At 43.3% G+C, this 288,358-nt stretch overlaps 1 protein-coding gene and 1 long non-coding RNA gene across 4 annotated transcripts; one reads left to right on the top strand and one right to left on the bottom strand.

Annotated features, from left to right (window-relative positions):
- The first annotated feature begins 41,833 nt into the window (after positions 1 to 41,833).
- LOC143707265 (uncharacterized) lies at positions 41,834 to 42,332 on the top strand. The gene is made up of 2 exons (XR_013193144.1): positions 41,834 to 42,040; positions 42,129 to 42,332. It is a non-coding gene; the product is annotated as an uncharacterized LOC143707265 (long non-coding RNA).
- Positions 42,333 to 111,379: 69,047 nt separating this feature from the next.
- lhfpl4a (LHFPL tetraspan subfamily member 4a) lies at positions 111,380 to 264,045 on the bottom strand. Of its 3 annotated transcripts, XM_077199152.1 has the most exons (4): positions 262,910 to 263,349; positions 163,324 to 163,560; positions 148,887 to 148,903; positions 111,380 to 115,339 (listed from the first exon to the last, which is right to left on the bottom strand). In XM_077199152.1, the coding sequence occupies exons 1-4, from the start codon at positions 263,313 to 263,315 to the stop codon at positions 115,286 to 115,288; spliced, it is 714 nt and encodes a 237-aa protein (XP_077055267.1). In that variant the 5' UTR covers positions 263,316 to 263,349; the 3' UTR covers positions 111,380 to 115,285. The 3 variants fall into 3 exon arrangements, with proteins under 3 accessions (XP_077055267.1, XP_077055266.1, XP_077055268.1); XM_077199151.1 differs by lacking the exon at positions 148,887 to 148,903 and having other exon boundaries at positions 163,317 to 163,560; positions 262,910 to 264,045; XM_077199153.1 differs by lacking the exon at positions 148,887 to 148,903 and having other exon boundaries at positions 262,910 to 263,718.
- Positions 264,046 to 288,358: the final 24,313 nt, after the last annotated feature.

Here is a 288,358-nt window from a genome sequence, read left to right as displayed (position 1 = left end):
GATATGTGAACGGGCCCGTCTTTGTCTTTCCAAGACACGGTGTTCATGTGAACAATGAGCCTCGTCCCCTCTCCTTGCAAGGGTGTCAAAGGGTGTCGTTGGCTGGCGCTGAGCCAGAGATGGACGCGCTCAGGCTTGTCATATATCATATAAAGTGTTCGGCGGGCCGTATATGGCCAAACTTAATTCATTATTATCATTATTATTATTAAAATAAAAAAAATTAATTTCGTTTTTATTAATCTGACATAAATCGGCTCCTGATACTATGTACTGATACAGTATGTAAATGTATACTGAAATAAATCCCGTTAACAATAACGTTAATGTTATGAATTATTCCAGTCAGTATCTCAATATCCATATCTCCATTTCAACTGACCACACTGTTAACGTTAATGCCGTCTCTCCATCATATTTACAGAAATTTGGTGCAAATGGTCGTTGCTGTGCTGTAAATGTATTCTACGTTATGGGAGCACCCCATTTCCCTCCAAAAATAAACACAAAAACGTATTAATGCCGTTTCTGCTACTCCCCAGAAAAAAATATGCTATTATATGCAAGCCATTTAAGTGTCAACGTAAAAATAAATGTAGCCTACATTATGCATCAATATTTACCAATAATTGCAGCAAATACAGCTGCTGCTGTCTGCCCCGCTTTAAAATCATTGACAACGCGGATTTGTTTGGAACTTTTGAGAGCTACATAAATCACGTGACCACGTGGCGGCGAGATCAAAGTGTGTCGCAACTCTCATATTCAACGGCTCTGGTTGTCAGTTGAGGTGATGGGTCGGTAGGGACTTTTTTTTCCAGTGGCAGCAAGGGATAGGAAGGAAATTATTATTATTATTTTTATTTACAGTAGCGATTGATAAACTACTCTATTTTTTCATAACATAGCGACTGTACATGCTCTACCACCTTGTGTGTCCCAGCATGTTACACACACACACACGCTGATTTTAAATGTGTGTGCGGGGGCAAACGGGGTTGCCTTATTGTAAAGTGTTACCGATTAGTTATGCACCGATTCAGACATCTTGTGATTTCAGTGTTGGAAAGATCAGTTGTTTTAAACATTCATTAAAACGGTTCATGAATCGGTTCAAATGAGTTATAAGTTCGCGAATTGGACGTGTCATTATCGGACCCCCCCCCCCCAATAAATTGCATATACAAAAATACTACAAAGATTGTTCAAGGACATTTCATTATGACTCAAACAATGGATGAACAAACAAAAATGCTTTATTTATAGTCACTCAAACACGTCTTCAACAATCAAATAATGACTTGAAGGATCAACAGTAATAAATTGTTTATACAAAAATGCTACAAAGAATGTTCGAGGATATTTACCAAATTAAATAATAAACTCTAACTGTCCAAAACTACCTACCCTCTACAAAAAAAAAAGTCTCTTTCGGCTTTCACCTTCAAAATTGACGCAGCATTAGGCTACAATTTGACTCGTCTGGACTTTCTAATGACAAATTCATTGGTGGTATCATCAAATGATATTTTACTTGAGACCTCTTGGTTGATGCTCATCAGTGCAAGCCCATTGAGGCGTTCCTGACTCATCGTTGACCTCAGGTAGGTCTTAAGTAATTTTAATTTAGAGAAGCTTCTTTCAGCAGAAGCTACTGTCACAGGTAGTGTGACAGCGATTCTTAGGGCCACCCACATATTAGGAAAAACTTCTTCAAGTTTCTTCTCCTTCAGGTAATTCAGAATTTCCATTGTCGTCATGCCAGCTTTTGGCAACACTGGGAAATTTTTCAACTCCATCGCCAGTTCTCTCCCATCAATATCTTTATGGTCACCGTGGCTCAGAGTGTTGCTGAGGGTTTCGCACTGCTTTGCAAGTTTTTTCTCTGGCAAATTAGGAAAGTTCACCAACACTCCAAACTTGTCATCAACATCACCCAACAGCTTGAAGCGTTCTTGCAGTGATGTAACTGACACATCAACAATGACATTGAAAAAGGTAATTTCCAATTTCTTTAGCGCATCTCCCTCTGGCTCATCGGGTGATTCATAGGAGAACTGTCTTTTGTTTTTTCTCAGCCTTTTCTGCTTTAGGACAGTGTCCACATTCATCTCCTCACAGAGATCTCTAGCAGAATCCTGAGCAGAAGCGAACCCACTGCTTCTGTAGCTGACCAGAGAGGCTTCAGCTGTCTTCAGGAGATTCAGAGCCACATCCAATTGCATAGACATGGACTATAATGCTTTGCTGACATGATGAATTTTGGCCAGCATGTCATACCACACAACGCTACAAATGGAGAAGCGGTATGACCCAACCTCTTCAGCCAAAGACTGTGCCTCTGTTTTAATCATAGAATCAGTGGTTTTCTCCCTGACCTCAAGAAGGGCATCCCTCACCTCCGCTGTCTGGAATCTCACAGCCTGTACACTGTTAATGCGACTTTCCCATCTTGTATCCGACCAGGATTTCACAGTCGTTTTGATGTGGTGCTTTAGGATGGTCCACCTTTGTGTGGAGGCAGAGAATAGTGTAAAAATTCTCTGTAGGTAGCCAAAATAGTTCATTGCATCTGTGGAGCTTTTTGCTGCATCAGCAACAACAAGATTTAAAGTATGTGCTCCGCATGGGACAAATAAAGCCCTGGGATTTTGTTTCAAAAGTCTGGCTTGGACGCCTTTTGTCTTTCCCTTCATGTTGGCGCCGTTGTCGTAAGACTGTCCCCGGCAGTCTTCAAAGGGAAGGTTAAACTCTTCTAGTCTCTTCAGAATAAGGTTGGAGAGGCTTTCTCCCGTGGATGATTCCACCTCAAGGAACCCCATGAAATGTTATTTTACTGTAGGGGTGTCTGTGTCATCTACTGCAACCATTCGAACTATAACAGATAACTGTTCTATGTGGCTGAGGTCTGGGGTGCAATCCAAAATAATTGAATAGTATTTGGCTTGCTTTATCTCCTTTAACATATAGTGTACAATTTTTTCACCAATGCAATCAATTAGTTCATTTTGAGTGTCCTTTGCTAAGTATGTTGTATGGCTGGCTCCTCTCTCCACATCAGCAACATGCTGTTTGAGGACAGGGTCAAATTTGGCCATGAGCTCAACCTCCTTAAGGAAGTTTCCATTGTTTGGCTGGTATAGCCTGTCTGATTTCCCCCGCAGGGGAATATTTCGCTCGGCCAAAGACTGTATTATGGCCACCAATCTAGTCAGGAGTTCACGCCACCTCCTCCTTTCAGCTTGAAGGAGTGCCATTTCCATTTGATCAATTGTCTGGCCCTTTTCAAGTCGAGTCTCCAATTCCTTCCATCTGGTCATGTTCCCCGAATGCTCTGGACTGTGCTCGTGGCTTTTCAGGATCTCACTACAATTCTTCCAGTCATTTAGGCCACTACTAATGAGGTTATAATTTTTCTGTGAAAAGAGCTTGCAGCAGAAGCAATACAGAGTATTTTTTTTCCTTGAATATACAAGCCAGCTTCTCTTGATTTTCTCCCCATTTACTAATTTCCTGTAGAAGTGGTTGTAGTGGCAGCTTCTCCCATCATCTTTTTTTGGAAATGTAAAGTCTGGACTGGTCTGGTATGGTCCTCTGCTAACTAACTCTGTACTTACCGCATCACAGAGGGCTGGCCAGTCAGCAGGATCTATAGGTGCTCCCTGGATATCAAGAATTGCAGAGGGCGAGGTGTCTGCAGGTGGAAGTTTAGTAGTAGAGCATGTTGTGTTTGTTGTTCCCTCACCTAAAGGAAAATGCATACATGCAAAATTGATGTTAATGCTTTAATAGGGGTACACAATGTAAAGCAAAAATGCAATAACAAATTAGTACTCTTCATTTTATTCATATCCATCACATGTTCTTATTTTGTTTGTGCTGTTTTTCTGAGATTCGTCAATGGTCTTTTAAGTTATAATACAACAGATGGTAAATATATAAAAAAATTACATAATTACAATGCAGTGCTTAAGCTATACATTACTATACTATAGATCAGCAAATAGAGTATAATAGACCAGCAGTGTTTGAGATTAATTAATGAGGAATGTCAACTTGGTTTTACTTAGAAAGAAGTCACTGAAGTTTTAAATTGTGATTGAATAAATGGTATTCAAGGGTCTTACTTGCTTCAGGCTGAGTGTCCCTGGTCTCAGTGGTCTGTGTTTCACTGGTGCCTGGAATGCTGGATGTGGCCCCTTCACCTGCAACAGCCAGATCAGTGGTGTTAAATTAGTGAAAATGACTAAAACTGTGGTTGAAATTAGATTCATAGGGATGGGATGTTAGGCAAGGCAAGGCAAGGCAAGTTTATTTATATAGCACATTTCATACACAATGGTAATTCAAAGTGCTTTACATAGAAGAAATTAAAATAATCAAAAGAAATCAGAATAATTAAAACAGTTTAGAATAAAAGATAAAATACAGAAATCAGAATAATTAAAACATAAAATAAAATACAGTGCAAACAGTCGGACGAACAGTGGCACAGTGCTCATTCAGTAAATGCACAATTAAACAGATGTGTTTTGAGTCTGGATTTGAATGTGACTACTGTAGGAGCACATCTGATCTCTTCTGGAAGCTGATTCCAGCTGCGGCTGGCATAGTAGCTAAAAGCAGACTCGCCATGCTTAGAGTGAACCCTTGGTATTTCTAGCCGATGTGATCCTAATGATCTGAGTGATCTGTTGGGTTTATATTCAGTGAGCATATCTGCAATGTATTGAGGTCCTAGGCCATTGAATGATTTATATACCAGTAATAATACTTTAAAATCAATCCTAAATGTAACTGGCAGCCAGTGTAAAGACCTGAGGACTGGTGTGATGTGTTCATATTTTCTGGTTCTGCTCAGAATCCTAGCAGCAGCGTTCTGTATGAGCTGCAACTGTCTTATGGTCTTTTTGGGAAGGCCAGTGAGAAGTCCATTACAATAATCCACCCTACTGGTGATGAAAGCATGCACAAGTTTTTCTAAGTCTTGACTGGAAACAAAGCATCTAATTCTTGCAATATTTTTCAGGTGATAATATGCTGATTTAGTTATTGCTTTGACATGACTACTGAAACTAAGGTCTGACTCCAGAGACACACCCAGATTCCTGACTTGATTTTTAGTTGTTTGACCCCTAGACTGAAGGTATGTGTTCACCTTGAGAACTTCATCTTTGTTTCCAAACGCAATGACTTCAGTTTTGTCTTTGTTTAACTGAAGAAAGTTTTGGCACATCCAATTATTTACTTCATCAATGCATTGGCAAAGGGAGTCAATGGGGCTGTAATCGTTAGGCGATAGGGATAAGTAGAGCTGTGTGTCGTCTGCATAGCTATGGTAAGCGATTTGGTTCTTTCTCATTATTTGGCTCATTGGGAGCATGTACAGGTTGAATAGGAGTGGCGCAAGAATTGAGCCTTGAGGGACTCCGCATGTCATGGATGTCCACTCAGACTTATGGTCTCCTATACTCACATAATAACCTCTGCCTCCTAAGTATGACCTGAACCATTTTAGGACTATCCCAGAAAGCCCGACCCAGTTTTCCAGCCTGTCAAGAAGTATTTTGTGATCGACAGTGTCAAATGCAGCACTGAGGTCGAGTAGTACCAGCACTGATAATTTGCCTGTATCAGTATTTAAGCGAATATCATTTATTATCTTTATGAGCGCGGTCTCTGTACTGTGGTGCGGTCGGAAACCAGATTGAAAATGGTCAAAGTATCCATTCGAGCTTAAGAATTTGTTCAGCTGATTGAAGACAACTTTTTCAATGATCTTGCCTATGAAAGGAAGATTTGAGATCGGTCTATAGTTGTTTAATATGGTCTTATCCAGATTGCTCTTTTTCAGGAGGGGCTTGACAACAGCAGTTTTCAGGGAGGTCGGAAAACTCCCAGAGAGAAGTGAGGCATTTACCACTTCTAGGAGATCTGCTTCTAAGCTGTGTAACACATTTTTGAAAAAAGATGTGGGAAGTGCATCAAGGGCGCAGGTTGATGTTTTTAGTTGCTGTACGGTTTCTTCCAAAATTTTGCCATCAATTTCTTTGAAATCAGACATAGTGGCTACTTTCTCGTGCTGTTGTTTGATCTGCCTGACCCCAGCGCAACTCAAGGATGAGCTGATCACCTTTCTGATATTATTGATCTTCTCAGAGAAGAAAGAAGCAAACTCACTGCACTTTCTCACTGAGAGCATTTCACTGGGAATCTGGTTTGGGGGGTTTGTCAGTCTCTCTACAGTAGCAAAAAGAGTGCGCGTGTTGTTTATATTGCGGTTTATAATATTCGAGAAAAAAGTCTGTCTAGCTTTGCTTAGTTCCTTATTGAAAGCATGGATGCTGTCTTTGTAGATGTTATAATGGACTACAAGTTTTGTCTTCCGCCACATGCGCTCTGCTTTTCTGCATTGTCTTTTCATATTTTGCACTGCTGTTGAGTTTCTCCAAGGTGCTTTTTGTCTGCCACTCTTCTTCCTGACTTTCACAGGAGCAATATCATCAATTACACTCTTAACTTTTGAGTTAAAAGAATCAAGGAGAAAATCAACAGAGTCAGCAGATATGCTTGGTGTTAAAGATATAGCCTTCATAAATAGTACACTAGTATTCTCATTTAAGCATCTCTTCTTGACAGACACAGATCTAGCTTCAATGGCAGGAGAGATCAATATATCAAAGAAAATACAAAAATGATCAGACAGTGCTACATCCTTAATAACAATTGATGAAATGTTTAGACCCTTACTGATAAGTAAATCTAGAGTGTGTCCACGATTATGTGTGGCTCCATGTACATGCTGAGTCAGATCAAAAGTTTTTAAAACAGTTTTGATTTCTTTTGCCATATTGTTTTCTGCATTATCTATGTGAATGTTAAAATCTCCAGCAATGGCAAAGCAGTCAAACTCTGAGGAAATAGAACTTAACAGTTCTGTTAAGTTCTCAGCAAAAGCTGGAGAGTATTTTGGAGGCCTGTAAACAATGATAAGTAAAATGCGTGGAGCACCTTTTAACACAATACCCAGATATTCGAAAGACGGGTAATTCCCAAATGATATTTGCTTACATTGATAGACATCTTTATAAAGAGCAGCTAAACCTCCGCCTCTTCTGACAGCTCTGCAGACACTCATAAAAGTAAAGTTAGGAGGGGCTGTTTCATTGAGGACTGTTGCACTGCAACTTTCTTCTAGCCAAGTTTCATTTAGCAACATAAAATCCAGGTTGTATGTGGTTATTAAGTCATTGACTAAAAGTGATTTATTTTTAAGTGAGCGGATGTTTAAAAGTGCTAACTTAACAGTCTTACTTTTTGTCCCCACAGCAATCTTGGTATGTCGTGTAATAGGCACCAGATTAGATGGGTTTGCTGTACGGCTTTTGAAGGCCTTAGACTTTCTATCATGTAATTGAACAGCAATAGAAAAACATACAGGCACACTGGGTTCCCGCTTGTTCTGTAAACATTTAAGAAAGTTATTGTTATCATAGCGGGGACCCGACACATATCACTGAGAGCTGGTATCAGTTGTTTTTGGTTCACCTCGAGCCGCTGGAGGAGGGTGTGGGCCTTGGCGCTGTGGCAGAGGCCGAAGAGCTCTCACAGGGGGAGGGGGAGGGCGAGCTGGGCCCGTAGGCTTTGGTGGTTGTGGGGCCTGGCGTTTTTTGGTTGGTATCTGGGGGCTCGCAGCAAAAGAGTGGGATAGTCTAGTTCCAGCGTGCACCAGTTGTTCCATTTTCTCTGAGAAGCACAGAAGTGGAGATGCTGGAGAGAGTGATAATGTTTCCAGTGAGAGTGATTTTTGCTCTGGTGTTATTGGAGGCTGTAATATGCTGTCCTGGTTTCCCTGGCTGTTTTCCAGAAAGTCGTCCTTGGGTGCTGTATATTGGAGCAGTACTGGTATGTCACAGTCTGTCTGTGGTGAGCTCTGTGGGCAGGGCTCAGCTGAGATTGTGTCCGTGAGCAGAGGTTGTTGTGGCTGAGTGGTGTTATCACTGTCCTTGTGTGATGTGTCAACCGCATGTCCATTCAGGGGCTGAAGTGAAATCCTGTGGTCATTCATACTGTATCCAGGTGTGTGTGTGCCATTCAGGTTGAGTGGATTGGCACACATTGCAGAAGGATGACGGAGGGAGAAGTAGATATTGTCCTTTAGCACTCTTGAACCAAGTTTGTTTGGGTGGTGGCCATCCTGTTGAAACAGTTGCCTCTGACTCCAGAAAAGATTGAAGTTGTCAATAAAGTTCACTCCTTTTATATTGCAGGTTTTTTGCAGCCATGTATTAAGCCCAAGCAACCGTGAAAACCTGTTTGTTCCTCTTGCTGGGAGTGGTCCACTGATGAATGTTTGAACTTTCAGTCTTTTAAGTGTTTCAAAAAGTTCATTGAAATCCTTTTTAAGAAGTTCCGACTGCTCTTTATGAATATCATTCTTCCCCACATGAATGATGAGTCGATTTGCAGTCTTATGTTTCATCAGAATGTTCTGAAGTTCCCTGTTTACATCAGATGTTGTTGCTTGTGGAAGGCAGCACGTTGTTGTATCCCTGCTATTAATGTTTCTGATTATGGAGTCGCCCACTATCAGAGTCCTGGGCTCGGCTGCGCTCTGAGCTGAGTGCCGCTGTCTGCTCGACCTTGAGCCCCAGTTAGCATCAGTGTTAGCTACTGGCTGATTCTGTCTGTGTGTGATCACATTCATCAAATTTGGGGATTCCTCATTCATTAATACTTCAAATCTGTTCTCAAGATGTATAGGCGGTGGTAGGAGACCAGTGTTTGCAGTCCTTGTCAGAGCCGTATCTGGGGTAGAGGATGCTACTGCAGTAATATGTGATGCTCGTGACAATCTGATGTCTCGAGTGCCTTTGGGTCTCGCACCCTGTTTGTGCCATCGATTAGTAAAACGATCGGCTTGTTTCTCTACACTCAGTATGGCCTGTCGAGAAGCACTAGATTCATGGGACTCACCGGCTGTATGCTGAGGACGTCCATGACGAAGCTCTGTTGTGTGTTCCGTCTGGTTTGGTGGTCCCGCAATTAACTTTGTTTCAAGAATTGCAATCCTTTGTAAAAGTCTGTGGCAGTTGGAGCAGCAAGTAGATTCCAGAGGAGGCATTTTCTTATCCTTATGAATGTAGGCAGTTTTGTTTTCTCTTCCCCGGAATGTAAGCTTTCAGTGGGAGGCTGGTTGAATAAAATAATTCTGCTTTTTTTTTGTAGTAATCCAAACGTTTGAGCACTGTGCTGATTTGCTGAAGTTAAAATTAGGTGATAAAAGGAGATAAAATATAGAAATATAAAAGCGATAGAGCAAAGCGCGGAGCAGTAAGCGAGAGCGTCCGAACAGTAGCTGAGCAGGAAGGTGAGCTGTTATTGTGATTTCCATGTTTTCATTATCTTCTAGTACATATTGTCAGATGGTTGTAAGCTTGAATTAGTTATTCAATGGACTAACTTCCTTCAGGCTGCGTGTCCCTGGTCTCAGTCGTCTGTGTTTCACTGGTCCCCTGAGTGCTTGATGTGGTCCTGGGTGTCCCTTCACCTTCACCTGTATACAAGCATATTGTATAGCCAAACAAGCAGTGAGTGAAATGATGAATGTGGTTGAACTTCTTTAAGAAAACAAGCTATTGTATTTTAATAGATACTAGTATTTATTCAATAAATACTAGTACTAAGTCATTAGATACTAGTACCTATTAAATAGATACCAGTACTTATTCATTAGCTACTAATACGTATTCAAAAGAATATCTAAAGAATAAGCACTAGTATCTAAAGAATAGCCACTAGTACTAAAGAATAAGCACTAGTCGCTAATGAATAAGTACTAGTACTTAATGGAATAGATACTAGTATCTAAAAAATAAGTACTAGAAGCATGAAAATAGAGACTAGTAGGTTAAAATGATTAAATGTTAAAACGGCTTGCCATATTGGCTCAGAGAGAGAGAGAGAGAAAATGACCATATTCAAACCAAAATATCTGACTTCCTCTTGGTCTGAGCTAATGACAGTTAATTCGAAAGTTGTCCGGCTTGATCTGAACAATATGCGTACTGAGTTTTATGATTGTAGGTAAAACTATAAAACTAACCCCCCCACTTTTGTCAAAAGGTGGCGCTACTGAGTCCCTGCACCACGCCCGTTTCTGAAACTTTGCACATGTCTACTGGCTAATAAATGTGATCTGTCTGTCGAGTTTCATGCAATTTCAGGCAATTTCAGGCATGCTAAGAGTCTCAAAAGCATCCAAAAAGAATTTTAAAGTTTGATGCGTTGCCACGGCAACAGTATCAAAGATATCAATAATCCTTTCACAGGTCTACATCTGCCGTGTATTTACATTATACAGATGAAGTTTGAAGCAAATCGGGTTAAAATAAGAGGGTGATTTCAAAGCATTTTGAAAGTGACACACTTCCTGCTGCCAGTTGGTGGCGCTATAACTTTGACTCACAATAGTCACATCCATGTGATCGGCCTCTTACAACGAACACACTGCTGAAGTTTCATTAAGATCAGCTAATGTATGCTGAAGTTATAACACACTTCCTGTTTCACGTTTCTCGCCATAAATTCGTTTCCTCGCCACGGCCAAACCGTTCGAGATATCAAAAATCCCCTGGCAATTTTTCATCCTCAATGTCTTGACTTCATGCTGACCGAGTTTCGTGGCATTTCTTTGAATTCTCTAGGAGAAGTACTTTAAATTCCATTGCATGCGTTTTACAAACAACCCTAAATAGCCGACTTCCTGTTGGGCTGGGGTAAAAAGTAAGAGCATGAAGTATATATGAACCGATGAGATCTATATGTGTACCGAGTTTCATATTATTACATGCAAGCGTGTTTGATTTATGGACCAAGTTTTCGGACCCCGTTCCAGGGGGCGCTGTCGAGCCCCCCTGCCACGCCCGGGTACCATCTTCAGCCCGGCCCTGATGGCCGCGGGTTCTGACCCGTGTGCAAAGTTTCAAGAGTTTTCGAGCACGTTAAGGGCCCCAAAAGTGCCCGAATAGTCGTAAGAAAAATATAGAAAATGAGTTTCCAAACAACCCATAATAACCGACTTCCTGTTGGGCTGACGTAAAACTTAGAGCACGAAAGTTGTTTGGCCCGATGAGATCTATAAGTGTACCGAGTTTCAGATTATTACATGCAAGCTTGTTTGATATATGGACAAGTGTTCAAACCCCGTTCCAGGGGGCGCTGTCGAGCCCCCCTGCCACGCCCGGGTACCATCTTCAGCCCGGCCCTGATGGCCGCGGGTTCTGACGCGTGTGCAAAGTTTCAAGAGTTTTTGAGCACGTTAAGGCCCTCAAAAGTGCCCAAAAGGTAGTAAAGTAATAAAAAGAAGAAGAAGAATAAATAATCCTTAGGAAAACAATAGGGCCTTCGCCCTTTCAGGGCTTGGGCCCTAATAAATAATCCTTAGGAAAACAATAGGGCCTTCGCCCTTTCAGGGCTTGGGCCCTAATAAATAATCCTAAGGAAAACAATAGGGCCTTCGCCTTTTCAAGACTTGGGCCCTAATAATAAATAATCCTAAGGAAAACAATAGGGCCTTCACCTTTTCAGGGCTTGGGCCCTAATAATCCTACGGAAAACAATAGGGCTCTGCGCCCTTTCAGGGCTTGGGCCCTAATAATCCTAAGGAAAACAATAGGGCTCTGCGCCCTTTCAGGGCTTGGGCCCTAATAATCCTAAGGAAAACAATAGGGCTCTGCGCCTTTTCAAGGCTTGGGCCCTAATAAAAAGAAGAAGAAGAAGAAGAAATCTTAGGAAAACAATAGGGCCTTAACCTTTTCAAGGCTTGGGCCCTAATAATAATCCTTAGGAAAACAAGAGGGCCTTCGCCTTTTCAAGGCTTGGGCCCTAAAAAGAAAAAATAATCCTAAGGAAAACAATAGGGCTCTGCGTCCTTTCAGGGCTTGGGTCCTAATAAAAAGCAGAAGAAGAATCCTAAGGAAAACAATAGGGCTCTGCGCCCTTTCAGGGCTTGGGCCCTAATAATAATAATAATAATAATAATAATAATAAAAATAATAATAATAATAAGAAGAACAAGAACAAGAATTAGAAGAAGAAGAAGAAGAAGAAGAAGAAGAAGAAGAAGAAGAATCCTTAGGAAAACAATAGGGCCTTCGCCTTTTCAAGGCTTGGGCCCTAATAATCCTTAGGAAAACAATAGGGCCTTCGCCTTTTCAAGAATTGGGCCCTAATAATAATAATCCTTAGGAAAACAATAGGGCCTTCGCCTTTTCAAGGCTTGGGCCCTAAAAAAAAAAAAATCCTTAGGAAAACAATAGGGCCTTCGCCTTTTCAAGGCTTGGGCCCTAAATAATCCTTTAACAATAGGGCCTTAACAGAAACACAACACCGTTTAACAGAAAAAAAACTTTTAATGCGTTTTTTCTCGACAACAGTGTTTGGTGGCTCGAGAACGCAAACTTTGAAATAGGTTCCAAGGTGCAAGTTTAGAATTTTTTTGAAAACGTTATCATCTCCATGTAAACTTCAAAAACGTAAATCTGTGAAAATGGTGACGGGGTGCACATGCATATTACGTGTTTAGGTATACGCATTTGAATATACAGTATATATGTGCGCAGTGTGGACGCATCCAAACTTTAATTGAGGTTAACTGTAAGAATGCAAGGGCCTTAGTTACTGCTTTGGATGCGACTAGCTTAGAGAACACTGTACATTGTTTGGTTCTGGCTGAAGTAGAGCCCGTGCAGCAGGGCAATTGGGTGACGGAGTCGCGGGACAAAACACTGCTCTTCCGTTCCCATTACAACATCAAACAGATCCTCCCCACTCAGTGAAACACCCACTGAGAATCCTGTTGAATTTGCCCTAGTTATTGGCGATTCTATTACACGGAACGTGAAAATAGAGACACCAGCCACCAAAGTCACATGTTTGCCGGGAGCCAGAGCACATGACATCAAAGCAAATTTAAAAGTGCTGGCTAATGCTAATCGTAAATTCTCTAAGATTATTATTCATGTCGGCACTAATGATGTTCGACTTCGCCAGTCGTAGATCACAAAAATTAATGTTAAAGAGGTGTGTGAACTCGCAAGTACGATGTCAGGCACTGTAATTTGCTATGGCCCCCTTCCTGTTTGCAGGAGTGATGAGATAGTTAGCAGATTGTCATCACTCAATGGCTGGTTGTCTAAGTGGTGTCCGCAAAATAATATAGAATTCATAGACAATTGGAAAAGTTTTTGGGGCAGACCTGACCTGTTGAAAAGAGATGGTATTCATCCCTCCTGGGATGGTGCTGGTCTTCTCTCTAGTAATATGGCACATAGTCTTAGAGCTCAAACATGACAATCTCGGGCTCAGGTAAGGAACCGACCGTCTGCCAGCTGTCTCACGTCACCAAGGTCTGATAAATCCCATCACCTAGAGGCTCTTTCACCTAGATATCTGTTCCCGGAATTAGGAAATACAAAAAACTTCCAAACCCATCCAAGGTTAAAAATTTAATTGATGTTCAACAAATAAAAAACAGATTTAATACAAATGAACAAATGATAAAGCTTGGGTTGCTGAATATTCAATCCCTTACTTCAAAAGCACTTATTGTTAATGATATGATTACAGACTATAAACTAGATGTGCTGTGTATGACAGAAACCTGGCTGAAACCAAACGATTACATTACTTAAAATGTGTCCACCCCCCAAGATTACGGTTATAAACATGAACCTCGTCTGAAAGGCAAAGCGGGAGGTGTTGCTGTAATTTATAGTAATATTTTCAAAATTACTAAGAAGTCTAGTTTCAAATATAATTCTTTTGAAGTGTTGGTGCTTAATGTAACAATATATATATATCGCCAAATTACTTGTCTGGCCTCTATAATACAGAATTTTTTGTTGTTTACGCTGATCCATCCGAACTGGAATCATTTTGATAATGTTTTATCTGTACAGAAGGGAAGGTGACCTTCGCAGGGGAGAATTTAGTTGACACTTCAGGGCTGCATTGTCGTCGTGTCCAGGCGCAGGTCCTTCATCAGATCTGGATACGGACTGGATCCGGCGGACTACGGTAAACCTCAGGATAAACAGAGAGACAAATATTAGCGTAAACGCCATTCTTATTATGATCTTGTCATGGGAATAGACGAGAGTGGAGGCAAAAGCAGGTAAGTGACGTTTATTTACAGTGGAAATGGATTGTGAAGAACAAAGTCACACCGACAAACACACAGGGACGGGCAAGCGATGCAGGGACCTCGATGGACGCCGGTAGAGTGATGGGAGATGGGTGAAGCGATGATTGCCAGTCCAGAGAGTTCTGTAGTAAGCAGTGACGAAGAACACGATGAAATCCAGGACAGTGACGAAGAACGGGATGAAATCCAGGACAGGAACGCAGGTTACAGATAACAGCCAGACAGGAACAGGAACGAACACCGGGAACACATCACAATGATCTGACAAGGACAAGACGAAAACAGTGATTGTAAGTAGGCATCGCTGATCAGATTCAGCTGGTGCTGGGATGGAATGCAGCTGGCGCCACTGATCAGCGGTAGTGATCGGAGACCACGCCCATACTCACACGCACAACAACAATGACACGAGACAAGAAGGACACCATGAATTCATAAACCGTGACAGTACCCCTCCTCCCAGGAACGCGTCCTGGCGTTCCCAGACACCCTTACCTGTCGATTGTAATCATCGATAAGGGAGTGATCCAGGATGTCCCTAGCAGGCACCCAACTTCTCTCCTCCGGACTGTAACCTTCCCAGTCCATCAGATACTGGAATCCGCGTCCCCTCAGTCTTGAGTCCAGTACACGATTAACCAGATAGGTTGGTTCCCCGTCTACGAGTCACGGCGGGGGGGGGGATTAAAGTGTTGATGAAAACACAGGCTTTAATTTGGAAACATGGAAGACGGGGTGAATTCTCATGTACACCGGAGGAAGTTTGATTCGGACTGCCACCGGACTAGGGATTTTGGTGACAGGAAACGGGCCGATAAATTTAGGAGCTAATTTATTGGAAACGGAGCTGAGAGGAATGTTCTTGGTTGAAAGCCACACTTTTTGACCAACGACGTAAATGGGAGGCTTCGACCGGTGGCGATCGGCCTTAGCTTTAGTCTCACGGGCTCTGGTCAGTGTGCGGTGGCACCTCTGGACGAAGGCGTGAGGGGAGGGGACCGCGACTTCGGATTCCAGACTAGGAAAAATAAGTGGCAGGTAACCTAGACTACACTCAAACAGAGATAGGCCCGTGGATGACACTGGTAACGAGTTGTGGGCGTACTTCACCATTGACAGTTGTTGGCTCCATGAGGAAGGATTCTTGGAGACCAAACATCGCAACACTCTCTCCAAATCTTGGTTGGCTCTCTCGGTCTGGCCATTGCTCTGGGGATGAAACCCTAAGGACAGACTGACAGTCGCTCCCAGTAACTTACAAAATTCAAGCCAGAATTTGCACACAAACTTGGGACCCCTGTCGGAAACCACGTCAATCGGTAGGCCATGTAAGCGAAAAACGTGGTCTACCACAGTAACCGCTGTCTCCTTGGCAGAGGATGGGCAAGGGGATGAAATGAGCCGCCTTCGAGAACCGGTCCACTATGGTCAAAACGACCGACTTGCCCTGGGAGGGCGGGAGGGCGGTGATAAAATCTAGCGCAATGTGGGACCAGGGTCTCGAAGGGACAGACAGCGGTTGGAGTAACCCATCCGGGGGTCGACTGGAAGTCTTACCAGTGGCACAAACCGAGAAAGCCAAGATAAAACTGCAAATGTCGCGAGCCATTAATGGCCACCAGAATCGTTGCTTAACCAAAAAACTGGTGCGATTTACCCCTGGGTGACAAGCCACGTTAGAACAATGCCCCCATTTGATGACATCGGACCGTAAACCCTCCGGCACAAATGTGACCGATTACGGAAACTAGGGACACAAGTCGGTTCTGGGGCATTTTGAGTTATTCATAGATTCTGAAAGTGTAGTTTCCAAGCTTTCCAACGGTGTGTAACACATGGAAATCTGATAATATGTGTAGAAGTTGTGGCCATTTAAAGGTAGGCACTCAAAAAAGCTAAAAGGTTAGATAATGGCCTCTAAAGATTGTGCAGTTCTCACCTCTCTCTGCTGCTAGGAGTGACAATAGGGCTCATTTACATCTCATTTAGATAAGCCATACCCCCTGTAAAGCACCCCCCTGTGCTTTACAGCTTTTTTTTCTTTCCTGAGCTAGCTAATAACAATAGGTAGGTATGGGAAGGTCCAAACATGGACTAAACATGAGTAACGTGTACGTGTTCTTCGACAAACTTTGATGTTTATGGAAACTCACCCCCAGGACCGGCGAATGCACTTCTGCCGCTCTAGGCGAAAAACAATTGTGCCGCCCCTCTATTTGCAACGTATACAAGCAACAACACAAAAAGACCAATATGCCATATACATATAACGCAAAACCAGCAACAACACACAAAGACCAATAAGCCATAGGCCTACATATAACGCAAATAGTCCGCAACGCGCGTGTGCCCAATATTAAAATGAAATATTAAAGTTTACGCAGGAGGCAAATGCCTGCTGGCATTTTTCTTTAAGCAGTTATGACAGGAATTTTCCAAATAATCACATTTCACCTCCTCAAATTACTGTTGCAAATCTCTTTACATCACTTTCTTATGTGCGTAAAACACACATAAAATCAAATGTCCGCAGGCACATTATATCATCAGCAGGTTCAGCATCTTAAATAACGACTAAAGAGCAAATGAAGCTTAACTTACGTTTCAGAAGCGCGCACGGCGGGCCTTCATCGCAGCAAAGGTCTTAACTGCATCCACTATTTCGATTCTCTGTGCCAGTTCATGTTCTATGGAGATTGTTGCCAGTCCATTAAGTCTGTTCCCTGTTCACAAAACGTTCCCCATTCAAAGCTATCGCGACGTCACATATGAAACAGCCATCCACCGCTGTCAGCGAGTCGCCGTATTCAAGCACCGAGGGCGCGAGCGCCGCGCCCATACCTCCGGTTCAGTTTCCCAAGCCCACGAAGTGCGGCGATCCGAACCTTGAGGCCATTCTGCCCCTAGCTGTATATGTAAAAGTATGGGAAGCGATTCCAGGGATATCAGAATGCAAAGGGGCCATAGAACCGGTACCTCCTTCTCTGAGCGAGTCAGGCCTTCACAGCCGGTTCTATGGCCCCTTTGCACAACAGTTTCGCTTTTTCAGCGCGGCTTGTCGAAGAAGTACTTCAAAACATTTCCGGTATAACTGCCACGGTTCAGCTCGTCTGCGACGATCTTTTCGGCGTCCATCTTCATTGAATTTTGATATCAGATAGAGCCGGCCAGAGCGCAGCGTAAAAAGTAGCCACGCTGTTCACTTGGAGGGCGGGGACAAAAGCCGGCTTATCCAGTATGGAAATACACACAGACAATGACACGCCACGCCCCTACTGCTTGCTAGAATCTCCGAAAACAAGCCGATTTCAACCTCAAAATGTAAGCTTTTAAATATACCAATACTGTTATCTCAAACATGGAGAGACTTCTTCATGATTTCAACTAACAGATTCTGCAAAAAATTTAAATTCACCAATTTTGAAAAAAAACGCTTCTTTCTCATTTTGCTCGAAAGTATTGCTGCCGACTTATGTCCCTAGATTCCGTGATCGGTCATAAGTAATCGATTCGGTGGGCAACCGGCCGGAGGCGTTACCCCTTCCAAGGCCGTCTTGACCTTCGACTCAATCTCCCATGTGAGTGTAGAGACGAATAGGGTCTCTGGTAAAATGCACTCGGGAGTAAGCGGGAGTTCGGAATGGTCAAAAATACGAGATAAAGAGTCGGGTTTGATGTTTTTGGAACCCGGGCGGTAGGATAGAGAAAAATCAAAACGACCGAAAAAAAGAGCCCACCGAGCCTGCATGGAGTTGAGTCTTTTGGCAGTGCTGATATATTCTAAGTTCTTATGATCAGTCCAGACGATAAAAGGTACCCCCGATCCTTCTAACCAATGAAGCCACTCCTCTAACGCTAGCTGTACCGCCAACAACTCCCTGTTGCCAATGTCATAGTTACGTTCAGCAGATGATAGACGGTGGGAAAAAAACGCGCACGGATGCATCTTGTCGTCTGCGGAAGAACGTTGGGAAAGAACTGCGCCTACCCCCACCTCTGATGTGTCGACCTCCACCACGAACTGACGTGAGGGATCAGGGGCTATGAAGATGGGAGCCGAAACGAAGCGACCTTTCAGTTTGGCGTATACAGCCTCAGCTGTATCGGACCACCTGAACGTAGTTCTGGGGGAGGTCAAGGCAGTCAGAGGCGCGGCTAGTTGGCTGAAAGTGCGAATGAAACACCTATAGAAATTGGCGAAACCCAGAAACCTATGTAGGGCCTTATGGGGGTCTGGGCTTGGCCATTCTACCACAGCCTTCACCTTATCAGGATCCATACACATTCCCTCAGACGACACAATGTACCCTAGAAAAGAAACAGACTGTGCATGAAAATCGCATTTCTCCGCCTTGACAAAAAGCCCATTCTCTAGCAGTCTATGAAGTACTCGTCAACCGTGCTGCACGTGTTCCTGGAGAGAAGAAGAAAAAAATCAATATGTCGTCCAGGTAGACATATATGAACTGATCAACCATATCTCGCAGCACGTCGTTGACGAGTGCCTGGAAAACCGTTGGGGAGTTGGACAGCCCAAACGGCATAACCAAGTATTCAAAATGTCCCCTGGGGGTGTTAAAAGCGGTTTTCCATTCATCCCCCTCCCTGATGCGAACCAAATGATAGGCATTACGCAAGTCCAATTTAGTGAAGATTGATGCTCCTTGCAACCTCTCGGAGGGCTGAAGACATCAACGGCAAAGGTAATCAATACCGGTTCAACCCCCGGTAATCAATACAAGGTCGCAGAGAACCATCCTTCTTCCCCACAAAAAAGAACCCCGCCCCCGCCGGTGAAGAGGAAGGCCGGATGAATCAGAAATATATTTCTCCATAGCCTCCCTTTCTGGAACAGAAAGGGAATATAACTTGCCTTTAGGCAGAAACTTACCTGGCAGTAAATTTATGGCACAGTCATAGGGACGGTGTGGAGGGAGAGAAGCAGCACGGGACTTACTGAACACTTCCTTCAGGTCCAGGTACTCAACAGGCACGTTAAATAAATCCACTGCTTCCTCCTGAAACACAGAAACAGGTACAGACGGACAGGCAGACGTAAGACAAGACTTATAACATTGAGTACTCCATTCGGAGATGGAGTGTTGGCGCCAGTCTATTCGGGGGCTGTGTAATGTGAGCCAGGGGTGACCAAGGACCACGGGTGTCAGAGGTGAGTCCAAGATGAGAAATGACAGTGTCTCATTGTGATTACCAGATGAAGTGAGTGTTATGGGTCCGGTGGTGAGAGCAATATTGGAAAGTTTTTGACCATTGAGAGCGTTGACGGATATGTTGGGATCAAGAGAAGTGACAGGAATGAATAGTTTCTGTGCCAACTCACGGTCCATAAAATTTCCCTCCGCCCCTGAGTCCAGTAGTGCTTGACAGTCGTGAGTACTGGTCCTCCATCTCAGTCTTACCGGGAGGAGCGTGGACGATGGTGGTGAGGTCTTCTCGGCGGAGATCCCACCCGATAGTAGTCTCAAGTTTACTACCGGGCTTGGCCTTTTACCGGGCAGTCATGTACGAAGTGGCCTGCCTCCCCACAGTAAAGGCAGAGTCTGAGGGACCTCTGCCTCTCCTTCTCCTCCCGGGAAAGCCGAGCTCTACCCACCTGCATGGGCTAGTGAGGAATTCAGACTGAGCCTTCACATTGGGACGCAGCCTTCACATTGGGACATGGCTATTGTGTCCTCCAGTGCCCGGACTCGACTGGACTCTGACATTTTTCCGAGTCTAAAATGTCTGAGTCCGTGTCAAGTCCGAGTACAAATTCATCCGAGTGCGTGACAAGTCCGAGTTCATTCAAAATTGGACTTGAGGCCGAGTCCGAGTTGGAGTACCCCAACTCTTCCTCTGCTATAGCAACGAATTAATGGAATTTTTCCTCAGGAAGACTACAATGCATTGTTTGAGGTTCTACTGTAGTAGACGGTTGCAAAGTTATAATTTTTTTATCTAACATTATCAATCTTGTAAGTAAAGAAGTTCATTAAGTCATTACTGCTGTGCTGTTTGGAAATGTCTGGGGTTGAAGCTTTATTTCTCATTAATTTAGCCACTGTTTCAAATAAATATCTAGGGTTGTGTTTGTTTTCTTCTAAAAGGAATGAAAAATAAGCATATCTATAAGTTTTTAAGGCCTTTCTGTGCGCAGTCGTGCTCCCTCCATGAAATGCGAAAAACCTCTAGTTTTGTTTTCTTCCAGTTGCGCTCAATTTTTCATGGCTGCTCTCTTGAGGGCCAGAGTGTGCTTGTTGAACCACGGCGTTGGATTCTTTTCTTTAATCTTCTTTAAGTGCAAAGGAACAACTGTGTCTAAAGTACTGGAAAAGAGAGTCAATAGTTTCTATTGCAACATTGAGTTCTTCTAAGGTATCTGGGATGCTGAGGAGATGAAACTGATCAGGAAGATTATTTATAATGCAATCTTTAGAGTTAGAAGTGATGGTTCTACCATATTTGTGACAAGGAGTCGGTTTTGCAGCCTTGGCTAAATTAAGTATACCTGAGACTAGATAATGATCTGAGATGTCATCGCTCTGCTGCAGAATTTCAACGGCATCAGCTTTGATTCCATTTGACAATATTAGATCTAAAGTTTGATTATGACAGTGAGTGGGTCCTGACACGTGTTGTCTAACTCTAAAAGAGTTTAGAATGTCTCTAAATGTGAATCCCAATTCGTTGTAAGGAACTCAGCTTTTTGGAAATATTAATAATCAATAATATCTTGTTATTATTAATTATAAATATTTGGGTCAGTTAATTGGATTAACTTGATGTGGCTAAATTAATATTACAATCAATTAATCAGTTCTTCCAACGAACTCTTTTGATTATTAATTTATTCTAATAAAGGGTATCTTCCATGGCCACCGAAGAATAATTATTTCTTCGCCTGTACAGTACTTTGAGCCAGTAGCAAAAACCGTGATCGTAAAGTAACTTGTATTGCAAACAAAACAGAACCAAATACATATTATGTACAAGTTTTATTAACTAAATATAGATATTATATGAATATAAATAAACTAAACAACATACACACATGAATACATAAATAGGTTAGTGATAGGATGAAATTGGAAACCGGAAGAGGGTCTATGAGAAGAACCATCAGAATTTCATTTTCACATTTCATTGAATTGAATACTTGCATTTGTAATGGGAACAATTCTTGAAGTTGTTGAAAATTGAAGCCGTTGATGGTTCCGGCAGTGTCAAGTGGAAGTTGGTTGAGCGTTCTCTTTCTCCAGGAACGCATGACTGGTTTGGTGAAGGCCTGGGACTCTGTTGAGGCCACGCCGAGCACCCAGGAGAAGTGAGGAAGTCGGAAGGATGGGTGATTGGAGTCGTTGTTGGTTGGAGCCTTTGTTCCTAAACTCTTGAGATTGTCCTTGGTTCTTTGTGAGAGAGGCATCTCTCTCCTGCCTGAGCCCATATCTGGTTGGAATCGAGGCCTGCTGGGCCCTGGGGCCCCCGTGGAGGGGGAAGGGGGTTCCCCAGTAACACCAGAACAGTGTTCCGGCTGGATGAAAGAACTAAGAGAGGGAGGTCACACGTGGACTGTCTCTAATAAGGCCTGGAGAAGATCCTCCCCTAAGGGTTGAACTCGACCAATCAGAAAGGGGACATGTCTGAGAGGGAAAGTGGCTCTTAGTTGATTTATGGATCTTTGTCCCTAGCAAGCTTATACCTTCATTAATGCTAAAATAGCTATAACACATCCACACTGCATTCTAGAAGAAGGTGATGTACATCAAAGTGTGAGTCATTAAATGAGGATTAGTTAGGTAGGAGGCATTATACAGGTGAGGTTACATTGATCGTTAGTTTGTTGTATACCAGGATACATACCATAATATATACCTAATAGTACACGAGACAGTAAACCATTTACACTGTTTCTTTCACAGTTTATGCATGTTCATTTATAGATCAGTTAGTCTATGATTAATGCAGCAAAGTCTGTTTTAAAGAGGGTTTCTGTTTCATAGTCTCTCTCTTGAGTATGTGGCCACATTCCTCGGAGGTCGTAAAATCTCCTTGTCATGCCCTGTAACATGACACTGTTTCTGCCCTTGTGTTTGTTCATTTGGGCTGTGTGAGGAGTTTCATAAACCTTTGTATATAATGAATAATTAGTATGTGTCTGATTGGTCCATACCCTACAGATCCCCCCTCTCGATCGTTGTTGTCCCCCCTCAAGGACAACCACGAGCGAAGTTGGAAGTACAGAGAGATCGGACACACACTTGTCATAGAAGGCTGGAAGGCCATGGTGGCCTCTGGTTGCTCGTGTCTTCTGGAGCGGTGGTCGTTCCACGGCTGGTGATGTGGACAGTAGCCAAGTCCAGGTCTCTGCAGCAGGTGTTGAGGCAGCAGGTGTTGGGACATTCTGGAGTTCATTAGTTTTGGGGCAGGTGTTTCCTTGTGGTTGCAGGAAGTGGTTAGGCCTCTATGTAGCATTGAGAGGTTTTCAAGCTGACATGGTGCTGGTGGCCGGAGGTCAGAAGGTGGTTGTTAGCCTCTCAGTCACGAGAGGACAGAAGGATTGAAGTGTTGTTCTGTCCTTATGGTGGTGCCGACGCAAGCTTGCCTAAGCTGGGGTGGGCAAGGAGTCGGAAGCTTGTACCTTACAGGACTCCTCGGGTGAGTCCTGTGCAGGGAGCTATTTTGCGTGTGTCAGCGGCTCCAGTAAATCTGAGGCAGGTGCGTCCAGCTGTCCTTGCGGAGCCTCAGATTGACACCTGTGTGAAGGGTATGGAAGAGGATGCTGTTGTTGACAGCCGTTGGTCTTCCTGTGGTGTTTGCAGGTTGAGGGTGCTGTCCTCCATGGCTTCTCCAAGGGGCTTGGCTGGTACCTGGGTTGTTGCCATGGTGACAGTTCTGTGCTGGTCCTGGGCATGCTCAGTCCAGCTGCATTGAATCTGGTTCGAACCTCAGTGTCTAGCTGGTCTGTAAGGCTTTGGGCACAGGTCCGCTCCTTGTGGGACGCTGTGATCTATTATGTGAGGTTGTTTACCTTCTGTTTTATACCCATAAGGTGGGGTAAGGAGATGAGAATCTTGATCACCCCGGTGTGGCTGTAACTCTGGCTTGGGTCATGGGTCGGATGTCAGCAGCCATGGGTGGAACAGTGTTCCTCGCGATGGCTTGTCAGTCTTTTCGTTCTCCTAACCGGTTAAGGTCAGGTTAAGCAGAGGATCTGCAACATTTTGGCACACCTGTGGTGAGAGACTAATGAATGACCCTAGAAAGTTCAGAGCCACGGTTTAATGGGTTCGCTAGATATGTAGCATAAAGCTAGGTATTTCATGTGTAGCTAGCTAGTGAAGTGTGTATTGTATCCTTATCATCTTAGCTGTGAATGTTAGGAGACTAAGACTTGTGTGGTTCCGAGAGTATTTCCTGGAAAGGGCATAGCCGAGATGAAATAAATGACTTAACATGGTTCTTATGACTAAAATATTTCTCTGGACTTAACTGGTGGTTCACTACGGCTTGACGAAGTGAAGAATAGGAGGAAAAAGGACAGCTTTCCTATTCAAATTATGCTTATTATCAATCCTCAGGACTATAGTTATGCCCTAGTAATCGTTGAAGTTACTTGTGTTGCAGGGTCATAAAAATTAGTGCACTTGTTGAAAATAAACAAAATCACAAATAAAGGTGTCTCTGGTTCCTTTCTGGGCCCTATGGGAAATGGAACCACATTTGAACAAGAGAAGAAATGGAAATAAATCATATACATGACAGTATAGACAAGTGAATAGCTGACTGCTATTATTATCGAAGTAAAATAAAAATAAAAAGGACTTAAGTAAGTGATCAAAACAGCCGGAATGATCTGAAATTGAGAGTAATCAATAGCACTAGTGACTAACCTTTAGATTTGCCTGGACCAACACTCCATAGTGGGTCACAGCTGTTGCGTGTTTAAGACCACACCGTGTGTGTCCCTCCAAAGGTTTAGTCAACATGCTGATGAAAATTCTCATAACTATAAGAATTCTTCTCTAGCTACACAGCTTACATGTAATTAAACTTGGGTTTAATTGACAGGGCATCTGCAAATTTAGCCTACAGCGCTCAGCAAGGACTATGCCTAAACTAGTGAAGGTGAAATTCAGCTGAGAAGAATTGAAAGTAAGGAAAGAGAAAAATTAGAAACCCTAAATGGGGTTAAAGAAAGTATTTTAGAATACTTTGCGCTGTATACATAAAAGCTGTAATTAAGGCTTCAAGTAAAGGATGCTAACCGCTAACTGTAGAAGTTATTATGTAGCTTAGCCTAAGCTGGATTGATGCTAGGTTAGCTTAGCTTAGCCTAAGCTGGATGGACGCTAGGTTAAGTTAGCTTAGCCACCTAGGCTGGTTTGTTTACAAAATGACGTCACGAGTTAGCACTTCCTGTGACAAGCCGTTGTCATGGGAACCAGTGCATGTCAGAACAATTCAACAGTACCTGAAGAATGTCTACACATTTTACTGAGTTATGAATGTTTAAACGGTTTAAAAGGGGGCGCCTATACTTTAAGTCTTTCAAGAACTTGATGTTACATTCAGTAAAATGCTAATGTGTTTTGGCATTTGCTAATTTTACTCATGGAACTCTTCTCTTTACTTTACACAACTTATTCTATTTGTTTACAGAGTAAGGAAATAGATTTGCTGTAAGTCAAAGCTTGTCTAAGCCAATATAGTTACGTCCCTCTCATGCATAAATGCTGACTTTTCAGCGAGTGAACAGTTTTGATCACTAGGTAGCCCTCTGCTTGTGGATGCAGCTAAAAATTTAGGTGAATTACACCAATCTAACAATAATTTGTAAGGCCTTTACATTGTAGAAAGGGGAGCATCACCCAGGTCTACGTATATATAACACTGTCCTGAGCTTTCTTTGACAGAAACAGGTTTAGCAATACTGCAATTTGGATTTCTTTAACCAAAGCAGGATAGATATCGGTACAGTTTACAAGCTGCTGAGATGAGATTCCTTTGTCAAACAGACTTACGCTTTAATGCTGAACTTACTGATACCAGTTGGAAATCTAAGACTCTTTCACTTACAGTAGAGATGTCAATTCCCGCTATCGTTTTATCTGCATTTAGACAAGCCAGCAACCAGTGATCAAAATGCGTATCGCATGTTGTGTTCCAGTTGGACCGCAATGGTCAAATGCACGCCTGTAGGTTAACAGTAGTTTAAAACTCAGGTGGTTTTCCTACACTATGGCGTCAAGGTATGCCCTATTTGGAGCTAGTGTTTCCTGTAACCCTTCATTGTCATGGAAACTAATGTGTAGCAGTGCCAATTCAACCAGCATGTAGCAAATGTTTGTTTCAAAAGAGTCGTGCATAGTCTGTTGGCAGGTGAGGCTTACACGTCCATTCAAGATTTTCTTTATATCAGTAAAATTCTACTTTTACTAATGCAGAGTCTTGCTGTTCTTTGAGCACACATTTTCATCTACTTTAAAAGTTTTATGTCCTATGTTGACCAGGGACTTTTTAGCAGAGTCTTGCATTGTTTTCATGCTGTGTGCCTTCTGGCTTTGCAGTTCAGAATCAATGGGGTCTTAGGAACCTTTTCTGGGGAGGCCTTCTGTGTTAGAGGCCTTCTGCATCAGGTCACGCATCGTTGAGTGGGCATTGCGTGGGGGCAGGTGAAAATATGGTGACTAACTGGTTTTGGAGGAAAAGTTTCTTGAGGCTGGTGTCCTCCTCCGTCACAGGTTCGTTGTAAGTTCCACAGAAAACTCGTTCGGAGTCGGTGGTGGTAGCACAGGCCCTTCTAGGTCTGTCCTGCTTGGTGTTTGGGCAGGGCCCAGCTGGGCTGGATGTGTCTAGATCAGATGGAGTCTGTCTCGGTGTGCCACACCGGCTGCAGGTGCAGACTGCAGGTGAAAATCAATGTCTCGTGGATTGGCAGGGATGTCTCTGACCTTTCACTTGAGATTGTTGAGTGTCACTTCATGTGCCATTTCAGGGATTGTCTGAGTTACCTTTTCCTCCTGCAGCTGCAGGGGCTCTCAGGACACTGTCTGGTGAAGTGTTAAGCCGAGGGCTTTGGCTCCTCCCCCCCTTTGTGCAGGGCTGGGGAAGCTTACGCTGCTAATGTGAAGGTCAGCAGGGTCCATCTTTCTTGTGTGGTCCATTTGCAATGGGTTGGACTGTTGCAGCTCTCTTTGGACCACATGGAGTGCGTCAATAATGTTACAGCATCGCTAAGTCAGTGTTCGGACTTCCGCTGCACATTGATGGCTTTAGCTCTCTTTGAGTTCAACCATTTCTTTAAGTTCTTTGAGTGAAACAGTTCTTTACCCGTCGGTTTGCAGGTGCTCAGAGCTGTCGTCCGCCTGAAAACTGATGATCTCTTTCAGTTGCTCTGCTCTGTCAGGGTCCTTGCATCTGTCCTGTGCCTTCTCCCGTTGAGCAGGGTTCGTTCTCTGTGGAGTCCTGTGGCTGGCAGCGTTAGTTCATTTACCTCCTGTTTGAGGCCTGCGGGAGCATGGCCAAGGAGAAGATAATGCTGGTCAGCTCTTGGTGGCTCAGGCTGGGTGTCAGACGTCTGCTTTCATTGTTGCCTAACTGTTCCTTCCTCTGCCGTGGCAGGTCGTTGCCTGCTTCAGGCTGAAGGATGTCCATGACACTGCTCTGCCGGGTCTTCAGGTGGTCCTGGTGGCAGGGCTGGGTGTCTGAGGCCTACTGGAACACTTGTTGGAACACGAGAGAGAAATGGCAAAGGCAAATGCAAGTTTCTACAGAGGTGGTGAGCTATCTGTGTGGGAGAATGGCTATGTGGAGCAGCTAAAATTTAGTGTTGGTGAGCACACGCAACAAAAAAATTTTTTTTGAGTATCTTAGTTGACGTGCTTTAAGCAGCATCGACTGATGACTGGGCTCTTACATGTCATAACCTATTACTCAAAAATGCTGATGGTTCTTCTCACATGTTGTGCTACGAGAGTAACAGATAGAGCAAAACCAAAATAAAACAATGGGATGAAACCAGAAAAGAAGAGGAAGAAAGGAGTGTTTTACCTATTTAGGTTTAGCTAGGAGACATAGGTAAACAGGAGTCACTTATGGGTTATGCTGCTGTTAGACTAAGCTACCAGGGACACATCAGACATCTCAAGGTCCAAAAGAAGAAGAAGAAACAATGGGAAGTGTTTCCAGTTCTGTCTGGGGCCTACTGTGCGTTTGTGTTTAGCCGTACTTCATGTACATAGCTTGGTGCTAAGGAGTGAGGATGGGTAAAACACAGACAGGAAGTAGGATATTAATGACCTGTGTAACTCGCTATGGAAACAACAGTCGCTAGATATTGTAATCCTATAGAGAGAGAGAAGATGAGGATAGTGACTAGTGATCTAAAATAAGGTAAAGGTAAAGTTAGAACGTCCTTATAGCTCTAAGAAAACTAAAAGGAAAGGGAAGCGTATCAAGTAATTTAATTAAATTTCAAATTTAGTTAAGCCCTTCTTTTTTTTCTTTAGCTGAATATAAGAATTCAGGCTGAAACAAACGTAAATAACTAAATTGAAATAAAATAAAAAAAATAAAAAAATGTATTTAAACATTGTGTGTTCTCATAGCTCTGGTAACTAGAGGGGAACTTGACTAAGCAAATTGATTTAATTAAATTCCCAATTTAATTAATACAACAGGTGTAAATACACAAAATAAAATAGGGGTAGATTTAAGTAAAAATAAAAGAAACACAAATAAAAACCCAAAGTATCTGGGTTTCAATCTGAAAGTGAAACCAAGAGGAAGGGGTTGAGAGAGAGAAAGAGAGAGAGAAGAGGGTGGTTTAACCCTCTTATGAGACGTGCTTCGTGAAGCTCTGACACCAGGGTGAATCATTCGTCTCAAATCATTCGGAGTGTATCACTGCTAAGGTCACGTGATTTTATTAAACTGGGCTTTGTTACGCGTCATAGCTGTTTCGAAATTGTTTTAAATTTCAACGGTTCGTGAACCATTGTGTATCTGGTCTCTATGTGATCTTGTATCACTTTATAGATTCGTACACATTTAATGACGCATTTGATAAAGGGTCTGATTGACTTTCAAGTCAAGCTTTCATAAAACGAGCCCTACGGTTTACTAAGATATGCCTTGAAAGACACCTCATATTAAACGCTATTAGGTAGCTCGCGGATTGCCATTACCTGATTACACCTTTTGATAAAACCTTTGCGATTGGTTTGTAAAAGGTGTTCCGTTGATTTGAGTTTCCGCTACACTTCCACTGTTTTGACCAGCAGGGGTCGCCAGCGAGGGCGCTTCAAACAAAGAATCATTTGTGACTCAGTTGACTCCTTTGATTCAAAGCCTCGAAGAGCTTTGACTCTCATTACTCGTGTTCAAATCACTCAGTTCAAATCACGCAAAATCTATAGTCTTTGGTTTAAGGTTACACTTTACGCTCTAACGTGTCTAAGTTTTTAGGCGGTGCTAAAACTATCACTCGAGGTAGAGGGTTTTACTTGTAAGTCATGCGTGTAAGTTAGGATTGAGGGAGCTATTGGCTACAACCGTCGCTTGTTTACACGAGGGTCTGTGAGATTGGTGCTGTTGTCAGAAAAACTAGATAGGAACGCCTGCTCGCGCTCCGGACGCAATGCAAACCAACAACACAGATCGTTCGGAGCAGCGATCGAGCTGTGCTGACAGTTTGCACTGAGTCTCTCGCTTAGACACGACGTTGCGTGTGAGTGACTCTTTTTAACAAATCAAAACAGCACCATTCTTTCACAGACAATGGCAAATTACTAGTTAGCTAAGCTAGAATTTATACCACTAATTCGACGCGATTGTTTCATATGAGCGCTTCAGCGGTTTAATATGAATACAATGACGTAACGCATAATAAGGCCTTAATCGGTGATTGAGGAACATCGCTCAGATCACATTCAAAAATGCTGAAAATGGAGATTTCTTCGTCCATATCAGGTTAATTAGTTCTGGTACCATTTATGCGCGCGGCTAATCTGAGATTTCTTCGTCAGAGAAGGCTTATGCTCGATTTATATCTGAAATTAGGCTTTCTTCGCTAATATCAGGAGTTTCTTATCGTACGATTTAAATATGCATCATAGCATTTGTGAACTTTCTGCCATTCGTAGGAAGGCATATTCAAGCTATAGTTTTTCTGATTTACTCAGAAACTTGTACGTGCATGTATGAGATGTTAATAAAACTTATGGGACAACATATGATTGATTACTGTCTGCTTGCATACAATGTTTAATACGATGCCTTAAAATTCTCCACCATATATGTAAGGAACTCAGCTTTTTGGAAATATTAATAATCAATAATATCTTGTTATTATTAATTATAAATATTTGGGTCAGTTAATTGGATTAACTTGATGTGGCTGAATTAATATTACAATCAATTAATCAGTTCTTCCAACGAACTCTTTTGATTATTAATTTATTCTAATAAAGGGTATCTTCCATGGCCACCGAAGAATAATTATTTCTTCGCCTGTACAGTACTTTGAGCTAGTAGCAAAAACCGTGATCGTAAAGTGACTTGTATTGCAAACAAAACAGAACCAAATACATATTATGTACAAGTTATATTAACTAAATATAGATATTTATATGAATATAAATAAACTAAACAACATACACACATGAATACATAAATAGGTTAGTGATAGGATGAAATTGGTAACCGGAAGAGGGTCTATGAGAAGAACCATCAGAATTTCATTTTCACATTTCATTGAATTGAATACTTGCATTTGTAATGGGAACAATTCTTGAAGTTGTTGAAAATTGAAGTCGTTGATGGTTCCGGCAGTGTCAAGTGGAAGTTGGTTGAGCGTTCTCTTTCTCCAGGAACGCATGACTGGTTTGGTGAAGGCCTGGGACTCTGTTGAGGCCACGCCGAGCACCCAGGAGAAGTGAGGAAGTCGGAAGGATGGGTGATTGGAGTCGTTGTTGGTTGGAGTCTTTGTTCCTAAACTCTTGAGATTGTCCTTGGTTCTTTGTGAGAGAGTCATCTCTCTCCTGCCTGAGCCCATATCTGGTTGGAATCGAGGCCTGCTGGGCCCTGGGGCCCCCGTGGAGGGGGAAGGGGGTTCCCCAGTAACACCAGAACAGTGTTCCGGCTGGATGAAAGAACTAAGAGAGGGAGGTCACATGTGGACTGTCTCTAATAAGGCCTGGAGAAGATCCTCCCCTAAGGGTTGAACTCGACCAATCAGAAAGGGGACATGTCTGAGAGGGAAAGTGGCTCTTAGTTGATTTATGGATCTTTGTCCCTAGCAAGCTTATACCTTCATTAATGCTAAAATAGCTATAACACATCCACATTGCATTCTAGAAGAAGGTGATGTACATCAAAGTGTGAGTCATTAAATGAGGATTAGTTAGGTAGGAGGCATTATACAGGTGAGGTTACATTGATCGTTAGTTTGTTGTATACCAGGATACATACCATAATATATACCTAATAGTACACGAGACAGTAAACCATTTACACTGTTTCTTTCACAGTTTTATGCATTTTCATTTATAGATCAGTTAGTCTATGATTAATGCAGCAAAGTCTGTTTTAAAGAGGGTTTCTGTTTCATAGTCTCTCTCTTGAGTATGTGGCCACATTCCTCGGAGGTCGTAAAATCTCCTTGTCATGCCCTGTAACATGACACTGTTTCTGCCCTTGTGTTTGTTCATTTTGGCTGTGTGAGGAGTTTCATAAACCTTTGTATATAATGAATAATTAGTATGTGTCTGATTGGTCCATACCCTACATCGTCTTTTTCATTATCTACATGGATATTAAAATCGCCAACAATAAGGACTTTATCTGCAGCCAGTACTATGGACTATCTGTGAGGGTTTTGTAAGGAGGAACCCAATTGCAGACAGTTTGCGAAAACACACAAGGTTTATTTAACAAAAAGGGAAAACAAAACCCACGATGGGGTAAAACAAGACTGAAGGGCAAAAGCAAAGAATAACAACACTAGACTATGACTTGACAGGTAACTAGACAAATAACTAATAACAGCAACAGGATCATGATCAGGATAGTAAAAGACAGAGTTCTTCACTGGATACTCACACTGGGAATCACACAACGAGAAACAATGAACCGGCACAAGACAGCAAACACAAGGGGATTAAATAGAGAGACTAAATGATAACAACAGGTGACACAGGTAAAGCAATAATGACTAAACGAGGATAACAAGGGGGCGGGGCCAGAGGACGAGACAACAAGCACATGGCCCAAACCAAAGGCCACGTGCTTGGACACAAAACATGGTTCTGTCATGATCCTGCCTCAAGAATAAAACAACAACAAGAACTAGATGGCCGAATCATGACAGAACGTCTCCCTTAAGGAGCGGCTTCCAGACGCTCCTCAAGGGAATGTCAAACACAGGACATGACAGACTGTGACACAGACACAAACCAACAAAACATGACAAATATCAACAACGGCATACAAGAATACATAACAACAGGGTTGGGGTGCATCAATAATAATAACAAACAAGGGAGGGGTGGTGGAGGGACAACAGAGTCCTTAGCGGGTGATCCAGGGTGGACAGGTGGGGTAGGGGACTTGGGTTTAAGAGGAGCGGACTGAGGGCGAGGAATCCGGGCATGTTTGGGCAGAGGGACACGTGGGGAAACCTTGGGGAAACCAGACTGGAACGGGGTGACAAGTGGAGAATCGTTGGGGAAACTGGACTGGAACAGGGCAGATGGCAGTACAGGACAAAAAACAGAGGGAGAAGTAGGCGACTGGGGAACGGAGGTGGGCAACACTGTCGCTGGCTGTGGTGCAGGAAAGGGGTCAGGGTTCTCAGTAACTGAGCCTGTAACAGTGCACACTAGACCGGACCTAGAAGTGGCGCTCCCCATATCCGAGTCTGAGTCAGTGACGTCCGCAGCAGACTCTGGAACCGAGCTGACGGAAACAGGCTCGGGAACCGCGCTGGCAGAAACTGGGTCGGAGGCAGCACTGGCTGAAGCAGCGCCCTCGGCAGCAGGTTCAGGGACCGTCGCGGGCTCAAGGGAAGGAAGAGACGGGGAACGGGAAGGCCCCTTCTTTCTCCTCTTTCTCCTGGGGCGGGAAGCAGCGGCCATGAGTGGATTTGTGCTTGGTTGGGGAACCACTGCAGGATCCGTGACAGGCGGAAGAGGAGCGGTTCTCTCAGGCTGGGTTAACTCCGTAGCTGACGCCTCTGACTGAGACGACCATGAGGTCCGCATCCCTCGTTTTTCCCGAAGGCCGAAAGAGGTGGATGGAGTCTTAGGAGTCGTGGAAGAGTCAACCGGGCTCCCAAACGTCGCGACGCCTATCCAGCGACCCTCAGGGATAACCGGCAGCCGAGCAGAAGGTGAAGACCTCTTGGTGGAGTCCTGCAGCTCCTCCCGGCACAAACGGTCCACCACCTCCCGAAACGGACGACGGATCAACCCCTCCCGTTCCGACAAAGGAGGAGGGCCATTGAGACCCGCGATGTAGTACGAGTTGAGGAGAACTTCTGGCAGGAACCTCCTCTTCTCCCACGGCCTGGGTGTACTCACCCAGAGATCTCTCTCCCTGGGGAGAAGACGGTGCCTTGCCGCTCCTCATGTCGCAGGCAGTCGTCAGCCACCACTGCTCAAGGGAATAAGGTTGTCGCTTGGCAGGGAAAGACGAACTGTCTGCTGGGTTCCTTTTGGGCCGGTTCATTCTGTGAGGGTTTTGTAAGGAGGAACCCAATTGCAGACAGTTTGCGAAAACACACAAGGTTTATTTAACAAAAAGGGAAAAGAAAACCCTCGATGGGGGAAAACAAGACTGAAGGGCAAAAACAAAGACTAACAACACTAGACTATGACTTGACAGGTAACTAGACAAATAACTAATAACAGCAACAGGATCAGGATCAGGATAGTAAAAGACAGAGTTCTTCACTGGATACTCACAATGGGAATCACACAACGAGAAACAATGAACCGGCACAAGACAGCAAACACAAGGGGATTAAATAGAGAGACTAAATGATAACAAAAGGTGACACAGGTAAAGCAATAATGACAAAACAAGGATAACAAGGGGGCAGGGCCAGAGGATGAGACAACAAACACATGGCCCAAACCAAAGGCCACGTGCTTGAACACAAAACATGGTTCTGTCATGATCCTGCCTCAAGAATTAAACAACAACAAGAACTAGATGGCAGAATCATTACACTATCTGTATGGTGCTCTGGTGGCCTGTATACAGTAGCCAGCACAAATGTCAAATGGGATTTATCACTTAAGCTACATAAAGTTACACAAAGCACCATTACTTCAAAAGAATTAAACTTGAAACTAGACCTCTGAGTAAAACTGAAGAAGACTAATTCGATAGTGATTCCCTCGAAACTTTTCTATGGGGTTTTATAATGGGATTTTTTCAATTTATGGGTAAAACAAGGTGGTAAACATAACTTGACGATACTTTTTGTTCAGCAACATAAACTGCACACACTCGCACCCCAAACGTTGGAACTTATTTTACTCGTGACGAGCAGGACGAGGCAGAGGGCCGTGGGAGATCGGTGCGAGGCCGGTGGCGTGATTAATGATAAGTGACACCTGCGCAACGCACTGGTCTCATATCTCTCACGGAGGAGCGGAAGCATAAAGGAGGAGCAATGACAGTGAAGATCGAGAGAGGAACAGGCCCGGACTTATGTTGTGTTTTGTTATATGTGACAGCAGTTGTCCATGAGGGGCTACTGTCTTTACTTTCGTTTTGTTGTTTGGTTATTGAACGTTATTAAAGTCTTTGAATGTTCAATTTTGTGCCGTAGTTCAAGTTTAGCCAGGACCAGATATGTATCGGGCCCTATGGCCAAGGGGGTTTGTTCTTGCACTTACACTGAAAGAACCTTCGCTTCCAGGTTATAAAACCAGGTTATAAAACCCAGGTTATAAAAGCTTTCCAGGTTAGGAACTTCCAGGTTATAAAATCTGATAAATGGGGACGGCGAGGCCCAGCCTGCTGCCGCACAAATATCTTCCATGGGTATTCCACTTGACCAAGCCCATGACGAGGCCATGCCTCTTGTGGAATGAGCTCTGACACCTAAGGGGCAATGCAGGCCCTTAGATTCATAAGCCAGCGCGATAGCGTCCACTATCCAGCGCGATAATCTCTGCTTTGTCACACCGAGCTTGGTGCGGCCGCCAAAGCATACATGGAGCTGTTCTGACTGTCTGAATGAGGCAGAGCGCTCCAAATAAACTCTGATAGCCCTGACGGGACAGAGTAAATTTGCGTCTCTTTCGTCTTCTGGCGAGGAAAGAGCTGCTAGTGAAATAACCTGCGCTCTGAACGGAGTCGAGAGCACTTTAGGAACATAGCCATGACTTGGCTTAAGGACGATTCTGGAGTCGTTAGGCTCAAACTCAAGGCAGGAAGCGCTTATTGACAGCGCTTGTAAATCACCCACTCTCTTGACTGAGGTGAGCACCAGTAAGAGAGCGGCTTTTAGCGAGAGATGCTTCAGGTCCACAGACCGCAGCGGCTCAAATGGGGCCCCTTTCAGTGCTTCCAGGTCCGTGTAGAGGTCCCAGATAGGCACAGAAGGAGGTCACGGAGGGTTCAAGCTCCTTGCCCCTTTAAGGAAGTGTACGATGAGGTCGTTTCTTCGTAGCGATTGGCCGGACACAAGAGTGTGAGAAGCTGTTATGGCCGCCACGTACACTTTGAGCGCTGAATAGTGAGCGCGCGCTCTGATGTTAGGCGTGCTTTCATTTGTATAGAGTCTATCACCGTTCCCAGGAAATAAATATCCTGGCTGGGAGACAGTGTGCTCTTGGAAGCATTGATCTTGAGCCCTAGGCATTCTATATGGGTGAGGAGCCAGGATCTGTGAGTTATCAACTGTTCCTCCGATTGGGCTATAACCAGCCAATCATAGAGGTAGTTCAACACTCGCACTCCCCGTTGTCTCAGGGTACGAGGTGCTAGTGATAGGCCGAACGGTAGTACTGTGTACTGGTAGGCCTGCCCCTCGAAGGCGAACCTGAGAAATGGCCTGTGATGGAGCGATATCTGGATGTGAAAATAAGCATCTTTAAGATCCACTGAGAAAAACCAATCCCCTGGGCGAATCTGCGCAAGGATTTGTTTGGTTGTCAGCATCCTAAAGCATCATAAGCGCTTTGTTCAGGTCTCTGAGGTCTAGGATGGGTCTGAGGCCGCCATCCTTTTTCAGAACGAGGAAGTAACAACTGTAAAAGCCCGACTCGCTTTGAGAAAATGGGCCCGTCTTTCTCTACTTTCTCTACTTTCCACTACTCTGTGTAGCGCTCCGTGAACCCTTTAACTGCTGGGCCAAACAGGCCGGTGGTGGAGATGGGGGAGTCAAGAAACGCCGACCTGTCTGCATCCTTCATGTCAGTTAAATTTAACCACAAGTGCTGTTCAAGCGCCGTAAGGTTCGCCATGCTTCATCCAATCGCCTGGGCTGTAGACTTTGTGGCTCGCAGGGCCAGGTCTTTGGCGCTGCACAGATCCTTAAAAGCCTCTTATTCAGGTCCAGACTCGTCCACTGTTCAGAGAAGTTTGGCCTGAAAGACTTGGAGTACAACCATAGTGTGAAGCGCCGAAGCAGCTTGGCCAGTGGCGGGGTATGCACGGCCGAAGAGCACTGAAATGGAGTGGCAGGGCTTCGGTGGATGTGAAGCTTTGGCCCTCCATCCTGTAGCGGTTGGTGGGCAGAGGTGTGCATCCACCACTTCTTCGAGGGGAGGAACCGCTTCGTATCCCTTTTTCAGAGTGCCGTCTACTGTAGATAGTGTCGAGGAAAATGAAGTCTTTAAGCACATTGAGTAAGGTGCTATCCACGACTTAGTCAGCTCATAATGAACTTAAGGGAAAAAGGGGGCGGGTCTCTGAAGAGGGGCCTTCCGGTGCCCCTGCAGAAACCACTCATCCAGCCTGCTGCGCGTAGGCTTGTTGGAGAGAGCGGAGTACTCGGGGGTTGGCCTGGCATGAGTTTGCTCGTTTCCGTCCGCTCTGGTGCCCTTTGTGAACGGCGCTTCTTTTTGTGCGGCTCAGCAGAAGGGAGAGAGAGAGCGGGAGTCGCAGGGTCGTCTTCGGCGAAAACGGTCAGTCGAGCCCGCAGGGTGGGGAGATCCATCACGTCGCACTCAGGGCAGCCGCCCTTAGCGAGTGCAGCTTCAGCGTGGTGCTGGCCCAGGCAGGAAGTGCAGAGGATGTGATAATCTCTGCCGTAAAGGTGGCCTCTACACGAGGCATAGTTAGTGCGAGGCATTTGAATCAACGCCTCGGGAAATTTGCTCTTTTAGAAAAAGTGTGAGGCAGCGGCGAACACACTAATGCGTTAAAAGGATATAGCGCACCGGATGGCACAGCAGAACAGCGGGCTGAAGGTGGCGTTTGGTGAAGACCAGGTAGCCGGCGTCCTCAGATCTGCCAAGCAGGTGGCTTGTTCCACTGGAGCTTCTTCCAGAGATCAGTGAAGTATTGAGTTCACTGAAGGAGACAAAATCGGACTACCTTTGGCTGAATGGGCCAATATAAAGGCTTAGGCCACACCCATACTTGCAGGCTCTGACGCACCAGGGCGCGAAGCTGCCTGATTAGTTCCCACGTCTGAGCCGCCTCGCCATAGGTTCGTGCAGTTTCCGCAGCACAGGCAATGAACGCGCTAGGCGTTCATCTGTTTCTGCTGTGCATCTGCACTGCATTTTAAAAAATTTGGCTTCAATATTCTCAAGAAAAGGAGTTTTCCCATAGTGTAAGCTAGCCTTACGCAATACTCGTTCCTTTTCTCAGCAAACCAAAGTTACGGAAGTAACCGAGACGATTTTCAATTCTTTAGCTATTTTCTTACAGCCACTTTCTATTTTGTAATGCTCAACAATCTTTTGATGCACATCAGAACTATATTCTTTGGTTTTACTCATTTTGATGGATGATTAAGGGAATTTGGCCTTTGTGTTTCCTCATATTTAAACTCCTGTGAAATAAGAAGTCATAGCTAGACAATTTTATGTTCCTAGTCACCCTGGCGTGCTAAAAAAAAGGTAAATATTAATGGCAATATACTTCATATTTTACTCGTAAAAAATTCTAGGGGTGCCAATAATTGTGGCCAACGTGTTTTGTACAAAAACATTTATTTCATAATGTGATTATTTCAATTTCAATTATTTTACTTCAATGAAAGGTTAGATTTTTGCAATTTTTTTTAATGAAAGATCAAAAGGATAAACAATGCAGATTTATTTTTTACAGGCAATTTTGATCATATTTACCAGGAGTGCCATTAATTCTGACCACCACTGTATAAAGACGCTTATTTCAAATGTCTATTTACATCTGACAGGAAAATCTTCAATAAGTATTGCAGATGATCACATCACAACATGAAATAGACATCTGAGTGATGTATGTGTACTATTATGTAGAATTAACTGTTGTCAATACTGCTTACATTAGATAAATGTACTTTAAGTAAATAAACAAATCAATAAATTTACTAAACATAAGTTATCTAATTTATTTGCCAATTAGTACTGTTGATAAATTGAGGAACATTTATGTTAGATAAAAATGGAGTTAACACATTAGCAACAACCTCAACATGTAAATGTATTATTGAGCACATAAATCACAGGTAACGTGAATCTTTTCTGGATGTTACAGGGACAGATGAACACGTGTGTTTATTGAGCTTATAAATCACAGAGGTAACTGAATTTAATTGAATTGAAAAACTTTATTAATCCCGATAGGGTAACTGGTTTGCCACCAACCATACAGCCATCAACGAACACAATACACAACAGACAGATAAATAATTCTGCATTAAAAAACTAATAATAATATACCCTGATTAGGAGACACAATGTGAAAAAAATTCAATTTCACAGTTCAAATTAACAATGTTCATTAAAATATCTAACCGCTGAAGGAACAAAAGACCTTCTCATGCGATCGCTAGGCCGAGGCATTACCAGGGGTGTAGTACCCAATTTTGGGCCCTGGGTACAAACCATCTAGCTGGGCCCCCCGCCACGTACTTTTTATCTGAGCGCGGGGGGGTTTATCTGAACGGGGGTGGGGGGGGGGGGGGGGGGGTGGTGCGGTTTAGAGAGACGGACTTTTGATTTGAGCGCGGCGACTTCTCCAACGGGGGGGGGGGGGTTGGGGGGGGGGGGGTGAGAGAGACGGAGAAGGACTTTCGATTTGAGTGCGGCGACTTCTCCAACGGAGGGGGTTGGACGGACTTTTGACTTAAGCTCGGCGTCTTCTAAGGGACCCCCCCCCCTGCCTCGGGCCCTGGGTACTCGGTACCCTTTTCCCCCCCGCTACCACGCCCCTGGGCATTACAATCGTTCGATGAAAGAGCTTTCTGAGTCCTTTGAACAAATTGTGTATTGGATAGCCTTCAAAAAGCAGGACAAGTTTTAATTTCGAACTTATCCTCTTCTCCACAGTAACCTCCAATACATCTTGGTTAGGCGTAAAAACAAAAAGTTAGGTTCCGGTTGGTTGTCAGCAGAGCCGTTGAAAAACAGAGTTGCGACACTCCCATAGACCGCCATAGGAACTTTGGAATGTGGAAGTAACGCGTGTTGTGGAGCAGCCGATAGTTCCAAACACTGATAGTTCCAGCACTGAACCCCATTCATTTTCAGTGTTTCCGAAGTACGAAATAGAAATATTAGAAATAGCCTACATCTGGATATAAAGCAAATAAGTACAGCAGCACCCCCACAAATAATACCTCAATGCTAAAACGTGAAAATGACAGTATAAAAAATCCTGAACATCATATAAAAGCAGAATGTATGGCTGAGCTTTATATGGTATCATAATGAAAAAAAAATATAAAATTATCTTTTCCCTAATTTGCATAATTTGTCAGATGAGCAAAATAATCATCCATCTTCTTCCATAATGTTGTTGTGTAAGAATAGCAATTTGATAACAATAGTGGTTTGTATATAGATATTTTTGTTCTCATTTAATTTCAAATTATGTACAGGAGTAGAGTCAAAATAACAGAAATCATGACAAATGTCCAAGTAGGTATTGATGTCATGAAGATGGAAGGAGAACCCAGGCGCAGACAGCAGATGACACTCAAATGATTTATTTTGGACCAAAACAGAAAACAAAACCCACGAGGGGGTAAAACAGGACTGGAGCAGAGTATAACAAGACTAAGACACGATGACAAACAAAGACTCTGACTTGACAGGAAACAAACTCACAATACTGATTAAACAGGTCTTCAGACAATATACTCACAGGGATTAACACGCAAAGTTAGACAATGTACCGACACAGGACAGCAAACACAAGGGGATTAAATAGGGAGACACTAATGACAAGGACAGGTGAAGGTGACTAGACAAGGACAGGTGAAACTGACTAGACAATAATGACGAGACGAGGATAACAAGGGGGCGGGGTGACGTGACGAGACAACACAAGCACATGGCTCAAAACACAAGACCATGTGCTTGCACACAAAACATGATTCTGTCATGATCCTGCCTCAAGACTAGAGAAAATCAAGGACACGAGGGCAGAATCATGACAGAACCCCCACCTTAAGGAGCGGCTACCAGACGCTCCTCAAGGGGACATTAAACACGGGACATGACAGACTGAGACATCGAACCAAACCAACAAAACATGACAAATAACAGTAATGGCAAACACGAAAACACAACAACCGGGTTAGGATGAAACATTAAAAATAAAAAACAAGGCAGAGGTGGTGGAGGAAACACAGAGTTCATGGGGGGTGGTCCAGGGTGAATGGGTGTGCTGGGGGTCTTAGGTCCACGGGATGAGGATGGGGAACGAGGAATCCGGGCTGGCTTGGAGGGGGACACACGAGGGGGGGACTTGGACAAAACAGTACGGGGTTTAGTGGCGACAGGGAAAACAGTCCGGGAACTAGTGGTGACAGGGACAAACGGGGAAACAGTCCGGGGACTAGTGGTAACAGGGACAAACGGGGAAACAGTCCCGGGGCTGGTGGAGACAGGGACGAACGGAGAAACAGTCCGGGGGCTGGTGGAGACAGGGACGAACGGAGAAACAGTCCGGGGGCTGGTGGAGACAGGGACGAATGGAGAAACAGTCCGGGAATTAGTGGAGACAGACTGGGATACTGCTTCAGTGGTAGCAGCAACAGATTCAGAGACAGAGGGTGAGGAAACGGGACTCCTGACGGGGGACATAGCAGGCGAAGGGGCAGGACTGGGTGCAGCGATCACAGTGGCAGGCTCGGGGGCTGGAGACAAGACAGGACAAACAGGGACTTCGAGGATTTTAGCTAGACAAGACAAATAATCAGAGAGGGTCTTGGCAGCAAGGAAGATGGGCATCTCCTGACGAGCAGAAACCGATTTCAGAACCTCTTTTGCGGCTAGATCGGCCGCAAGTCTCTCAGTAGATTCTGGGACGGCGCTAGCTGGAGCGGGCTCATAGACGGCGCTAGCTGGAGCGGGCTCATGGACGGCGCTTGCTGGAGCGGGCTCATGGACGGCGCTTGCTGGAGCGGGCTCATGGACGGCGCTTGCTGGAGCGGGCTCATGGACGGCGCTTGCTGGAGCGGGCTCATGGACGGCGCTTGAAGTTGCGGGCTCATGGACGGCGCTTGAAGTAGCGGGCTCATTGACGGCGCTTGAAGTAGCGGGCTCTGGGGCAGCGATCGCGGACTCAGGGGGAGACAGAGACGGAGGACAAGAGGCTCCCTTCCTCCTCTTCTTCCTTCTGGGTCACGGAGGCGAAACGGACGGCGGACCAAACTCTCTCGTTCAGCAAGGGGAGGGAGGACTTTGAGACCCGCGACGAGGTAGCGGTTGACCAGGGTCTCCGGCAGGAAGAACCTCGTCTCCTCAACAACCTGGGCGTACCTCTTCAGGGTCAACTCACCCTGGGGAGGGAAAGGAAGCTTGCCATTGGAACTGTCAGAGATAGCCACGGGCCACCACAGTTCCGGGTCAGAAGGCTAAAGATCAGCGGAGAAGGACTGAACGTCTGCTGGGTTCTTTTCTGGTCGGTACATTCTGTCATGAAGATGGAAGGAGAACCCAGGCGCAGACAGCAGATGACACTCAAATGATTTATTTTGGACCAAAACAGAAAACAAAACCCACGAGGGGGTTAAACAGGACTGGAGCAGAGTATAACAAGACTAAGACACGATGACAAACAAAGACTCTGACTTGACAGGAAACAAACTCACAATACTGATTAAACAGGTCTTCAGACAATATACTCACAGGGATTAACACGCAAAGTTAGACAATGTACCGACACAGGACAGCAAACATAAGGGGATTAAATAGGGAGACACTAATGACAAGGACAGGTGAAGCTGACTAGACAAGGACAGGTGAAACTGACTAGACAATAATGACGAGACGAGGATAACAAGGGGGCGGGGTGACGTGACGAGACAACACAAGCACATGGCTCAAAACACAAGACCATGTGCTTGCACACAAAACATGATTCTGTCATGATCCTGCCTCAAGACTAGAGAAAATCAAGGACACGAGGGCAGAATCATGACAATTGACCTAACTGTAGGTGTGTACTTTCAACCTCATGAAAATGTTTAGGAAACATAGGCTTTAAATGTGTATTTAATCTGTCCTTCAATGTATTAACTTTAACACCGTTTCCTTTCTTTACCACTACCAGTTCTCTCCAACAGCAACAGGCTTTTCTTCAAGACCCAGTCTCCTCTGGGGCCTATGACACGCTCTGCTTCTGGCAGGGGAATGCTCTCACACACAAATATAAGTAACTATAGTTTTACTTATTGCGTGGAGTTTGAATGCTTTTGTTATCAGTGTATGGCTAAGCATTTGACTGATTCTCGATTCACCAGCAGGTCTCCAGGTCATCAGCTTCGGGGACAGAATGTAATGGCTATTGCATGTGAACACTTGTATTCCTTTTCTGGCCGGCTTTCTGCTATCTTTCTCTGCCTGTAGGAAGTCCAACAAGTTTCTTTGAAGACAGAACATTCAAGGAAAACTTACCTACCCTCTCCCTAGATATAATATATAATTAAATGTTTTGTTGAATGCAATTGGTTGCCTTGTATATTTTTTACTGTTGACCAAACTTCTTTCTTGACTTAAACTGAGCAGCTTTAATTGATATTTGCTTGTTGTGCAGGTTTATGTGAATGTATTTTAACATAACATAAGGATGTTATTAATAGGTACTAGTATCTAAAAGGTCATTTTCTCTCTCTCTCTGAGCCAATATGGCAAGCCGTTTTAACATTTTATCATTTTAACCTACTAGTCTCTATTTTCATGCTACTAGTACTTATTTTTTAGATACTAGTATCTATTCCATTAAGTACTAGTACTTATTCATTAGCGACTAGTGCTTATTCTGTTTAGAATATTAAAAGTCCTTATTCAATTTTTATGCTTATTTATATTTTCAGAGCAGAAAATCCGAATTTTCTGCTTATTCAATATTGCATCTAAAATGGAAGTGACTTGACGTGTGTGTGTGTGTGTTTGTGTGTGTGTGTGTGAGAGAGAGAGATTGTGTCTGTTACAGTGACAAGAGTTTAACCCTTTAAGGCCTTGTTTTTTGGATATATATCTTTTTTTATTAAAAAAAAAGTGCATACAACCCATATCTTTTAAATGTATTGTTTGCTTTAAATTAAATTAAGATTGTATGTTTGGTAATTGAACCTAAATAAATGTAAAATTAATGTGCTATATTTCAGATCAATATATTTGTTTTCCTTCATTTTAATCAACACTAACTTTATTCTCATCTGAATTATAAATAACTTATTTCTGTATAAAATAAAAAATCCCGAATAATCCAGACCAACCAGAGCGCACTATTTCTACAACATCATCAGTGCTGAAGCGGAACTACCAGAGCCGTTCGGCAGATAGCCAGCAGATATTTTGTGTCACGTCGTGCACAATAACCCTAAAGGCACCAGGGTGGCGGTGCCACCGGCTTTTTATATATATATATATATATAAATATAGCTGCGAGCAGCGATGAAGGGCCAAAGCCGGCGGTACCGCCACCCCGGTGCCTTTAGGTAACTAAAGGCACCGGGGTTGCGGTGCCACCGGCTTGGGCCTGTAATCGCTGCTCGCAGCTATATTTTTAATGGTGTTCAAGGTTTCAGGGGCTTTTGGGGCCCTTAACGTGCTTGAAAACTCTTGAAACTTTGCACACAGGTCAGAGCCCACGGCCATCAGGGCCGAGCTGAAGCTGGTACCCGGGCGTGGCAGGGGGGCTCAACAGCGCTCCCTTGAATGGGGTCCCCAAAACTTGGTCCATAGATCAAACACGCTTGCATGAATTAATATGAAACTCAGTACACATATAGATCTCATCGGGCCGAACAATTTTCCCTCGGTCAAGTTTTACGCCAGCCCAACAGGAAGTCGGCTATTATGGGTTGTTTGGAGAACGCTTGCTCTGGAATTTGAAGTACTTCTCCTAGAGATTGCATCCGTTTACTGCCAAACTCGGTCACCTTGAGGTCAACACATTGAGGATGCTAAATTGCAGACGGATTTTTGATATCTCGAACGATTTGGCCGTGGCGAGGAAACGAATTTATGGCGAATAATGGAAACAGGAAGTGTGTTATAACTTCAGCATACATTAATGCATCATTAATGCAGCATAGAACTGATCATGATGAAACTTCAGCAGTGTGTTCACTGTAAGAGGCCGATCACATGGATGTGACTATTGTGAGTCAAAGTTATAGCGCCACCAACTGGCAGCAGGAAGTGTGTCACTTTCTAAATGCTTTTGACAAATGTGGGGGGGGTTAGTTTTATCTACAGTAAAAAAACTCGGTATGTATATTGTGCTCTTCGAGCCGGACAACTTTCTAATTTACAGTCATCAGCTACGACCAAGAGGAAGTCAGATATTTTGGTTTGAATGTGGATTTCAGATTCTGAGTTTTTAGCTACTCCTCCTAAGTAGTTTATTTTATTCACGCCAAACTTTTTCAACATGATGAAAATACATTAAAGATGCTAAATTGTGAACGGATATTGAATATCTCAAACGGTTTTGCTATGGTGAGGGATTAAATTAATGTAAAAAAAAAAGAATCAGGAAATGTCTCATATCTTTCTAAAATGTAATTATACACCATTTATTTTTATATAAAATTATACAAATATTAGAAATCAACCCATTTTATTCATTTTTTTCAATTAAAGAATTATGTTTAATTTACCCCCATGCAGTTAGGCTGCTTAATGAGAAGTCTACCCTTCCACTCCCCATTGGACATCCCTCTGTGACATAATGTTTCTGTCCGCACACCTCACTACCTGTGATTTGGACTTTGCATTGCTGCAAAAACACTCCAACAGCCCTACCTTTACTAGATTTATTAATTGCATTATGTACTTTACTGGACATAGCACTTTAATTTTGTATGTATGTATTGTATTTATGGGGGGTTAAAATTAGGTACAAAGTCATGGGTAATTTAATTTAATTTATGAGGACACATACTCATAAGGTAAAAGGGTGAACAACTTAAAACTATATGCCTGTCTGTCTGTTTTTTGCTCTAACAACTTTTCGTTGTTCTGTAACAATGACAAAATAAATAAACTGAACTGAAACTGAACTGAACTGAACTATGTTTAAGTTTAAAAACAGCCAGAATGGTTGTTTAGTCAAAAAAAAAAAAATCCAAATCATACATAGTGCTATCCTGCCCTCTTGTGTTCAAAATCAGGTAGGCCTATTTTATTTATTTATAATATTAGGGATGTTACTATGGGAATATTTTCCCACCGGTTAATCAGCGTGTGACACCGCTGGGAGCTTTAAAATCGCTAACTTGGAAGTGGAAGTAAAATACGGACGTCCACACAAGACATTAATAATGGTGCAGAGTAGAGCGAGCTTTTTCAATTAATTCCTATGGAAGTAGGAATGAACTAAACAATGTTCACTCGGTTCTGCTGTGGGCGCGCACAGTTATGAATGCCCGTGCAGCCGTGAGCATTTTAGTTTAATTTTAAAATTAGTGCCATTTCGGGTGGATGTATTACTTTAATTTATTTAACAAAAACACAATGTTGTGTTTTATTGCGAGTGTACACAAATATAAGTAAACACTTTGCAGTTTGAATGATGTCCTGTATGAAGAAAATGACGGAGTATGTTTTTATGTGTAACACACTGTTCAATCGCGTGGGCCACCCACACCCACACACACACACACACACATTCCAGCATTGCAATCTTGACATCGCAAGCCTGTTCATTTATACATATTTATCCAACCCCATTTAAAAACAGTCTGTGAGTGGAGATCCATCATATTGCATAGGTTTTCAAAAATTTTAAGGAAAACATATATATTGATCTAATATATATATATATATATATATATATATATATATATATATATATAGCACATATCGTGAGTCTGAGGTAGACTCATACTTCTCTGCCTTTGAGCGGGTAGCTGCTGCCCTAAAGTGGCCAAAAGAGGTCTGGCCTCTACTCCTCCAATGTAAGCTAACTGGGAAGGCCCAGGAGGTTGTGGCCTCTCTCTCTATAGAGGACAGTTTACATTATGATGTGGTTAAAGCTACCGTGTTGCGTGCCTATGAGCTGGTGCCAGAGGCTTATAGACAACGATTTAGAAATTATTAAAAAAGTGGTAGTAAAACATTTGTTGAATTTGCCAGGGACAAAGAGTCCTTATTTGACCGCTGGTGTGCAGCCAATAAAACATCTACTTATGAGGCTTTGAGAAATCAGATATTGTTGGAAGATTTTAAGAACAACTTACCTGAAAGAATAGTGATGCATTTGAGTGAAAGCAAGGTAGCGACGTTGGGTCAGGTAGCCGTCCTGGCCGATGAATATGCCTTAACGCATAAAACGGTGTTCACAGCATCCAGCCAGAGTAGGACGTTTGTTTCATCAGCAGTCGGTGTATCACGCTCTTCGGATCCTTCTACTGTTCCTAGGAAAGAAGAGAAGGAATGTTTTTATTGCCACCGGAAAGGCCTTTTAATCTCAGATTGTTCCTTACTTAAGAACAAGTCTAAGTCACCTCCGCCTTTCTGTAAGAGTGTTGGTTTAACTCAATCTGTTTCTTTCCAGGAAGCTAGATGTGCTAGCGAGGTACTCACAAGGAAACCAGACCTGCTGTATGCTCCATTTGTGTCTGTAGGGTATGTTTCATGCACAGGAAAAACTGAAGACCAGAGGGAAATTAATATCTTGCGTGACACTGGTGCGGCTCAGTCAGTTATCCTTACAGATGTGTTGCCATTGTCTGACCAGACATACTGTGGATCACATATACTTCTGTGTGGCATTGAAGCTAACCCAATTTCTGTGCCTTTACACTGGGTTCACTTGCATTCTGATTTGGTTTCAGGTCAATTCCGTGTTGCGCTGGTGCCTACATTGGCAGTGGAAGGGGTAGCATTATTATTAGGAAACGACATTGCTGGAGGTAAGGTGTCTACAGTACTAGAAGTAACAGACAGACCTCAGTCTAATGTCTCTGACATTGTTCTACTTCAGAAGTACCCTCAAGTGTTCCCTGCATGTGTTTTAACACGGGCACAGGCTCGTATGCAGGGGGATACAGTGAATTTATCTGACACTATTCTTGAACGGGTTGAACCTGTAGATCCTAAACTAGAGGGTAGAGGGGTCACCTTCTGTGTAGGCTGAGAAAGGGGGATGCGGAGTCGCTTCCCAGTTAGGTGATGTGTTGTCATCAATCACACCAGAGAGGCTGATTGAGTGGCAAAAAGAGGATGTCAGCCTTAATAAATGCTTTGATTCTGTGGTCTCTCTTGAAAAGGCATAAGTACAGGGGGCTGCTTACCTTGTGGACGCTGGGGTTCTAATGCGTAAATGGACTGCGCATAAAACAGGTGAGGACTGTGATACAGTTTGGCAGGTAGTTGTTCCATCACCAATACGACAGCAAGTATTGTCACTGGCTCATAACCCTGCATGGTCCGGACATTTAGGGGTAACCAAAACATACAACAGAGTCCTCCGACATTTCTTCTGGCCAGGATTAAAATTGGACATTGTGCAATACTGTAAAACCTGTCATGTATGCCACCTTACAGGAAAAGTGAACCAACCTGTTCCTCGTGTGCCACTTCAACCGATTCCCGTGATTGGAGAACCGTTTGAGCGGGTGATTGTTGACTGTGTGGGTCCATTACCAAAAACTCGAACAGGTAACCAGTTTCTGCTTACCATTATGTGCAGAGCCACTCGGTATCCGGAGGCTATTCCTCTCCGGACAATTACAGCTAAGACGATTATTAAGAGTCTGATCAAGTTCTTTTCCACCTTTGGTCTCCCCAGAGTGATCCAGACTGATCAAGGGACTAATTTCATGTCCAAAATGTTTTCTTCTGCATTAGAAACATTGTCCATATCGCACCAGGTTTCCAGCGCTTACCACCCAGAGAGTCAGGGGGCTCTTGAACGCTGGCACCAGACACTCAAAACCATGCTGAGGAAGTATTGTATGGAAACAGGTGCTGATTGGGATGAGGGGGTGCCCTTTGTGTTGTTTGCTGTTAGGGAAACCGTGCAGGAATCGTTGGGGTTCAGCCCTGCTGACCTCGCGTTCGGACACACACCTAGGGGTCCGTTAAAAGTGTTAAAGGAGTGTGTTCTATCTGATGCACCTAGTAGCAACCCTAAGAATGTGTTACACTTTGTAAGTCAGATGCGAGAGAGGCTGCATGCTGCTTGCATGCTAGCTCAGGAGTCTCTCTCTTCCTCTCAGTCATGTATGAAAAAACAGTATGACAAACAAGCAACAGACCGTGTGTTTTTGCCAGGGGATCAAGTACTGGTTTTGTTACCAATCCCAGGTTCATCACTGTCTGCCAGTTTTTCTGGACCGTATGTTGTTGAGCGCAAAGTCAGTGATACTAATTATATTATCAAAACACCAGATCGCAGGCGCTCTTCTCGTTTGTGTCATGTGAACATGCTTAAAGCCTATTATGTGGGTAATTCTTCCGACAACCCCTCTAGTGCTCCGGTTCCGTCTGCGGGTTCCAGCATGGCATTGGTGGTACCTGTGCCTACTGTGGACCTAGAGGAGAACAATAATGATGGTTTGGAATTGCGCCACTCATTACAACAGTGTAAAAGTCTTAGTAATTCAGAGATGCTACAAAACTTACCTTCGTTGATGGAACATTTGGATGGCAGTCAAAAAAATGATCTTGTGTTTCTAATAGTCTTTTCTTACTGTGTTTCAGGATGTACCTAAGAGCACGTCTGTTTTGATGCACGATGTGGATGTTGGCAGTACATCTCCTATTCGCCAACATCCCTATCGGGTTAATGTAAAAAAATGTGAGTTAATGAAAGATGAGGTTGACTACTTGTTAAAACATGACATGGCAAAACGTAGTCATAGTGCTTAAAACGTAGTCATAGTGCTTGGAGCTCTCCGTGTATTTTAGTTCCAAAACCGGACGGCATGTCCCGTCTATGCACGGATTACCGTCAAGTCAATGCGGTAACTGTGCCAGATTCCTATCCGCTGCCCAGGATAGAAGACTGTATTGACCGGATTGGTTCGGCTGTTTTTGTAAGTAAACTCGATTTGCTTAAAGGTTATTGGCAGGTGCCTTTAACCCCACGGGCTTCTGATATTTCGGCTTTTGTGACCCCCGATAACTTTGTACAGTATACGGTTATGCCGTTTGGAATGTGCAATGCACCAGCTACATTTCAGCGGTTAGTCAATATTGTGTTTGATGACGTCCCTAACTGTACAGCTTACCTTGATGACGTAGTAGTATACTCACCCACGTGGGCTGAACATCTATCCACGTTGAGTTTGGTGTTCCAGCGGTTGGAGAACGCTTCGCTAACGCTCAACTTGGCTAAATGTGAATTCGGTAAGGCTACTGTAACATATCTGGGGAAACAGGTGGCTCGTGTGCAAGTGCGTCCCATTGCTAGCAAGGTGGAAGCTATTGTTAGCTATCCTGCCCCTAAAACACGCCGTCAGTTGCGTCGTTTTCTTGGAATGGTGGGTTACTACCAGACTTTTTGTATAAACTTTTCAACGGTAGTAGCACCCCTAACCACTTTGCTCAGTCCCAAAAAATCTTTTAAATGGTCCGCAGAGTGTAACTCTGCTTTTGAGTCAGCAAAAGTACTGCTTTGTAGCACTCTTGTGCTAACCGCTCCTAACTTTGACAAACCTTTCAAATTGGAGGTAGACGCCAGTATGGTGGGGGCTGGGGCAGTCCTTGTGCAAGAAGATAAGGAAGGTGTCGATCGGCCAATTTGTTTTTTTTCCAGGAAGTTCAATATGTCGGTTCTAGTGTTGTGCCTGTAAGAGTATTCACAGACCATAATCCTCTTACATTCCTCAAAAGAATGTACAATCAGAACCGTCATCTTATGCGGTGGGCTCTGATCCTACAGGGATATAATGTCTGCATCACTCATGTCAAAGGAACATCTAACGTAGTTGCTGACGCGTTGTCCCGTGTGTACCAAGACTAAATGATGTGCAAATGGTAGTTTGCACAACTTTGGGGGGGGGGGGGGGGGGGGGGGCACTGGGTACGTATTATAGTGATTCTTTTCTGGCATTGCTTGTGGTTTGTGTGTTTGTATTTCTTCTAACAGGTAAGATGGCTTCTGTAACAGTTCCGGCAGCTGATTGGTGGTTCAACGGCTGATTGGATCTTGGAACTCCTCCCGCACGTCAGTGGCTGCAGCTGGCTGGGCTCTTTAAAAAGCCTAGTTTTGAATCAGTTCAGTCTCTGCTCTGTTCTCTGCTTTCTGCTCCTGCTGTTGGTGTGGTTGGTATCCCTCTGTGGGTATCTTTGTGACTTTTAGATAACTTTATTGTTCTCTATTGAGATTGTGATTGGAACATTTGACAATATTTTGACAATGTTTTAATCTGATTTGTTAGCTAGTAAATCTAGCTTTGTGTTCCACTTTTGGAACTTGTGAACAGCAGGACTAAGAATTTGATGTTTGTGTAGTATTATTGTTTTTTAACTTCTTTTTTTTATTGTTTATAGGGAGTTGGGGGAGTAGATTTAGAGCTACCCTGTGGTATACATCACCCGTAGGCATACTTCTCTGTCTAGAAACACCAGCTAGACCTAGGGGGACCACCATCTGTAAGTTTGGTTAGGGCGCCTTGATCGTGTGCCAGATAGGTGAAGTGTATAATTAGAATAGGTGAGCGGTGGGGTATCTTTTGTTTATTTCTTTTCTTTGGTCCGTGTAGCCCTCCCCTTTCTCCCTGAAAATTATTGTTTATCATTCACATCATTACCGTGGCAAAAATAAAAGCTTAGTTTGTACGGTATTTGGAAATTGTGTCCTTTTCTCGCACCACGACTCCATACCTCCTTTACTGGCATTTGTGGGCCTTAGCGGTGGTTTATCAAGTTCCCCTCCCTTTTGGGGGCTGGAACGTAACAATTGATCTCATCAAGCCGAACAACTTTTCTAATTTACAGTCATTAGTTCCCACCAACAGAAAGTCAGATATTGTGGCTTGAATGTGGATTCTGAGAATTTTCCCTCCCTCTCTCTCTCTGACAGAGAGAATGCACCCTGCCATTCTGTATGTGTGTGTGTGTCTGTGTGAGGAGGGGGAGGGGGGGGGGGGTCTCTTCGGGTGATAGTTTAAACACAAATTCATACATAGGGCCATACTGCCCTCTTGTGTCCAAAATTGTATTTATACGCACTTTTATTTATTTATTACATGTATTACGCACACACACACAGTTCGATCGCGCCCACGCCTCTCTCTTTCTCTCTCTCACACACAAATACAGTTCGATCGCACCCGCGCCTCTCTCTCTCTCTCTCTCTCTCTCTCTCTCTCTCTCTCTCTCTCTCTCTCTCTCTCTCTCTCTCTCTCTCTCACGCACACAACCACACACACACACAGTTCGATCGCGCCCGCGTCTCTCTCTCTCTCTCTCTCTCTCTCTCTCTCTCTCTCTCTCTCTCTCTCTCTCACACACACACACAGTTCAATCGCGCCCGCGCCTCTCTCTGTCTCACGCACACACACAGTTCGATCGCGCCCGCGCCTCTCTCTCTCTCACACACGCACACACACACACACACACACACACACACACACACACACACACACACACACAATTCGATCGCGCCCGCGTCTCTCTCTCTCTCTCTCTCTCTCTCTCTCTCTCTCTCTCTCTCTCTCACACACACACACACACACACAGTTCGATCGCGCCCGCGCCTCTCTCTCTGTCTCACGCACACACACAGTTCGATCGCGCCTGCGCCTCTCTCTCTCTCTCTCTCTCTCTCACACACACACACACACAGTTCGATCGCGCCCGCGTCTCTCTCTCTCTCTCTCTCTCTTCTCTCTCTCACACACACACACACAGTTCGATCGTGCCCGCGCCTCTCTCTCTCTCCCACACACGCACACATACACACACACACAGTTCGATCGCGCCCGCGCCTCTCTCTCTCTCTCTCACACGCGCACACACACACACACACACACACACACACACACACACACACACACACACACACACACACACACACACACACACACACACACACACACACACACACACACATACACACACACACACACACACACACACACATATTGGAACGTGAGTGAAGTACAAAGCCTATAATAAAGAATAGTTTAGCATCCAAATACATCGCAAATGTTGAAACTTGTTGATTCTAATGAGAGAGTTACGTGAGCCCAACACCACTTACTTTCACTTTCGCTTTACATTATTTTGGTTACTTCTTGTTTATAGTTTTTTTTATCAGAATAATTCTCTTGGTTTAGCGATTCCCTATTTATTTTTTTATTTATTTTTTCATTGTTCTAATCAGGTAAGGCAAGTAATATTCTCTGTGTCTGTATATATATATATATATATATATATATATATATATATATATATATATATCATCTGAATTATAAATAACTTATTTCTGTATAAAAATAAAAATTCCCGAATAATCCAGACCAACCAGAGCGCACTATTCCTACAACATCATCAGTGCTGAAGCGTAACTACCAGAGCCGATCGGCAGATAGCGAGCAGATGCAGCATGTGTTGTATCGAGGCAGGGTCAGGCCAGGGGAATCCATTTGCAGCTTTTTATTAAGAATGGTCAAGACAGGCAGGGTGAACAATGGCAAACAGGGCAGAACAGAAAAGGCAGAGACAAACCAGGTTGACAGGCAAAGGACAAAGACCTCCAGATAAATACTGGGCTTCTGGATTTACACATTTAAGTGCTGCAAAACATATTGACCTAAAAATTATTCTAAATTTAAATGATCTCATATATGTGGCTATTGTGGTTCACGATCATAGGCCCTGTCCCCAAATGGCACACTTCATATGAATTTTCGGTCTTGTGTACTTATTTCATGTGTCCGTTAAATCCATGAGACCGTAGGCTGTCTCATTTTTCATTTTAGGTTTCAGAAGGTTGCTCACGCATACTTTGTGGTTGATATGTGCCCTCGATGCGCACTTTTGCAGAGCCCACACTGATGCAAGCTCTACAGCACACTTCTTTTCAACAGTCAAAGCGGGGGTTATGTATATGCACGTCGTGCACAATAACCCTAAAGGCACCGGGGTGGCGGCTTGTTTTTATATATATATATATATATATATATATATATAAATATAGCTGCGAGCAGCGATGAAGGGCCAAAGCTGGCGGCACCGTCACCCCAGTGCCTTTAGGTAAAGGCACCGGGGTGGCAGTGCCACCGGCTTGGGCCCGCAATCGCTGCTCGCAGCTATATATTTTTTTCTCTCTTATTTTTCTTACGACTATGCGGGCACTTTTGGGGCCCTTAACGTGCCTGAAAACTCTTGAAACTTTGCACGCGGGTCAGAACCCGCGGCCATCAGGGCCGGGCTGAAGATGGTACCCGGGCGTGGCAGGGGGGCTAGATAGCGCCCCCTGGAACGGAGTCCGAAAACTTGTTCCATAAATCAAACACGCTTGCATGTAAGAATATGAAACTCGGTACACATATAGATCTCATCGGTTCATATATACTTCATACTCTTACTTTTTACCCCAGCCCAACAGGAAGTCGGCTATTTAGGGTTGTTTCTAAAACGCATGCAATGGAATTTAAAGTACTTCTCCTAGAGAATTCAAAGAAATGGCACAAAACTCGGTCAGCATGAAGTCAATACATTGAGGATGAAAAATTGCCAGGGGATTTTTGATATCTCGAACGGTTTGGCCGTGGCGAGGAAACGAAATGATGGCGAGAAACGTGAAACAGGAAGTGTGTTATAACTTCAGCATACATTAATTGATCTTGATGAAACTTCAGCAGTGTGTTCGCTGTAAGAGGCCGATCACATGGATGTGACTATTGTGAGTCAAAGTCATAGCGCCACCAACTGGGAGCAGGAAGTTTGTCACTTTCAAAATGGTTTGAAATCACCCTCTTATTTTTACCCGATTTGCTTCAAACTTCATCTGTATAATGTAAACATACGCCAGATGTAGACCTGTGAAAGGATTATTTAATATCTAAGATAATGTTGCCTTGGCAACGCATCAAACTTTAATATTCTTGTTTGATGCGTTTGAGACTCTTAGCATGCTTGAAATTGCATGAAACTCGATGGACACATCACATTTATTACCCAGTAGACATGTGCAAAGTTTCAGAAACAGGTGTGGTGAGGGGCTCAGTAGCACCACCTTTAGTCAAAAATGGGGTATTAGTTTTACCTACAGTAACAAAAATCGGAATGTATATTGTTCTCCTCGAGCCGGACAACTTTCTAATTGACAGTCATTAGCTCCGAACAACACAAAGTCAGATATTTTGGTTTGAATGTGATTTTCAGGAGAATTTTCTCCCTCCCCCTCGCTCTGTCTCTGTGTGTGGGGTTTGGGGAATTTGACTATTATTTTAATGGTGTTCAAGGTTTCACGGGCTTTTGGGCCCTTAACGTACTTGAAAACTCTTGAAACTTTGCACACAGGTCAGAGCACACGGCCATCAGGGCCGAGTTGAAGCTGGTACCCGGGCGTGGCAGGGGGTCTCAACAGCGCCCCCTGGAATGGGGTCCCCAAAACATGGTCCATAGATCAAACACGCTTGCATGAATTAATATGAAACTCAGTACACATATAGATCTCATCGGGCCGAACAACTTTCCCTCAGTCAAGTTTTACGCCAGCCCAACAGGAAGTTGGCTATTATGGGTTGTTTGGAGAACGCTTGCTCTGGAATTTGAAGTACTTCTCCTAGAGATTGCATCCGTTTACTGCCAAACTCGGTCACCTTGAGGTCAACACATTGAGGATGCTAAATTGCAGACGGATTTTTGATATCTCGAACGGTTTGGCCGTGGCGAGGAAACAAATTTATTGCGAATAATGGAAACAGGAAGTGTGTTATAACTTCAGCATACATTAACTGATCTTGATGAAACTTCAGCAGTGTGTTCGCTGTAATAGGCCTATCACATGGATGTGACTATTGTGAGTCAAAGTTATAGCACCACCAACTGGCAGCAGGAAGTGTGTCATTTTCTAAATGCTTTTGACAAAAGTGGGGGGGTTAGTTTTATCTACAGTAACAAAACTCGGTATGTATATTGTACTCTTCCAGCCGGACAACTTTCTAATTTACAGTCTTCGGGTGATAGTTTAAACACAAAATCATAAATAGGGCTATACTGCCCTCTTGTGTCCAAAATTATATTTATATATAAATATATTACATATGTGACTGAGGATGTTGTGTTTTATTGGGAGTGTACACATATATAAGTAAACAGTTTGCAGTCTGAATGATGTCCTGTATGAAAACAAATGACGGAGTATGTTTCCACTGTCCACACACACGCACACACACACAAACACACACACACACACACACACACACACACACACACACACACACACACACACACACACACACAGTTCGATCGCGCCCGTGCCTCTCTCACACACACGCGCACACACACACACACACACACACACACACACACACACACACACACACACACACAGTTCGAACGTGCCCGTGCCTCTCTCTCTCACACACGCACACACACACACACACACACACACACACACACACACACACACTATGGCGCTCGCTATGTGTCATTTCTTTCCTAACCAAGCTTAAAGACGTGTTAACGTGCGTGTGGAGAACGTCTGAACGTCTGCTCGTCTGCCCGTCTGAACGTCTGCTCGTCTTCCCGTCTGAACGCAACAGGCTACTTAACGTCTGAACGTCTGCTCGTCTGCACGTCTGAACGCAATACTTAACGTGCCTGGGCTAATTTAAAAATAGCGCACGCATTTTATGCATTTACTTGTATGATGGACTTGTCTTATTTGAGACAAGGTTCAAACATTGTGGGCAAGAATTTTCAGCAGAAAAAATCGACATTAATAGCTGTTTAACATAGGCCTAGCCTTTATTAACATCCTCGAATAATATTAAGAAAATTCTATTTAGGTTTGGATACATAAAAAAACTAATCTCAACAGTAGCTTTGAATGTATTTTACAATATGAATTATGCACGAGCATGCATGGGAATAGGAAATAGGCTATAGGCTACAATAATAAAAAGCTCTATAGAGTGGATGCATTGTTTAACTATATTCAAAATTTCTCTGTTATAAATAATCGTTCTATTAACTTCTAGCAAGCTCATTTAAACCGAGTTGTAAATGCCGAAATGAAAGGAGGCTATATAAATATGAAACTATAAAATCGCCAGCAGATGGCGCCAAGGCCCTGTTCTATTGAGATTACTGGTTAATGTTCAACATATTCATTTTAAAATATATTCAAATAAAAAACAGTTCTATTAATGTGTAATAATACTTCACAATATTACAGTTTTTTACTGTTTTTTGTTTTCAAAAATGCAGCCTTGGACACAACCCTTCTCCTTTTAGACATTTGTTTTTAGCTAAAAACTGCTCATTACAGAAACATTCAAACAAATATTTACAAATTTGTGTTTTACTTGGTATTTTTCCTCAACTTTGTGTCTCAGTTGGCAATTAATTTTCATTATATTAAACAAAAAAAAAACTATTTCTGTTACCCAGAAGTGAAACATTATGTGATTTTAAAGTGGCTGCGTTATAAATAGAAATATGGGTATAGCCTAAATGTATGTGCTTTTGTTGGTTCCCATGACATGTTACATTTTAATGTTTTAATGACAGCAAGAGTTTCTTGGCTATACATTTTGCATTTCACTAATGAAGGGGAATGTAAAGCATTAAATCAACCAGTTCTCTGAAATATCTCAGAGGAGCATCTCATGAAGCTTCATTTGGCAAGCATATATACAGAGCACAAATCAGTGTTACACATTCAGATAATGGAAGAACAACAAGGACACAAACAGGGTCAACAACTGGGAAGAAGAGGAGGAGTAAGGGTGTGTGGTGGAAGAGGTCAAGATTGTGGATGTTTCTAATGAAGTAAAGGACACTTTTGTGAACCATGTTCTCAATCATGACCTTACAACGACTGAGGTGAATCAAAAGGTACAGCCGAATGTTAGGAGAACAACTGTGTCTTCAATCATTCAAACGTTTGTAGACAGAACAGATATCTAATCAGACATTGTTTTCTGTACTGTAATACTGTATACTTACTGTATTAGTCCATTTTCATTTTACATTATACAGTAAATATACTTTATAGAGACAATGTAACACAAACACACACACACACATCTCTCTCTCTCTCTCTCTATATATATATATACTGTATATATATATATTTGTGTGTATATGTATCTATATGAATGTCTTGTGATATAAAGAAAAAGACAAGACTATATAAATCGTAGCCTAGTTTAAATCTGAAAATACTGAATGAGTACACTTTTATATTGACAACATGGCTAAGCATTTTGACTATCTTGTTTGTGAACAATGACACAAGTACTTTTCATTCTGATGGCACTATACGTTCATTGACATAAATACCACTTTTGAGATATAAACTAAGGATTTTGATCAAGGTAGAGGCTTTTGCAGGAAATCCATTGTGTGGGACTGCTATGAATTATTTTGAGAAATGCTTTTACTGGTTTGCAAATCTTAAGGGTGATTCAGGAAATGTATCAAAGTGACTGAGAAAAACTGTAAAAGGACACTGAAGGCAAACAGTATGTGCAAAGGGATTTAGTAAATGGGTAAATCCTTTTTTATCATGGAGCAATATTCGTATTAGATTTGAGGAATTAGTTTACAGTAAATATCAATTTCAGGCTATAACCAATGCAGTGCATAAGCTCCAGGTACCTTTTACACAACCTATAGAATGTTTTGAGTGTATGCCTATTCAATTTATTTATTGTCAAAACAGTTTTCGCATGAGTTCCATCAGTCGCTAAATAAAAAGAGCATAGACCTTCTTTGTTCGCTTTCTTTATAATCTATTCACAAAATAGTTTTGTTTGTCATGAAGAAAATAATGAATCCAAATTGTTCTGTGGGTCAGTAATTTTTTTCTACTTATGGCCCATTTAGAAAGTAGAAATTGTAAAATAAATGCTACCCTGCTGCCACCTACTGATTAAAGTGTTCATCTCATCTCATTTTGTTTAAAGTGTTTGTTTTTCCTGCAGGTGAAAGCGATGCATCCGTTTGCACCTCATACGTTATTTATCTGGGCTGTTAATTGTTTTGCCTGACTTGGGCGAGATTTTTGTATGCTCTCAACATACTAGCAAAAAATGTGTAGTATGACTAGGCTACAATTAATAGAGTGCTAGGCTTTTTAAAAATGTTAGTGTAGCACTATTAAATAGTACATTTATTTAATTACTTGTTCAGAATAAGAATAGCAGTAGCCTAGTCCAAGCAATCACAAGTAGGCTAACTACTTTTAGTTTAATATCCAATAAGCTCTAAAATGGTTTCTGAATGGTTAATTAATGCTAGAGGCAGCATCTATGAGTGAACTTGAGGCATGCAGACCGCCGCTGGAGAGCATTAACACATCTTAGAAAAGCAAATATATAATGAAAAGATCCACTTTTTCTGAATTTTCCTAGCCCATATTATTTGTCTCTCAGAATATCTTAGAATCAAAATACACAACAATAGACTTTTATTAAAAAGTTACATATCATTGGGATACCAAATGTATGAGCGCGATCGAACTGTGTGTGTGTGTGTGTGTGTGTGTGTGTGTGTGTGTGTGAGTGAGTGAGAGAGAGAGAGAGGCGCGCGCGATCGAACTGTGTTTGTGAGAGAGAGAGGCACGGAAATAATTTTTACGGAAATCAATTATAATTCAGATGAGAATAAGTTAGTGTTAATTAAAATTAAGGAACATTTAGTTTTTCTGTTCTGAATATCATTAAAACAGAAAAGGCAGAGACAACATAATGATGAATAATCTTAAGATATTATATCGTATGCTATGTGTTGTGAATACACCCATGTTAAACATTAAAATTTACTTCCATTGCATATCATAGGACACATAAGCGTAAAATATAATTACATTAATAAACCTGTACAAAGACCTCCAGATAAATACTGGGCTTCTATCATTACACTTTTAAGTGCTGAAAAACATATTGAGCTACGACATCCTATGACATTAAAAATTATTCTATATTTAAATGATCTCATATATGTGGCTATTGTGGTTCAAGATCATAGGCCCTGTCCCAAATGGCACACTTCATATGAATATTCGGTCTTGTGTACTTATTTCACGTGTCCGTTAAATCCATGAGACCCATGGATGAGGTGTCTCATTTTTCATTTTAGGTTTCAGAAGGTTGCTCACGCATACTTTGTGGTTGATATGTGCCCTCGATGCACACTTGATGCACCCAAACTAATGCAAGCTCTACAGCACACTTTTCGACAATCAAAGCAGGGTTACGTTTTTGCACGTCGTGCACAATAAACAATAAATAAAGGCACCAGGCTGCCGGTGCCACCGGCTTCTTTTTATATATATAAGTCAAGACATTGAGGATGAAAAATTGCCAGGGGATTTTTGATATCTCGAACGGTTTGGCCGTGGCGAGGAAACGAATTTATGGCGAATAATGGAAACAGGAAGTGTGTTATAACTTCAGCATACATCAGGCTTGTGGACAATTCAGAATTGAATTGAGAATGACTCCTAAATTCCAATTCAATTCTTGAATTTGAATTGAATTTGAATCAATGTCAAAAACAGGATCTAGAATTACAATTCGAATTTGAATTAAAGGAAGCAGAATTGCAATTCAAAGCAAATTCTAAGAAATTCATATAGATAATTTAAGTGGTGTTTAACAATAAAGCTTTACAGTATATGTCAGATATGATTGCATTACATATTCTATAAATTATATTAGTTTGAACTACTTGTACAGATTACATTAACAGGAAATATTTTCCCACAGCAATGAATGTTAAAAACTCTAGTCACAGAACAAATAATTAAGTTTGATTTATTGTAATTGTAATTTTGTGGAACATGATAGAACATGACTCTCAGAATTACTTTAGTAAATGTTTAGAAGAAGAAAAAAAACAATTTGAGGTGGAAATTTGTATATATATATATATATATATATATATATATATATATATATATATATATTAGAACAAAATGTATGCAGGGTTGAGGAGTGAGTTAACTGTAATGAAATTATGTTATTAAATTACAAAATGAATGTCATTGTATTTAGTTGTATTACTGAGGTAAAATGTGAAATTTAATTATTTACTAATCAAATTAAAAGGAAATTGCTTTACATTGATAAAGTAATCCAAATAAGGGGTGGTGATGGCACAGTGGATAAGACACATGCCCTTGGTGTGAGAGACCCGGGTTCAAAACCACTGTGAGACACCAATGTGTCCCTGAGGAAGACACTTAACCCCTAGTTGCTCCAGAGGCGTGCAACCTCTGAAATATAGCAATTGTAAGTCGCTTTGGATAAAAGCGTCAGCGAAATGAATAAATGTAAAATGTAAATTCAAATAAAGTAATACAAACCACATTTATAATGGGTAACTTATAGCAGTAAGCAATTACATTTCCAAAGTTACCTTCCTAACGCTGAAAGTATGTGAGATTCAACACATTCTTTCTGTTGTGTGACTGTGTGGAATTTCTTTGAATTGCTATGAATTTAATTCCACTTCCTGTCATTCAAATTCAAATTCAAATTCAACTTCTTGTGGGGCTGAGTCAATTCAATTCAAATTCCAATTCATGAATTGAATGGAGGCCAATTCTGAAATTCTGAATTTTGCACAAGCCTGATATATATATAAATATAGCTGCGAGCAGCGACGAAGGGCCAAAGCCGGCGGCAACGCCACCCCGGTGCCTTTAGGTAACTAAAGGATGAAAAATTGCCAGGGGATTTTTGATATCTCGAACGGTTTGGCTGTGGCGAGGAAACGAATTTATGGCGAATAATGGAAACAGGAAGTGTGTTATAACTTCAGCATACATTAACTGATCTTGATGAAACTTCAGCAGTGTGTTCGTTGTAAGAGGCCGGTCACATGGATGTGACTATTGTGAGTCAAAGTTGTAGCGCCACCAACTGGCAGCAGGAAGTGTGTCACTTTCAAAATGCCTTGAAATCACCCTCTTATTTTTACCCGATTTGCTTCAAACTTTATGTGTATAATGTAAACACACGGCAGATGTAGACCTGAGCAAGGATTATTGATATCTTAGATACTGTTGCCGTGGCAATGCATTAAACTTTAATATTCTTTTTTGATGCTTTTGAGACTCTTAACATACTTGAAATTGCATGAAACTTGACAGACAGATCAAATTTATTAGCCAGTAGACATGTGCAAAGTTTCAGAAGTGGGCGTGGTGAGGGGCTCAGTAGCGCCACCTTTTGACAAAAAAGTGGGGGGTTCGTTTCATCTACAGTTACAAAAATCGGTATTTATATATGTAGTTCTTCTCGAGCCGGACAACTTTCTAATTTACAGTCAATACCTCAGACCAACAGGAAGTCAGATATTTTGGTTTGAATGTGGAGAAAATCTCAGAATGTTGCTAGTCTCTCAGTGTCTGTGTGTGTGTGTGAGAGAGGAGAGGGGCTTGTCAGGTTTTTTTTAACCCTTTCTTTGCTGTGGGTGACTTCTCTGGTATTTTTGGGGGCCTTAACATGCTCGAAAACTCTTGAAACTTTGCACACAGGTCAGAACCGCGGGCATCAGAGACGGGTTGCATGAATTAATATGAAACTCGGTACACATATAGATCTCATCAAGCCAAACAGCTTTCGTGCTCAAGGTTTTACGCCAGACCAACAGGTAGTCGGCTATTATGGGTTGTTTGGAAAACGCATGCTTTGGAATTTGAAACACTTCTCCTAGAGATTGCATCCGATCGTCAGCAAAATCAGTGAGCAAGAATTCAATACATTGAGGATGGTAAATTGCGGACGGATTTTTGATATCTCGAAAGGTTTGGCCGTGGCAAGGAAACAAATTTATGGCGAGAAAAGAGAAACACGAAGTGTTATAACTTCTGCATACATTAACTGATCTTGATGAAACTTCAGCAGTGTGTTCGTGGTAAGAGGCCGATCAGATGGATGTAGCTATTGTGAGTCAAAGTTATAGCGCCACCAACTGGCAGCAGGAAGTCTGTCACTTTCCAAATTCTTTTGACAAAAGGGGGGGGGGGGGGGTGTAGTTTTACCCACAGTAACAAAACTCCGTATGTATATTGTTCTCATCAGCCGGAGAACTTTCTAATTTACAGTCATTAGCTCCGACCAACAGGAAGTCAGATATTTTCGCTTGAATGTGGTCATTTTCTCTCTCTCTGTGTGTCTATGAGAGAATGTCTGTGTGTCTCTCTCTCTCTGTGTGTGTGTGTGTGTGTGTGAGGGGGGAGGGGGGCTAGATAAACCATTTGTATATATATATATTAGTGGTGGGCCATTATCGGCGTTAACGTGCTGCGTTAACATGAGACTCTTATCGGGCGATTAAAAAAATATCGCCATTAATCTATTCTCAAAGTTGGGTTGGGAGCTGGGTCTATACTACGCAAGCCTCTTATCGATGCTCCTGCTCCGAGTCCCAGCCTTAATATACAGACCGTGAACCCACACCTTTCCCTTTTGTCCTTTATCGGGCACCATATGCATCTGTGCGTCATTCATGATGTCAAAGCGATTTGAGCAGAGGAGGTAAACATGGAGTGGAAAACACGATCTAAAGCTTGGCTTTATTTTACTAAATGAGACAAATTACACTGTTTGCTGTTTGCAATAACAGGGTTTTTCCTGCATTGATTTTTTTTGCGCCCGCCAAAGCAAATTTCTGTCCCGCCAAAGTCTTATTTGATCGGTGAGTAATGTAGATGAATTGCTGCACTTGTGACAGGGCACATGTTTAACTGAAAGAACGAGCAGAGAGAGACCCGGTCGCACGCGCGCACTCTCTCACTTCGGAGCCAGGCGACTTCACCATCTCCAAACTAAGCGCTGTCTTGCTCTCTCTCCCTCACACATATTAACCAAAATAAATCAACACGATGTTAAAAGGTCGGAAGACCAAAGTTTCATGTGGAGCATTCGGAGATTTTGTTTTTCCTGAATTACAGCTGGGTGTGAATTGTGCTAAAATAAGTTACTTTATCTTCTCTGAAAAGCGTTCCACACATTCAGCTGACAGTCTCAAGTAGCCTACCACCTAAACGCAAAGCATCCCTTAGCTAATGCGGTAGATGCGGGGCGATGCACTGATGTAGCGCAGGGGAAGAGTCGTCGTCAAACTACTATGTTTGAGTGCAACCGAGGTAAGCCCGTCAGCACAGCTCAATCAGTTAGTAAACACAAGTACATCTGATTGAACATGATTTATTTTCATCACCAATTATCATAGTAGAACTGCTTTCTCAAGCAGTTTGTGATGCATTTTGGAAACAGGAGATGAGCCCCTGGTCTAATGCGCCACCTGGCTTGAGAAACCCGTTCTCAAAGACTTTGTCATTATTTGGGTAGCACACATATTCTGAATGCCTTCGGCATAATTCAAATGAGCAATTGTAATCTAGATTAATTCCAAAAATACAGTGAGATTAATCTAAATTAAAATAATGTATCTATGCCCACCACTAATATATATATATATATATATATATATATATATATATATATGTGTGTGTGTGTGTGTGTGTGTGTGTGTGTGTGTGTGTGTGTGTGTGTGTATATATATTAGGGGTGGGTGAAAAAATCGATTCTTAGATGCATCGCGATGCGGACGTGGACGATTCTGAATCGATTCAAAAATGTCAAAAATCGATTTTCAAAAAAATATATATATATATTTTTTTTAGATATGTAGCCTATTTTTAATGACGTAATATTGACGGAACGCAAAAGACGGAACTCTGAAGCGCGGAAGTGCAGTGCCAAGACCGTCTGTCTGTGGCGTGCGCACATAACAGAGACGCGATGGCTGAGCGCGAAATCCAAACACCCTCCTCGTTAAAAGCTGACGTGTGGAAATATTTTGGCTTCTATGAAGTTGAAGGGGGAAAGGAGCTGGACAAGAGCCACACTAGTTGTAAGCTTTGTAGAATAAAACTAAAATATTTCGGCAACACGACAAATATGAGAAGCCATATGACACGTTTCCACCCAGAGGAGGAAAAACACTCGGCTGTACCAGAGCCGTTTCTCTCTATGGCTCTGGGCTTTACCGGTGTTCAGACGATTTCTGCTGCCTTGTCGAAAAATGCTACCCAAACGCGAATCGATCACAGATAATGTTGATTCATTCTCTATTGTTTCCATAATGGTGTAAATCTCACAATATTATAACATTGTTTATTTCATTTTAATCAGGGTAAGTGTATGGGGAGCATATTTTGATATTTTAAATGAACTAGCAATTATCACATTTGATATAACTAGTAAAAATGATATTTTTATATGAAATAAAATTATAATAAAATTCGAAGTTAAGAGTACAGTATGATGTACTGTTTTTATTTTTAAAACGGTGTGAAAAGTAAAAATTATCATCAAATATTCATATTTGACCTGTCAAAGTTTCCTACAAGTCTCCACAGCAAGGATGCATAGATTTATGGGCGTGGTAAGCAGAAGAAAAATGAGTCTGCACATGCACCAGTAAGTAGCACATCTCGATGGGTAGCATGAATCGTCAGAACACCTGTTGTTATATTATTAATTTACTACAAGTATGCTGCTTGTTCAGGCACACATTTATTTTCCTGTTGGTTCTTTGCAATGTTAATAAAATATATTGTACGTTAATTCTTTATGGGTCATTACTTTGTACTTTTAAAGCAAAGTATTTATATTCACACACACACACACACACAAAAGATTCAGATAATCGATAATCGCTTTAGAATCGAATCGCAGGCCTCTGAATCGTAATCGAATCGAATCGTGAGGTGCCTAGAGATTCCCACCCCTAATATATATATATATATATAAATATAGCTGCGAGCAGCGATGAAGGGCCCTAGCCACCGGCTTGGGCCCGTAATTGTTGCTTGCAGCTATATTTATTATTATTATTATTAGGGCCCAAGCCTTGAAAAGGCGAAGGCCCTATTGTTTTCCTAATGATTATTATTATTAGGGCTCAAGCCTTGAAAAGGCGAAGGCCCTATTGTTTTCCTAAGGATTCTTCTTCTTCTTCTTCTTCTTTTTATTATTATTTTACTACCTTTTGGGCACTTTTGGGGCCTTAACATGCTCAAACTCTTGAAACTTTGCACACAGGTCAGAACCCGCGGCCATCAGGGCCGGGCTGAAGCTGGTACCCGGGCATGGCGGGGGGCTCGACAGCGCCCCCTTGAACGAGGTTTGAACACTTGTCCATATATCAAACACGCTTGCATGTAATAATCTGAAACTCGGTACACATATAGATGTCATCGGGCCAAACAACTTTCGTGCTCTAAGTTTTACGCCAGCCCAACAGGAAGTCGGCTATTTAGGGTTGTTTGGAAATGCATGCTCAGGAATTTAAAACACTTCTCCTAGGGAATTCACCCAATCATCACCAAACTCGGTGTGCATGAAGTCAAGACATTGAGGATGAAAAATTGCCAGGGGATTTTTGATATCTCGAACGGTTTGGCCGTGACGAGGAAACGAATTTATGGCGAATAATGGAAACAGGAAGTGTGTTATAACTTCAGCATACATTAACTGATCTTGATGAAACTTCAGCACTGTGTTCGTTGTAAGAGGCTGATCACATGGATGTAAGTATTGTGAGTCAAAGTTATAGCGCCACCAACTGGCAACAGGAAGTGTGTCACTTTCAAAATCAGAATCAGAATCAGAATCAGAAAGAGCTTTATTGCCAAGTGTGCTTGCACACACAAGGAATTTTCCTTGGTACTGAGGCTTCCAGTGCACATATACAAATACAGATACAACAAGTAATAGTAATACAAATAGTAATACAAATTCTACAAATAAAATTATAAAAAATATGAAAATACTATAAAAATATATGGTCACAGTTGGGTTTTGTCAGAATAAACATTTACAGATAATGAACATATTTACAGTATTTTGTATAGTATGAATAAATATAAATATCACCTGAATTTTTAAGATATTGCACTAAACAGTGGGAGTATTGCACTTACAGGCATATGCCTTGGGAGATATGTTAACTGTTCAGAAGGGAGATGGCCTGTGGGAAGAAACTGTTCCTGTGCCGAGATGTTCTAGTGGCCAGTGATCTGAGTCGCTGTCTTGACAGTAACAGTTCTAACAGGTGGTGTCCATGGTGAGTGGAGTCTGTGATGATTTTACCTGCTCTCTTCCTCACTCTGGAAGAGTACAGGTCCTGGAGGGATGGCAGGGGGGCACCAATAATCCTCTCCGCAGTCCGGACTGTCCGTTGTAGTCTCCTGATGTCTGATTTGGTAGCTGAACCAAACCAGACAGTGATGGAAGTGCATAAAACATACTCAATAACGGCTGAGTAGAACTGAATCAGCAGCTCCTGTGGCAAGTTGAACTTCCTCAGCTGGCGAAGGAAGTACAGTCTCTGCTGGGCCTTTTTCACAGTGGAGTCCATGATGGTGAGTGGGGGGAGTGCTGGGCTGTTCCTCCTGAAGTCCACGATCATCTCCACTGTTTTGAGCGTGTTAAGCTCAAGGTTGTTATAACTGCACCAGACAGCCAGCTGTTCAACCTCCAGTCTGTAAGCAGACTCGTCACCGTTTTGGATGAGACCGATGACAGTGGTGTCGTCTGCAAATTTCAGGAGCTTGACAGTGGGGTCTTTAGAAGTGCAGTCATTAGTGTACAGGGAGAAGAGCAGTGGGGAGAGAACGCACCCTTGGGGAGCGCCAGTGCTGATTGTGAATGTCTTGGATATGTGTTTCCCCAGTCTCACTCGCTGCTGCCGGTCCGTCAGGAAGCTGGTGATCCACTGACAGATCGAGGATGGCATGGAAAGCTGGGTCAGCTTGGCTGTGAGAAGACCAGGCATGATGGTATTGAAGGCCGAACTGAAGTCCACAAAGAGGATCCTTGCATAAGTCCCTGGTCTGTCGAGATGTTGCAGGATATAATGCAGTCCCATGTTGACTGCCATGATCATCCACAGACCTGTTTGCTCTGTAAGCAAACTGAAAGGAATCCAGCAGGGGTCCGGTGATGTCCTTCAGGTGGGCCAACACCAGTCTTTCAAACGACTTCATGACCACAGACATGAGAGCGACAGGTCTGTAGTCATTAAGTCCAGTGATTTGGGGTTTTTTGGGGACAGGAATGATAGTGGAGCGTTTGAAGCAGCAGGGAACTTCACACTGCTCCAATGATCTATTGAAGATCTGCGTGAAGACCGGGGCCAGTTGGTCAGCGCAGGCTTTTAAGCAGATGAGATGCCATCTGGGCCTGAGGCTTTCCTAGTCTTCTGTTTTTTGAAGACTCTGCTCACGTCCTCCACACAGACCTTAAGCTCAGGTTGGATGGCAGGAGGGGGGAGTAATGGGAGAGCAGGAGGTGATGGTGAATGTGTGAAGTGCAGATCAGACCGGGTGTGTGGTGTGAATGAGGGCTTTTCAAACCGGCAGTAAAATGAATTTAAATCGTCAGCCAGGCGTTGATTGTCCACAGATCGGGGGGATGGTGACTTGTAGTTGGTGATGTTCCTCAGTCCATTCCAGACTGATGATGGGTCGTTGGACATACGTAACCGAGACGTTCCCTTTCATTGTCACTCCGAGTTACGTCGGATGACCACGAATGGGGTTACCAGTCTAATCACGCCACCTTCTCGGCTGTCTTCCAGTGCCCTGCCTAAATCTGAGATCCTTGTCTTGAGATTGGCACGGACGAAGGACTCCTATCTAGCACAGGAATACCAAGGTACACTGGGGAGCATATCCCATAGTTTAGAGGAAATATGCAATTATTGCCAACCCAGAGGGGGGGACTTAGAAAATACACATATGACCCAAAGGGATGCATATGGAGAACACTGGGGTGCCCAGCCGCAGGTGGAATATTTCAACCCCAGTGGGGGCAAGGTGGCTTGCCAAGGGAAAGACACATGCTCAGAGATGCTTACAGTGGAAATACACATGTGGGGGTCGCTCAGAGGAGGGACCATGCACACGGGAGGCACCTAGCCGACTCCACACCTAGCGCAGGCAATAGACACTGGCGCCGACGTCAGGAGTGCTGGAGGAACTCAGGGCGTTCGGAGAAGCTCACCTGAGGAATATATCCCACGTATCCAGTCCGTGGAGTGGAATGGCGAGCAAGCGAAGACACCTGAGCGGATCCAGTACTAGCTGGTTGAAGCGAGTACATGAGAGGACACTGGCTCCACTCGGAGATTGTAGAATCTGGCGAATGTGTTAGTTGTCGCCCAGCCTGCAGCTCTTCAGATGTCTGTTAGCGAGGCGCCATGCGCTAGAGCCCAAGAGGACGCCACACTCTGGGTGGAGTGGGCAGTCACACCAAGGGGGCACGGTTGACCTTGCTGCTGGTATGCCAAGGCAATGGCGTCCACTATCCAGTGAGACAACCTTTGCTTGGAGAGAGCCTTTCCCTTCAGCTTCCCACCATAACAGACAAAGATCTGGTCTGAGGTCCTGAAACACTGCGTCCTGTCTACATAGGCGCGGAGAGCGCATACTGGACAGAGCAGTGCAAGGCTTGGTCTGCCTCCTCCAGGGGCAGCGCTTGCAGGTTCACCACCTGGTCCCGGAAGGGAGTGGTAGGAACCTTGGGCACATATCCAGGCTGGGGTCTCAAGATCACGTGAGAGTAAGCCGGCCCGAATTCCAGGCACACTTCGTCAACGGAGAATGCGTGCAGGTCCCCAACCCTCTTGATGGAGGCCAGTGTAACCAGGACCGCTGTCTTCATAGACAGGAAGCTCGACTGATTGCAGGGGCTCAAATGGAGCACTCTTCAGGGCAGTTAGAACCACTGAGAGGTCCCAAGAGGGAACGAGAGGAGGGCGAGGCGGATTTAGTCTCCTCGCTCCTCTCAGGAACCTGATAACCAGGTCGTGCTTCCCCACCGACTTACCTTCGATGAGGTCATGGTGTGCGGCAATAGCGGCAACGTAGACCTTCAGGGTGGAGGGAGACAGCCTTCGCTCCAGCCTGTGTTGACGGAAGGAAAGGACATTGCTGATCGAGCATCTCCGGGGGTCTTCTCGGTGAGAAGAGCACCAGCTGACGAAGAGGTTCCACTTCAACGCATAGACGTGTCACGTGGACGACGCCCTAGCGGAAGTGATGGTAGCCACCATCGGTAGGGTACTCATACCTACCTCGTCCCATTGAGGAGCCACACGTGGAGGTTCCAGAGATCGGGACGAGGGTGCCATAGGGTGCCCCGTCCCCGAGGAAGAAGGTTCTTCCTCAGAGGGATCGGCCAGGGAGGTGCTGTCGCGAGGAGTACTAGTTCGGAGAACCAGGTCCGGGCGGGCCAGTACGGCGCGACCAGAATGACCTGCTCCTCGTCCTCCCTGACCTTGCGCAAAGTCTGCGGCAGCACGTCCATTGCACATGGCACCCCAGCCCGTGGAGGAGGCATCTGTCGTTACAACAACATGCCGTGAAGCTCGTTCCAGGAGCACTCCGGCCTGTAGAAAACTGAGGTTCGACCACGGGGTGAAGGTCTGACGGCAGGTCGGAGTAACTGTTACTCGGAGGGTGCCGTGTTGCCATGCCCACCTCGGGACTCGGTCGCGAAGCCAAAGCTGAAGCGGTCTCATATGAAGCAATCCGAGCGGCGTTGCCGCGGCTGCAGAAGCCATATGCCCCAGGAGCCTCTGAAAAAGTTTCAGTGGAACCGCACTCCTGCCCTCGAACTGTCTCAGGCAAGTCAGCAGTGACTGCGCGCGCTCGCTCGTAAGCTGCGCGGACATGGCGACCGAGTCGATATCCATACCGAGAAAAGAGATCCTCTGCACGGGGCAAAGTTTGCTCTTCTCCCAGTTGACCCGAAGGCCCAGACGAGCTAGGTGCCGAAGCACTAGGTCCCTGTGTTCGCAAACCTGAACTCGAGGGTGAGCTATGATCAGCCAGTCGTCGATATAACTCAGGATGCGAACCCCGTGTTCCCGAAGGGGAACAAGGGCAGCCTCGACGACCTTCGTGAAGATGCGAGGAGACAGGGCTAGCCCGAAAGGGAGAACCGCGTACTGGATGCCTGCCCCTCGAAAGCAAACCGAAGGAACGGTCTGTGTCAAGGAAGAATGGAGACATGAAAGTAGGCGTCCTTCAGGTCGATCGCTGCAAACCAATCCTTGGGCCGTATGCATTCGAAAACGCGTTTGGCGGTGAGCATCTTGAACGGCATCCTGTGAAGGGAGCGGTTCAGCACGCGCAAGTCCAGGATTGGCCGTAACCCACCGGTTTTCTTGGGGACAATGAAGTAGGGGCTGTAGAAGCCGGACCTCATCTCGGCTGGAGGGACAGTCTCGATTGCACCCTTCGCCAGCAGGGTGGCAATCTCTGCTCTCATGATGGGGGCATAGCCACCGACAAAAGTGGAGCGGACTCCCCAAGCGGGGAGGAGACCGTGCGAACTGAATCGCATAGCCGAGCCTGATGGTCCGCGCGACCCAACGGGACAGACGGGGAAGCTCTAACCAGGCTCCCAGGAACTGAACCAGCGGGATCAGCGGTGGGCATACCGAGGGATCTGAGCGAACGGCGGGGCCGTCGGGACAGAATCAACCTCAGTCTGCTCATGGGCGGCTGAGAGCTGTTGGGCAAGCCCTCAACTGCACCGCCGAAGAGGCCGACCTGGAGTATGGGAATGTCGGACAGACGGGTCCGCGCGACATCCAGCACATCAGACAGGTTCAGTCACAGAATGGTGAGCATCACCTGACCCAGGGAGCGTACGGCCACTTTCGTCCCTCAGAGAGCAAGGTCAGTGGCGGCGCGCAGCTCAGTGAAGAGCCCTGGGTCAGTCCCGCCATCGTGCAGGTCCATGAGCATCTGGGTCAGGTGGACCAGCAGAATGACCATGGCATGCAGTGAGGTGGCTGCCAGTCCCGTGGCGCTATAGGATCTCGCGACAAGTGTAGACGAAAAACTACAGGCCACGGGCGGGTGATTAGGATTGCGCCGAGAAGAAGCACTGTGAAGACACATAGCATCGCAACAGAGCGTTCAGCCGGGGGGACCCCAGTGTACCCATGGGCAGCGGCCCCATCGAGGGGAGGAAAGGCGGATGAGATCAGCGAGCGGTCCCAAGAAGACAAGGGGGTCTTCTAGGACTTCGAGATCTCATCATGCACGTCCGGGAAGAGAGGTATTGGGGTTTGCCGTGGACGAGGGTCGGCGGCCTTACTCAAAACCCATCGTCCCAGGAAAGCATGGCCGTCATCTCCGGATCAGACTCAGGCACAGCCGTATGCAAACCGGCAAAGGTGGCAGCTGTGACGAGCCCTCACTTCCAGAAGACTCAAACCCACCTACTGATGCTGCAACAGACATGGCATCTTCCTCTGTAGCTTCAACTGAAACACGCGGGCCACCACAGGGTAGACTCGCGGGAATCATTAGTTCACTAGCGGGCACCGTCATTGAAGAGGGGGGCTGGGGTCGCGGACACACACTTGATCCAGACCGTAACCCTCAGGTCACCCTGGCCACCAGCCGAAGATCGGGGGGTGGATGAGGGGACTCTCACTCTTGCGAGTTCACCGAGTCTCGACCTATATATGACGCGATGATCACGTTCCCAGCGAGAACATGAGTCACCCACGAGCGCTGTTCAAGCATGATCAAAGCCCAAACACACTAGACAGCGCTCGTGCCCATCAGAGTCCAATACCAGTCCGCTGCAACCAGAAATGCACGGGCGAGCCGTCTTTAAAAAGACGTACCGCGTGCAAGCTCTTTTATGAGAGGAGAAAAAAACTCAGCGATGTTGAAGTACACAGGGAGACACACACACACACTGGCAGATCACTGCACAGATCAGCAGGCACTGTGAGCTCGCTGCAGATCGCCGTCACACCAACACCGGAGAGAGAAGCTCGTCTCGTAGAGCGAAGTCAGAGATGACTGTGGAGTGAAGAAATACTCTTGGCTCCGAAGCCAAAACATATCTGAATGTTGCCGGCGTCCTCCTTTTATACCCACGAGGTAAGGCGGAGATACGCTATGCAAATTCCGCAGACCCATGGCATTTCTTTGCCATTGGCTCATTTTGTAATACTCGAAGTCGATAGGTGTTCTAAGCGAAACCCCATTCGTCGTCATCCAACGTAACTCGGAGTGACAACGAAAGGGAACTGGTTTTTCAGTTTATCAGAGTAGTTCCTTTTAGCAACTCTGATCTCCTTTGTCAATCTGTTTCTGGCCTGGTTATACAAGATTTTATCCCCACTTCTGTAAGCATCCTCTTTGGCATGACGAAGGTGTTTGAGTTTCCCAGTAAACCATGGTTTATCATTAGTGAATGATAAGAATGTCCTGGTAGGAATTCATGTATCCTCACAGAAACTTATATATGATGTTACAGTACAGGTCCTTCTCAAAAAATTAGCATATTGTGATAAAGTTCATTATTTTCCATAATGTAATGATAAACATTAAACTTTCATATATTTTAGATTCATTGCACACCAACTGAAATATTTCAGGTCTTTTATTGTTTTAATACTGATGATTTTGGCATACAGCTCATGAAAACCCAAAATTCCTATCTCAAAAAATTAGCATATCATGAAAAGGGTCTCTAAACGAGCTATTAACCTAATCATCTGAATCAACTAATTAACACTAATCACTCCCAGCCTGTTTCATTACTCAAAACCGGGGTGGGTAAGACTGCCGACCTGACTGCTGTCCAGAAGGCCATCATTGACACCCTCAAGCAAGAGGGTAAGACACAGAAAGAAATTTCTGAACAAATAGGCTGTTCCCAGAGTGCTGTATCAAGGCAGGTGCAAGGTCAATCAGTGGGAAGTCTGTGGGAAGGAAAAAGTGTGGCAAAAAACGCTGCACAATGAGAAGAGGTGACCGGACCCTGAGGAAGATTGTGGAGAAGGACCGATTCCAGACCTTGGGGGACCTGCGGAAGCAGTGGACTGAGTCTGGAGTAGAAACATCCAGAGCCACCGTGCACAGGCGTGTGCAGGAAATGGGCTACAGGTGCCGCATTCCCCAGGTCAAGCCACTTTTGAACCAGAAACAGCGGCAGAAGCGCCTGACCTGGGCTACAGAGAAGCAGCACTGGACTGTTGCTCAGTGGTCCAAAGTACCATTTTCGGATGAAAGCAAATTTTGCATGTCATTCGGAAATCAAGGTGCCAGAGTGTGGAGGAAGACTGGGGAGAAGGAAATGCCAAAATGCCTGAAGTTCAGTGTCAAGTACCCACAGTCAGTGATGGTCTGGGGTGCCATGTCAGCTGCTGGTGTTGGTCCACTGTGTTTTATCAAGGGCAGGGTCAATGCAGCTAGCTATCAGGAGATTTTGGAGCACTTCATGCTTCCATCTGCTGAAAAGCTTTATGGAGATGAAGATTTCATTTTTCAGCACGACCTGGCACCTGCTCACAGTGCCAAAACCACTGGTAAATGGTTTACTGACCATGGTATTACTGTGCTCAATTGGCCTGCCAACTCTCCTGACCTGAACCCCATAGAGAATTTGTGGGATATTGTGAAGAGAAAGTCGAGAGACGCAAGACCCAACACTCTGGATGAGCTTAAGGCCGCTATCGAAGCATCCTGGGCCTCTATAATACCTCAGCAGTGCCACAGGCTGATTGCCTCCATGCCACGCCGCATTGAAGCAGTCATTTCTGCAAAAGGATTCCCGACCAAGTATTGAGTGCATAACTGAACATAATTATTTGAAGGTTGACTTTTTTTGTATTAAAAACACTTCTTTTATTGGTCGGATGAAATATGCAAATTTTTTGAGATAGGAATTTGGGGTTTTCATGAGCTGTATGCCAAAATCATCAGTATTAAAACAATAAAAGACCTGAAATATTTCAGTTGGTGTGCAATGAATCTAAAATATATGAAAGTTTAATTTGTATCATTACATTATGGAAAATAATGAACTTTATCACAATATGCTAATTTTTTGAGAAGGACCTGTATCTGTGAGCTCATCCAGATCGTTGGTAGCAGCTTCAAAAACAGTCCAATCAGTGCAATCAAAGCAGGCCTGTAGATTCTGCTCTGCTTCATTAGTCCATTTTTTTACAGTCCTTATTACAGGTTTAGCTGATTTCAGTTTCTGCCTGTAGGTCGGTATGAGATGAACCAAACAGTGATCAGACAGCCCCAAAGCTGCCCGTGGGACCGAGTGATACGCATTTCTTATTGTGGTGTAACAGTGGTCCAGTATATTACTGTCTCTGGTGGGACATGTAACGTGCTGTCTGTATTTTGGTAGTTCACGGGAAAGATTTGCTTTGTTAAAATCCCCAAGAATGATTAAAAGAGAGTCTGGGTACCTTTGTTCTGTTTCAGCTATTTGTTCAGCCAGATGTTGTAGCGCAGCGCTCACACACGCGTCTGGAGGGATGTAAACATTCACGAGAATGAAAGAGGAAAATTCCCGAGGCGAGTAGAAGGGTTTACAGTTTATGAAATGTGCCTCTAAATTAGGAGAGCACATCTTCTTCAGTGTTGTTACATCTGAACACCAACTTTCGTTAATGTAGAAACACAACCCACCACCTCTTGTTTTCCCCGTTAGCTCCGCGACGCGATCCGCTCGGAACAGCTGGAAGCCCGGGAGATGTATTGCGTTGTCCGGTATGGCTTCACTCAGCCAGGTTTCAGTGAAGCACAAAGTAGCAGAGTTTAAAAAATCCTTGTTAGTGTGGGTGAGGAGAAGAAGTTCATCCGTTTTGTTAGGAAGGGATCGGAGATTCGCGAGATGAATACTAGGGAGTGCAGTGCGCAGGCCGCACTCGCGGAGTTTAACCAGCACGACGGCACGCTTCCCGCGTTTGCGTCTGAACGCGCGTTTGAACAAAACCGCTGCCCCTCCGGCGAGAATGTCCAGCAAAGCGTCCGAATAATCAAAAACTGTAGAAAAGGTTTCTGGTGTGTGTTTCCTAATGTCCAGTAGTTCGCTTTGAAATCTTTGAAATCACCCTTATTTTTACCCGATTTGCTTCAAACTTCATCTGTATAATGTAAACACACGCCAGATGTAGACCTGTGAAAGGATTATTTAATATATAAGATAACGTTGCCATGGCAATGCATCAAACTTTAATATTCTTTGTTGATGCTTTTGAGACTTAGCATGTTTGAAATTGTATGAAACTCGACAGACACATCTCATTTATTAGCTAGTAGACATGTGTAAAGTTCCAGAAACGGGCGTGGTGAGGGGCTCACTAGCACCACCTTTAGTCAAAAATGGGGTTTTAGTTTTACCTACAGTAACAAAACTCGGTATGTATATTGTTCTCCTCAAGCCAGACATCTTTCTAATTTACAGTCATTAGCTCCGACCAACAGGAAGTCAGATATTTTGGTTTGAATGTGATTTTCAGGAGAATTTTCTCCCTCCCTCTGTCTCTGTGTGTGTGTGGGGTTTATGGGATTTTGTCAATTGCTTTTAAAGGTTTTCAAGGTTTCAGGGGCTTTTGGGGCCCTTAACATGCTCAAAAACTCTTGAAACTTTGCACACAGGTCGGAGCCCATGGCCACCAGGGCTGGGCTGAAGCTGGTACCCAGACGTGGCAGGGGGGCTCAACAGCGCCCCCTTGAACGGGGTCTGAAAACTTGGTCTATATATCAAAAACGCTTGCATGAATTAAACCTCTGGGAACGGATTGGGCGGTACCGCCCAAAATGGCATACTTTTACAAATGTGTAATTATCTTAAAAACTATTAATGATAGAGAGGTGCCGTCTTTTTTGCCGTCTTCCTCAGATTCCACTGAAAACAGTGATAACAAACTTACCCGGCTTGAATACACACTTCCTTGTTGCGCAATACCACTACGTCAAAGGCCAATGAAATCGATGTTGTTTGACAGATTCACGAGCAACAACCAATGGAAAAACTGCCGATGGAGGAATATTTTTCTTACCCAATCAGAGGAAGGTTACCATGACGTATTCTAGCAAATCGGAGGACTCTGTAGCCTTGCAAGGGGTGATATACTATTACGCAAACAGCGTTGAGTGGCAGAGACTACAGAAAGCGAACGGACGCGCCGTCGAGTATAAACAAGGCTTTACGGAGCGAGAGCGCACAGAGATATGAGAGAGAGACAGAACAATTAGAATATATTTATATATACACATACAATTATAGCATTATTTATATTTTGAGCACTTTTATGATGGCAAGCAGTAAACGATTCACGATTCCAAGGTAATTCATTCAATTGTCACCAAACTCGGTCAGCGTGAAGTCAAGACATTGAGGATGCTAAATTGCGGACGAAGTTTTAATATCCCGAACGGTTTGGCCGTGGCAAGGAGGGCTCTTCGGGTGATAGTTTAAACACAAAATCATAAATAGGGCTATACTGCCCTCTTGTGTCCAAAATGATATTTATATATAAATATATTACATATGTGACTGAGGATGTTGTGTTTTATTGGGAGTGTACACATATATAAGTAAACAGTTTGCAGTCTTCATGATGTCCTGTATGAAAAAAAATGTCGGAGTATGTTTCCACTGTTCACACACACACACACACACACACACACACACACACACACACACACACACACACACACACACACACACACACACACACACACACACACACACACACACACACACAGTTCGATCGCGCCCGAGCCTCTCTCTCTCACATACGCACACACACGCGCACCTCGCTCTCAAGCTAGAGTGTGTGTGTGCACGTGAGAGAGGCGCGCTGCCGCGATCGAACTGTGTGTGTGTGTGAGTAAGAGAGAGAGAGAGAGAGAGAGAGAGAGAGAGAGAGACGCGGGCGCGATCGAACTGTGTTTGTGAGAGAGAGAGAGGCATGGAAATCATTTTACGGACATCAATTATTTATAATTCAGATGAGAATAAGTTAGTGTTAATTTAAATTAAGAAACATTTAGTTTTTCTGTTCTGAATTTCATTAAAACAAAAAAGGCAGAGACAACATAATGATGAATAATCTTAAGATATTATATCGTATGCTATGTGTTGTGAATACACCCATGTTAAACATTAAATTTTACTTCCATTGCATATCATAGAACACATAAGCGTAAAATATAATTACATTAATAAACCTGTACAAAGACCTCCACATAAATACTGGGCTTCTATATTTACACATTTAAGTGCTGAAAAACATATTGAGCTATGACATCCTATGACATTAAAAATTATTCTATATTTAAATTATCTCATATATGTGGCTTTTGTGGTTCACGATCATAGGCTCTGTCCCAAATGGCACACTTCATATGAATACTCGGTCTTGTGTACTTATTTCATGTGTCCGTTAAATCCATGAGACCCATGGATGAGGGGTCTCATTTTTCATTTTAGGTTTCAGAAGGTTTGTCATGCATACTTTGTGGTTGATATGTGCCCTCGATGTGCACTTGATGCACCCAAACTGATGCAAGCTCTACAGCACACTTCTTTTCAACAGTCAAAGCAGGGTTACGTTTTTGCACTTTGTGCACAATAACCCTAAAGGAACAAGGGTGGCGGTGCCACCGGCTTCTTTATATATATATATATATATATATATAGGTAACTAAAGGAACCAGGGTTGCAGTGCCACCTGCTTGGGCCCGTAATCGCTGCTCGCAGCTATATTTATTCTTCTTCTTCTTCTTATTATTATTATTATTTTACTACCTTTTGGGCACTTTTGGGGCCCTTAACGTGTTCGAAATCTCTTGAAACTTTGCACACGGGTCAGAACCCGCGGCCATCAGGCCCGGGCTGAAGCTGGTACCCAGGCGTGGCAGGGGGGCTCGACAGCGCCCCTGGAATGGGGTTTGAACATTTGTCCATATATCAAACACGCTTGCATGTAATAATCTGAAACTCGGTACACATATAGATCTCATCGGGCCAAACAACTTTCATGCTCTAAGTTTTACGTCAGCCCAACAGGAAGTCGGCTATTTAGGGTTGTTTGGAAATGCACGCTCAGGAATTTGAAACACTTCTCCTAGGTAATTCATCACCAAACTCGGTGTGCATGAAGTCAAGACATGGAGGATGAAAAATTGCCAGGGGATTTTTGACATCTCGAACGGTTTGGCCGTGGCGAGGAAACGAATTTATGGCGAATAATGGAAACAGGAAGTGTGTTATAACTTTAGCATACATTAATTGATCTTGATGAATCTTATTTTTACCTGATTTGCTTCAAGATGTATGTGTATAATGTAAAGACATGTCACATGTAGACCTGTGAAAGGGTTATTGATATCTTAAATACTGTTGCCATGGCAACGCATCAAACTTAAATATTCTTTTTGGATGCTTTTGAGACTCTTAACATTCTTCAAATTGCATGAAACTCGACAGACACATCTCATTTATTACCTAGTAGACATGTGCAAAGTTTCAGAAACGGGCATGGTACAGGGGCTCAGTAGCGCCCCCTTTTGACAAAAGTGTGTGGGGGGGGGGGGTTAGTTTTATCTACAGTAACAAAACTCGGTATGTATATTGTACTCTTCAAGCCGGACAACTTTCTAATTTAAAGTCATTAGCCCCGACCAACAGGAAGTCAGATATTTTGGTTTGAATGTGGATTTTTCAAGCATTTTCTCTCCCTCTCTGTCTCTCTCTGTCTCTGCCTCTCTGTGTGTGTGCGTGAGATTTGCTTTTATTCTTGTTTTTCAGGTTTCGGGGGCTTTTGGGGCCCTTAACGTACCCGAAAACTCTTGAAACTTTGCACACAGTGCAGAACCCGCGGCCATCAGGGACGGGCTGAAGCTGGTACCCGGGCGTGGCAGGGGGGCTCAACAGCGCCCCCTGGAACGGGGTTTGAAAACTTGGTCCATATATCAAACACGCTTGCATTAATTAATATGAAACTCGGTACACATATAGATCTCATCGAGCCGAACAACTTTCGTGCTCTAAGTTTTACGCCAGCCCAACAGGAAGTCGGCTATTATGGGTTGTTTGGAAAACGCATGCTTTGGAATTTGAAACACTTCTCCTAGAGATTGCATCTGATTGTCAGCAAACTCGGTGTCCATGAAGTCAAGACATTGAGGATGGTACATTGCAGACGGATTTTGATATCTCGAACGGTTTGGCCGTGGCAAGGAAACAAATTTATGGCGAGAAAAGTGAAACACAAAGTCTTATAACTTCTGCATACATTAACTGATCTTGATGAAACTTCAGCAGTGTGTTCGTGCTAAGAGGCCGATCACATGGATGCGACTATTGTGAGTCAAAGTTATAGCGCCACCAACTGGCAGCAGGAAGTGTGTCACTTTCTAAATTCTTTTGACAAAAGTGGGGGGGTTAGTTTTACACACAGTAACAAAACTCTGTACATATATTGTTCTCATCAAGCCGGACAACTTTCTAATTTACAGTCATTAGCTCCGACCAACAGGAAGTCAGATATTTTGGTTTGAATGTGGTCATTTTCTCTCTCTCTGTGTGTCTATGTCTCTATGTCTGTGTCTCTGTGTGTGTGTGTTTGTGTGTGTGTGAGGGGGGAGGGGGTTTAGATAAACCATTTGTGTATATATATATATATATATATATATATAAATATAGCTGCGAGCAGCGATGAAGGGCCCGAGCCGGTGCCACCGCCACCCCGTTGCCTTTAGGTAAAGGTGCCACCGGCTTTGGCCCGTAATCGCTGCTCGTAGCTATATTTCTTTTTGTGTTGTTTGTTATATTGAAATGATAAATTATACAAATTATAAATTTAAAGTCACCATGAAATCAAAATTAACAATTCTTATTTTTTTACAGAATGTTGCAGTTTATTATCAATTATTTATGCGCATCTTTATTTTTACAAAATTCATAATCTTAATTTCATAATCTTTAATAAAAAAAACATTAAACCCCACCCTCTCCATGTAATCTAATGGGACTTGCAACAAACTAAACAATCAAATTACACTTCAAATAACTTTTTTTCCCCAAAGATGGTTTCTGTTTTATGTAGTTTTTATCAGGCCGATGTAAGGTCAAGTGTTGTTTTTTTTAAAAATAAGTTTGGTTATTTAATTATTTTTTTGGTTTTAGTTAGTTATTTGATGCTATAAAAACGGGAGAGATGACATCATGATTGACAGCTGCGATTGACAACTTCTCTGAGATAAGTAGTCATTGAGGCACCATTGGACTTTTTCCAGGATTTTCTGGAGAAGATTGGAGCTTTAACTTTAAATTTTAAATTTCCATAACTGTTTATTTCACACCGACATAATGAGTTGTTCTCCAGTAAACTGTACTAACTGATTCTGCGGGAGCGGGGGCCTTGATACCGCGGCTCCACTTCATTCTCACTACTGTGCAGACTCTGGTCCTGAACAAGTGCAAGATGTCAGCGCCATATTGGGACATTGGACAGCTTCATTTTTTTTTACAATGGAAGAGAGTGAAGGTGTGTCACAGTCTATGGTCACAATTGAGTGGTGCAGGGATAATGACAGAATCATCTGTCTCACAATGGTCTGTACGAGCAATTTCAATCTGGGTTTCGACCTTACCATAGTGTTGAGACTGCTCTAGTTAAGATCTCCAATGACCTATTGTTAGCTGCTGACTCTGGACTTTTATCTATTCTAATTTTACTTGATCTAAGTGCAGGATTTGATACTATATCACTGTAGGGTATGGACCAATCAGACACATACTAATTATTCATTATATACAAAGGTTTATGAAACTCCTCACACAGCCCAAATGAACAAACACAAGGGCAGAAACAGTGTCATGTTACAGGGCATGATAAGGAGATTTTACGACCTCCGAGGAATGTGGCCACATACTCAAGAGAGAGACTATGAAACAGAAACCTCTTTAAAACAGACTTTGCTGCATTAATCATAGACTAACTGATCTATAAATGAACATGCATAAAACTGTGAAAGAAACAGTGTAAATGGTTTACTGTCTCGTGTACTATTAGGTATATATTATGGTATGTATTCTGGTATACAACCAACTAACGATCAATGTAACCTCACCTGTATCATGCCTCCTACCTAATTAATGCTCATTTAATGACTCACACTTTGATGTACATCACCTTCCTCTAGAATGCAGTGTGGATGTGTTATAGCTATCTGAACATTAATGAAGGTATAATCATGCTAGGGACAAAGATCCGTAAATCAACTAAGAGCCACTTTCCCTCTCAGACATGTCACCTTTCTGATTGGTCGAGTTCAACCCTTAGGGGAGGATCTTTTCCAGGCCTTATTAGAGACAGTCCACATGTGACCTCCCTCTCTTAGTTCTTTCATCCAGCCGCAACACTGTTCTGGTGATTCTGGGGAACCCCCTCCCCCTCCACGGGGGCCCCAGGGCCCAGCAGGCCTCAATCCAACCAGATATGGGCTCAGGCAGGAGAGAGATGACTCTCTCACAAAGAACCAAGGACAATCTCAAGAGTTTTGGAACAAAGACTCCAACCAACAACGACTCCAATCACCCATCCTTCCGACTTCCTCACTTCTCCTGGGTGCTCGGCGTGGCCTCAACAGAGTCCCAGGCCTTGCCCAAACCAGCCATGCGTTCCTGGAGAAAGAGAACGCTCAACCAACTTCCACTTGACACTGCCGGAACCATCAACGACTTCAATTTTCAACAACTTCAAGAATTGTTCCCATTACAAATGCAAGTATTCAATTCAATGAAATGTGAAAATGAAATTCTGATGGTTCTTCTCATAGACCCTCTTCCGGTTTCCAATTTCATCCTATCACTAACCTATTTATGTATTCATTTGTGTATGTTGTTTAGTTTATTTATATTCATATAAATATCTATATTTAGTTAATAAAACTTGTACATAATATGTATTTGGTTCTGTTTTGTTTGCAATACAAGTCACTTTACGATCACGGTTTTTGCTACTGGCTCAAAGTACTGTACAGGCGAAGAAATAATTATTCTTCGGTGGCCATGGAAGATACCCTTTTCTTAGAATAAATTAATAATCAAAAGAGTTCGTTGGAAGAACTGATTAATTGATTGTAATATTAATTCAGCCACATAAAGTTAATCCAATTAACTGACCCAAATATTTATAATTAATAATAACAAGATATTATTGATTATTAATATTTCCAAAAAGCTGAGTTCCTTACATATATGGTGGAGAATTTTAAGGCATCGTATTAAACATTGTATGCAAGCAGACAGTAATCAATCATATGTTGTCCCATAAGTTTTTATTAACATCTCATACATGCACATACAAGTTTCTGGGTAAATCATCAAAACTATAGCTTGAATATGCCTTCCTACGAATGGCAGAAAGTTCACAAATGCTATAATGCATATTTAAATCGTACAATAAGAAACTCCTGATTTTAGCGAAGAAAGCCTAATTTCAGATATAAATCGAGCATAAGCCTTCTCTGACGAAGAAATCTCAGATTAGCCGCGCGCATAAATGGTACCAGAACAAATTAACCTGATATGGACGAAGAAATCTCCATTTTCAGCATTTTTGAATGTGATCTGAGCGATGTTCCTCAATCACCGATTAAGGCCTTATTATGCGTTACGTCATTGTATTCATATTAAACCGCTGAAGCGCTCATATGAAACAATCGCGTCGAATTCGTATTAGAACAATCAGCTAACTAGTAATTTGCCATTGTCTGTGAAAGAACGGTGCTGTTTTGATTTGTTAAAAAGAGTCACTCACACGCAACGTCGTGTCTAAGCGAGAGACTCAGTGCAAACTGTCAGCACAGCTCTCCCGCTGCTCCGGCCGATCTGTGTTGTTGGTTGGCATTGCGTCCGGAACGCGAGCAGGCGTTCCTATCTAGTTTTTCTGACAACAGCACCAATCTCACAGACCCTCGTGTAAACAAGCGACGGTTGTAGCCAATAGCTCCCTCAATCCTAACTTACAAGTAAAACCCTCTACCTCGAGTGATAGTTTTAGCACCGCCTAAAAACTTAGACACGTTAGAGCGTAAAGTGTAACCTTAAACCAAAGACTATAGATTTTGCGTGATGTGAACTGAGTGATTTGAACACGAGTAATGAGAGTCAAAGCTCTTCGAGCCTTTGAATCAAAGGAGTCAACTGCGTCACAAATCGCAAAGGTTTTATCAAAAGGTGTAATCAGGTAATGGCAATCCGCGAGCTACCTAATATCGTTTAATATGAAGTGTCTTTCAAGGCACAATATCTTAGTAAACTGTAGGGCTCGTTTCATGAAAACTTGACTTGAAAGTCAATCAGACCCTTTATCAAATGCGTCATTAAATGTGTACGAATCTATAAAGTGATACGAGATCACATAGAGACCAGATACACACTGGTTCACGAACCGTTGAAATTTAAAACAATTTCGAAACAGCTATGACGCGTAACGAAGCCCAGTTTAATAAAATCACGTGACCTCAGCAGTGATACACATTACACACTCCGAATGATTTGAGACGAATGATTCACCCTGGTGTCAGAGCTTCACGAAGCACGTCTCATAAGAGGGTTAAACCACCCTCTTCTCTCTCTCTTTCTCTCTCTCGACCCCTTCCTCTTGGTTTCACTTTCAGATTGAAACCCAGATACTTTGGGTTTTTATTTGTGTTTCTTTTATTTTTACTTAAATCTACCCCTATTTTATTTTGTGTATTTACACCTGTTGAGCCTGAATCGTCCTATTCAGTTAAGTTGAATTTAATTAAATTGGGAATTTAATTAAATCAATTTGCTTATTCAAGTTCCCCCCTAGTTACCAGAGCTATGAGAACACACAATGTTTACATAAATTTTTTTTTGATTTTATTTCAATTTAGTTATTTACTTTGGTTTCAGCCTGAATTCTTATATTCAGCTAAAGAAAAAAAAGGGCTTAACTAAATTTGAAATTTAATTAAATTACTTGAAACGCTTCCCTTTCCTTTTAGTTTTCTTATAGCTATAAGGACGTTCTAACTTTACCTTTACCTTATTTTAGATCACTAGTCACTATCCTCATCTTCTCTCTCTCTCTATAGGATTACAATATCTAGCGACTGTTGTTTCCATAGTGAGTTACACAGGTCATTAATATCCTACTTCCTGTCTGTGTTTTACCCATCCTCACTCCTTAGCACCAAGCTAAATACATGAAGTATGGCTAAACACAAACGCACAATAGGCCCCAGACAGAACTGGAAACACTTCCCATTGTTTCTTCTTCTTCTTTTGGACCTTGAGATGTCTGATGTGTCCCTGGTAGCTTAGTCTAACAGCAGCATAACCCATAAGTTACTCCTGTTTACCTATGTCTCCTAGCTAAACCTAAATAGATAAAACACTCCTTTCTTCCTCTTCTTTTCTGGTTTCATCCTATTGTTTTATTTTGGTTTTGCTCTATCTGTTACTCTCGTAGCACAACATGTGAGAAGAACCATCAGCATTTTTGAGTAAAAGGTTATGACATGTAAGAGCCCAGTCATCAGTCGATGCTTCTTAAAGCACGTCAACTAAGATACTCAAAACTTTTTTGTTGTTGTTGTGTATGCTCACCAACACTAAATTTTAGCTGCTCCACATAGCCATTCTCCCACACAGATAGCTCACCACCTCTGTAGAAACTTGCATTTGCCTGTGCCATTTCTCTCTCGTGTTCCCACAAGTGTGCCAGTAGGCCTCAGACACCCGGCCCTGCCACCAGGACCACCTGAAGACCCGGCAGAGCAGTGTCATGGACATCCTTCAGCCTTAAGCAGGCAACGACCTGCCCAGCAGAGGAAGGAACAGTTAGGCAACAACGAAAGCAGACGTCTGACACCCAGCCTGAGCCACCAAGAGCTGACCAGCATTATCTTCTCCTTGGCCATGCTCCCGCAGGCCTCAAACAGGAGGTAAATGAACTAACGCTGCCAGCCACAGGACTCCACAGAGAACGAACCCTGCTTAACGGGAGAAGGCACAGGACAGATGCAGGGACCCTGACAGCGTGGAGCAACTGAAAGAGATCACCGGTTTTCAAGCGGCTCTGACAGCTGCTGAGCACCTGCCAACAGACGATAGAGGAACTGGTTGAACTCAAAGAGAGAGACGCTGAAGCCATCGGCTTGCAGCCAGAGCTGAAGTCCCAACACTGACTCAGCGATGCTGCAACATTATAGACCAGCTCGATGTGGTCCAAATAGAACTGAAACAGTCCAACCAACTGCAAATGGACCCCACGAGAAAGATGTACCCTGCTGAACTTCGCATCAGCAGCGTAGGCTTCCCCAGCCCTGCACAAAAGGGGGGGGGGGGGGGGGGGAGGGACGGGACAAACCCCTCTGCTTAACATGTCATCAGACAATTTCCTTAAAGCTTCTGCAGCCGTGGAAGGAAAAGGATTGATTCAGAAGAATCTTGAAACGACGCGTGTAGTGACACTCAAAGACCTCAACCGAATGGCCAGACATATCCCTGCATTTACACCAGAGCTTGCTAGACTCTATCTGATCTGGATCACATCCAGCCCAGAGTTGCGCCGCTTTCTGGCTCGGCAACCAGAAAACATCCAGTCTAACTACCAGCAGCTGGAACAAGCCATCACAACAGGATTCTCAGACTTAAGAGTCTGAATGTAGACTGGGCGCGGTCCCAGACACCAACCAGCATAACCCTGAAAGTCCCTGTGCTACTACCACAGACATCAAGCGAGCTACCTCGGAGCGTGCAACAAACCTGTGATGGAGGAAGACACCAGCTTCAAGAACCTTTTGACTCTGAACTTCAAAACCCAGAAGACACACGGCATGACCACAATGCACGACTCTGCTACAAAGTTCCTAGTCAGCATAGGACATAAAACTTTTAAAGTAGATGAAAATGTGTGCTCAAAAGGAAGCAAGAGTTTGCATTAGTAAAATTTGAATTTTACTGATTTAAAGAAAATCTTGAATGTAGGTGTAAGCCTCACGTGCCAACAGACTATGCACTGCTTTTTGAAACATACAGACATTGTGCCACCCGCTGGTTGAAATATACACTGCTGCACATTAGTTTCCATGACAATGACTTGTTACAGGAAATACAAACTCCAAATAGGGCATTCGTCACCCTAATGCCAGATAGTAAACAAACCACCTAAGCTGGGAAAACTAGCGTGACCTAGAGCCCCTTCGTAACTACTGTTATCCTAAAAGTGCTTATTTGATCATTCCGATCGAAACGGGACATGACATGCGATACACATTTTGATCACTAGCTGCTGGCTTGGCTAAATGCAGATAAAACGATAGCTGGAATTGACATCTCTACTTAAAATAATAATAAATAAATAAATAAATAAAAAAGGGTCTTAACTGGTATCGGTAATTTCAGCATTAAAGCGTAAGTCTGTTTGACAAAGGAATCTCATCTCAGCGGCAGGCAAACTGTACTGGTATTTATTAGTCTGCTTTGGTTGAAGGAATCCAAATTGCAGTATTGCTTAATCTGTTTCTGACGAAGGAATCTCAGTACAGTGTTATATACACGTAGACTTGGGTGATGCTCCCCTTTCTACAAAGTAAAGACCTTACAAATTATTGTTAGATTGATGTAATTCACCTACATTTTGGCTGCATCTACATGCAGAGAGCTACCTAGCGATCAAAACTGTTCACTCGCTGAAAAGTCAGTATTTATGCACGAGATGGACGTAACTATATAGGCTTAGACAAGCTTTGACTTACAGCAAATCTATTTCCTTACTCTGTAAACAAATAGAATAAGTTGCGTAAAGTAAAGAGAAGAGATCCATGAGTAAAATTTGCAAATGCCAAACCACATTTGCATTTTACTGAATGTAACATCAAGTTCTTGAAAGACTTAAAGTATAGGCGCCCCCCTTTTAACCCGTTTAAACATGCATAACTCATTTAAAATGTGCGGACATTCTTCATGGACTGTTGAATTGTTCTGACATGCACTGGTTCCCCTGACAACGACTTGTCACAGGAAGTGCTAACTCGTGACGTCATTTTGTAAACAAACCAGCCTAGATGGCTAAGCTAACTTAACCTAGCGTCCATCCAGCTTAGGCTAAGCTAAGCTAACCTAGCATCCATCCAGCTTAGGCTAAGCTACATAATAACTTCTACAGTTAGCGGTTAGCATCATTTACTTGAAGCCTTAATTACAGCTTTTATGTATACAGCGCAAAGTATTCTAAAATACCTTCTTTAACCCCATTTAGGGTTTCTAATTTTTCTCTTTCCTTACTTTCAATTCTTCTCAGCTGAATTTCACCTTCACTAGTTTAGGCATAGTCCTTGCTGAGCGCTGTAGGCTAAATTTGCAGATCCCCTGTCAATTAAACCCAAGTTTAATTACATGTAAGCTGTGTAGCTAGAGAAGAATTCTTATAGTTATGAGAATTTTCATCAGCATGTTGACTAAACCTTTGGAGGGACACACACGGTGTGGTCTTAAACACGCAACAGCTGTGACCCACTATGGAGTGTTGGTCCAGGCAAATCTAAAGGTTAGTCACTAGTGCTATTGATTACTCTCAATTTCAGATCATTCCCGCTGTTTTGATCACTTACTTAAGTCCTTTTGATTTTTATTTTACTTCGATAATAATAGCAGTCAGCTATTCACTTGTCTATTCTGTCATGTATATGATTTATTTCCATTTCCTCTCTTGTTCAAATGTGGTTCCATTTCCCATAGGGCCCAGAAAGGAACCAGAGACACCTTTATTTGTGATTTTGTTTATTTTCAACGAGTGCACTAATTTTTATGACCCTGCAACACAAGTAATTTCAACGATTACTAGGGCAAAACTATAGTCCTGAGGATTGATAATAAGCATAATTTGAATAGGAAAGCTGTCCTTTTTCCTCCTATTCTTCACTTCGTCAAGCCGTAGTGAACCACCAGTTAAGTCCAGAGAAATATTTTAGTCGTAAGAACCATCTTAAGTCATTTATTTCATCTCGGCTATGCCCTTTCTAGGAAATACTCTCGGAACCACACAAGTCTTAGCCTCCTAATATCCACAGCTAAGATGATAAGGATACAATACACACTTCACTAGCTAGCTACACATGAAATACCTAGCTTTATGCTACATATCTAGCGAACCCATTAAACCGTGGCTCTGAACTTTCTAGGGTCATGCATTAGTCTCTCACCACAGGTGTGCCAAAATGTTGCAGATCCTCTGCTTAACCTGACCTTAACCGGTTAGGAGACCGAAAAGACTGACAAGCCATCGCGAGGAACACTGTTCCACCCATGGCTGCTGACATCCGACGGCACCGGAGCCAACGGAACTGCACCATGAGAGAAGAGGACAAACGACCCATGACCCAAGCCAGAGTTACAGCCACACCGGGGTGATCAAGATTCTCATCTCCTTACCCCACCTTATGGGTATAAAACAGAAGGTAAACAACCTCACATAATAGATCACAGCGTCCCACAAGGAGCGGACCTGTGCCCAAAGCCTTACAGACCAGCTAGACACTGAGGTTCGAACCAGATTCAATGCAGCTGGACTGAGCATGCCCAGGACCAGCACAGAACTGTCACCATGGCAACAACCCAGGTACCAGCCAAGCCCCTTGGAGAAGCCATAGAGGGCAGCACCCTCAACCTGCAAGGACCACAGGAAGACCAACGGCTGTCAACGACAGCATCCTCTTCCATACCCTTCACACAGGTGTCAGTCTGAGGCTCCGCAAGGACAGCTGGACGTACCTGCCTCAGAGTTACTGGAGCCGCTGACACACGCAAAATAGCTCCCTGCACAGGACTCACCCGAGGAGTCCTGTAAGGTACAAGCTTCCGACTCCTTGCCCACCCCAGCTTAGGCAAGCTTGCGTCGGCACCACCATAAGGACAGAACAACACTTCAATCCTTCAGACCTCTCGTGACTGAGAGGCTAACAACCACCTTCTGACCTCCGGCCACCAGCACCAGGTCAGCTTGAAAACCTCTCTATGCTACATAGAGGCCTAACCACTTCCTGCAACCACAAGGAAACACCTGCCCCAAAACTAATGAACTTCAGAATGCCCAAACACCTGCTGCCTCAATACCTGCTGCAGAGACCTGGACTTGGCTACTGTCCACATCACCAGCCGTGGAACGACCACCGCTCCAGAAGACACGAGCAACCAGAGGCCACCATGGCCTTCCAGCCTTCTATGACAAGTGTGTGTCTGATCTCTCTGCACTTCCAACTTCGCTCGTGGTTGTCCTTGAGGGGGGGCAACAACGATCGAAAGGGGGGATCTGTAGGGTATGGACCAATCAGACACATACTAATTATTCATTATATACAAAGGTTTATGAAACTCCTCACACAGCCCAAATGAACAAACACAAGGGCAGAAACAGTGTCATGTTACAGGGCATGATAAGGAGATTTTACGACCTCCGAGGAATGTGGCCACATACTCAAGAGAGAGACTATGAAACAGAAACCTCTTTAAAACAGACTTTGCTGCATTAATCATAGACTAACTGATCTATAAATGAACATGCATAAAACTGTGAAAGAAACAGTGTAAATGGTTTACTGTCTCGTGTACTATTAGGTATATATTATGGTATGTATCCTGGTATACAACCAACTAACGATCAATGTAACCTCACCTGTATCATGCCTCCTACCTAATTAATGCTCATTTAATGACTCACACTTTGATGTACATCACCTTCCTCTAGAATGCAGTGTGGATGTGTTATAGCTATCTAACATTAATGAAGGTATAATCATGCTAGGGACAAAGATCCGTTAATCAACTAAGAGCCACTTTCCCTCTCAGACATGTCACCTTTCTGATTGGTCGAGTTCAACCCTTAGGGGAGGATCTTTTCCAGGCCTTATTAGAGACAGTCCACATGTGACCTCCCTCTCTTAGTTCTTTCATCCAGCCGCAACACTGTTCTGGTGATTCTGGGGAACCCCCTCCCCCTCCACGGGGGCCCCAGGGCCCAGCATGCCTCAATCCAACCAGATATGGGCTCAGGCAGGAGAGAGATGACTCTCTCACAAAGAACCAAGGACAATCTCAAGAGTTTTGGAACAAAGACTCCAACCAACAACGACTCCAATCACCCATCCTTCCGACTTCCTCACTTCTCCTGGGTGCTCGGCGTGGCCTCAACAGAGTCCCAGGCCTTGCCCAAACCAGCCATGCGTTCCTGGAGAAAGAGAACGCTCAACCAACTTCCACTTGACACTGCCGGAACCATCAACGACTTCAATTTTCAACAACTTCAAGAATTGTTCCCATTACAAATGCAAGTATTCAATTCAATGAAATGTGAAAATGAAATTCTGATGGTTCTTCTCATAGACCCTCTTCCAGTATCCAATTTCATCCTATCACTAACCTATTTATGTATTCATTTGTGTATGTTGTTTAGTTTATTTATATTCATATAAATATCTATATTTAGTTCATAAAACTTGTACATAATATGTATTTGGTTCTGTTTTGTTTGCAATACAAGTCACTTTACGATCACGGTTTTTGCTACTGGCTCAAAGTACTGTACAGGCGAAGAAATAGTTATTCTTCGGTGGCCATGGAAGATACCCTTTTCTTAGAATAAATTAATAATCAAAAGAGTTCGTTGGAAGAACTGATTAATTGATTGTAATATTAATTCAGCCACATAAAGTTAATCCAATTAACTGACCCAAATATTTATAATTAATAATAACAAGATATTATTGATTATTAATATTTCCAAAAAGCTGAGTTCCTTACATCACACAGCATTCTGTTGCACAGATTGGAGACTATTGGAATTATTGGTACCCCTTTGACTTGGTTTTAATCATACTTTATGGGTCGTACTCAATTTGTACAGTTGAAACCTTCCGCTAATTTTCCTCCAACTGTCCTCTCAGACTGTTTGGCAGAGATTAAATAATGGTTTACTTTAAATTTTCTTAAACTTAACACCAGTAAAACAGAAATTCTTCTTGTTGGCTTAAAAAACAATCTGTCGCAATCTACATGCTCATCTGTGAAAATTGACGATTTACCGGTCTCTATATCTAAACAAATTAAAAGTCTTGGGGTCATTTTGGACAGCACTCTTTCATTTGAAGCACATATAAACAGTCTCATCCGCTCTGCTTATTTTCATATACGCAATATCAATCGACTTCGTCCGGCTCTTTCAGTAAAGAGCACGGAAATTCTAGTCCATGCTCTAGTTACGTCCCGTATTGATTTTTGCAACAGTCTTTTTTATAGATTGCCTTCTAAGGTACTCAATAAACTCCATTTAGTACAGAACTCGGCTGCCCGAATCATCAGCAGAACTCCTCTAGCTGAACACATTACTCCCGTACTACAACACTTGCACTGGCTCCCGGTAAAATATCGTATTCATTTTAAAATTCTTCTTCTTACTTTCAAAGCACTCAATAACCTTGCCCCTTCATATTTATTGGACCTTCTTCATATTTATACTCCCTCTCGGATTTTAAGATCGTCTTCTTCACTCACTCTTGTTCTCCCTAGAACTCGCACTACTTCTATGGTGTCCCGAGCTTTTAGTCATGCAGCTCCTTATTTATGGAACCTGCTGCCACAGGATGTGCGAAACAGTGAAAGTATTCATGTTTTTAAATCTCGCCTTGAGACCCATCTTTTCCGGCAGGCTTTTATGTGATTATTTTTATATTTTAATACTTGTATCCAAGGTTTTAATAATGAGTTTTTGATTATTGTTGATTGTTTTGTTGTGTCTGTAAGGTGTCCTTGAGTGTCATGTAAGGCGCCTATGAATAAAATGTATTATTATTATTATTATTATTATTATTATTAATGGCTGCATCCGAAATCGCATACTTCCCCATAGTAAGTAAAAAACTGTATGTGAAAAGAAGAATGTCCAAATTCACAGTACTCATAGAGGAGTAGGCAAAAAGTACCCAGATGACCTACTTCTTCCGGCAAGATTCTGAAGTGTGCATACGATGGATACTTTACTATCCCGTGAGGCCACGGAAGAGAATTTGTGAGTGGAAGTAAATGACGTATCTGACTCTGGTAGGTCACATGATAACGACAACATGGCGAATGTAGTACGTCTAGATAACATTCATACTACACACACTCATACTATATAGAACATACTTTTTTAGCAGTTGTCAAGTAATTACTTCTGTACCAACTCAAGAGAGTATGCGATTTCTGACGCAATCCATATATTTAGGATTTTTCGATTGGCTTTTGTATTATTGGAGAAAATGAGGTCTGTGACTAACAAAGTCTTATTATTGCACATTGTGTTCATTGTGATAATCTTCACAAATTAACACAACTTTTATGAATTTTGAAACGTAAATACAATCGGCAGAGGTACAGTATTTGTTGGTTGTAACAATGATTTGATGTTAATTAATATTTTTTAAATCATAATCCTTTTATTGTTTATATTTTCCAACAAAAGAAAAGTCCATAATAGTCTGTTTGATGGCTGATTCATTCAAAACGACCACATTATTTCAGAGCATATTTTAATTTCATGGTGTATTTTTTTAAGGGCAATAATAAATATATTTTAAAAAATAAACCTAAATAATCTAAATATTTACTGGAATATAAGGTGTGACAACTAGCCCTGGTAGGTAAATGACTAAGGAACAAAATACACATGAAAAAGTATAAGAACCATCTTATGAACAGCTCATTGCAGACATTCTTGGCATCACTCGTTACAGAGTATGTACAATAAAAATTTATCTCAAGTACCACAGTGCTGTTTTTCGCAGTGCTCTGTACCAAGGTGTCAGATTTTGGCTGACTTGCATACCTCAGTTAACCCCTGCTGGTAGATGTTAATACTACACCATTCTTAGGCCGAAATATTTTTTTCCATTGACAGACATGTATTCTGAGGAATTTTTTGCTAGCAACAGTAGTTAATAGCCTACACCTTGTGTCAAAATGATTTATGACCCTATGATTGACAGGTGGGCGTGGCTTTCCTTTGATCTCCCCCGCCCCTTCCGGTTCCTCCCCTTCCTGTCCCGCCCCTTGTCCCGCCCCTTCCGGTTCCTCCCCTTCCTGTTACCTTTGACCTAGTTCCGCCCCTTCCTGTTACCTTTGACCTAGTTTCCGCCCCTTCCGGTTACACTTTCTGTCAAAATGATGGATGGTTACCTTTGACCTAGTTCCGCCCCTTGCGGTTACAGCTTCTGTCAAAATGATGGATGTGTGACAGTTAGTTTGATTGTTTGATCAAGAAAAGGGAGGTATTGGCCTTGTTAACATAAGCTTTGATGTTACAGTTACAAAGTGATGTGACAGTTAGTTTGAGATGTGATTGTTTGAAGTTGGTGTTTTGGTCACCGCATCCCTGAGCTTTATCAAGGGGAGCTGTGAAAGTGATAAGAAAAAAATGTACAACTATTCACTGGACCAAGCATTATGTTCATTTAAATAAAATGGTGAAAGTTTATCTGTTCTGTAAAAAAGAATATAAAATAAAATCTCACACAAAAAGTTGAAATAAATGTACAACTATTCACTGAACCAAGCATTTCAGTTTAAATAAAATGGAGCCACAAAAATAAAAAATGTACAACTATTCACTGAACCAAGCATTTCAGTTTAAATAAAATGGTGAAAGTTTATCTGTTCTTTAAAAGAATATAAAATAAAACCTCACACAAAAAGTTTAAATAAAATGGAGTCACAAAAATATTCCAAACAGTTAAAAATGTATTAGAGAGTTGAAGAAAAAAACATACAGCTTATGTAAAACCTCACACAAAAAGTTTAAATAAAATGGAGTCACAAAAATATTCCAAACAGTTAAAAATGTATTAGAGAGTTGAAGAAAAAACATACAGCTTATGTAAAACCTCACACAAAAAGTTTAAATAAAATGGAGCCACAAAAGTATTGCAAACAATCCAATGTATGAATGATCTCACTCTGTCTCAAAAACATAGGGAGCACGCGCGTCTATGTGTGTGTGTGTGTGTGTGTGTGTGTGTGTCAAAGCAGGAATTTCCCCCCCTCCGCATTGCTGAGGACCTTGAAAGTTTATCTCACACAGAAGTTGAAAAAGCATTATGTTCATTTAAATGAAATGATTATAAAATTTACATTTAGTCATTCACAAATATTTGACACTGACTCAAGTTGAAAAACCATGCTGTTCAATTAAAAGTATATAAATTAAACAAAAATAAAATCATCTTACTGTTTCACCATGGTTGAAAAAAACCCACAAGTGTTTCCCCTGAAGTCTTTTCTCTCTGTCACACCAGCGTGTGGCTGGCCTGGTATCTGTTTTTGTGACACGTTCCTGAGCCATTGAAAAGCATTGTGTTCCTTTAAAAGTGTATAAATTAAAATATATCATATATAAAATAAATAGTTTACTAATTGTTGTTCATTTAAAATCTTACTAAATTACTGAAGTTGAAAATCATGCCGTTCATTAAAAAATCTTACTAAATTAATGAAGTTGAAAAGCATTCTGTTCATTTAAAATAAATATTTTACAAATTTACTGTAGCAGTTATGTTAGATTTAGATAAAAATAAAATCATCTTACATTTTCACCAGGGTTGAAGTAGCTCCTATCACATAGATGTCCATATTGACCATTTAAAGTTGAAAAGAACTATTTCTCTCTTTCTCTCTCTCTCACACCAGCGTTTGACAGTCAGAGGGGTTGTGTTCAGTGATCAGAATGAGACTGTGAATGTTTGCTAAATTTATTTCATAGTGTATAAGCATTAAAAGTTTGAAATAGTTTCAAACTTATTCAATGAATTCATAAAAAACAATTATGCTATATCGATGGTCTCTGGGGAAAACTTGACTATATTTTTTTATTTATCAGGGTGCATGTAAAGAACTTTGAAATTTGCGGCTCTCACAAGTTATCTCACACATTGTGTGAAATGTTTAATAATTCCTCAAGTAGTATCTGTGAGAAAATCCCCACATAGGCCTATCTGTAGTGAGAGAGCAACAATGAAGACTTTTAGAATCTGTGATGCCTCAGGCCGAGCCCCATTGATAGCCTGCTTATAAGCTCCTTCCGATCACCAGCACATCTTCAGAGAAATACGTTAATTTACAATAATGTTAGCTTCAGGATATAGGGTGACAGAGCAGATGAGCCTCTGTGCATCATGTAATGTTAGTCTGCTAACGCCTTTCCAGAGCCAAAGTTTTGTTCGTACTAAATTTATTTCAAAGCATAATCGTAAAAGTTGAAATGAAAAGATTGTTTAAATGAAATCTTTACATCTTTACAATCTTTTTTTTTAACGGTGACCCAAAGTATAATTGTTATTAATATAACCATAATGATTTTTGTACTGTAACAGCATATTCTACCCCGTACACCTAAACACGACCATCACAGAAAACTGCATTTTTACATTGTTTTTTACATACTGTTTTGCACTCTCACACACTAAGTTGGTTCCATAAACTCAAATAAAGTATATAACTCAATGTATAATGACAAAATGTATTCAAACAATTTAACCTTAGTTTTAGCTAAATAATATATATATAAAAATTATATATATATATATATATATATACAAATATAAAATATAAAAACTCCTTACATTTTCATAGAACTGAAGAAGTAGTAGAAACTAACAATAAAAAAACAAATAGTTTAAGATGTCATAAACAAAAACCCTCCCAGATCCTTCAGGGATAAACTACAGGGTGAGATGAAGCTTCACACCCTCACAGAGACGAGAGGAGTGACAGGCCAGATGAGCCTCTGGGGTCACAATGCCCCAGCATATGCAAAGTTAGTCTGCTTTCCACTGTTTTATTCATATTAAACTTGTTTAATTAAAAGCATAATCTTAAAATTTTAAATGAGATCTTTTCAAATTAAAAGACCGTTTAAATCAAATCTGTAAAGTTTTATTAAAATCGTATCTTCTATTTATCTTCTACTTCTGTATGATATAAATGAATTTCATAAATTTAACCTAAGGTATTATTTTTTTACTAAACATCGTTTGTTCAAAAAATAAAATACATTTTTTTTTATAAATCAAGAATTGTGCTTTGGCGTCTTAGATCTTATTTCAAACTGTATTTTTGTCCATGCGACATGAAACATGTTGTCACAATGTTTTTGTTGTTTTAAAAGAAATCCCAGGACTCTACATTGCTCTTATTTAGATTAAATTGTATCATTTAGAAAATCACCACACATGTTCAGAGACGCGATGTGCCTCTGTGGTCCGTGAGTAATAAGTAAAGTTTGTCTTGAGCGAATATTTAATTTTACTCGTCTTAATTCAAAGCATGATCTTACTTTTTCTACGGTAGCTATGATCTATTGTACGTATAAGATCATTTTTACTTTTCTTGTATCTCCCAAACTATCCTTATTCATTGTGGAAACACACAGGGTGAACCCCTTTACTGAGAGTATACTATCGGTTATCTACTCAAAATATATGTAGAATTTTAAAATGTTAGCCTTTGTTGATGCGACAGGCCACATGAACAGACTTTGGAGAGAGCTGATGATACTATAGCGGGAAGCATGCCCCTTTGACCTCCTCCATTTTTGGAGGCTTTTTGTTAAATACCCTATAGCTTAGTCCTTAATGGTACGCTGTGTAGAAATTTCCCCATCTAGCGGTGATATTGTATTTTGCATTCAAACGCATAGTGCTCTCTAGCGCTTCGCTTTTTCAAATGCGTATTGCAACTACGGTAACCGCTATGTGCCAAGAAGCTACGCCCTGTCGTCCAATTGCACTTCATCGAGTTTAACTATACACGTTTTACCGTTATGTTGCCTATATAATGAATTACACAACCACGGAATGAAAAAGCTTGTAATTTAGACCATAACACTGACTTAACTGTCGAGGAGAAAGCAGGACTTCGGTGTCCCTTTCAAAGTCTTTTCTCCTTCATTAGCTCTATCCACCTGGGAAAAGCCACCCCCATATTTACCCTCGTTTTAAATTTGCCGGTCGCGTTTCCTTTTAGATTAAATTTTTAAGCTTTATCATGGCTACGAGGATTGCATTATGAAGTGCCGTGCAATCTTTCAAGCGCCTCTCACTGACCGCTTCAGTGGTTTCAGTCAGCCGGCTCTGAACGAAAAGGTTGGCTAGTTCAATTCAATTCAATTCAATTCAATTCAATTCAATTCAATTCAATTCAATTCAATTCAAATTTATTTGTATAGCGCTTTTCACAATACACATTGTCTCAAAGCAGCTTTACAGAAATTGCATTTCGGAAATGTACATAGAAAAATACAGTTAGTTAATCAAGTATTAATTTATGGCATAACATATCGCCGGCTTTGAGTCGTCTCTTCACAGGCGTCGAGTCGTCTCTTCACAGGCGTTGGGGCATCTGAAGTCTCCGTGAGAGGCTGGATACAAACTGGAGCTGACGAACGCTATTTACCTTGGGACTAGCGTCCCGAGATAACAGCAGAAAGGCAGATGGGAAATAATTAGCATAGCTGATGTTCATAATGTTAATGCATTCGAACTGATTCAGCAGTATCAAAGGTTAAGCATTAAGTGAATGCTTGGTTAAAGAGATGCGTCTTTAATCTAGTTTTAAACTGGGACAGCGAGTCTGAGTCTCGTACAATATCAGAAAGGCTATTCCAGAGTTTAGGAGCTAAATGCGAGAACGCCCTCCCTCCTTTAGTGGACTTAGATATCCTAGGAATGACCAGAAGCCTCGAATTTAGTGATCTTAAAGAGCGCGATGGATTGTATGGCGATAGAAGGTCTGTTAAATACACAGGAGCTAAACCATTTAGGGCTTTATAGGTCAGTAGGAATACTTTGTAATTGATACGTAACTTAATAGGTAACCAGTGTAGAGATGATAAAATAGGTGTTATATGATCATATTTTCTTGATCTAGTAAGAACTCTAGCAGCTGCATTTTGCACTAACTGTAGCTTGTTGATTGAGGATGTAGGACAGCCAGCTAATAAAGCATTACAGTAATCTAGTCTCGAGGTCATGAATGCATGAACTAACTTTTCTGCATCAGAAACAGATAGCATGTTGCGTAGCTTAGCAATCTTTCTAAGGTGGAAAAAGGCTGTTCTTGTAATATATGAAATATGATTTTCGAAAGTCAAGTTGCGGTCTAGTATAACACCCAGGTCTTTTACTGTAGTGGATAAAGTAACAGGACATCCTTCTAAATTAAAGTTGTATTGTAAGGGATTTTGTGGGTAGTTTTTTGGACCAATAAGTAGTACCTCCGTTTTATCTGAATTTAATAGCAGGAAATTACACGTCATCCAGCATTTTATATCATTTAGACACTCTGTCAATTTAGATAAGTTAGTGTTTTCATCTGGTCGTGATGAGATATATAATTGAGTGTCATCAGCATAACAGTGGAAATTAATTCCATGTTTTCTTATAATATTACCAAGTGGCAGCATATATATTGAGAATAGCAGAGGGCCTAACACCGATCCTTGCGGCACTCCATAGTCTACTGACGTTATCTTTGATTTTTCCCCATTTAGACAGACAAAATGGTAACGGTCTGATAAGTAAGATCTAAACCAGCTTAATGCCTGTCCCTGAACACCAGTGTAGTTTTGTAGTCGATCCAGGAGTATTTTATGATCGATAGTGTCGAACGCAGCGCTTAGATCGAGTAGAACTAGTATTGAGATACAGCCTTGGTCAGAAGCTAAAAGTAAATCATTTGTAATTTTAACTAGCGCAGTTTCTGTGCTATGATGCGGTCTGAATCCCGACTGGAATTTTTCATAGATATCATTTTCTTGTAAGAAAGAGCACAATTGAGCGGACACAATTTTTTCTAGTATTTTAGACATAAATGGAAGATTTGAGATGGGTCTGTAATTTGCTAAGTTATTTGGATCTAATTGCGGTTTCTTAATGAGAGGTTTTATTACTGCCAGCTTGAATATTTTTGGAACATGACCTAAAAATAAAGACGAGTTAATAATATTAAGAAGAGGCTCTTCGACTACAGGTAACACTTCTTTCAGTAGTTTAGTGGGTATTGGATCTAATAAACATGTTGTTGGTTTCGATGCAATGATAAGTTTATTTAGCTCTTCCTGTCCTATAGTTGTAAAGCGGTGTAGTTGTTCTAGAGGGGCCATAATTGAGGCTGAATCATAAGACATCATAGAGGATTGTATATTTACAATTGTGTTTCGGATGCTTTCTATTTTCTCATTGAAGTAATTCATAAAATCATTACTACTATATTGTAATGGAATATTTTGCTCTGGTGATGTTTGTTTATTTGTTAGTCTAGCCACGGTGTTGAATAAAAACCTTGGATTATTTTGGTTATTTTCTATTAGTTTGCGGAGATGCTCAGCCCTTGCTGCTTTTAGAGCCTTTTTATAACGTGACATACTGTCTTTCCACGCGATTCTAAAGACCTCTAAATTAGTTTGTTTCCATTTACGCTCTAAGTTACGAGTTTCTCTCTTGATTGCATGCGTAGCACTGTTGTACCATGGTGCTTTAGTTTTCTCTCTTACCTTTTTTAATCTAATTGGTGCAACAATATCTAGTGTACTAGAGAACATGGTGCTCAAACTGCTAGTCATTTCCTCTAGTTCATCTGTTTGTTTGGGTGCACTGCGCAGCTGAGATAGATCAGGTAAGCTATTTGAGAATCTATCTATAGTGGTTGGAAGGATTGTTCTGCCTGGTCGATAACGTTGCGCATCATATCGAATTGAGGGTTGTTTAATAGTTATCAAGCACCAGCTGATTAAAGTGTTTCTTCAAACAAAGCGACAAAAGTAATTTTCTGATCAATCATCGTAGCTACACGGATGCACTGTGTTTTGTTGTATGCCCAGATTTTGAGGGTCGCTGGTAGAAAGATGTCTTTGTATTTTTAAAAACATAGATCTACATAGATGTTTTACACGGAAAAAATATTTCAGAGATCCTTGTGCGGTAGGCCTATTCTATATTTGCATAAAGGGTTAAAATATAAAATATACATTTAAGCGCAATTTAAAAATGGTATAATAATATAATGTGGTTTAAACCATCATTTTATTAAATCAAGCCAATTCATGCAAATACTGTCGTATATGAAAAAGAGAAGGCCTAGAGTTCACCAACATTACAGCTAACTGTAGGAAACCGATATCCATGGGGTGAGAGTGTAAAGAAAACATCGTACAAAATACGAAAAGTGTTACGATTGTGTTGTTAAAAATGAAACCGTGGTAAACAATTTAAGAACACTAGCGGTTCAATAACAAACTTCAATATAAACAAGAATCCGACTCTAATGCGACTGAGCGTGTTTCACATATAATTTATATAACAATTGATATTTACAATATGTTTAAACATTTTTGATGATGAGGCCAAAAACTGCTTACTTTTCATAAAAAGAAGAACGATTATTAAGACATAAAACACAATGTCTGTTTTCTGGATCAGGCCTAAAAGACCCCCTGACTAAAACTCTTGTGTCAAAGTATCGGTGTAGACGGAATAAAAAATGAATCATCCCGCCTTTCAACGGTAATTCATTAGCTTAACCGTTGTTTAGCCACGTAGAAAAAATAACCGACTGTGCTGTGAAATGGGCAATAGCTAGACGAGTTTGAAGTATAATAGTTTTATAGGTAACAGAAAAACAGCAATACTCATCTTTCATGTCGATGTTTCGTAGACATAGCTGAAAGATGTTCTAAAATAAATATCTCATGTAGAAATATCTGTTCATGTTTTTCATAAATTCCTATATGTTTGACCACGCTCGGAGACTATAGTTTTTGCAAACTGTACAAAAAGAAACATGATGTCAATTACAAACATACAAAACTGATCACAAGTGGCTTCTCTGTATGGCTCATGTTGTATTTACTTTTTAGAAAGTTGATCACTAGAATTTACTTTGTGCAATGTTATCTGCAGGTTTAAACCGATTTGTTTAACAGTCTTAATGAATACGCCTCTCTCAGTGCAATAGTCATATGTGATTCTGTTGTAACGTGTAAAACAGCATGCACATACTTATTGCGTTAATACTTTGTGTGATTCCACATCGTAGATAGAGGGAAAGTTGCAATTTAGTCAAACATTCTCAAACAGAAATACTTCAGAGTACAAACACTTAAATTATCAATGGTCATTTATTCCTATAACCAATGAATGTCGACGGCTCTCAAAGAAAAGTCTTCACCTAAAACAGACACACATTCAAAATGTGAACCAGTGTCGTCTGCTATCTGAATAGTAATAGTAATAAAACCATCATTTGTGAACTTTTGTGTATTTATTATTTTATTATTTCTTAGTGATTTGGTCTTTTGAATTTATGTATAAAGATTATGTTTTAAAGTTAGACCATAGTCTTTACAAGAGTGTGGAACTTTGCATCACTACGGTGTGACAGAATATGTTGGCGTGTAAAAATACATCGAAACATTTAAGCACAACTATTTACACACATACTAAGCAGAATAATATCTAACTGTAGCTTGTGAAGATTCCATTATCTGTTTATTTGGGGTCAGAGAACAATTTTTGAAAAAAAATTTGTGGTGGATGTAAAAAAAAAAAAAAAAAAAAAAAAAAAAAGGTATTAGTTAATAACAAATAAAAAACTTTAAATCAGCACGAAAGCCTAATATTAATAAATAAAATATGGTTTAATTCAAGTTTGATAATGACTTCCATAATATTTTCTTTTAGTAAAAAGCTATGCATGGATCAGCATGAGGGTGACAAAATACAGCCAAAGATTTAAGCACTACTATTTACACACATACTATGCAGGAGAATATCTGTGGCTTGTGAGCATTACATTATCTAATTATTTGGGATCAGAGATCAATTTTGGAACAAAATTTTGAGCTGGATATTGAATTGTTAGATAAAAATAAAGGTATTAATTAATAACAAATACTTTAAATCAACATGAAACCATAATAGTAATAAAATATAAATGTAATATAATTACGGTTTGAAAATTACTTCCATAATATTTTCCCAACACAAAGTTTTGCGTTTGTGGGTGAGACCTCGCAAAGATTACACTTTCTCGAACATTGCATGTTTGCACTATGCCTGAAACTTAGTAATCGACATGCATTTCTGTAGGTTTGTCAAAAGAAAAATCATCTGGTTTAGTTGCATTTTAAAACTCTACTTTTCTTAAAAACATTGTGTCAGACGTAATTGGTAGCATGATTATCTTGTTTCATCGTGTATTAAGTACATATTATCAGGCTGATATTTGTAGAAATCAGTAAAGTAAATTTATAAAACAAAAAGAATCAGCTAATGGCCTTGTGTCAGAACACAACACGTATGCATGATTTTAACTTTTTAACTTTTTAGGTACGCTGGAACCTAGTGTCATTTAGCTTAATCTTTGGTTTTTAATCTTTTGGTTTGAAGTTATGACTTATGAAGATCTCTCATGCGTAGATTCACTCGGTTAAAAAATTGACTTTCGTAATTTACACATCTGAAATTAAACTTATGGTAGTTTTTTTATAAAGTATTGTATTAGCTAAAATCAATGTCTTTATTCATAAATATTTTCTCGTTGGTGTAAAATTACCTTTGCCAACGAACTGACTTATCCTCGTAAGCAAAGAATTTCTTATCTTTATTTACATGGTACGGGTAAGTCCATGGAGGCCTCCATGTCGTTCCGCCATCTTGAAAAACTATAATAGCAGAGAGGGACAAAAAGCACTAGCCTAGCTCAACTAGCCAACCTTTTCGTTCAGAGCCGGCTGACTGAAACCACTGAAGCGGTCAGTGAGAGGCGCTTGAAAGATTGCACGGCACTTCATAATGCAATCCTCGTAGCCATGATAAAGCTTAAAAATTTAATCTAAAAGGAAACGCGACCGGCAAATTTAAAACGAGGGTAAATATGGGGGTGGCTTTTCCCAGGTGGATAGAGCTAATGAAGGAGAAAAGACTTTGAAAGGGACACCGAAGTCCTGCTTTCTCCTCGACAGTTAAGTCAGTGTTATGGTCTAAATTACAAGCTTTTTCATTCCGTGGTTGTGTAATTCATTATATAGGCAACATAACGGTAAAACGTGTATAGTTAAACTCGATGAAGTGCAATTGGACGACAGGGCGTAGCTTCTTGGCACATAGCGGTTACCGTAGTTGCAATACGCATTTGAAAAAGCGAAGCGCTAGAGAGCACTATGCGTTTGAATGCAAAATACAATATCACCGCTAGATGGGGAAATTTCTACACAGCGTACCATTAAGGACTAAGCTATAGGGTATTTAACAAAAAGCCTCCAAAAATGGAGGAGGTCAAAGGGGCATGCTTCCCGCTATAGTATCATCAGCTCTCTCCAAAGTCTGTTCATGTGGCCTGTCGCATCAACAAAGGCTAACATTTTAAAATTCTACATATATTTTGAGTAGATAACCGATAGTATACTCTCAGTAAAGGGGTTCACCCTGTGTGTTTCCACAATGAATAAGGATAGTTTGGGAGATACAAGAAAAGTAAAAATGATCTTATACGTACAATAGATCATAGCTACCGTAGAAAAAGTAAGATCATGCTTTGAATTAAGACGAGTAAAATTAAATATTCGCTCAAGACAAACTTTACTTATTACTCACGGACCACAGAGGCACATCGCGTCTCTGAACATGTGTGGTGATTTTCTAAATGATACAATTTAATCTAAATAAGAGCAATGTAGAGTCCTGGGATTTCTTTTAAAACAACAAAAACATTGTGACAACATGTTTCATGTCGCATGGACAAAAATACAGTTTGAAATAAGATCTAAGACGCCAAAGCACAATTCTTGATTTATAAAAAAAAATGTATTTTATTTTTTGAACAAACGATGTTTAGTAAAAAAATAATACCTTAGGTTAAATTTATGAAATTCATTTATATCATACAGAAGTAGAAGATAAATAGAAGATACGATTTTAATAAAACTTTACAGATTTGATTTAAACGGTCTTTTAATTTGAAAAGATCTCATTTAAAATTTTAAGATTATGCTTTTAATTAAACAAGTTTAATATGAATAAAACAGTGGAAAGCAGACTAACTTTGCATATGCTGGGGCATTGTGACCCCAGAGGCTCATCTGGCCTGTCACTCCTCTCGTCTCTGTGAGGGTGTGAAGCTTCATCTCACCCTGTAGTTTATCCCTGAAGGATCTGGGAGGGTTTTTGTTTATGACATCTTAAACTATTTGTTTTTTTATTGTTAGTTTCTACTACTTCTTCAGTTCTATGAAAATGTAAGGAGTTTTTATATTTTATATTTGTATATATATATATATATATATATAATTTTTATATATATTATTTAGCTAAAACTAAGGTTAAATTGTTTGAATACATTTTGTCATTATACATTGAGTTATATACTTTATTTGAGTTTATGGAACCAACTTAGTGTGTGAGAGTGCAAAACAGTATGTAAAAAACAATGTAAAAATGCAGTTTTCTGTGATGGTCGTGTTTAGGTGTACGGGGTAGAATATGCTGTTACAGTACAAAAATCATTATGGTTATATTAATAACAATTATACTTTGGGTCACCGTTAAAAAAAAAGATTGTAAAGATGTAAAGATTTCATTTAAACAATCTTTTCATTTCAACTTTTACGATTATGCTTTGAAATAAATTTAGTACGAACAAAACTTTGGCTCTGGAAAGGCGTTAGCAGACTAACATTACATGATGCACAGAGGCTCATCTGCTCTGTCACCCTATATCCTGAAGCTAACATTATTGTAAATTAACGTATTTCTCTGAAGATGTGCTGGTGATCGGAAGGAGCTTATAAGCAGGCTATCAATGGGGCTCGGCCTGAGGCATCACAGATTCTAAAAGTCTTCATTGTTGCTCTCTCACTACAGATAGGCCTATGTGGGGATTTTCTCACAGATACTACTTGAGGAATTATTAAACATTTCACACAATGTGTGAGATAACTTGTGAGAGCCGCAAATTTCAAAGTTCTTTACATGCACCCTGATAAATAAAAAAATATAGTCAAGTTTTCCCCAGAGACCATCGATATAGCATAATTGTTTTTTATGAATTCATTGAATAAGTTTGAAACTATTTCAAACTTTTAATGCTTATACACTATGAAATAAATTTAGCAAACATTCACAGTCTCATTCTGATCACTGAACACAACCCCTCTGACTGTCAAACGCTGGTGTGAGAGAGAGAGAAAGAGAGAAATAGTTCTTTTCAACTTTAAATGGTCAATATGGACATCTATGTGATAGGAGCTACTTCAACCCTGGTGAAAATGTAAGATGATTTTATTTTTATCTAAATCTAACATAACTGCTACAGTAAATTTGTAAAATATTTATTTTAAATGAACAGAATGCTTTTCAACTTCATTAATTTAGTAAGATTTTTTAATGAACGGCATGATTTTCAACTTCAGTAATTTAGTAAGATTTTAAATGAACAACAATTAGTAAACTATTTATTTTATATATGATATATTTTAATTTATACACTTTTAAAGGAACACAATGCTTTTCAATGGCTCAGGAACGTGTCACAAAAACAGATACCAGGCCAGCCACACGCTGGTGTGACAGAGAGAAAAGACTTCAGGGGAAACACTTGTGGGTTTTTTTCAACCATGGTGAAACAGTAAGATGATTTTATTTTTGTTTAATTTATATACTTTTAATTGAACAGCATGGTTTTTCAACTTGAGTCAGTGTCAAATATTTGTGAATGACTAAATGTAAATTTTATAATCATTTCATTTAAATGAACATAATGCTTTTTCAACTTCTGTGTGAGATAAACTTTCAAGGTCCTCAGCAATGCGGAGGGGGGGAAATTCCTGCTTTGACACACACACACACACACACACACACACACACACACACACACACACACACACACACACACACACACACACACACACACACACACACACATAGACGCGCGTGCTCCCTATGTTTTTGAGACAGAGTCAGATCATTCATACATTGGATTGTTTGCAATACTTTTGTGGCTCCATTTTATTTAAACTTTTTGTGTGAGGTTTTACATAAGCTGTATGTTTTTTCTTCAACTCTCTAATACATTTTTAACTGTTTGGAATATTTTTGTGACTCCATTTTATTTAAACTTTTTGTGTGAGGTTTTACATAAGCTGTATGTTTTTTTCTTCAACTCTCTAATACATTTTTAACTGTTTGGAATATTTTTGTGACTCCATTTTATTTAAACTTTTTGTGTGAGGTTTTATTTTATATTCTTTTAAAGAACAGATAAACTTTCACCATTTTATTTAAACTGAAATGCTTGGTTCAGTGAATAGTTGTACATTTTTTATTTTTGTGGCTCCATTTTATTTAAACTGAAATGCTTGGTTCAGTGAATAGTTGTACATTTATTTCAACTTTTTGTGTGAGATTTTATTTTATATTCTTTTTTACAGAACAGATAAACTTTCACCATTTTATTTAAATGAACATAATGCTTGGTCCAGTGAATAGTTGTACATTTTTTTCTTATCACTTTCACAGCTCCCCTTGATAAAGCTCAGGGATGCGGTGACCAAAACACCAACTTCAAACAATCACATCTCAAACTAACTGTCACATCACTTTGTAACTGTAACATCAAAGCTTATGTTAACAAGGCCAATACCTCCCTTTTCTTGATCAAACAATCAAACTAACTGTCACACATCCATCATTTTGACAGAAGCTGTAACCGCAAGGGGCGGAACTGTCAAAGGTAACCATCCATCATTTTGACAGAAAGTGTAACCGGAAGGGGCGGAAACTAGGTCAAAGGTAACAGGAAGGGGCGGAACTAGGTCAAAGGTAACAGGAAGGGGAGGAACCGGAAGGGGCGGGACAAGGGGCGGGACAGGAAGGGGAGGAACCGGAAGGGGCGGGGGAAGATCAAAGGAAAGCCACACCCACCTGTCAATCATAGGGTCATAAATCATTTTGACACAAGGTGTAGGCTATTAACTACTAGCAACATTTAAGTCACAAAATATTCATGATAATATAGCATATGTTTTTCCTGTGACCGCTTGCCTTTTAAAGCCTGAAATGGACATATATCTCTGTCTGCTAGCTTTGACATTACAACTTAGGATAGTCATTAATAAAGGGCTTGGTACTGTGCATATACTTGCTGTTCATTGAAATGTAATAAGAAAAACAACAACAGAGATATGTTGCATTCATTTTCAAGATTTAAATTTCTTAACACAAGTAAACAGGCTACAGGGACTCATCTGACAAAAAAAAAAAGGTTTAGTAACGGCACACGAGAAAACAAACCAAACCTTTTTACATATTAAGCAAAAAACCTATATGTAATAAATAAAATAAAATATGAATATGAATAAAATAAAAATTCAGTTGTCAAAAACTATTTGGCAGAGTAAGAAACAGCCCACCTTGAGGACAGTCTGTCTGGCATTCCTCCAAGTGCTTCGACACCTCTGGACAAAGGAGTACCGTATTTTCCGCACTATAAGGCGCACTTAAAAGCCTTTAATTTTCTCAAAAAACAACAGTGCGCCTTATAATCCGGAGCGCCTTATATATGGATCAATTGGTTAATAGGATCAATTGGTTAATAACGCTCCGCATTATTAAATTCGCCCGCAAACTCGCGCTCGTGTCCATCTTATGCCTGCTCTGTCACACGGCCAGTTCAACCTCGTATAAATCAGGCTATGTGTGTAATTCACGTGCCCGCTCACAAGCGCTCACTCTTACTAACAGACATACGAACAGACACACTGTCCTCCCCGGCGCTGCTCGCGCGTCACAGAATGTTCATGAAGCGTTCACAGTTACCGGGTCGTCTCATTCAAAACAGCCAGCTGTTGCTGTCAGCGAGCCGCCGCACATGAATACTCGTATGAGTCAGGCTGCGAATGTAAGTTATGTGCCCGCCCCAGCGCGCTCACGCTTACTAATAAACGCCTCGCCTCCGGCGCAGCGCACTCGCTACATTCCCTTTAGCACATCTAGTGGATGCATAACGGAAACCCAGTCAAACGTTTGACTGCAGTATCTTATGCGCTTTATAATCCGGTGCGCCCTATATACAGTTAATGTTCTAAAATAGGTCATTCATTGAAGGTGCGCCTTATAATCCGGTGCGCCTTATAGTGCGGAAAATACGGTATACACAAACAGAGACAGGTCCGTGGACGACCCTGGCAATAAGTTCTGTGTGTGCTTGACCCTTATGACGACGAATGGGGTTTTGCTTAGAAAGCCTATCGACTTTGAGTATTACAAAAAGATCCAATGGCCAAGAAATGCCATGGGTCTGCGGAATTTGCATGGCGCAACTCTGCCCCACCTCGTGGGTATAAAAGGAGGACGCTGGCAACATGCAGATATGTTTTCGCTTTGAACGCTTTGTGGCGATGCAACTGTGTCCTCAGAGTGCTTCTTCTCGGTGCGATCCTAAGCACCCGTCCGAAGCCTGTAGTTTTTCATCTAAACTTGTGGCGAAATCCTATAGCGCCACAGGACAGGCAGCCGCCTCACTGCATGCCATGGCCATTCTGCTGGTCTGCCTGACCCAGATGCTCACGGACATGCACGAGGGCGGGACTGACCCAGGGCTCTTTAATGAGCTGCGCGCCGCCAATGACTTTGCTCTCCGAGTGACGAAAGTGGCCGTACGCTCCCTGGGTCAGGTGATGCCCACCATTCTGTGGCTGAACCAGTCCGATGTGCAGGATGTCGGGCGGACCCGTCTGCTCGACACCCCCATATCCCAGATCGGCCTCTTCGGCGGTGCAGTTGAGGGCTTTGCCCAATAGTTCTCAACCGCCCATTAGCAGACTGAGGCTTATTCTGCCCCGACGGCCCAGCCGTCCGATCATATCCCTCAGTCTGCCCACCGCCGAAGGTGCCCTCCAAACGGCTCTCATCCCGCCCGTTCACCCGGGCTGGCTCTGGAAGCCGCAGGGGGACACCACGGCCCTGTCCAGCCCCGCCCCCGCTATACGCCGGGTTAAGCGGCACTCTTGAGACGGGCTGCTCAGAGATGGGACTCAGTTTTTTCCAGGAGCTGGTAGCAGGGCCACTACTTTCCCCGGTGAGAGCCGGGAAAGAATCCTTATTCTCAGAATGAACTGACTCTCCTGTCTCTGAGCATACAGTTCACGGACGACACGGTGCACCGCCCCACAGCCGTGCACCCCTCGTCCCCCTCTGTCTCAGAGCCGGATGACAGTGCGTGACGTCGCCGGACCGCACCGCTCTCATCACCCTCTGTCGCCAGACCCCTGGCAGAGCAGGCCCCCGCAGAACGCTGGTCCTTCCCTGGCCTCCTCTGTCAGGGTGCGGTTATGACCGTGCCCCCACACCGGGCCGCTATGCCGTCCACATACACATTTATAACACATAATTGCGAGTTTATATCTCGCAATTCTGACATATTTTCTCAGAATTGTAAGATATAAACTCGCAATTGCGAGTTATAAAGTCCAATTCTATGGGGGGAAAAAAGACTGACTTTTTTCCTCTCAGAATAGTTTATATCTCACAATTCTGACTTTATAACACGCAATTGCGACTTTATATCACGCAATTCTGACTTTATATCTCGCAATTCTGACTTCATAACACTCAATTGCGACTTTATTTCACGCATTTCTGACTTTATATCTCACAAATCTGACTTTATAACACGCAATTGCGACTTTATATCACGCAATTCTGACTTTATATCTCGCAATTCTGAGAAATAAAGTCAGAATTGTGAGATAAAAAGTCGCAATTACCTTTTTTTAATTTTCATTTTGTGGGGGAAACAAGCTTCCATAATACACCATTGACCACAATCTGCTTCATGGGAAAATCTTGTTGCTTTGATGACCACCGTGACACCACTGACTCTATGGTTTAGCTTGCTTTCTTAAATTAGCAATGGTATTTTAATATGCAACAGCCACATGTGTCAAAGATAGAACAAAGGCTGTGGAGGGAAAAAAATCACAGTAAGCGAATTATTGCAGATTTCCTTCATCATGATATTGAACTTCAAGATTAGCATCAAGTATAAGCAAAAGGCCTGTTATATTTAGTATTCGTTGAAGACTTATTTTTTGACATTTTGCAACATGTATGTTACAGACATGGTGTTCCATTTAAAATCCAATCTAGTTTGTGGTTTCATTGTGGTTTATACTTCATGAAATTCATTAACATTTTAATTTATAGCTTCATGAGGTCCATTTTATATTACATGTGTCTGTATGTATCAACATTTAATTGTTAATTACATCTATAATTACACTGTTTACCCGTAGGCCTACACCTTAACCCACCCTTGAACCTAACCATAGCTACCACCAAACCTGTCCCTAACCTTTACCCGTATCCAACCTTAATAACGGTAAAAGTGTTGTGCAATACAATATGAACACAAGAAGTACATTATACCTATGCATAGAAGTTAAAGACACCCAATATAAAGTGTGACTGCTTCATGTGATCCATGCAATCTGCAAGTTATGTTTACATGAGATTAAGACAATGAAATTAAAAATAGCAGTAAAGGGAAATATATAGCAATACTTGGTGTACTGCAACACATTATGTATCATTTTTGACCCACTGTGGCAGTGTCACATTTTTGGCATTCATACGAAGCCAACTTGTAATTACTCTCAGGATGGAGGAGTTTCTCTCTGTATAGCACAGCTTGCTGCACCTGGCTGTACCAAAGATGTGTTTAATGCCTGCTGATATGTTGGCACCTCCTCTGACCATGACCCATCCTGTCTATGCTGGCCAGTGCCCAGCCTTTACTTTTCATCTTCCCTCGCTCTTTTGATCTAGTCCTTCATTCTCCTAGTGCTGTTAATGAGCACTACAGGAGGTGGCTTTCTGCCAACGGTTGCCTGACTGGACACACAGACAACAGTTTTTCATAATTTTTATATAATTTGCTACAGGCTTCCAGCTAAAAAAATGTATTGTGCAGATGCAGATTAATATAGCACTGATACACACTCATTTAAATTCATACTTAATCAAAATAGATAAGTCAGATGTGTGGACCTCTTTTTATAGTTTACAGGGAGTCAAATGGAATGTTATTGTGTTATAATTTGTGTGTAGATTTTAAGCTATGGCCATTTTACCTGCATGATTTGTATGAGGTTGTATGTAGGTTGTAAGTTGTATGCTGTATGTTGCTCAGCCATGAATTAGAGATAGGCTAAGCATAATATTGATAAAATAATAAAATGCAAAAAAATAAAAAACAAACTTGGACAAATATTTTAGAATATGGATCAGAAGCACTGATCAGGAATCCTTTCAGTTTCCGCTTTTTTCCGTCTGTTTTGCTTGGCACCAAAACCCTTTTTAAATTATTTTTTTATTTGTATACCTGAGTAAATGTGTATCTTCCCTCAAAATAAACCCATAACATGGTATTCATTGTTTTTTTTATATATATATATTTTAAACAACAACACCAACAATGTATCAGTGATGGTGACGATGTCAGTTATGTTGAACTCCCCTATGACTTGCAGAAATATTTTTTATACATTTTTGTTTAATTTAGAGATTACAGCATTCCAGAAAGATCAGAGGGGGGAAAACATTTACAACTAGAGCAAAAAGCATAATCTCCAAAAAAGAGGCATTAAACACGTGAAGCACAGGAAAAGACAATGTAAACTTCAGAAATTAACCTTTTCGTATCTTTCCACAGTAGTCTTGTTTTGTAATTCTGGCACATTTAATTATTTATTTTGTTACTTTCTTTTCTTTTTTTTAAATGGTAGATTAAGAAAAGTGTTGCAAGACAGGAAAGAAAGTAAAAATACAATAATAAATGAAACAAACACTACTAAGTCTTCAGTAACATGGGCCAATCAAAGATTGTTTTTTAAATTGAAATATTAATAACTAGGACGTTGGACGACAATGTTGTTACTTATGTGATTAACTTAAAAAAGATTTGTGGCAATGAAGATAACAGCTAAGACCAACACATAAATATCAAATTAGTTTTACACTATGACCAGAATACTGGTACGTTTCTCTTAAATGTTTCTCGTGTATGTAGACAAAAATGTTGCATAAATAAGTTAATTTGTAAAAACATCTGGGCAATGGTCATGTTAATGTTCTGTGAGACAAACACAAAATATAAATGGCTTTGAGAATAAATTATATTGAATACTGCAGATATACATCTACTGCATTTAGCATATAACCCTGAGGTGGCTACATTTTCAGAAATAACTAGTTGTCAATAACTCTGCTATGTGTTTTTCCTGTCAAATAAATATTGACCAGCACAGTGCACCCAGGATGAAATTACTATTGAATATGTATTGTTTGCTGGAATTTGTTTGTATGTATGACCTACGGTACATGAAATAAATGTGAATGATGAATACAGAAATACGTTACCAAGTTTGGCAAAACCAAGACATTTTTATGTTTTTAAAAAAAGAAATTCATCCGTCTGTTCACCAATGTAGCATTTAATTAATCAAAACAAAATACATATTGTAAAAAATAAATATTGTAATTTATTAAAACGGTTTGATATAACTTTTCTATTTTTAAAATGAAAATTTTATCTGTGATCACAGAGCATTGCAAAGCCATTGCTCCAGTCCATTAAGAAAACCTTTTGTTGTACTGTGTTATATTTAAGAATTAATTTGAATGTGTCTGTTTGGCACTCGAGAAGTTATTTGTTTTAGTATTTGCACAGTTGAAAATAATTGTGCAGCTTGTAAATGTACAGTTGCAAGTGATCTGTCACATAATCAGTCTGTTGTTCTTTTGAGAGATGACGGCTATTATTTATATTGCTGTCTTGAAAGAAAAATGAAAACTGGAATCTAACCAGCACAAAGAGAGAAGAAAATAGCACAGATGCACGAGTAGTAAAGGTATTATGGATTATTTAAAAAGGTATTTTGGATGGATGAAATGTTGAGCCAAGGTTCACAAGAAACACCTAGTGCTATAGAAAGCAAGAGCTGAAACTTCAATTGAATTTATTAATAAACTGACTGCTAGAATGCATAAGCTGTCAATGCGGCTCTTCGGTGAGAGTTTAAATAGTGAAGCATTTATAACTGAATATAATACAGCATTTGTAACATTGTAAATACCTTTATATTAATTTCTGATCAATTGAATGCATCCTAGGTGAATCAAAGACTCAGGTTCTTGAAAACAAAAAATGTCTTAGCATTTCCAAACTTTTGAATGGTAGTGTAGAAATTTATGGGAATTTTTGGAGAAGCTGTGTTTTAGGATTAGGGAATAGAAAGCCAAGTCCAGTGCAGTCTAATCATCTGGGTCCTTACAGCCTCACTCTCCATCTGATCTCAGCATTCATCTCTGGTTTCCCAGTGGAGCATATCAAGAAAATAGAGTAGGAGGGGTTCGAGACTGAGGTAGATGGGGAGCAGCAAAGCAGTCTTTATATAAGGGTTAGGAGGATTTAAGCACCATGGAGTATGTCCATTTCATGTCATCTCCAAAATCCGGCAAAAAGGGGCTGCAGACTAGGGACCAGACATACCCCCAACAGGGCTTTCCTCTTGAGATGATCCTAATTAGTGTAAACTTTCTTCTCCAGTTCTCCTTGAGGGTCTTTGTTCGCTCCAGCCACTGCCACAGCAGAAATTATGCCATTACAAGATAACAAGATAAAGTTTAACACAAAGTGGAGGGAGGTGTTGATAAAAACACAGACACAACACAAAAAGTACAACCTTGGACGAATTTCGATTTTGCACACAAATTCCTATTTTGTTTGAATGGTTCATCATGATTCAAATATGTAAGGAATGTATAACAAAATATTCAGATTTCTCTTATTCGTTGATTTCCATTACGAGAATAAGTTGTTGAATTTTGCATATGTGAAGAATTAAGTCACACCAGTCAATTGAATGTAATGTGAGTTTATGCTAAGAAATTGTGTGAATAATTGTGCAACACATCTTGCCTTGGAAACATAGAGGTAGTCATTTTCATGACTGTGTACCAAGTCTCAGGAGTCCCTGATGAAAAATCCAGCATTGCTGGTCAAGCCAGAGTGTTGGTGGAACATGCTGTTTTGTTTGAGAACAGCATCACTATGCTGGTCCACCAGCTATACCATCACCATATCAGCTAAAACTAGAATATACCAACATGAAATTCATGCTGTTTAATATGCTATATTTTTCAGCAGGGGTTAGCTAGATATGTTATGGTTAACTTTGTGCTGTAACACTATGCTCTGTGGTATATGGCAGATAAGGGCCTGAGTAAAATGCAGCATGCAGGGCTTTTCCTCAAGACAAATGATTAATAGGAAAAAAAAGATCTGTCATTGAACACAACAAGCTGAAGAAAACGTACAATTATGAAATTAATGTAGCAGAGTCCAAAAATGTTAATGTGCAAATCATTAATCATAAATCTCACAAAAGTTAATTGTAAAAGGAAATATCAAGAGAAGAAGTGTCTGTAAAAGAGATTTGCATGCCAAATTAGATGTGGGATACCGGTGTATTCAGCTGTTGTTAATGTTTTCTGCTGCACAGTCATAGAATGATCATTGGTACCTTCAGGTGAAATGAGAGATAAAATAATAAATCTGTTAAATCCACTCCAGTTAGTAGAAGGAATATGATGTGGGTGAATAAATGCTTAATGTATCCCTGTATCCATATAAATATAGAATTTACAATTTAACTATTTAATTCATCAATTAACTCTGATTGCTGACCACATGTACAAAGAGGGGAATTCAAAATTTGTCAGAAAAAGACGGTCTTCAAAATTACATCTGGTGCTGTACAAAATGTTTCTTTTTTTTCTTTCTTTTTTTTGTTTATTTAAATTTTTGGCTTGATTTTTTTCCTTTTCATCTTCGTGTCCAGACTAGCACCCAATCTCTTGTACATATGCATTGGTTCCCTTATATTTGCTTAAAGCTAGAAATATGTTCCCCATTTTAGATAAAATATGAAAGTCTGAACATAATATCACTGTTGCAAGCATAACCATGACTATCGTCATAATTGTCATCAAATCATTATTAAATAACAGTAGTAATTTGTGTAACTTTTTACTTTCCCAGAGTTGTTGGTTTATGTAAAGCTGATCTTTTCTTCTTTTTATTGGTTTTAATTTCTCATGGTTTTTAAACTATAAGTTCAATATGTTCTCTTTTTGAAGTGTATTCCAGTCTTTTTCTATATTACAAAGAGCTGCACTAGCAGCATCCTGACTGAGTTTAGAGACACAAGCCTGAGGACAAGGAGAGAGGAATGGAGGAGTAGATAAAGTAGGGAGGATGCTGTCTCATTACGGAAACCGCTGGACACCGAATCGAGGGTCCCTGGTATCCCGGATCTCAATCTAAAACATACAAGAATGAGAGAGAGAGAGAGAGAGAGAGAGAGAGAGAGAGAGAGAGAGAGAGAGAGAATTATATACAGAGCAGTGAAGACCTAAAAAAATAATTAAATATACTTTTAAGAGATAATTCATTCAAAACTTGAAAATTTGAAAAAAAAAAACTGAAAATGTTGGCATAATTTACTCACAGTGATGTTGTTGCACAACTGCATAATATTCTTTATTCTGTGGAACATAAGAGGATATTTTGAGAAACGTCCCAGTTTTTTTTCTTCCATACAATGGAAGTCGGTGGTCACCAAAATAATTGGGTAACCAACATCTGTCAAAATATCTTCTTTTGTGTTCCACAGAAGATAGGAATTCATATAAGTTTGAAATGACATGAGGGTGAATAAATAATGACAGAAAAAAATATATTTTTGGGTGAACTATCCCTTTAGGCCCAGTGAGAAGAAATCAAACATCTGTTAATTCCATGTATACATAATTAAACCAACCACCCTTTGGTAAAGATCAGAACCCAACGCAACAATCCAAACCCCTGGGAATTAGTACAGCATAAAATTACTGACCTAATCAGTAGCAATCAGTTAACTTATACTAAATACTGTATTGATTTGTAATATTTAGTTGTCTGGGAACAGAGGAAGGGAAATGTTTCATTCAGACAGATAAACCATCCTCCTACCTCCAAACCAACTTTGGTCCCTGTTTTGCATCTGGATCTTATAAAACATGTGGAAAACAATTACCAAACCACAAAGAGAGTCTAAAGTGTTTTCTGAATAAACAATTAATCTATAGCTCATTTAATAGACATAAGCTGCGTTTCTACCGAAATTACCCGGAACAATTTGTCTCAGGGAACTTTTACCCCCAGACCTGTTACTTTCTGCGTTTCTATGATGGTCTAAAGTACCGTGAAGATTAGGCAAATTAGTCCCGTGATGTAGGACTGCTTGCACCGCAACAGATTTTTAAAAATGGTGGTTTGAAATGAAATGCTATGTGGAGTTAACCAATTAAAATGCGGCATGAACTCAACCAATCAGCATGTTCAGCGCCCAAGTCCCAAACCCGAAAGTTCCTGAACTTTGAAAAAGTACTACCTTGCAAGCAATAAAAATATTTACCCGGAACTTTATTTAGACCCTGGTTCCTGCGGTCGAAACACACAGAGTAAGTCCCTAGTTCCCGGGGAAAGTTCTTCTGGTGGAAACATGGCTTTATAATATGTCTGTGAATGTGGTAAAACGTCTCAGTTACGTATGTAACCCTCGTTTCCTGAGTAGGGAACGGAGACATTACGTCGGATGACGACGAATGGGGTTTCGCTTAGAACACCTATCGACTTCGAGTATTACAAAATAAGCCAATGGCAAAGAAATGGCATGGGTCTGCGGAATTTGCATAACGTAACTCCGCCCCACCTCGTGGGTATAAAAGGAGGAAGCCGGCAACATGCAGATATATTTCTTCGCTGAGGAGCCAAGACGGAGCTCAGGCAATCCCTGCGGTACAGCGGAAAGTGGCAGGCAGACGTAACGTCTCCGTTCCTACTCAGGGAACGAGGGTTACATACGTAACCGAGACGTTCCCTTTCGTTGTCACTCCGAGTTACGTCGGATGACGACGAATGGGGTTACCAGTCTAATCACGCCACCTTCTCGGCTGTCTCCCAGTGCCCTGCGTAAATCTGAGATCCTTGTCGTGAGACTGGCACGGACGAAGGACTCCTATTTAGCACAGGAACACCAAGGTACACTGGGGAGCATATCCCATAGCTTAGAGGAAATATGCAATTATTGCCAACCCAGAGGGGGGGACTTAGAGTACATGAGAGGACACTGGCTCCACTCAGAGATTGTAGAATCTGCCGAATGTGTTAGGTGTCGCCCAGCCTGCAGCTCTGCAGATGTCTGTTAGCGAGGTGCCATGCGCTAGAGCCCAAGAGGACGCCACACTCTGGGTGGAGTGGGCAGTCACACCAAGGGGGCACGGTCGACCTTGCTGCTGGTATGCCAAAGCAATGGCGTCCACTATCCAGTTAGACAACCTTTGCTTGGAGAGAGCCTTTCCCTTCAGCTTCTCACCATAACAGACAAAGAGCTGGTCTGAGGTCCTGAAACACTGCGTCCTGTCACATAGTCGCGGAGAGCGCGTACTGGACAGAGCAGTGCCAAGGCTGGGTCTGCCTCCTCCAGGGGCAGCGCTTGCAGGTTCACCACCTGGTCCCGGAAGGGAGTGGTAGGAACTTTGGGCACATATCCGAGCCGGGGTCTCAGGATCATGTGAGAGTAAGCCTGCCCGAAATTCCAGGCACGCTTCGTCAACGGAGAATGCATGCAGGTCCCCTACCCTCTTGATGGAGGCCAGTGCAACCAGGAGCGCTGTCTTCATAGACAGGAATTTAAGCTCGACTGACTGCAGGGGCTCAAATGGAGCACTCTTCAGGGCAGTTAGAACCACTTAGAGGTCCCAAGAGGGAACGAGAGGAGGGTGAGGCGGATTTAGTCCCCTCGCTCCTCTCAGGAACCTGAAGACCAGGTCGTGCTTCTCCACCGACTTACCTTCGAGCAGGTCATGGTGTGCGGCAATGGTGGCAACATAGACCTTCAGGGTGGAGGGAGACAGCCTTCGCTCCAACCCCTGTTGAAGGAAGGAAAGCACAACGCTGATCGAGCATCTCTGGGGGTCTTCTCGGTGAGAAGATCACCAGCTGACGAAGAGGTTCCACTTCCACGCATAGACATGTCACGTGGACGACGCCCAAGCGGAAGTGATGGTAGCCACCACCGCTGGTGGTAGGGTACTCAAACCTGCCTCGTCCCATCCAGGAGCCACACGTGGAGGTTCCAGAGATCGGGACGAGGGTGCCATAGGGTGCCCCGTCCCTGAGAAAGAAGGTTCTTCCTCAGAGGGATCGGCCAGGGAGGTGCTGTCGCGAGGAGTACTAGTTCGGGGCAACCAGAATGACCTGCTCCTCGTCCTCCCTGACTTTGCGCAAGGTCTGCGCAAGAAGGCTCACTGGGGGAAACGCATACTTGCGGCCCTGCGGCCAGCTGTGCGCCAGAGCATCCGTGCCGAGCGTGCCCTCGGTCAGGGAATAAAACTGGGCGAAATGGGTCGAGTCGTGAGAGGCAAACAGATCTATCTGTGCGTCCCCGAACTGGTCCCAAATCAGCTGAACCGACTGGGGATGGAGTCGCCATTCTCCAGGGAGGGGCTGAAGCCGTGAGAGCTCGTCGGCTGCACAGTTCAGGACTCCGGGAATGAAAATAGCTCGCAGCGACCTCGTGGCGGGCGAGTTGCGACATACGGCGCAAGCGTAGACCACCTTGACGGTTGATGTACGCTACTGTGGCGGTATTGTCCGATCGGACTAGTACGTGTTGACCCCTGAGCAACGCCCGGAAGCGGTGCAGGGCAAGGCGTACTGCCCGCAACTCTGAGCAATAGACATGCCATACTGCTCAACACTACATGCGAGAATCACTGAGCTTCAGGAGCAACCTTGCTCAACACATAAGTGTGAAGAAATTCACTACACTTCAGGAGCATTTCTGCTCAACACCTGGTGTGATAATCTCACTGAATTTTTCAGGAGCATTTCTGCTCAACATGAGAGTGTGACAGCATGTCCATTGCGCATGGCGCTCCAGCCCGTGGAGGCATCTGTTGAGACAACAACATGCCGAGAAGCTCGTTCCAGGGGCACTCGGGCCCGTAGAAATCACCAGCATCACCTTCTCTGGTCATGACATCCACCTCTCTTCCTCAGTCACAAACCTTGGTGTTAGAATGGAGCCTCACTTGACCTTTGAGGCCCACATTAAACATCTTTGTAAAACCTCTTTCTTTCATCTTAGGAACATTGCAAAACTTCGCCCAATGCTCACTTTCCATGATGCCGAAAAACTGGTCCATGCCTTTGTTTCCTCCAGGCTGGACTATTGCAATGCACTCCTTATCGGAATCCAAAGCAAGAACATCAAGAAGCGGCAGTACATCCAGAACTGTGCAGCTAGGATCCTGATGGGCTGGCGGAAGTACCACCACATTACACCCATCCTCAAATCGCTCCATTGGCTTACTGTCCAGTATAGGATTGAATTCAAAGTTTCCCTTCTGTCTCACCAGTGCCTCCATGGCACTGCCCCCCTATATCTCAAACAACTCATCACCCCCCTTTCCTCATCACGTCATCTCCGCTCTGGACAGGCCAACCTCCTCCAGCCTTTGAGGACAAGGCTTCGTACTATGGGTGACCGCGCCTTCTGTTCAGTTGCTCCCAGTCTCTGGAATGCTCTCCCTGTCCATCTAAGGGCCCCACAGTCTGTGGACTCTTTTAAAAAAGGCCTTAAAACCCATCTTTTTAGAAAAGCCTTTTATGGCTAATAGTATTATTCTAATGTTTCTGTTTTTATTCTGTTCTGCATTGTAGCACTTTGAGGTCATTGAATTGATGTAAAGTGCGTTATAAATAAAATGTATTATTATTATTATTATTATTAACCTGGAACATTTATTGATCGGCAAAAATGCATCACCATGCACCGTTCATTTCGGATGCTGTGTTGTGAGAGAGACGCGTTGGAGGTGGCTATGCTATCTCTAAGGGATGTCCGAGCTGAGACGCTGGAGCGCCCCATAAGTAGCTGGTATGTAACAGTGTATATTACGAATTGGCAACTGGGCTAGGCTAGGCTAATTTGTTATATCCTTTTCTCAGAATGTTTAGGTTAACAGCGTACCGACAGTTCACTCTTTGGGCGAGAGGGCATTTGGGTAGGATGAATAGGATTCCGTTCCCATCCTGTGCAGTGAACTACATCAGGGATCTTTTCCCCTCAGCCGAATATCAAGGATTCTAGTATGCGTTGGACTTGTAGCTAAATAAAACATTTGATGTCAGACACTTCATATACTCATTGACGTTTTCAACACATCTGTCTCTTGTACCCAGGATTAAACACTAGAAATCACGACTAGCATAATTGTGTTGACAAGGCAGGGGGTAGAGAGAAGCTAGCTCTGCTAGTGTTGGTTGGCAACGGAGTAGCCTACCATGCCACTGACGTAGCCGAATGTTGAAATCCAACATGGCGGCGCCCGTGTAACAACAACAACATTTTCAACGTACCATTTTATCCCTTTTAACAAATTCTGCCATTTTAATAATTGTACCAATGAGAATAAATAAAATACATCTGTTGTATCACCTTTTTTCAAATTTCAGTATTGCAAGTGGCTTAAATGCATGGGAAATTACTGAGGTATTTTCTGAGGTTCAATTTTGGATCTACTGTAAAATGTTATTTTACATTTAAAATCCAGATATATGTAGATTTAGGGTTTAAGAAAATGTCAATACCGTAGTATTATGATGAATGGCAGGTAATATCCAGCGTGGTGTATGGTCAGACACTTGGTCAGACACTTGCGTGTGTGAATATATAATTAATATTTTCCCAAAATCAAGCTCAAATGGAGTTACAAGGTTTTTCACCAGTTCTTTATTCACCTTTGCACTGCATACAAGCAGAGACGGTTTCCAAATTTGTGTGCAGCACTGCATTCACGGTTGACACTGTTACACTCTCACGGTTGACACGGTGGAGCCACTGTATAAGGTTTTGTCGACAGTTTGAGGATCCACTGGAGTTACAAGCTTTAGTCACAAGCTCTAGTATAAAAGCTATTCACAAGCTCTAGTATTTAAGCTATGGTATAAAGTTTAGGCAAAAAAGTGTAAGGCCGTCTAATTCGATCCAATGGCGGTATTCGAATTAGCAATGGTCTCACGCACACATGTTCCGTCTTTCCTCATGGCAAAGGGATTTTTGGTTAAATGCAATACATTTCTCATATGTATTAACTCGTTATTTCATCTGACTCCATAAATGAAAAGGGTTTTAATGATATCTGTGCATCATTAAATGTGAGCGAATGTTTTACTATTCCTTTAAACTCTTGAATGAAAATAATGTCAAAGTCAATTAGAATAATCAAATATCACAATTGAATATGTCAGGTAAATGTATCATTACAATTCCACAATCAATTCAAAGGTAATCAATGCAAAACATCAAATGCTCTAAAACAACGAGGAAAATACCCGACAAATAATACGTGAGGCAGAGAGACTCGGCTCTCGACCTCACGGGCTGATCTGGATACAGAAAAAGAGCCCCGAGCTCTCGCTGCATTACATTATATACCCAGACCTCATTTCAAATCTAAACATCATCCACAGTGGAAATTTACCTGTAAGTCACCATTTGCTAGCAGTGGAAAATTAGCATTCAGTCAAATGGTCATAAGGTGTTAACTCAAAGACACACCCTCCAGTGTGGAAGATATTTCTAAACTTCCTAAGAACTTTTTACCTTTTGGTTTACTTCTTTGGGAATGAGACATTGTACCAGTCGCACCGAGACATTTCAAATAATAACAAACATGTATAAAACTCTATGATAATCATTCACATTAAACCATTTAGATTCTTGTGTGAGTTTGGGAGATCTCTGCCAGGATGAAGAATGGGGGAGAGAAATGTAGATTAGGATGAGGGAGGTGAGACCTTTGTCTCAATAGTGCATGAGGGGGAGTTCAAATGTTAATTTCCTTTGTTTTCTTAGAGAGTGGCCCTCTCTTAAAGTCCTTCCAGTTTTTCCAGTCTTACGAAAGTAAAAAATAAATAACGTTATTAACCAGTATTTTTTCTAACTAAACCGTTTTCTGAACTGTAATGTTACAGAAGAAACACATATAATACTGATTCTGTTTGGAGTGAACCGATGTCAAATTTCCAATGTCCTAGTTCTTCTCTCCTGTGGACTGATCCAGAAGCGAATCAGTGAATCTTAAGGTCACTCTAGGCCCTCCGAGAAAAGCTATGAGTGGGGGCACCTGGCTGTAGTTCCAGACAAACCATGGTAGGAAGTTGACAAACCTGTGGAATCAAGTGATCATTGATTCCATCTGAACACTTTCACCACCTGGACATTTGTATATACCCTTTATCTGACAGACCAAGTTCAGTTCACGCAGCTCTATGCTAAGGAACTGACGATTTAAATAAGGGATATAACTTGAGACATACAAAATGTGCAGTAGCCTACTATGGGTCTGAAAGACCAGAGTTAAGAGATCCACTGTTATAGATGAAGGTGAAGTACTGCAATATGACATTGATTAGTCCCTGAAAGACAACTGGGGCACTGATCAAACTAAAGGGCATAACCAAATACTCAAAGTCTTTTCATTATTAATACAGTCCAGGTATTATGCATTGTAAAGATGGTGGCTCCTTGCAGTTACAGAGCAGAAGACAAGTCCTTTTTTAGTGAATATGTGGTGGCAGGGAGACACCCACCTTGCTCATGAAGAATAAACCTGGCTACGCAGGCCATGAATAGGGATAGATTAGGCTGACTGCCACTACCACCGAAATGTATTTCTCCATGGGTCCAACTGGTGCAGATAAAGTGAAAAGTAAACCATGATGTAAAGATATAATGTGAAGAGGCCACCATGAGGCAAAGATGTGCAGGAATATACAGACGAGTATAAGAGAAATAAATCAATCTCCTTTCAGTGGTTACTGCAAAGGAGAATACTCTCTGGAGTTGTTGCCTATGAGATTTAAGCCAGGCATTGACCATTGAGGATGCTGGTGCTCAGAGGGAATCTTAACTCAGTAACAGTTAGCCCCTATTTGTCTGCCAGTGCTGTTGAGAAAAGTTCTCATTAACCCCAGAGTTCACGAGTTCATTTTCCCATATAATCTTTAAGTTAATAAGGCTAAGCGTATTTGGCTTGCTGTCCACAGTGGAGGGGCTCGAGGAAGCAGCTTCAATTCGAGCTTAGATAGGATTAGCAGTCCTCAGTGGGACTGCTAATTCTTGGATGATGAGTATGGTAGCAAGATGCCTAAATTATATTGGTGGAGGTGGAGGGATGCCAAAACAGCTGATGCCAGAGCAAGGTGAACTGCTGCTTCTATGCTCCGGCGGTTAATTGAAAGATTAAATTACGTTGAGAACTTCACTTAACAAAAACCAGCTGTTGGTAAGCAATAGACACCTAACAAGAGACAAGCATCTTCTTTTACAAAGCTGTATGATCATGTAACAGTTCCCAAAACCTTGCTGAGCCTCAGTGGACAGCCTTCCTCTGATTCCATAGTGGCTATATTGTAATGCCAAGTTTGAACGAGGAATCACTATCAGATTGTCAGTTCACATATTTGAATTAGAATTATCCAGAAAAAGGCAAACCAATGAAAAAATCTAGGAACCAATGAAACACAAAGACAGAGCATGGGGAATTAACCGAATGGGAATGGCAAGACCGGAGAAACAAGATAGACACGAGTGATTACATAAATTATGAAATTGCCCACAAGGTTTGGAGTCTATATGTAAAAATAGATGCATGTGACGTGTGTGTGGAAGGAGCTTTCTTAGGCCGGCTGGCATTCCTTTTTCCGCAGAAAGGAGGTGTCAGGAGATACTGATCTCTTTGAAGCTCGGACCTAGGGCTGGGGGAATGTGTGGACGGTTCTGGTATTGCTCTGATGGTCCATAAAACGTGCCACAAAGGCCATCTTCCTCAGACTTTCTTGCGCTTAAGCTGGTTAATTATTAGACAGTCACAGTTTGCGAGTTTAAGGAAACTTAGCTAAAATGTGTTCATTAACAACGATGATCCAGCTTACAAGAATCATGCTTCATCCAGACGCATACGCTACAGTCCCCCTTTTTGTTGGATGAAGCCCCTTTGTGGACATCATCGAACGACACTCATCACAATGGGCGGATGGCAGGTGAATCATGACGGTCGTTTAGCAGGTGGTTCCTACTTGTCCTCCGCCTTTGGGCTGAAGGTCCATTTCGATGAAGTTTGACATGGTCTCTGTCGTGGCACCTTTTTTCCGCAGGTTCCGTTTGAACCCTGGAGAAAAAGCGTCACTGTGCTTGGTCATGGACGCACGCATCTCATTGACTCTTTTAAACAGGATGAAGGCCAGGCCCAGGGTCATTGTGTAGCCGACTGCTGTAGAGAGGCAGAGTGCCGTGTCAGCTGCGGTCCAGGCTTGGACAACAGGTGAGGTAGTCAAGATGGGCAGTCGAGACAAAGCTTGGAGGGCTGTGTCGATAGTAGCAATGTCAATTAGCTGGGACCCCCCTTCCTCAATCCTCAGTTCCAGTTCTGGATCTAGGGTGAAGTTGTGGTTCTTAAAGAAGGATGGGATTTCCAGTTCTGATTGATACTCTTCACTTGGAAGATGGTACAATGCCAGGTCATCAAGGTGGAGGATGGCACCTTTCGGTACTTAAATCCACATGCTCTGGTTGAGCAAGGTGACACGGGTGGCAGTGTCATGCTGGTCGTAAGTTGCAGTTGTCTAGGGCACCGGTTATTGGTGGGTTCAGACGGCGTGTGTGGGTGGTTGGAGGGGTCTGAGAGGTGGTTTCTCATAGTGTTCATGAACTTGCTATAGTCTTTGGTGAGCTGGACGTTGCAGGGTAGCGAATTCGAACCTTTATTTGGTGCTGAGGCTGTGTCTTCATGGCTGGCTGGGGGAGTTCCCGTGAACTCTGTGACCTCAAAGTCTGGCTCTGTGGGAATTCTCATGACCTCTTTGACCTGGCAGTCTGGCTCTAGTTACCTTTGTGAATGGAAGGGGAGGGGTTCCCGCACTTGAGCCCAAACTTTCAGTTGTTTGAAGTCCAGTAAAGGTTCAAAGCGATCTAGCAGGTCTTTGCCAATTAGAAGTTTGTAAGTGTTCATTTGTGAGATGTACACTGGGTGGATCAGACTCATCGAACCAATTGTCAGGTGAATGGGAGCTACCTGTTCGAGCCAGATGTCGTTCTGGCTGTATGACTGCACATTCAGCTCACACGTTTGAGATGTCAGAGTTCGATCTTGTCTCTTAGCTTTAGAACTGTGTCTTTCAAAGTGTTGAGGTGACATTAAAGTAAGGTCTGAGCCAGTGTCTACCAGGGCTTCAAGGCTCACCTCATTTTCCAAAGTGATGGCTAGGTAGAGTTTCCAGGCCGCCCCCTTTCCCACCAGGTTCCCCAGGAGTCTTGGCGTCGGGGCTGGTGTAGTGATCGATGGGCGGTTAGGGACGGTCTTGTGTGGTTCGCTGCGGAGGCTGATAGCCAGAACAGCATTTCCTGGTCCTTTGGGATTTTGGTCCCAGTTGTGGGAAATTGTGCTGTCTTGCTCAGGCTGTGCAGGTGTCAGCTGTGGTAGATGGGTGTTGCTGTCACTTTGTGATGTGACAGGCAGCCCTGTGGTTAGCCCTTACGCTTAGACATAGGATGTCTGGTTCGTCCCTCTTGTCTCCCTTGTGAGATTTTCTGTGCAGAATCTCTTTCAGCACCTTCAGGATCTCTGCCCTCTCTGATGTGGCTGCACTGTTTTTATCTGATGTTGGCTCAGACTTGTGCTTACCAGTAGCATGCCCAGAGGGGTTCCGCTGCGGGCTGTTTGGGCTTGAGTCTCTAGTCGATGGGGGTCGGCTGTTTCTGGGTTGCCGGTCGGCTTCCCATGTGTCTCCACCCTTTGGGTTGTTGGATGGGTGTTGCCGGTCCCAGAATCTTTCAGAGCGCCCGCTCTGGGGCTTCGGACGAGCACCATTGCGGTTGTGCTGCCCTCTGCTGGACTGGAACGGTATTGACTCTCTGTAAAAGGGTCTGTGGTGTTGTGGGGCGCCCTCTAGAGGCAGCTCTGAGTAGTGCTCAGAGACAGAGTAGATTGTGGGGTTTTTCACAGTGTTTTCAGACACAGTCTTTTGCTTGGTGTAAGCTTTGTGGGCCAAGTCCTGAAATTGACATCCTCTTCCATACCTGGCTGGTTCTGTGCTCCGAAGTAGGCTTGTCGGAGTCGGCCGTAGTAAGTCTGTGGGGTTTCAAGTCTTGTCTGCTTGAGGTCCATGGCGGTGATGAGCCCTTGTTCTGATTCTGGATCAGAGAATTCTCTAATGAGGGACTGTCGCAGCTGCTGATAGTCCAATTTGACTGTCTCTGGTTGACGGTCTAGGAAGCTGCGCACGTCACGACTAGACGTAATTCTTAGCAGGTACAATCTGTCCCATGGGGTTACGCTGGCGACAGTTTGTAGGTGAAAGTCAATGTCTTGGAGGTAGGCATGGATGTCGTGGCTGTCTGCAGGGTTTGGGGTGAAAGTAGGGATGTTTCTGGCCAGCTTGTCGAGTTCTTTGGGGGTCGTGCCATGGTTAGCGGCAGGGGTTCTCTGGACGCTGGCTGGTGACATATTGAACAGTGGGCTTTCAACCCCCTTTTCAGCTCTGAGTTTGTGGCTGAAAGGTACGGACCGGCTGGTTAGGGGAAACTTTGTGGTGTGCGTTTCCCCTTCCCGGTTATTCTGCAGTCTATAAGAGTGTTTCAGCTCTATGCGAACAATGTCAAGTTCATTTTTGAGATCGTGTCCCTGCTGAGTAAGCTCGTGGATTTCAGCTCGGGCTGTGTTCAAGTGTTTTTCGCAGGCCTTGGCTTTAGCGTCTCTTTCTTTTAGTTCAGTCTCTGCTCTTGCAAGGAGAGCTTCACCTTGTCGGAGTTTCTCGTTGAGTTCCTCTCTGGTTTCTTTCTCTGACTGCTCTCTTCGGTCTGTGTCTAGACGAAGATCAGACAGGGCAGTTTGAAGTCTTTCCACTTCCTTCTGTAGCTCTGGGTCTGTTGCATCCTCTTTCTCGGTCTGGTCCTCGGTCATGAGGAGTAGCTGATCTGGATGACTCTGGGTTTGGGCCCGGTTCCTCGGGCCTCCTCAGCTTGAAGCTTTAGCGTTGCTACTTCCTGCTCCAGGTCGATGCTGCTCCTTTCGTGGAGCCGGGCCTGGGCGACGAGGGTGTGTGCAAGGCTCCCGATGATCTTGGCCCATTCCTTGTGGTTGTAGCTTTGTCTTGGATCGTGGGCCATCAGTCTGTCCAAGTCAGCGTTTAGCTGGTCTTGGCTCCGAGGCTCTGAGTCACTGGCGTCCTTGGGCAGGAAGGTGGCCGTCATGGCTCTCAGCCATGTCTCGAGGTTGTCCCAGTGGTCTGCGGGACTGGACGAATGGGACATACTGGCTAACTGTAGGCGAGAGAAAGACAACACACACAAAGAGGGCAATGCAAGTTCGTTCTAAGGTTAACGAGTTACGTTAATATGAGCTATGCCGTCTATGACAATTTCGGCTTACTGATGCAGACATTTAGACAGTTAGGTGTGAACAATTTGCTTAGGTCAGCGCGGAGCCTAAATAAAGATTTCGACAGGGCGGTAGCTTAGTGAGTAATTTGTTGATGCTAGCTGCTTGGTAGTCGATCTGTTATTTAGCTTTCCTTGGTGTCTCTTAGAGGTTCTGTCTCTAGGTGAACTGAAAGGAACAAATCACAACAGAACATAAAAATAGCAAGATGGAAAAGATCGAAGTAAAACGAAACAATAAAAATAAATGAATAGGTCTGTAATGAAATGGAAGTGTTACAGGGGATAAGGAGACCTGAGCCTGCTATCAGGCTGGGTTTTATGGTAGGGCCAATGGGTGAGTGGGGCTACCAGTGAAAACCTAGGGAGAGGGTGTGGCTTGGAGAAGAGAAGATGGGCCAAACACTTAAATGACCAGGAAAATATCTAATATTCTGTGGTCTATACTAAGCGGATGGGTTTTATTTTATTTAGTTTTCCTGGGGTGAATTGAGGCCGCTCTGTTGGACCCAGCGGCGTTGTCCACCTTTCCGACGGTCCCAAACACTTGACCGCAGTGTCCCCGGGCCGTTCGTTACTCTATACTACGGTACGCCCTCTCAAACAATTTGCGACCTTAAACACAACCGGTAACCTCAAGGTGTCAACTTGTCAGAAGGCACAGCAAAATGTGGGTTTTCCCCGGAACCCTCTTTTGGAGTTCAAAAGAGTGGCCCCTTTTTAGGCCATGGTTCGGGTAATTATCCCAAAATTGCCTTGTGTGTCGCTGATGTAGTTGACTTTACCTTTGGAGTGCCAAATTGCTGATGTCGCAAAGTTGCGTGCCGCACCAATTAGAATGAGAATTAGGAGCGTCCGAGACTCACGCACGGCCAGCGTAGGTAACGCCGGTCGGATGACCCCACTTGCTGGAAACCAACCAGAGATGACTGTCAAAACACCACAGTGCACTAGGAATTCCTACCTATAAATACAAAAAATGGAGAACAAGTGAAACTTAAAGTGAATTAAAGGTTTCTTGTTTAAACAAATTGAGTACTTATGTATGTAGGAGTAAGAGGCAAAGGCTTTACTAAATAATGATAAAACAATGAGAGACATTTATGGTAATTATCAGAATAGCCTAACCCAAAAGAGGAGATAGAAATAAGTAAAAACAGGATGAAACACGGGAGGAGACCAGCCGTAGTAGTTGGTTTGTGCCACCAGGGGGCGTACTTCTTTCCAGTGGTTCACCTGGTTGAATTAGACACTTAATTTCAATTTCAATTCAAAGTGGTTTGAACTAAATATAAAATAACCGTGTCAGGCAAGTTGAAGATCAGAATTATATCTGCTAATCGCGATTACTGTAAAGTATCAGTGATTATTAATAAAATAAACCAACGAGAAAAGCTGGGAATAGACCAATTTCAAACAGAATGAAAGGAGAGAAAAGAAAAAACAAAAAAAATTGATAAGCCGACGTAGCAGGGGGAGGCCACAAGGGGGCGCGTTCCCTCTAAGTGGGTATCAGTGCTTGAACTGAATTTAAATTTAAAACGTGTTTAAACCAAATTTAAATAATTGTAAACAGTCAGAGGTAGTAGAGTTGTTTAACATCCAATAATATTAGCACAAGCAAGCTGTCAATGCAAATATGTGTTGAAGGCTAGTACTCTTCAATAATCACAGAGGAAAGTGAAAAAAAAACAGGAAGAGAGAATTTTGAGGAAAGAGTGACCTATCTGTGAGTGTCCACACGGTGGCGTAATTGCGCTCACGCACAATGAATTGCGCTCACGCGGAATTACAACCACTTGACTTTCTGCAAAAATCACGTAATTCATTGAGACCTCGGCAGGTCTTTCGGTGCTATTACACAAAGACGTGTGCAAGGATTTCTTAGCTGCACTACACGTAGTGTGGATAACAGGAAATGTACATCTGTTGTTCGACTCCCATGCACATCACAATATCACCATAATTCAATGTATTAGGTTTAAAAAATTGGTTAGCTAAGTCAATTTCTGACCAGGAGTTTTCGTTATCTAATGATAGAATATACGGCCTTTTAACTGTAAATAGAGAAACTCATCCATTAAGTTGTATTGAGAGGAGTTTTCCTTGTCCTAACAGGCGTTTTGATAGTATTAAAATGTACCCCTGCAAAGAGATCTCGTCGTCTTTACAGAAACAATTTTAATACTATGAACTACAGTTTACTTTATCAATTAACAGTGGAAACAAATGTTTGACATTATTTAGCAACTTGTTAATCGTGCTGAACTGAGATGGGCTTTTGTGCCTTTAGTTAGCTCAGTCAGTGAGTTCGCTTGCACGACTTGTCTCGCCATTCGAAACTTGCGTACAAAAATAATAACAATATACACATAGATTGAAACTGAATTGCTCATAAACAAGTTTAAAATGTGCTAAGCATTTTCTCCACCATAATATGTAGAGTATTTCTGGTCAATTTGGGGAATATGTATTCAATAATTAATAATTATTCATACAGGATTGAACCAGATAAACTTTACATTATTAAATCTCCCAAAAAGCGATAATATGTTCCCTGCATCTGCATGGTATGTACATACATATATGTACCTAGACAATTAACCACAAAGGATTATAATTAATTGCATATGTAGACTATATTCTACAGACAGGTTAAAATTAGCTCAATTGTATATCAATACTTAATCAAAATGGATTATAATTAAATCTGAATATATCAATTAGGTCTATCATATATCAACTCTAAGGATAGTCCCTGTGGAATTAATTTGTGATCTGATAATCGCAAGCCCTTTGTCTGGGCAGCTCGGCCGCAGAAACGCAGACGGAGAAGGGGAAGAAGAGCCGGCGTTCTCGTCAGAGTAAGACGGCGCGCAAATCGACCCCCGCTTCCCAGTATTTTGCTAGCGAACGTTCAGTCTCTAGACAACAAGCTCTGTGAGCTGAGAGCGCGGATCTCTTTCCAACGGGAGACGAGGGACTGCTGCATTATCTGCCTTACAGAAACTTGGATGTCTGCTGAGATTCCAGACTCAGCCATTGAAACCGCGGGGTTCTCAGTGCACCGAGCGGACAGAGTTAAAGACCTCTCAGGGAAAAAGCAGAGGTGGGGGTGTATGTTTTATGATCAACAAAACCTGGTGTGATCAGAGTTACGTACATTCTATCAAGTCTTTCTGCTCTCCTGATCTGGAATTTCTCATGCTTCTGTGTCGACCATTCTGGCTACCGAGGGAATTCACAGCGGTCATTATCACGGCTGTGTACATTCCCCCACAAGCCGACACAGACCGGGCACTAAAGGAACTGTATGGGGAAATAAGCGAGCAGGAAACCGCGCACCCTGAGGCCGCGTTCATTGTGTCCGGGGACTTTAACAAAGCCAACTTCAAGAAAATAGCACCTAAATACCACCAACACATAAACTTTAACACACGAGGGGACCGGGTTTTGGATCATTGCTACTCCCCTTTCCGGGATGGCTACAAATCCCTCCCCCGTCCACCTTTTGGCAAATCGGATCACTCTTCCGTTCTCCTTCTGCCCGCTTATAGGCAGAAACTGAAACAGGAAACACCCGCCCTCAGATCGATCCAGTGCTGGTCGGACCAATCAGACTCTATGCTTCAGGACTGTTTTGAACATGCGGACTGGGAGATGTTCCGGTCGGCCTCTGATGACGATATCGAGGTTTACGCTGACAGCGTAACATGTTTCATCAGGAAGTGCGTAGAAGACGTTGTTCCGACCAAAACAATTCGGATTTACCCGAACCAGAAACCATGGATTAATAGCGATGTTCGTGCGGCACTCAATGCGCGGACTTCCGCTTTTAACTCCGGGAGTGCGGAGGAGAAAAAACAAGCAAGTTATGCCCTCCGTAAAACTATCAGAGCAGCAAAAAGCCAATACAGGGACAAGATTGAAGGACAGTTCAACACTGTCAGACAGTTCAATCCGACTCTAGAAGCATGTGGAAGGGAATTAATATCATTACGGACTACAGAGGAAACATAAACTCCACAGTGAACAACACTGCCTCTCTCCCAGATGAGCTAAACACTTTTTATGCTCGCTTTGAGGGAACTAACACCCCCCTCGCGGAGAGAGTTCTCGCGGCTGAAGCTACAGAGGTTAGTACACTCTCCGTCTCTGTAGCGGATGTAACCCGATCTTTCAGTCGAGTGAACATCCGTAAAGCCGCGGGTCCAGACGGTATTCCGGGCCGCGTCATCAGAAAGTGCGCGAATCAACTTGCTGGTGTTTTTACGGACATTTTCAATCGGTCCCTCTCCTTGTCTGTAGTCCCCACATGCTTCAAAACATCCATCATTGTACCTGTACCGAAGCAAACCAACATCACCTGCTTAAATGACTGCCGCCCTGTTGCTCTGACCCCCATCATCAGTAAATGCTTTGAGAGACTAGTCAGAGATTACATCTGCTCTGTTCTACCTCCCTCACTGGACCCACTGCAGTTTGCATACCGCAATAACCGCTCCACTGATGATGCTATTGCATCTACAATACACACTGCTCTCTCCCACCTGGAAAAAAGGAACACATATGTGAGAATGCTGTTTGTAGACTACAGCTCTGCATTCAACACCATAGTGCCCTCCTTGCTTGAAGTGAAACTCCGGGCTCTGGGCTTAAACAGCTTGCTGTGCAGCTGGATCCTGGACTTCCTGTCAAACAGACGCCAGGTGGTTAGAATAGGCAGCAACATCTCCTCATCACTGACCCTCAATACTGGAGCCCCTCAGGGCTGTGTTCTTAGCCCACTCTTGTACTCCTTGTACACATATGACTGCGTGGCAACTCACAGCTCCAATTCCATCATCAAGTTTGCTGATGATACGACGGTCGTAGGTCTGATCACCGACAACGATGAAACGGCCTACAGAGAGGAGGTGCTCACTCTGACGCACTGGTGTCAGAAGAACAACCTCTCCCTCAACATCAGCAAAACCAAGGAGCTAGTGGTCGACTTCAGGAAGAACGACAGAGAACACAGCCCCATCACCATCAATGGAGCACCGGTGGAGAGAGTCAGCAGCTTCAAGTTCCTCGGTGTCCACATCACAGAGGAACTCACATGGTCCGTCCACACCGAGGCCATCGTAAAGAAGGCTCATCAGCGCCTCTTCTTCCTGAGACGGCTGAGGAAGTTTGGAATGAACCGCCACATCCTCACACAGTTCTACACCAGCACTGTCGAGAGCATCCTGACTGGCTGCATCACTGCCTGGTACGGCAACACCACCAGCCGTAACCGCAAAGCCCTGCGAAGGGTGGCGCGCACTGCCAGCCGTATCATCGGAGGTGAGTTTCCCTCCCTCCAGGACATAAATGCCAGGCGGTGTGTGAGGAAAGCTCGGAGGATCATCAGAGACTCTAGCCACCCGAGCCATGGACTGCTCTCACTGCTACCATCAGGCAGGCGGTACCGCAGCATCAGGACACACACCAGTCGACTCCATGACAGCTTCTTCCCACAAGCAATTAGATTTCTAAACTCTTGATCCTTCATGATCAATAACCATTAACAGTCTAACTTTCAACACACCACAACATAACCTACTGCATATTACAATATAAATATATATATATATAAATATATATATATATATATATATATAATTTTTTTTATTTTTATACATCCACCTTACGTGTATCTATTGCATGTATACATACCTCTTTTTGTATTTTTTGTATATTGTTGTATATTGTAAATTGTTGTATATTGTATAGTGTATAGTGTATATTGTATATTATTTATTGTTCTGTTAGTGTGTATGGTACTGTGAGTAATTGTGCGCACATTAGATGTGTAATCTATGTAAATCTGATGTTTGCTGTAATTTTTTACGTCACATCGTGTCATACTGCTATGTTGCTCGGAACTGCACCTAAGAATTTCACCCACTGTTGCACTTGTGTATATGGTTGTGTGACAATAAAAGGATTTGATTTGATTTGATCTCAGAGATTCGGAAAGGCAATTTCTGGCCATGAATACAATCTAATGTTTTACAAAGATAGCCTGCCAGTTAAATTAATTTCATACTTTTAAAACACGTAGCTTGGATCGTACATTAAGGGGACTTGTATATGAGCAAGAGACAGAATAAATAAATGAATATAATGTATTTTAATAAATCAAAACTACGTTACAGTTACTAACGTTACATGGGATAGATGTATATACAAACAGATAACGGACAAAACACGGAAAGAGATTGAAAGTGAAAGAAACAGGGAGTGAGAGAGAGAGAGAGAGAGAGAGAGAGAGAGAGAGAGAGAGAGAGAGAGAGAGAGAGAGAGAGAGAGAGAGAGAGAGAGATCCGTAAGGATCACAGTTTGGCAAAATTCAGCTGGACAGTTAAACCTTTAAGAGACAACACGGAAAAACACAATCTTAATGCTCTGAAAGCTCGATAAACGGATACTTGCACAGTTGCTCGTTGTGTGGTTGCTTCGAAGGCATGTGGATGTGTTCCGTGGGAGCGTCACGTGGCCTGCGGATTGGTCCAGAGCGCGCACTTTCAAACAAAGGTTTAAAGGTCTCGGACGTAAATTACCAAAGAAACAATTCAGGCTAAGTTAATTTACCCATCTGGGGAAATGAACAAAGTCGAAAGGAAAAACAAAACTTAAACAAACGAAAGAAAAAGATCCCCGGAGGAGGATCACGAAGGAGTTACATGGTGATGCGAGGAAGAGGTAAGAGAGTAAGAGGGCGATGAACTGGCGTTCTGTTCTCTTTAAGGAACTCAGTCCACACCTCTGTGGAGTGCCACTGACCAATAATCATTCAGCAAATCGAAATGATAGGTATCGAAAACAACATGTACAGAGGATAATCTTGCAAGGTTACATTAAAATGCATAATATAGGCACTTATAGTCCATTTAGAACTATGATAGAAATATATATATTCCCATCTGACTTTGGCATGCCGACACACATAAAAATATATCAAATATATCTTAGTAATGTCTTATATGAGGAAGTTAAATAAAAAGTTTGTGTGATGTGTGTGGGTGTGTGGAAGGAGCTTTCTTGGGCCGGCTGGCATTCCTTTCTCCACAGAAAGGAGGTGTCAGGAGATACTGATCTCTTTGAAGCTCGGACCATGGGCTTGGGTGAATGTGTGGACAGTTCTGGTATTGCTCTGATGGTCCATAAAACGTGTCACAAAGGCCAACTTCCCCAGACTTTCTGGCGCTTAAGCTGGTTAATTATTAGACAGTCACAGTTTGCGAGTTTAAGGAAACTTAGCAAAAATGTGTTCATTTACAACGATGAGCCAGCTTACACGAATCATGCTTCATCCAGATGCATACGCTACACTCCCTAATGCAGTATTTCTGAACCAGTCCTGGGGAACCACCGCTCTGCACATTTTGTTTGTTTTCCTTATCTAACAGACCAGTGGTCTGTTGCACAAAGCTAACTGAACAAACTCTGAGTTTCAGAGTAGGTTTAGAGTTGACAAATCCAGATAAATCCAACCTGATTTAGATCAGGTTCATTGATCTCACAAAGCTCGTTATAAACGTTCACTCTCAACTCAGGTTTGATCCAGAGTTTGTGATTAAGTGTGTGCACCTGAACATAGACAGCATCAGTTTGATTCACTTCTCGTGAGAGACGACACAATTCACTTCTCTTCTGAAGATTAAGAGATCATTTTGAAAATTATCATGAAATTAAAAGCGTTTACAAGGCAGGAATAAACATTGCTGCTACAGCCAAAGTTTGAGAAGGCAGCAAAAAGAAAAGATCTGACTTTATCAATGCATGATGTAAATTAAAGAAATGGGCCAAATAATTATAGGTTCACAAAGAGCTCAAATGAATACATGTTGTTTAAAAGCAATATATATGAATAAATGTATTATATTTATATTAATTTACAAGCAAAGTTTAGTATGACTTATCAATTAATAGGCTATAATAATTATATGAATAAATTAGATTAATTAAAAGTAATTATAATTCATATAATATAAATATAATAAATAGTTAGCAGTAAAAGATGAGCAAAGATTTTTTCACTATAAACTGTTTTAATTTGGAGCGAGACAGGCCGGGGGAGTGGCTTTATTACTATCAGGCAGATCTGCTGGGGGATATAGATAGGAGTGAGGGAGTTAGTCCCGACGAAATTCGAGAACTTCGTCGGGCTACAGATCTTTTTCTCAGAGCTACGAAGGAGACCGCCCGTGCTATTGGGCGGTCTATGGCAGCCCTCGTAGCTACTGAGAGACATCTTTGGTTAAATCTGACAGATATGAAAGATAAAGATCGGGCTTTTCTTTTAGATGCCCCTATTTCTCCCTCTGGTCTTTTCGGTGACTCGGTGAATTCGGTTGTTGAAAGATTTCAAGAAAATAAAAAACAATCTGAGGCTTTTAAAAAATTCCTTCCTCGCCGAGTCCATCCCCCTGGGGATGCTGGGCGTGAGCACCCCCAGCCAAGCTCCTCGCACCGTGTGCAACAAAAAATTTGTGTTGCGTCTCGTGCTCCCCCAAATAAATCTTGGGGACCGAGCCAACATTCTCAGCCGAAGTCGGCTAAGTCTAAGCCGGATCTGAGGACAGTACTTATGGCTAGGAAGGCTTCGGCTCAGAAAAGGTCCTGACGCTACGTACGTCAGACCATCGAGGACAGCCCCAGCCGGGGCCCCTTCGGGGTCCTCATGGGACCGGTCTGCCAACCCCGCCACCCTTGGTGCTTCGGGGCGCAGTGGTATCCAGCGAAAGTTCGGCGCAGTGTCGACTCGACATTGCGTCCGACGTGAGCCCTCTGAGGGGGGTTCAAAAACAGTCAGTTCGGTTGTTTCTTGCCAATATGCTTCAGGTCGCCGAAGTGGCTGTTCCTTTAACACCAGAGGCCAGTCTCGAGAGACTGGTACCCTTAGTAGATTTTCTAACAGAGTGGAAGAATCTGTCGAATATATCTCCTTGGGTTGTGCAGATAATAGAGAAAGGTTACAGAATCCAATTCAGTTCTCCTCCGCCTCCTTACAACGGGGTGTTACTCACGGTAGTACATCCCGAGCAGGCTCTGGTAATGGAGTAAGAAGTTCATTCTCTCTTAGCAAAGGGAGCTATAGAACAGGTGTACTCCCCGGACAGAGAATCGGGGTTTTACAGCCGATACTTCATTGTTCCAAAAAAGGATGGGGGGTTGCGTCCAATTTTAGATCTTCGTTTGCTGAATCGTGCGGTAATGAAATTGAAATTCAAGATGCTCACACTCAAACAGATAGTGACTCAAATCAGATCCGAGGACTGGTTTGTCACGATAGATCTGAAGGACGCTTACTTCCATATCTCCATCCTCCCTCAACACAGGAAGTTCTTGAGGTTTTCTTTCAGGGGTAAAGAATACCAATATCGGGTGCTTCCATTCGGTCTAGCTCTGTCACCCCGCACATTCACGAAGTGCGTAGATGCAGCTCTTGCCCCGCTCAGGCTGCATGGCATACGCATTCTGAACTACATCGACGACTGGCTGATTCTGGCGGAACAGTCAGCGGTTCGGCATCGAGATGTCGTTCTCGCTCACATGAAGAAATTGGGTTTGAGACTCAATGCCAAGAAGAGTGTGCTTTCTCCACTACAGAGAACCACTTTCCTTGGTGTGGTATGGGACTCAGTCACGATGCGGGCCACACTATCGCCCGTTCGTGTAGCTGCTATCATCACAGCCACAAAAGAGTTGAAGCTAGGCCAGTCACGCACTGCAAAACAGTTCGAGAGACTGTTAGGCCTCATGGCAGAGGCGTCCAATGTGATCCCCTTTGGCCTGCTGTACATGAGACCTTTGCAGTGGTGGCTCAGGAGCAGAGGGTTCTCCCCGAGGGGAAACCCACTTCGTATGATCAAGATCACGCGGCGGTGCATCCGCGCCTTGATTATATGGAGGAAACATTGGTTCCTGTCCCATGGTCCGGTGTTGGGAGCTCTTTGCCATCGAGTTGCTATCTCGACAGACGCTTCTCTCACCGGCTGGGGAGCGGTAATGGAAGGCCGCTCAGGTCAGGGTCTGTGGGGGAACCATAATCTCTCTTGGCACATAATTGCCTGGAGATGATGGCCGTCTTCAATGCGTTGAGACATTTCCTCCCAGACCTGAGGGGCCATCATGTGCTCGTCCGTACAGACAACACTTCGGTGGTCTCTTATTTAAATCGACAGGGGGGTCTGCGTTTGTGTCCACTCTGCAAACTGGCGCACCAGATCCTCTTGTGGTCCCTAGGGAAGATACTCTCCCTGAGGGCAGTGTTTATCCCAGGGTACCAGAATATAGGAGCAGACACCCTGTCGAGGCAGGGGCTGAGGCCAGGGGAATGGAGACTCCACCCCGAGGCGGTGGAGCTCATTTGGGAATTTTACGACCAAGCAGAAGTGGATCTGTTTGCGTCTCAGCATACGACGCACTGTCCACTTTGGTTCTCCCTCACGCAACCAGCCCCCTTGGGGTTGGACGCTATGGTACAGACGTGGCCGAGGCTACGTCTGTACGCATTTCCCCCTGTTGCTCTGCTCCCAGGAGTTCTGTAGAGACTCCGCCAGGACGGAGTAAGTCTATTATTAGTAGCTCCACGCTGGCCGAGTCGTTTTTGGTTTGCGGACCTAATTCATCTCCTAGACGGCCCTCCTTTCAGGAGGCGAGATTCCTGTCAGGAGAGACCTTCTGTCTCAGGCAGGGGGCACAATATTTCACCCCCGACCGGAGATTTGGAACCTATGGGTTTGGCCTCTGAGGGGGCCCAACTTCTAGAGAGTGGTCTCTCGACTGAGGTCGTTGAGACTATTCTTAGCTCCAGAGCTCCAGCCACGAGTAAATTATATATACTTAAGGCGAGACACTACAGGTGAATAGGGTAAAAATTGTAACGTACAGATATCACCATGAAACTTTACCAGTTGATTACTTGCATGAATAGGAGAAAAACATTTATTACAAGTTTTATGTAATTTTATGTTTAAATATGCTAATCAGGCTATATCTAATTAAATATGCACTAATTTGCATATATTTTGAAGTGACGTTTTTTGGAGATGAAAAAAACAAGGTCCAAAATTATTTTTGTCTTTTTTTGATATATTCAATGAAAAGACATTTACAGAAGGGATTATGAATATCTCCTTTTGTTACCCTGTAAATCAGAAAATACTGCCAATAGCCTTAAAAAAATTATTTCCGCCCTATTTTTAGGCATAAAATGTCATATTAATCAGGCCAAGAATGATATATCAACAAAACCCTCTGAACAAACCTTCACAATATAGTTAGGAATAGGACTGTAAAGTTTGGTGTATGTAGGTGCTACAGAAGTGGAAAATCGTCACTAGGAGTGTAGGAAAAAACTCATTTTGAGAAAACGGCCTTTAAAGATTTTTATGGCAAAATTCCACTAATTTCTATTGAAAGCCATGAATTACAGACAAAATATGCTTTAGGTCCATGTAAAATCAATGTATCACACTGTTTAACATCCAAAACTCATCATTGCTTCATCCATCACTGATCATAACATCCAAAACAACACTCAAAACATCAAAACCACACATCAACAGTCCATCACACATGTGAATATGAATCTGCCTGAGGGACTCACAACCACTTTAGGATCCCACAAATACAGATTTGTTTAGTATTATATAGTAATTATATTATACAAAAACGTCCCGGGTTACGTATGTAACCCTAGTTCCCCGAAGGGACGGACGCTGCGTGAAATCGCAGTGGGAACGCCCTCAGCGTGACGCGTCTGAAGCATGAATGAAATCAGTCAATGGAGAGAATGAGCGTACGGCGAGTGACGTCATCGACCAGGAAGCTATAAATATCCCCTGAGTACACAATACGCCAGCTTAAAAGTTACTGAAGCAGCGACCCAAGGGGATGCCGAGAGTATGGCAGGACACGCAGCGTCCGTCCCTTCGGGGAACTAGGGTTACATACGTAACCCGGGACGTTCCCCTTCAGGGACTACCGCTGCGTGAAATCGCAGTGGGAACGCAATACCCACATCCCCATACGACCAAATCCCCGTCGTGTGTCATTAGGAGACACAAACCGACGAGAGAACCTGAGCCCCGGGAGTGGAGCTAAGATCGAGGGAATAAAATCTAACGAAAGTGTGCGGTGAGGACCAGCCTGCCGCATCACAAACGTCCTGAAGAGAAGCTCCTGAAAGAAGAGCTGTAGAAGCAGCCATACTCCGGGTGGAATGAGCCCTCACAGCCAAAGGTGAAGGCTGATGGGCCGAACCATAAGCAAGTGGGATGGCCTCGACCACCCACTTGCTCATCCTTTTTCTAGATGCAGGACACCCTTTCTTAGGTGACCCAAACAGACGAACAGTTGTTCCGATCTCCTCCACAGGGCAGCTCTGTGGAAGTAAGCATCAAAACCCAAACTGGGCACAGCAAATTAATTTTCCCTGGTCTGACGTCAGAAAAGGCGGAGGACAGAAAACCTGCAGAACTATAGGTCTAACTGAAACAGTTGGAACCTTAGGAACATAACCTGGTCTCGGAAAGAGAAAGGCCTTAACCAACCAGGAGCAAATTCCAGGCACGAGGGAGCCACCGAAAGTGCTTGAATATCTCCAATTCTTTTTAGAGATGAGATAGCGAGAAGAAGGATAGTCTTTAGAGTAAGAAACTTTTCCGAAACTTCCTCGATGGGCTCGAAAGGAGCAAGGGAGAGACCTTCTAAGATGATGGCCAGATCCCAAGCTGGTACCCTCGTGCGAACTGCAGGCCTCAGCCTCAAGGTGACACGAAGGAAGCGAGACATAAGTGGGTGTTTCCCGAGGGAACCTCCACTTGAAGGGGTGTGGTAAGCAGCTAAGGCCGCCACATACACCTTCAGTGTGGAGTGGGATAACCCTGTGGAGAGACGGTCCTGCAGGAAATCCAGGACTGTACCAACCGGGCAGTTAACTGGGTCCTGCTGGCGCTCTCCACACCAAGAGGTGAAAAGTTTCCACCTCGCGGCATATAACTTCCTCGTGGAGGGAGCTCTGGATCGGAGGATGGTCTCAACGACCTCAGCCGAGAGACCAGAATCTATGAGCTGGGCCCCCTCAAAGGCCAAGCCCACAGCCTCCATAGCTCTAGACGGGGGTGAAGGGTCGACCCACTCGCCTGAGAGAGCAGATCTCTCCTGATCGGTATCTCTAGGGGAGAGCCGTTGAGGAGAGACACTAGGTCCGCAAACCATACCCGGGCCGACCAGAACGGGGCTATTAGCAGGAGACTGAGCCCGTCCCGGCGAACCCTGTCCAGAACTCCTGGGAGCAGAGCGATCGGGGGAAAGGCGTACAAGCGTGACCTCGGCCACGGATGTACCATCGCATCCAACCCCAGCGGGGCTGGATGGCTGAGAGAGAACCACAGCGGGCAGTGTGATGTTTCTCGAGAACCAAATAGATCTACCTCGGCAAGACCGAAATGTTTCCATAGGAGTTCCACCACCTCGGGGTGAAGACTCCATTCCCCGGGCCTCGGCCCCTGTCTTGACAGGATGTCTGCCCCCTGATTTAAATACCCCGGGAGATAAAAGCTCTCAGAGAAAGAATTTTCCCCTGGGACCATAGAAGGATCTGACGTGCCAGTTGTAAAGCGGGCGAGAACGCAAACCCCCCTGATGGTTGATATAAGAAACCACCGATGTGTTGTCTGTCTGGACAAGAACATGGTGGCCCCTTAGGTCTGGGAGGAAGTGTTTCAGAGCCTGAAACACCGCCAACATCTCTAGGCAGTTTAAGTGCCACAGACGATGATGATCCTCCTACAGACCCTGAGCCGGGCGACCATCCATGATCGCCCCCCAACCCGTGAGAGAGGCATCTGTCATTAGCATAACGCGACGACAAGGAGCTCCTAACACAGGGCCTTGGGACAGAAACCAAGGATCTTTCCACATGATCAGGGCGTGATGACACCGTCGCAAACTCACGATCATGCGAAGCGGATTTCCCCTCGGGGAGAATCCCTTGGTCCTGAGCCACCACTGTAACAGTCTCATGTGCAAGAGGCCAAGAGGTATCACGTTGGACGCAGCTGCCATGAGACCTAACAGTCTCTGGAACTGTTTTACAGTGGATGACTGGCCTAGCTTGACCTGATCTACTGCAGCGAGAATCAAAGCAATACGAGCAGGTGACAATCGTGCCTGCATCGTCGTTGAATCCCACACTACACCTAGAAAAGTGGTTCTCTGTAATGGAGAAAGAACACTCTTTTTGGCGTTGAGCCTCAGCCCCAGTCACTTGATATGAGCAAGAACAACATCTCGGTGCCGAATCGCCTGTTGTTCCGATTGAGCTAGAATCAAGCAATCGTCTATATAGTACAGAAAGCGGATGCCCTGTAACCTCAGCGGGGCTATAGCAGCATCCGTACACTTCGTGAATGTTCGGGGTAACAGTGCTAGGCCGAACGGAAGAACCCGATATTGGTACGCTTCGCCCCCGAAAGCGAACCTCAGGAACTCCCTGTGTTGAGGGAGGATAGATACATGGAAGTAAACGTCCTTTAGATCTATCATGACAAACCAGTCCTCGGATCTGATTTGAACATCCCCAGTGACAGACACAGCGCCCTGTAACGTACTGGCAGGGAACAGCTGGTCTGGGCACTCCACAACCCTCCTCGGAGGGGGCGAGCGTCCCTCGGGAAATCGCTCGCCGAGTCTCTCTACGCCCTGTATAGGCAGGGTTAGTAGAACAGACCCCTGAGGGCATCGAGAAAGACAGGGCACCGTGTTTTTGTGCGGTGAACTCAAGTTTTTCCCGATGGGGACCACCCTCAGAGTCCTGACGTTCAGCACGTCAGGATTTTTTTTTTTCAATGAAGTAGTATCCTAACTCCCTGCTGGGTGGGGGACCCATTCCGCCAGGAACTCTACTAAGGGAACCAGCCTCTCGAGGCTGGCCTCCGGATGAACATCCCGAGTGACAGACACAGCGCCCTGTAACATACTGGCAGGAAACAGCTGGTCTGAGCACCCCACAACCCTTCTTGGAGGGGGCGAGCGTCCCTCGGGAAATCGCTCGCCGAGTCTCTCTACGCCCTGTATAGGCAGGGTTAGTAGAACAGACCCCTGAGGGCATCGAGAAAGACAGTGCACCGTGTTTTTGTGCGGTGAACTCAAGTTTTTCCCGATGGGGACCACCCTCAGAGTCCCGTTCAGCCCGTCAGGACTTTTTCGACGCGGCTTTTCTGGCGACAATGACTGTCCTCAGATCAGTCCTGCCCCGAGAAGGCCACGCCGGAGAGCGCCCCGCCTCGTCCCTCCAGTTTCTCTGCAGGGGGGCACGAGACGTGACACTCCGCTTCTGCTGTGCTCTTTTGGAAGACGAACTCGACGAAAGACTTTGCTCTGGTTGAACATTCTGCGTGACAGACACAGTGCCCTGTAACGGCGCACCGGCAGGGAACGACTGGTCTGAACACACTAGAACCCTCCTTAGAGGCGGCGAGCGTCCCTCGGGAAAGCACTCGCCAGACCCTTCTACGCCCTGTTTCGGCAGGGTTAGTAGGACGGGCCCCTGAGGGCGCCGGGAGAGACAGGGCACCCTTAAGGGAGGTGAACGCAAGTCTCTCTCGGAGGGGACCCCCCTCAGATTTCCTTTGAGCAGGTCGGCCTGAAAAGCCTGAATAAAAGTCATCGTAGGCAAACATCTAGCCGCCTGCCGAGCCACCGAGTAAGTTTTTTGGTGGAAGAGCCGGTGCTTTAAGTGAAGACGATGAAGCAGGAGAGAGATAGCTCGCGAGCGTCTCCTCCGCCTACAGTATCGTCACATAACCAGTATCGTCACATCACTCTCCTCGAAGAGCGATCGCCGCGAGCGCAGAGTTCTCAAGGGAAAACGCTCGCAATGCTGACAATCGACTCCCTCGAGAGCCGACTGGGCATTGCTGCACTCCCAAACAAGCCACACTTAGCTCGTGTGAATCCCCACCCGTGATTTTTTCTTTGTACCGAGTACAGGGGGGAACACACTTCTTATACTGCTCGCTCATATTGGTTTTTTTATATAAAATATATATAGTGAAAACTCCTGACAAAACAGACAAACACAATCGACAGATTCAGACACACACAGAGCTGCTGAAGTAACTAAAGCTGGCGTATTGTGTACTCAGGGGATATTTATAGCTTCCTGGTCGATGACGTCACTCGCCGTACGCTCATTCTCTCCATTGACTGATTTCATTCATGCTTCAGACGCGTCACGCTGAGGGCGTTCCCACTGCGATTTCACGCAGCGGTAGTCCCTGAAGGGGAACTGAAATGTGTTGTGTAATATAATTGTTTTGTATAAATAGTGTGTAAAGTATTGTATATATGTGATGCATGTATATAATGTCAGAGCGCGTCACGTGACGATTCTGAACAAATCACGTTGTCAGAAATTGGCATCAGCCAATGAGATGCGCATTTCAAGTTAAATCCCCCGTTCTACTTTCACGATTGGTTGCTGATAAACAGGAAATTACCATATTTGGATCCGATAGCGTTGCAAAGGAGAGAGAGAGCTTTCTAACGGTGTGTGTGATGCCAGGGTGCAGACAGTGATTGCGAAGCAGCAGGAGGATTTAGAACGCCAACTTTTCTTGAATTTATGCAAAATCTACACACGCAAAAAGACAAAGTGTAGTAAAATAAAGATCTAAATGTGTATTTTGGAATTTTTTTCAGCACAAGTCTGAAAGAAGACATGTTATTAAAGACAAATAGCCCAAAATCTCAAAATTGACCAGTGAAAAAAAAAAACGATGTTTTTGCCTGCCGTGTCTCGCCTTAAGTGGAAAGTTTTCACGTCTTGGTGTCACCAACAGCAGCGAGATCCAGTTAACTGTTCAGTCAACACAGTACTTGAGTTTCTCCAGTCTCGTTTCACGTCAGGTTTATGTCATTCTACCTTAAAGGTTTACGTGGCGGCCATTGCAGCTTTCCACGCCCCTGTGTGTATTACATCTTTGGGTCGAGACCCCCTGATTATTCGTTTCCTTCGTGGCACCTTGAGGTTGAAGCCTACAGTTCGAACTAGGGTGCCGGCATGGGATCTGGCCATAGTTTTGGAAGGCCTGTCTGGGGCTCCCTTCGAGCCCCTAAATTTAGTTTAAAAAAAATGTCTGACTTTCAAGACTATCTTTCTGTTAGCCATTTCATCCCTAAAAAGAGTCAGAGACCTTCAGGCTCTTTCTGTGTCTCCCACCTGTTTTGAATTTGCACCGGGTATGGTTAAAGCGTTCTTATACCCTAAGCAGGGTTACGTCCCTAAGGTGCCAACCAATATTCCAAGGCCTATTGTACTGCAGGCATTCTGTCCTCCTCCGTTTACATCTTCGGACCAGGAAAAACTGAATCTCTTGTGTCCAGTGCGAGCACGGCTGCTCGCCGGCTGCTCGCCGGCTGCTCGCCGCTGCTCGCAGTTGTTTCACAACTGATCAGATCTCCTCCACGGCTGCCCCGTGGAGGAGATCTGATCAGTTGTTTGTCTGTTTTGGTTCACCTAAGAAAGGTCTTCCTGCTTCTAAACAGACAATCAGTAAGTGGATAGTCGAGGCTATTTCTCTTGCATATGAGTCCTCTGGCCAGCCATGTCCTTTCGTGGTCAGAGCTCACTCTACCCGAAGTATGGCGGCCTCTAAAGTCCTCTTATCAGGAGTTTCCCTTCAGGAGGTTTGTGATGCGGCGGGTTGGTCCTCGCCGCTAACATTTGTGAGGTTTTATAGCCTGGACCTGGAAGCTGCCCCAGGATCCCAGGTGCTTTTTACTTAATTTGCCGACAGTTTTATCATCTGGAATTTTGTAATTATGGCGTATTGGGTATTATCGTTCCCAAAGCGTCATCGACGCATCGCGAGTTCCCTCGAAAGGGAACGTCTCAGGTTACGACTGTAACCCTAGTTCCCTGAGAAGGGAACGAGACGATGCGTCTCCCTGCCATACTTCCTGCATCCCTGCGATCGACTTTGCTTCGCTCTATAAGCTAACGCGAGCATTGCACCGGATGTGCTTTTATATCTTCCTGGTCATGACGTCACCCGCCCGTGACGCTTCATTCATTCCATTGGACTAGTTGACAGTAGTGCTTCAGACTCAGTCACGCAAAGGCATTCCCAAAGCGTCATCGACGCATCGTCTCGTTCCCTTCTCAGGGAACTAGGGTTACAGTCGTAACCTGAGACATTTCTTTCTTCTGTTGAACACAAAAGAAGATATTTTGAGGAATATGGGGAACCAAACAGTTGTGGGGCACCACTGACTTCCATAGTATTTTTTTTTCCATACTATGGAAGTCAACGGTGCCTCACAACTGTTTGGTTACATGTGAAGACAACATGTCTTCCTTTGTGTTCAGTAGAACAAAGAAATTCATACAGGCTTGAAGGTGAGTAAATGATGACATGATATGATGAAATGATAACTATTCCTTTAATGCCGGGTGTTTAAAAACATATGCCGGAACACAAAAATCCAAAATTTGACATTTTCTGGAACAGGATCAAGCAGGATCCGACTCAAAAATAAGCACTGGGTGGTTGCAGGGTTTAATGGCAAAACTGAGTTAATGGAAGTAAAGTACAGAAATTAGCCATTGGATGGAGAGTTTGAAGATGATAAAGGTGGAGACTTTTTTGAGGATGTCAATTTAATCGAGTAGTTCACCCAAATATTTGCATTTCTTTCTTCTGTGGAACATAAAACGAGATATTTTGAGAAATATTTTTGAGAATATTTGTTGTGTTTTTCCCCCCGTTTCTTCCATACAGTTGAAGTCAACGGTCACCAAAACTGTTTGGCTACCAGTGCATACAGGTTTGGAATGAGGAGTAAATGGGTGAATACATGATGACAGAATTTTCATTTTTTGTGTGAACTATCCCTTTAATTTCTGTTATTTTATTATGCAGGATGGGACTACACACATACAAACCTATAAATATAACAATATTCATCAAATCCAGCCTATAATTGGAGAAGATAAACAGTTTAACAACTATTTGTTCATTTCGGCTTTGGACAGAAGTTTTTATACAAGTGCCGTTGTTACTATTTGAGTTTTTTGAGAGTTGATTTGGCTGTAGAATGTGATTGCTACTAAAACTACCAAAAATACCCCCCACAAAAACCTGTAGGTTCAGCACTCAGAAGAGGATCATATTTATCTGCAATGATTCCTTAGTAGTCCTCAGCTTTTTTCAGTGACAAACGCTTTGAAAGTTTAATTTAAAGACTAGAAATTAAACACAGAATATGTTCGAACCATACTGTTTGAAGATTTTTTTCCCCTAACATTTTAATTTTAAGGTCTGTCATTTTAACAGTAGATTCAGCTTTGACTGAAAGAAAAAACAGTGTCTGAGTGTTTCAGAAATACATTTAAAAAAGTATATACTTATAAGTATATAAAAAGTATAGAGATATACACAATGTGCAGCCCAGGGCAAGTTTGAGAAGCACTGCTTTAATAAATGGGACGGCATGTGAATGCATAATAATGTGAAATGACCAAGTGTGACTGCTTCACCTAAACATACAATAGTTATGCTATTGCCAAGGAATTTATAGTACACACATAAGAACAAAACAAAGGAGATTAAAACACCATTTCATAATCACTGGAACCGACAGAATCAGTAAATATTCCATGTGTGAAGTTTCTTGTTAAGGATTAAAGCTAAGTACTCTGATTGAATGCTTAGTTTTTGGAGGGAATGGATCAATTGATAAGAGACAGCGAAGTTAAACTGTACTACAATTTAATTTACTCCAACCACACGGAGAGAAGAGCCTACACGTAGAGGCTGCTGGGGACGAAAATTGCTGTTTATAATATTCTGATAACATTTTTACTGTATACATAAAATACCAACAATCAGGTGTACCAAATGTGCAGAGTGGAGAGTTGATAACACTGCAAATATAATATTGTGTGTGCATGTGTGTTAAATGCCTTTGTATAATGTAGAAGCTTTCATTAGCACAGGAACATTTACTTATCAATTTTGGTTTACAATGTTTTATAATAGTCTTGTACATGTTAGACTCAAAAGCACTTTATTCATGTAGTATAGAACAGGACAGGACAGATATTTGCTTCCATGCTCTGCAACATAAGCCTAGTTCACACTACATGATTTTAAGCCCGATTTAAGCCCGATTTAAGCCCGATTTGCAAATCGTTGAGCTCGCCTACAGGTCAGGGTGTTATCGCGTGCAAATCGCGGGGGATTAGCGGGCGATGAACGCTCGCCAATCTGTTAGTATGAAAGAGCCAACAACGCATCAAAGACGCTTGCAGACGCCTCGCAGACGCGTCGCCGAGCCTAGAAAAATATCTAGCATGCTAGATATCCAGAGCTTTCACGACTCAACCTCACTGATGTCATGAGCAACAGCCAATCAGAGAAAGGCATGGGTTGAGGTCACCGGGTAAATACGTGGGTAAATACGCGGGTAAATACGCGGGTAAATACACGATTTTTGCCGCCAGCCAAACATAAACATGCAGCTACTTCTCCGATATAAACATGCTGTACTCACCTCCAACTCTCTCTGTAGCACAGACAATCCCTGCTGTTCGCGTATGTGGATCCACTCACCCATACTCTCTTATTTTTTCTTTTTTTGCGTTTTTTTCTCAGAGCAAATCATCGCGCAAACAGTTTGCAGCACTAGTTTCTGTCTGACGTCCATATTCGCGGCTGTGTTTCTGTTCTTCTTCGGCGCGCGTGCGGTTTCGCCTCATTTCCGGTTCGTTATATCGCTGATTTTTCGTGACAAAACGTGGTTTGTAGACAAGATAGAATCGTTGGGTGACAGAGTTGTTGTCAACTCGTGTAGTGCGTGACCTCCTGTTGCGGATCAATCACGTTGTGTCGTGTGGTGTGAACAGCTCAACAACTTGAACACTCCTGATTTCACAGAGAGCAAGTCATGTAGTGTGAACCCCACAGTTCAGCCCGACCTTTCAAAACCATGTAGTGTGAACTAGGCAATAGCTTTTGACACATGCACTTTTTTTTTCATGCAGTCTTTTCCTGCTATAAACAATAAATGTCTTGCTATGATTTTTTGTTATTGTCTACCCGTTGAAGGACATTCATAAATAATATGTGTGCTAAAATGGGGATTAAATAATCTAAGCTAATTTCTAACCATGACAACAAAGAGTACATATAGTAAGGAAGGTACTACAAGACTAGAAGACTTTTTGTACCACAACAACTTCACACAACCACAAGATTTATAGCGGCAAAACAACTTACCCTGGATACTGCCAAATCTGTGAAGACAGAATAGAAGTGGTTATTTAGTAAGGTGTGTATATATGTGTGTGTGTGTGTGCGTGTGTGTGTGTGTGTGTGCGTGTGTGTGTGTGGTCCTGGTGAATCCTATATAAGGACAAAATGTCCCCACAAAGATGACAATATCTGAAATCCTTATCCTTGTGAGGATTTTTTTTTATCCCTTTAAGGAAAACAGCTTATAAATCACAATAAGTGGTGTTTCTTGAAAATATAAAAATGTAGAAAATTTTCTGTGATGGGTAGGTTTAGGGGTAGGGCATAGAATATACAGTTCTCTATTGATGCAGTTCACTTGTTTTGCGTCACTAGCTGCATTGAGGAAAACTAATTTTTCTCAGATTACTGAAGCCTTATAGAATCACGAAGTGAAACTGCATGGGCCAATGGTTATGCCGCGGAGTTGCACGAACCAATGGCTATACAGTGGAGCTTCACGAACCTACGGCGCTAAAGCCTGCCAAAATGGGCGGGGCTACCCGTCTATATAAGTGGGCATTCCGCCATAGGAACTCAGATTAATTCTCCTTCAACGACAAAGATCTTCTCCTCGATGGACTTCGAGACAAGACAGAAAAAGCCTTCTCGCCATCGAACAAGCCTCGCAGTGGATCAGGCTGACTCAGTAGTGCCCTGCAAGCAAGCTGACGGTCTCCCAGCAACTGAGCGGCGCTCTGCGAGAAAGCTTATTAACAGTACTCTGCACGCAAGCTGATTCAGCGTCTCCCCTGCAGCTATCTGGCGATTACTATAAGAGCGAATTTCTGTGCATTTCCGCTGACGGTGGCTGAGAATGACGTTCCTCCCCTGCTACTTTCAGGTGAGTCTAACAGAGCTTATTTCTCTTAAAGATTATCTTTTCGCCCGCCATTTGTTTCAAAATGCGACACCTCTGGAGCTGCCCCCTCGTCAAGCCACGAGTGATAGATACCTACTTTGTTATATCCAGATAGCTCCCCCATCACAGACCCTTGAGATTCGTGTTCGAGGGTGTGGCCAGTATACCATCCTTCCATTCAGACTGTCTGGCTCTGCACACTTTCATAAAGTGCATGGATGCTGCCCTCTCCCCTCTGAGACAGAAGGAAGTGCGCATCCTGAATTACCTCGACAACTGGCTCATATTGACCCAGTCGGAGGCCGAGCTAGACACTCACATATCCTTGCTTCTCAGCCATTTGAAATGCCTGGGACTCAGGATCAATATTGCCAAGAGCTCACTGTCTTCCAGCCAGCGAATCTTGAATCTGGGCAGTTCTGGTTGCGGCCCAAATGCGGGCCACACTCACACCAGTGCGTGCTTTGACGATTCAGCGGCTCACATCGTCTTTCAAGGTCAGGGTCTCACCCCCCCTCAGAACATTTCAGAGGATGCTGGGCCTTATGGCATCTGAATCATCAGTACTTTGCGTTTTGGACGCCTTCGTATCACAGTGGACCACGGCTGCATCATGGCCCTGGCCCCTTGGAATTATCCTTATTGGTTCCAATGTGGCGTGAACCTGGGGTCAGTCTCCTGAAGGAAGGTGGTCTCGACAGATGCCTCCAATAATGGTTGGGGAGCTCTGTGAGAGGGTAGGCCAACTTCTGGCTCCCTGGTCGAGCACAGAAAAATGGCTGCACATCAACTGTCTGGAAATGCAGGCAGTCTTTCTGGCCCTCAGAACCTTCCTGACAGACCTGAAAGGATACCACGTCTTAGTCCACTCAGACAAATAGCATTGGTGTCCTACATAAACCACCAAGGTGTCACCTTTGGCTTTTGACTTGCTTAGTTGGGGACACTTAATATTCAACAATATTATTGATCTGCCTGCATTGACAGCATTATATGAGAACTGAACTGAGCTGGACAATGACATCATTGTTTTCTTCAGAGCGGCTATATATAAATATATATATATATATATATATATATATATATATATATATATATATATATATAAATGAACTAAGTTAATAACTGTTTTACAACAAAAATGAACCATCACATAAGATGGATTATGACGCTATTTTCTTCTAGATCTGCTGTACAGCCAAAAGGGCTTGAAGCTTAACTCTGCAGGAAGGTGGACCTCAAGGTAGAGTTATGGAACCCTTACCTACTGTTTAGTAAACCAACCAGAAAGATTTTTCTAAGGAACATCTTGCTGAGTACATCAAAGCCAGACCAACTCTAGAGACAGGGGTTAATGAATAATGAATAAGATTTAATAAAGGGTTTATGTTTAGGGGTCAAGTACAGTAGAGTGGATTAAAGGCAGAGAGAACACATGGAAGGTGGGGGTAGGTTTGGCAACCTCCCACAAAGTTGTTTTATTGATTTCCAGTACCTATGGCCCAGAAATCACAGATGTTGTGCACACACACTCTCTTCTTATTTCTGTCGTCATTGCATCTACCCTCTTCATGATCCAGCCATCTTCCTGGAATCTGACATGTAACTGTAAGGTTAAATATATATGATATATAAATATTTATATGATATATATATAAATGGGAGACAGTGGGTTAAAGTCTGGAATCTGTGTTCTGGTTCAAAAACCTTGATTTACTTCATTGTTCATCTTTTGTGTTTTCTGATTGGCTGTATTAAAAGTTGGTGTTGTTTTTCTCAGCGCTGAGCAAGAGAGTGAGTAAAAAGAGACGACTGTTCAGTAGCTGCTTCTCTCCGGTGATTTATTTTATCCTTTTGAGTGTGTGTTACGCAAAGTTAACGAACCCTACTTTATATTTGGTGGCAGCTGGGTCATTATTTTGCATTTTTGGCGCTTTTCGTGGAGTTTTATGAACTTTGTCGGTAACGCGATATTGGCGCCATTTGGACATTACACTCTTATTGTCACCGGTTGTGCACAGGACTATTGCACAAGTACTAAACTAAACAACGCAATGCCACTCAACATAAGGGTGAGATACAAAAACAAATTACAGGGATGTCTGAAAATGACGCTGGTGCTGCGTTGGCTGACGCTCCCGCCGATCCGCCCAGCGCTAGTGGCAACATGAACAGGATGCCACCTTTTGCACCTTCTGTTGCGGGCTGTTTGCACATCGAGCTCCCGGCAGCTTTTAAGGGTGATGGAACTGAATCATTCTCCAGTTGGGCTCGTCGTTTTAAAGTGGCTGTGCAAGCAATGACACCACAAGTTACAGACATGATGAACATGTTAGCTTCAGTATTGCCAACACGGCTGTCAGATGCTGCATTCTTTTACTGGGTCTTCCTACTTCTGTAAAGACCAGCTACAATGCATTGAAAGACAGACTAAGGCATGTCTTCGGGCTTCAACATTCATTGCCATTCTTCCAAACTCATGTGAACGCTCGCTCCCGCAAGATTGGTGAAAGATTAGAAGTGTACAGTGCTGATATTACTTGTCTAGTCCTAGAGGCTTTTTCTGATTATGATCGTATTGCCCAGGAGGGTGAGAAATTTAGACGTTTTGTGGCTGGTTTAGATCCAGCCTTGCAAGCAAAGATTCATGAACATGGTGCAACGGATATGGACGAAGCACTTTTTGTTGCATACCAATGTGAAAGGGCCCGTGCAGCTTTGCAACTCCATTATTGGGTCAACTCAGGTGCCACAAACCCAAACTCAAGTGGCTATGGTGCAATCCGATCACAATGATGGGAAATTACTCAGGGCAGTGGAACAGTTAACGTTGACCGTGAAGGAGCTGAAAAATGATGTGCGCCAGCTACAAGACAAAAATGCTCATCTTACAGAATGTTTGGAGTGCTGGGAGAGGAACAGAGTTTCTTTAGTTAAAGAGCAGCCCAGGATGACGTGCAGCCCTTCTCCAACATACCACAGTTTGTAATATATCATGCTGATAATACCCATGCACCTAATAGACGGCACAAGGATGTTGCACTGCTGAATGACTGGCATCGCACAATGCTATGTGAAAATGATGACTCACGGGGAGGTGACAGAGCTAGGCCCTATTATTCTCCAGGAGGTGCCCCACGCACTCAAGACCGTAGGTATCATATTGATGACTACAGACGGCCCGCAGCCCTCGTCCTGTCCAACAGTGGAGTAGAAATGGGAGCCCTCAGAGCCGACACAGTGTATGCTTTAGGTCACCTGACAGCCAGCAGTCATTCAAACAACAGCCGGGAAACTTCCAACTTGAGGGGCAAACATCAGCTTCAGCCTCCCGGCCTCGCACTGATTTTAAAGTATTTAATACAAATGATGAGCACACACAACATCATAACATAACATGTGTTGGTGATTGTGGAAGGAGTGGAGGTCTCTGCACTCGTAGACACTGGCTTTACTATTTCCATTGTGGGGGAAGATTTTCGCATTCGCATCCCATGTTAAAAAAACAGTCTATGAAAACTTCTCTGGTACTTGCATGTCACGGGGCAGTGTCTGGACACCTTAGGTGTCTTAGTGCTAGGCATGAGACTTGGTAAAGAATTACTGCAACATGATTTCCAGGTTGTTAAAGGTGCACATCATCCTGCCATCATTGGCTGGGACTTCCTACAAAAACACCATGCTCTCCTGGATGTAGCCAATCATAAACTGTCTTTGTGGAATGTTGAGCTGCCTCTGCTTCCTACAGGACATAAAGCTGCAGCCTGTTGTAATGTTTCGGTGCTTGCATCTACCAAACTACCAGCATGGAGTGAAACGATTCTCACAGCGTGCGTGGCTGGAACGACGGCTGTATCTCCTGTGCCAACTGACTACACAGGTATACTGGAGCCCAACCCGGCTAGTAATGTGGCCGTTGCGCACACCCTCAGTGAGGTTCAAAATGGCCTGACTATAGTGCAAGTTCCAAACACCACAGAAGAAGACATCGAACTCCATGCAGGTCAACATCTTGGTGAGTCTTATTTTCTTTCTTCTATTGACACAACAGTGTTGGAGGGAGAATGTTGCAATGTCTTATCTGATTCCTGTGTCACTGCCCCAGCTGTGTCAATTGATAATTCTAACCTGTCTATATCTCAAGTGGAATCCTTTACAGAGCTGCTTACTAAGTATTCTGAAATTTTCAGTAAAAACTCTGATGACAGAGGTAGGACCGGAATAATTAAGCATAGGATTCGGACAGGGGAGGCTATGCCAATCAAACAAAGGCCGTATCGTGTGACACCTGAACAAAGACAAGAGATACAGCAATAAGTGACAAAGCTCTTAAAAGCAGATATCATTGAAGAGAGTTATAGCCCCTAGGCAGCAGCCATAGTTTTGGTACGCAAGCGAGATGGCACATGGCGATTCTGCCTGGATTACAGAAAACTCAATGCTGTAACCATAAAAGACTCTCATCCCCTTCCAAGAGTCGACGATGCATTAGATGCTTTATCAGGATCTGCTTGGTTCTCCACAATAGACCTGCAGCATGGGTTTTGGCAAGTTGAATTGGAAAAAGAAGATTGTGAAAAAAACGCTTTCACAAAAGGTAGTGGGCTGTACCATTTTAAAGTTATGCCCATGGGTCTGACAAATGCTTCAGCAACTTTTCAAAGGTTAATGGAGATGGTCCTTCATGGGCTGCCTTGGAAAAATTGCTTGGTGTATCTGGATGATGTCTTGATTTTCAGTCAGACTTTTAAGGATCACCTTCAGCATTTGGAGAAAATCTTTTCCAGATAAAAATCCTATGGGTTAAAACTAAATCCTTCCAAATGCTCGTTTGCTAAGAGTGAGGTTCAGTTTTTGGGTCACATTATCTGTGTCCCAATGTGAAGGCTGCGTCCTTCGAAGGCCGTATTTGAAGGCTGATTGGCCGCATTTGAAGGCCGATTGCGTCACCGAGGCGCAATGAAGGCTGTCCCAATTCAATTTCGCATCCTTCGAAGGCCGTATTCAAAGGCCGGTTGTGTCATCGCGGCGCGACGAAGGCTACCCTGATTCAAAAGCGACGCCAAATGCAGCCTTCGTTTCCCCGTGAAAGGAAGGATACATAAATGGATCCTTCACAGTCTATCCTACCCGATCCTGCCCCATAAGTCATTGCGCGCCGGTGACGACAGCACTTTTATTTAAAAAAATGACGGATGATTGTTCTTGTCGCCTAGCAACTGTGACAGCTACCGATGACGAGCGGGAGTAACATTTGAACTGCACTTTTTTATATTCAACTGGGTTTTATATTCCCGTAGTACGGAGCCCGGAAAGTCTCCTGTGGGGGAAAAAATCAATCCGTGGCGACGGTTGTGCAGTCCTTCCCCTCAGTTTATAAACTGTACTCATGAATTCTTAAACTGTTCCCTCGGTTTAACAAATCGTGCCCACGATGATTCAACCAGGCCACCTGTTTATGAGGGATGCTTTGCATTGTGTTTAAACTTCAGTTTTTAAAATGGATAATTTCTTCAATTTTCTAAAACTCCATTTCTGGGAGGATAAAGCTCAGTATAATAGAATAAGCAAAAAAAAAGACTTCACATATAAAAAAGAAATATAACACAAACACAAGGTTAGATTTTATTGTATAAAAATAAAACATTCATAAATTATTTTATGATTTACATATTAGCCTACTGTCTTCAGTGAACTCATTTATAGTTATAATTATAAACACAAATAATAATAATACTAATTATCATTATTATAATTAGTAGGCTACATTTAGGCTACATATTTAGAAACCGCTTTTATCAAAAAAAGGAACAAAGCAATTCGTCAAATGTCAGTCATAATACAGGTTAGAGTACAATAATAATACAGGGCTAAGATTATCATAAATAAACACAAGATTTTAACGCATATCCTGTTTGTGTGGAGTGTGGAGGCGCGGGTGCAGACACTTGCATTTTTCTATCAACAGTGGAAACAACTTAAAATAGGCTACTTTATCATTTCTGGTCATACAAAAAATTATAATACATCATTCGCAACTACTTTTATTTGTGCAAAAACGAATGGACGCAAAAGTACACGGAACCAAGACTAACTTTTTCTACAAATAGCCTACATTATTTGAAATATTTAATAATATAATGTCCGTGTACTTTTGTGTCCACTCGTTTTTCTTTTTTTAACCGTAATTGAAAACCGAAAAATTAACGGTTGTTAGGCTATTTTTAAAATGCAAAGTTGAGCACCAAAATTTTAATTTGAACTGTACACACCAAATACTGCGCAAAAAAAAATATTGACGTATTTTCAGATTTTTGTTTATGATTTTTTTCCCCTTTATTAAACATTTGAAATATTCACAAATTAGTAGGGGGAAAATATGAATTTTACTGGTTTTCTGAGGCCAAATTAGAACCTGGAAATTAGATTCAAATTTGTTTGTTTAAAAGTGGACATTTCAAGCTTGTATATGTAGGCTATATTTAGTTTCAGTTCCTTTTTGAGACGCGCTCCAGTTCACGGAGATCATGAAAGCGCGCCTGATTGTTTTCTTTTATTTTACAAAAGCACAAAGTTTTCTTGTTATTGTGAGTTTACACCAATAAAATTGTGTATTTTTATTTAAAAATAAAAAATATTGTGAGTACAGTTTATAAACTGAAGGGACGGATTGCACAACCGTCGCCACAGATTTTTTTTTTCCCACAGATGGAGGGTTTTTTCCCTCCATAATGCAGGGTTTAAATATTTACCATATTCATATTCATCATTTATATTGTCCATTTCTGCTACACAATAAAAAGAATACACTAGCCTACAAAATCGCATCAAGGTAAGATATAAGTGAACATTTGAACCATATGCCCATGTATGTTTTCTTTTCATTACACTATTTACGTAAGTTAACACCCAATACTTGAACAGTTTAAAGTGTAATCTGGCAATTCAGGAAGCAGCTTCTAAATTGGGACGCAGAAAACCTCTGGCCATTATCCGGCTATTAAAGCCGAAAATATATGACTGAAACATCCTCACCATGTCCTCCAGTAAAATATAAAAAAATACTGTTTATTCAATTATATAAAATGAATTATCAGGGTTCTCTCGCACCGTTGCTTGGCGCCAGGAGCGGTAATCGGGAACACCTGGATGTGCAATTCGGGAATCCTACGAAGGCTACATGGGGAGCGTCCTTCGAAGGACGCAGCCTTCACATTGGGACACAGCTATTGTATCTAAAGATGGGGTCCAACCTGATCCAAGGATTGTTCAGAGTGTTCAGGACTGGCCTATCCCATGCTCACCTACAGAAGTCATGGCATTTTTAGGATTTTGCTCCTACTATATGAAGAACTTTGCTCAACATGCAGTCCCTCTTCATAGACTGACAGAGAAAAATGTTGGATTCCACTGGACTGTGGATTTTTCAGGAGGCATTGGCTTATTTGAAACATGGCCTGTCTCGTCCACCTATTGTCTCTTTCCCAGATTTTCACTGGCCGTTCCATTTGTACACATACGCCTCTGCATCAGCTATAGGAGCTGTCCTTGCCCAGGAAAAAGGGACTCAAGAAACAGTGGTAGCTAATGCCAGCCATGTCCTCACCAAGGCTTAAAAGAAGTGGTCTACGTATGATAGAGAACTTTGGGCCATTGTCTGGGTTGTCAGACATTTCCGCCACTATTTGTACAAGCAGCCTAGTCTTCATCATTACGGACCACAAACCCCTCCTGGGCCTGAGAAAAATCCCTATTGACAGTGATCGCACTGGTTGACGAGCCTGTTGGGTCCTTGAATTGGATCCATTTGAATGGACGGTTATACACAGAAAAGGACAAAGTCAAGTCAAGTCATCCTCATTTATATAGCGCTTTTAACAATGTAGATTGTTTCAAAGCAGCTTCACAGAGATAAACATATAGTTTAAGGTAACAGAGATTGGTTTAGTTTTATAGTGGTTCTTAAAAAATGTTTTTTCCAGCTTAAGTTAGTTTTGATTGATTCACTTCCGTCTAAATGATAGTTTGTTATTAAATTAGGGGCCGCTAAGACGACACCGTTCTCTCTAAACAGACTTTAAACGCGAACCTGTTATAGACGCTGATGGCGTTCACATGCGCATTAAGAATTGATTCTATAGTTATGTGCGTTTGAATATATCTGCGCAGGTTTGTAATTCCTTACAAACAATGCCTAAACAAACTACTTGTCTTGTCTATAAATTTTGATGCAGAATTTTATTATATCTTATCACTTCGGGTAGGTACGCGAACCAAAAAAATCCACAACGCTTTATCTGTAGAGTGGTATAGGGATCCTCCATAGGGAGAGGCTAGTTGGCACTTCAGCACTGCATTGTCATCGGGTCCAGGCGAAAGTTCTTCGTCAGATCTTGAAACGGCCTGGATCCGGCAGGCTGCGGGAAAACCTCGGGATAAACAAAGACACTAAAATTAGCATAGATGCCATTCTTCTTATGATGTAACGAGTATATCAGGATTTAAGGGAAGTGTTCCCAGTTCCGGCTGACCTAATCTAAGCAGCCTAATATTGAATGATAGAAGTCTATAGAGTGTTATGTGAATGCTAGGTCAAAGAGATGTGTTTTTAGTTTAGCTTTGAACTGACAGACTGTGTCTGCTTCCCAGACAATGTTAGGAAGACTGTTCCAAAGTTTAGGTGCTAAATAGGAAAATGATCTACCGCCAGCAGTCGATTTAGATATTCTAGGTATTATCCACTGGCCAGAACTTTGAGATCGCAATAGACATGAAGGAGTCACGCTAATGCCGACGCCCTGTCACGTCGTCAAGAATCTGGCTCAGAATTTCAAAAACGCAGCCTTTTCGTCTGATAAGCCTGATCTTAGCGCACCACTGTCCAATACTGGTGGCTGTCGATTATCAGGTGTGCAGGAACCAAAAGACCAGGTTCAGTCAGTCGGCCTGACCCATGATATAGAGTTCTCAACGGGCCTGAAAATTACAACCCGACCCGGCCCGTGGCTTTTAAAGCCCGGACCCGATGTAACCCGACACATCAACATTAATTATCTGCCTGAACCCGGCCCACGGCCCGACGCCGATTTTCATACACGTATTATCATGACCAGCAGACGGGAATTCAAATCAACCTTTAATGTTCACGACTTTTAAAAATATCCTACAAACAATACAAACAACTGAAACAAACTTTAAATATATAAATAAGCTATATACTAAATATGCCTCAAATAAAAGTCTTCTGGACGACCCTGTTTTTTTGCTGTCATATTTCATCAGCACCTTGCATTTTGAGCATTGCACATAACCAGTAGAATTTCCATCAGAATCCAGCACCACTCCAAACACTTTCCAGACCTCTGATTTTCCCACTCCTGTAGTAGCGACGGTGAATTCTCCTGCGGCAAGTTTACTTTTCACCAACTCCATCTTCTTCTCCAGGCTAAAGGCGTGCACGCAGCGGCGTCAGGTCTGCCCCCGCGATGCACGTTGCACGCAGCAGCCAGACTTTCTTTACGGTGAACAGCAGCGATGATTAATATTTTTTTTTTTCACTGAGCGGAAAAGATTAAGCCCGAGGTCCGACCCGACCTGAGTCAAACCCCGTCGGGTTTGTCGGGCCGAACCGGCTCGTTGAGAACTCTACAATGATATACCAAAATCAACCGCTTGTGTTGAGCAAGAAACTGGGAGAGCCTCCTCTCTCATTCTGCAGTTGGCTACTGTTGAATCGAGTTTCAAAGAGCAGCAACAACAGGATTCAGTTTTAAAGGAAATTGTGAGTTGGAAGCTCAGAGGCCGCAAACCAACATATAGGAAGATGAACAGATGGTCACCTGAAGAGAGAGCTTTGTGGAAAGAATACTTCAAGTTAACCCTACACAATGGTCTCCTCTGTCGTGAAATTGTTAGTCCAGTCACCAAATCTGTGATTTTTCAGGTCATTGTACCTCAAACCTTAAGGGACCAAGTCCTTCAGTCCCTCCATGGCAACCCTATTGCTGGTCATCTATCAACCGAAAAAATCTTGCACCAGGCACAACAGCTCTGCTTCTGGCCTTTCATGTCGCGAGACATACCTAAACTCATTACTGCAGACTTACGTGCCATCCAGAAACTTGCACTCTGCTAGCGAATGTCGTCTTGTGGTACCATCTCAAAGAGGCACAAAATCTCTTTCTCGGACCTTTACCATGACTGTTCCCTGTTGGTGGAATGATCTGCCTAACTCAACCAGAGCTTCTGAGTCGGTAGCCACTTTCAAGAAACTGCTGAAGACGTATCTTTTTCGGCAGCACTTGATTCAATTGTACTAACACTTTCTCTTCTATTCTATAAAAAAAAAATGCACTAAAGTTAAACTGAGAGGGGTTATAGCACTTGCGTATTGTTGTCCTACTGTTAGTTTAACTGCTTCTATTGTTCTCATTTGTAAGTCGCTTTGGATAAAAGCATCTGCTAAATGAATAAATGTAAATGTAAATGTATACGAGAGTGGTGTAAGAAGTGCGTTCCTTGTGATGCCCGACGCACTCCAATCCCTGGTCAAAAAGCACCTATGAAAACAGTGGTAGCGACAGCACCATTTCAGAAAGTGGCCGCAGATATTCTTGACCTTCCTATTACACGGCTAGGAAACAGGTATGTTCTTGTTGTTCCAGACTATTTTTCCAAATATGTTAACCTTTATGCTGTTCCAGACCAGAAGGCTACAACAGTGGCTAAGTGTCTTTTCGAAAATTTTGTCTGTGAGCATGGCATTCCAGAGGTCTTACATACCGACCAAGGGCAACAATTTGAGTCAGACCTTTTTAAACATCTCTTCAAAATGTTGGGTGTTCATAAGACCAGAACCAGCCCATATCATACACAATGTGATGGTATGGTAAAATGTTTCAATAGAACCCTTATTGATCAGCTGGCCAAGGTCTTGCAGCAACAACAAGGGGAATGGGATGATTACCTTAGCCAGGTGGCTTTAGCGCACAATACTAGTCCCCATTTGTTGACTGGCTTCACTCCCTTTTTCCTCAGGCATGGTAGAGAAGCCAGATTGCCGGCTAACCTGCTGCTGCCAGGTTGTGTACCGGACTCTCCATCCAATTCACTGTCAGATTATGCTGTTACCCTGATGTGTAAACTTCAAGATGTATTCACTACTGCAACCCAAAACAGGGAACAAGCATATCATCAGCAGAAACGACACTATGATAAGCGTCTGAAGTTTACTCCTTATCAACGGGGAGACCTTGTGTGGCTGCATGACCCTACCACCAGCAGGCAGAAACTTGCTCCATTGGAAAGGGCCGTTTGAAGTTGTGGACTGTTTGGAGTCAGAGGTTGATGTGGGTGTCACTTACATGATACATTATCTGTTAGACGAATCAAACAAATGTCAAATTGTCCATTATAACAGACTGAGACCATACTGTGCACCTGTCCTTCAAAAAGAGAAACAAATTGACCCCTCTACTCCACATCCTTCCCCATCCTTGACCACTCTATAAGGTGCCTTACCTAGCGCAGTGGTACGCTAAGATCAGGCTTATCAGACGAAAAGGCTGCGTTTTCAAATTCTGAGCCAGATTCTTGACGACGTGACAGGGCGTCCGCATTAGCGTGACTTTGTCCTTTTCTGTGTATAACCGTCCATTCAAATGGATCCAATTCAAGGGCCCAACAGGCTCGTCGACCAGTGCGATCACTGTCAATAGGGATTTTTCTCAGGCCCAGGAGGGGTTTGTTGGCCGTAATGATGAAGAAGCGCTGCTTGTACAAATAGTCAGAGGGTGATGTGGGTGTCGCTTACATAATACATTATCTGTTAGACGAATCAGACAAATGTCAAATTGTCCATTATAACAGACAGAGACCATACTGTGCACCTGTCCTTCAAAAAGAGAAACAAATTGACCCCTCTACTCCACATCCTTCCCCATCCTTGACCACTCTATCAGGTGCCCTACCTTTCAAACCCCCACAAATTGTTCTGTGCACATCTAAGGGAATGTCTAAGTACCCCATCCAGCCACGGACGCTACTTAATCCTGGACCTCACCCTTCCCTGACAGACCAGCTGCCTGTGAGCAGACCTAGGTCGACGTCAAGTTAAATTGCCTGGGTATTTAAAGGACTATGTTTTGACGTAAGAGTGTCTACATGCCTGTGGTCCTGGTATGGCTTATATTTGTATTGTTTGTTTCATTCCATTGGTTCTGTTTCCTTAGCCCTTACTTGCCTTGTTCAATGGATGTAGGCTAATTGCAAAGAAAAGGGGACGTTTCTTAAGGGGGTGGGGGAAGAAATGTAAGGTTAAATATATATATATATATGTAAATATTAGAAACGCTGTTCAGCGCTGGAGAGAGCTAAGTGGGACAGACGAGGATGTTGCTTTGATTCGGTTTCACATGTGAGTAAAACTGGGTTTGAGTGTCATTGTGTCTGGAGCAGCTCTGCTGTTGGCAACTAACAACCAACTCTTGTTTGTAATTACTATTGTGTGGTGTACATTATTTTTTTGTGCTTCCTTGTCATTCGTTCATCACCTGCGCTGTATTTCTCATGAAGCATTATTCTATTGCACTTCTGTATAAACAGACATCCACTCTTGGATTGTGTGAGTCCAGTTAATGAAAGTCTAAGGGCTGTTAGGATTGGATTGAGAGTTTTGGAGGTGGAGCAGTGAAGAAGGGGTGTGTTTGTTTGGGTTGATTTCAAATATCAACATTGGCCAACAGCATGTTTAAAAAACTACTGATCCCACCTTTAAAGGAATTGGGGTGTTCTTCTTCAGATTTTAAGATGGCATTTACACCTGGCCACTTCATGCGTTTTTGATTGATCAAATTGTTATCCAATTGAGAATGTTCCCTTTGCACTTAGCTACATAAATATGTATGTGCAAAACAAGGGTTGACCTTTTAAGGGTACTTGCCCAGTGACAAGCTGTTGTACCTCTAAATACAACTTTTGCACTTTTTTGTTCACATTTTTTCACATGCATCACTTCCGTGCTGATGATAACACTCTCTTCTTCAATTAATGTTTGAGTTTTGTGGTTGCTCCATAAGTCTCATCCATTATGGCTCACTCACATGTGGATCTAGGGCTACCAATCTTCCATGCCTACATATCCCCATTTGGAAGGAGTACAGCTTAAATATGTGACAAACAGATGCTTTTACATTTGAGAATTGCATCTGAAATTCTTCTTAAACCAGAACCTGAATTGATTTAAGATTGGATTCAAATGCACTTGGTCTGTTCATAGTTGAATAGTTATGATGGCCAAGTGTAAATATCCCCAGGCACTCAAGCTTACTTACACATCATATCAGTTACCAAAGAGGAGCAAAAAAATTAAAAATGAAAAAACAAACAAACAGATGATGGCCCCTTGAAGCCATCCCAAACATATCACAAAAATCCACAGCAACACTGCAACTGTTTTGTCATATCAAACAATAACCACTTTAATGATTGGCTATGAATGATGTTATCTGCTTATTTTATAAGGTTGCATGCACAAACAGTGATCTGTAGGCCACCCCTCACCTTTATTTTCAGCCTTGATTTCTTCGTGTATAAAGTCGTTCTGGCGGTTTCCGAGGACAAAAGCAAGAAAGGACAGGATGAGAGCATCTAGGATGCCGATGATGGCCAGTATGTAAGCCCAGCGAACTGAACAGTTTCCCAGTGTGTACTTTCCTGTTTCCTCTCCGCACATATCCCGGATGACCTCTGCATCCCAGCCATCTGGGAAAATCAAACAGCCCAGCACCAGGCACACAGCTGCCAAGAGAGAAAGGTTGAGAGACTGAGACAAAGGATGATTTAACAAAAACGTATCAGTACACTAATCACACATCAATTAAGGTAAATTAATAGTTTTGTCATACAATTCAATATCAGCTTCAAAAAAAATTTGGTCGCCATTTATTTTACAGTGTTTCTGTGTATCTACACAGCTGTAAAAACACTGTAATATTGCATTAGTACATATTCATTCTTGATTCCTAATTCTTAATATTCATTCCACATTCTTAATTTGTAATTATTTTGTGCAACTGCTTGTAGTTCATTTAATAAATAATAAATAATGAGGGTGTGGGGGTGGTAGGGAAACCGTCAAGTGCTTTTACACTAGGGCCCATATAATAATACTACAACACTGTTACTAATGTTGCTTAAATGCACCTCAATACACTAGTTTTCAGGTTGTTCCTAAAATATGGGGTTGTACAGGTGTAGACCAGGTTTCCAGCAAATGATTATTTTGATGACTGAGCACTCCGATAACTATTTTGGTCTAACATTTTAATTACTTGTTTGAGACAATGTACTTATTATTTACATACATGTTTCTACATTGTACTTATATTATTTTAGTTAGCTGCATATAAGTACATCTTTAATTAATTTATGTGATTACATCTATAGTTATACGGTTGACTCTTCCCTTCTAACCCACCCATAAACCTATACCCATACCACCTAAACCTATACCCAAACCTGTCCCTAATCTTACCCATATCCACCTCAATAGCAGCACAAGTGTTTTACAATTCAACATGAATACATTAAGTACACTGGATTTATTTTTTATGTAAGTACATAATAGTTAAAGACAACTAATATAAATTTTGACAACTTTTGTTAGAGGATGAAATGGTTGCAGGAGGTGTCAAATTCAAAATCTGTGTGATTAATTAGTACTAGTTAAAGGGATCATGCATTGAGAAATAAAAAATTACTTGATCTTTTGACATACAGTAAAAGGACATATAGACCTCTTCGATAAATTGTGTTTTAACACGTCTGAGAGATTTACAATATCAATAATGTTGACTATGCACTTAACTGGACGAATGTCAATCTATTGTAAAGACTATACTGTGCATTTCTAGTCCCCTCAGTTTTATATATAAATGAACAAATATAACCTCCACCTTGCTGCTTTGAACAAATTTTAAACTGTTCACCTCACCCTTCATAATCAATAGTTTCCGTTTCCAACTAATTTTTCAATAACACCATCATTCATATAATTTGCTAAAAGCATTTAAGTTAGTTTCATGACAAAGAACTCTTCATCTATTCCACTACAACCCTCAGTCAACTTCATTACTCTAATCACTATGAGTCTCTTTCTTTCACACTTTCTCCTATCCATTATCCCATCCCACTCATAAGACCTCCAGGACTGTGATAAATAGTAGTAGGCAGAAGAAAGACCAAAATCAGTAATCTTGTGTCTAATGTCTAATTGTAATATGGATAAGTCTTTATAAATACTTATTTTCCTTCCCAAACAAACCTCATAAGCCTTTTAGATAACCTGGGCACATCTGCATTCAGGGTAAGGAGGGATCTACTGTGACTGTGATTCCAATTCCAACCCCTTCGAATGTCCACCCCACAGTCAGGCAGGAGTTGCATATTCTCTAGTTTACTGCCTTGGTACTATAGGAGTTGGCATTTTACAGACACAAGTAGCATGACAGTGTGAATCATCAACCAACTGACATGTCTTCTGCCCCAACTAATGAGTGATCTAGAGAGAAGAATAGTCCGGTCCCAGTCTGAGATTCTGATTGTAGTGTCTTTGGCCCAATGATGTTCATTATATCCTCATGATTTGTTGGTGTTTCTGCACTAATGTCTTTAACCCGATGTGCACAATTATGTGTGAGGGTCAAAGGTTTGGTCAGATGAATATTAAGCTCCTATCCTGCATAAGTGAATACAGTAGTGGAATCCACACACACACATAGTAGTATGTTGAGTGATATTATAACTGGGTTGCCTTAGGTGGGGATCGAACCCGGGTCTGCTGTGCTCAAGTGCAAGGTGTCTTCCACTGAGCTATCTCCCCAACAGTGGAACCCAAAAGCAGAAGAGAAATGATCCAGAAAGTCTGTGTTCCTTTCCAAAAATATAATCTTTACTTGAAGAAAAAATACAAAGTACAAATAAACAAGGAAAGCAGAGCTTCCATTGAACAGAGAAACAAAATAGACACGAGGGTCAAAAAGGCTTAATAAAGAACAAACTTAACTTGAGAACTGATCACAAAGCACTGAGACACAGAGTACATAGTCTCAAGACTGAACACAAAGGCAGGGAACAAACAGACTTATAAAGGGCTAGACACAGGTGATGGGAATGAGGGTTAACGAGCAGAGTGCTGAACAAGGTTAGGGACGTTGGCACCATCTGCAGGAGTGGAGAGAACAGGACCCAGAGTATAAGTGCCATCTGTAGGCCTGGAGTGAGCATGGCATAGAAAACTCAAGGAGAGCACCCCCTGCTGGTCAGGAAGGGAACAGCAACCCAAAAATGAGATCTTTACAGGAGGTCCTCCCCTAGGAACGGCTCCCGACGTTCGTCTGGCAGTTCCCTCGGGCCCGGTGAAACTCTGAGATTAGAGTCGGATCCAGGATGTCTCGAGCAGGAACCCAGGTCCGCTCCTCAGGACCATAGCCCTCCCAGTCCACCAGATATTGAGTTCTCCCGCGTACCTGGCGAGAATCAAGCAGTCTGCGGACCGTGTAAGCTGGCTTGCCATCAATGATGCGAGGTACTGGGGCAGGCTTCCTAACTGGGGATAGAGTAGAGCAAACAACAGGCTTCAACCGGGAAACATGAAAAGTGGGGTGAACCTTCATGGACCTGGGCAGATGGAGTCGATAGGAAACTGGATTAATCCTCCGAAGGACCTTGAATGGACCGATGTATCGTTGGGCCAGCTTGCGGGATTCCACCCGCAGAGGAAGATCTCGGGTTGACAGCCATACTCTTTGCCCTGAGCGAAGCGTGGGTCCCACCCTCCGGTGTCGGTTAGCCTGCCTCTGTTGTTGTCGGGTGGCTCTCAATAAGGCAACACGTGCTCTTTGCCAGGAACGTTGGCACCGGCGGACCAGCTGAGTAGCAGCAGGGACGTCAACCTCTGGCTCCTGTCCAGGAAACAGAGGGGGAGAGAAACCATACTGACATTCAAAGGGAGACATGTCTAGGGAGGAATGGTAAAGGGTGTTATGTGCAAATTCAGCCCAAATTAATCGAGAGCTCCAAGTGGATTGATTGTCGGCAACCAGGCATCTTAATGTCCTTTCGATGTCTTGATTTACCCTCTCTGTCTGGCCGTTGGACTGGGGGTGGAAGCCAGAAGACAGACTGATGGAAGATCCGATGAGCCGGCCGAATGCTTTCCAGAACCGGGAAGTAAACTGTGGACCCCGGTCGGAAACCATATCCTGCGGGAAGCCGTGGATCCTGAACACATGCCTCATCAATAGTTCTGCTGTTTGGTTTGCTGTGGGGAGCTTGGGCAAAGGTAAGAGATGGCAAGTCTTTGAAAATCTATCCACCACCACCAGAATTACCGTATTTCCTTGAGACTGTGGTAGGCCTGTGATGAAGTCCAAGGAAATGTGGGACCAAGGGCGTCTGGGAATAGGAAGTGTGTGTAGCAAGCCTTAAGGGTGGGTTCTAGGCTCCTTATTCTGGGCACAAACGGAGCATGCAGCGACAAAGGCCCGGATATCCTTGTGCCGTTTAGGCCACCAGAACCTCCTCTGGACAAGCTTGCATGTTCTGGTAGTACCCGGGTGTCCAGAAGGGAGGGAAGCATGAGCCCACTGCAATACCTTAGAACGCAGACCTTTAGGGACAAAGAGGCGCCCAGGAGGGCCATTACCTGGTCTAGGCTGCTGCAGTTGAGCCATCTTGACAGCCGTCTCAATATCCCACTGGATAGGGGCCATCACCCTGGAAGTGGGGATAGTGGGTTCTGGAACGGACTCCTCCTCTTGTGGCTCAAACTGTCTCGAGAGTGCATCTGGTTTGAGATTCTTGGAACCTGGGCGATAGGAAAGAGTGAAGTTAAATCGGTTAAAAAAGAGAGCCCAACGAGCTTGTCGAGAGTTCAACCTCTTCGCCTCCCGGATGTAAATGAGGTTTCTATGGTCCGTCCATATGAGGAAAGGGTGTTTGGTCCCCTCCAGCCAATGCCTCCACTCTTCCAATGCCATCTTAATGGCTAGCAGCTCCCTGTTCCCAATATCATAATTCTTCTGAGTTGGGGTGAGTCGACGAGAGAAAAATGCACATGGGTGAAGCTTGTTATCACTCCTACTCCTCTGTGATAAGACAGCTCCCACCCCCACATCTAAGGCATCCACCTCCAACACAAAGGGCATCTCTGGATCAGGGAGAGTTAGGATTGGTGCAGATGTGAAGAGTAGCTTCAATCTGTTGAAGGCTTGGTTAGCTCTGCTGGTCCACACAAATGGTTTGGCCGACTTCTTAGTCAGTGCAGAGAGAGGTTCTGCAACAGAACTGAAGTTTCTAATGAACCTCCTATAAAAATTGGAAAAGCCTAGAAATCGCTGTACCTGCTTCACAGAAGTTGGATGGGGCCAACCCAGGACTGCCTGAATCTTGCCAGGATCCATATGGAGGCTGCCCTTGGACACATGGAAGCCTAGAAATGAGACTGCTGGAACATGAAACTCACTCTTTTCCAACTTCACAAAGAGTTTGTGTTTCAGCAGCTGGACCAGAACCTGCCGAACATGCTGAACATGTTCCTGGTAGTTGCGGGACAATATGAGTATGTCATCAAGATACACAAACACAGATGTATTCAGCATTTCTCTAAGAGCATCATTAATAAAGGCCTGGGAGACGGCTGGAGCATTAACCAGACCGAATGGCATTACCTGGTATTCGTAGTGCCCCGTTGGAGTGTTGAATGCAGTCTTCCACTCGTCTCCCTCACGGATTCTCACTAGATGGTGAGCATTACGAAGGTCCAGTTTAGTAAATATGGTGGCACCCTGCAAGATCTCAAAAGCCGTGATCATGAGGGGAAGAGGGTACAGGTTCTTGATGGTAATATGGTTTAAGCCTCGGTAGTCTATGCAGGGTCGGAGGCTGCCATCCTTCTTTTCAACAAAGAAAAAACCAGCTCCTGCAGGTGAGGTGGAAGGACGGATGAATCCACTGTCCAGAGCTTCTTTGAGGTATTTGTCCATGGCTAATCTTTCAGGACCAGAGAGAGAGTAGAGCCTCCCACGAGCCGGGCAGGTACCAGGTACCAGTTCAATAGGGCAATCATAAGGCCTATGAGGCGGCAGTGAGGCAGCTCTGTCCTTACTGAAGACTTCATAAAGGTCTGCATAGTCCGGGGGAACTCGGGATAACTCGGGAAGCTGAGCTAGAGACTTGGTTTTAGCTGGCTCCATCTTGGGAACAGCCATGACCTCCATGGACAGTGTCTCGGGAACAGAGGCAGATCTCCACATGGAGATATCGGGCAAAGGTTCTGGGAGTGATTCTAGTGGATTGAGGGAACAGCAGAAGGCAATGTCTGAGACTCGACAGTTAGTTCCCCAGTTTCTAACAATCCCTCGGGACCAGTCAATGTGAGGGTTGTGAGCGGTCAGCCATGGAAAGCCAACGATTAGAGGGAGTTTAGGAGAATAAAAAAAAAAAAAACTGTATCTGTTCCTGGTGTTGCCCCACTCTAAGCTGGAGAGGTGGGGTACAATGATTAACCTGTCCTGAACCCAGAGGGCTGCCATCAACTGCCGTAATGTTAAGGGCTTTCTGAAGCATCACAGGCTGAATAGAAAGTCTCTTGGCCATCTCAAAGTCCATAAAACTCCCAGCGGCCCCGGAGTCTACAAAGGCACTAACTTGATGATGTTGAATGCCCTGGGTGATGGTGGCATGGATGGTCAAACCAGAGGTCGCATAGCAGGGGATAATATCTATTCTCGCCCTGGCCCCGCCCTTTCTTGGAAGCTCACCTGAGGAATGTATCGCACATATCTAGTCCATGGAGTGGAATGTCGAGCAATCGAAGACACCTGAGCGGGTCCGGTACTAGCTGGTTGAAGCGAGTACATGAGAGGACACAGGCTCCACTCGGAGATTGTAGAATCTGGCGAATGTGTTAGGTGTCGCCCAGCCTGCAGCTCTGCAGATGTCTGTTAGCGAGGCACCATGCGCTAGAGCCCAAGAGGACGCCACACTCCGGGTGGAGTGGGCAGTCACACCAAGGGGGCACGGTCGACCTTGCTGCTGGTATGCCAAAGCAATGGCGTCCACTATCCAGTGAGACAACCTTTGTTTGGAGAGAGCCTTTCCCTTCAGCTTCCCACCATAACACTCCATACTTCTGAATAGACTATCCTCTCTTGGCATCTCACACACCCCTCTTGATTGGTTCCGCTCATATCTCTCTGACCGCACTCAGTTTATTCAACTCAAATCTTTCACATCCCACCCTTCCCCAGTCACTACTGGTGTCCCTCAAGGTTCAGTTCTTGGCCCCCTCCTCTTCATCACCTACCTACCTACGACTCATCTATTTCACTCTGACTAAAGTGTGCATGTGCTTGTAACGTTCACGTATGGTTGTCATGCACTGATTCGTGAACATAGCAGAAAAGGTTTGGAGCTCCGTCGAATTGATTCATTAATCCTTGCTTTTCTTCTTTTCAACTAATTTATAAACAAGCACTTTCTATTTTTATATCATGGGAACTTATCCTCGCTACTATTCCTTATAAAAAACAATCGGATTACTTTGATATCGCTACTTAGATCCAACTTTGCGAATCTCGGCTACTAGCCTTTAGTCCGCTAGCATTTCACGCGTGGCCTCGCGCCTACCGACCGTCTTATTTTACACCCGTTTCACTGAAAGGATACAGGTTATATCCAGCATTTCACTCCTAAATTAGTAGTGATATTGATAGTATCACTACTAATTTACTGTTCATCTGTTATAATGGCGAACATATCGGATGTGTGTCTAACGTTACCTCTGAGTGCAGGTGAGGACACATTCGAGCTGATTTCGGTACGATTGGAGCTGGAATCGGTGGAGAAACAGATCCGTGGTCTGCTGGAGAAACAAGCCGAGCTGCGGGATCGGCGATCAGCGCTTGAAACGTCACGCGCCGATGCTCATAAGTCAGTGGTTAGTAACTTTTTGACTCCGACTTCGTCTACTCCGTGCGTTTCTCTGCCCAGGAGGACGCGATCATCTCTGGCATCATTCACTCCGGCACCGACACAACACCATGGACCCTGGGTGATCCCACAGCGAAAGACACGAGCCAGGACCAGAGCAAGAACCTCTCCGCCCCTCCCGGTCTTCGAGATCTCCACCCGGAACCGCTTCTCCCCCCTTCGCGAGTCGGAACGCGACGACGCCGTGATCATCGGCAGTTCCATGGTCCGTCATGTCCGCGCTACCTCAGGTAAGGGTACGGTGCGCACTCACTGCTTTCCTGGTGCTCGTGTTCTTGATATCGCCGCACAGGTTCCCGAGATCCTGAACGGTGACGAGCGCGTCGGAGCAGTAGTGCTGCACACGGGAGTAAACGACATCAGGCTGCGGCAGACGGAGGTTCTGAAGAAGGACTACAAGAGCCTGATCGAGACGGTACGCAGCACAGCGCCTGAGGCAACGATCATCGTGTCTGGACCGCTTCCCACGTACCGACAAGGACAGGAAAGGTTCAGTAGATTATTTGCACTAAATGAATGGTTAATGTCATGGTGTAATGAACAGAAACTGCTCTTTGTAAATAATTGGAATCTGTTCTGGGAGCGACCTAGGCTCTACCGTGCTGATGGCCTGCACCCCAGCAGAATCGGAGCGGCTGTTCTGTCGGACAACATCTCCAAGACGTTACACACCATATGACTAGAAAATCAAAGTCCAAATCACAGTCTTTGCTGTGCCAAATTAATTGAAATAAGTAGTGTAGAACATTATATAGAAACTGTGTCTATTCCTCGTTTAGTGAGGCCATATAATAAATCTACTGTAGGATCTAGGGAAAATCTTATTGTAATTAAACCTGAAAATCTAAATATCAGTGAACAAAAACAATTTCTAAAGCTAGGTCTTCTAAACATTAGATCGCTCACACCTAAGGCGGTTATTGTAAATGAAATGGTCACAGATAATAGCTTCGATGTACTTTGCCTTACTGAAACCTGGCTTAAACCAAATGATTATTTCGGTCTAAATGAGTCCACTCCACCAGGATACTGTTATAAGCATGAGCCCCGTCTGATCGGTCGTGGCGGTGGTGTTGCAACAATCTATAGAGATATTCTTAATGTTATTCAGGAAACAGGTCACAGGTTTAATTCATTTGAAGTACTTGTACTAAATATTACGCTCTTAGATGTAAGAAAGAAATCCCTATTATCTCTAGCCTTGGCTACTGTATATAGACCTCCAGGGCCCAATGCTGATTTCCTAAAAGAGTTTGCAGAGTTTCTCTCAGATCTATTGGTCAATACCGATAAAGCAATAATTGTTGGAGATTTTAACATACACGTAGATAACACAAATGATGCGTTAGGGACTGCGTTTACAGATTTATTAAACTCTTTTGGGGTCAAGCAAAACGTCAGTGGTCCCACTCACCGTCTAAATCATACACTAGACTTAATTATATCATATGGAACCAATCCAACTGATATAGATATTATACCGCAAAGTGACGATCTCACTGATCATCACATGGTAACTTGTATAATACGTACTGCTGAAATTTGTCATGTTGCGCCACGTTATCGACCAGGCAGAACAATCGTTCCAACCACTATAGATAGATTCTTAAATAGCTTACCTGATCTATCTCAGCTGCTCAGTGAACCCAAACAAACAGATGAACTAGAGGAAATGACTAGCAGTTTGAGCACCATTTTCTCTAGTACATTAGATATTGTTGCACCAATTAGATTAAAAAAGGTTAGAGAGAAAACTAAAGCACCTTGGTACAACAGTGCTACGCATGTTATCAAGAGAGAAACTCGTAACTTAGAGCGTAAATGGAAACAAACTAATTTAGAGGTCTTTAGATTCGCGTGGAAAGACAGTATGTCACGTTATAAAAAGGCTCTAAAAGCAGCCAGGGCTGAGCATCTCCACAAACTAATAGAAAATAACCAAAATAATCCAAGGTTTTTATTTAACACCGTGGCTAGACTAACAAATATACAGACATCACCAGAGCAAAATATTCCGTTACAGTATAGTAGTAATGATTTTATGAACTACTTTAATGAGAAAATAGAAAGCATCCGTAACACAATTGTAAATGTACACTCTTTTATGGTGTCTTATGATTCAGCCTCAATTATCGCCCCTCTAGAACAACTACACCGCTTTACAACTATAGGACAGGAAGAGCTAAATAAACTTATCATTGCATCGAAACCAACAACATGTTTATTAGATCCAATACCCACTAAACTACTGAAAGAAGTGTTACCTGTAGTGGAAGAGCCTCTTCTCAATATTATTAACTCGTCTTTATTTTTAGGTCATGTTCCAAGAATATTCAAGCTGGCAGTAATAAAACCTCTCATTAAGAAACCGCAATTAGACCCAAATAACTTAGCAAATTACAGACCCATTTCAAATCTTCCATTTATGTCTAAAATACTAGAAAAAATTGTGTCCGCTCAATTGTGCTCTTTCTTGCAAGAAAATGAGATATATGAAAAATTCCAGTCAGGATTCAGACCGCATCATAGCACAGAAACTGCGCTAGTTAAAATTACAAATGATTTACTTTTAGCTTCTGACCAAGGCTGTATCTCAATACTAGTTCTACTCGATCTAAGCGCTGCGTTCGACACTATCGATCATAAAATACTCCTGGATCGACTACAAAACTACACTGGTGTTCAGGGACAGGCATTAAGCTGGTTTAGATCGTACTTATCAGACCGTTATCATTTTGTCTGTTTAAATGGGGAAAAATCAAAGATAACGTCAGTAGAATATGGAGTGGCGCAAGGATCGGTGTTAGGCCCTCTGCTATTCTCAATATATATGCTGCCACTTGGTAATATTATAAGAAAACATGCAATTAATTTCCACTGTTACGCTGATGACACTCAATTATATATTTCATCACGGCCAGATGAAAACACTAACCTATCAAATTTGACAGAGTGTCTCAAAGATATAAAATGCTGGATGACACGTAATTTCCTGCTACTAAATTCAGATAAAACGGAGGTATTACTTATTGGTCCAAAAAACTACCCACAAACTCACTTACAATACAACTTTAATATAGAAGGATGTCCAGTTACTTTATCCACTACAGTAAAAGACCTGGGTGTTATACTAGACCGCAACTTGTCATTCGAAAATCATATTTCATATGTTACAAGAACAGCCTTTTTCCACCTTAGAAACATTACAAAGCTACGTAACATGCTATCTGTTTCTGATGTAGAAAAGTTAGTTCATGCATTTATGACCTCGAGACTAGATTATTGTAATGCTATATTAGCTGGCTGTCCTGCATCCTCAATAAACAAGCTACAGTTAGTGCAAAATGCAGCTGCTAGAGTTCTTACTAGGTCAAGAAAATATGATCATATAACACCAATTTTATCATCTCTACACTGGTTACCTATTAAGTTCCGTATCAATTACAAAGTACTATTACTGACCTATAAAGCCCTAAATGGTTTAGCTCCTGTGTATTTAATGGACCTTCTATCGCCCTACAATCCATCACGTTCTTTAAGATCACTAAATTCGAGGCTTCTGGTCATTCCTAGGATATCTAAGTCCACTAAAGGAGGAAGGGCGTTCTCACATTTAGCTCCAAAACTCTGGAATAGCCTTCCTGATATTGTTCGAAGCTCTGACTCGCTGTCCCAGTTTAAAACTAGATTAAAGACGCATCTCTTTAGCCAAGCATTTACATAATGCTTACCTTTTATACCACTGCTGAATAAGATCAAATGCATTTAATATTATAAAACTTGAGGAGTCTGTAGGTTATTTGTATAAGTTGCATAGTATTTACAGTCATTACGTTCCTGTGTATATTGCGTGAATGACGGGTGGTTGGGTAGATATTGTGTTCCCTTTCGAGAGGTCTCTCCTATTGCGTAAGTAGCTTACGCTATGGGAAAACTCCTTTTCTCGAGAATATTGAAGTCTTTATGTAAAACGCATTGCAGCTGCACAGCTGACAGCAATGAACGAAGGCAGCTCGGTCATTGGCTGTGCTGCGGCAACTTGCTCGAACCAATGACGGGGCGACTCTGAATGCGCGACCAATGAGCGCGCTTCGCGCCCGCGCGCGTCAGAGCCCGCCAAGATGGGCGTGGCCAAGAGCTATATATTGGGCGCCCCGTCATGAGAGTTCTTTAGATTTAATCTCCTTCAGCGAACACCTTCTTCGCTGGATCCTCCGGATTATTGAAGCTTCGCCGTCGAAAAGCATACCAGCGGGATTTGCTACGAGGACGTCGGCACCTTCAGCCGCCTTCTAACGCGATCCTACTGAGCCATCCGGCGTACTGCTCACGCAAGTATTTACATCTGTTCGCTCTGCGACACTTGTAAAAGAGCAAATTTTCCAAGGCGTTGTTTCAAATGCCTTCCTGCGCGTCGTGCAGAGACCTTCTCCCGGACGGGGATCGTCACATCATCTGCGCTCGCTGCCTGGGCCGGGACCACGCAGAAGCTGCTTTGACCAAGGGCGGATGCCCCGAATGTGACGACCTGGGTCTCTCCGCACTGCGGGCTCGCCTCGCCGCTTTCGCCGTGAGCGAGCCCATCGCCGCCATCCCTCTGTTCGAGCCGCGCACTAAGAAAAAGCGCCGCTCACAGAGGCTTCCTGAACCTGAGCTCAGTGACGTCACGCCGAGCCAGTCTCCGCGTGCTTCACCGCCGCTCTTGCCTTCCCCACCGCCGGTTCAGTTCACCCAGCCGGACCCACACCCCTCTAGCAGAGCGGTGGGCCTTGTGACTTTCGGCGCGTCCGAGGACGACGGGGGAATGGATGACAGCTTGTCAATCGACGCTGCATCGGACGACTGGCCGGGCTCCACTCTCGACCCCGCCCCGTCGACGCTAGCTAGCGCGAGCGGGGGCTCCACCATGGATAGCGAGATTATCCGCGTTCTCTCTAAGGCCGTGGAAGACCTCGGGCTCGATTGGTCTTCTCCCGAAGAACCAACCCGGAGCCGACTGGATGAGTGGTTTCTGCAGGGGCGCCAGCAGGCCCCTCGGCAAAGGCCTTCTCCCTTCTTCCCGGAAGTTCACGACGAACTCACCAAGTCGTGGAAAGCCCCCCACTCTGCGCGCCTAAAGCCTTCTTTTTCTTCCTCGCTCTCCTCTGTGGACGGCGCGAAGGAAAGAGGCTACGAGGGAACACCGCCCCTCGAGGAGGCCGTGGCCAATCATCTCTGCCCGCCCTCCACCACCGGATGGAAAGCCAAAGCTTCCCACCCCTCGAAGCCCTGCCGCACTACTTCAGCTCTCGCCGGTCGCGCCTACGCCGCCGCCGGCCAAGCTGCATCAGCGCTTCACTCTATGGCGGTACTTCAAGTGTTCCAAGCCAAGCTTCTCCGCTCTATGGACGAGTCTGGCCCCGAACCCGAAGCCTTTAAGGACCTACGCAGCGCGACTGACATAGCCCTGCGAGCCACGAAGGCCACCGCCCAGTCTATCGGCCGTGCCATGGCTAATTTGACTGTTCTCGAGCGCCATCTGTGGTTGACTCTGACTGAGATGAAGGACGCGGATAAGGCGCCATTTCTCGACGCGCCTATCTCCACCAGCGGGCTGTTTGGACCGGCGGTTAAGGGTTTCGCCGAACGCTTCACTGAGGCCCAGAATGCTTCACAAGCTATGCGGCATTTCCTGCCCAAGCGCTCCAGCTCATCGCAGAGCAGACAGAGGCCGCCGCAGCCGCAGCGGGCTAGAACAGCCCCCACCGCCGCTCAGCCCGCGCCTCAGGCTGACGCTCGACGCCGCTCGCGCTCTCACAACCGCAAGCCGCCTTCTGAGCGACGGGGTCCTCGGCCCAAGATTGTGCTGAACCCCGAGCCTCGAAAGCCGTCCTAGCCACAAGAATGAAAAGAGAGAGTGCGTGTCTCGCAAAAGCCGGACCACTCTCTCTGCAAAAGCTCAAGCATTACCCAGTCCCCTTACAGGCGGCTGGATATGTTCATACAGCAGTCAATGGGCCAGTCACAGAGCTCGCTCACCTGCAAACAAACGCCGTTTTTACGGCGACGCACAGAAAACACAAAAAGAGTCTTTTTCTGCCTGTGTCACTAAGGGTTCACATGTCCACAAGGTGTGCATTCCCAGATACTGTCAAAACAGTGCCAAATTCATTCCCAGCTCAAGCTGCGCACCCCATGAATGTAGATCACGTGCCTACGGTCATGTACGCACCACTACACACAAGCACTGTTCACACAGTTATAAATTCATCCCCAGTAAAAGCGGGAAACATTATAAAAGTGACGCGTGTGCCTACCACTGTTTATGCACCCCCACTTATAAACACTGTCCTTACAGTGTCAAACACAACCCCAGCCCAGGCTGCGAGTTTTACAGACACAGCGCGCGCTGCTGTAATCACACACGCGCCCATTCACTCAGCTGCTCAGCGCGCGCCCGCGCCTCTGAGAGCTATGAGCTCAGGCGATTCGCTGGCCGGGTCCCTGCGTCACAGCGGCCCGCCCCTAGCCTGTATTCAGCCCATATCTGTACACGCAGCGGCATGGGAAAATATTCCAGATATGCCGAAATGGGTATTGAATATAGTAAAGCACGGATACTCGCTCCAGTTCGCTCGCAGACCACCACGTTTTACGACTGTGGTCGAGACGAAAGTGAGAAAAGAGTGCTCACATGTTCTACGCACCGAGGTGCGCAAACTAATAGAAAAGGGTGCTGTGGAAACTGTTCCCCCCTCTCTGAGCGAGGCAGGTTTTTACAGCCGCTATTTTCTCGTCCCGAAAAAGGATGGCGGTCTCCGCCCCATCCTAGATCTCAGACACCTGAACAAAGCACTAATGATTCGCTCGTTCAGAATGTTAACAACCAAGCATATCCTCGCGCAAGTACGCCCAGGAGATTGGTTTCTCTCAGTGGATCTGAAAGATGCTTACTTTCACATTCCAATAGCGCCTCATCACAGGCCGTTTCTGAGATTCGCTTTCGAGGGACAGTCGTACCAGTACACAGTACTTCCGTTCGGCCTGTCCCTGGCTCCCCGTACATTCACGAAATGCATGGATGCAGCACTTTCCCCCCTAAGGCGAAGGGGAGTGCGAATACTGAATTATCTCGACGATTGGCTGATTCTAGCACAATCAGAGAGTCAGTTAATAACACACAGATCTTGGATTATCAGCCATTTAGAATGCCTGGGTCTAAGAATCAATTTTGCAAAAAGCATACTATCTCCCAGCCAGAGGATTTCTTTCCTGGGAATAGTTCTAGACTCGATGCAAATGACAGCGCGTCTCTCATCAGAGCGCGCGCTCACCATCCGGCGCCTTGCAACATCATTCAGGGCGGGCGCGCTCGCCCTCGTCAAGCGGTTTCAGAGGATGCTCGGTCTCATGGCCTCAGCATCGGCCGTACTCCAGCTAGGATTGTTGCATATGCGCCCTCTCCAACGCTGGCTCAAGAGCCGCGTCCCTACTCACGCGTGGCGTTCGGGCCACCTTTTAATCAGAGCGAACCACGGCTGTATAAAAGCCCTGACGCACTGGAAAGCCGCCGACTGGTACCAGTCAGGCGTGAGTCTGGGTGTGAACACAAGGAGAAAGATGATAACGACAGATGCCTCCAAAATAGGTTGGGGGGCCCTTTACGAGGGCAGGCCTGTCTCCGGCTTTTGGTCAAACCCGGAGAAGCGCCTACACATAAACTGTCTGGAAATGAAAGCGGTCGCTTTGGCTCTCAGAGCCCTGCTCCCACAGCTGAGAAACGAACACGTCTTGGTCCGAACGGACAACATGACGGTAGTATCGTACATAAATCGCCAGGGTGGACTCAGGTCGAGCTCCATGCATTCAATGGCCAGGAGACTCATTTTATGGTCCCAGCACAACTTGCGCTCGCTGAGAGCAGCGCATGTGCCAGGTGCCCTGAACCAGGGGGCGGACATGCTATCCAGAGACAAAATTCTCCCAGGAGAATGGGCTCTCAACCCGCTGACGATTCACTGGTTATGGAAAACCTTTGGCAAAGCGGAGATCGACCTCTTCGCCTCCAAGGAGAACGCGCACTGCCCTCTTTTCTTCACGAAAAGCATGGATGCGCTCGCCCAGAGCTGGCCGAGCCGTCCCTTATATGCCTTTCCCCCGATCGCGATGCTACCGCAGGTCATCAGTCGGGTCAGAGAGGAGAAAGACGCAGTGCTGCTGATAGCCCCACTCTGGAAGAACCAAACATGGTTTCCAGATCTGATGCAAATGCAATCTGCACCACGGCCGATTCCACTGAGGCCAGACCTCCTCAGTCAGGCCAACGGGATGATATTTCATCCCCGCCCCGATCTGTGGGCCCTTCATGCATGGCCCCTCAACGGGTTCCCAGGAACCTCACGAGCGGAGCACTAAAAACCATCGCTGAGGCGCGGGCGCCCTCCACGAGACGCTTATATGCCCAGAAATGGAAAGTGTTCAGTGTCTGGTGTAATGCCAAGGGCCTGAACCCTGAAACATGCGAGATTACGAACGTACTCGCTTTTCTACAAGGGCTTCTGGAGGCGGGCCGCGCCCCCTCCACGCTCAAAGTATATGTGGCGGCCATCACAGCATCACACGACCCTGTAATGGAACGTCCATTGGGAAGAAACGACCTAATTATTCGTTTCCTAAGGGGCGCTAGGAGGATGAACCCTTCACGCCCCCCCTCAGTGCCGATCTGGGACCTAGCTACTGTCCTAGACGCTCTTAAAGGGCCTCCGTTCGAACCACTCCGAACCGTGCACCTTAAACAGCTCTCGCTCAAGACTGCGCTCTTGCTGGCACTCGCCTCGGTCAAGAGAGTGGGCGACCAGCACGCGCTTTCGACAAGCGCTGCCTGCCTAGAATTCGGACCTAACGACTGCAGGGTCGTCCTTAGACCGAAACATGGGTATATTCCTAAAGTGCTCACCACTCCCTTCAGAGCACAGGTTATCTCCCTAACTGCGCTATCGTCCCCAGCAGACGAACACGACGCTAATCTACTCTGCCCCGTTAGGGCTCTCAGAGTGTATTTGGAGCGTTCTGCCCTATTCAGACAGACAGAACAACTGTTTGTATGCTTTGGCGGCCGTACGAAAGGTTCCGCCGTTTCAAAGCAGAGAATCTCTCACTGGATAGTTGAAGCTATAGCGCTGGCTTATGAAGCTAAGGGACTTCAATGCCCCTGGGGAGTCAAAGCACACTCCACCAGGAGTGTGGCTTCTTCCTGGGCATGGTCGAGCGGGATACCGATCGAGGATATTTGTGCGGCGGCAGGCTGGGCCTCACCGTCCACATTTATCAGGTTCTACAACCTACAGGTCCCGACACTGCATTCCAATGTACTATCAGCATGATGCTAGTTGAACTACGAGTTCGTATCTAGATTATGTATGTGCTTGTGTCACACTGAGCGCCTTCTAGCCGCTCTGTATTCTTTCCCACATATAAAGCTCGCCTCTGCCGGCTAGTTGGATGATAACTTTGCTTTTTTAGCTCAGGCACCTGCCTCTGGCTATCATAAGGCGAAGTTCAGCACGCACGGCGTTTTGCATGGTGTTCCCATAGCGTAAGCTACTTACGCAATAGGAGAGACCTCTCGAAAGGGAACGACTCGGTTACTAACGTAACCTCGGTTCCCTGAGAGGAGGGAACGAGTATTGCGTAAGCTGCCGTGCTTGTGCTTGGTTAGTTCGCTTCAGTCGTTTTAACCTAAAGAACTCTCATGACGGGGCGCCCAATATATAGCTCTTGGCCACGCCCATCTTGGCGGGCTCTGACGCGCGCGGGCGCGAAGCGCGCTCATTGGTCGCGCATTCAGAGTCGCCCCGTCATTGGTTCGAGCAAGTTGCCGCAGCACAGCCAATGACCGAGCTGCCTTCGTTCATTGCTGTCAGCTGTGCAGCTGCAATGCGTTTTACATAAAGACTTCAATATTCTCGAGAAAAGGAGTTTTCCCATAGCGTAAGCTACTTACGCAATACTCGTTCCCTCCTCTCAGGGAACCGAGGTTACGTTAGTAACCGAGTCGTTTTGCGGTAGTTGGTATGCCATACGGAACCGTTGCCACTGAACCTGCATTAACGACGACAGTGGGGCTCGACAGCCTTAGTCAAACGGGTCGGCGCGTATGGTTGGGTTGCGGAGAGATTGTGAGATTGTGGTTGGGTCTCAGCAGCAGGAGGGATGTAGAGGTCAGTAAGCAGGGCTGAGTTGAGTGGGGGACGGAGGGGGGTGACTCTGGGACGCAAGAATCACTGTCTTCATGTTTTTTATCATTTACGCCCGTGTTATGGAAATCATTATGAACAGCAGCTACGCTAATTATTTTCCCTTTTTGCTTTTCTGCTGTTATCTCGGGACGCGAGTCCCGAGAAAAACGGCGTTCGTCAGCTCCAGTTTGTATCCAGCCTTTCACAGAGACTTCAGATACGCCAATCACAAAGCCTGTGAAGAGACGACTCAACACCGGCGAAATGGACCCTCTATGGTGGACGGCACTGATCCTCAACAACTCGTCTCAACACCGGCGTGATTACTTGGACTTCCAAAAGATGGAAATGGATAAATATTCTAAATGTTCCGATCCAATCTGACTTGTAATGCTGCCCGAATCATAAATCATGCACTGTTCCTTCGTTGGCCAGAGGAGAACTGGCCCTCCGACTGAGTCTGGTTTCTCCCAAGGTTTTTTTCTCCATTCTGTCACCTGATGGAGTTTTGGTTCCTTGCCACTGTTGCCTTGGCTTTTGGCTTGCTTAGTTGGGGACATTTAATATTCAATAATATTATTGATCTGCCTTGCTTAAGGTGGACGTTGACTCAATTTTCTTTTAGAAACAAACTCTGTTATATTATTTTCATGTTATCACTGTGAAGCTGCTTTGATACAATCTGTATTGTAAAAAGCGCTATATAAATAAAGGTGACTTGACTTGACTTGACTACTGCCGCTTGGCAATATTTTCCGCAAATTCAATATTCATTTTCATTGTTATGCTGATGACACCCAGCTCTATTTATCTAGCAAACCCACTTCCTCGCTCCCCCCTCTGTCCCTTACCAACTGCTTATTTGAAATTAAAGACTGGTTCACCTCAAACTTCCTTAAACTTAACAGTGATAAATCTGAGCTGCTCCTCGTAGCCACCAAATCCACCCTTTCCAAAATCAATAGTTTCACACTACCCATTGATAATTCCTTGGTCTCCCCCTCCCCTCAGGTCAAGAGTCTGGGTGTAATCCTCGATTCCTCCCTATCCTTTCAGTCACACATAAATAATGTTACCCGGTCTACATACTTCCACCTACGCAACATTAACCGCCTCCGACCCTCCCTTACCACTCACACTACCTCCATCCTTATTAACAGCCTCATCACCTCCCGCCTTGATTATTGCAACTCCCTTCTTTTTGGCCTCCCACAGAAATCTCTCCATAAACTCCAACTTCTTCAGAATTCAGCAGCTCGTGTCATTACCAGAACCCCCTCTTTTCATCACATAACCCCTGTCCTTCAGCAGCTCCATTGGCTCCCGGTTCAATTCAGAATACAATTTAAAATCCTTCTGTATACTTTCAAAGCTATCCACAACCTTGCTCCTCCATATCTATCTGCCCTCCTTCACATCCCCACCTCCTCCCGTTTCCTTAGATCCTCCTCCTCTATTCATCTCACTGTACCCCCTGCTCGACTTGTCACTATGGGGAGCAGAACCTTTAGCCGCTCTGCTCCCCGGCTCTGGAACTCACTTCCACCTGACCTCTGCAGTATCGATTCTCTCCCTCTGTTCAAAACCAGACTCAAAACCCACCTGTTCCAGCTTGCTTATTTGTAAATGCACTGTTCTTGTCCTTTTTCATAATTGTTTGTTTATACTTTGCTGTTCCCTGTACCTGTTTTTATTATTTGTAAAGCGACCTTGAGTGCTTAGAAAGGCGCTGTTAAATAAAATGTATTATTATTATTATTATTATAACAGACAAAGAGCTGGTCTGAGGTCCTGAAACACTTTGTTCTGTCTACATAGGCGTGGAGAGCACGTACTGGACAGAGCAGTGCCAAGGCTGGGTCTGCCTCCTCCAGGGGCAGCGCTTGCAGGTTCAGCCCTTCCCCCGGAAGGGAGTGACGGGAACCTTGGGCACATATCCAGGCCGTCAATTCGTCAGCGGAGAATGTGTGCAGGTCCCCTACCCTCTTGATGGAGGCCAATGCAACCAGGAGCACTGTCTTCATTGACTGGAACTCCACTGATTGCAAAGGCTCAAAGGGAGCACTCTGCAGGGCAGTTAGAACCACTGAAAGGTCCCAAGAGGGAACGAGAGGAGGGCGAGGAGGGTTCAGTCTCCTCGCTCCTCTCAGGAACCTGATGATCAGGTCGTGCTTCCCTACAGACTTACCTTCCACTGTATCATGGTGTGCGGCAATATGTACAAAATGTACACTTTCAGGGTGGAGGGAGACAGCCTTCACTCCAACCCTTCTTGAAGGAAGGAAAGCACGACACTGATCGAACATCTCCGGGTGTCTTCTCGGTGAGAATAGCACCAGTTGAATAAGAGGTTCCACTTCAACGCATAGGCGTGTCTCGTGGACGACGCTCTAGCGGAAGTGATGGTAGCCACCACCGCTGGTGGTAGGGTACTCAAACGTGCCTCGTCCCGTCTAGGAGCCACACGTGGAGGTTCCAAAGATCAGAACGAGGGTGCCATAGGGTGCCCCGTCCCTGAGAAAGGAGGTCCTTCCTCAGAGAAATTGGCCAGGGAGGTTCTGTCGCGAGGAATACTAGTTTGGAGAACCAGGTCCGGGTGGGCCAATGCGGCGCGACCAGAATGACCTGCTCCTCGTCCTCCCTGACCTTGCGACAAAAACATGCCGGGAAGCTCGTTCCAGGGGCACTCCGGCCCGTAGAAAAGTGAGGTTCGACCACGGGGTGAAGGTCTGATGGCAGGTCGGAGTAACTGGTTCTCGGAGGGTGCCGTGCTGCCATGCCCACCTCGGGACTCGGTCGCGAAGCCAGAGCTGAAGCGGTCTCATATGAAGCAATCGAGCAGCGTTGCCGCCGCTGCAGATGCCATATGCCCCAGGAGCCTCTGAAAAAGTTTCAGTGGAACCGCATTCTTGCCCTTGACTTGTCTCAGGCAAGTCAGCAGTAACTGTGCACGGTCACTCGTAAGCTGCGCGGACATAGCGACAGAGTCGATGTCCATTCCGAGAAAGGACCTCATTTCGGCTGGAGCGACAGTCTCGAACGCACCTTCGCCAGTAGGGTAGCAACCTCTGCTTTCATGATAGGGGCATTGCCACTGACTACAGTGGAGCGGACTCCCCTGAAGCAGGGAGGAGACTGCGTGAACTGAATCGCGTAGCCGAGCCTGATCGTTCGAGCGACCCAGCAGGACAGGTTGGGAAGCTCTAGCCAGGCTCCCAAGAACTGTGCCAGCGGGGTCATCCAAACCACAGACGTCCCCTCGGAGGTGCAGCGAGGCGGAATGACTGACCCGGATGTGGACGGCATAGCGGCCCGGTGTGGGGCCACAGTCATTGACCGCGTCCTGACAGAGGAGACCAGGGAAAGAAGAATGTTCCGCGGGGGTCTGCTCTGCCAGGGTCTGGCGACAGAGGAGGATGAGAGCGGTACAGTCCGGGGACGGCACGCACTGTCATCCGACTCTGTGACAGAGGAGGACGAGGGGTGCACGGCTCGGGGGCGGCGCACCGTGTCGTCCGAGAACTCTGTGTGCTCAGGGATGGATGTGTCACTTCTTTCTTTAACCACTTTAGGGTGCTGCCCACCCGGGGGTGAGCAGCGGGGAGTGGAGAACAAAAGATTCTCCCCCGGGGGAAGGAGTTGTCCTGCTACCATCTCCTGAGAAGTGACCATCATCATTCCTGAGCAGCCCGTCTCAGGAGCGCTGCTTGGTCCGGCATTTAGCAGGGGGCTGGGCTGGAGAGGGCTGGGGTGCCTTCTTACGGCTTCCTCCGCGACCAGGCCCGGGTGGAGGCTGCTGCTTGAGCCGGGCGGGAGGGGCTGGAGCCGCAGGAGGGCACCCTCGGTGGCGAACAGACTGAGGATTCTGCCCGGTCGGCTGGGTGGAGGCAGCAGAGGGCAGTCGGGGCAGAATTATTTTTGATGGTCTCAGTCTGTTTCTGAGCAGTGGAGAACTGTTGGGCAAAATCCTGCACCGACTGCATCGCCGAAAAGGCCGGCCGGGACCGCTTGGCATCCCGCATGTCGGCCAGGTTCAGTCAGAGATGTCTCTCCTGGACCACGGCAGTGGACATCACCAAACCTAGGGAGCGTGCGGTCACCTTCTTCGCCCAGAGAGCGAGATCGGTGGCACCGCGCAGCTCATTGAAGAGCCCTGGGTCTGTCCTACCCTCGTGCATGTCCTTGAGCATCTGGGCCTGGTAGACCTGGAGAGTGGCCATGGCATGCAGAGAAGCAGCTGCCTGTCCCACCGCTCGGTAAGAAGTCGCCACTAACGTGGACGAAAATCTACAGGCTTTGGATGGGTGCTTAGGCTCGCCAAGAGAAGGCGGATGAGATCAGCGAGCGGTCACGGGAAGACATGGGGGTCTTCCAGGACTTTGAGATCTCATCATGCACGTCCTGGAAGAAAGGTATTGGGGTTGGCCGCAGACTGGGGACGGCGGCCGCACCCAAAAACCAATCGTCCAGCCGCGAGCGCTCGGGACAGGGTGGAGGGGTCCACTCTAAACCGATGCTTGCGGCTGCCCGGGAAAGCATGGCCGTCATCTCTGGATCAGACTCAGGCACAGCCGTATGCACACCGGAAGGTGGCAGCTGTGACGAGTTTTCACTTCCAGAAGATTCAGACCCACCTTGTGATGCTGCAATAGACATGGAGTCTTCCTCTGGAGCGCCAAAGGAAACCCGCAGGGCACCCGAAGATGGTCCCGCGGAAATCCCCTGAACACTCGCGGATTGCAACACTGGAGTGGGGGGCGTGGGGCACGGATGGATAGTCAGCGCCTTGTTCCACACCGTCACCCTTAGGTCACCCTGGCCACCAGCCGAAGTAGAGCCTCTCGTGGAGACACTAGATCGGGGTGTGGATGAGGGGGACTTTCACTCTTGCGAGATCACTGAGTCTCGACTAGTGTTGCGATGGTCATGTTCCCACAGAGAGAACATGAGTCATCCACGAGCGCTGCTCTAGCGTGATCAATGCCCAAACACATCAGACAGCGCTCGTGCCCATAGGAGACGAGTCTATCGCAACCAGAAGTGCATGGGCGAGGCATCTTTAACCCTCTGGGGTCGGCAGTATCGCGGGCGATACCAGCTGACTTTTTTTCTTATCAGTGCAAAGGAGACTCAAAATACTCTGTTGATTTTGATCTTTACATATAAGTGTTATACATAATTTAAAACTGTCAATTGTCTTCTTTTATTTGTGTACACTCATGATAAAAACAAAATGTTGTGTTTTTCGTAAAATAAAGAAAATAAACATGATGCGCGTTCTGCCGTCTCTCCCAATGTGAAGTTCATTCTGAAACGCGACAGAAAATGATCTGTAACTCAGCTTATGTTTGTCAGACAGACTTAAAATGTATGTCTTTACAAAGCTTGGAAACTCTTTATTTTTAAATGATGTAAATTATATCAAAAGCAAATATTCTCTGTTTAAGTAATCAGTATGAAAGCAACGACATGTATAGTTTCTCAAACGCGTCCTAATTAACTCTAATGTGACCACAACCACGCGCGCAAGAGCGATTGACATGCAAATGATCCACGTAAAGGAGCAGACCTGAAAATGCCCTCGTCACCTCAAAGCAAAGAATCAGGGACTTCAGTAGCCTACTCCTCTGCTTTACATCGAGTTTAGAAGACTGTGTTTGTGCTGTGTTGTGCTGAGCACCTTGAATTTACCTCAGAGGAAATAGAAGAATTATTTTTAAGGTAAGACATCCACTCATAATGTTATTGTTATACATTTTACATTGCGCAACTAGTCAAACTGGTGCCAGACTAAAACGTACGTTGTGAAATGAGATTGGAGAAAAAACAGGAAACCTAATTTTAAATTTATATACATGTACACGACATGAGGATAATAAAAGACAGCATGATATACAAGTATCTTATGAGTGTTTACTCTAATATGGTGAATATAATGTTTAGGAAAGTGTTTACTGATAAATACTGTTTTTGTGGGTATCTGCTCAAACGTAGATATGTATATGTGGTAACAATAATGTTTCATAGTTTGGAGCGGCTCAATCGCTTCAGTAAATGTTCTCTACATGTGCTGTGAGTTTCAGTCAGTCGCGCTGTGCGTTTGTAAAGCAAAACACGCCAAACAATAGGCAATCTCATTTCATAACGTCATAACGAATGGAAACATTTGAACATATGATCTATACATTTTTCTCTAGTGTAGTGTTTCAGAAGTGTTCATTTTTAACGATTTATAGGCCGCCTGGTATAGGCTATTGTTATTGCTATTTTATGCAGCCCTACACATAAAATGAACACCAGGTTGGTTGTGCCTTATAGGCAAGTGTGTAGCCTACAGTACACATATACACTCACCTAAAGGATTATTAGGAACACCTGTTCAATTTCACATTAATGCAATTATCTAATCAAGCAATCAAATGGCAGTTGCTTCAATGCATTTAGGGGTGTGGTCCTAGTCAAGACAATCTCCTGAACTCCAAACTGAATGTCAGAATGGGAAAGAAAGGTGATTTAAGCAATTTTGAGTGTGGCATGGTTGTTGGTGCCAGACGGGCCGGTCTGAGTATTTCATAATCTGCTCAGTTACTGGGATTTTCACGCACAACCATTTCTAAGGTTTACAAAGAATGGTGTGAAAAGGGAAAAACATCCAGTATGAAGCAGTCCTGTGGGCGAAAATGCCTTGTTGATGCTAGAGGTCAGAGGAGAATGGGCCGACTGATTCAAGCTGATAGAAGAGCAACTTTGACTGAAATAACCACTCGTTACAACCGAGATATGCAGCATAGTATTTGTGAAGCCACAACACGCACAACCTTGAGGCGGATGGGCTACAACAGCAGAAGACCCCACCGGGTACCACTCATCTCCCCTACAAATAGGAAAAAGAGGCTACAATTTGCAAGAGCTCACCAAAATTGGACAGTTGAAGACTGGAAAAATTTTGCCTGGTCTGATGAGTCTCGATTTCTGTTGAGACATTCAGATGGTAGAGTCAGAATTTGGCGTAAACAGAATGAGAACATGGATCCATCATGCCTTGTTACCACTGTGAAGGCTGGTGGTATTGGTGTAATGGTGTGGGGGATGTTTTCATGGCACACTTTAGGCCCCTTAGTGCCAATTGGGCATTGTTTAAATGCCACGGCCTACCTGAGCATTGTTTCTGATCATGTCCATCCCTTTATGGCCACCATGTACCCACCTCTTATGACTACTTCAAGCAGGATAATGCACCATGTCACAAAAATCGAATCATTTCAAATTGGTTTCTTGAACATGACAATGAGTTCACTGTACTAAAATGGCCCCCACAGTCACCAGATCTCAACCCAATAGAGCATCTTTGGGATGTGGTGGAACGGGAGCTTCGTGCCCTGGATGTGCATCCCACAAATCTCCATCAACTGCAAGATATGGGCCAACATTTCTAAAGCATGCTTTCAGCACCTTGTTGAATCAATTCCACGTAGAATTAAGGCAGTTCTGAAGGTGAAAGGGGGTCAAACACAGTATTAGTATGGTGTTCCTAATAATCCTTTAGGTGAGTGTATGCCTACAATGCACAACCAACCTGGTGCTCATTTTATATATAATGTATGTGTGTGTATTTTGTACATTTTAAATCGCAATTTTAACCAGAAAAATCTAAAATGTATTCCCAAAATCATGCAGCCTTTAGTTTATCTTGATATCACCATGTTCACAGTTATTTCTTTTTTTTTTTTTTTACAGGGACCAGATGCCACTGGATGAGTCCTGTTGACTTCAACATTCACATGAGTCTCGGTACATGAACATGGTGAAATGAAAAAATCAAACACCCTGGAAATGACAGGTATGTAGGCCTACTATGTTTCAGGAATGGCAAAAAGTTATGTGACTGTTCAAGTCTCTGTCTTTAGGTCAATGTGTTCAATAATGTGTTTTTTTGTCCTTTGTTGTGTATCTTTGGATTATGTTGTGTTGTAAATAAATCCAAACAATAAAAATCCATTATTTTTTAAATCTCCTCATTCTTTGTGCAAGGCTCCTCATGTTGATAGGGCCTGATAGCACCTGATAGGGCCATTAGGGGATAGTCTTTGTCTTTCTCAGGTGTAAAATGCATTCATATTAATGAGAGATCACGCCCCTTCGCATGAAGCTTTCTTACACAAAACATGTCATACAAATTTTAAATGACTTTATTGTCTTATCTGAATGAATAGTCAGGATGATTTTCACATAGTTTTGGAGCAAATACTCTAGGCTATGTGATAAAATTTTCCAAAGTCTTGTGAAGAAATAATAAGTATGAGTTTTATGACCTTATTTCAGTGACAATTTCTTTTTGTTTTTTCACAAACCACGCATAAACGTCACTATCTCAAAACTACAAACTTTTACATACATGCTGCTGACATAATACTGTAGCAGAGTTTGTGCTAAATACAGTGTAATAAGAGTTTAGGGTGGAGCGTGAGTCCAGGGCGGAGCAGGACGAGCAGGGGTCCAGGACGGAGCCGACGCTTCAGGGACAGAGGCTATCTTGTCCGAAGACACAGGCACGGCTGACCTGGTGTGAACGGTCTCTGGCTCAGCAGACCTGAAGTGCATGGTCTCTGGCTCGGCAGACATAACGTCACGGTCTCTGGCTCGGCAGGCATGACGTAAGGAAGTTCTGGCTCGGCAGGCTTGACGTGAAGAAGCTAAGGATCGACAGAACTGACGTGAAGATACCCAGGCTTGGCAGGCATGACGTGAATAGGCTCTGGATGGGTGGCCACGACGAGACGAAACTCTGGAAGGGCGGCCTCCAGGAGCTTGAGTGGAGACGGCATGACAGGCAGCATGGACGGAGCCGGCAGGGCAAGGAGCTTGGGCATGGCCTCCAGGCCTTGTGGGACCTTGTGGGGTTTTGTGTGAACACGTGGCTTATGAGGCCTTGTTGGCCTCCTCCGTTTACGAGAGCGTCGGTGCTGCAGCCTCTTTGGCCACCACTGGGGGCGCTGCAGCCTCTTCGGCCACCACTGGGTAGGAGGCAGATAAGGCGGACCTGTTCTTCATCCTTCCTCTCCCCGAAGGGGTCATCGGAGGACTGGGGACATGGCAGTTTGTGAGGTGAATGGGAGGTGGGCCAAGAGGAGGAAGGCCACCCTCCTCTCTACGGTTGTACACATATCCCACAAACTGCCAGAATGACAGTATCCCCAGCATTCCCATCTCCCAGGCACGGGCAGGCTAGTTAAGGCAGTTGTTCAAAATGTCATTGAGCACTGCGTCGCTGATGTTGAGCCCCTCCGCTACAAACACGAACTAGTGAGCAAACTCCTTCACACTGGCTCCCCCTTGTCGAAGAGAAAGGAGTTTGCTGGGGTTGATTCATCTGCTGAGCGGAGTTGGGAAAAGGAAGATGCCCATTTTTCTGCTGAGTCCTCTTTTGGCTGGTTCGTTCTGTCAGGTGTGGGGGTGGTGAAAGGAGCGAGGACTCAGGTGCAGAGTTGATGGACTTTTAATGATAATAAAATAAAACAAAACATACAATAAAAACTACCCCGAGGGGGAAAACAAGACAGACTTGAACAACTTGACTTGAAAGAAGCACACAGCAGGGAAACACAAAGTGTACATATGACGACAAACAAGCACAGGACTGCAAACACAAGGAGAATAAATATGGGGAGCAAACAAAGGAGGTAACGAGGGAAGACAGGTGGGGCAAATTAATCAATAATCAGGTAAACAGATGGAAGGGACTAGACAATCGACAGGAGAACATGGCACAAGGAAACATACATGACAAGCCATGTACTCACACCAAACATGACTTAAACACAAGCACATGGCCAGTAAAACAAATCACAAGCCATGTGCTAACACAAAACGAGACATGAACACGCAGCCAATGAGAACACCCATAAGCCACGTGTTCACACAAAACATGAAAACATGAAAGCATGCAGCCAGTGATAAACACAAGCTGCATGCAGTACAGCACAAGACAAAACATGACATGAAAGCACATGAAACAAGGCACACAGACAAGACAAAACAGGAGTGTCAGGACTCCCTCACAAAACCAAGAAATAGACTAGACAGAAGTGACATAACCCTGAGAGTAATTGAATAATTACCAGTAGTGTTTTATGTGCTTCAGGAGATAAATTAATGAGAACTGTGGTGAAGGATCAGTAGATTCAAAGGAATTGCGTGGTCAAATGGACTTACAGTATGCTGCCTTCACGCGCTTTCAATATTATCATATATGAGTTTCCTAGGCGGAAATTGGACATGAAAGCCCTCTCAAGTCATATTTACTATTGGGAAACTCTGAGATAATTTTGATCTCAGATCAGCAAGCTGACTATCTATAGAGCACGGTGAATGTTTATATGGTTGTCAACGAATAGGATGCTACATTTTATTAAAAATTAAATATCTTCAATAGATTTTGGCTTTAATAAGATTTCTGCTGTCCTCCATGATCCCCTATTTTTTCCAACAACAAAGCACCTGAATACGACAAGCTTGTAATCACGACTTGTGGGAAGTAGACGTTTTTTGATAGCATGCAAAGGCATAATTAATGTAGTGGGCTTCTTGCCAAGGCTCTGAACTGGTTCAAGGAATGAAAACAAAACCCAGAAACAAACTAAATCTTATCAGGAACATAAACAAAATTAATCCTTTTGAACAGAAACTCTTATTTGAAATTACCATTATAATAACGTTAGTTTATCGTTCTGTTTAATAGGATATTTTAATTTGGCAGTCAACCAATCATGAATTCAAATAGTACGGCCTATGCAAATATGATGTTGATGCCTCCAACATGAGTGAAATGCCCGCAGTCAGTTTTCAAGTCATCATAGGTAAGTCACAATGCCAATACGTTGGCATTAGCTTTTGGATCTCAGGAGTTTTTCCAAGGATATGTCTCCAACTGTTAAAGGACATCATAAATAAGCCATCATATTGCTCAGAAAATCCAAACGTCTTCATTATTGAGAGTGTTTAGGCTTTTTGAGGATAAAAAATAAAGGAGCGAATGGATTTTTTTCATTATATGGTGGTTGTCTCCACACACTGCAAAGACACATTTATATGCAAACACCATATAAAAGTGAATTTTGCATCCGATGACCCCTTTAAAGCATTACATTTAAGTGAAAATAAATGGCAGGTAATATCCATTGTGGTGTGTGTTTTGAAACCAGCGGAAATTGCAGGTTAGTGTAGAACTGCTACTATTTAGGATATATATATAAAACCCTGATTCAAAATGTGAGAGACCATAAACATGACGATAAAAAAATCATAGATTTAACAGTTTTGTTTCAATAGTGTGTAGAGTGCCGTGGTGCAGAGGTGGAAAGTAACGAATTACATTTACTCGCGTTACGTAATTGAGTCGTTTTTTTGTGTATTTCTACTTTTTTAAGTAGTTTTTAAAATCTGTAATTTTACTTTTACTTAAGTACGTTTTGTTTGAAGTATTGTACTTCGCTACATTTGAAATCATATCCGTTACTGAGTAAAAAATAATAATACAAGGGAGAAAAAAAAATCACACTCCGGAAACTACTGCATTGATTCAAGGGCGGGAGAACAAACACGCAAAAAAGGTGATGCAGACCCAGCTGAAGCTGAAAGCGAAGCGCCCTTGAATTCTTATGAAGCGAATTATGGCCAGTATGTAAATACTTTGGATGTAGAAAAAAGTGTGGTTGTCCTCGAGGATAAATATCCAACTTGCAAAAAATGTGGACACAAAGTGGCTGCAAAAGGAGGATACATAGGACACCATCCCTCCTGCAGATAAAGGTATGTCCCGAATCCCGATTATAACGTAAGGCCGAATGATTTACGTGATGCAGAGGGAATCCAGTCATGAAAATGGAATTTACATAACGCAGAAGATGTCACGTAGAACACGCAAAATGATGGATGGATGAATACATGGAAAGTAGAACTGTGCAATAAATCCAATCGCGACATGGTCTGTGAATATTTAAGCACAACAATACTGCTATGTAAATATATAACCTGCTGGTTCTGAGTTTCTGTGAATCGGTGTGAATGATCTGCTCCACTTTGTCTACTACATACTCATGCTGTTTTCAACGTCTCACAAACAATTTGAATACATGATGTATACATGAACATTTCCAGAGCTGCTCTGAGAGAACGCCTAATGAGAATTTTCATCATTTTATTTGAGAAAAACCACTGTCAAATAGGCTTACACTTTGAAACAGGTCTTCACTACAACCCGTCAAAATAAAAGTTTGGTTTAACTAGGAGAAATTATGACAGAAATATATTACTTATTTATTATTATTTATATATTATTTATATATACAATAGAACGTACTTCTCAAAATAATAATAATAACAACAACAATAATAATACAATTTATTTAAACATTAATTAAGGCATTTATTTTTTTGTCCATGGTTTAATTTAGTAAATCTATTTTTTGCAGCTCTTCCCCAAAAAATAAAACGACACAAGTTTAAATTTTCATTTGATTGCCACCGTTTTTGATAATATATTTGGATTAAATCATAAAAAGAAACATTCATTTTATTAATAAAATACATTTCATAGGACTACATTATTCTTAAAAAATGAAATAAATTATTAATGTTAAAAATGAGTTGTTAATCTAATTCATTATCAATTATTGAATTTAATTGATTAGACATGTTCTATTGAAATTTTAATATACAAAACAAACAAATGGTTTCAAGTTTGTTATAATAAAAGCATTTGTTCAACCCCCCAAAAAAACTGTTTCTTTAATTTAACTGTCATTTTAACTGATGATAATAATAATAACCATAATTTAATAACACCGTTTATTTAATAATTGATTAATACTGTGAAACGTGATATTTTCTGAGACGTTATCATACTGTAAAAATCTCATACCATTACAACCCTACACGGGAGAGTCCCCCCACCCCACCCACTGTTCACCCACCCCCCACTGTTAAAAAAAGTAACTCAGTAACTTTTACTTGAGTAAATTTTAAATGAGCTACTTTTTACTTTTACCTGAGTAGATTTTTAGACCAGTAATTTTACTTGTACTTAAGTAAAATTTCATTGAAGTAGTAGTACTTTTACTTGAGTAGAATATTTTATTACTCTTTCCATTTCTGCCGTGGTGTGACCAAGACAGCACACCACACACTAACAGATTCACTAACAATGTAAACCATTCCCGACTGTGAACATGGGAAATCTTGCAAAAATCTCTTTTGCGGTCAAAAATGACTTTTGAGTAAACAAACATGGCGGACGACTGGCAAGAAGAAATGTGTTCATTGTGTTTGGACTGCTTTTTACAGAAAACTTGCGGGAAAAAAGAAATTTGGATGAAGTCGCTATTATTCTTCCGTCTTCCATCAGCACGCTTTCAGATTGGGTATTGTTTGGTTCCACGTGACAATCTACAGAGTGCATGCGCAGTGACACCCTCACACAACAGGATTTCTGATCCTAAATATTAAACATGTTGGCCCCAATGTCCTTCCAAACAAATTTAATCTCTCTTAACACACCTCACACCACAGGAAAATCTGATAAAATAATCTGTAGAACCATCAGGATAATCAGGACTTTACCTATTATTGTCGGTAGGGGAGAATTGGGATTATCTTGTAGAGTATGAGCTATTTATTAAGAATCGAAATGCAACTTTTAGCAAAGACTCATGGTGTCTCAATGTCCATACTATCATCCTAAACAGTATGCGAGATTAAAATAAGTGTGTCCCAAAGCATAGTATGTTGAAAAGCCTATGCCAGAAGTCCCCAGATGGTCTACTATATCCGGTGGATGTGTTTCTGTGTGTTTCTGTGCTCACTATAACAGATAATATAGCCCATAACCAATTGCGCTTTGGAGGAGGATCCAGACCAGAAATACAAACACAAGTAAAAAGTGTTCAGAAAACTGCAAAACATGGCGGATGTGGGCGACCGATGGTTGAGCAGAGAGATTTAGATAAAAGGGTTTGAGTGACAAATAATCAACATTTAAGCTGATAAAAAATATTTATGTAATGCTATTCATGTTATATTTCATCTGCAACAACAACGTGAACTTTTAAAAAGATCCGTTTGGCCATTAACTTTTAAATGTATTGTTATGCATGACTATGAGGAGAGTCTCCACATGAAAGACCCGTGACTGGCAGATCAAAGTCCTACTTTATTTCTCTTCAATACAGTAGGAAATTAAATTAAATTAAATGTGGAGGATTTTATCTTTGACAAGATGATTGACAGGTCAGTTTACGTGACAGGATGAGTGGGTGTTTAACTAAACGACAGAGAGCAAACGTTAAAGATGCTATTTTATGACATGATAGAATGTCCCAAAGTTTGTCTACTCTTCAGCAACACACTCAAAAGTATGTACTTTTTCTTCACAAAAAGAGTACTTTTAGGCTGTAGTAAAAATAGGCGAATTGAGACGTAGCATAAGACTGACTCGGTGATAACTGAGGTGGCACTTAAGTGTTGTGAACTAAAGACTACAATGATATCAACCCAAAAATGGTCGGCATCAACCTCTGAATCAGCCAACAGTGAGCCTAGAAGGGTATTGTATAGACTAGAGTATGCCAGCACCAGTATGTCAGTATATATACACAGTGTATGTACAGGTCCTTCTCAAAAAATTAGCATATTGTGATAAAGTTCATTATTTTCCATAATGTAATGATAAAAATTAAACTTTCATATATTTTAGATTCATTGCACATCAACTGAAATATTTCAGGTCTTTTATTGTTTTAATACTGATGATTTTGGCATACAGCTCATGAAAACCCAAAATTCCTATCTCAAAAAATTAGCATATCATGAAAAGGGTTTCTAAACAAGCTATTAACCTAATCATCTGAATCAACTAATTAACTCTAAACACCAGCAAAAGATTCCTGAGGCTTTTAAAAACTCCCAGCCTGTTTCATTACTCAAAACCCCAATCATGGGTAAGACTGCCGACCTGACTGCTGTCCAGAAGGCCATCATTGACACCCTCAAGCAAGAGGGTAAGACACAGAAAGAAATTTCTGAACAAATAGGCTGTTCCCAGAGTGCTGTATCAAGGCACCTCAGTGGGAAGTCTGTGGGAAGGAAAAAGTGTGGCAAAAAACGCTGCACAACGAGAAGAGGTGACCGGACCCTGAGGAAGATTGTGGAGAAGGACCGATTCCAGACCTTGGGGGACCTGCGGAAGCAGTGGACTGAGTCTGGAGTAGAAACATCCAGAGCCACCGTGCACAGGCGTGTGCAGGAAATGGGCTACTGGTGCCGCATTCCCCAGGTCAAGCCACTTTTGAATCAGAAACAGCGGCAGAAGCGCCTGGCCTGGGCTACAGAGAAGCAGCAATGGACTATTGCTCAGTGGTCCAAAATACTTTTTTCGGATGAAAGCAAATTTTGCATGGCATTCGGAAATCAAGGTGCCAGAGTCTGGAGGAAGACTAGGGAGAAGGAAATGCCAAAATGCCTGAAGTCCCACATGTCATTTTGAGGATGCAGAACAAGTTTTATAAAATTCCACCAATTCCTAGTTAAATAACCATTATAACAACTGTATGATCCATGAAGTTAGTATGCATCTTCTTTGGTGGACATCCTGACATAGCCTCTAATATGACTCCGATACTTAACAAAAACATGGCTGCCAGCAGCCAATCAAATTTCAGCGGCTAATAACATCAAATCTACATGCCTTATCATTACAAAAATGGGTCCCACTTTATATTAAGTGGCTTTAAGTACTATGTACTTACATAGAAAATAAGTCATACCCCTCAACTAACCAAAAGCCTGCTTGGAGAGCAAAGTCTTCCGTTGTTTTTTAAAAGAATCAACTGAATTCGCACAACGTAAAACAAGAGGCAAAGCATTCCACAGCCTGGGAGCGACTGCCTGGAATGACTGGTCCCCTCTAGTTTTAAAATGAGTACGGGGAACAACTAATAACATCTGATCTAAAGACCTGAGGCTCCGGGTAGGAGTATGTAGCTGTATCAGGTCAGTGATGTAGGTAGGGACTTGGCCATGCAAGGCTCTAAAAGTAAGAACCAGAATTTAAAAATGAATTCTATACTTGATTGGTAACCAGTGAAGGTGTCACGACCGCTAGTTTCCCCGTTCACACACAAAGGTCGAGCTCTCCCGAATACTGACGGGTTCTGGAACTACAAATCCCACCATGCTTCACTCAGGCACTGATTACACCCTCACCTGTGGATAATGATCACACTCACAGCTGCACCTCATCCCCAGCCTTATATATTCTCACGCTCACTGCTTGGTCACTGCGAAGTATTGTTTCACCATTGTGTTCAATTCCAAGCGCTTTCCCCGATTGTGATCCTGCCTGTGTGTTTGACCAACTGCCTGTTCTCTGGATCTTCTCCTGTCTGCCGCCTGCCCACTGACCCTACTGCCTGTTCTCTGGATCTTCTCCTGTCTGCTGCCTGCCCACTGACCCTACTGCCTGTTCTCTGGATCTCATCCTGTCTGCTGCCTGCCCAGATCTCCTGCCTGGTTTCCTTTATGCTACTGTCTGCTCTATTCCATTGATTCTCGCTGGTACTGGACCCTTGCCTGTTGACTCTGCTTTTCCTCAATAAACTGTTGCAAATGGATCTGACTGTATCTGATGACTCACAACAGAATACTTCGCCGGACGAAGATCCAGCAACGGTATCTACGTGGTCAGCCGCTTATTCTGCTCAAGCCAATCAGCTCGCGGCTCACCATCACCAGTTAAACCACTTAACCACGCTAACTGAGGAGTTAATTAAAGCGGTCCGAGCGTTACAAACCTCATCCGCCGACTCATCTTCGGGCCCCGCGCCTCCTTCCGCGCCGCGCGCTCCTGAGCCTCAACCCTCCGCGGGTTCCAACCCCCGTCTTGCTCTTCCCGAGAAGTACGACGGAAACCCAAGTAATTGCAAGGGTTTTATCCTCCAGTGCACAATGTATCTGGCCCAACAACCCATGTCTCATCCCACTGATGACAGCAAAATCGCCTTAGTATTCTCGCTGCTCACCGGTCGCGCCCTCGATTGGTTCACAGCAGTATGGCGACCGGATGGTTCCTCCTTCCCCACCTTTGCTGATTTCCTTCAGAAGTTTCGGGCGGTCTTCGAACATTCCAAGGAGGGTAAGGGAGCGGAGGACCGTCTCCTGGAAATCGTGCAGGGTCGGTCAACAGCCGCTGATTATGCTCTCGAATTCCGCACCCTCGCGGCTCAGACGGACTGGACCGACAATGCATTGAAGGTGGTCTTCCGGCGAGGCTTAAACCATGAGCTGCAAGCCGAGCTAGCCTGTCGCGATGAGGGAAAGGACCTTGATCAATTCATTCACTTATCTATCCAAATAGACCACCTCATGCGAGCTCGTCGTCCCGGCCAGCGACTTATGTCTTCCATCCGCAACTTTCCCTTCCCTCGAGGTTCTCACTCTGCGTCAACAGAGACCAGCGAACCCATGCAGATAAATACCTCCCGCCTGACTCCAGAGGAGAAGGAGAGAAGAAGGTCTCAGAATCTATGTCTGTACTGCGGAGGGGCTGGCCACTTTCGTCTCCACTGTCCCACACGACCACCTCTGAGAGATGTAGCACCGGTGAGTCTAACTATTGATTCTCTCAATCCCAATTCCTGTGTCTCTGTACCCCTTGAGTTCATGATTAATGGCCAAGCAGTGTTTACGTCCGCCTTAATTGATTCTGGGGCCGCTGGGAACTTCATGTCCCGAGATTATGCCAGGCGTCACAAGATTGCTCTGATTCCCTGTTCTTGTCCCCTCTCAGTCGAAGCAGTCGATGGGCGGCCGCTAGGCTCTGGCCTGGTCACCCACATCACTCAGGAAGTTCGCATGCAGACTGGTGCCCTTCACCGTGAGACCATTCAATTTTTCGTATTACATGCTCCACACACACCTGTCATTCTGGGCCTGCCCTGGCTCCGTAAGCACGATCCTCATATCCAATGGGCAACTGGTCAAATCATCTGCTGGGGGAGGAACTGTCATACTACCTGTCTCACCACTGTTACACCCTTACCAGTCCTGAGTATCACTGAGCCCCAAGAGTACACTATTACGAATCATCTTCCATCTGTATATCACGATCTGTCAGAGGCTTTCAGCAAAACGAAGGCTTCAAGGCTTCCTCCTCACCGCGCCAATGATTGTGCCATTGATCTGGTGCCAGGGGCTGTTACTCCCAGGGGTCGCATCTTCCCGCTCTCTCAACCTGAGACCGAGGCCATGCGAAGATATATCGAGGAGGAATTGGTGAAAGGCTTCATTCGGCCTTCAACGTCCCCTGCATCGGCAGGTTTTTTCTTTGTTCAGAAGAAAGACGGCGGTCTCCGACCCTGCATTGATTATAGAGCTCTCAATGACTGCACGACCAAATTCCGCTACCCACTACCCTTAGTGCCTGCCGCCCTGGAGCTCCTTCGCAAAGCCAGAGTCTACACCAAACTGGATCTGCGGTGTGCCTATAACTTGATCCGCATTCGCGAGGGAGACGAGTGGAAAACCGCCTTTTCCACCTGCACGGGGCACTATGAATATCTAGTTATGCCATTCGGCCTGGCGAACAGTCCAGCGGTCTTCCAGTCCTTTATCAACGAGGTATTTGCCACCCAGTTCGTCCAACAGTGCCAAAACTGTAACGCCCAGAAGGCGTCTCGACTACTGCCCGCCGGTCTACTTCAACCACTTCCAATTCCACAGCGCCCCTGGTCACATATCGCTGTTGACTTTGTCACCGACTTGCCCTCTTCCAACGGTTACACCACCATCCTCACTGTGGTAGACCGTTTCTCTAAGGCCTGCCGCCTAATCCCACTCACCAAACTTCCCACTGCCCTACAGACGGCCGAACACCTCTGCAACTCAGTGTTCCGGTTCTACGGGCTGCCCGACGATATCGTATCCGATAGGGGTCCCCAATTCACCTCTCGAGTCTGGGCAGCCTTCTTCCAAATGCTTCAGGTTAACGTAAGCCTCACGTCCGGGTACCATCCCCAGGCCAATGGACAAGTTGAGCGCCTCAACCAGGAGATCATTCGGTTCCTTCGATCCTACTGCCACCTTCATCAGGAGGATTGGAGTCGGTACTTAATGTGGGCTGAGTACGCCCAGAACTCACTTAGAAAACCTTCTACGGGACTGACTCCTTTCCAATGTGTCCTCGGATTCCAACCACCCCTGTTCCCATGGTCCGGCGAACCAACGAATGTCCCATCTGTGGAGGATTGGTTAAAACGCAGTGAGGAGACATGGAACCTTGCACACACTCACCTACAACGGGCCATCAACCGCTGCAAGAGACAGGCCGACCGACACCGCCGACCCAACCCGGAGTATCGGCCTGGTCAATGGGTCTGGCTCTCCACTCGAGACCTCCGTCTTCGGCTCCCCTGCAAAAAGCTCAGCCCGAGATATGTGGGTCCTTTCAAGATCCTTCGGCAGATCACCCCAGTGTCATATCGGCTTGCCCTGCCTAATCACCTCCGCATTGCTCCTACCTTCCATGTCTCGCTGCTCAAGCCAGCCACAGGGCCTATCGAGGGAGGAGAGGAGAGAGCCGCAGATTTGACTCCGCAATCCCTCTTGGTGGAGGGTGAAGAGACCTATCTAGTGCACGAGCTCTTAGACTCCAGGCGCCGGGGTGGCTGTCTACAGTATCTCGTTGACTGGGAGGGGTTTGGTCCAGAGGAACGATCGTGGGTCAACGCCAAAGATATTCTGGATCCCACGCTTACCCAAGAGTTCACCAACATTCTCGCGCCGGGAGTCGCTCGCAGGGAGGGGGCTCTGTCAGGACCGCTAGTTTCCCCGTTCACACACAAAGGTCGAGCTCTCCCGAATACTGACGGGTTCTGGAACTACAAATCCCACCATGCTTCACTCAGGCACTGATTACACCCTCACCTGTGGATAATGATCACACTCACAGCTGCACCTCATCCCCAGCCTTATATATTCTCACGCTCACTGCTTGGTCACTGCGAAGTATTGTTTCACCATTGTGTTCAATTCCAAGCGCTTTCCCCGATTGTGATCCTGCCTGTGTGTTTGACCAACTGCCTGTTCTCTGGATCTTCTCCTGTCTGCTGCCTGCCCACTGACCCTACTGCCTGTTCTCTGGATCTTCTCCTGTCTGCTGCCTGCCCACTGACCCTACTGCCTGTTCTCTGGATCTCATCCTGTCTGCTGCCTGCCCAGATCTCCTGCCTGGTTTCCTTTATGCTACTGTCTGCTCTATTCCATTGATTCTCGCTGGTACTGGACCCTTGCCCGTTGACTCTGCTTTTCCTCAATAAACTGTTGCAAATGGATCTGACTGTATCTGATGACTCACAACAGAAGGGATGCTAAAACAGGTGTGATGTGTTCTCTTATCTTTAACGCGAGTAAAAAGCCTTGCAGCAGAGTTCTGAACTACCTGGAGACGAAAAAGCTCCTTCTTACTCAAACACATAAAAAGACTGTTACAATAGTCTAAAAGGGATGAGATGAACGCATGAATAATCATCTCTAACTCACCTTTAGTCACAAATGATCTTAATTTTGAAATGTTCCTCAGTTGAAAAAAGCTGTTTCTAACTAATTTATTCGAATGAAGCTCCAAGGACATAGCTGACTCAAAGACAACACCTAAGCTCCTGAGGCTCGGTTGGACAGACGAGCCTAAGTCACCAATATATTGTATTATCTTTGGGATTTTACTTTCAGGGGCGATGATAAGTGTTTCTGTTTTGTCAGAGTTGAGAAGCAAAAAGTTCTCACATAACAACTTTTTAATGCTAGTAAGGCAGTTAATTAAAGAGGACAATTTAAACAACTCAGTTTCCTTAAAGGACCAATACAGTTGAATATAATCCGCATACAGGTGGTAAGATATGTCACTAAACTGACTAATAACCTTACCGAGAGGAAATATATACAAGAGGAACAAAATAGGACCCAAGACAGAACCCTGCGGTACACCACACGACAAATCTGCAGTTTCAGACATAGTCTGATTCATATTAACACTAAAGCTTCTACCAGACAGGTAGGATGAAAACCATTTTAAAACTGATCCCGACATGCCAACCAGATCAAGAAATCTATTTATCATAATATTATGATCAATTGTGTCAAAATCTGATGAGAGGTCCAATAGGACCAACACTGTGTATTTTTTAGAGTCAGCTGACATCATAATATCACTTGAAACTTTAAGTAACGCCGTTGTATCTCAACAATACAGGGGCCAATATAGTAAAAAACTTGTACAAATAGCACAGTAGGAACAACATCCATAGGACAAAATGATAATTTCATAGAATGTAACAGAGAGGTAATATCAAGTAACGTCACAGGTGTAAAACTGGAGAAACAATGCGGAGGGGACAAGTCACAGGCAAAGCTCTGAGCCAATGGAGGTTCAATGTTAGCCCTAACATCTCTGATCTTATTAACAAAAAAGTTGAGGAATTCATTACAGTCAGATATAGATAACACAGTAGTTTGAGAGCTAGTTGGAGAAACTATTGTATTAATGGTGTCGAATAAGATTTTGGGATTGTGCTTATTCGAAGAAATAAGAAGTTGAGAAAAATAGCACATTCTCGCCTTTTTCAATATCTCATTCAAGGTGACCATTAGATCTTTAAGATGGAGCCTGTGAACCTCGAGTTTATAAGATTTCCAAAGATGCTCCACTTTTCTACAATTTCTCCTAAAACTTAAGATAGCTTCATCAATCCATGGACAGGTTTTATTGTGGGAGACACCGCTCAATTTAACTGGTGCTACTTTATCTAGAATCGATAAGCATTGACCATTAAAAGATAGGATAAATTCATCAACATCAGTACATCCTTTAGAATCGCGTGGAAAGACAGTATGTCACGTTATAAAAAGGCTCTAAAAGCAGCCAGGGCTGAGCATCTCCACAAACTAATAGAAAATAACCAAAATAATCCAAGGTTTTCATTTAACACCGTGGCTAGACTAACAAATATACAGACATCACCAGAGCAAAATATTCCGTTACAGTATAGTAGTAATGATTTTATGAACTACTTTAATGAGAAAATAGAAAGCATCCGTAACACAATTGTAAATGTACACTCTTTTATGGTGTCTTATGATTCAGCCTCAATTATCGCCCCTCTGGAACAACTACACCCCTTTACAACTATAGGACAGGAAGAGCTAAATAAACTTATCATTGCATCGAAACCAACAACATGTTTATTAGATCCAATACCCACTAAACTACTGAAAGAAGTGTTACCTGTAGTGAAAGAGCCTCTTCTCAATATTATTAACTCGTCTTTATTTTTAGGTCATGTTCCAAGAATATTCAAGCTGGCAGTAGTACAACCTCTCATTAAGAAACCTCAATTAGACCCAAATAACTTAGCAAATTACAGACCCATTTCAAATCTTCCATTTATGTCTAAAATACTAGAAAAAATTGTGTCCGCTCAATTGTGCTCTTTCTTGCAAGAAAATGAGATATATGAAAAATTCCAGTCAGGATTCAGACCGCATCATAGCACAGAAACTGCGCTAGTTAAAATTACAAATGATTTACTTTTAGCTTCTTACCAAGGCTGTATCTCAATACTAGTTCTACTCGATCTTAGCGCTGCGTTCGACACTATCGATCATAAAATACTCCTGGATCGACTACAAAACTATACTGGTGTTCAGGGACAGGCATTAAGCTGGTTTAGATCGTACTTATCAGACCGTTATCATTTTGTCTGTTTAAATGGGGAACAATCAAAGATAACGTCAGTAGACTATGGAGTGCCGCAAGGATCGGTGTTAGGCCCTCTGCTATTCTCAATATATATGCTCCCACTTGGTAATATTATAAGAAAACATGGAATTAATTTCCACTGTTATGCTGATGACACTCAATTATATATTTCATCACGGCCAGATGAAAACACTAACTTATCAAATTTGACAGTGTCTCAAAGATATAAAATGCTGGATGACGCGTAATTTCCTGCTACTAAATTCAGATAAAACGAAGGTATTACTTATTGGTCCAAAAAACTACCCACAAACTCACTTACAATACAACTTTAATATAGAAGGATGTCCTGTTACTTTATCCACTACAGTAAAAGACCTGGGTGTTATACTAGACCGCAACTTGTCTTTCGAAAATCATATTTCATATGTTACAAGAACAGCCTTTTTCCACCTTAGAAACATTACAAAGCTACGTAACATGCTATCTGTTTCTGATGCAGAAAAGTTAGTTCATGCATTCATGACCTCGAGACTAGATTATTGTAATGCTATATTAGCTGGCTGTCCTGCATCTTCAATAAACAAGCTACAGTTAGTGAAAAATGCAGCTGCTAGAGTTCTTACTAGGTCAAGAAAATATGATCATATAACACCAATTTTATCATCTCTACACTGGTTACCTATCAAGTTCCGTATCAATTACAAAGTACTATTACTGACCTATAAAGCCCTAAATGGTTTAGCTCCTGTGTATTTAATGGACCTTCTATCGCCCTACAATGCATCGCGTTCTTTAAGATCACTAAATTCGAGGCTTCTGGTCATTCCTAGGATATCTAAGTCCACTAAAGGAGGAAGGGCGTTCTCACATTTAGCTCCAAAACTCTGGAATAGCCTTCCTGATATTGTTCGAGGCTCTGACTCGCTGTCCCAGTTTAAAACTAGATTAAAGACGCATCTCTTTAGCCAAACATTTACATAATGCTTACCTTTTATACCACTGCTGAATCAGATCAAATGCATTTAATATTATAAAACTTGAAGAGTCTGTAGGTTATTTGTATAGGTTGCATAGTATTTACAGTCATTACGTTCCTGTGTATATTGCGTGAATGACGGGTGGTTGGGTAGATATTGTGTTTTGCGGTAGGTGGTATGCCATACGGAACCGTTGCCACTGAACCTGCTTTAACGACGACAGTGGGGCTCGACAGCCTTAGTCAAACGGGTCGGCGCGTATGGTTGGGCTGCGGAGAGATTGTGAGATTGTGGTTGGGTCTCAGCAGCAGGAGGGATGTAGAGGTCAGTAAGCAGGGCTGAGTTGAGTGGGAGACGGAGGGGGGGTGACTCTGGGACGCAAGAATCACTGTCTTCATGTTTTTTATCATTTACGCCCGTGTTATGGAAATCATTATGAACAGCAGCTACGCTAATTATTTTCCCTTTTTGCTTTTCTGCTGTTATCTCGGGACGCGAGTAAACCATGCTGATGCAATTCCACTAATGCCAACATAGTATTCTAGACTATTTAAGAGAATTTTGTGGTCAATGGTGTCAAATGCAGCACTAAGATCAAGTAACACTAATAGAGAGGTACAACCATGATCGGATGATAAGAGCAAATCATTTGTGACTCTAATGAGAGCTGTCTCAGTACTATGGTGCGGTCTGAATCCTGACTGGAAATCCTTGCAGATCTAATTTCTTACAAGAAAGGAACACAGTTGTGAGGATACTGCTTTTTCTAATATCTGTGATAGAAAAGGATTTGAGATCGGCCTGTAATTGACTAATTCTGTAGGATCAAGTTGCGGTTTTTTAACAAGTGGTTTAATCATAGCCAGCTTAAAGGTTATTGGTACGTATCCTAGAGACAAAGAATAATTAATGATGTTAAGAAGAGGATCTATGACTTCTGGAAGCATCTCTTTCAATAGTTTAGTCGGTATAGTGTCTAACATACATGTTGTCGATTTAGATGAATTAACAAGTTTGCAAAATTCTTCCTCTCCTATAGCAACAAATGAATCAAATTTTACCTCAGGGAGACTACAATTCACTCCCTGATGCGATAATGTAATAGACGGTTACATAGTTATAATTTTCTCCCTGATATTATCAATCTTATAAGTGAAGAAGTTCATAAAGTCATTACTGCTGTGTTTCTTGGAAACTTCTGGTCTTGAAGTTTTCTTTTTCGTTAGTGTAGCCACTTTTTCAAATAAATACCTTGGATTATGTTTATTTTCTTCTAATAGGGTTGAAAAATAAGCAGATCTAGCAGCTTTTAAAGCCTCTCTGTAAGCAATCGAGCTCTCCTTCCATGAAATCCGAAATACCTCTAATTTTGTTTTCTTCCAGTTGCGCTCCATTTTTCTGGCTGGCCCGGGTGTGCTCGTTGTACCACGACGTTGGACTATTTTCTTTAATCTTCTTTAAGTGCAACGGAGCAACTGTGTCTAAAGTGCTGGAAAGGAGAGAGTTAAAAGTTTCTGTTGCAATATCAAGTTCTGCTAAGCAATCTGGGATGCTGAGATGATGAAACTGATTAGGAAGATTATTTATAAAGCAATCTTTAGTGGCAGAAGTGATAGGTCTAACATATTTGTAACACGGAGTTGGCTTTGCAGCCTTCGCTAAATGTAATTTAAATGAGACTAGATAATGATCTGAAATGTCGTCGCTCTGCTGCAGAATTTCAACGGCATCAACATTGATTCCATGTGATAATATTAGATCTAGACTATGATTACGACAATGAGAATGTCCTGACACGTGTTGTCTAATATAGTAGAGTTAAGAATGTCTTTAAATGCCAATCCCAATGCATCTTTTCCATTATCTTACTGTATATTAAAATAACCAACAATTAGTACTTTATCTGCAGTCAGTACTAATTCTGATAGAAAGTCAGCAAATTCTTTGATAAAATCTTTATGGTGTCCTGGTGGCCACCAATGGTCAGGCAGCACAGAGAACATCGGTAATGGCAAGTCCATCATGATCCCATCAACAAATTGCTGGTACACGCGAGGTTCAGATCCAACCGGTAAAAGCATCGCGGGGTGTTGGTGCTGAGGAGCATTTTCACCCGTAATTAGGGGGGAAACTAGTCGCAGCCACCGGAATCGTTCCCCGCGAAATGGCCAGAGCACCCCCGTTCAGGATTGGCGCCTTCTCTTTACTTGAACACCAGCTCTGCAGCCCCTTCTCTTCGGTCTCGTCTTAGGATTCCCAGGTCCCCTGGCTGTAAACAGGAGCCGGTACTCAGGTGATAAAGGAGGACGCACGAACGGGGGCGGAAAGGTTTGTCTGAAACTTTCCCAACTTTCCATAGACACTCTGATGTCCAACAACGAGCGTCGATCATAAGTCCGAGCAGCAAAGACACAATAGTCAGACGATAGGGATGATATGACAACATATAGGGTGAGTACAAACGTAAAAAGTTTACACAGATGCGATGCAGCAGCGGCCAAGCCAAACACAGGCACCATCTTGCAAAACACAGGAAGAAAATGAAATAATGTAAAATGTTGTGTTTGCACATCAAAAAAACTTGTGATTTCTATGTAAAAAAGTGTAAGGGATGGGTCAACAGTGTAATTAAAAATGTAATTACATAAATTAATTAAAGCTGTAATTACATGCAGGTATTTTTAAAATATAAGTACAATGTAAAAACATGTATGTACACAATAATTCCATAGGTACATAGTACTTAAAGCCACTTAATATAACGTCTCGGTTACGTATGTAACCCTAGTTCCCTGATAGGGAACGAGACGCTGCGTCAAGCTGTGGGAACGCCTCTGCGTGTGTGCGTCATGAAGCACATATGGAATCAGTCCAATGGAGAGACGGAACTTCATAGGTGGGGGACGTCATCGACCAGGAAATTATAAAGCACCCCCAAAACACAAGCGCGACAGCTTCTGATAGGCCTGAAGGAAGCGCTAACGGGCATGCTGGGAGTATGGCAAAACGACGCAGCGTCTCGTTCCCTATCAGGGAACTAGGGTTACATACGTAACCGAGACGTTCCATTTCAAGGGAACTCGAGCTGCGTCAAGCTGTGGGAACGCCAATACCCACGTCGCCATGGGAGCAAATGACAGTCATGTGGGAACTAGCACACAGAGGACGAGAGCACCTGCGCCCCAGGAGTGGAACTTAAGTCCAATTCATAGAACTTAACAAATGTATGCGGTGAGGACCACCCAGCCGCATCACAAACATCACTTAGCGATACTCCTGACATACTCCTAGTAGAGTGGGCTCGTACAGCCAAAGGTGAAGGCTGACCAGCCGACTCATAAGCAAGTGAGATGGCCTCAACCACCCACTTGCTCATTCTCTGTTTAGACGCGGGACACCCTTTCCTGGGTGGTCCAAAGCACACAAATAACTGTTCTGATTTCCTCCACAGGGCAGCTCTGTGGACGTAAGCGTCTAACGCCCTAACCGGGCAGAGAAGGTTCAGTTTCTCCTGATCTGATGACACAAACGGAGGAGGATAGAAAGCCCGCAGCACTGTAGGTCTGACAGCATTAGTAGGGACCTTAGGGACATAACCTGGTCAAGGGTATAGAAAAGCCTTAACCATACCAGGCGAAAACTCCAGGCACGAGGGTGCAACCGACAGGGCCTGCAAATCTTCGATTCTCTTAAGTGAGGAGATTGCAAGCAGAAAAAAGAGTTTTATACGTGAGAAATTTCTCAGAAACTTCCTCAATAGGTTCAAAGGGGGCCAAAGAAAGGCCCTCTAGTACAATGGCCAAATCCAAAGTCGGCACCCTCGTACGAACTGCAGGCCTCAGCCTCAAAGTGCCATGAAGGAAGCAAGTTATAAGTGGGTGTCTCCCAAGAGAAACTCCACTGAAAGGGACATGGTAAGCAGCTAGTGCCGCCACATACACCTTTAGTGTGGAGGGGGATAACCCTGCAGAGAAACGCTCCTGCAGAAACTCCAGCACTGCACCCACTGGGCCGTTAACTGGGTCCTGCCGGTGTTCTGCACACCAAGAAGTGAAAAGTTTCCACTTCAGGGCATATAACTTCCTCGTGGACGGAGCTCTGGAGTGAAGGATGGTCTCAACAACCTCAGTTGAGAGACCAGATTCTATGAGCTGGGCCCCCTCAGAGGCCAAGCCCACAGTTTCCACAACTCTTGGCGGGGGTGAAATATCGTACCGCCCTCCTGAGAGAGTAGATCCCTCCTGATCGGAATCTCCAAGGGAGAGCCGTCCAGAAGAGATATTAGGTCCGCGAACCATACTCGGGCCGTCCAGAACGGGGCTACTAGAAGTAGGTGGACCCCGTCCCGGCGAACCCTCTCCAGAACTCCTGGTAGCAGAGCAACCGGGGGAAAAGCATACAGACGTGACCTCGGCCACGGCTGTACCAGAGCGTCCAACCCCAAAGGGGCTGGCTGACTGATTGAGAACCACAGATGACAGTGCGTTGTCTCTTTGGAAGCGAATAGGTCCACCTCGGCGCGACCGAAACTCAACTAAAGGAGCTCCACCACCTCGGGGTGGAGCCTCGAATCCCCCGGCCTCGGCCCCTGCCTCGACAGGGAGTCTGCTACCACATTCAAATAACCAGGAAGATACATAGCTCTCAGAGACCGTAACTTCCCCTGGGACCACAGGAGGATCTGACGGGCCAACTTGTAAAGTGGACGCGACCGCAGGCCCCCCTGATGATTTATATACGAGACCACCGACATGTTGTCTGACTGAACTAACACATGATGACCTCTGAGGTCTGCTAGGAAGTGTTTCAAAGCTTGGAACACCGCCAACATCTCTAGACAATTTATATGCCATGATAGATGATGGTCCTGCCACAGACCTTGGACTGGACGACCACTCATGACCGCCCCCCACCCTGTGAGGGAAGCATCCGTCGTTAGCGTTACGCGACGACAAAGAGCCCCCAACACAGGCCCTTTGGATAGGAACCAGGTTTCTTTCCACATGACCAGAGCCCCCTCCCCTCGGGGAGAATCAATCCCTTGGTCCGGAGCCACCACTACAGTGGTCTCATGTACAACAGGCCGCAAGGTATAACGTTGGACGCTGCTGCCATCAGACCCAACAGTCTCTGAAACTGTTTTACAGTGAGTAGCTGGTCTAGCTTTACTTGTTTCATAGCTGAAAGAATCGAAGCGATGCGGGTCGGAGAAAGTCGCGCCCGCATCGAGATCGAATCCCAAGCGACACCCAGAAAAGTGGTCTTCTGAGAAGGAGATAATACACTTTTCTTTGCGTTCAGCCTCAACCCCAATTTTTTCATATGAGCGAGAACAACATCTCGATGCTGAACCGCCATCTGCTCTGTCTGAGCTAAAATCAACCAATCGTCGATGTAATTGATGTGTGATACGATGTGAATGTGATACCAATGCCCTGAAACCTCAGGGGCGCTAAAGCTGCATCCATGCATTTCGTGAAAGTGCGGGGAGATAAAGCTAGGCCAAATGGAAGAATCTTGTACTGGTACGCCTCGCCCCCGAAGGCGAACCTCAGGAACTTCCTGTGTTGTGGAAGGATGGAAATATGGAAGTACGCGTCCTTCAGATCTATCGTGACAAACCAGTCCTCGGATCTGATTTGTGACACGATCTGCTTGATAGTGAGCATCTTGAATTTTAGCTTCCCTACCGAGCGATTCAACAGGCGCAGATCTAAAATTGGACGCAACCCCCCATCCTTCTTTGGAACGATGAAATATCGGCTGTAAAAACCTGACTCCAACCTGGGAGGAGGAACCCGTTCTATAGCCCCCTTTTGAAGGAGCGATTTCACCTCTTGTTCCATTACCAGAGCCTGCGCGGAGCCCACCACTGTGGGCAGAACCCCTCTGAATTTTGGTGGACGACACCTGAATTGGATAGCATAACCCTTTTTTACTGTGTGCAGAACCCACGGAGATATTTTTGGAAGGCTTTTCCACTCTTTTGGCAGGAGAAGTGAGGAAGTCGGAAGAGTGGGTGATTGGAGTCATTGTTGGGAGCACCCAGGAGAAGTGAGGAAGTCGGAAGAGTGGGTGATTGGAGTCGTTGTTGGTTGGAGTCTTTGTTCCAAAACTCCTGAGATTGTCCTTGGTTCTTTGTGAGAGAGAGTCTTCTCTCTCCTGCCTAAGCCCATATCTGGTTGGATCGAGGCCTGCCAGTGGCGTCAGGACTTCCTCTTTGCCGAAGTCTTCTTAGCCATAATAACTGTCCTCGGATCAGTTTTGCCAGAAGACTTCGGCTGAGAGTGCCGCGTCTGGTCCCACTGTTTGGAAGGGGGAGCGCGAGACGCGACACTCTGCTTCTGTTGCGCTCTATGTGAGGAGCTGACTGACGGCCTGGACTGCTCCCGCCCAGCAGTACCGGGGACATGAATTTTAAGAGGCATACATTTCTGAAACGCTGCCGACTGTTTCTTCTCTTCCTGAAATCTATCTATGACAGTATTTACAGAATGACCAAAAAGACCATGAGGAGAGAGCGGAGCGTCCAAAAGAAAAGCTTTGTCTTTTTCTTTCATACCAGAGAGATTTAACCATAGATGCCTCTCTGCGACCCCCAGGGCTGCCATAGTACGGCCCATTAGCTTGACCGACTCATTGGTGGCGCGCAGAGATAAATCTGCAGCCTGACGCAGTTCGCGAACTACGTCAGTGCTGAGCTCTTGAGTGTGTCACATCCTTTAATAAGTCAGCCTGGTATGCCTGCAAGATGGACATCGTGTGCAGGCACGCAGAGGCTTGACCGGCCGCCGAATACGCCTTACCCACTAAAGCTGACGTACTTCTAAGAGGCTTAGAGGGTAAAAGTGGTGCTTTAAAAGAAGATGCAGCTTCAACAAGCGCCTCTTCTGCTTTGGGCATCGCCCCATAACCATGAGATTTAGCCCCCACAATGTTTGAATAAGTGGAAGTTTGAGGGCTAAAAACACGATAAGAGACCGACTTTTTCCACGATCTCGAAACCTCTGTGTGGAGATCAGGGAAGAAGGGCAAGCACCGGCATGGAGGTTGAGACCGAGAAGGCAAAAATCTTTCATCTAATTTAGATTTTTCTCTAGACTCCTGCCTAACAGCTGGCCACTCGATGCTTAATTTAGAAACAGCACGAGTGAGCACCTCCATAAGCTCCTCACTTTCGGGAGAGCGAGATGGCGAATCATCGACATCTCCCGCATCCAGACTAACAACATCCAGATCCTCAGAACTGGATAGTTGCAGTACTGGGGCCTCAGTTCGGGGGGAAGAAACCGCAGAGCGTGCTTCCGAACCCGAGACTGAGGCACTGGATCTAACAGGTAAGGGCTGAGATAGGGCAGAGCCCGTCTCAAGCCCCGCTGTTAGATCCATCTGCGATCCCCACGAATGACGTCGCCGCTCAGCCTCGGCATAAGCGGGACCCGATCCGCGGGGATCGCGAACCGAACCACTCTCCTCAAAGAGTGATCGGCGGGAGCGGAGCGTTCCAAAAGGCAAACGCTCGCAATGCTCACAATCAGCCCCCTCGAGAGCTGACTGGGCATGCTGCACTCCCAAACAAACAACACATAAGCTGTGTGTATCCCCGCTCGTTAAATAGCGCGAGCAGGGAGGAACACACTTCTTAAATTGTTGTTCGCTCGCCATTGTCTCTCAATATAATATATATATATATATATATATATATATATATATATATATATATATATAGTTTTTTGAAATAGTGAAACTCCTGCTTAGTGACAGACAAAAACACTTGAGACAGATCCACATATAGCGCTTACTGAAGGGCAAAGAAGCTGTCGCGCTTGTGTTTTGGGGGTGCTTTATAGTTTCCTGGTCGATGACGTCACCCGCCTATGACGTTCCGTCTCTCCATTGGACTGATTCCATACGTGCTTCATGACGCACACACGCAGAGGCGTTCCCACAGCTTGACGCAGCTCGAGTTCCCTTGAAAGGGAAAGTGGGACCCAAAACTGCATATATTTGCACCTCGTAAAAAGAATTGTTTACCAATTTTTGTAAAAAAACTCCACAAGGTGGCACTATAATAATCAACTTTATGTTTTGACTAATAACTTTCTCGGGTTACGACTGTAACCATAGTTCCCTGAGAAAGGGAACGAGACGATGCGTCGACGGCACTTTGGGAATCCTTCCAGCGTGAATGCGTCTGAAGCATCTTTGTCAACTAGTCCAATGGAAGGAATGAAAATCACGGGCGGGTGGCGTCATGACCAGGAAAGGATAAGACCGCATCCGGTGCAACCGGCATTAGCTTCAAAAATTGCCGAAGCAAGTCGATCACAGAGATGCAGGAAGTATGGAAGGGCGACGCATCGTCTCATTCCCTTTCTCAGGGAACTATGGTTACAGTCGTAACCTGAGACGTTCCCTTTCGAGGGAACTCGCAATGCGTCGATGACGCTTTGGGAACGAGAATACCCAAATCACCAAACTTTCAAATGCCTGAGTGTCAGCCTGTTGTCATCACTACACTAAGCACTAAGCACCTGAGACCTTGGGGCAGCATCCAGGTCCAGTATATAAAATCTGATGAATGTGAGCAGTAAGGACCAGCCCACCGCATCACAAACGTCTTGGAGAGAACTCCAGATAATAAAGCTTAGAAGCCATACTCCTAGTGGAATGAGCCCTGACCACCAAATGGTTGGCCAGAGGACTCACAAGCAAGAAGAATAGTCTTGACTATCTATTTGCTCAATAGGTTGGATTTCCTCCACGGAGAAGTCCGATGAACATAAGTATCCAGTGCTCGCACTGGGCAAAAGAGGTTCAGCTTTTCCTGGTCCGATAAACGGGGGAGGACAGAAACCTGCAGCACAATAGGCCTCGGATAATGGTAGCCACCTTAGGAACATATCCATGTTTGGGAAAAGAATGCCTTGGCCATCCCCGGTGCACTCAAGGCAGGTGGGGACCGAAAGGGCCTGAAGGTCTCCGACTCTTAGAGGGAAGAAATAGCCGGCAGAAAATAGTCTTAAAAGAAAGAAACTTCTCTGAGACCAAATCTAAGGGCTCAAAGGGAGCCCCAGATAGGCCCTCTAGAACTATTGCAAGGACCCAAGCCTATTGCAGGCCTCAGCCTCAAAGTGCCACGAAGGAAATGAGTGATCAGGGGGTCTCAACATACTGTCTCGTGTACTATTAGGTATATATTATGGTATGTAGCCTGGTTTACAACCAACTAACAATCAATGTAACCTCACCTATATCATGCCTCCTACCTAATTAATCCTCATTTAATGACTCACACTTTGATGTACATCACCTTCTTCTAGAATGCAGTGTGGATGTGTTATAGCTATCTGAGCATTAATGAAGGTATAACCACGCGTGGGACAGGACTCGTAAATCAACTAAGAGCCACTTTCGATCTCAGACATGGATCTTTCTTATTGGTCGAGTTCAACCCTTAGGGGAGGATCTTTTCCAGGCCTTATTAGAGACAGACCACATGTGACCTCCCTCTCTTAGTTCTTTCATCCAGCCGCAACACTGTTCTGGTGATACTGGGGAACCCCCTCCCCCTCCACGGGGGCCCCAGGGCCCAGCAGGCCTCGATCAAACCAGATATGGGCTTAGGCAGGAGAGAGAAGACTCTCTCTCACAAAGAACCAAGGACAATCTCAGGAGTTTTGGAACAAAGACTCCAACCAACAACGACTCCAATCACCCACTCTTCCGACTTCCTCACTTCTCCTGGGTGCTCCCAACAATGACTCCAATCACCCACTCTTCCGACTTCCTCACTTCTCCTGGGTGCTCGGCGTGGCCTCAACAGGGCCCCAGGCCTTGACCAAACCAGCCAAGCGTTCCTGGAGAAAGAGAACTCTCAACCAACTTCAACTTGACACTGCCGGAACCATCAACGACTTAAATTTTCAACAACTTCAAGAATTGTTCCCACTACAAATGTAAGTATTCAATTCAATGAAATGTGAAAATGAAATTCTGATGGTTCTTCTCATAGTCCCCTTTTCCGGTTTCCAATTTAATCCTATCACTAACCTATTTCTGTATTTCTGTATATATGTGTGTTTATTTTATTTATGTTTATGATTTAGTTAATAAAACTTATGCACTTTATGTATTTGGTTCTGATTTGCTTGCAATACGAAGTCCCTTTACGGTTTTTGTTATTGCTACATGCTCAAAACGCTGTACATGCTAAGAAATAATTATTGTTCTGTGGCCAGGGAAGATACCCTTATCTTAGAATAAATAAATAATCAAAAGAGTTCTTTGAACGAACTGATTAATTGATTGTAATATTAATTTAGCCATGTCAAGTTAATCCAATTAACTGACCCAAATATTCATAATTAATCATAACAAGTTATTATTGATTATTAGTATTTCATATAGCTACGTTCCTTACATTTCCTTGTAACGGGAGCTTTGGAGCTTAGAATAGTCACAACAACCTCGGTTGAGAGACCACTCTCTATGAGTTGGGCCCCCTCAGAGGCCAAACACAGAATTTCCAAATCCCCTGCCAGAGGTGCAATATTGCATCCCCTGCCTGAGACTGAAGGCTTATATTCCTTATATTAAATAGGCTTTATATTAAATATTCCTTATATTAAATAGGCTTATTCCACCCTGGCAGATACACTCCAGAACTCCTGGGAGCAGAGCAACAGGGTGAAATGCATACAGACGTAGCCTCAGCCACGTCTGCACCATAGCATCCAGCCCCAAGGGGGCTGGTTGAGTGAGGGAGAACCAGAGTGGACAGTGCGTCGTATGCTGAGACGTGAACATATCCACTTCTACCTGGCCGTAAAACTCCAATATTTGCTCCACCGCCTCGGGGTGGAGTCTCCAGTCCACTGGCCTCAGCCCCTGCCTCGACAGGGGTTCTGTTCCAATATTTTGGCCCCCTGGAATATACACTGCCCTCAGAGAGCGTATTTTCCTGAGGGACCAAAATAAGAGGCCACCAACGTGTTTTCTTTGGGACAAGAACCAGAGTTTCCTCCATATAACCAAGGCGTGGGGATACTGCCGCGTGATCTTGATCGTACGGAGTGGGTTTCCCCTCGGGGAGAACTCTCTGGTCCTGAGCCACCACTGTAAAGGTCTCACATAGAGCAGGTCAAAGAATATCACATTGGACGCTGCTGTCCTGAGGCTTAACAGTCACTGTTCCAGAGCAACACATGATGGCCTAAGTCTGGGAGGAGATGTCTCAACGCATTGAAGACGACCATCATCTCTAGGCAATTCATGTGCCAAGAGAGATGATGACTCCTCCACAAGTCCTGAGCTGATGGGCCTTCCAACACCGCTCCCCAGCTGGTGAGAGAAGCATCTGTCGAGATAGCAGCTCGATGGCAAAAGCTCCCAACACCGGAACCTGGGAAAAGAACCAGTGTTTCCTCCATATAACCAAGGCGCGGGGATACTGCCGCGTGATCTTGATCATACAGAGTGGGTTTCCCCTCGGGGAGAACCCTCTGGTCCTGAGCCACCACTGCAAAGGTCTCACGCACAGCAGGCCAAACGGTATCACAATGGACGCTGCTGCCCTGAGGCCTAACAGTCTCTCGAACTGTTTCACAGTGTGTGACTGTCCTAGCTTTAGCTCTTTTGTGGCAGTAAGGATAACAGCTACACGAGCGGGAGACAGAATGGCTCACAGACCACTCCAAGAAAAGTGGTCCTCTGTACTGGAGAAAGCACACTCTTCTTGGCATTGAGCCTCAACCCCGACCTTCGCATATAAGCGAGGACGACATCTCGATGCCGAACCGCTAACTGTTCTGATTCCGCAAGAATCAGCCAATCGTCACTGCAATTCAGAATGCGTATGCACTGCAGCCTGGCGGGGCCAGAGCTGTATCTACGCGCTTCGTGAATGTGCGGGGTGAAAGAGCTAGACCGAAAGGAAGTGCCTGATACAGGTGTTCTTTGCCCTGAAAGAAAACCTCAGGAACCTCCGGTGGTGAGGGAGGATGGAGATATGGAAGTATGCGTCTTTCAGATCTATCGTGACAAACCATTCCTCGGATCTGATTTGAGTCATAATCTGTTTGAGTGTCAGAATCTTGGACTTGAGTTCCAGCACCGAACACTCAAATAAACAAAGATCTAGAATGTGATGCAGTTCTCCATCCTTTTTTGGAACAATGAGATAATGACTGTAAAGACCCGACGCAATGTCGGGTGAGTACACTTGCTCTATAGCTTTCTTTGCTAACCTCTTGCTCAATTACCAGAGCCTGCTTGGGATACACTAACATGAGCAACACCCCGTTGTAGCCTGGAGGACGAGAACCAAATTGGAATCTGCCTCTTACTACTAACTGCAGGACCCATAGAGATATATATGGCAGTAGCTTCCGCGCTGCCGAAAAATCTACCAAGGGAACCAGCCCCTCGAGGCTGGTCTCCGGTGTAGTTGAGACAGCCAGTTCGTGGACCTGTAGCATACTGGCAGGAACTACCCGAACTGACTGTTTTTCGAACCCCCCTCAGAGGGCCCGAGTCTGACGCAATGTCGAGTTGACGCTGCGCCAGAAACTCGCTGAAGACCGCTGCGCCCCGAAGCACCAAGGGTGGCGGGGTTGGCAGAACGGTCCCCTGAGGGCACCGAGATGGAACGGGCACTGTATAATGAGGTGTACACCGTTCGACCCCGGTTGGGGCTGCCCTCACCGCCAAACTCCCTCACTTCTGTCCAAATACCCCAGAAGGTCAGCCTGATATGCTTGTAGCAGTGCTATAGTGTGCAAGCAGACTCCTGCTAGACCCACTGCCATATATGCTTTTCCCATTATATTAAAAATAGTTTTCTTTAATGGTTTAGTGAGAGAAGCTGAGGGCTTCAGGGACGATACTGAACCAGGAGACAGATAGCTCGCAAGCAACTGTTCTACCCGGGGTATTGCCCCACAGCCATACTCTCTTATCTGAATATACATGAACTTGGGGGCTGAATGACAAGATTAGTGAGGCCTTTTCCATGATCTAGACAGCTCGCTGTGCAGATCGGGAGAAAATGGAAGGCCCCGTGATGGAGGTGAGGGAAGGAAGCTTGTTTAATTTATTTTTATTTTTAGGACGAGCCCCCTTATTTCTGCTGGCCATAAAATATTTAATTTATCTACAGCCTAGTAATCACCTCCACCGACTTTTTTTTATATATTTTATATATTTATATGTGTATATATATGTATATGTTTTTCATACGCTGGGGAAAGAGATGGCGAATCCACTTCCCCCATGATTGTGTCACTTTCAATGCCCAGCACATTTACCTCCTCGGAGGTAGAGCACACACACTGCCAACCTCAACGCTGAGGTACAGCCACACACACTTCCAACCTCAACGCTGAGGTACAGCCTCAGACACTGCCAACCTCAACGCTGATGACCTGCCACACACACTGCCATCTTCAAAAGCGACATACAGCAACTCACACTGCCATCCTCAACGCTGAGGTACAGCCACACACACTACCAACCTCAACACTGAGGTACAGCCACACACACTGCCATCATCAACACTGAGGTACAGCCACACACACTGCCATCCTCAACGCTGAGGTACAGCCTCACACACTGCCAACCTCAACGCTGAGGTACAGCCACACACACTGCCAACCTCAACGCTGAGGTACAGCCACACACACTGCCAACCTCAAAGCTGAGGTACAGCCACACACACTGCCAACCTCAACGCTGTGGTACAGCCACACAGACTGCCAACCTCAACGCTGAGGTATAGCCACACACACTGCCAACCTCAACGCTGAGGTACTGCCACACACACTGCCAACCTCAACACTGAGGTACTGCCACACACACTGCCAACCTCAACGCTGAGGTACAGTCACACACACACTGCCATCCTCAACACTGCGGTACAGCCTCACACACCGCCAACCGCAACGTTGAGGTACTGCCACATACACTGCCCTACCTCAACGCTGAGGTACAGCCACACACACTGCCAACCTCAATGCTGAGGTACAGCCACACACACTACCAACCTCAATGCTGAGGTACAGCCACACACACTGCCAACCTCAACGCTGAGGTACAGACACACACACACTGCCAACCTCAACGCTGAGGTACTGCCACACACACTGCCATCCTCAAAGGTGAGGTACAGCCACACACACTGCCATCCTCAACGCTGAGGTACAGCCACACACACTACCAACCTCAACACTGAGGTACAGCCACACACACTGCCATCCTCAACAATGGGGTACAGCCACACACACTGCCATCCTCAACGCTAAGGTACAGCCTCACACACTGCCAACCTCATCGCTGAGGTACAGCCACACACACTGCCTACATCAACGCTGATGTACAGCCACACACACAGCCAACCTCAACGCTGAGGTACAGCGACACACACTACCAACCTCAACGCTGAGGTACAGCCACACACACTGCCAACCTCAACGCTGAGGTATAGCCACACACACTGCCAACCTCAATGCTGAGGTACTGCCACACACACTACCAACCTCAACGCTGAGGTACAGTCACACACACACTGCCATCCTCAACACTGAGGTACAGCCTCACACACCGCCAACCTCAACGCTGAGGTACAGCCACACACACTGCCAACCTCAACGCTGAGGTACAGCCACACACACTGCCAACCTCAACACTGAGGTAGTGCCACACACACTGCCAACCTCAACGCTGAGGTACAGCCACACACACTGCCAACCTCAACACTGAGGTACTGCCACACACACTGCCAACCTCAACGCTGAGGTACAGCCACACACACTGCCAACCTCAACGCTGAGGTACAGCCACACACTGCCATCCTCAAAGCTGAGGTACAGCCACACACACTGCCAACATCAACGCGGAGGTACAGCCACACACACTGCCAACCTCAACGCTGAAGTATAGCCACACACACTGCCAACCTCAACGCTGAGGTACAGTCACACACTACCAACCTCAACGCTGAGGTACAGCCACACACACTGCCAACCTCAACAATGAGGTACAGCCACACACACTGCCAACCTCAACGCTGAGGTACAGCCACACACACTGCCAACCTCAACGCTGAAGTATAGCCACACACACTGCCAACCTCAAAGCTGAGGTACTGCCACACACACTGCCAACCTCAACGCTGAGGTACAGTCACACACACACTTCCAACCTCAACACTGAGGTACAGCCTCACACACTGCCAACCTCAACACTGACGTACAGTCACACACACACTGCCAACCTCAACGATGAGGTAAAGTCACACACACACTGCCATCCACAACACTGAGGTACAGCCTCACACACCGCCAACCGCAACGTTGAGGTACTGCCACATACACTGCCAACCTCAACGCAGAGGTATAGCCACACACACTACCAACCTCAACACTGAGGTATAGCCACACACACTGCCAACCTCAACGCTGAGGTACAGTCACACACACACACTGCCAACCTCAACACTGAGGTACTGCCACACACACACATTACCAACCTCAACGCTGAGGTACAGGCACAGACACTGCCAACCTCAACGCTGAGGTACAGCCTCACACACTGCCAACCTCAACGTTGAATTACTGCCAAACACTGCCATCCTCAAAGGTGAGGTACAGCCACACACACTGCCATCCTCAACGCTGAGGTACAGCCACACACACTACCAACCTCAACACTGAGGTACAGCCACACACACTTCCAACCTCAACGCTGAGGTACAGCCTCACACACTGCCAACCTCAACGCTGAGGTACTGCCACACACACTACCATCCTCAAAGGTGAGGTACAGCCACACACACTGCCATCCTCAACGCTGAGGTACAGCCACACACACTACCAACCTCAACGCTGAGGGACAGCCTCACACACTGCCAACCTCAACGTTGAAGTACTGCCAAACACTGCCATCCTCAAAGGTGAGATACAGCCCCATACACTGCCATCCTCAACGCTGAGGTACAGCCACACACACTACCAACCTCAACGCTGAGGTACAGCCACACACACACTTCCAACCTCAACGCTGAGGTACAGCCTCACACACTGCCAACCTCAACGCTGAGGTACTGCCACACACACTGCCATCCTCAAAGGTGAGGTACAGCCCCACACACTGCCATCCTCAACGCTGAGGTACAGCCACACACACTGCCAACCTCAACGCTGAGGTACAGCCACACACACTGCCAACCTCAACGCTGAGGTACAGCCACACACACTGCCAACCTCAACGCTGAGGTACAGCAACACACATACTGCCAACCTCAACGCTGAGGTACAGTCACACACACACTGCCATCCTCAACACTGCGGTACAGCCTCACACACCGCCAACCGCAACGTTGAGGTACTGCCACACACACTGCCCTACCTCAATGCTGAGGTACAGCCACACACACTGCCAACCTCAATGCTGAGGTACAGCCACACACACTGCCAACCTCAACGCTGAGTTACAGACACACACACACTGCCAACCTCAACGCTGAGGTACTGCCACACACACTGCCATCCTCAAAGGTGAGGTAGAGCCACACACACTGCCATCCTCAACGCTGAGGTACAGCCACACACACTACCAACCTCAACACTGAGGTACAGCCACACACACTGCCATCCTCAACAATGGGGTACAGCCACACACACTGCCATCCTCAACGCTGAGGTACAGCCTCACACACTGCCAACCTCATCGCTGAGGTACAGCCACACACACTGCCTACCTCAACGCTGATGTACAGCCACACACACAGCCAACCTCAACGCTGAGGTACAGCGACACACACTACCAACCTCAACGCTGAGGTACAGCCACACACACTGCCATCCTCAACGCTGAGGTATAGCCACACACACTGCCAACCTCAACGCTGAGGTACTGCCACACACACTACCAACCTCAATGCTGAGGTAAAGTCACACACACACTGCCATCCTCAACACTGAGGTACAGCCTCACACACCGCCAACCGCAACGTTGAGGTACTGCCACACACACTGCCAACCTCAATGCTGAGGTACAGCCACACACACTGCCAACCTCAATGCTGAGGTACAGCCACACACACTACCAATCTCAATGCTGAGGTACAGCCACACACACTGCCAACCTCAACGCTGAGATACAGTCACACACACACTGCCAACCTCAACACTGAGGTACTGCCACACACACTGCCAACCTCAACGCTGAGGTACAGTCACACACACTGCCAACCTCAACGCTGAGGTACAGCCACACACACTGCCAACCTCAACACTGAGGTAGTGCCACACACACTGCCAACCTCAACGCTGAGGTACAGCCACACACACTGCCAACCTCAACACTGAGGTACTGCCACACACACTGCCAACCTCAACGCTGAGGTACAGCCACACACACTGCCAACCTCAACGGTGAGGTACAGCCACACACTGCCATCCTCAAAGCTGAGGTACAGCCACACACACTGCCAACCTCAACGCGGAGGTACAGCCACACACACTGCCAACCTCAACGCTGAAGTATAGCCACACACACTGCCAACCTCAACGCTGAGGTACAGTCACACACACTACCAACCTCAACGCTGAGGTACAGCCACACACACTGCCAACCTCAACGATGAGGTACAGCCACACACACTGCCAACCTCAACGCCGAGGTACAGCCACACACACTGCCAACCTCAACGCTGAAGTATAGCCACACACACTGCCAACCTCAACGCTGAGGTACTGCCACACACACTGCCAACCTCAACGCTGAGGTACAGTCACACACACACTTCCAACCTCAACACTGAGGTACAGCCTCACACACTGCCAACCTCAACACTGACGTACAGTCACACACACACTGCCAACCTCAACGATGAGGTAAAGTCACACACACACTGCCATCCACAACACTGAGGTACAGCCTCACACACCGCCAACCGCAACGTTGAGGTACTGCCGAGGTACACACTACCAACCACACACACTGCCAACCTCAACGCAGAGGTATAGCCACACACACTACCAACCTCAACGCTGAGGTATAGCCACACACACTGCCAACCTCAACGCTGAGGTACAGCCACACACACTACCAACCTCAACGCTGAGGTATAGCCACACACACTGCCAACCTCAACGCTGAGGTACTGCCACACACACTACCAACCTCAACGCTGAGGTACAGCCACACACACTGCCAACCTCAACGCTGAGGTACAGTCACACATACACTTCCAACCTCAACACTGAGGTACTGCCACACACACTACCATCTCAACGCTGAGGTACAGCCAAACACAGCCACAAAGTCAGACATTATTTTTGTCTCTGAATTTTATTGATTTTATTTTTCACTAAATTTAGTTTGCACTGAACAAGGAGTTTCACTTTAGTTTTTGTTTGTTTGCAAAAATGTTGTTAGCAAAAATATTTGACAGCTAGAATGTGTCTTTGCAATTGAATTAATGATAATAAGCTTGGAAAAGAATGAAATGAGCTTAATGAACTCATCCAGATGTTATAATAGTAGAAGAACAGAGCTGTTCCTGACTCTGCCACATGATGGCAGCATCTGCCAGCGTTTCCCAATAGAAACTCATGATCCGTTTATCCAACAGATGGCGCAGTGACATCACTCATCACTTGAATATTAGATTAAAATCATTTCTGTATGTATAACGACTGTGTCTGTGCATGGCATATCAATTATCATATTATGTCCAAGATCTCAATCACATAGTTAGTAATATTAAACACAACCCACACCTCTAGAAAATATTAGGATTTGATTTAAAGTGCTTGAAATGTGATGCTTGCTTATTTTTGGTTGTTGTGTGCAGATCGCTCTAGGGACGGTCACTAATATTGATGAAGCCGTCCGGTGGTTGAGCCAATCCACTCGTTTACGGGATCAACCACAAGGCCTGTCAGGTGCTCATGCTCTCATTATCTGCTGTTAATATTCTCAGATTCCCAGGCTTTCAGTTTTTATTTATATTTTCGGTGTAAAAATATATTTATAATATAGTTATATAGTTATAATATATATTAAGAACTCCCTGGCTTTGCCATGGTTCCTCCTCCATGGCTCCACCATGGTCTTCACTGCCCTGAAGTGGGGATCTTTTTCACTTCCATGGCCATGGCCCTTCCTCCTACTAATACTCTCTGTGGGTGAAGCCCATCTGGACTGTTTTTGTTTGATGGTGTTTGTGGTGTGTTATCGAGTCACCTGCACAAAATACTCTCCAAATTCTGGGAGGAAGGAACAGTTGCCCGAGACATAAAGGACTGCAACATTGTCACCCAGTATAAAAACAAAGGGGATCGTAGTGATTGCAATTACTATCGTGAGATCTCTCTATAAAAGGACACTGGCTCAAGTTTTTGCTCAGGCTATTCTAAATTGTCTACAGAAACTTGCAGATTGGAATTATCCAGAGTCAAAGTCCAGTTTCATATCAGAACTTTACAAAATAGACATGATCTTCTCCCGGTGACAGCTTCAGGAAAATAGAATGCAGAAAATAGAAACTGCTGTTGCAAATCGCCTTCATAGACCTGAAATTTGAAGATGGCCAGTTTACGGTCCTTTAAAAGATTGGTGGCCCACCTAAACTGCTCAGCATGATTCAGTCATTTAACACAGACATGGAGAGAATTGATCTATGGCTAAAACATGCCCCCAATCGCGATGAGCCAATCACAGTGCGCATAGCTATCCCATACACTCGGACATTCTCTGCTTCCTCGTCCATTGAAATGCATTGCAGTTAGTCAGTTTTCATTCGTTTTCATGTTTTTTCTTGTCATTTTAAGTTTAAAATGGTCAAACGGTGCGCATGGAGTACATGCAACTCCGACACTAGGTATCCCAAGAGGCTGGGCGACGGCGTGTATTTTTTACCCTTTCCCAAACCACATCTCAACCGAGATAAGTGTCTGGATTAAGTTATGGTAGACCACAACACCAACTAAACGTGGATAAATTAAACAAGGATGTCTACACCTGTTCTCAGATAAGTCAACAACGTATTTGAACGTTATCTTTAACATCTCTAACGTAACGTTAGCCTAACATTTGAAAATGTTAACGTTAGCTTTTAGCTGCATTGTACATCATGTCATTTAGCTTCATTAACGTATCTGTAAATAACCGAGATAGCAAATGTTAGCAATGTTGTGCTGAATGATTCATGCAAATGGCCTACTGTAGCACCAACCTAACGGAGAGGAGGTACTCTTGGTAAAGATGGTAAAAACATATCCTGGAAACATATACAACTTAGACCGGTACATTTAATTTGATCATGAACCATTATTTACATATTAAAGCACAATATTTTAGACAACTTTCTACCAAAATATATATCTATATAATCTTTCTGTCTCCAAAAATCATCAATTGCCTCCTGTGAAATGTCTCCTACCGTGAAAGCTCCCATAGCGACTGTCACCGAATGTTGACTCTTTGTCCGAGTGAGTGGAGGGGGCTTGGCTTAGCCAAAGGTCAATTGTTCAGTTTGATTGCTCATCATCAGGGCCTTTAACATCAAGAGTATTTTTAAACAGGCCTGTGTTCTTATCCCAACGCTGTTTAGGATCTTCCTCACAGTCATGCTAAGACACACATTTGGTGAACCACAGAAGGGATTTATCTCCATACTTGATCATATAGTAAGCTCAATAGCCTCTCTCAATTAAAAGCGAAAACCAAAGTCTGCAAGGCACTCGTTAGAGACTTGCTGTTTGCAGATGATGCAGCTCTTTCAGCCTATTAGGGAGAGGATCTATAGCATCTTATAGGACAAATTTTCTCAAACATGCCAGGATTTCCATTTGATCATTAATCTGAAGACGACACACATCAGCTAAAGTCCATGCTGACATTTTCTCCTTACTATCATCTACTTGTTTATCAACAAAAGGTCCCTGAATCCCTTCAATACAAGGTGTTTAGGATCCCCTTTCAATTACCATTAACAATTATAATGAGTTACTGTACCTTGGCTCTAATATAACAAACAGCCTCAGCATGGACGCTGAGATAAACAGGACAAAAGACTTCATTACTCACAAGGCTGAAAATGCATGTCTGTTAAAACACCAAACTGACAGTTTTTAGAGCATGTGTTCTAAGAACCTTGATGTATGGCTGTGAATCTTAGACCCTTTATTGAAGACAAAAAAAGTTCAAACATTTTCACATGTAATGGTTGTGGCGCATTCTTGGCAGCAAGTTGACCAACCAAGTTACAAACAAAGAGGTCTTGGACAGTGGTAACAACCCAAACTTGTTCATGCTCCTTAGGCATTTAAGTTGACTTTGCTTGCTGTGCCTTGTCTACTGACTGAAACATGGGAGGATCATAAAAGAACTTCTCAGTGGAAAGCTAGTCATTGGAAAGACAGCTCAAGGACACCCTCATCTATGCTTCAAGGATGTCGGTGTCATACTTCAAGTGAAACATGAAGGTACAAGAGGGTCCAACAACAGTTTCTTGCTCCTGCAACAATGGTCAGCACTCAAGCAACAGTAGGAGTGGCAACCTCAAACTGAATACAGGTAGACATAAGTGGACCTTTAGGAGTGGACCGCAGAGGGCCAAACCAGAACATGATATCTACTTGTAATGCGTGGCTGCTATAGTAATCGCATAAAGACGGGAAATACACAGAAACAGGCTTTAATAAAATAATCTACAGACTACAGGTCTGAATAACAGGGGTAACACATAGTAAGTACGACAGCAGACAAAGGAACAGAACTAAACTGAGAGTATAAATAGACAGGAACTAATGAGATAATTAATAAGACAACAGGTGAACGGAATGATAATCAAACAAGCTGAGAAATTAGGTCAAACAGGCAAACAAGGCAGACAGAACCAAAACACAATGAAACATGACCAAAACAGAAAATAACCCTGAAAGTACTCTGTCCATAATAAAAAAAATAAAAGAACCATATTTTTCTTGGTGTGAATGGGCTTTAATAGATACATGAGCCATGCCCCTCTCAGATGTAATAAAAGCAAGAGAGACCTATAAAACCCTTTGGCAGAGCCTCGTCTGAAATCTAAGTTTTGTATCGACAATGCATTCCTTTATTTTGGTGTGTTTTGTCAGGTCATGATAAATTATAGAGCTGAGTATTATCAGCATAACAGTGATAACTAACTCCATGTTTTCTAATGATATCTCCCAAGGGTAACATCCAGAGGGTTAAAAGCAACGGTCCTAGTACTGAGCCTTGCGTTACTCCATATTGAACTTGTGATTGATGTGATAACTATTCATTTACTGCTACAAAGTCAATTTAAAAGAATGTTGTGGTCGATAGTATCGAATGCAGCACTAAGATCCAGTAACACTAATAAAGAGATAATAGAAAGATGACAAGAGGAAATCATTTGTAACTCTCAGTCAGGAGAAGAAAAAAATAAATATTTTTATTTATTGAACAAAACAACCAAAATAACAACCTAACATAGCAGCTTGTACAAAGGACGAGACCAATGTAATATACACAAATACAAAAAAAATGTAAAAGTCAGCAAATTCAGTATACCTATAGGTTGAAGGTAATAATTATTTTTCTTAATTTTTTTAAACATTCAACTTTTTTTGGTGTGGAGTGAAAGAAGATTGGTATATAGACATCAAAACAACTTAAAAAAACAACAGCCACAATAATAATAATAATATCATTTTGGACCAGCATTTAAATGATTGCAGACACATGACTCTGTTGGTGCGGCAGCCATTACACCACCGCCAGTGAGACCTCAAAGAGGCAACAGACCTCAAAGACATCAACCCCATCTCCGATTCATCTGGGTGTGACCCAGACTAGGTGAGATTGTTCATAAAGCAATCTTTAGTGGTAGAAGTGATAGTTCTACCATATTTGTAACAAGGAGTTGGTTTTCGGGCCTTGGCTAAAAGGAGTATACACAACAATAGATAGAGTATACACAACAATAGATACTGATCTAAGATTTCATTGAGGGGGTCTGACACATGTTGTCTGACTTAAATTGAGTTTAGACTGTCTATAAATGCCAATCCAAATGTATATTTTTCTTTATCTACATGGCTATTAAAATTACCAACAATTAATACTAAAATTAACTAACTTAATTAACAATTAAGACTTAAAACAGCAACCTCATGCATGTGGCGTTACTGGAACTTTCAGTGGGACTGAGTTTTAGGATCAGAGATGAGACCAAAATAAAGGTCTTTGGAAAAACACTAGGGGCCTCATGTAAAAAATTGTTCCATAGTTTTCATTCTAAAAGTGTGTATATGCACAAAAGCTAGATTTTGCTCACGCACAAACGTTTTTAGATTTATAAAAACATGTGTGCACCAGAACCTGCGCAAAATTCCCTTTATAAAACCCAGTCAGCGGAAGATTGTGCGTACATGCATCTCCACCCCGTTTCCTCCCCAAAATAACCATATACGCACCGTCTACAACGCCTAGTTTTACTATGCATAAGGTCATCTGCATATAATTTCCATGCATATTCCATCCACATGATACCATATTCAACAGTACAAGGCATTAAGAAAATATGAGATACAGACTATGTGTCACGGAACGTGCAAGATAAAAAAGGTGTGAGGACTCAAATGCAGAGAATGGTAATTTATTACAAAAATAAACAAACACAAAGCAAAAACCCACAAGGGTGAAAAACACAATAAATAAGAATGAAACAACTGAACCTTAGCATGAAGCATGAAGCATGAAGCGGGGAGCGGGGAGCGGGGAGCGGGGAACGGGGAACGGGGAACGGGGAACGGGGAACGGGGAACGGGGAACGGGGAACGGGGAACGGGGAACGGGGAACGGGGAACGGGGAATCACAAGGAACAGGAGACATTAGACAACGATCCGACAAAGACTGCAAACAAGAGGAGACTTAAGAAGGGAACAAATCAAGAGGGGACAGGTGGAAGAACTCAAACATTAATCAGGTAACGAGGGGGAGGGATCAGACAACGACCAGAGCACATGGCCCAAAATAACAAAACACCCATGTGCAACACAAGACAGGACAGGCATGTGACACTATGTGGCGTCATATTACATTGCTAAAAATCATTCAGTATTCTTGCCTTGTTTTAGAATAAATAAAATAGTTTTAGAATAAATAAAATAGTTTTAGAATAAATAAAAGGTTTTCATAGAAAAGTTATTCTCAATCTTTTCCACTAGCCAAATAGTATTTAAGTAGTATTTAATTACTTTAAACAAATCAAATGTATGCAATTTTGCCAATAAGGTAAACATTGTGGCAAACAGTACGAGGCCGAGGGACGTGAGAGAACGGCGCGAGGCCGGTGGTGCGAGTATTAATGAGCGACACCTGTGAGGCACACCGGTCTCGCATCTGTCACGGAGGAGCGAAAGCATAAAGGAGGAGCGACGACGTTGATGATCGACAGAGGAACAGGCCTGTGTTTTGTTTGTTTGATTTTTATTTTTGGTAGCCAGTGGTCGTCCGTGAGGGGCTGCTGGCAGTTTCTTTTATGTTTTATTTTGGTAGCCAGCAGTCGTCTGCGAGGGGCTGCTGGCTGTTCTTTTTGGATTTTGTTTGTTTCATTTTAAATAAAGTCTTTTGTTGAATGTTCGCCGGTTCCCGCCTCCTTCTTACCCGCCTGGATGTTGGAGGGGCGGTTGCCGGTCCGTGAGGGAGCGGAGGAGTTGCCGCCGTTCGCCGTGGGCTGGAGCCTGCTGCCATCCGCCATGATGGGGAGGAGCAGGGAACAGGGGACTCCTGCCGGCTGCCCGAACGCGGAGGAGAGTCAAGCCGTCCACCGAGGGCTACTCAGCGTCACCGCCAGGCACCGCGGAGGAGATCGCCCAGCTGGTGGAGGACCAGATGTCAGCGTGTTGTGGGAACTGGACTGAGTTTTTTTGTTTTTTTTACCAAAATAAAACATAAAAGGAACCACCAGCAGCCCCTCGCGGACGACTGCTGGCTACCGAAAATAAAAATCAAACAAACAAAACACAGGCCTGTTCCTCTCTCGATCATCAACGTCATCGCTCCTCCTTTATGCTTCCGCTCCTCCGTGAGAGATGCGAGACCGGTGTGCCGTTAACACTCGCACCACCGGCCTCACGCCGTTCTTTCACGTCCCTCGGCCTCGTCCTGTTCGCCACAAACATATTTTAGGATGTTTATAATATTTTTAATGGAAACAGATAGGCCTAAGTTTTTGCAGTGTTAATAATTGTAAGACTTAGCGCGTTGCTGACACGTTGTAGCACTGACAAAACATTTTTAAAATAAAATGTGCATATCTTACCGTTTCCTACTGGCTGTCTGTGCACAACATGACACCAACAGCACAGCTGCGTTCAGCAGAGTTTGTACTGTAGGCTACTGTGTTATCGGACTTATTCAAACCGGCCAATGGACCGTTCGATCACCGAGCGAGTCCTTCGGTGTCTGTTGTCATTATGTCGCCTTGTTGCTAAGCCATCTACGTAGATGAAGTCAAGTGCGCATCATTGATTATTAAAGTCCCTTTATGACAAGCCATTTCACTTGGCGGCCATCTTTGAAACGCCTCTTGGGCATGCAAGTGCAGCTTTAATTTTTTTGAATGGGGAAATGTAAAATTCTCCAAAACGGTTCGCCAAGCTTACGATTAAATTTTTATATTTGAAATCACCAATGAAATCGGACAACAACTGTCTCATAAATGTTGTTTCTAAACTCGCGAATCATGACAGAAAACTAAAATTTTCAGGGTGGATCAAGTTAATGCGCATGTCTTGCGAAGCGTGCGTCTGACTGACTCCAGAGGTTCTAACGGCAGCTGAAGTGACACGATGACTTTACCAATCGCTGACTGGCTCTTATTTAGAAGGCGGGACTTATTCCGCCATATTGAGCGTTGCACTTTTTCCCATTCAAAACAATACGGAGACACGTCTTGTGTAATTAGTCTTAGTTATTATTTGCGAGGAAATATTTTTCAGAACATCTGCTATTTAGAACAAATTAAAGCGGAATTATCATGCGCCAAGCATTCGCTGTAGTTAAAATATTAAAACACTAGAACACAGCATGCCACAGGAAAAGTGTTCAAAAGCAACAGATTCACTAAATTTTTATTTATTTAATAATAATTTAAAAAAAAGTTGTAACTTTTGGATAATAATTTCATGACATTTCAGTGCTTAACTCCATTAATGAGAGTGGAATATTAAATCTTAATTTGTTTATCAGATGTAAAAGTGTTTAAATCATTCTGTTTCCTTCATTACTTCGCTCAATCCAGTAAAAGTGTGCATTTGCCCAGTCTAGTGTTCGTACAGTGCGCACATTTAAGAGCATTTCAATGCCTTTTTTGTGTGTACGCAACATTTATACATCAGACCCCAGAGGTGGATTTGGCATGGACAGAAACATAGCTATGTAGAAACAATTTTGCGGGGCAAATTTTTTTGGACAACTGGATAGCTTGTTAGGATACACTGCATCATAAACTCCAAGTACCAGCAGATAATATATCAGCACCTGACTGACCCTGTCAGCTTAAACTAGGCAGTGGTTTTAAACACATTTAAAAAAAACAACAACAGAAAGGTTCACTGACAAGGAACGAAGGTTTCCCCTGACCTGAACTCCATAAAAAAACCTGTGGGATGGGCTGAAGAAAAGAGTCCACAAACATGGACCTCCCAACCCTTACAAAAAACAAGTATACTTTAAAGGTCCCATATTCTACAACTTTCTGAAGTTTTATTTTAGGTTTTGATGTCCTTAAGAATATATATTTGCGGTATAAGTATCAAAAACCATGTCAATGTATTTTTACAGCTCCTTTCTCAGGAGCTCTGCCAAGAACAGGTCGCTTTTGGTCTGTCTACTTAATATTCAAGAGCCTCTCTTCTGATTGGCCTGTTGTTTTCTGAGTGACCCACCATTGGTGACTGAGTAGTTCTGACATCACAAATATAGAGAAGTCACAACAGCTCCTGAAAAGGCACAGCTACTTTATGCAGGCTGTGTGCATTTGTCTGTGGATCGACTGTTTTGAAACTTATATCATGAAAAAAGCCAGGAAATTTCAGTTTTGACAATATGGGACCTTTAAGTTAATTTTATTAAGTATACTTACACAACACAAGCACAACCCCTTTTTGACTTTCTCAGTTTGTTTAAATCAACTTGGGGTTCAGAGTATTTATTTTTTCCAACATTAATTTCACACGTGTAGTACAATTGCGTGGTTTTGTTTCATTAATACAGTGTATACTTTTTTCTTCATTTACCCCGAAAGAATGGAAGTAAAATGTGACAACATGCCCGACCTAATTGTAGACTGTAGTTGTAACATGTGAGGGGAACATAGTAACACGACCATATGACATCTTAAAATGTTCTCTGATATAATAATTGCTAATTAAGAAAAAAATATATATATATATACATTTATATATTGGCGTGCAATCATTTGCAACAGCTGTGCAGCCTCGCAGCGCGGGTATTTAACAAATTTAATTTAGCCAAGCACTTCGTATGCTGAACACAGTGAATTTGAAAGCAAGCCTCTTCTGGATCTCTCCACTTTGGTGCGGGCGTGACGGCACAGCAGCGCGAGCGGTCTTTTTCTCTTCTCTCTCTCTCTTCTTTGTTTGTTGTTTTAAAACTGAGCAAACAAAAAAGCTGTTTTCACGGCTGGTAAGGTGCGCGATTAAAGCGCTCAACGGCCGTTTTCATGTATACTTGTAGGTATAATCGCGAATCGCGCACAGAGAGAATCGCGCACAGACAGGTGCACATTCCTGTCTGTGTTCGCCGTGACCGTTCCCCTGCGTGCTTCAGCACCAAGGAGAGCAGTCTCTAAAAGAGCTTACACAGATAGTTTGCGTCTTTTTCAAGATGACATTCTATCTGTGTGTTTCTGGATGCGGTTGTTACCTGGGGTCGCGGGATGGTCACGATCGCTGCCTTGTGTGTCTGGGCCTCGAACACGCACAGGCAGCGTTCGTGGATGAGTCATGTACCCATTGTGGGAAGATGACCATCTCGGAGCTGAGGTCGAGACTCACGTTCCTGCAAAGGGGCGGAGTCCCCGTGCCTGCACCTCATTCCAACCCCCCTTCGCGGGTTGCTACGGGCATAGACACGGGTGACCTGAGGATTACAGTGAGCGCGCTTCCTTCAGGGAACCAACCCCCTAGGAACCCTCACTTCTCTCATGCTCCGCAACCAGTTGAGCTGCCAACGGAACGTTCTGGACCATCCTCGAGATGTGTACCAGTCGTTTCGTTCGGCGCTCCCTGCGACGACCAGATGTCAATCGCTGCATCGGAGGGTGGGTCAGACCTCTCCGCGGACGACGGCTCGGAGCCGCTGCCTCCTTCAGGTGTGTCAGCGGTGCCCGAGTCGGACCCGGAGATGATGGCCATGCTTTCCCGGGCCGCCAACAGGATCGGGCTCGTGTGGAACCCTCCACCGTGTCCCGAGCCCTCGAGGTTGGATGATTGGTATCTCGGGGTGGCGCGCGCTGGTTCTCAGCAACCCACCCCAGTGCCTTTCTTCCCGGAAGTGCATGAGGAGCTCACAGGGACGTGGACGGCACCTTTTACTGCCAGAAACCGTCTCGGTGGCTCCTCCTCCCTCACCACCCTTGATGGCGGGGCAGCTAAGGGATACGCGCGTATCCCGCCAGTGGAACGGGCCGTTGCTATGCAACTGTGCCCTAACTCCACTTGGCGTGGAGAACCGTGTCTTCCTTCCCGGGCCTGTAAGTACTCGTCGGACCTGGACGGCAAGGCTTACAAGGCCTGTGGGGAAGCTACCTCTGCCATGCACGCTATGGCGTTGTTGCAGGTTCATCAGGCCAAGGCACTGAAGGACCTGCACGAGAGTGGTCATGATCCACAAGTTCTCCAAGAACTTCGTACCGCAACTGACCTCGCGCTTCGTGCGACGAAGTTCACTGCGCGGTCAGTGGGTCGTGCGATGTCCACACTAGTGGTCCAGGAACGCCACCTCTGGCTGTGTCTGGCTGACATGCGGGAGACCGACAAGATCAGGTTCCTTAACTCCCCCGTGTCCCAGACTGGCCTCTTCGGCGACGCTGTCGAGAACTTCGCCCAGCAGTTCTCGGCTGTACAGAAGCAGACTGAGGCCATTAAACACATCCTGCCACGGCGGTCAGCTGCTGCCTCCACCCCACCGCCCGCGGATCCTCGGTCTGCTCGTCGCCGTGGGCGTCCGCCTGCGTCTGCCCCTGCTCCCGCGCCGCAGCAGCAGCCTCCATCCAAGCCGCACCGTGGAGCTAGTCGCAGGCAGGGCGCCCCGCCCGTCCAGGCCCCCGCCAAGAGGGGCGGCAAAGCCAAAGGTAAGCGGCCCTAGGACGGGCGACCCAGAGGTGGAAGGGACTGCTCTCCAGGAGACGATGACTGCATCGCTCCCTCCCCCGGAAGAGGGCCGGGTGGAAAATCCTTTGTTTCGTTTTGTTTGTGTTCCGCCGCTGGCCTTAAAACCAGCGGTACCCAAATTTTCAATAAAAGAGCAGTTTCTATCATCTCTGGGTCCGAAGAGGGCCCGGAGAGCAGTGGGAGGTCGGAATCCTTACCACTCTCATCCGCCTCTTCTTTCGCCAGCCGGCAGCTGCGTACGGTCCGAGAACGCCACAGAGCCGCCTCCCGCACCTCCTGCCCCGTGGAACCAGGTAAGTGCTGCACAGCACACTCAGACCCCGCTACGGGCCGCCTCCCAGAGAGAGCCTCCCGAGCCGCGTCCCTGTGTTCCACCTCGCTGCCCCACTCCGGGTACGCCTACGGTTCCTTTGGTCCCACTTGTACGGTCTCTGGGAGCCTGGTTAGCGCTCCCCAGGCCGTCTTCGCTGGCTCGTTCTACGTCAGAATGTCAGTTCAGTATTGACTCCTGTGTCAGCACCACATCCCTACTATGGAGCTGATTTATTATTTACAATTTTTGCCTTATGAATTTGTTCTATACACCATTCTGTCCACCTTATTTTTCAATGTGGAAGTAAGCTATTTTGTTTGGATGTGAGAGACTTCCGATCCATTAGCCGCTAATAAAAATATTTTTGCTACAAACCAGTGTGTTTATGATTATTATGATAATACATTTAAATAATATGATAACAAATACCTGTTTGTAATGTGATGATAGCAGTACAATAAACTGCGTAAGAAAAAACTAAAACTAAAAAAACAGTCAGCCTAAAGGTGCAGTAAGTGATTTCTGAGAAACACTGTTGATCTTTGAAATCATCCCAAACAAACACACCCCTCCCTTCATTTCTCGGCCCCCAAAATGCACAAACATGCAATGCAAGAGTAGATGTCTTTTTATCATAGCTGAAGCAAAGCAAAATAATGCTTAAAAATAAAATAAAGCAATGATTGAATGAATGACAAGGAAGTTAGTCACCAGCAGCACAAAATTATGCCAATATGCCTTGACGATACGATAACATGTTGATTAAGTTCCTGCGGTAACTCACATGTGCAAGGAGTGCTAGCAATAAGATTACATCAGCAGTGTGGTCATTCTTAAATTGAACTTTTGCCTGTATGATTTATATTCAGTTTTGGACTGCTGCTTTGAACTTGAGTACACGAGTACAGAACATCCAAATAATTATTCCAAATAATTACTGTTTTGAAGGCAATTCAAGTTAAATTCACTGTTGTAATGCTCATTGTTTTTATATGTAACGTTACAAGGAATATAAAAGTTATACCATGTTGTCACCATTCTAAAATCTACAAACAGACTGACATTGCTATCAATGAGATTGACTGACAGAATAAAATGATGACTGATATGCCTCAAAGCTTTGCTTAATTGAACATTAGCTAAGCATGTTAATAATAGCACCTCTATCTCAAGACAGAAAGCAAAAAAGGGTTTCAAGTTCACCAGCAGAAGACAGGGGGACAAGGACCAGCTGCTCAGTATGGTTGTGTGAGATGGCAGCCTGAGAGTCCACCGGGAGAAACTGAAGAAATCTTAAAACAGAAAGAAATGAAGAAAATCTTAAACAAAAATATAACGAAATAAAGAAACTCAACAGCAACAGCGCTGTAACTTATTTCTTATGTAAAGATGATAGACAGTCATGACAGTAGGCATCACACGGAAGTCTTAAATGAAAAGATCTAAAATTTCAAACAAAGAACCAGAAACCAAGTGGAAATAACAAACAACAACAAAATAATAAATATTTATTATTGTTAGGGTTTTTCTAGAAAGTTACACATTTAAATGTTTTACTATGCTATCGCCCAGCTTTAAACTGCTAATTGTGGACAATTAGGCATGTCCACAAAATTAGAGTAATGCCCAATACTGTCACAAAATGGCTGTAATGAGAGCACAACAAATGAATATCACTAAGGGCCCAATTTTTGTAACGATGCGGGAAGAATGAAGCGAGCAGTGAATCCAATTGCAAGCACATTTATTAATAAAACAAACAAAAGAAACTCAGACCAGGAACACAGAAACAGCAACCATTACAACATTAACAACTCACAAAGACAGGGCTGAAACACAGGGCTTAAATACAGGGGTAAACGAGCTAAACAAGATAACAAGAGGGCGTGGTTAATCAGAAGTTAATCAGGAACAGTCTCTGAATAGGCCATCTTGTCCATAGACAGTGGCTCGGAGGAAGTGATGTGAACAGTCTCTGAATAGGCCATCTTGTCCGTAGACACAGGCTCGGAGGAAGTGACGTGAATGGTCTCTGGCTCGGCCATCTTGTCCGTAGACACTGGCTCGGAGGAAGTGACGTGAACAGTCTCTGACATGGCAGACGTGACGTGAACAGGCTCTGACTGGGCAGACATGACGTGAACAGTCTCTGGATCAGCAGAAGTGACGTGAACAGTCTCTGACTGGGCAGAAGTGACGTGGACAGTCTCTAGATCTGCAGAAGTGACGAGGACAGTGTCTGGATCAGCGGGCTCTGGCGCAGGATCAACGGGCTCTGGGCTGGGCATTATCAGCAGGGCAGAGGGCTTTGTGCTGGGCAGGACCAGTGGTAACGGAAACTCTGGGCTGGACGGGACCAGCGGTGAAGGAAACTCTGGGCTGGACGGGACCAGCGGTGAAGGAAACTCTGGGCTGGATGGAACCAGCGGCGAAGGAAACTCTGGGCTGGACGGGACCAGCGGCGAAAGGAACTCTGGGCTGGACGGGACCAGTGGCGAAGGAAACTCTGGGCTGGACGGGACCAGCGGCGAAGGAAACTCTGGGCTGGGTTCATGGGCTGTCGCTGATGTGTGTGCTGCCCACACACACAAAACAGCCATGGACACCACAATGAGCGCTGTGTCTTCCAGAGCAGACTCAAGTGCGGCGTGTTCAGTCTCTGGCGGGCAGGTGATATGCTCCGGTTCTGGCGAACAGGCGACGGGCTCAGGCTCTTGCTCGAAGACTGGCTCTGGCTCTTGCTCGAAGACTGGCTCTGGGTCTTGCTCGAAGACTGGCTCTGGCTCTTGCTCGAAGACTGGCTCTCGAAGACTGGCTCTGGCTCTTGCTCGAAGACTGGCTCTGGCTGGATGTGGCTGACGTGAAGCTCTGGCTGGACGTGGCTGACGTGAAGCTCTGGCTGGACGTGGCTGACGTGAAGCTCTGGCTGGACGTGGCTGACGTGAAGCTCTGGCTGGACGATCTCTGGCTGGACAGTCTCTGGCTGGACGGTCTTTGGCTTAGGAGCCACCGGACACGTCGTTGAGGAGGCCATTCTTCTCCTCCTCCTCCGTCTCCAGACCACCGGATTCGGGACCACCGGAACTGGGACCACCGAAACAGGGACCAGCGGTAAAGGCCTGGCGTGACACGGGATGAAGCTCTCCAAACATCTGGAGAGCGCCTCTCTCCAGCCCAGACCGGAGAGATTGGGGAGTTCCCTCGGGTTAACCTCCTTAGCCCCCAGCCGGTAACAGACTTTAATTGCCTCGTCATCCAGGGAGCAGGAGGCAGCTAGAGGAACAAATCCCCACGTATACTGGAACAGATCAAGGCTTTCCAGGGCCAAGGCCGCGTTCTGTCCAGCGAACTCCCGGTCTAGGTTGTGTAGATCAGGCGAGATCCGTGCTGCTGGATTCATATTCGGAGAGTTGTTCTGTAACGATGCGGGAAGAATGAAGCGAGCAGTGAATCCAATTGCAAGCACATTTATTAATAAAACAAACAAAAGAAACTCAGACCAGGAACACAGAAACAGCAACCATTACAACATTAACAACTCACAAAGACAGGGCTGAAACACAGGGCTTAAATACAGGGGTAAACGAGCTAAACAAGATAACAAGAGGGCGTGATTAATCAGAAACACCTGGGGATACTTATAAACTAGAAAAACTACAAAGGACTACAAAACATGACACAGCACAGGAAATAACTAAAGTTCACACAAGACAAGGGAAACACAGGACAGACAGGAACAAGACATGAACCCACACCGTGACAATTTTTACGATCTGAAACGCAAGTATCAAACGCAAAACTAAAGTAACTTTGTGGGCGGATCTTGGGCACTGTTGCTATTATACCGGCGGGATAAATGACTCTTGCGCCCGACGCAAATCTAAAATGGGTTGGTCTGAAGTAGCTACATTACTCATAGGTGTGGTTTGGGCGTAATGTGAAATAAACCAATCAAAGCGTCATCTCACATTCCCTTTAAAAGCAGGCGCGCTTGCTCCATGGCGGATTGCTATTATGATGGCGAATTTGCCAGGCACACGCCAGGAGCGGTTCACAGCCCAGGAGAACGACGTTCTTATCAAGGCCAAAAAAGACAGAGAAATGACATTGTACGGGAGAAACCCACCCAAATTCACCAACTTAGCTTCGGTTAAACAGGCATATAATAATTTGGGTAAATGTGTAAGCTAGATTTATGCCTATTTTTTCACATCTTCATGGACACCACAATGATTTCCCTCGTGTGGTAATATTTTTCCTTGTAATTATGTATGGTTTGCAAAAATGGGAACTGCTGCATATGTGTAAATGATAGAAGCAAAGTGTATGCGTGTTGTGCACACACTACATTATGGCCAAGCATGCGCCCCGTAAAATAGCATCTGAATAACACGCCACTGACTTTAGACTAGGTTTTTCCTGGTCTGTGGCGGAATTGTTTTCTGAAACCACAAAATATCACCAGGGAACATTTGCGCCGGAACACGCCTCCTCTTTTCGCTGAACCACCCCCGGGAGTGCAAGTTTATTCCCTAATTTACCGGCGTGCTTCTGTGGAGGGATAAGTCCGCTGTGCGTTGGGATAGGAATGATACAGTACATGCGTCAGTGTACAAAGTCAATTGCACTGGCTGCAAGATAGGGCCCTAAGTCTTTATTTATGAATCAAACCAGGAACACAGAGAAGATAACAGGAACAACAATTCAAACACAACCCCATTGACATTGACGATACTGGACACTGAACAGAATGAACTCAAGGCTTAAATACAAAGGGAACTTAATCATGGAGAATAGTAATAGGTGTGTGAAAATGTCTAGATTACTAATGTAACCACCGTTCCCTTAAGGAGGTTCTCCCCACTCAGTGAAACACCCACTGAGAATTCTGCTGAATGTGCCCTAGTTATTGGTGATTCTATTACACAAACCGTGAAAATAGAGACCCCGGCCATCATAGTCACATGTTTTCCGGGAGCCAGCGCATTATAAAAAAAGCAAATTTAAAAGTGCTGGCTAATGCTAATCGTAAATTCTCTAAGATTATTTTTCATTTCGGCATTAGTGATGTTTGAGTTCGCCAGTCGGAGATCAATAAAATTAACGTTAAAGAGGTGTGTGATTTCGGAAGTACGATGTCAGGAACTGTAATTTGCTCTGGCCCCCTTCCTGTTCGCCTGAGTGATGAGATACTTAGTAGACTGTCCTCACTCAATGGCTGGCTGTCTAAGTGGTGTCTGCAAAATAATATAGGGTTCCTAGACAATTGGAAACATTTTTGGGGCAGACCTGACCTGTTGAAAAGAGATGGTATTCATCCCTCCTGGGATGGTGCTGCTCTTCTCTCTAGTAATATGGCACACAGTCTTAGAGCTTAAACATGAATTGGGGCTCAGGTCAGGAAGCAGACAGATTGGCTAAACCGACCGTCTGCTAGCTGTCTCACGTCACTGAGGTCAGATAAATCCCAACACGTAGAGACTCTTTCACCTGGATATCATCATACAGAGACTGTGTCTGTTCCCCGAATTAGGAAATACAAAAAAGAAATCCCAAACCCATTTAAGGATGAAAATGTAATCGATGTTCAACAAATAAAAAATAGATAATACATTTATTCATTTAGCAGATGCTTTTATCCAAAAAAAAAAATATATATATATATATATATATATTTATAAATAGAATAGAATAGAAGAGAAAGTGTTAGTATTACTGGATCAAGTGCTGCTGTAAAAGATGCGTCTTCAGATGTTTCTTGAACTCAGCAGCTCTGGTTGAGTTAGGCAGATCATTCCACCAGCAGGGAACAGTCAAGGTAAAGGTCAGAGAAAGAGATTTTGTGCCTCTTTGAGATGGCACCACAAGACGACGTTCGCTTGCAGAGCACAAATTTCTGGATGGCACATAAGTCTGAAGTAATGAGTTTAGGTAAAAGGGAACAGAGCCAGTGGTTGTTCTGTAGGCAAATGTCAGTGACTTGAATTTGATACGAGCGGCAACTGGCAACCAGTGCAATTTTGTGAGGAGAGGAGTGACGTGTGCCCTCTTCAGCTCGTTAAAGACCACTCTAGTTGCAGCATTTTGGATCAATTGCAGAGTTTTGACAGTACAGGCTGGAAGACCAGCCAGGAGAGCATTACAATAGTCCAGTCTGGATGGAACAAGCGCTTGGACAAGGAGTTGTGTCGCATGCTCTGAAAGGAAGGGCCTGATCCTCCTAATGTTGTACAAGGCAAATCTGCAGGACCAGCAATTCTAGCAATGTGCTCTGTGATGTTCAATTGATCATCAATTACAACTCCAAGGTTCCCGTCTGACCTTGATGGAGTTATGGATGATGAGCCTAGCTAAATGGTGAAGTTGTGATGAAGTGTTGGGTTGGCCAGGACCACAAGCAATAAATAATTTAAAAGTACATTTTACAAAAATTTACTAAAACCAGAAAGATTGAACAGAGGTGCTACATTTTTGCTTGAGAGACAGGGTGTTTGTGTGTGTGTGTTGTAGAAGATTTTATTATTTAGAAAACAAGTAATTTTGCTATATATTTGGACACAATTATTTCTTCTGTCTGTGACTTTGGATTTCCTCTGTGTATGTGAAAGACCTTGAATGGAATGTTGTTTGCTGCAGAAAATTCTATTCTGAGAAGTCACATGGTAAAAGACCTTTACCCAAAACTATCTATAGGGTGTGTTACCTTCTTTGGAAGAAGATGTATGTATATAACTCTGTTCTATGGAACGGGACGGCGTTCGAAAATAAAGTCTAATTATTTCTGGCATCAAAGATCTCTGCGAAGTTATTTTTCAGAAAGATTGAAAACCACAACATTTGGCGACCCCGGCAGGACTTGGTTTTTGAAGCAAAAGGAACCACGAAAGGCGACTCTGGTGACCGACACAGACAACAGTGGCCACTGTACTTTGAGGTGAGCAGATTTTTGCTTTTGAAAAAGTATGTGTTGTCACCAGTGAGCCAGAGTGGTAAGACCCTTTAAAATGCTTCTCCAAGTTTAAAGAACTAAAAAATTGAAAAGAGGATCTTTGATTCTAGAAATAAGTGTCTATTGTTGTTGATGATGTCAAGTAATGTGTTAAAGCGCGGTGGAGCTCCCATTAGTGTTTGCCAGTATTTATATAATCTGATGTAGATTGTATGAATATTGGTACTGCTGATGTGCCGCTAAAGGTTTTGTCGTACGTATGTAAGAATCTGTGTTTGCTAAATCAAGAGGGCCTGGATGGATGATTAGCAAGAGTTTGAGTTTATTGGTAAAGGTTACCAACTTATTGTAGATTTTAATGGTATTGGGTATCATTAAGTATACTGGTAAAGGTTACCAACTTATTGTAGATTTTAATGGTATAGGGTATCATTAAGTATACTGGTAAAGGTTACCAGAACTCTGTGTTACTTATTAAGAGGGCCTTGAGGATAATAAGTTAATTGCATGTGCACAGATTAAGTTTGGTTTATTGTTACCGCCTTGTTATAGGTTAACAAGGGACTGGGTACGTTTTATGTGGATTTCGCCAAGAGGGCCTGGAAGGATGGCGAATATTGCACAGATAAGTTTAGCTTTTGGTTACCGCCTTGTTATAGGTTAACAAGGGACTGTACGGAAAAGCTATGTAGTATATGACTCTGTTGTGTCGGAGGAAGTGAATCGCAGATGTCTTATAGTTTAAAGTTATTGTATTGTCAATGTGTTGTGTGAGTAGAGTGAATGTAGGATCCTGTCCTGTGTGTCTGCTTGACTGTGACTGTGGTTAAAAATAGGTGACAAGGAATGTGTGAATGTGCTTGAGAGACAAGTAATGTATAAATGAGTATTAAAAGTAAAGGAAATAGTAAAAGAAAACAATTGTTTCAAGATATTAGTCTTGCAGATTATTGTAGTATAAATAAGTTAAAGTATAAAATATATATTTAATTAATAAATGGACTGATATATATTAATGGATAAATAAATAAGAATGCACGTGCTTAATATATTCTATCTTATATCTGAAGACGTCTAAAATTTGTATCTCATTATCCCTGAAGACAAAGTGAGAGAAAAATGATTCTATTGTAGATAATTAAGTTTGTGCTAAGGAAAAAATAACTTGTGCAGTGTGCTAAAAGTGAACAAGATTGAGTGACAAAGTTTCAACAGTCATAAATAATTTACAGCAATCTTAGAATTGTAGTAAATGGGAATTGTTGGGAATGGGTGAGGAAAAGTTTATTCACCATGTTAGATTATTTTGAGCACAGCATGCAAATACAGAAGAACGATTGAAGGCTGATTTTATGATAGGGAAAATTATTTAATTGTATTATACTCAGAAAATCAAAGTTAGATTATTGCTCATATTGCAATGAAGAAATAGCTTGCTTTTTCCTGCAACGAAAAACTTGCTTTACTAAAAACAGAATGGGAGAACTGCTGTTGTCAACCAGTGATTATTATATAGTATACAAGAACCAGGAAAAAGATGGTTAAAAGTGGAATTTAGATAAAGAGCTAATAGCTCAGGAACAAATATTTATAAAGACTAATTTGATCTATGCAGCTCTCTGAGTGTTCAAGTTTCAGATGGCTTCAGTGTCGAATGGAAGAGGTGAAAGGTCAAAGACACGACTGCAGAGAGAAGAAGAAGAGAGGGTGAGGGGCTTTCAGCTCCCCTTCTGAAGATGACCACTCTCTGGAAAACTCAGCATGGAGAAAGACTAATTTAATGCTGGAAAAGGTGAAACTTTCACTATTTCACTGGAGACTTTTTCCTGAGGACAAGAGGAAAATCCTGAGATGCAAAGCTGTGGCAAAATCTATCAAAGCCCAAACTGAGAAGGGGCAGAGAAACAACAGAGCCTATATTCCAGTTTACACCAAGCCTTGAGTGACAGCTAGGCTGACGACACATGCAGAGCGACAGCCATGAAGCTTTAACAGACTGATAATCTAAAAACAGAAGAACTGACCGAAACCCTTCCCTTACGGGCAACACAGGTGTGGCAACTTCAATGATCACTCTAGAGACTGCTTCAAATTTAATTATTATATTAACTTAATTCATTCTGATTATTCACTGGTCTCATAAGCAATTCTTTATATTCTCTGCTAAACTAACCCTCTTTGCTTTTCCAGTAGGTTCAAGTCCAGCCATATAAAAAAGAAAGAAAATACACTGAAAGAGAGAAGTGGGTGCTCAACTCACCAAATAGTTCAAACTGAGGCTGGATTTGGTATAGTGAGGGATATTATATTAAACAATTATAGGGCTAAAAGCATGAAAAATTATTCTGTAGCAAAGAAAAAGATAGACGCAAAATGTCAAAGAATTATTATTATTGTTTGCAAAACAATGATACTGGTCACTCCATTTTGTTTTGCTAAGTTTTTAGAGATATAGATTGGAGAAAAAATTACTCCAAAAGTCCAAAATTATGAAATCGCAAAAAATGCTGTCAAAACTGGGATAATGAGATGGAAATGTTGTTGGCCATGGATCCAAGATTATGCAGAGATCTCCAATTTATTTCTTAAAGCAGCTCTTGAGCAAAAAACAAAAAAAGAATAGGAAAAATCAGAAAAACAAATGACAAAATGTATTTGAAAAATTACAATTGGCAGGCTTATTATTCTAAAATACTTAGTCTATTAGAATTTGTAAAAAGAAAAAAAAGGATTATAACAACGGTGTTAAACTAAACCTTATGATCATTGACACTTCACAGTAGTGTTTGAGATAGCTGTGTTGACCTGATCAACCCTTGGCTAAAATTATAGGATGCCACATTTAGAGCACAACCTGCAAGAATGTATGCTGGCCAGTGTGTGTGTGAGAGAGACACTGAGTGTGAATGAGTGAGAGATGGTGTTTGAAGAAACATCTAAGGCAAATCAATTATTTTGCAAATACAGCTGTATTTAAAATTTAACATGTGGGCCCACAGGGCAAATTCTGCCCAATAAAATAATGACCATGGATGCATTTGGTTAAATTTCCTGGTCAGGAACTGAAGTAACAATATGAAAAAACAAAGAATGAAAAGAGAAAAATAAAAAGAGAAAAAACAGTGCCACATTTGCGCAGCGCATAACATATCTGACTTTCTTTGCAGCATAACACATCTGCCTTTCTTTTCAGCATATCATGATGGAGCTGATCTTTGTCAAGAGTATGAAATATTGTCTTGTAACTTTTGTATTGTCACAAAGTGGGTTGAGTATTGTCCAAGATGCCTAATAAATAGTGGGTTGATAGTGGAACTCAAGACAAAGAGATAACTGAGTTGAATTGACTAATTATAAGAGTACATTGAAATTTATTGTGAGAAAAATGCAAAAAGTTGCAAATAATGATGAAAAGTCAAATTTATGAAAAACAAATAGGAATATATGGATTAAAGTCCTGCTGTTAATGAAAGCAGAAAGGACACCACTCAGCCCACATGACCTTTCTACAGGTAACAGCGAGAAGTACAATGGGACAGATGAGCAGATGATTGAAATCACATGTTGTTTTCACTAACAAAAATAATTAAGCTTTAATTTACAGATAGCAGCAGCTCGATTCCAGGAAGGATTCTGGAACAAGTCTAACAAAAAGAACCAGTAACTGTGCTTTGTAATTTCAGAAGAAGTGATCAACAGTGTGACATTTGAGTCCATGCCTCTCAACTTAAAATACACCAAATGACTTCAGCAACCCCCCACAACTGAAGTGAGGGATCAAGGACATGCTGACAATGAGAGAAAATAGTCCATTGCAACGAACGACTCACTGGAGACACCCTGGTGAAAGATGTAATGATTGATGACAAGGTTAACAGAATGATCAAATCATGAATGGAAGAAAAGACAAACTTGACCAGAAACACAGTAATGAGAGGAACTGTGCAAAGAAAAGAGAATCAACAGAGATGAGTACAAGCTCAAACAATAGTCAACATCAACCAACTTTCCTAAGATTGGATGTTCAGCCCTTGAATAGATTCAGTAGCAACTTAATAATAACCCCATCAAAACAAAAAATTATTGCGGAGAAAAATATATTACGCAACATAGAAAACAATGATAATGACTAATTAAGAAAAGAAACTAAAATAATATTAACAATTGATATAGTATAATGGGAATTAAGACAATTCATGAAGGAAAAAATTAGAACTAAAAATAACTTTAAAATAAATCTTAAAGGGTACTCAGATGTAACTTGTCAATACAAGGGTATACTTAAAATTATTTAAGGCTACAGTTTAAATTAAAGCAAGTATTAACATTGGGTATTAACAAATATTAGATTTAAATTAAGAATACAATTTGATTCAATATGCAATTGATTAGTTAAAATTATATTACAAGTAGTGCTCGATAGAAAGTTTATAGACTTAGAGGAAGTTATTGAAATCCAATAACTAACAGGCCCTTGTGAACAATCTAAATGGCACCAGAGGGGGGTCAAAAATAGATATTTGGCATTTCACATGAAGGACAGATTGTTGAACCAATGAATACTTTTGAATATTCTCAGTCCAGATGCGCAATGGTTTTAAACCAGTGCGCAAAGGGGGGAGTAAGGAAAGGAATTAAAAATTAAAATGAATATAAAATTATAGGCATTTTAAATTAAAAGGCATTTTTGCAAAGTTTTGTGAAATTTGTGGCAAAAAGCAAAGTTAAGAAAAGAACAGCGACAAAAATAGGCCATATGTCAGTATACCATGTGGACATGATATAGATGGGTAAAAGCAATGAAATCAACAGAGGAGGGCAGGAACAGAAATTATATTTCTAACAGAAGTAATCCTTAGATTGGAAAACTATCAGAAATAAGGTCAGATTATATGTCAACTAAACAGAAGTATTGAAGATTAAAAATAAGTTGCATACGAACACAAGGAAGTTTTAATAATGATTAAGTTATAATGCTAATGGTTTAAAAGGTTGATAGAAAAACTTTTGGATTGTTAGATATAAAGAAAAAGAAATGTACATATAAGGAATATGTAAGATAGTGCAAAACGTTATTTGCTAGAGTTATTTTTCTAATTGTCTAATGAGTTTATTGAATGACTATTATGAGATAAATGTAACATTGCTCTGAAGCTTTCTTAGTTAGAGTGATTACATGAGACATAATTAGTTTATTCATGATAGTTTATTTAGAAATTAGTAGAAACGAAGAAAATGTATTCAGTTTAGTCTTGAACTGAGGAGCTACAATGAGAATGAGAAGCAACATGCGAGATTAAAAAGGTCAAAATGGAATTTATTGTTTAAATTTGGTAATAAAATAGACAGTAAGTGAAATGTATTGCAATTTATTAGATAGGTGTAAAGTGTTCTGTTCACTAAAATTGACTGACTAAAAGATGGATTCTTCGAATTTAAGAAATGATATTCTCTCATAAGAAGTGATAAAAGTTATGTTTACCCAGCCATATTTTGAATTAATTGTCATATGGATCAAGTAGAACAAAAATGCATAATAAATCAATTAGACTACTATAATAAGCAGATATTTATTATAATGCTTTGTCTGCATTAGGAGAAAAACAATTATGTGAAAAAAGTAAACTGACTTATGTTTGGTGATCAGTGTTGCACTTTTACTAAATAATATTGCGCAGGGAGGAAAATTTAGCGATTACGATCATGTTAGAAAACCTTAAGAGCAGAAGTTAAGGAAAACTTTATGTAAAGTCTGGAAAATTATGATTTTCTCAATTAGAGATGTTTTTGGAGATGCAATATTAAAATTGGGTTATTATTCTGTTGTGTACTTTGTATATTAAGATCATTAGTTGGAAAACCACGGTTAAACGAATGAAAATGCGGAAAAAAGATAATGAAAACTAATTTGAGAGGGCAACCAAATTGATATTTACAAACCCTGGATGTTGATCCCATTAAATGAGGAATTGAGGACGAAGAAGATGATTGATGAGCCAGACCCTAGAGGATATCTACACCGCAAGAAAACTTTCAATAGTATAAGAGACTTTTATGTTTGATATACTCTACATAACTGTGACAATAACATGCAATGCAAGAACAAAGGTATACACACACTTATAACAATGTTTCAGTTTGTCTGACTAGGAGACCTCGATTCTTTTACTTTTTCCATTAAACAAAAAAGAAAGAACAACTAAAAGAAATAAAATGTATGGAAGAAGATGTTTGGCTCGAGTGCTCCTCCGGAGTGTGGTGGCTTAATCCAGTAATTGGAAAGGAGAATGAGTGACTCAGTTGAGTCACTAGGTAGCATAACTGAGAGAGCTGGATTTTGAAACTACACTCTGGAAAAAAAAAAACTAGTGAAAGTGAGGCTTAGATAAGCCTCAGAGGAGGGAATGTAGAAGATTTTATTATTTAGAAAACAAGTAATTTTGCTATATATTTGGACACAATTATTTCTTCTGTCTGTGACTTTGGATTTCCTCTGTGTATGTGAAAGACCTTGAATGGAATGTTGTTTGCTGCAGAAAATTCTATTCTGAGAAGTCACATGGTAAAAGACCTTTACCCAAAACTATCTATAGGGTGTGTTACCTTCTTTGGAAGAAGATGTATGTATATAACTCTGAACCAAAAGATACTCGGGAGCGCCCTGGAAGGCCAGAGGGCCAGAGAGCGTTAGAGCGCCGTTCTATGGAACGGGACGGCGTTCGAAAATAAAGTCTAATTATTTCTGGCATCAAAGATCTCTGCGAAGTTATTTTTCAGAAAGATTGAAAACCACAACAGTGTGTGTGTGTGTGTGTCTCTCTCTCTCTGTGTGTGTGTGTGTGTGTGTGTGTGTGTGTGTGTGTGTGTGTGTGTGTGTGTGTGTGTGTGTGTGTGTGTGTGTGTGTGTGTGTGTGTGTGTGTGTGTGTGTGTGTGTGTGTGTGTGTGTGTGTGTGAGAGAAAGTGAGAGGGGCAGAGAGATAAGGAAACAGAGAATAAATAATGCTAGTCTATGCAATCATATCTTTGTGTAGGCTAGTTGACAAAAACAGTGTAACAAATTCATAACGGAGATACCAACAGTTAAATATTGGGTTAATCAAACACATTGTAATGGATTCTCCTTGCAGATAAATATCTACACTCACACAATAATTGCACTCACTCACATCCATACACAGTAAATACACTCACTCAGATTCAAATTTGACATTAAATTCACATTTCAGCTATTTTCTTCTAAGCTGGGCAGGGAGAGGGACAACTTACTTTCTCAACTGGCGGTTTTGGGCAAATCTCACGGATATTTTTGTACAGATAAAGGCCATTGCACAGTCTGAAATTTGGATCCGAATTTTTCGCACGTTAAAAAAAAAATCGACCTCACGTTATGTCAATCACACTGCAAACTTTCTACGAAACATTCATCCGTTATTTAAAAAAATCGCACGTTTTTCGCATCCGTAGGAAGTAGTTTGAATGGTGTATTGACAATTCGGAGCCACCGAATCACGAATACAAAAAAAATGCGGACTCAGTGTGCAATGGCCAGGGGGCTTGATGACGCTTTGGCAACTTTGCTCTCTTTTAACAGCGACATTTCTCAAATTAATAATATTTAATCTTTCTGAGGAGATCTGGTAGCTTGTTTATTACACAGAGCGCTCGCTTTGAGTCTGACAGGAGGATGGCTGGACCAATCGCGTGCCGGTCAGTCGAAACGGCTTCCCATCGACAAATGATCAGCAGGAGAGCAGAGATAGTGACATTTCAGGGGATAACCGGGAAATGCTCCGAGGTGACGATAGGAGTTGAGAAAAGCAATGTTCATTTCCAGCGAATTTAGTAAAACTTTGTAAACTTTAATAGTAATTTAAATACCTTTACTCAATTATCTGGACTATGAAACTTTGGGAGATTATTTTTGAATGTCTGTTCTTTGAAATTAGCAACAAAAAAATCAAAAAAAAATCAATTATTTCATTGTTTTTCCACATAATCGGCCCATATCTTAAAAGTGAACGTTGCGACTTCCGACTCATTTCGCCAGATCGGGTCACATATTATACCTATAACTCAATTGTCAGGACATTAAGATAACTTTAAAGTCATTTTTCTCAGTTTCACACTCTGGTGAGTTGCCTTAGTAGGGCAGTATAGTAATATATTCAGAATTACTGAGAAGTCAAGTTTCAAATATAATTCTTTTGAAGTGTTGGTGCTTAATGTAACACTATCTAGTGTAAATGATAAATTGCGCTTGACATTTGTGCTAGCTACTGTATACAGGCCACCATACAGATTTCATCAAAGAATTTGCTGATTTTTAATCGGAGTTAGTACTGGCTGCAAATAAAGTCCTAATTGTTGGTGATTTTAATATACATGTAGATAACGAAAAAGACGCATTGGGATTGGCATTTAGAGACATTCTGAACTCTATTGGAGTTAGACAACATGTGTCAGGACCCACTCATTGTCATAATCATACTTTAGATCTAATATTGTCACATGGAATCCATGTTAAAGCCGTTTAAATTCTGCAGCAGAGCTCGTGTATACTCCATTTAGCCAAGGTTGCAAAGCCGACTTTTTGTTAAAAATATGTTAGAAATATCACTTCTGCCACTAAAGATTGCTTTATTAATAAAATTCCTGATCAGTTTCATCTCCTCAGCATCCCAGATAGTCAAGTCAAGTCACCATTTATATAGCGCTTTTAACAATATAGATTGATCGCTTAAATATGGCGGCGCGTGCACACGCAGCGACCTCTCTCTGTCCCAACAGAACGGTGTTTTGTTCGTTTAAAAAGTGTTTGTCCGAATGTTTTACGTGTTCGTCTCGTCTTACTACGTCGCACTACAAGTACAGCAGGCAGTTTCTATTGGATATTTGCAAAAGGAAGGTTTGCAGTGGTCTGATATTTGCAACAGAGACGCTAAGGGAACTCGGACTACTCCGGCCTGCAACAACACCGGACTCGCCTACAACTCCCCTCCCGGAAAGAAAGCGTCGGAAGCGATGTGCGAGGGAGCAGAAGAGGGGCAAGCGCGGAGGCGTCCGGGCCAGGCTAGCGGCTAATCCAACTCGCCCAGCCATACCATCCATTCTCCTGGCAAATGTACGATCACTGGACAACTAAATGGATTATATACGACTGCTCAGATCAATGAACCGGACAGTAAGTAACTGCTGTGTGCTCGTCTTCACTGAGACTTGGCTAAATGATAACATTCCCGACTCTGCTGTACAACTGGAGCAGCTAGCCTGCTATCGAGCAGACAGGGCCATTGTAAAGGGAGGAAAATCACGAGGAGGAGGAATCTGTGTTTACATCCGTGATGAATGGTGTCGGGACACTGTAGTGGTAAGCAAACATTGCTCACCACTGGCGGAGTTTATGATCATAAAATGCCGTCCTTTTTACCTACCAAGGGAAATTACCGCGATTTTGCTAGTCGCAGTATACATCCCCCCCCACTAACAATAACAGCGATAGGAGCACGGCTCTTATGGAACTGCACCAGGCTGTCAGTGAACAACAGACGGCACACCCAGACGGCTTCATCATCTTCGCTGGAGATTTTAACCATGCAGATCTTAAAACTGTTCTTCCAAGGCTATACCAGCATGTTGATTTTCCAACAAGAGGAGACAACATCCTGGACCTGGTTTACACTACACACAAAGGAGCATACAAAGCCACCCCCTTCCCCCACATTGGACTCTCTGACCATAATACTGTTATGCTAATGCCCGCATACAGACAAAGAGTGAAAGTAAACAAACCGGTTCGCAAGCAGGTAAAAGTGTGGCCTGAGGGAGCCTCTGATGCTCTTCAAGACTGCTTTGACACAACAGACTGGGAAATGTTTAGGCAGGCAGCTACTTACAATAACCAGACAGACATAGAGGAGTATACAGACACTGTAACCTCTTACATCACCAAGTGCATTGACGATGTGACCCACACAAAAGACCTCATTACTCGGGCTAACTGGAAGCCATGGTTGACAGGAGATGTCCTCAGGCTGCTGAGAGCCAGGGACAAAGCCTACAGAGCTGGGGATGAAGCTGGCATGAGAACAGCGAGAGCCAACCTGTCCCGTGGCATCAAGGAAGCAAAAAAGAAATACACTCACAAGATAACCACCCACTTCAAAGACAGCAGGAACGCACAAAGCCTATGGCGGGGCATTCAGGCCATCACGGACTACAAGCCCGCGCCACAGAGCTGTGAGAGCGACATCCCTTTGCTCAATAATTTGAACCACTTCTTTGCTCGCTTTGAAGCACAAAATAGCACCTGCCCACAGAAGATCCCTCCTCCTCCGCATGAGCAGCCTCTGTGCCTCTCTGCCGATAGCGTGAAGAGGACATTTGCTGCTATCAACATCCGAAAGGCAGCAGGCCCAGACGACATCCCAGGTTGTGTGCTGAAGGACTGCGCTGAGGAGCTGAAGGATGTCTTCACAAACATCTTTAACACTTCCCTGAAGCAAGCCATCGTTCCATCATGTTTCAAAGCTGCCACCATCATACCTGTGCCGAAGAAAATTGCTCCATCATGCTTTAATGACTACCGCCCCGTGGCACTGACATTCATCATCATGAAGTGCTTTGAGCGGCTTGTCATGTCCTCTTACCTCTTACCACACCTCTTAGAGAAGATAGCTTAGAAGAACTCGATATTGCGACAGAAACTTTTGACTTTTCCAGCATTTTAGACAAAGTTGCTCCTTTGCGCTTAAGATTAAAGAAAATAGTCTAACGCCATGGTACAACCGGCACACTCAGGCCCTTAAGAGAGCAGCCACAAAAATGGAGCGCAACTGGAAGAAAACAAAACTAGAGGTAATTCGCATTTCATGGAAAGAGAGCACGATTGCATACAGAGAGGCCTTAAAAGCTGCTAGATCTGCTTATTTTTCAACCCTATTATAATAAAATAAACAAAACCCTAGGTATTTATTTGAAACAGTGGCTAAATTAATGAAAAAGTTTCAACCCCAGACGTTTCCAAGCAGCACAGCAGTAATGACTTTATGAACTTCTTTACTTGCAAGATTGATAATATTAGAGAGAAAATTATAACTATGCAACCATCTACTACAGTATCGCATCAGGCAGTGCATTGTAGTGTCCCTGAGGAAAATTTCCATTCATTCATTGCAATAGGAGAGGAAGAATTGTCTAAACTCGTTAAATCATCTAAATCATCATCATGTATATTAGACCTTATACCAACTAAGCTACTGAAAGAAATGCTTCCAGAGGTCATATATCCTCTTCTTAATATCATTAATTAATCTTTGTCACTAAGATATGTATTGAAAACTTTTAAGCTGCTATTATTAAACCTCTCATTAAAAAAACGCAATTTGATCCTAGAGAATGTCAATTACAGGCTGATCTCAAATCTACCCTTTTTGTCAAAAATACTAGAAAAAGCAGTATCCTTACAACTATGTTCCTTTTTAGAAAGAAATGGTATCTGCGAGAATTTCCAGTCAGGATTTTGACCATACCATAGTACTGAGACTGCTCTCATTAGAGTAACAAATTATTTGCTCTTATCATCCGATCGTGGTTGTATCTCTCTATTAATGTTACTTGATCTTAGTGCTGCATTTGATACCATTGACCACAACGTTCTTTTAAATAGACACGAAAATGATGTTGGCATTAGTGGAATTGCATAAGCATGGTTTAAATCATAATTTTTTGACCGTTATCAGTTTGTAGCAGTAAATGAAGAAATGTTTTATCAATCACATGTTCAGTATGGAGTACCACAAGGCTCAGTACTAGGACCGTTGCTGTTCACTCTGTACATGCTACCCTTGGGATATATCATAAGGAAGCATGGGATTAGTTTTCACTGTTATGCCAATGATACTCAGCTCTATATCTCTTCGCGCCCCGACCAATTCAAGAAATTAACAGAATGCATAGCTGATATAAAAATTTGGATGACTAGTAATTTCCTATTACTTAATTCTGAAAAAACAGAGTCTAGTATGATTGGACCAAAAACCACCACACGTACTAACCTAGAATACTGTCTAACAATTGATGGCTGCTCTGTCTGCTGGTCCAAAACGCAGCAGCTAGAGTTCTTGCTAGAACCAGGAAGTATGACCATATTAGCCTGGTTCTGTCAACATTGCATTGGCTCCCAATTAAACATTGTTTACATTTTAAAATATTGCTGATTACTTACAAAGTACTAAATGGTTTAGCTCCCCAGTACATGAGCGAGCTCTTAATGCTTTATAGTCCTTCACTTCTATTGCGATCTCAAAACTCTGGCCAGTTGATAATACCTAGAATATGCCAACTGCTGGCAGTAGATCCTTATCCTATTTAGCACCAAAACTCTGGAACAGTCTTCCTAACATTGTTCTGGAAGCAGACACACTCTGTCAGTTTAAATCTAGACTAAAAACACATCTCTTTGACCTAGCATACACATTACTCATTATAAACTTCTACAATTCAATGTTGTGGAACCGGGAACACTACCTATAACACCTGATGTACTAGTTACATCATAAGAAGAATGGCATCTATGCTAATGTCTGTCTCTCTCTCTCTCTCTCTCTCTCTCTCTCTCTCTCTCTCTCTCTCTCTCTCTCTCTCTCAATATAAATAAATGAACTAAATTGACTTTTTTTAAACAAAAATGATTCATCACTGAACTTACTTAAGCTGGACTGTGACGCTATTTTCTTCTGGAAACAAACTTTTTTGCATTAGATTCCTGTTATCTATGTAAAGCTGCTTTGAAACAATCTGTATTGGTAAATAGCGTTATATAAATAAATGTGACTTGACTTGACTAATATTCCCACACCTGCTGGAGCGAAGAAAGGACAGGGCTTTAACACAGAGAGATTTTATCACTGCTGTACCCACAAAGTGAGACTATTTGAATAACACTGGGAAAGCGTACCAATTCTAAACACAAGTGGACGCTATGGTGACCACATCCTGCCCAGAGGGAGGTAACATGTGGAGTTACACATATGGACTGACCATTAGGGCAGTGCTACAGATGGAAGGTATCTGCCAAGGGAATGACACAGGCTTGCCAACAGGGAAGCCATACCGTGGATGAATACACATGTGGAATCACACGTAGGGGAATCACAATACATGGGCACCTAGTCTTGCACAGGGGCTGACCTTCTGGGCATACACACGAGTGCTAGACTGAGCGTTTGACAGCTCTGCTGCATCTGACTTCCAAGGGTGCTGGAAGAATCTGCATGCAGGGTTTGCCAGGTGGGAAACTCACCTGTGGAGCAGATAAGCGCACATATCCCATCCTAAGGGGGGAGTGGCGCTGCAAGCAAGACATAGAACGGGTCCCCCCTAATGACTAGCTACTTGAAGCCAGTACACAGGAGGATACATGCTCTACACAGAGATTGTAAAATGTGTTGGGTGTCGCCCAGCATGCAGCTCTACAAATATCTGTCAGAAAGGTGCCGTGCACCGATGTTGCAGCTAAACGGCCTTGGCACGTCATCAACAGTGTTGCTGAAAAGGCCACCTTGTGAGATGGGAGCATCAAGAAAGCGCACTTTGTCGACATCATGCACCTCTGCAAGGTTTAGCCAGGGGGTGCTTCTGCCCGAGCAAAGCATGGCCAACAACTCTGAATCACTTTAAAAAGACGCTCGCCATCAACTTCAAGCTATTTTTAGAGAAAAAGCTCACTTAGTGCTGAAGCGTACAGGGACGGTTGCTACACGGCGTGCAAGACCCACTTTAGTCTGCACTGCAGCATGTGAAATACTCTTTTAGGATAACTGCAATGAATGCAGAGAAAGCTATTTTAGAAGCAATCACACCAACACTCTCTAAAGAGCTTTTTCCTTGTTCGTTGTACACACTTGAACGATGATTGCAGAGCAGAATCACGAGAAATGCTCGGCTCCGAAGCAAAAGCTGAATGGGTGAATTCAGCACACTTCCTTTCACACCCGCTTCACAGAGCATGATTTGTGACGCAAATCTCACTCCCCAATGTTCATTGGCTGGTTTCGTTTACACTCAAATGTGATTGAGATTTGAGATCCCAATTCGTCAGTCCAATCTGAAGTAATATTGAACATGACTGACTGATATGGAACTAATTAACAGCCAGGAAAACTAGGGAGGCAGGCAAAACAAAAACGGAACACAGGGACAAAGAAACCATAACAGACTATACGTGACAATGACAAAGTGAAGTAATGTGAGGTGTAGCCAATACTGTACGTGTACTTGGAATTTGTGCTCTACATTTCACCCATCCAAGTGCACACACACAGCAGTGAGGATAGAACACACACACACACACACACACACACACTCTCTCACACACACACACACACACACACACACACACACACACACACACACACACACACACACACACACACACACACACACACACACACACACACACACACACACACACACACACACACACACACACACACACACGGAGCAGTGAATGTGTAAAATCAAAAAAATATGGTCATCGGTCAATACCATATTATGTTATGCATGCATGTATATGGCTCTGTACTCCAAAGTGTTTGTCACAAATAATTCATATCACATGATAGGGGATTAAATGAAGAATTTAATATTTATCTATTTCTTTAAGATTTACTCTTGGTTTTGTTTTTTTGTTTTATGCAGGTATGTATCACTATTTAAATTGATATTAATTTTGTATGTTTAATTTGACTTTCACATTTAGTATGCATTATATTTATATTTTTTTCTTTGCCTTTCTTTGTTCTTCTTGGTTGATATTGGTATTATTTGTATTATGTGTATATTCGCTGAACAAAATTATAAACACAACACTTTTGTTTTTGCCCCCTTTTTTCATGAACTCAAAGATCTAAGACTTTTTCTAGGTACACAGAACGCCTATTTCTTTCAGATATTGTTCACATATCTGTCTAAATCTGTGTTAGTGAGCACTTCTCCTTTGCCGAAATAATCCATCCACCTCACAGGTGTGGCATATCAAGATGCTGATAGCATGATTATTGCACAGGTGTGCCTTAGGCTGGCCACAATAAAAGGCCACTCTAAAATGTGCAGTTTTACTGTATTGGGGGGGTCCTGGGGAGGGGGATAGAAAACCAGTCAGTATCTGGTGTGACCACCATTTGCCTCACGCAGTGCAACACATCTGGTTGTTGACTGTGGCCTGTGGAATGTTGGTCCACTCCTCTTCAATGGCTCTGTGAAGTTGCTGAATATTGGCAGGACTTGGAACACGCTGTTGTATACGCCGATCCAGAACAACCCAAACATGCTCAATGAGTGACATGTCCGGTGAGTATGCTGGCCATGCAAAAACTGGGAAGTCTTCAGCTTCCAGGAATTGTTTACAGATCCTTGCAACATGAGGCCGTGCATTATCTTGCTGCAACATGAGGTGATGGTCGTGGATGAATGGCACAACAATGGGCCTCAGGATCTCGTCCCGGTATCTCTGTGCATTCAAAATGCCAACAATAAAATGCACCTGTGTTCGTTGTCCATAACATACGCCTGCCCATACCATAACCCCACACCACCATGGGCCACTCGATCCACAGCGTTCTTCTTCTTCTCTAGTGCTGCCTAACGGCGTATGCGACTTCACAATGATTTGATCTCGGTCTAGCACGGCGTGTAGAGTTTGTGCTGTTATTAATTGTAGCCATGTTTTGATGTTACTGAGCCATGTCGTTTTTGGCCGTCCTGGTCGTTTTTTCCATACGCCTGCCCATACCATAACCACACACCACCATGGGCCACTCGATCCACAGCGTTGACATCAGCAAACCACTCACCCACCTGACGCCATACATGCTGTCTGCCATCTGCCCTGTACAGTGAAAACCGGGATTCATCCATGAAGAGAACACCTCTCCAAAGTGTCAGACGCTATCGAATGTGAGCATTTGCCGACTTAAGTCAGTTACGACAACGAACTGCAGTCAGGTCGAGACCCTGATGAGGACGACAAGCATGCAGATGAGCTTAAAAAAAATAAAATAAAAAAACCTTGCGTGCTGTTGTAGTTTACACAGAACTGGCGGGAAATGTGCATTGATATACCTTTATTCTAAATGTTATGTGGTTTATTTTGATAGGAGAAGTCTTTTCAGCTTGCCACTATAAATTGCTATTTTTCTGCACTAAACTAGTGAATTTTGCCTAGATTTATTCAGAGATTATACACAAGAGGTTATAGAATAATAATTTAATGAAAACCCATTTTGAGAAAAAAACTGACCATCTAAAAAAAAAGAACTGACATTCAACCTATTTTTAGGCCTTACTGAAAACATACTTGAGCGACAGCCGACGGGTTTTCCCAGATCGCATCACATATATATGCATTTAAATTTAAAAAAATTGTGGGGGGGGGGGGAGTTGGGGTCACCTGTGAATATAAAGGCGTGGCATGTTTAACTTTTAATTGTCTGAGAAAGAGCCTACGTTTTTCAAACGTTACTACCTGTTTGTGAGTCTACCATTAAATTTTTCACATTTTTGGAGCCATGGTGTGGCAACTTTTTTTCCTTTTTTATTAATTTACTTGTTGAGGACCCAATTTGAGCAACATATTGCTTTGCTGTGGATGTGCATGCTTTAGATCTGATTTTACTGAGTTTTGATAGCACTGCACTCAGTTTTGACTCCAATTTGAGTGGATTGATTTTAAACACCTGCTGCCTTCATTTCCATCGATGGCGGAACGTCTCTTGAAAGACCCCGCACTTTCAGAGGTAAATCTACTTTCGTTCTTCCGAAAAATAGAAATCCTTCATTGGACACTTACTGCAGAATTGTTGTTACATTAATGTTACATCTTTGTTGAAATGTAAAAGACAATACAAATTGGCACATAACCTGAGGACGGAGCACTAGTAATATTAGATAGACGGGATTATGAATCTGAGATTCAGAGACAACTCTCTAATACAAAGTCTCCCGATTCAAAGCATCGGTTCATGACTCATGAAACCATCTTTTAGAGTTGGGTCTACTCACGAAAGCTGAAGTTGTTTTTATGTGTGTTGTACATCCTATTACACCTGTTCTATATATGCTTCTAAAAATCCACAAAATATATAAAGACATTCCTCTGGGAGACCTATAGTGGCAGCTCATTCACAGAGAAGATTTCAGTCTTTGTTGATTTCTTTCCATAACCTCTGGTCTCGTCATTGCCCTCTTATATCAGAGACACTATGGATTGTATTGAACTCATAAATTCTGTGACATTACCTAACTCTCCTGTTGTTTTGGTGACTATGGATGTTGAATCACTCTATACTAATGTTCCATTCCAAGGTGGTCTTGAAGCCCTTGAACTTTTTCTTGATCAACGTTCTGATAGAACTCCCAGCACTGGAGGATTATTAGAACTGACCAAATTGGTATTGTCATTTTAGCAAAGTTAGATGTTATGGGAAGGAGGTGGAAACCGCCAAACAATCAAAAGATTCTAATAAATAAATAAACAAATACAAAACGAAAATAAAGGCAGCAGTCCCTCACGGACGACTGCTGCCACATGAAACAAAACATCAAATAAAATCCAGGCCTGTCCTCTCTTGTCCATCACCGTCGTCGTTCCTTTTATGCTTCTGCTCCTCCGTGAGAGATAGGAGACCGGTGCATCACGCAGGTGTTGCTCATCAGCAATCACGCCACCGGCCTCGCGCCATTCTCCCACAGCCCTCGGCCTCGTCCTGCTCGCCACAATCATATAATTATGTTTTATTTGGATCTGATTTTCATTTACAAATCTCTGGTGTCAGTATGGGTTTGAAAATGGCCCCTAGCTTTGCATCCCTGTTTTGCGGTATGTTTGAACAACGATGTGTGTATCAACCAGATTGTAACCCTTTCCTAAAACACATTGTGCTATGGAAACGTTACATTGATGATGTCTTTTTGCTATGGAATGGTACTGTGTCTGAGTTGTTAGATTTTCACAAACTGGTTGATCATAAATGCAGTGCACTGAAATTTACCATATAATTCCATTAAGAGAAAATGAACTTTTTAGATGTGTTTGTAATCAAGTCTGTATCTGGTCTTGTGACAAGCTTGTTTCGAAAACCTACTGATCGCAACACATTGCTTCATGGTACATCTTACCATCCTGAGTCATTAAAACATTCTTTACCCATTTCTCAATTTAGTCGCATACGTTGTATTTACAGTAAAGAGGATGATTTTCAACATCAAGCGTCTATTTTATCAGACCGGTTTAGAGCAAGAGCATATAAGGAGGAATGGCTTCAGTCAGCTGAGAAACGCTTTTTGAACATGTCTCAACGTGAGTGTCTGGTAAAAAGACCACTCACCTTTGAACATCGAGTAAATTGTTATATTCAATACTCTCTGTTGTCAAGGGACATAGAAGGCGTTTTGCTTCAACATTGGCATACAGTGGATAGTGACCCTAATCTCAAGAAATGTTTTAATAAGCCACCACGTGTAGTATACAAAAGACCACCTAACCTTCGTAATATTCTGGTCCGAGCTGATGTTACTCCTCCTTCACATTTTTTAGACAAGGTGACCTTTGGGAACTACGAAATTGTGCCTCTTATATTGAACATTTTTGCAGTGTAAGGATGTTTGAATGTTTTAGTTTCGTAAGTGAAATTACATTGTTGACAATCACCACATCAATGAAAGGGGGGTGTATACGCTCTTACCAGCTGCACAGTCTATATCAAGACTAAATATACTATTTATAGTATAAAAACAAACGTGTCCTGATATGTCCCGGACAACAATGAAGGCGTACCTACACCTGTCACTTTTGCAACACAGAGTTTTAAACTTATCTGGTTAAATACATCTTTAAAAGGAAACCATTCACTTTAATAATAGCCATTTACTGTATGTGCGCTTCACTGCCTGGAATACAATGACACAGATAATTAGCTAAGGATAAAAGCATGTGGTAACCGAAGTAGGCTATATGTGAAGCATACACATCCAAAGTTAATTTAAACTTAATACTAAAAAACACTCACATGGTCAAACAGGACAGGAAAGAGAAGGAAATAAAACAAATGTTGCCCAGTATACCAGCTGAGTTTTTTTCTAAATGCTGAAAACTGTTCTTTGCGAAGCAGATGGCATATATGACATGATAAAACTTAATTTCTTTACAGAAATGAAAACCAAGGCTACATGACAGAATGTACTACAGAATTGCCCCGGGCTACCCATTTGACAGTCAGGCCTATTTCTCAGATCATCCAAGATCAGGCTCCTGCAGTCCTACTCTTAGCTCTTACTCACCCTGATCAGTTTCACGAAGGTTTTACATTCATGAAGTTACATCAAGTTACCCCAGTGACCAAACAGCTACCAAATGCAACAGTGGCAAGAGAAAACTCATTAAGATGTTTACATATTTGAGGAAAAATCCTTGGTATGAGCCAGTCACCTGGGAGCATGGAAGCTTGTTTCCACCACAAAATAAAAAAATAATTGCAAGTTTATATCGGTTCGAACCAAAGTCACCTGGGAGTATGGAAGCTTGTTTCCGCCACAAAATATTTGCAAGTTTATATCTCACGATTCTGAGATACAAAAAGTCTGAATTGCGAGTTAAAAACTCATTGCAAGAAAAAAGTCATAATTGTAAGATTGAAATGTCACAATTACATTTTATTACTTGCAAATATGTATCTCACAATTATGAGAAAATAAAGTCAGAATCGCGAGAAAAAAGGTATTTTTTTTCGTTTATCTATATATAGTTGTGAAATTTTTGCCAGTTTTGCAACTTTTGATATGCCTTACCGAAGGAAGATTGACTCCCCCATATGGAAGATTGTTCCCTCCACGGAATAAAAAATAAAAAAGATAATCATGACTTTTTATCTCACAATTCTGAATTTATTTTCTCGCAATTGTGAGATATAAACTAGTGATTGTAAGTCTGAATAGTGAGAACTAAACTTGGAAACATGTTTTTTTATTATTCTGTGGCTGAATATAATGGCCAATTGTTTAGCGAAAAACAATTAACCAATAATAGTCGGAACGTCCCTTGCCTCAATAAATATTCACATGCTTTGTATAGTCAGATTCTTTCATGTGATGTATTTCTTTTCAGTTTGGGGGAAAATTTAAATGTCAAACTGTGGTGGAAAACATCCTAATTGGAGTGAAGAATATAACATTTTTAAATGCTTTAATCTTACTTTTATATGGTCCAAAAAGTCTGTTCAGGACAAACTGATGGTACATTCAGATGGTACATTCAAGAACAACTGAACAACTGTCCAAGAGTGAGACAAGCTTCTTTTTAAAAACATGTTTTGTGAATGTGCAGTGTGAAACCTATACATTTGAATACCCAGTATCATGGTCTGCCTGCCCCCTAACCTCCAAACCTAATTTAAAAAAATATGGCCACCACTCAATACCATATCATGTTATACATGCATATACTTCAAAGTGTTTGTCACAAATAATTCATGTCATATGATTTGCCTCCTCACTCTGAAAAACTTTGTCTTAAGGACCACTGCTGTCAATCAAAATGTTATATCTTGAATTATTTGCTATAGCTTAAAAAATCCCTTTACTCTGATCAAGGAAGTTGGATACTGACACCAAAAAAACTATATCCACATCATCCACAGGATCGATTTGTTCAAATGTGTCTGTTTAAGTGATGTTCTCCAAAAAAAAAGCTTGGAGCCAGATTATTGCCACTTATGGATGATGCTGAAACCCTATTGTACAGTTGTAATTGAAATTATTATATATATTGCAAATAAGGTTTGTTTGCCAAATGTACAAACTTTCAGCTGTTTGCAATGAACAAATCAACAAAAGTAATTGAAACACAACAAATGTTCAGAACACAACAATCAGCATAGTGCAAGACCTGTTTTGCACAGGCTTATACTTTTTTCACAACGTTAAATGACCCCATTCCAGGGAATAGAAAATAGTAATATCAAAGCACTGCCATGTGGAAATTAACAGCATTAAATATTGCAAACATAAAAAGAGGTTCAACACAGTACTTTATTGATTTTTGTTTGTTCTGTTGGGGAATAAGGTGAGAAATAACCAACAGTACATTTTATAATATTAATATCACACACACAGAAACATTTCCCTCTGCGCTACCTCAGATCTAGAAGGCATGATCTAGAAGGCAGCTTTATTGAACCCCCTGAAAACACACACCCACAATGAGCTCAGTTCAAATAAACAAGCACATCAGTTCTTACAACAACCGTTTACATTGGTTTTGAGGAAAAGATACATGCCGTATATTCTAGACGTATCTATTTCCAACAAAAACCGTCAGTAATAAAAAAAAAAATACTCACCGCAAAGCAACTGCATCCAAGCGCAGGTTTTGTAGACGGTGGCGGTGTTGCAGAAGAAGAAGAGCGCCATACAGCCGATGCAGCTCAAAATGAGCACCATGGACAGCAGCACGAAGAAAGAGGCCGCCTTAAACGCGCCGGACGGGATGGAACTGAAGTCGGAAAATGTTCCCTGGCAAATCAGCTCCCGGTTCGAGTTACCGTCGCCCACGCAGTAATGGAACAACCCGAAGTAACCGGCATGTGGTGTACTCACGCTGTCCCCGATCCAGTAAGGCTGGATGAAGACTACCACGTTGATGGTAGCGAAGCAGATGGTGAAGATGGCCCACAGGACACCGATGGCTCGAGAGTTACGCATATAGTTGTCATGGTAAATCTTTGAGGCTTCTTGCGAAGGTAGCATTTTTTTCTCTCCCTTGCTCCCAACCGTCTACTCTCCTGTGATTTGTTTCTGCTATTTCCGGCGTCTCTATCTCCCCCTATCTACCCCACCGGTACCCTCAGAAATGCGCTTCTGCCGCGAGTCCACTGACTGGAGATAAATAAAGATTTGTCTGATTTTAAGTAGTAGCCTAAAGATGTAAGCGGTCTCCTTCCTTGATTTAGCCTACCAGATACAGTACGTCCTTTGTCACATCAGAATTGATCAAATTAAATAATTGATTGGAGCGTTGTGAATGAAAAAAAATAATAATAAAAACCCGTTCTGTTCCTTTCCACCTCCGCTCTCCGTGCAAGAATGCAGGCGAGACGACTGAGATTACATGGCAAAGCAAATGTCTATGACAATATCGACAATTCGCATTATTGCTGCTCAATGTGTCTTGGTATAAATAGCATATCCGGTGCACCTCTCATCGGCTGTAATGCGGTCAAGATCTCAATTACGGATCTTCCGCAGAAGAGCGAGCGCAGATAACGAATGCGGGAACATCAGCAAGAGGCGTCGCACATTTTCGTAAACATAACCTGAAAAAACAAACAAACGTCTGATTTTCATTCAGAAGAGCACTTCCTTTCGCAGTTTTACCAAAACCACCGCGTCTCCGTTGTCCCGTGGCTATTTCTTATCTGCGCGCACACGCTTATGGTGATGTTCAGAACGGCTCTGATTCAGAGCTGCCGGTGAATGCGCGTGCACGATTTGGGTGATTGCAGAAATCTCAATAAGTACACACGCCCCTTTAACATTTGTCAATACAAAGTAGCTGAAATTGTTTGCAGACACATTATAGAGCACATTACTGTTGTACGGCTCCTTTATTTTAGCATAACCCCAAGACATGGCAGGAACATAATCAATGATAACGAAAACTACAAATGGCATCTGTTATTCATAATATCTGTGCTTTCAGCATGAAACCTCACCAATTTATTATATCTAATTTAACGTTAAATCATGAATTACTTACAGAATTCAAATTTCTACTTTTTTTCTTTGCACAGCATATTATTCAGACTATAATATGCTATAAATTGTAACATTAAAGTAAATTGTCACATTAAAGCTCTGTATCTTAAAAAATACAAGATACGCTGTAATGGCGACAGGTGGAGAGCGTCTTGTTGCGTGTTACGTTTATATAGTTATTTAGTTTAGTTTATCTAGTATATTAAGCGGCACTATGCAGGATTTCTGTTTTTGTCAAACAGCGATCCCTAGAGTCGCTGTAGAGTACTTGTATTTAACGTTACTGTCGTAAACACCACTCACGCAGAGCGTATCTGCACTCACGGCCTCTGCACTTCATAATAATAAAGTAGCCTACCGCGTTAGGCTTACCTGAGCCTAAATGCCAGATGACACCAATAAAGTGTATCATGTACGTTGCATTATTTCGCAGGGCTCTCAAGTTTTGAAGACAGGCAAGAGTGAGATCCAGCCAACAGATACATTTTTGTCATTGGTTGTTGCGTTAAATCTTACCCAGATACAATAGTGCTATTTTCTGATTGGCTATTGTGTAGCTCGACGAACAACACCAGAGGAGACGCGCTTGATTCCTGCCGGTTCCACAGTGAGAGCGGTGCGGCCAGAGTTTTGGCATATTAAATATATTACAAATAGTTTTTCAGCGTGAGAAATACAATGTGTGGGGGGAGATCGTGACAAAGGACCGAAATGAGACCGAAATGAGTGACTGTCACGCTCAATGCGTGACACTTGAGAGCCCTGATTTCGTAACGTCCGTTATGATATTGTTAGACATAATTATTGCAATTGATCATAATAGTGCTCATTTACACTATTTACAACATGTAAGCTTATTTATGTCCTGATAATTATGTGAGATATTGACAACTGTTCTCATGATAATCGCAGGAATCAACTTTAACAGTGACTGAGCGAGTGGGACTCTTGTCCGGTTCCTCGTTTGCCAGATTCTCGTTACCTTTTTCTTGACTCTTCCGACCGCGCTTTCTTCGTTTTTTTTCGCCATTCTGAAAATGCAGGTCCGATGTTTACTCGTGTCTGACTCCTCGCTCGGTCAGTCTGCCATTTCCTCTTTCTCTGTTCCTCCGACAATGCTTTTCTAGCTTTCTGCTTCTTATATGCCAGCTTTGCCATGGGACGATAGTTGTTATTATAGCTAGCCGTATCCTGGATGGGGGCGTGTACGCGTGCAGTGCCGTAAAGCAATTCGTTACCTCGCGAGACCTGATATCACACGATACTTCCTAACACCGGCCCGCCGGCCCAAAGTTGCAAGGGTGGTTTTGCAGCTCACAGGCACCAGGGGGGTGCGAGACGACCACCATTCAACACGAAATCAGTAATATAAACATTACAATGACTCCAAAGCTGTTTGGTTAAGGTAAAAAAGTTACTTAGTTCTGCTTTAAGTATGTTCCCCAGTGCAAGTGTCTAAATTAGTAATATCACGGTTTCTATGACTGTTTGCCCTGTCTGGACATCATTATTATAGTGAGATCAAAGCTTGTAAAGTACACTTTTCATGATGAGGAAGTGCGAGCTGATGTTGCTGCTGCTCTGGGCAGTCGAACTGCTAATGGCATTATCTGGGTGCCATGGGGGCGAAATTCCGCGGTACAACCGGGACGACCTGCTGCTTCTTCGAAATATGGATTATCCAGCAGAGTTGATACCGAGAAAACGCGGGCTGGCCCGTGATTACCAGCAGAAATCTCAGATGAGGAAGCGGGGAAGGAAAGGTGTAGTGATGCAGAGGCTGAAAAGGCCCACCGGCACACTGAAAAGTGTGCCGCTAACTTCCATTATACTCGCCAATGTTCGCTCCCCACGTAACAAACTGGATGAACTACAGGCAAACATATCATGCCAGTGGGCATACAAATAGGCCAGTCTGGTCTGCCTCACGGAAACCTGGCTGGATAACATGATTGTGGACTCCGAGCTCTCTCTGGACAGATTCGGCTCTCCGCTCAGACTGGACCGGGACACTGTGAGTAGCCTGAAAAGAAAAGACTCTAGCAGAACTGCTGATGTTAAAGACTCCTGCTGTACACCTGATCTAGAGCTGCTTGCTGTGTCATTCAGACCCAAATATTTTTGGTTTGGTCAGCTCTGTCTTTTCTGAGAGATTGACACCAGAGGGTCTGAGTCAACGGTCACCTTAGTTCGTCTAAGACCACATAAGGCTCTGTAATCTCACCGGTTCTGTATACACTATACACTAATGACTGCAGGAGCAATAACCCAGGTATAATATACATTAAATATTCCGACGACACTGTGATCATGGACACCATTAATTCATTACGAGAGTTACAGACTGAGATGGATATTTTTGCGGAGTGGTGCAAGCAGAACTGTCTTGACCTCAATCCCTCTAAAACAAAGGAACTGGTTGTTTACTTCCGCAAAGATGTTTCCATCATCCCCACTCTGTTAGTCAACAACCAGCCAATAGAAAGGGTTGAATAGATACCTCGGGACAATACTTGATCACAAACTTACCTTCCAACTAAACAATGAAAACATTTTCTCCAAGTGTCAGCAGCGCCTCTTTTTCTTGAGGAAGCTCCGTAGACTTCAGGTTCATCAGTCAGTCCTGATAGCTTTCTACAAATGCTTCATTGAGTCTGTAATAACCTTCAATATATCAGCCTGGTTTGGATCACTATCGAACATCCATCGCAACACACTAAACAAAATCATAACAATGAGCAGTAAAATAATTGGACTGGTGCAGGAACCACTTATCAGTATTTATAACAGGAAGACTAAAATAAAAGGAACACAAATAGCCTCAGACACCACTCACACACTGTACAGCCACTATAGTCTTCTACCCTCAGGCCAGAGATACAGATAACTCATATTCAGGACCAAGAGAGCCATGACAAGTTTTGTGCCCACATCTATTTGTCAGGGTTCTGTCACTTCTGTCTGGTTTATATTTGGTTTGGTGACAGAGCTCTGACATTCCCTGTTTGTCATGTGTTTGTGTTTAGTCGGGTTTGTTGTGTGCACTTGGCTTTGTCTTGTAATTCCTTGTGCCATGTGCTCTCCTGTCTATTGTCCAGTCCCTCCCATCTTGTTACCTGATTATTGATTAATTTGCCCGACCTGCTTACCTCGTTACCCTCTTTTGTTTGCTTCCTATTTAATCTCCTTTTGTTTGCAGTCCTCTGCTGGTTCTTTGTCTATGTTTCCTTGTGTTTCATGTTTCATGCCAGATGCCTGTCTCGTTTCCCCCCACGGGGAGTTTTTGTTTGTAGTTTTGTTTTGTTTTATTTACTTAATAAATATCCTTCATCCAGCACTTGAATCCTTGCTTCACTATTTACCATCCCGTGACACCATTAGAAACATGAATGGTTAATTAATGAATTAATATTAGTTAAAGATTAATTAATATGTCCGTGTGTGCGGATTTGTGATTTATTTTATCTCTTTATTTATCTACTTTTAACGCAACCTTTTTAATGTTTACTGCCTATTTATCATGTATTTATTGTACTTTGCAAGCTTTAGTTATTACTTTTTATTTATATAGAACGTCCTGGTTGCGTATGCAACCCACCGTTCCCTGAAGGAGGGAACGGAGGACGTAGTCGACGCCGACTGAAATGGGATCACGCTAGGGAGCCTATCATCTTCGATTACTATTGAACGAGCCAATGGAATTTGGCGTGCGTGATTTGCATCACACACTCCGCCCCCGCGGCGCGGGTATAAATACGGAAGTGGATGCACGCACTAGTTGCTTTTCGCTGAGGAGCCGAGAGTAACCCGGGGTCAGCGGTGGTCCAGCGGTAGTGGCAAGGGGACTACGTCCTCCGTTCCCTCCTTCAGGGAACGGTGGGTTGCATACGCAACCAGGACGTTCCCTTTCAGTCGATAACGTCGGACGTAGTCGACGCCGACTGAAATGGGATCAACCATTGAACGCGCCACTAACGCTGGCACCTTCCAGTGCCTAAACCAAAGCCTCCTGATGCCCCCGCAAACTTAAGGCGGGGAAGGACAGGGCTTAGGCCAGGGAAGTCACTGCTGTTCCTACAGGACCACTGGGAAAGCGTTCCCCGTACGTTGGAAGGAAGGGACGCTGCGGAAGCCATATCCAACCCAGAGGGAGGTAATGTGGAGAATACACATATGAACTGGGCGGAAACCGGGCAGTCTAACATATGGAATGTCACTGGGGTGGCTCCAGCCTAAGACGGGGGGAGACACACCGGACAGTGACGGCAGAGAGACTCTGCCGAGGGAAGACACGGGCTCACCGCAGGGAGCCGTATCGTGGAAGAATACACATATGGGGTCACCGAAGGGACCGCAACATATGGACCCAGCCTAACACAGGTTCCACACTGCTTACGAGTGGTAGGCCTAACACCAGACGTTCCGCACGTCCGACGTCGGAGGGGTGTGGAGGAACTCAACAGGGTTCAATTTTAAGGGAACTCAACTGGAGTAGAAAGGCGTACGTATCCAGTCCATAGGAGGGGAATGGCGCAGCAAGCCGACACTTGAACCGGGCTCACGGTGAAACTGGCTTCATGAGAAGGGAGCCCACGGGAAGCAGCGGTTCAACTAGGTGTCATCCAGCCCCCAACTCTAGAATCTGTTTAGCAAAGTATATCGTCAACGCCCAGGCGGAGCACTTTACACTCATCATAGAGGAGCTCAACACCTAAGTGGACATGTTGCATCTCGGATCTTTGCCGAAATGAAGGCAAGCACTAAGTGCAACTTTGCATGGAAACAGCCTTCCCTCTCTGCTGAATTCCAACAGATATTTGAAGAGCTGGTCTGAGGTCTATGACTTGCATTCTGTACACGTCCAAGCGAACGGACAGAGAAGCCAGGGCTGGATCTGCCTCCTCCAGGGCAGCGCTTGCAGGCTCACCACCTGCTCCTATTACGGGAGAGGTAGGAACCTTGGGCACAATCTGAGCCGGGGTCTCAGCTTGTGAGAGTTAGCCGGCCCAGACTCCAGGCACAATACGTTGACCGAAAGCGAGCAAGTCCCTACCCTCTAGTAGAGACCACGCGAGCAGGAGAACTGATATAACAGAATTTTTAACTCACTACCTGCAGTGGCTCAGGGGCGGTCTCTGCAGTGCAGTCGCACCAGGGACAAGGCCCAAGAGGATAAAGAGGGACACAAGGATTTACAAGACCTTGCTCCTCAGGAACCTGACGATCAGAACGTGCTTCTGCATACTTCTGCAACCCGATGAGCGTCGTTTAAACACCGAGGCAACATCATTTTGAGGGTGATTTAGGAAAACAGCCTACTGCAACCCATTTTGCAGGAAAGAGAGCACTGAAGTGATCGAAAGCTTTCAGGATCTCCTCTGGAGAGAAGACGCACTCAACGACTAGGTTCCACTTCTAAAGGCGTAAGCACGCTACCCCATTCTAGGGGGTGCTCGCAGAAGTGATGGTACCTATCGCACATTCTTGTGATAGCCACCTGAACCTCCGCGTTCAGATGTAAGACCGCCCGGAATCCCCGGGGGAAGAACACGTGTGCCATCGTGCCCCGCCCCCGAAGAGTTTTCCGGGGAAGTCGGGAAGGCTGTTGATGGGAGCCAGGTCTAGTTGGGCCAATAAGGGGCAACTATGAAGACCTGTTCCTCTCCTGACTTGGCACGTAGGTGCAAGTGACGGGCGCAAAAGACAGGAGCATTGCTCAACACAACATGTGAAGATCACTGGGCTTCAGGAGCATTTTCTGCTCAGCACTTGGGTGTGACAAGTTCACTGAGCTTCAGGAGCATTCCTGCTCAACACCTGAGTGTGATAAACTCACCGAGCTTCAGGAGCATTTCTGCTCAACACTTGAGTACGAAGAACCTCACTGAGCGACAGGAGCATTTCTGCTCAGCACTTGAGTGTGACAAGTTCACTGAACTTCAGGAGCATTCCTGCTCAACACCTGAGTGTGATAAACTCACTGAGCTTCAGGAGCATTTCTGCTCAACACTTGAGTGCGAAGAATTTCACTGAACGACAGGAGCATTTCTGCTCAGCACTTGAGTGTGACAAGTTCACTGAGCTTCAGGAGCATTACTGCTCAACACCTGAGTGTGATAAACTCACTGAGCTTCAGGAGCATTACTGCTCAACACTTGAGTGCGAGGAACTTCACTGAGCACCAGGAGCATTTCTGCTCAGCACTGCGTGTGATGAATTCACTGCGCTACCTGTGATGGACTCACTGAGCTACAGGAGCATTGCTGCTCAACACCTGAGTGCGATGAACTTCACTGAGTTTCAGGAGCAACTCTGCTCAACATGAAGTGTGATGATCTCACTGACTTGAGCAGCGCAAGGCGACCCTGAGTCGCCGTCACTTCTTAGAAGGCTCACTGGGGTTAAACGTATTCTGCAGGCCCCTGGGACAGCTGGGACCCAGTGTTTGTCCAAGGGTAGTCCGCTCGGTTTACCCAAACACTGGCGGAAAAATAAAACCGGGGGGGCAATTGAGCGGCCCCGGAATGGTCAAGACCCAGCGGACCCAGGGGATGGAGTCTCCACTTGCCCTGGCTATAACTGTCGTGAGGCTCGATGGCGGCACGATTGAGTAAGCGGGAGGGGTGGAACAAGGCGCCCTCAGAAGCGTCTGACTCCAAGGAGGAGGTGACGGGAGAGTTTGTGACACCCGCAATGTCTAACAACTCGAGGCACGAATGCCCGTGTAGTCGGGGGTCGCCCAGGCCCCCGTTAAAACACGCCCTTTGTACATGGCCCCTCTGCTGAGGAGGGTCTGGCAGCAGACCGGGATGAACTATAGTCACACAGGGTGAGCTGCTCTGCCACGGTCACCTCGGGACTCGATCGTAAAGCTAGCGCTGAAGCGGTCACATACGGAGGAAGCCAACTTAGGCTGCGCTATCGTATACCCCAGGAGCCTCTGAATCTTTTCAGTGGGACCCTTTCTCACTTCAACACCAGCTGAACACATTCTCACTGGAGAGACGTGTTGGACCGAGTACCTCTCCAAAACTGAAAAAGAGATACTCAGCCCGTGGGCGAGATTACTCTCTTCCAGTTGACCTGAAGACCCAACGGGCTCTGGAGCACTCGAGGGGAAGGACACCACGTGTCCTTCAGGTCAAAGCTGCAGACCAATCTTGGGCCAAGATGGTCACGACCCACCACCTAGTAGCACGAAGAACGAGTTTACAACTGGCCTTCGTACCGGCTGGAGGAGCGGCTATATCAAATCCTTCGCCAGCAGGATAAAATAAGCACGCACAAGTCAGGAGCACTGCTCAACACTTGGTGTGAAGAATATCACTGAATTTTCAGGAGCACGTCTGCTCAACACCTAATGTGATGTTACTATCCCTGACTTGAGCGGGGTAGCCGAGCCTGAGGTGGGGCAGCAAAGTAGAGATAGTGGTGTTAGTGTGCAGTGCAACACTTACCTGTCTCCACTAGCGGCAGGGGACGTGAGAAGGCGGATGACCGGGTCCTCGAACGCCCCAAGCTGCCTGTTGGCGACCAAGGGAAGCTGGGGGATGTAAGGCTATTATACAGGGTCACATCCGCCATACTGGCCCACTTGGGACTCAGGAATAGAAAAATTGCTCTTTTTCTGAATATGTGGGTACCGCTGACCCCGTTTTTATAGGGGCCAGCGGCGGAACAGACACACACATAACAAAAAACTCCAGCCGGCCCTCCAACCAGCCAGAGGGAGTGGATCGGCGACCACTCCACGAGCAACTCCTCCATCCCTGAGAGCCCGTCCAGGTTCAGCGTTTTCTTTTGCGCTGGAGCTTACCACCTGGCTTGGCAGCGCCTGGAGCGGGCTGGGCGCCCCTTCCGCGGCCGGCTCCGCACCGGAACCTGGGTGAAGGCTGCTGCGGGGGTCCGGCGGGAGCTGAGGCGGCTGCAGGCGGACGCCCTCGGCGACGAGCAGGCGGAGGATCTGACCTCGGGGGGCGGGTGAAGGCAGCAGCGTCCCTCCGAGGCAGGATGTGTCGGATGGCCTCCGTCTGCTTCTGAGCTGTAGAGAACTGTTGGGCAAAGTTCTCCACAGCGTCGCCGAATAACCCAACCTGGGAAATGGGAGAGTCCAGGAACCGAACCTTGTCCGCATCTCTCATATCGGCCAGGTTGAGCCAGAGATGGCGCTCCTGGACCACTAGTGTGGACATCGCCGAACCCACCGCGCGAGCTGCAACCTTCGCCGCCCGGAGGGCGAGGTCAGTTGCAGTGCGGAGCTCACCCATGAGCTCAGGGTCCGAACTACCCTCGTGCATGTTCATGAGTGCCTGGGCCTGGTGGACCTGGAGCAACGCCATGGCATGCAAGGAGGAAGCGGCTTGCCCACAAGCCTTGTAAGCCTTGCCCGTAAGAGCGGACGAGAACTTACAGGCTTTAGAGGGGTGACGAGGATCACCTCTCCAGGAAGCGGCCGCCGTTGGGCATAACTGCATCGCAACAGCCCGCTCCACCGGAGGGATAGCCTCGTAACCCTTCACCGCTCCCCCATCAAGGGTAGTGAGGGGGGAGGAGCTACTCAGGCGGTTTCTGGCAGAGAAAGGTGCCATCCATGCTCTCGTAAGCTCCTCATGCACTTCAGGAAAGAAAGGAACCGGGGCGGCGGACTGAGAACCAGTACGGCCCGCCCCGATATACCAATCATCCAACCGAGACGGCTCGGGACACGTGGAGGGTTCCACACGAGCCCTACCGCCTCGGCGGCCTTTTTCAGCATAGCTGACATCTCTGGATCTGGCTCGGGCAACACTGGTCTCCCGGAGGGAGGCAGTGCAGCCGAGTCATCATCTCCAGAGTTCAGCTCCCCCTCCGATGCTGCGATTGACAACGTATCCCCTGGAGGGGCCCCAAATGACACGGCTGGCCCGTCCATTACAGAGGGACCAGCGGGATCAATGGGGAGCTCCACCGGTTGCGGTGTGAAAGAGGAGTGAGGGACCCACGGGGCGTGGCCGGGCGGATTACCCCTCACTGTGATCCTCAGATCACCCAGCTTGGACGGCACCCCAGTCCTCCTCTGGGAAGGTAACCCAGAGGAAGAACAGGGGCGGGGCCCAGAGGTGGGGACTGCACCAACGCTTTTAACGAAGGCGAGTCTAGATCTCAACACCGAGATGGACATGTTCCCGCAGTGAGAACATGCCTCATCCACGAAAGCTGCCTCAGCATGCTGTAAGCCCAAACATGCGACACAACTTTCGTGACCGTCAGAAGGGGATAGTGCCAGACCGCACCCAGGAACGCACGGATGGAATGGCATCTTGAAAAAGACGCACTCACACCCGTGTTGCTCTTTTAGGAAATGGGACCGTCACCAGTGCCGGAGCACACAGGGAATGACCGCGGCAAACACTGAATAGTCTTTCAACTAACAGTGAAGCACTCACTTCTCGCCCTCTAACCAACCGTCAACACACAAACAAACAGTAGAAATTTGATGCTGTTAAAACAGCAGTTGAGAGCTGAGAAGCTCGCGATCACCGCTGCACCACGCTGTAGAACACCAACACTGGAGAGGTCTTCCCGCAAGAACACCGACACACTCGCTCGTTGAACACAACAGCACTCTTCAGAGACATCAAAGACGAACGGCTCCGAAGCGAAAGGCAACTAGTGCGTGCATCCACTTGAGTATTTATACCCGCGCCGCGGGGGCGGAGTGTGTGATGCAAATCACGCACGCCAAATTCCATTGGCTCGTTCAATAGTAATCGAAGATGATAGGCTCCCTAGCGTGATCCCATTTCAGTCGGCGTCGACTACGTCCGACGTTATCGACTGAAAGGGAACTGTTTTTTACTTATGTAATGTGTGTGTGTGGTATATTGTGCTGTGTCTGGTGAATCGTACACACATTGATGCTCAACACGAATGAAGTTTCTAACGGATAAATAAAGTTCTTTAAATTGAATTTGAATTATCTCAAGTCAGTGGTAGCCTGTTGTTTCATTAAAGAGCTATTTCTTCCTTATCTTACCATTAAATTTAGCTTTGTTGGTCTAACCAATTAATAATAGGTTGATTCAGTAATGTCAAATAACATTTTTTATTCAATAAGATCAATTAATTTAGATGTTAACACATGAAGCACATTTTTTAGGCTTCCATTTTTTTAGTGTCAATATCCCACATGGATTCAGTTTTTTTGACAACATGTATGCCTATACAAACCATGGCAAAAGGTAATAATTCAATCAATTGCCTTTTTATCTTATGGAAAAAAATGAGTTTATATTCACATGCTTTTTTATTTACATAATACAATCCGTACTAATGATAATAAGAGAATTGCAAATGGGAAAGGAAGGAGTGAAAGGCATTCTCTGGGTTTTCCTCTTACCAGAATTGTCTGATGCCATTTTTGGTGTATGGATTAGTTTATTATTGATCTAATTTTTGAACCAACACACCCAAAAAAATTGGTTGTCTTGTCAAACCCAACAGACTGATATTCCTTTAGCCCTGTAAGACCCAAGTATAGGAAAAAAAGATTTTTTTTCACCTGTCAGATGTTGTTGTAGCAGGCAAATAATGAAGTTTTTCTTTTTAAAAAATTATGTTTTAGTACGTTTTTAAGGAAATGTTGTAATGCAACATTGGGCCTATTTGGAAGCAGAATTCCAGCATTTGCAATTCAATTCAATTCAATTCAAATTTATTTGTATAGCGCTTTTCACAATACACATTGTCTCAAAGCAGCTTTACAGAAATTGCATTTCGGAAATGTACATAGAAAAATACAGTTAGTTAATCAAGTATTAATTTATGGCATAACATATCGCCGGCTTTGAGTCGTCTCTTCACAGGCGTCGAGTCGTCTCTTCACAGGCGTTGGGGCATCTGAAGTCTCCGTGAGAGGCTGGATACAAACTGGAGCTGACGAACGCTATTTACCTCGGGACTAGCGTCCCGAGATAACAGCAGAAAGGCAGATGGGAAATAATTAGCATAGCTGATGTTCATAATGTTAATGCATTCGAACCGATTCAGCAGTATCAAAGGTTAAGCATTAAGTGAATGCTTGGTTAAAGAGATGCGTCTTTAATCTAGTTTTAAACTGGGACAGCGAGTCTGAGGCTCGTACAATATCAGGAAGGCTATTCCAGAGTTTAGGAGCTAAATGCGAGAACGCCCTCCCTCCTTTAGTGGACTTAGATATCCTAGGAATGACCAGAAGCCTCGAATTTAGTGATCTTAAAGAGCGCGATGGATTGTATGGCGATAGAAGGTCTGTTAAATACACAGGAGCTAAACCATTTAGGGCTTTATAGGTCAGTAGGAATACTTTGTAATTGATACGTAACTTAATAGGTAACCAGTGTAGAGATGATAAAATAGGTGTTATATGATCATATTTTCTTGATCTAGTAAGAACTCTAGCAGCTGCATTTTGCACTAACTGTAGCTTGTTTATTGAGGATGCAGGACAGCCAGCTAATAAAGCATTACAGTAATCTAGTCTCGAGGTCATGAAAGCATGAACTAACTTTTCTGCATCAGAAACAGATAGCATGTTGCGTAGCTTAGCAATGTTTCTAAGGTGGAAAAAGGCTGTTCTTGTAATATATGAAATATGATTTTCGAAAGTCAAGTTGCGGTCTAGTATAACACCCAGGTCTTTTACTGTAGTGGATAAAGTAACAGGACATCCTTCTAAATTAAAGTTGTATTGTAAGGGATTTTGTGGGTAGTTTTTTGGACCAATAAGTAGTACCTCCGTTTTATCTGAATTTAATAGCAGGAAATTACACGTCATCCAGCATTTTATATCATTTAGACACTCTGTCAATTTAGATAAGTTAGTGTTTTCATCTGGTCGTGATGAGATATATAATTGAGTGTCATCAGCATAACAGTGGAAATTAATTCCATGTTTTCTTATAATATTACCAAGTGGCAGCATATATATTGAGAATAGCAGAGGGCCTAACACCGATCCTTGCGGCACTCCATAGTCTACTGACGTTATCTTTGATTTTTCCCCATTTAGACAGACAAAATGGTAACGGTCTGATAAGTAAGATCTAAACCAGCTTAATGCCTGTCCCTGAACACCAGTGTAGTTTTGTAGTCGATCCAGGAGTATTTTATGATCGATAGTGTCGAACGCAGCGCTTAGATCGAGTAGAACTAGTATTGAGATACAGCCTTGGTCAGAAGCTAAAAGTAAATCATTTGTAATTTTAACTAGCGCAGTTTCTGTGCTATGATGCGGTCTGAATCCCGACTGGAATTTTTCATAGATATCATTTTCTTGTAAGAAAGAGCACAATTGAGCGGACACAATTTTTTCTAGTATTTTAGACATAAATGGAAGATTTGAGATGGGTCTGTAATTTGCTAAGTTATTTGGATCTAATTGCGGTTTCTTAATGAGAATCCAACTCATAGTGTGCAATCACACTAGCTCAATAACATGGACACCTTTTGGTTCAATCGTAATGAAATCAATCCGACTGATGAATCCGAACATGGTTTTTACATGAACGATAAATAATCGGGTTGATGTGCGCGTTTATATTTCACAAGCTTCAAATCAGAATAGATTTTTTCACTTGCGCACACTCCATGAATATACTGCCGCTGCTCGCGGATAACTAGTCTCCTCTATTAGTTCTTTATTTGTTTTAAACAGCAGACTTAATATTTATCCGTCTCTGGGCATAATTTGGAGACAATGAGCATATGAACCGTTTTGCCGTGCTGTTTATATTTATCACGCAGTAAAACCCCGCGCCCAAAACCAGTCGTCTGTGGATGAGAGTCTGAAACAAGGACTGGTGGGATGTTGTCCTGCTCCACTTCACAGATGCTGAGTGAAATGGGAATTTTAGATTAACGGGACACTCATTTATTCCCCATTTACACGAAGGGAAGATGCAGATAATTCCCTGCGGTTTGGCCTCTCATTTACACGAAAACCCTGTTTTTGCAGTTTTAGGCAGCCGACGTCACAGAATGTGACAAAACTTGCACCTGCGTCAAAAGTGCGACCTATTTGTTGTTCTTCTTCTGTGGATTTATTAGTGTGTCGCATACCAACTTTAAGGTGCATACCGCCACCTCCTGTACTGGAGTGACCTCTTTGTTCAAAAGAGAAAGAGGAAGTAATTCTTTGCTTTTGTTGCTATTTTCGGGATTCTGATTGGCTAACATGGGCTTGAGCTTCTTGTTACACTGCCACCTACAGGTTTGGCATGCTCTTAACAGCATATATACACAGGCTCGTGTAAACGAACACTTTTCTGAAAACTGACAGGTGTGCACAATGTTATTTTTGAAAACGGAGAGGGTGAAATGTCCGTTTATGAAAATAGCCTGCCATGTGTAAACGTAGCCTTAGATGACACTTTATTCAACAGGAAACACAGCTTGTTCCGTGCGTCATTACGCTATTTCAACGTCATTGCACATGCGCAATGCTTTCAGTTTCGGTTTTCAATCCGATCAAGTGTTTACATGTTCTCTTGATCGGATTACAAAAGGAACAAACCACCCCTTTCAATCGGATCGAGCTCAATCAGATCTATTAAGGTGTTTACATGAAGGTTTTTTTAGTCCAATTGAGCCGTAAATTCGATTATAAGGGTCCATGTAAACACAGCTACTGTCAGAACAAATATACAGAACTAAGGGCTCATTTGAAGTGTGGATTGCTTACATAGCACCATAACAGTAAATATCATGTATAATAATAATAATAATCACCCAAAAGTCATATTTTTATGAATTATAATTTATTAAAAATAAACATAAAATATAAATACAACCCTGTTAAATACAAAACAGATTGAAAACTGTCAAAGAAACAGTGTCCAGTGTTCACTTGCAATGGTAGTCCCAAAAGCAGTTCCTTTCATCTGAAAAGCAGAGAAGCAGATTGCACTTCCTGCAGCGTATTCAAATATTCTTTTTTGCAGTGTCTACAGCGTCCTCTCATTCTGAAATGAAAATAATAGTTATAAGAGTTAGAGTATGTTCAAGTATAAGTAAGTTAAATGTAAATGAATCCTATTTATGTGATATATTCCACTGAAGTCACACAATTCTAAATGGAATATACAAACCCCCAGACCTCTTACGTCCCCACATTCCAGAACATTAACACCTGTCCCTGAACAATGGACCATGCAACCCCCCATATATCTGAAAATTCACACCTGTCCATCTTCCAAAGCATTCCACAAACAGTGTCTGCCTTGCAACAAGCAGATATTTGGGCAAATAAACAAAGCTGAGATAAAACAACAGTTAACTATATTTACTGCTAACATACAGGAACAATTTCAAATACTGGTGCTGAAAGGACTTAAAACATTGCAACCAGAAATAATTTATTCATTTAGAATGATTCAAATCTGATCTAAACTTAAAATTATAACAAATAACACAATTAGAAATTGTGAATCATCAAATAAATTATATTTCTGTAAATATTTCTATTTCTATCGTCGCTGTCCGATGAAACCCGCGTAGGCTATGTACATTTTGCCGATTTTGAGATTTTTCGACGGATAGAATGTCCAGGTTCATTTCCGTATACAGTATGCTTCACATTATCTAAATGACCAATGAAAAGTTGTGAAATCATGTCATCTGATTTTCACGTATATCCATTTGGTGTCAAAGCTGTCAATCACGCCACGTAGCCTATCTCCCACCCTGTGGAGGCATCTCGCCGGTCTCGTGAAGTTTCATCTTAAGCGTCTCTGGAAGCTCAGCATTGGAACGCCGAACAACACTGTGAGGTACAGTATCAGCAAACGTTTGTTTTTGACAACTGTTCTCAAGTTTATTATATATTCACAAAATTACGGTAGGACTGTGCAAACAAAGTATCAGTCTAGCATTGTCAGTGTATTGATTCATTGTCCCTTCATAGTTTGCAAGAGACATTTAATAAACTGAGCGTATTTAATAAACTGAGACGTAGGCTATTTAATAAACTGAGCTTATTTAATAAACTGAGACATAGGCTATTTAATAAACTGAGCGTAGCCTATTCATCTGTCAATATGAAACGCGACTTGGTCATTCTAATTAATGATCGGAAGAAGAGTTTCATCGGGCAGCGACGCTATGTAAGAACATTTGAGTAGTGCAATGCCCTCCATGTAATGTGCAAGGTGCACATGCTATTTTGACAACCATTCTCTCCCAACGTTGTAAAATTACAACAAAATCTTTGCATTCCACAATAACCAAGTACTTACATGAACTAGACATTCTAACAAAAATATTTAAAAATATATATATTTCTGGGGTTTTACTTCAATGTCCAGACAAGATCTAGATAAACTTAACTCCATGCATGAGGATTTCCTTGGAGTTGGAGAATTCAATTGCAACTGACTTAAGTAAGAGAATAATGCGTGGCGTGTCATCAGCTTTCTCTACCATGAACAGGATTATAATCGGTTTCCCTCAATACCTCATAGCCTACTCAAGGATTCCCTTTCCGTTGAGACAAAACGCTTAACACATACAGTGATATGAAAGACCAATCTTGCACCTTATTGGGGATGTAGGCTGTAGGCTACTATATAGGCTACAGGCAAGAAGATGGACTCAGATTGTAAACTTTACGCGCAAAGTTTCATTCTGAGTGTTTCGTGATATACTGGCATAAAATCAACACTTGATAAATTAATACTAACACTTTCTATTCTATTCTATTCTATTCTCTCTCTCTCTCTCTCTCTCTCTCTCTCTCTCTCTCTCTCTCTCTCTCTCTATATATATATATATATATATATATATATATATATATATAGAAAGTCCTAAAGTGCTAAAATGCCTACGTGTATTGCATTAGCTTAAACTGGGATCATAGCACTTGCATATTGTTGTCCTATTGTTAGTTTAACTGTAAATCGCTTTGGATAAAAGCGTCTGCTTAATGACTAAATGTAAAATTTGCTTGACATTGGACATTCGCACATATAGGGACCGTCTCTAAAGTTGCATACAACATTGGCATGAACGTTTCTAACTTCAATACATGGGTTTCAGTCACGTGACTTTTTTGTTGTGGCCGCCATCTTTAGGACCATAGCGCCCGCGCCACCGACCGTCGATTCCAGGTTTAGCTAATTTTACAGTCTATGATTCCAGGGGAAATGGCAAATGTTAACGTCAAAGAAACGGGCTCTGCTAACGTTACTCAGACGAAAATCGCGCATCTATCTGATAAAGAAAAGCAACGCTATTACAAGAAAATTGATATTTTGGGTTTTGATCCGTATTTACTTCCGAATCAACTACTGACCCCGCTGAAATCTGTCGTTAACTTGCCAAACATGTCTTTTGGTGACATTTACATCTACCTCGTCCACAATCCTTCTCCATACAGCGGGGAGTCCCTCAAGGCATACAAGAGCACTGAAGCTTACATGTATTTTAAATCAGGATGGGTGAATGATCCTCGAGTTTATCATCTGGAGATGAAGAAACTTTTCTTATTTACAGGAAAGGTAAGATATGTATTTATTTAACTTTACTAGCTACGCTACTAACTTGCTAGGTGGCAAAGCTAGCTAGGTGAATGCTAGGATAATAATTAACAATTGCCAATCGAATTTCGTTTTTTAAAGCTGATCTTACGTTTGTTAGCGAAAACATAATGTAGAAAATAGCTAGGAGTCTTAGATAATGTTATATATGTTGAACCTAAACATCATTGGTTAATCTGGCTATATCCTCCTGGGACCCAGGGATAGACTTTTGTCCACTGTAGTGGACATTATATTTTAGTGAATTTCTCTGACATCATAGATGTCACACCTGGATGTCCTGTAAAGAGCATATTCAGGGCTTTTCAGAGATACCAAATGTTTTGTGGTTTCACCATGAAAACAACTTCTCCTTGGTCTTTAAAAATGTCTGCCATTAGTTTAGTCATCAAAGGTAGCACTCTTATGAAAATATGATAATATATTATAATTATATTTTAAATCGGACTACTTTTCAATTTGTATTTCATAAAGCAACATCTCAGAATGTTGAACAGGAAGAACAGGAAACCGTTGTTGGGTTTCAAATAAAAAAAATGACTTTCTGTTACAGAACAGGGCATTGATTTCATTCATGTCCACTGTAGAGGACATCAGGACTTAAATCATGTTTATCAGGCATTTTGGGAGACACAAGTGAATATGGAAATAAACTATACATCAATATTCCTATGAAATATTAGATACTATTATTAAAATGTTGCTAAGTATTACTTCAATTATTACACTTCTTTTTTCATTAAATGTTACTCCAAGAACACATTAATGTACACATTAGATACAGTGTATAGATGCATTGCATTGAATAGGAATATTAATTTATGGCCATTTTACCCACATATTGCATAAAGTAAAATGGTGTATCAATTCATTTCGTTATATATTTCATAACGTAGTTGAGAATCATCTTTATACAAATTTTGCTTAAAAAAAATCCTGAAACCTAAAAATGTTTTGGTGATTGAAAGGAAAATCCCATTGTTTTTGCCTATACATTTAATTTCATGTCATTTTATTTTTTAAACAACTGAGTCCTGGTGTCCACTACAGAGTACATAGCATAACATATGAATAAAATCAAATTTTTCAAAAAGTTTTTTTTTTTTTTCTTTTTTTTTCTTCTTATGCTCTAAACAATGTGATGACATTAAAAACAAAACTGAATTCAAATAACTTTTTTTTCTGGGTCTCAGGAGGATATTGCTAAATTTATAATTCTCACTTTGTGTTTCATACTTAAGGTTAAGCATTCACAAAACCTTTCTGTGACCCCAACACATCCCTGGATCACAGTCCAAGAGGACGGGACAGTACTGATGGCTCATTGCACCTGTAAGGCAGGCCTAGGAGAGGTCTGCTCTCATGCAGCAGCTCTTCTGTTCGCTGTGTTGGCTGCTGCTGATATTAAAAATGGGCAGGCTTGCACCGAGAAGCCTTGTGCTTGGGCTCAGACGAGTATGAACTCTGTCAGAGGGGTCCCATATGAAGAGATCTGCAACATCAGTTTCTCTCATAAACAAGAGCCATGTTCAAGCCGTGAAGATCAAGGTCCTGGTTGTCCTGATATCAGACCATCAGATAAAAGGCTTGTTCGACTTGAACTGGCGCTGCACAGACCGATCGGTTGATGACATCAAAGTACCGCGAGAGCGATTCAAAAGCATAAGGAGCCGTCTGCTCTCTAATCGCTCTCGCGGTACTTTGATGTCATCAACCGATCGGTCTGTGCAACGCTGGTTCAAGTCGAACAAGCCTAAAGACTGCCAAGCATTCTTTGAGGCACTGCATAATAGTGAATTGCAGGAGTCCAAACCAAAGAAGAGTGCCATCCTCTCTGTCATTGAGGGCCACTCCCACAGATAAGATGCTCTGCTCCACAGAGTGACTGAAAACTAAGCTCTTTTGTGGCTTGCACATAATACTTTACAACTCATCTCAGTTATGACAGGGGAAAACAAAAACATGGGCTAATTATAATGAGTAATTACTACAGGTCTAGAATAATTAACTGTACGTTTGTTCTTTTGTCACTTTAAATAGTCTGGACCAGGGATCTCCAACCCTGCTCCTGGGGGGCTACTGTCCTGCAGACTTTAGTTCCAACCCTGTTCCAACGCACCTGCCTGTAATTATCAAGCAACCCTGAACAGCTTGATTAGCTGGTCCAGGTGTGTTTGATTGGGGTTGGAGCTAAAATCTGCAGGACAGTAGCTCTCCAGGAGCAGGGTTGGAGACACCTGGTCTGGACACTATATATTGTCACTTAAAATGTCTTGTTTCTGTTTCTCTCTCACAGGTACATCCCAAAGGTGATACAACTGGACTTGCCAGCTCCTCTTTCCACATTGTACTCAAGCTCCTGGCTGGAGATGGACTTTCCCTCGCTGCTGATTGAGACTACCAAGGTCTTTGATAATCTACATCTAACGGAGCAACAGATAAACATTCTCCTTTTAGTTTGCCATAGGCCTACTTCAATTGTATTGGAGTTTAATATCCATAATGATCAGGCTGTTTTGGTACAACTCTTAATATTTCAGTGTATTAGTTCAGGTGAAATAAATGATAAGCCTTTCCATTTTGAAAGTATTCCTATGGATGATTTTCTTGAATTTAATCAGTTTTAGTAAATCTATACACTTCAGTGGTAGTTAATCTCTTAATAGTCATGTGTCACTAACTTTTTCCCCAGTGTTTGATAGTTGAGGAGGAGAGCAGGGAGCAAAGTAAATCTAGAGTATGGTTTGATCAGAGGGCAGGAAGAGTCACAGCGTCAGTTTTCAGTGAGGCAGCCAGAGCAGACACACCTGCATCCTTGATCAAAAGAATTTGCTATCCCCGTGCTTCTCGGTTCTCCACTGAGGCAACAAGGTACATCGATAACAGAACAGTTTCATAGGAGAGCTATTCATAGGCCTACTATGCAAGACAACCATGCATTCAGCAAGATTAATTGGTCTAGTTTGTTCTAAGGCTTACAACTTGTATACAATAGTGTTCGCAATTTTGTGAAGCCGCTATTTATAAGCCAGTAAATCAATGCTTTTTTAAAAATTGTCATAATGCAACACCTGGTAAATGATAGACATGTGAGAACTTGCAGAACAAAAATCTGTACTTCTATGTTAAAATTTTTTTGTTCTGCAGTTTCACACATCATATTCTACAAGCTCTCACATTTTGCACCATATTTACCTGCATGCTTACATTCCAATCTTTGTCAGATGGGGTCAACAAAATGAGGACAAAGCAAGGGAAAGCTATGTTGCTATGATGCAAGACCACCATGAAGACTTCCAGGTGAGGGCATCAGGGTTCATCATCAACCCAGAACTCCCCTGGATTGGAGCATCACCTGATGGTTTGGTAGCCTGTACTTGCCATGGAGATGGCGTTTTAGAGATAAAATGCCCCTTCAAAACCAGGGACTGCTCCCTCACTCAAAGCTGCAAGGATTCCTCATTCTGTCTTGGCATAGGAGAGGATGGGGTCATGGCACTGAGACATTTCCACAAGTACATGTATCAAGTGCAGGCACAAATGCACATTGCAGAGGTGAGTTACTGTGACTTCATGGTGTGGACACCACAGGAAGTTTTCTCCCAGCGAATTCCATATGATCCTGTCTTCCACGATGCTTACGGCAAAGTGGTGAATTTCATCAAGAATGGAGTGCTCCCTGAGCTGCTGGGGAAATGGTATACAGCACCACGCCTTACTCCCATATACACCACAGCCACAAAACAGCCACCTGAAGTGGGATGCTACTGTGGTCAACCTGTGGCCACAGATGTCATCATTTGCACATCTTGAAATTGTAGGCGAAAGCACTTTCACAAGACCTGCCTTAAGCTGACCAGAGTGCCTAAGACATGGAAATGTGTGGAGTGCAGAAAACAAGTTTAGTATTACCAGTCTGTGACATGGCAGTCTTGTATAAAGTACTTGAAAGCGATACTTGAGTAAAAGTACAAGTATCTGGTTCCTACACAGCCTGTTTTTGCACACCCTAATTACAATATCTGTATTATATGTTTGACTCTTATGTATATTGTATAATTCGGTCTGCTATACTTGCACTATCTGTATATTGACTTTTTTCTACATTCAACATTCTTATAGACAGTTATTTCAGGTCTATTTTGTTATCTCTGATCTACATCAGTAACTAAACTACAGTGTATTTGGCTCTACACTATGTTTTAGCTTATTACAGACCGTCTATGCTTACTGTGTTATAATTGTAATTGCCTTGTAATGGCTACTTATTCTGCACTTTATGTAGCAAGTAAAAAGTTAAAGTTGTAAGTTAAAGTTTCCTTTTAGAATATTACTTTAAGTCTTAAAATGTCTGTTATTTACTGTAATTAAGTATCCAAAGTAATCTTCTGATATTAAATGTACTTAAATATTAGAAGTATGTGTGTATATATATATATATAATACATACACTTAAAATCTTTAAGTACATTTAATATCAGAAGATTACTTTGGATACTTAATGACAGACACTTTAAGACTTACTTTAAGTAATAAATTGTTAAATTGTGTGTGAAAATTCTACTTAAGTACAGTAGTGAAGTATTTGTATTTTGTTACATTACAACACTGCCGAATGGAATGTGATGGAAAATGTATAAATTGCACATGTATTGTTACTGCAATGTGACCATGTACAATAAACATCACTAAAGTGTTGTAATTGAATGAATAACAATTTATTTCAGCAGTTTCAAAAGTAATTTCAGCCAATATCAATATAGGCCTACATACACATTTGTGATAATCTTACTCGTTTTAGAAACAAGTAAACAAGACAAACACAAAACAATTTTACATGAAACTCATAAGTAACAGCCTTGTAAAAAAAAAAACAAAGATCCAAATATATATTACATTTATACACAATTGTTTAACATTAATATGTTTTAAGAAGTTGTTTTAACATTAAGAACATTTAACATTGTTTGACACTAAGGAAAACAATGTTACTGACACCCATGCTATTGCGAGGGCACAACAGATTGGCAAATGTTGCACAGAGCACAGCACACTCTGACCATCTTGTCAAGAGATGTAAGCTCTCCTGGAGTTGCAGTCTGGCAGAGAGAAATGGGTATTGTGCTTTGTAAAATTGTGTACTTATTCCTCACAAGACCAATCACCCGTTCAACATGAATTCGAACAGCTGCTAGCCCCCTTGAATACTCAAGTTCACTTGGATGCAGTTGCTTTTTCCCTCTAGTAAAGGCAGGTATTTTGAGATGAGCACTGTACAATCCCACAGCATCTCCTACTGTGAACCCTCGATCTGCTAGGACCAAATCATCAGGTAACAGATTTTCCAGGTAGCCACAGTTCTCTGTAATGTGCCTGTCACTTGCTCGCCCTCCCCAGCCACGAGACACAAACGATATGACTCCCTGTGGAGTTATTGATATCAAGTACTTGGCAGTATTGTGGTGCTTATATTGTGAGTATGTTTGTGCGCGGGCTCTCAAGTTTTTAGGTCACTCAATGAAAATTTCAAAGCAGTCTATTATGGATGTACAATTTCTATAACTACTATTTTTGAAACACATGGGCAAACTAATTTGAATCTGTTCCTTACTGGGCCACAGTATGAATCTAAACAACCTATCATGCAAGACATTTAACGTACTGTTAAAAATTCAGCCTGCAGTAGGCTTTGATACATGAAATATATATGAAAAGAAGTGCAGTGGTAAATTCAGTCTCATTCTCATTAAGGTCATTAAAAAGCTTTGAAAGGGATTCAATCCAGGTCCCACCTTGAGGAACGCTGACACAAAAGTGAAGACAACCATCAGCTTGGCAAAGGATGGAAGGCCAGTTAAGTCCTGCACCATGTCATCATTGTCCTTGAATGTTTCCTGGCTGAAGGATAACTTGCTAACCTTTTCCCTGAGCTGATAAACCTCTGACCTCAGTGCAGTGCACTCGTCTGTCAATCTCCTCACAGTTTCATGGCAGGCTTCATTGGAGCATGGTGCACTGCTCTCAGCATAGACTGCAGAATTACAGTAGCTGTGATCAGCTGTCTGACCTCTCAGAGCTCTCCCCTCCTGAGCTGTGGTGTAATCACAGTCATCAATCTGCATATGGCTGCTGTTGTCACAGGGTGCCACCGGTCCAACATCACACGTCCTTCTCTTTCTTTTGACAGCTTGCATTTGCTCAAATTTGCTGTAACTATTTATTTTTCTTTTGCGTTGCTCAGGTGTGAGATAAGCAAACAAACTTGGCACATAGTCGGGGTTTAATGGATTCTCGCTCTTCTGACCTACAATGAGATATAGTGACACATTAATGAACAGTGTGGCTACACCGGGTAAGTGAAACGCTCTGTTCGCGACGCGCAAAAAATAGTTTTAGAAAACTATTATTTTATTTTTTTACGTACGGTAGTGGTCAGTTCACTGATCATAGCAGAAGGTTACACAACACAAACAAACACTTCAGTTACGTGCCTGGAGTAGCCTCCATGTAACTTTAGCTCTTCCAGAAATAATATAGATGAGCAGAGACGAAATAATTGTGAATTATTTTTACTTCGTGAATCACTGTCATCCTCAACATTGTTATGTGGCATGTCATCTTATCTTATCGTAGGGTTGCTAACATAGCTAGCTAGCTAACGTCAGTTAAGGAGTTAACTTACCCGAAATAAAGTGTTCATTGCATAGTCTGGAGTGTTCTGTTGGAGTCCACTGATCCCTTTTAATGGCAGCTAACCATTTATGTCTCCTTTCAGGGTTTTTAGGAATGTTATAAAACGTATGTCCCGTTTTTTTTGACTTGCTGTTATCACAGCCCACAGCACAGCAGATAGAAGGCATATTTACTGTTTACTTCCGGTCCCTCGGTGGTCCTAAAGATGGCGCCGTCTTTAATGTGTGACGTCACAGGATATCCATGTATAGCAAACTTAAATTTATTTGAATAAATATCAAAAATCCAAAGGGTGCACATTATGCCTGACACTACATGAACACTTTACAGTTAGTTTTATGACTGTAAGTCGTTCTATTCAAATGCTATTGAAGTTAGAAACGTGTATACCAAAGTCGTATAAACTTTAGTGACGGTCCCTAAATGTGCGAATGTCCAACATCAAGCCATCTTTATGCCAGTCTATTACTGGGAAACGCTCAGCTTTGCGCGTTATTCTGAGTCCATCTGCTTGCCTGTGAGTTTGGACTTTTACATCACTAGTCCATTAAGCTACGTTAAGCGTTGTACAGGTCCAGCAGGGGAATCCTGAAGTATTGAGGGGAACCCTATATAGCCTGCATGCAGCAAATCGCCACAATATAAAGTTAAGGCAACTAAACAACCAAGAGAAATATATGTCAACCTCAAAAATGTAACATTGGATCTGTATATCCGCATCGGGGAATAACATTATGATCTCGTTCACGGTAGAGAAATATGCATGTAGGCTACACAGGAAAAGTAACCGTG

Source organism: Siphateles boraxobius, unplaced genomic scaffold (assembly GCF_051911475.1).
Source record: "Siphateles boraxobius isolate OS27281-9 unplaced genomic scaffold, OSU_SipBor_1 41, whole genome shotgun sequence".
In the NCBI taxonomy this organism is placed as follows: domain Eukaryota; kingdom Metazoa; phylum Chordata; class Actinopteri; order Cypriniformes; family Leuciscidae; genus Siphateles; species Siphateles boraxobius.
The sequence above is the reverse complement of the archived record's forward strand: the minus strand, read 5'-3'. Positions and strand labels throughout refer to the sequence as shown.

What these genes read in the sequence shown, in the direction of transcription:
- lhfpl4a (XM_077199151.1), bottom strand. Translation starts at nt 263,315, where the DNA reads ATGCTACCTTCGCAAGAAGCCTCAAAGATTTACCATGACAACTATATG. An exon ending in TTGGATGCAGTTGCTTTGCG is followed by an intron (nt 163,561 to 262,909) that starts GTGAGTATTTTT and finishes CTCTCTTGGCAG; the next exon opens with CTGTGTGCCTGGTGCTGGGC. An exon ending in GCTGAAAATAAAGGTGAGGG is followed by an intron (nt 115,340 to 163,316) that starts GTGGCCTACAGA and finishes TGTATGTTTTAG; the next exon opens with ATTGAGATCCGGGATACCAG.